This window comes from Macaca nemestrina, chromosome 11, assembly GCF_043159975.1.
Source record: "Macaca nemestrina isolate mMacNem1 chromosome 11, mMacNem.hap1, whole genome shotgun sequence".
Classification (NCBI taxonomy): Eukaryota; Metazoa; Chordata; class Mammalia; order Primates; family Cercopithecidae; genus Macaca; species Macaca nemestrina.
Genome location: NC_092135.1, coordinates 129,275,735 through 129,549,786, shown reverse-complemented (window position 1 = coordinate 129,549,786; position 274,052 = coordinate 129,275,735). Strand labels below are relative to the sequence as shown.

Genomic DNA, 274,052 nt, shown 5'->3' with positions numbered 1-274,052 from the left:
ATCGATCCTGGAAAGAAGGGAAGCACACTGGATAAGACCCATGTTTAACCAGCTTTTCCCCTGAGGGCATCACCCAACTGTCTTGACTCTAAGGGAATAGAGCAGAAAGTGGATGTCTCACTGTGCTGAGGAATCAGGTTAGAGTATGAGTCTGGAAATTTTGGGAAATAATGAAAATGAGGGAGACACAGAGGAGGAAACCATAAAATCTGCATACAAATTGCCTTCAAATTCCTTTTTTCTTTTAATTTTTTTATTTAATAGAGACAGGGTCTTGCTATGTTGCCCAGGCTGGTCTCAAATGCCTGGGCTCAAGTGATCTCATGCCTCAGCCTCCCAAAGTACTGGGATTATAGGTGTGAGCCACCACAACTGGCCAGAGCAACTTTTCTTTTTGAGACAGAGTCTCGCTCTGTCACCCAGACTGGAGTGCCGTGGCTTAATCTAGGCTCATTGCAACCTCTGTCTTCCAGACTCAAGTGATTCTCCCACCTCAGCCTCCCCAGTAGCTGGGACTACAGGCGCCCGCCATCACATCCAGCTAATTTTTGTATTTTTAGTACAGACCAGTTTTCACCGTGTTAGCCAGGATGGTCTCAATCTCCTGACCTCATGATCCGCCTGCCTCTGCCTCCCAAAGTGCTAGGATTACAGGTGCGAGCCACCGTGCCCGGCCCAGAGCAACATTTCATATTGAAAAAAAAGGTAAATTTACTAGAAAGACATAGTAATCTTTTTTTTTTTTTTTTTTTTTTTGAGACGGAGTCTCGCTCAGCCGCCGAGGCTGGAGTGCAGTGGCCGGATCTCAGCTCACTGCAAGCTCTGCCTCCCAGGTTCATGCCATTCTCCTGCCTCAGCCTCCCGAGTAGCTGGGACTACAGGCGCCCGCCGCCACGCCCGGCTAATATTTTGCATTTTTAGTAGAGACGGGGTTTCGCCCTGTTAGCCAGGATGGTCTCAATCTCCTGACCTCATGATCCACCCGCCTCAGCCTCCTAAAGTGCTGGGATTACAGGCGTGAGCCACTGCGCCCGGCAAGACATAGTAATCTTAAATGTACGTGCAAATAATAACAGAGTTTTATAACCTGTGAAGCAAAAAATTGATAGCGATAAAGAGAGAAATGGACAAATTTTCAATCACAATCGGAGATTTTAACACCCCTCATTTAGTAAGAGATAAAGTAAATAGACAAATAATAATGATATAGAAGAATTGAAAACGGTCATTTAGGCCTATCGAAAAACACATGTTTTTTTTTTTTTTTTTTGAGACCGAGTCTCCCTCTGTCACCCAGGCTGGAGTGCAGTGGCCGGATCTCAGCTCACTGCAAGCTCCGCCTCCCGGGTTTACGCCATTCTCCTGCCTCAGCCTCCCGAGTAGCTGGGACTACAGGCGCCCTCTACCTCGCCTGGCTAGTTTTTTGTATTTTTTTTTTTAGTAGAGACGGGGTTTCACCGTGTTAGCCAGGATGGTCTCGATCTCCTGACCTTGTGATCCGCCCGTCTTGGCCTCCCAAAGTGCTGGGATTACAGGCTTGAGCCATCGCGCCCAGCCACATGTTCTTTTTAAATGCACATAAAACATTCACCAAAACGTTCTAGGCTCCAAACAAATCTCAAGAAATTTCAAAGGATTGGAAAATATACAATCTGACATGACAGAAATAAATTAGAAATGAATAACAATAAGATACCTAGAATACTTCTAAACATTTGTATATTAAGCACATTTCTGAAAAACATTTCTGAATGGATCAAAGTAGAAATCACGAGAGAAATTAGATACTATTTCAAAATGAATGACAATAAAAACACATTTTGGGATGCAGCTAAAGTAGTGTTTAGATGGAAATTTATAACTTAAAATACTTTAGAAAAGAAAGAGTTTTAAAGTTAACTGTCTGTTTCCAGCTTAAGCATGTGAAAAAGAAAGAAGAAATATGTAAGAAAAAGAAATAATAAAAATAAGAATAACAATTAATGATGTAGAAAAATCAAGACAAAAATTGGTTCACTGAAAGGATAAATAAGATAAAATTGATAGTCCTTTAGCAAGACTGATCAAGAAAAAAGACAAAACACAAATAGCCACTACTGGGAATGAAAGAAGGGGTGTATCATCACATTACAGATTGTACAGATTTTTTTATTTTTTATTTATTTTTAAGAGAGAGTCTTGCTCTGTTGTCCGTTGCCAGGCTGGAGTGCAGTAGCACGACTGTAGCTCACTGCAGCCTGGAACTCCAGGGCTCAAGCGATCCTCCTGCCTCAGCCTCTCAAGTGGCTGAAACCACAGGTGCATGCCACCATGCCTGGTTAATTTTAAAAAAAAATTCTTTTTTTCTTTTTTTGTAGAAATGGAGTCTTATTATGTTGCCCAGGCTGGTCTTGAACTTCTAGCCTCAAGTAATCCTCCCTCCTTATCCTCTCAAAGTACTGGGATTACAGGTGTGAGCCACCATGCCCCATCCAGATATTCAATATAATGAAGGAGTATTGTGAATAGCTTTACTTCACAAAATTTAACAACTTAGATAAAATGAGCAAATTCTTTGAAAACATAACTTTCCAAAATGGACACAAGAATGTTGGGAGCAAGCCCCCCAAAATCTGGCCAAAAACTAGCCCCAAAACTGGCCATTAACAAAATCTCTGCAGCACTATGACATGTCCATAATGGCCCTAACGCCCAAGCTGGAAGCTTGTGGGTTTACGGGAATGAGGGCAAGGAACACCTGGCCCGCCCAGGGCAGAAAACCGCTTAAAGGCATTCTTTTTCTTTTTTTTTTTGAGACGGAGTCTCGCTCTGTTGCCCAGGCTGGAGTGCAGTGGCCGGATCTCAGCTCACTGCAAGCTCCGCCTCCCGGGTTTACGCCATTCTCCTGCCTCAGCCTCCCGAGTAACTGGGACTACAGGCGCCCTCTACCTCGCCCGGCTAGTTTTTTGTATTCTTTAGTAGAGACGGGGTTTCACCATGTTAGCCAGGATGGTCTCGATCTCCTGACCTTGTGATCTGCCCGTCTCAGCCTCCCAAAGTGCTGGGATTACAGGCGTGAGCCACGGCGCCCGGGCTAAAGGAATTCTTAAGCCAGAAACAATAGCATGAGAGATTTATGCCTTAAAGGTGTGTTCCTGCTGCAGTTAACTAGCCCAACCTATTCATTTAATTCGACCCATTCCTTCGTTTCCCATAAGGGATACTTTTAGTTAATTTAATATCTATAGAAACAACGCTAATGACTGGTTTGCTGTTAATAAACATGTGGGTAAATCTCTGTTCAGGGCTCTCAGCTCTGAAGGCTGTCAGACAGACCCCTGATTTCCCACTTCACACCTCTATATTTCTCTGTGTGTCTCTTTAATTCCTCTAGTGCCACTAGGTTAGGGTCTCCTCAGCCGAGCTGGTCTCGGCACAAGAAGAAATGGAAAATATGAATAATCCTACATGTACTGATTGAATTAATCATTTAAACTTTCCACAGAGAAAACTCCAGGCCCAGATGGCTTTATGAGTAAATTCTATAAAATGTTTAAAGAAGAAATAATACCAATCTTACACAAACTATATTTCAGAAAGCAGAAGAAAACTTTTTCCAATCTGTTTTATGAGTGCTGATACCAAAATATGACAAGGACATTACAATAAAAAAGGCCAATATTCCTCATGAAACATAAAAATTTTAAAAATACATTAGCAAGCTAGGGCTGGGCGCAGTGGTTCACGCCTGTAATCCCAGTACTTTGGGAGGCTGAGGTGGGTGGATTATGGAGCTAGGAGTTTGAGACCAGCCTAACCAATATGGTATGGTAAAACCCCATCCCTACTAAATATACAAAAACTAGCTGGGTATGGCGGTACACACCTGTAATCCCAGCTACTCAGGAGGCTGAGGCAGGAGAATTGCTTGAATCCAGGAGGCAGAGGTTGCAGTGAACTAAGATCATGCCACCGCATTCTAGCCTGGGCCATAGAGCGAGACTCTATCTCAAAAAGTAAATAAAATAAAATAAAATAAAATAAAATAAAATAATTAGCAGGCTGGGGCATGGTGGCTTACACCTGAAATAAATAAAATAAAATAAAATAAAATAAAATAAAATAAAATATTAGCAGGCTGGGCGTGGTGGCTCACACCTGTAATCCTAGCACTTTAGGAGGCTGAAGCAGGAGGATTGCTTAAGTCTAGGAGTTTGAGACCAGCCTTGGCAACATAGCAAGATCCCCGTCTCTACAAAAGATTTTTTAAAAATTAGATGTGGCCAGGCGTGGTGGCTCATGCCTGTAATCCCAGCACTTTGGGAGGCTGAGGTGAGCGGATCACCTGAGGTCAGGAGTTTGAGACCAGCCTGGCCAACATGGAGAAACCTCATCTCTACTTAAAATACAAAAATTAGCCATGCGTGGTGGTGGGCACCTATAATCCCAACTACTTGGGAGGCTGAGGCAGGAGAATTGCTTGAACCTGGGAGGCGGAGGTTGCAGTGAACCGAGATTCCGCCATTGCACTCCAGCCTGGGGGACAAGAGCGAGACTTCCTTTACATTAAAAAAAAAAAAAAAAAGCCAGATGTGGTGATGCACCTGTAGTCCCAAGGCTACTCTGGAGGCTGAGGTGGGAGGACTGTTTGAGCCCAGCAGGTTGAGGCTGCAGTAAGTGATGGTCGCGCTGTAGCAGGACGCGCCACAGACAAAACTCCTCAGACACCCGGCCGGGGGCATCGGCAAGACTTCGTTCTCAAGAGCCGAGCCCCTCAAATGAGCAATTCCTGTCCCTTTTAAGGGCTCACAACTCTAAGCGGGTGCACGTGAGAGGGTCGTGATTGAGCAAGCAGGGGGTACGCGACTGGGGGCTGCATGCACCGGTAATTAGATCAGAACAAAACAAGATAGGGATTTTCACAGTGCATTTCTATACAGTATCTGTAATCTATAGATAACAAAACCAATTAGGTCAGGGGTCGATCTTTAACTACCAGGCCCAGGGTGCATCGCCAGGTTGTCTGCCTGTGGATTTCATTTCTGCCTTTTAATTTTTACTTCTTCTTTCTTTGGAGGCAGAAATTGGGCATAAGACGATATGAGGGGTGGTCTCCTCCCTTAGCGCCACTGCACTGCAGCCTGGGCAACAGAGCAAAACCCCATCTCTAAAAAAAAATTAACGGGCCGGGTGCGGTGGCTCAAGCCTGTAATCCCAGCACTTTGGGAGGCAAGACGGGCGGATCACGAGGTCAGGAGATCGAGACAATCCTGGCTAACACAGTGAAACCCCGTCTCCACTAAAAAATACAAAAAACTAGCCAGGCGCAGTGGCGGGCGCCTATAGTTCCAGCTACTTGGGAGGCTGAGGCAGGAGAATGGCATGAACCCGGGAGGCGGAGCTTGCAGTGAGCTAAGATCCCGCCACTGCACTCCAGCCCGGGCGACAGAGCAAGACTCCGTCTCAAAAAAAAAAAAAAAAAAAAAAATTAATGGCCAGGCACAGTGGCTCATGCCTGTAATCCCAGCACTTTGGGAGGCTGAGGTGGGCAGGGCGCCTAAGGTCAGGAGTTCAAGACCAGCCTGGCCAACATGATGAAACCCCGTCTCTACTAAAAATACAAAAATTAGCCGGGTGTGGTGGCAGGCACCTGTTAATCCCAGCTACTTGGAAGGCTGAGGCAGGAGAATTGCTTGAACCTGGGAGGTGGAGGTTGCAGTGAACTGAGATTGTGCCATTGCACTCCAGCCTGGGGGACAAGAGCAAGACTTTGTCTCAAAAAAAAAAAAAAAAAAAAAAAAATTTAAACTGAGTCAAGGAATATGTAAAAATGATTCATCATGATCAAGTAGGGGTATAGTCTCAATTCAAGTTTGGTTAACATTTGAAAAATCAATGTATCATGTTGATGCAAAAGTAATTGCAGTTTTTGCCATTATTTTCATTGGCAAAACAGCAATTACTTTTGCACCAACCTAATAATTTACCATATTATAGCATTAAAGGAGAAAAATAATACAATTGTCCAAATAAAAGTAGAGAAAACATTTGTCAAACTTCAACAATTAACAGTTGTGATAAACAAAACTCAAAACATTTTAACAGACTGATAAAGAACACCTACGAAAAACCTAAGGCTTATATCCCACTTGGTAGTAAAATGCTGAACATTCTCCCCCTAAGATCATGAACAAAGCAAGGGTGTCTGTTCTATTTCCACGTAACAGTCTATTGGAAGTCCAGTACAATAAGGCAAGGAAAAGAAATAAAAAGCATAAAGATTTGGAAGAACTAAAACAGTCATTATTCATAGATAATATGATTACATATTTAGAAAAATCACTGGGAATCTACAAAAACCTGTCACAGTAAGCAAAACTACCAAGGTTTCAAGGACATACAATAAATATGTAAAAATTGGTTTCACATATATACCAAACAGCAAATGGCTGGAAAACAGAAAATGTTTAAATTATTATAATTTCATTAAGAAAAAATACTGAGGAATAGATTTAATACAAGGTGAGCAGGGCATTGTTGAGGGAAATGGACTAAATATCTGGAGAGATACATCATGTTTGTAAATTAAGAGACTTAATATTAACATGTCAGTTCTCTCCAAGATTATTTACAGATTCAACCCAATCATCATAATCTCAGAAAATTTTTGAATAGAAATTGACAAGATGGGCCTGGCACGGTGGCTCACACCTGTAATCCCAGCACTTTGGGAGGCCGAGGTGGGCAGATCACAAGGTCTGGAATTCGAGACCAGCCTGGCTAATATGGTGAAACCCTGTCTTCACTAAAAATACAAAAATTAGCCAGGCATGATGATGGGTGTCTGTAGTCCCAGCTACTGGGGAGCTGAGTCAGGAGAATCGCTTGAACCCGGGAGGGGGAGGTTGCAGTGAGCTGAGATCCTGCCACTGCACTCCAGTCTGGGTGACAGAGTGAGACTCCGTCTCAAAAAAACAAAAACAGGTGGGGTGCAGTGGCTCCCGCCTGTAATCCTAGCACTTTGGGAGGCCAAGGCAGGCGGATCACAAGGTCAGGAGATCGAGACCATCCTGGCTAACACGGTGAAACCCCGTCTCTACTAAAAATACAAACAAAATTAGCCGGGCCTGGTGGCAGGCACCTGTAGTCCCAGCTACTCAGGAGGCTGAGGCAGGAGAATGGCGTGAACCCGAGAGGCAGAGCTTGCAGTGAGCCGAGATCACGCCACTGCACTCCAGCCTGGGCAACAGAGCGAGACTCCGTCTTAAAAAAAAACAAAAACAAAAACAAATTGACAAGATGATTTGAAAACTTATATAGAAATCCAAAACACTAGAATAGCCAAAACAACTTTTTTTTTTTTTGAGACAGGGCCTCACTTGATTGCCCAGGCTGGAGTGCAGTAGCATGATCTTGGCTCACTGCAGCCTCGACCTCTTTAGACTCAAGTGATCCTTCTGCCTCAGCCTCCCAAGTAGCTGGGAATGCAGCACACACCACCACACCTAGCTACTTTCTGTATTTTTTTTTTTGTAGAGACAGGGTTTTGCCAAGTTGCCCCGGCTGGTCTCAAACTCCCAGGCTCAAGTGGTCTGCCCGCCTCGGCCTCCCAAAGTGCTGGGATTACAGGTGTGAGCCACTGTGCCTGGCTCAAAACAATCTTGAAAAGTTAAAGAAACAAAGTTGGAGGACTTATACTAAATGATTTTAAAGTTTAGTATAAAGCTACAATAATAAAAAATAGTGTGGTATTGTTATAGGAACAATATATACATCAGTGACACAGACTAGAAAGTCCAGAAATCGCCAGGCGCGGTGGCTCACGCCTGTAATCCTAGCACTTTGGGAGGCTGAGACAGGCGGATCACGAGGTCAGGAGATCAAGACCATCCTGGCTAACACGGTGAAACCCGTCTCTACTAAAATACAAAAAAAAATTAGCCGGGCGTGGTGGCGGGCACCTGTAGTCCCAGCTACTTGGAGGCTGAGGCAGGAGAATGGTGTCAACCCAGGAGGCGGAGCTTGCAGTAAGCCAAGATCTCGCCACTGCACTCCAGCCTGGGTGACAGAACGAGATGCCGCCTCAAAAAAACAAAAACAAAAACAAGGCCGGGCGCGGTGGCTCAAGCCTGTAATCCCAGCACTTTGGGAGGCTGAGACAGGCAGATCACGAGGTCAGAAGATCAAGACCATCCTGGCTAACACAATGAAACCCCGTCTCTACTAAAAAATATAAAAAAAAAACTAGCCAGGCGAGGTGGCGGGCGCCTGTAGTCCCAGCTACTCGGGAGGCTGAGGCAGGAGAATAGCGTAAACCCAGGAGGCGGAGCTTGCAGTGAGCTGAGATCACGCCACTGCACTCCAGCCTGGGCAACAGAGCAAGACTCCGTCTCAAAACCAAAAACAAAAACAAAAAAAGAAAGTCCAGAAATCATTCCTCGTATATATAGTTTTGATAAACATACCCAGGTATTCAACGGGAAAAGAGTCTTTTCATCAAACAATGTTTTGAAAACTGAATATTCATATGGGCTGAGTGTAGTGGCTCATACCTGTAATCCTGGCACTTTGTTAGGTTTGAACCCAGGGGTTTGAGACCAGCCTGGGCAACATAGGGAGACCCCATCTCTACAAAAAATAAAATTAGTGGGGCAGAGTGGCATGCACCTAAAGTCCTAGCTACTCAGGAAGCTGAGGCAGGAGGACTGCTTGAGCCCAGGAAGTTGAGGCTGCAGTGAGCTAGGATCACACCACTGCACTCCAGCCTGGGAAACAGACAGAGGGAGACCAAAAAAAAAAAAGATATTTTTGGCTGGCCACAGTGGCTCACACCTGTAATCCCAGCACTTTAGAAGGCCAAGGCAGGTGGATCACTTGAAGTCAGGAGTTCGAGACCAGCCTGGCCAATACGGTGAAACCCCATCTCTACTAAAAATACAAAAATTAGCTGGGCATGGTGGCGCATGCCTGTAATCCCAGCTACTCGGGAGGCTGAGGCAGGAGAATCGCTTGAACCTGGGAGGCAGAGGTTGCAGTGAGCAGAGATCACGCCACTGCTCTCCAGCCTGGGCGACAGAGCGAGACTCTATCTAAAAAAAAAAAAAAAAAAAAACACGGAAAAAAAGAACTTTGTCTTTCACTTCATATTATATCCAAAAATTAATTTGAGATAGGTCATAGATATAAATACAAAGCCTAAAATCATAAAGCTTTTAGAAGCAAAGAAGAATATCTTTATGATTAAGGGTAGGGAAAGATGTCTTAGAGAAGATACAAAAGGCATTAACCATAAATGGGACAAAAAAGATAAATTGGACTCATCAGAACTAAAATGTCTGCTCATGAAAAGACGCTGTTGAGAAAATGTAGAGACAAGCCACAGATTGGGAGAAAATCTTTACAATGCAATACAATACTTTTTTTTTTTCTTTTGAGACAGTCTCACTCTCTCTCTCAGGCTAGAGTGCAGTGGCACGATCTCACTACAACCTCCGCCTTCCGGGTTCAAGCGATTCTCCTGCCTCAGCCTATCCAGTAGCTGGGATTATAGGCGCGTGCCACCACGCCTGGCTAATTTTTTGTATTTTTAGTAGAGATGGAGTTTTACTGTGTTGGCCAGGCTGGTCTCAAACTCCTGACCTCAAGTAATCTGCCTGCCTCAGCCTCCCAAAGTGCTGGGATTACAGGCATGAGCCACCTCGGCCGGCCCAATACCTATTTTTGACAAAGCATTTGTATCATAATATATAAAGAATTACAAATCCATAATAAAAAGACAATTGATAACAAAATGGACTAAAGGCTTGAACAGATACTTTACAAAAGAAGATATCTGGACAGAAAAAAAAAAAAAAAGCACAGAAGGCCAGGTACAGTGGCCCACGCCTGTAATCCCAGCACTTGGGGAGGAGGCTGAGGCAGGAGGATTGCTTGAGCCCGGGAGTTCAAGACCAGCTTGGACAACAGAGCAACACCTCATCTCTTTTTAAAAAATTAATTAATCATTAAAAAAGAGGCCAGGTGCAGTGGCTCACACCTGTAATCTCAGCACTTTGGGAGGCCAAGGCAGACGGAACAGGAGGTCAGGAGTTTGAGACCAACCCAGCCAACATAGTGAAACCCTGTCTCTACTAAAAATACAAAAATTAGACTGGGCACGGTGGCTCATACCTGTAATGGGAGGCCTAGGTGGGCAGATCACCTGAGGTTGGGAGTTCAAGATCAGCCTGACCAACACAGTAAAACCCCATCTCTACTAAAAATACAAAATAAGCCGGGTTTGGTGGCGCACTCTGGGAGGACAAGGCGGGCAGATTGCCTGAGGTCAGGAGTTTGAGACTGGTCTGGCTAACATGGTGAAACCCTGTCTGTACTAAAAATACAAAACAATTAGCCGGGCGTGGTAGTGTGTGGCTGTAATCCCAGCTACTTGGGAGGCTGAGGCAGGGGAATTGCTTGAACCAAGAAGGTGGAGGGCCGGGCGCGGTGGCTCAAGCCTGTAATCCCAGCACTTTGGGAGGCTGAGACGGGCAGATCACGAGGTCAGGAGATCGAGACCATCCTGGCTACACGGTGAAACCCCGTCTCTACTAAAAAACACAAAAAACTAGCCGGGCGAGGTGGCGGGCGCCTGTAGTCCCAGCTACTCGGGAGGCTGAGGCAGGAGAATGGCGTAAACCCGGGAGGCGGAGCTTGCAGTGAGCTGAGATCTGGCCACTGCACTCCAGCCTGGGCGACAGAGCGAGACTTCGTCTCAAAAAAAAAAAAAAAAAAGAAAAAAAAAAGAAGGTGGAGGTTGCAGGGAGCCGAGATGGTGCCACTGCACTCCAGCCTCAGTGACAGAGTGAGACTCTGTCTCAAAAAAGAAAAAAAGGCATTCAACATCATTAGTCACCAGAGTAATACAAATTAAAGCCACAATGAGATACCAATATGCACCCACCAAATAGCTCAAATCAACAACACTGATAATGCCGAATGTTGACAAGGGTGTAAACAACGAGAACTCTCATATGTTACTGTTAGAATAAAAAATGGCACTGTTAGTGGTGGTAGTTACCTGTATGAGTCTGCAGCAACCTCCATTCTTGCCTCCTCAGAAGAAAGAATTCGACTGAGGGCCGTAAGGCATAAGGAGAGAGATCAAGGCAGGTTTTAGAACAGGAGTGAAAGTTATTAAAAAGCTTTAGAGCAGTAAGGAAAGGAAGGAAAGTTCACTTGGAAGAGGGCCAAGCGGGCGACTCGAGAGACCTCGTGCACAGCTTGACCTCTTGACTTGGCGTTCTGCACATTGGCATATACTTCCGGGGCCTCGAGTTATTTCTCCCCACTCCTCGGATCTTATTGGAAAGCTGCCGACCACCAATTTCAGGTGTTTTCTATCTATTAAGAGCCTGCCTTTCCCTGCACTGGCTGTGATCAATTATTACTTTAGAGACACAGTTAACAACCACCTGACCATCACCTGATGGTCGCCCAACACTCCTAGTGTGTGTGGGGGGAGCCTTCTCCTGGCCTGCTCATACCTGACCAGCCACCTACTGTAGCAGCACAGCCATTTTGGAAAAGTGTTTGACTATTTGTTATAAAGTTAAACACACACAAACTCTGACAGTTTATAAGAGCATAAAGTTAAATGTATACCTACTCTTATGACTCAATTCCACTCTTATTTTCTCAAGAGAAATGAAAACATATGTCCACAAAAAGACTTGTATAACAATGTTTGTAGCAGCTTTATTCATAATAGCCCCAAACTGGAAAGAACTCAAATGTCCGTCAAGAGGAGAATGGATAAACAAGCTGTAGTAGATTAAGTATTAAGGCAATGGAATACCACCTAGCACTGTTTTTTTTTTTGTTTTTTTTTTTTGTTTTTTTTTTTTGTTTTTTTTTTGAGACAGGGTCTCCCTCTGTTGCCAAGGCTGGAGTGCAGTGGTGTGATATCAGCTCACTGCAGCATCTACCTCCTGGGATCAAGCAATACTCCCACCTCAGCCTCCCAAGTAGCCAGGAACACAGGTGCACGCCACCACACCCGGCTATTTAAAAAATTTTTTTAGAGACAGAGTCTCCCTATGTTGCCCGGGCTAGTTTCAAACTCCTGGTGCTCAAGTGATCCTCCCACTTTGGCCTTCCAAAGTGCTGGAATTACAGGCATAAGCCCCTGCACCCAGCCTACTTAACAATTTTTAAAAACCTACTTATTCACTCAACAACGTGGATTACTCAAAAATCTTATGTAGAGTGACAGAAGCTAGAATTAACAATCACTGGTAATAGAAATCAGAAAAGTGGTTGTCAGTAAACAGACAATGTACAGAATGGGAGAAAATATTTGCAAACCATACACTCAACAAAGGTCTAATATCTGGAATCTATAAGGAACTTAAATAATTCAACAAACGAAAAACAAATAACTCCATTAAAAATAGGCAAATACATGAACAGACACTTCTCAAAATAAGACAAGAGTGGCCGGCGCAGAGGCTCACGCCTGTAATCCCAGCACTTTGGGAGCCCGAGGCGGTGGATCACCTGAGGTCGGGAGTTCGAGACCAGCCTGAGCAACATGGAGAAACTCGTCTCTACTAAAAATACAAAAATTAGCCAGGTGTGGCAGCACATGCCTGTAATCCCAGCTACTTGGGAGGCTGAGGCAGGAGGATCGCTTGAACCTGGGAGGCAGAGGTTTCGGTGAGCCGAGACCACGCCATTGCACTCCAAGCTAAGCAACAAGAGCATAACTCTGTCTCAAAAAAATAATAAAAAATAAATAAATAAATAAATAAATAAATAAAATAAGACAAGAGTGGCCAAAAAACATGAAGAAATTCTCAACATCACTAATTATCAGAGAAATGCACATCAAAACCACAATCAGGGGCTGCGCCAGGCACAGTGGGTCACACCTGTAATCCCAGCACTTTGGGAGGCCGAGGTGGGTGGATCACTTGAGGTCAGGAGTTTGAGACCAGCCTGGCCAACATAGTGAAACGCCATCTCTATTAAAAATACAAAATCAGGCAGGTATGGTGGTGCATACCTGTAATCCCAGCTACACAGGAGGCTGAGGCTTGAGAATCACTTGAACCTGGGAGGCGGAGGTTGCAGTGAGCTGAGATGGCACCACTGCACTCCAGCCTGGACAACAAAGAGAGACTCTCTCAAAACAAAAACAAAAACAAACCACAATGAGATTCCATCTCACACCAGTCAAAACGGTTATTCCTAAAAAGTCAAAAAACAACAGATGCTGTCAAGGCTGCGGAGAAAAGAGAATACTTATGAAAGTTCAGCCACTGTGGAAAGCAGTTTGGAGATTTCCTTCGGAGTTTGGAGCCACTCTTGACTCCCTCTTGGAGTGGATAGATGGTCTTTGCTGGCAGGGCACACTCCAATACTTTCATCCTGATGAAGTCCTATTCTTTACTTTTATACTCTTTTTTAACCTCATTCCCGTTCTTATGCTGCCCTCTGCCCTTAAATTTTCCTTAAGGTGTTCGCGCAGTCCTGGTAACACTTGAAGCAGTCCTGAGAAACACCGCCCCTATGCCAATAATCCCAGTAGAAACTTACATTTTCTTTATCTTTTCTTATAACTGTATATTTTATAAATAAAAAGACAGGAATGTCAGGCCTCTGAGCCAAAGCTCAGTGTCACGCATGTCCACGTGAAGAGAGTCCACCAACAGGCTTTGTGTGAGCAATAAGGCTGTTTATTTTACCTGGGTACAGATTCAGCCTGGGTGGGCTGAATCTGAAAAAGGAGTCAGCAAAGGGTGGTGGGATTTTCATGAGTTCTTATAGGTTTGGGATAGGCGGTGGAGTTAGGAGCAATTTTTTGTGGGCAGGGGGTGGATCTCACAAAGTACATTCTCAAGACGGGGGAGAATATCACAAAGCACCTTCTTAAGGGTGGGGGAATATCACAAAGCACATTATCGCAAGGGCGGGGAGGTGTATTGTCATAAGGTCAATTGATCAGTTAGGGTGGGGCAGGAACAGATCACAATGGTGGAATGTCATCTTTTGTGGATCTTCAGTTGCTTCAGACCATTTGGATGTATATGTGCAGGTCACAGAGGATATGATGGCTTAGCTTGGGCTCAGAGGCCTGACATTCCTGTCTTCTTATATTAATAAGAAAAACAAAACAAAATGGTGGTGAACTGTTGGAGTGGCAAAAATTTTTGGCGGTGGTATGGAGAGATAATGGGCGATGTTTCTCAGGGCTGCTTCAAGCAGGATTAGGAGGGGCGTGGGAACCTACAGTGGGAGAGATTAAACTGATGAACGATTTTGGGGTGAGGGGTGATATTGTGGGCTTGTTAGAGCATTTGTTGTATAGAATGATTGGTGATGGCCTGGAAGCAGTTTTGTATGAACTGAGAAACTAACCGGAAGACACAAGGTCCGAATAAGAGAAGAAGAAAAACAGGTATTAAAGGACTAAGAATTGGGAGGTCCCAAGACATCCAATTAGAGAGTGCCCAAAGGGGTTCAGCAAAATTATTTGCTTGGTTGGAGAGTTTTTGGGCTCTATCCTTGAGTTTTTTAATGTTCTCATATACTAGGCTAGATTGATTTAGGTAAAAACAACACTCTTCATTAAAAAATATAGAGTCCCCCCCTTTTTTTTTTGACAGTGAGTAAGTCGAGGCCTTGGCAATTTTGGAGGAAAGAGAAATACAAAGCCGGCAATTGTTTGCTAAAGAAGGATTAGAAACAGCTAAGAGAGAGTGAGTGAGATTGATAGTGTGGTTGAGATGGGGGGCGGGGGGTGGGGTGGGGGTGGGGGAGTGGGGGGGTGGTAGAGGGTGGAGAATAAGAGTGAATATAAAAGTAAAGAATAGGACTTCATCAGGGTGAAAGTATTGGAGGGTGCCCTGTCAGCAAAGATCATCTATCCACTCCAAAAGGGAGCCAAGAGTGGTGGATTGGGGATAGTACCAGGAGATATCCGCTGCAATGGTTTGGAGGAAAAGTGTAAACCAGCAGTGTAAACAGGGGCAGGGCATTTACAAGTAGTTGAGAATGGTGAATAGGAGTATGACTAGACAGAATATAGTAGGGATGACAAATTTTGGGGGCACAGTCCAAGTAGTGGGGGTGACTGCGTAAAGCCCTGTTACAAAAAGTAGGGTAAGGGTGAATAGACCTAATAGAATGAAGGGATGTATTAGGCTCATAAGGGTTATCACTGCTCAAATCCTTGAGCTTGATGTGTAGGGAAGGGAGGGGGCCTGAACAATTCCTGAGTAGTAGTAGAATAGCAGATGGAACACTGAGAAGTGATTTCCTTGAGGATAGATTTCCATGATGGAAAGGAAATGAGAGGTTCTAAGAGGCAGGCTAGCAGCTTGTAACCTATATGGAAGAGGTTATGAAATGATGGCAGAATAGAATGGGCCTGTGAGGCTGAAAGATCTTTCCCTTGGTCCAAGAGCCATTTGCCTTGTGTGGGAAGAGATTGATAGGTGGAAGTTTCAGTGGGAGAGTAGATGGGAGTGACTGATGAGAAGGAGAAAAACTGGCTGTGTGGGACAGAAGTTGGAACTAGCTGCTTCTTTTGCTACCTTATCAGCATAAGCATTGCCCTGAGCGATGGGATCTGATGCCTTTTGATGGCCCTTGCAGTGAATGACTCCAGCTTCCTTTGGAAGTAAAGAGGACTTGAGAAGTGTCTTTATTAAAGAGGCATTAATGATGGAGGACCCTTGCATAGTGAAGAAACCTCTTTTTGCCCATATAACAGCATGGTGGTGCAGATATGGAAGGCATGTTTAGAGTCAGTATAAATATTGACACACAGTCCCATTGCAAGAGTGAGGGCCCGAGTTAAGGCAATGAGTTCAGCTTGCTGAGAGGTAGTGGAGCGGGGCAGAGAGGTAGCCTCAATGATAGATGTGGGAGATACTATAGCATAGCCTGCCTTTGCTGATGAGTGGTGATTAGGCCTGGTGGAACTGCCGTCAATAAACCAAGTGTGATCAGGGTGAGGAACAGGAAAGAAGGAAATATGGGGAAATGAAGTCAATGTCATGTGGATCAGAGAGCTACAGTCATGGGGGTCAGGTGTGGTATCAGGAATAATGTGGGAGGCCAGATTGAAGTCCAGGCCAGGAACAATGGTAATTGTGGGAGACTCAACAAATAGTGAATACAGTTGAAGGAGCTGGGGGGCAGAAAGTATATGCATCACGTGTGAGGAGGAAAATAGATTTTGAAAGTTATGGGAACTGTAGAGAGTAAGTGGAGCGTAGGTTGTGATTTTGAGGGTCTCTAAAAGTATTAAAGCAGCAGCAGCCACTGCACACAGACATGAGGGCTAGACTAAAACAGTAGGGTCAAGTTGCTTGGACAGAAAGACCACAGGGCCTTTCTGTCTCTTGTGTAAGAATTCTCACCGTACAGCCCTGTACTTCGGCTGTGTGTAATGAAAAGGGTTGGGATGAGTTAGGGAGAGCTAGAGTGAGAGCAGTTTTAGGGCTGGTTTTTTTTTTTTTTTTTTTTTTTTTTTTTTTTTTTTGAGACAGAGTTTCACTCTTGTCCCCCGGGCTGGAGTACAGTGCAGTGGCTTGATCTTGGCTCACTGCAGCCTCTACCTCCCAGGTTCAAGCAATTCTCCTGCCTCAGCTTCCCAAGTAGCTGGGACTACAGGCGTGCACCACCATGTCTGGCTAATTTTTGTATTTTTAGTAGAGACAGGGTTTCACCATCTTGGCCAGGCTGGTCTTGAACTCCTGACCTCATGATCCACCTGCCTGAGCCTCCCAAAGTGCTGGGATTACAGGTGTGAGTACCACGCCCGGCCAGGGCTGTTTTTTAAGGAATGGAAAGGGGAGTGGGAAAGGATTTAGGATTTATGGGATCAGCTAGGTTTCCTTTTGTGAGTTTATATAATGGTTTAGTCAGGATGGCAAAATCAGGTATCCAAAGGCGAAAGTACCTAACTGTGCCTAGGAAGGAAAGGAGTTCTTGTTTTGTAGAAGGGGTTGGGGTTCGGGAGATTAGCCAGACACGATCAGCAGGGAGAGCATGGGTGTTTTTGTGAAGAATTATGCCAAGATAGGTAATGGATGAGGAAGAAATTTGGGCTTTGGACGGGGATACATGATATCCTTTTAAGAATGGATGTTGGAGGAGCAGGAGGGTGTCCTGTTGGGAAGATTTGTAGGAGGGCTATAAAGTAGAAGGTCATCAAAATATTGAATAAGGTGAGAAACAGATGGACAGAAAGAAAACAAATCATGATAAAGGGCTTGACTGAAGTAATGGGGGCTGTCCCTGAAGCCTTGTGGCCAGTACAGCCCAGGTAAGTTGCTGAGACTGATGGGTGTCAGGGTCAGTCCAAGTGAAAGCGAACAGATGGGATGAAGGGCGTAAAGGAATAATAAAGAAAGCATGTTTGAGATCCAGAACAGAATAATGGGTTGTGGAAGGAGGTATTGAGGATAGGAGAGTATATGGGTTTGGCATCACAGGGTGGATAGGCAAGACAATTTAGTTGATAAGGCGAAGATCTTGGACCGGCCTGTAAGACTTGTCTGGTTTTTGGACAGGTAGGATGGGGGAATTGTAAGGAGAGTTTATAGGCTTTAAAAGACCATGCTGTAACAGGCGAGAGATAACAGGGTTTAATCCTTTTAAAGTGTGCTGTGGGATGGGATATTGGCGCTGAGCGCGGTAAGGGTGATTGGGTTGTAATGGGATGGTAAGGGATGCATGATTGGTCACCAAGGAGGGAGTAGAGGTGTGGATTAAGGTTGGGAGATACAAGGAGAGGATGTGAAGGAGGCTTTGAACTGGGGAAAAGGGTGGCAATGAGGTGTGACTGTAGCCCAGGAATAGTCAAGGAAGCAGATTATTTGGTTAAAATATCTTGACCTAATAAGGGAGCTGGACAGGTGGGGATAACTAAAAAAGAGTGCATAAAAGAATGTTGTCCAAGTTGGCACCAGAGTAGGGGAGTTTTAAAGGGTTGTGAAGCTTGGCCGTCAATACCCACAACAGTTACGGAGGCAAAGGAAACAGTTCCTTGAAAAGAAGGTAATGTGGAGTGGGTAGTCTCTGTATTGATTAAGAAGGAGACGGACTTACCTTCCACTGTAAGAGTTACCCAAAGAGTCTGTGATGGTCCAAGAGGCTTCCAAGGCAATCAGGCAGCATCAGTCTTCAGCTGCTAAGCCGAGAAGATGGGGAGGAGTCAGTCAGAGAGCTTTGGGCTAGAGTTCTAGGGCCTCTGGGAGTGGCTGCTGGGTGAGTTGGACAGTCCGATTTCCAGTGGGATCCTGCACAGATGGGACACAGCTTAGGAGGAATCCCAGGCTGCTGGCATTCCTTGGCCCAGTGGACAGATTTCCAGCACTTGAAGCAAGATCCTGAGGGAAGAGGTCCTGGAGGAGTGCCTGGCCACTGCGGTTTAGGCGATTGAAGTTCTTGTGTGCTGGAGATGTGGCTGGGGTTTCTCTCACAGCAGAGGCAAGTAACTGCAACTCTTCTCTACTATTGTACACCTTGAAGGTGAGGTTAATTAAGTCCTGTTGTGGGATTTGAGGGCTGGAATCTAATTTTTGGAGCTTTTTCGAACGTCGGGAGTGAATTGTACCCAATCCGCTTATTCTCAAAATGCATATTGAGAATAAGACTGCCTTCTGGCCCCTCTGGGTCTAGGGTAGTAAAGCATCTAAGGGTTGTTGCCAAATGGGCCATGAACTGGGCTGGGTTTTTACATTTGATGAAAAAGAGCCTAAATGCTAACTGATTTGGGAGAGGTCGGATAAAGAAAAAGGAGTATTAACCTTGACTATGGCTTCAGCTCCAGCCACCTCTTTAAGAGGAAATTGTTGGGCAGATGGGGGAGAGCTAGTCATGGAATGAAACTGTAAGCCAGACCGGATGTGAGGACAGGAGGTGATAGAAGGATTATAGTATTGGGGAGCAGAGGCTGAGGAAGAATTGGGACCTGGCTTGGCCTGGCGGGGAGCAGCCTGGGGAAGAGGGGAGAGGTCAGATGCGTCTGTAGAAAAGAGGATTTAAAGGACTTAGAGGTTGGGGTAGAGACTGAAGTAACAGACAGGGGGAAAAAAGAAAGATTTGGGATGACGGCCGGGCGCGGTGGCTCAAGCCTGTAATCCCAGCACTTTGGGAGGCCGAGACGGGCGGATCACGAGGTCAGGACATCGAGACCATCCTGGCTAACACTGTGAAACCCCGTCTCTACTAAGAAATACAAAAAACTAGCCGGGCGAGGTGGCGGGCGCCTGTAGTCCCAGCTACTCCGGAGGCTGAGGCAGGAGAATGGCGTGAACCCGGGAGGCGGAGCTTGCAGTGAGCTGAGATCCGGCCACTGCACCCCAGCCTGGGCAACAGAGCGAGACTCCGCCTCAAAAAAAAAAAAAAAAAAAAGAAAGATTTGGGATGAGTTGCATCGGAAGCAGAGATTAGGAAGGGACCAATGTGTAAAAGAATGCCTGAATGTCAGGCATCTCAGACCATTTGCCCATTTTACGACAAGAATTATCTAGATCTTGTAGGATGGAGAAATCAAAAGTGCCATTTTCTGGCTATTTGGAACCATTGTCGAGTTTGTATTGGGGCCTAGCAGTATTGCAGAAGAAAATAAGGCATTGGCCGGGTGTGGTGGCTCAAGCCTGTAATCCCAGCACTTTGTGAGGCCAAGACAGGTGGATCACAAGGTCAGGAGATTGAGACCATCCTGGCTAACATGGTGAAACCCCCTCTCTACTAAAAAAATACAAAAAACTAGCTGGGTGAGGTGGCAGGCACCCATAGTCCCAGCTACTCGGGAGGCTGAGGCAGGAGAATGGCGTAAACCCGGGAGGCAGTGAGCTGGGATCCGGCCACTGCACTCCAGCCTGGGCGACAGAGCGAGATTCCATCTCAAAAAAAAAAAAAAAAGAAAAAAGAAAAAAAGAAAATAAAGCATTTAGGTTTTAGGTCAGGTGTGAGTTGAAGAGGTTTTAAATTCTTGAGAACACAGGCTAAGGGAGAAGGAGGAGGAATGGAGGGTGGAAGTTTGCCTATAGTGAAGGAGGCAAACCCAGAGAAAAGAGAGGGTAGAGACACGGAGAGAAGGGGTGGGGGGTACTTGCCACCCTGGGGAGGTGGTGCTTGCCACCAAGGTGAAGGATCAAGGCAGGCATCCCCGAGGTGATCAGACATCTCTGAAATGTGGGTGAATAATCAGGCAGGCATCCCCGCAATGATTAAACACCAAGGGAAGACTGTCTTCCTGAGTCCGTGACCAGAGCCAGAGTTTTGGGTTCACAGATAAAATGCGTCTCCTCTGTTTCTACCAGAAAGGGAAAGGAACTAAAATTAAGGGAAGGGAGAGATTGAAGGGTGTTGCCAAAATTGAAAGGAGAAGGATGTTGAGTGATAGTAAGAGAGGTTGGAGAAGAGAGTAAAAAGAGGCTGCTTACCCAATTTAAAATTAATAACATGTTCCTTGGGCCAGTTGGTCTGAGGACCTGAGGTGGAAGTGGATCTCCTCACGGAGTGAGGGTGAGGACAGGGGACTGGTCTCACGAAGAAGTCCCCCTGTCCTGGATTTCGGCACCAAATGTCACGTGTGGCCATGTGAAGAGAGTCCACCAACAGGCTTTGTGTGAGCACCAAGGCTGTTTATTTCACCTGGGTGCAGGCGGACTGAGTCTGAAAAAGGAGTCAGTAAAGGGTGATGGGATTATCATTAGTTTTTATAGGTTTGGGATAGGTGGTGGAGTTAGGAGCAGTTTTTTTGTGGGCAGGGAGTGGATCTCACAAAGTACATTCTCAAGTGCGAGAGAATATCACAAAGTACCTTATTAAGGGTGGGGGAATATCACAAAGTACATTATTGCAAGGGTGGGGAGGGTGTATTGTCATAGGGTCAATTGATCAGTTAGGGTGGGGCAGGAACAGATCACAATGGTGGAATGTCATCTTTTGTGGATCTTAGTTGCTTCAGACCATCTGGATGTATACGTGCAGGTCACATGGGATATGATGGCTTATCTTGGGCTCAGAGGCCTGACACTTAGCCATTATAACTGCTGTGACTTGTACATATACGTCCAGATGGCCTGCGGGAGCCAGGAAGTCTGGAGCAGACGAAAAACCACAAAGAAGTGAAATAGCCAGTTCCTGCCTTAACTAATTAACCCACCTTATGACATTCTACCATTATGACTTATTCCTGTCCTGCCCCAACTGATCAATCAACCCCATGACATTCTTCTCCTGGACAATGAGTCCCATGATCTCTCCACCATGCACCTTGTGACCCCCTCCCCTGCTAACAATAGATAACCACCTTTAACTATAACTTTCCACTGCCTACCCAAACCCTATAAAACTGCCCCTCTCCTATCTCCCTTCGCTGACTCCTTTTTTGGACTCAGTCTGCCTGCACCCCAGTGATTAAAAAGCTTTATTGCTCACACAAAGCTTGTCTGGTGGGCACTTCACATGGACGCGCTTGACAAAAATCAAGTGCTCCAGCTCTCTCTCTCTTTTAAAGAGATAAGGTCTTGCTATGTTGCCCAGGTTGGTCTTGAACTCCTGGCCTCAAGCGATCCTCCCACCTTGGCACCCCAGAATGTTGTGATTACAGGCGTGAGCCCCCACACCTGGCCCCAGCTCTTTTTGAATTGAGCTTTCCTTACACAAAAAACCCCTGCATCTTTAAATGCATCTTCAGAAGGGATCCTTTTTGTTTTGCTGGTTTCATTCTTCCATTCACAATAATTTTTCAGCATAAAAAATATGGTGACTTTTGTGGACTGTCATGTTCATTGCCAAAAATGAAACTGGATAATACATATTTATCATATGTCTCTTTCTTCATTTCTACAACTGTAATGTGGTATGACAGTGTTGTAGGAGTTATTAAGAAATTATTGCAGGCAGATAAGAGAGGAAAAGGGGTCCCTGGGAAGTTTTCGTTTTTAAAGCAGCTCTTAGATCCAGGCCGGCAACCTTTGATGTGCAAATGAAGGCCATTAGAAACTGGGTCCACCCAAACATGGCGATTCCTGTGACCTTCTTGCCCTTGCCCCACATGTTCCTGGCAACATGGGTACCCCCACATATCCCCATGTGTGTAGAACATCATGGCACCCTGCATTTGCATACTAAAAGGCTAGGGTGGGAGGGCCAGCTTTTTCACAGGCTGCATGAATGACATGCCTGGTCAAACCAATCCCCTGAGTCCTATGCAAATCAAACACTGCCTCCTCCAGCCTCTACATATACCCGGCTGGTATCCACCGCACTTGGGCTTCCCTCTTTGGACTTTGGAGCTCCCCTCCCTCTGTCTCTATATGGGGGAGCTTTTTCCTTCTGTCCTCTCCCTTCCTTCTTGCCTGTTAAACTCTCCGCTCCTTAAAACTACTCCATGTGTGTCCATGCCATTCTTTTTTTTTTTTTTGAGATGGAGTCTCGCTCTGTTGCTCAGGCTAGAGTGCAATGGCGGGATCTCGACTCACTGCAACCTCTGCCTCCCTGGCTCAAGCGATTCTCCTGCCTCAGCCTCCTGAGTAGCTGGGATTATAGGCACACGCCACCACGCCCAGCTAATTTTTGTATTTTTAGTAGAGACCGAGTTTCACCATCTTGGCCAGGCTGGTTTGGAACTCCTGACCTCGTGATCCACCTGCCTTGGCCTCCCAAAGTGCTGGGGTTACAGGTGTGAGCCACTATGCCTGGCCGAGCCTGCCTTCTTGTTTCAGTTCTCACACTGTAAACACGTGTCCTTTTGGTGGTCTATTTAGTGCTACTTATTTTGTATTTTGTGCTTTTTGTTGCTGGTTTTCCTGTTTCATGTGGCCCCCAAGTGAACTGCTGATGAGCTTTCTGGTGCTCCTGAGAGCAAGAAAGCTGTGATATGCTATAGGGAGAAAATCCGTGTACTAGAGAAGCTTCATTCAGGTGTGAGTTATGGTGCCGTGAGTTCAATATTAATGAATCAGGCTGGGCGTGGTGACTCACACCTGTAATTCCAGCACTTTAGGTGGCCGAGGCGGGAGGATCACCTGAGGTGAGGATTTAGACCAGCCTGGCCAACATAGTGAAACCCCATCTCTACTAAAAACTACAAAAAATTAGCTGGGCATGGTGGCACGAGTAATCCCAGCTACTCGGTAGGCTGAGGCAGGAGAATGGCTTGAACCTGGGAGGCAGAGGTTGCAGTGAGCTGAGATTGTGTCATTGTACTCCAACCTGGGCAACAAGAGTAAAACTGCATCTAAAAAAAAAAAAATTAATGAATCAACTGCATATTAACTTAGGTGCCTTTAAACAGAACAAACATGAGAAAAGGTTATGTGTTGGTCAACTGATGAAAATATTGTGACTAGGCCGGGCACGGCGGCTCATGCCTGTAATCCCAGCACTTTGGGAGGCCGAGGTGAGCAGATCACTTGAGGCCAGGAGTTGGAGACCAGCCTGGTCAACATGGTGAAACCCCATCTCCACTAAAAATAAAAAAAAATTAGCCAGGCATGGTGGCACACACCTGTAATCTCAGCTACTTGGGAGGCTGAGGCACAAGAATCACTTGAATCCAGGCAGTGGAGGTTGCAGTGAGCTGAGAATGCACCACGCACCACTGCACTCCAGCCCGGGCAATAGAGTGAGACTTGGTCTCAAAAAAAAAGAAAGAAAAAAGAAAATATTGTGACCAGACCCTCACAGGAACCTAACCCTGTACTTCTAGGAGCAAAGTTTCAATATTTGCTAATCCAGGGGTTTGTGGTGATTTTATAGAACACAACCACCACGAATCAGGAGCGTGGGCCGTACCTCCTGCTGGCTGTGTTTCTCTGGTTGCACTCTGATATAGTGACAACGTCACAGAACTGCTAATACTATTGTGGTTTTTGCCTACCTTAACACATTTTGAAGAAAAGTTAAGGGCTGGTGAAAACAAAGATGTTGATTTATTCCCATCCAAGCATATGAGTCCCCTGAATGCTCTCTGTGGACCCTGTGGGCATTCGGTGACCCCAGCTTAAGAGCACCTGCAGGTTAACAGAGGATAATGCAAAGGCTGGAGGCAGCAGTGTTCCCACAGGCTCTGAGGAAGCAGTGAAACTGGAAGGCCTGGCCGGGGAACTGGAGGCTGGGGGCTCAGCAGGCCTGTGGGCTCTGCTCCCCAGCTGAAGACACTGTACCCCTAGTTCTTCTTCAAGCTGTGGTTGTCCCAAGCTAGATCCATCCAAAAAAACCATGGCTGCCTACAGGTGTTGAGGAAGCGTGTTTGCAAGGGCCAGCCGGGATTTGGCCCCAGTGGCTCTGAGGCCCCTCCCTCTCCTTGTACTAAACTCAGACAATTCTGTTCTCCGATTATTCTACCCGTGATTTTAAGTGCTCCTCACGTCTGAACAAACTTACCCCCATCTCTTTTTATTTAAAAAAGCAAACAGAACCCCTGAGTTTTTGGATCTGGGATGATACTTGGGCTGCCTATCTGTGCCCTCCACCCACTATACCCTCCCAGAAAATGAAATTAATCTACTTAGGTTGATCACAAAGGTGGGCTGGTCGTCCCATCCCGCCCATGTCACCATACCAAGCGCCCTTCTGCTTCAGGTCCTGGGAGGTGAGGACTTCCTGGTGTCATCCTCAGATGGCGGGACAAGGCTGGGGCTGGATTCTTCCTGTCTGGGTTCACCTCCAGTTGCTGGTGCTTCCTTAAGCACAGCACCATGGCCCCCATGTTTATGATCGGGAAAGGATGCTAACTAGAACCAGCCAAAGGAAGAGACACAGGGCAGAGTCCAGGGAGGGTGCTGATGAGGAGCTGGTGGCCGCGTGTGTGGCATCACCTCCTCCTTGCTGTGATGTGTGACAATTCACAGAGTACCTCCAACCACGGAAGCTTCCCTGGGCTTTAATGTCAGAGTTTGTATTGCAGTTTCCCTCTGTGGGCAGGAGCGATGGAATCATCACCTGTGAAGCTGAACTGGGTCTCTAGCTTGTTTCCTCGCTCTGGGGGTTGCTCTGACATCTCTTGCCCTAAGGGGCCCGTCATGAGTGACCTCATTAGGGTTAGGGTAAACCATCAGGTGTGGTCTTCCAGGAGCCAGGACAAAGGGACAAAGGCCAGATCTCTCTGGGGAGAGGGAGGGTGTCAATTCCTTAGTACACAACTCCTGACTTGAGCCTCCTGCCCCTCAAGCTGGTGCCCCTCAGCTCTGACTGAACATCCTGCTTTGTGAGTGATCTTACAAGTCTCACCCGGCCTGGAACTGGCAATGGGGAAATTGCTGAGGCAGGTGGCTGGCTCTAGGGCCTGGCTTGAGGATGGGCAGGAAGACACACTGCCCTCTCATGAGCCCCTCGGTCCCCGCTTACAGCCCCAGACCCCAGTGACGTTCAGGCTTTTGGAGCAAGCTCTGTCGCTTTGTGCAGCATCTGTAGGGGACCCGGACTCCTGACTGGTCACTTGCGGGAGAGAAGACCAGTGGCTCCTCTCACTCCCTCTTACAGGAGACTGAAGGCTGCCACCTCTGAGACCTCCTACACTTTGGCTCCCCTTCTGGGAACCATGGGAAAACGGCTGTCATGAGCCAAATCCTGTCCAGCTGAAGTCCTGCTTGATGTTGGCGGAGGATGTGGTCGTTCAGAGCTGGGAGGACAGACCAGACACCAAGCAAAACCAAGAGCTCTTCACTCCTTCTGACTCTAGATGAGTGGGGTGCAGGGCCTTGAAGAGTGACTGGGGAACAGGACTGCAGAGAATGCAGAGACTACAATTCTCTCAGGGAATGTGGCTGTGGGATGAGCGTTCACAGCTGAAGAGGTTCATGGGGTTGAAGGAGTTTCTCATTTTTGTTTGTTTTCAACATGTGAAAGACTTGAGCCCATTTGAAAGGCCATGGAGCTAGGCGCGGTGGCTCAGGCCTGCAATCCCAGCACTTTGGGGGGTGGATCACATAAGGTCAGGACTTTGAGACCAGCCTGGCCAGCATGGTGAAACCCCATCTCTACTGAAAATACAAAAATTAGCTGGGCGTGGTGGCCACGTGCCTGTAATCCCAGCTACTTAGGAGGCCGAGGCAGGAGAATCGCTTGAACCTGGGAGGCGAAGGTTGCAGTGAGCCGAGATGGCACCACTGCACTCCAGCCTGGGTGACAGAGCGAGACTCCGTCTCAAAACATAAATAAATAAATAAATTTCAGGTGGATCAAATATGTTAACATAAAAAGTGAAATATGAGAGCACTAGAAGAAAATATGGAAAATTTATTTTATAACTCAAAGTTGGAAAGAGCTTTTTTAATTTAATTTTTATTTATTTATTTATTTATTTTCCGAGACAGACTCTTGCTCTGTCGCCCAGAGCTGGAGTGCAATGGCATGATCTCGGCTCACTGCAACCTCCGCCTCCCAGGATCAAGCAATTCTCCTGCCTCAGGCTCCCTAGGAGCTGGGATTACAGGTGTGCACCACCAGGCCTGGCTAATTTTTGTATTTTTAGTAGAGACAGGGTTTCACCATGTTGGCCAGGCTGGTCTCAAACTCCTGACCTCGTGACCCACCTATCTCAGCCTCCCAAAGTGCTGGGATTACAGGTGTGAGCCATTGCGTCCAGCCTTATTTTTAATTGTTTAATTTTCAGTGCTCTTTGGGTAGGAGAGAACTTTCTCAGAAAAATGACATAGTACCTAGAAGCCATTAAGGAAAAGATGGAAATTTTACATTAAAATATCACTGTATCCTAGAAAAATTATGAACAAAGTCAAAAGATAGATGACAAGTGGAAAAATATTTTCAATATATCAGATAAATGTCTTTAATGAAGCCCTCCTACAGATCAGTAAGAAAAAGTCAATCCCATTTTAGTAGGTGTAGCAAATAGAAAAGAAGACAAAGACAAATAAGCCAATAGAAAAATAGACAAAGGATATGAACCAACCGTGAAGCAGGCTCACGGTGCACTGCTTACCAACGTGTCTGCATCTAGGTGAGATGGAGCACACTCACATGCACCCAGTTACATGATAAGGGTTTATTACAGATTGGCAGCAAGGGCAACAGAGGCCTAGGATTCATTCAGAGCCAATTCCCCAGGCTCAGACCAGCTGGGCTGATGGAATTTGACTGCATGCGTCCCACCTGCACCATGGCTGAAGAGCCCTGAAAAGCAGCCTGCTCTGAGCTTTATGCTCTGTGAGTGGCTGAGCTGCAGTGTTGAAGGACACCCTGTTTCTTTCTTTCTTTTCTTTTTTTTTGAGACAGAGTCTCACTCTTGTTGCTCAGGCTGGAGTGTAGTGGTGCGATCTTGGCTCACCGCAACCTCCGCCTCCCAGGTTTAAGCAATTCTCCTGCCTCAGCCTCCTGAGTAGCTGGGATTACAGGTGCCCACCCCCATGCCTGGCTAATTTTTTGTATTTTTGGTAGAGACAAGTTTTCACCATGTTGGCCAGGCTGGTCTCGAACTCCTGACCTCAGGTTATCTGCCTGCTTTGGCCTCCCGAAGTGCTGGGATTACAGGCGTGAGCCACTGCGCCTGGCCAAGACACCCTGTTTCTAAGGGTGAACTGGAACAGAGCCTGAGCAATTCTGGCCATCTCCCTCTTATCTCAAGATGTTGCATTTCTAGCGCATTCTACAGTTATTTTTCAGAACTACAAGCAAGAAAGATGAGAGAACCAGGGTGGTTTAAGGTCACCTGGAGAATCGTTCTGTACAAATCTTTTTCAAGAAAGGAAATATGAATGACTCAAACACATGAAAAGATGTTAACGTCACTAAGAGTAGGAGAAATGCAAATTAAAACAACACTATGTGCATTTTCTTACCTATTAGATTGGTGATGATCACCAGGTTTGCTGACACATTTCATGTACCTGCTGTTTGGGACAATTTCCAGGGAGGGTGAGTTGGGAATAGCTAGTTATCTGTTATGGACTGAGTTGCGTCTCCCCAAAATTCACAAGCCGAAGCGCTAACCTCCAGTACCTCAGAATGTGACTGTATTTGGAGACAGGGTCTTTAAAGAGGGAATTAAGTAAAAATGAGACTGTTAGGGTGGGGTCCTAATCCAATATGACAGACGTTTATATAAGAAGACGAAATTTGGACACATACACGCATGGAGCGAAACTAACTCTGCCAACATCTTAATCTCAGACTTCAGCCTCAGACTGTGAGGAAATAAATTTTCTGTTGTTTAAGCCACCCAGTCTGTGGTTCTCTGTTATGGCAGCCCTAGCAAACTAATACACCATCAACCTTGAAACAGCTGGAAATTTGACTTCTAGCAATTTGTACTACAGATAGACTGGCATGTGTTCCTGGCATGTGCAAGGATATGCAAAGGTATTGTTTGTAGCAGTCAGGATTCAATCAAGAAGACAGAAGCCGACTCTAGGTATTTCGAGTACAAAGAGAAGCACTGGAAGGGCTGGGAGAGGAAAGGCCAGGAAAGTTCTAGAAGTTAGGAGATGGCAGGAAGTCATCACTAGTGATCCTCGGTGCTGGCAGGGCGAAAGCACATGATGCCCAGGGGGACACCTGGAGCTGCCGGAAGCTGTCACCAAGGATCTCAGGCTGGTCTCGAACTCCTGACCTCAAGTGATCCACCAGCCTCGGCCTCCCAAAGTGCTGGGATTACAGGTGTGAGCCACCGCGCCTGGCCAGATCTCAGCTGCTTATAGCACTGCAGTGGGGGTCATGCAGGGTGATGACCAGAAGCCGAGGAAAGGAGTCTGCCATGGGTTTTGCTGCCTACCCAGAGCAGCTGCTGGAGAGCAATGGCTTCTGCTTCCTTCATGGACAGAATTCAGCCTAGGACATACTGGAAAGGGGCTCTGGAAATGCAGGGAAACGTAGAAGGGGACGGGAGTGATGTTACATTAACGAGGATTGATCTAGTATTGTCCAACCACAGGGGCTGGTTAAATACACCATGGTTGGTTCAGACGGAACACCAAGCAGCTTCAAAGGGAATGCAGAAGCTCCACGTGTGCAGGTGCAGAAGGGTCTTTCAGAGTCACTTTTAAGTGAAAAAGCAAAATGCATCAAGCCTGGCATGCTTCATTTTGTGTAAAATATAAAAAGAAGGCCACGGCTCCATCTGTGCTCGCATGCCCATGGACGAGCCTGTGGAGCATCCAGAAAGACAGGTGGCAGCAGATGGCACGATGGTGGCTGGTGGGGCGGGGAGTTGGGCGAAAGAAAAACTTGCCTTCACTATGTTCTCTTTTGTAATTTCATACGATGTATTAGTCTGTTTTCACACTGCTGATAAAGACGTACCTGAGACTGGGCAATTTACACAAGAGAGAGGTTTAATGGACTTACAGTTCCACGTGGCTGGGGAGGCCTCACAATCATGGTGGAAGGCAAAGGGCACATCTCACATGGCAGCAGACAACACAAGAAAGCTTGTGCAGGGAAACTCCCCTTTATAAACCCATCAGATTGTGTGAGACTTATTCACTATCACAAGAACAGAATGGGAAAGGCCCACCCCCATGATTCAATTACCTCCCACTGGGTCTCTCCCACAACACGTGGGAATTGTGGGAGCTACAATTCAAGATGAGATTTGGGTAGGGGCACAGCCAAACCATATTAATGTGCATGTACACATTCAAAAAGTAAAATAGTTAAAAAGCAAAGACCAAAAAAAGAGAAACAAACAAACCTAACCAAAGAGGTAGCATGGAAGCTGGAGGGCACCTCTGCGCACGGAAAAGGGTTTCTGGGCACATGGTGGGGGCCCAGCTTGGCTGGAGCCCAGGGATTTCATGGTGACCCCTTCTCCAGGGTGTGAATTTTGCTGCCTACCCATACATAGCAGCTGCTGGAGACCAGTGGCTTCTGCCTCCTTCATGGGCAGACTTCAGCCTAGGACATACTGGAAAGGGGCTCTGGAAATGCACAGAGATGTACAAGGGGATGGGAGTGATGTTACATTAACAAGGATTAACAAGGATTACATTAACAAGCACTGTCCATCCACAGGGGCTGGTTAAATACACCATGGTTTGTTCAGATGGAACACCAAACAACTTCAAACGGAATGCAGAGACTCTGCATTTTCTGACCCGTGACTCTCAGCAGTGTGGGTGGCCAAAGGGGTGGCCCACAGACTCTGAGAAGGCCTGGAAAGGTTGTGAGGACAGAGCCCTGAGCGAAGGAGAAAGCAGTCCCTGTCAACCTGGATAACAGCATCTGCCCTCCTAGTCCCCAGAGTGAGAGGAGCGGGGCCAAGAAACAAGCACTTCCAGCAACACCAGGGGCTTCGAAAGTTCTGTCTGGAGCAAGAACAGGAGCCAGCCTGGGACTGGGGTCTCTGTAGGCCGCTGCTTTTCTTCCAGTGCCAGTGATGTGAGGCTGGCACTCAGGCTGGTCAAGGAATGCAGAGGAAGACAAGTTCCCCATTCATCCCCTGAAAAAGGGGCTGTACCTGGCGTAGGAGTGTGTCCAGGCTGCTGGGGTGCTGGGGCCCTGCCCTCTCCTTCACCCCCAGATTTCAGTCCAGACGACCCTTTATGAGCTCATGCTCTTCGTCTGCTACTTTTTTTTTTTTTTGAGACAAGGTCTTGCTCTATTGCTCAGGCTGGAGTGCAGTGGCACGATTATAGCTCCCTGTAACTTTGAACTCCTGGATTCAAGCGATCCTTCTGCCTCAGCCTGCTGAGTAGCTAGGGCTACAGGGATGCACCACTGCGCTGGCTAATTTTTGAATTTTTTGTAGAGATGGGGTCTCACGATGTTGCCCAGGCTTGTCTGGAACTCCTGGAATCAAGGGAGCCTCCCAAAGTGCTGGGATTACAGGGCGAGCCACCACACCCAACTGCCTGCTACTTCTTGTTTTATGGAGGTCCTTTTGGTTTTTCTTTTTTCCTTTTTGAGACAGGATCTTACTCTGCCGTCCAGGCTGGAGTGCAGTGGTGCAAACATGGCTCACTGCAGCCTTGACTTCCTGGGCTCAAGTGATCCTCCTGCCTCAGCTTCCCTGATAGCTGGAACCACAGGTGTGTACCACCACGCAGGGCTAATCTTTTAAATTTTTTGTAGCGATGGGTCTCCCAGGCTGGTCTTGAACCCCCAGGTTCAAACCATCCTCCCACCTGGGCCTCCCAAAGTGCTGGGATTACAGGTGTGAGCCACTGTGCCCAGCTACTTCTTGTTTTTTAATTTTAAAGCACATAGGTGGAAATTGTTGTGTTTATGTGTGACTTTAGACACACATTGTTCAATCCAGCACACCTACCATTCTGAGTTACCTGGCTCCTCCTGGCTTTCCTATTTAAGTTGGTTTATCTTTTCCTGGCTATCTCATTCCTTTATTATTTCACTTTCATAATCTTTATTTTCCTTGAATTTTGCACGGCCTTTGGCAATTTCAACCCTTGGGCATTTCAGTTATGGTTTATCCTTTTAATTTTTGTGCATCTGGTTTCCTCTGTGCCAAGTTACTTACCTTGGTGGAGGATCCTAGGGTGGAGGGAACACGAAGCTTCTCTCTGTGACTCCGCTGCAAGGTCCCAACCCCAACATCAGAGGTAAAGGCCTGACCCCACAGGTCTTGGGGGGCAGCCACAGTTAGTCCCACCAGGCAGCAGGTGCCCTAAGGGAGCCTTCTGGTCCACAGTTGGTCAGCAATGCCCCCGGGCTGCTCACGGGGAACCCAGGTGGTCCTAGAAGGGTCAGAGGCACCGGTGGTGGGTGAGCAATAGTAACCTGCGTGCAGACTCACGTCTGCATGAGAAGGCAGTGGGTGAGGCCCAGCCATGGAGGGAATCACCCAGGAGACAAACCCCATGGGTATTATCACCCAGGATAATTTGAGAAGAGAAGGCTGGATCTGCCCCTGACAGGGAGACCACTGATCAATAGTGAAGCAGGGTATTTCCTCGACCCCTTCTCAGGACTTGTGACAGGGGTGCCTCATTTACTCAGCCCACTGCTCTCAACTCCTCGTGGGAGGGAGCACAGGAGCAAACGAGGCGAGAACTGGAGTGCCCGAGTGCTGGAACTGGCCAGCTGTTTCAGTGCGGGCGGGATCAGACTCCACTCTTTCAGATCCACCGCATTCCACCCCTCATGAAAGGGAGCACGCAGGTGAGCAGGTGCAGGAGCTGGAGCGAGCGCTTTTGGGCACCGGCAGCAGTGAACTTCGTTCGGGCCCCACGACAGTGTCCAGGCAGGGTGCCTGCGGCTCCTGGGGCCCCAGAGGTCACGTTAGAGTGCTCTTGTAGCTCTGCTGTCCATGGACTTAACAACTTTAAATACATTCATTATTGTAAAAAAATAATAATAATAAAAACAAGTGAGTTAATGTTTCAACTCAACATTGCAGGAAAATAACTTTATTTTTATTTATTTATTTTTTTGAAAAAGGGTCTCACTCTGTCACTCAGGCTGGAGTGTGGTGGCGCCATCTTGGCTCACTGCAACCTCTGCCTTCCAGGCTCAAGCGATCCTCCCACCTCAGCCTCCCAAATAGCTGGGACTATAGGCGTGCCCTCCAGGCCCAGATGATCCTTGTATTTTTGGTAGAGATGGGGTTTTTCCATGTTGCCCAGGTTTCATACGTTTCAATAAGATTTAAAATCTACTCATGGCAGGGTGTGGTATCAGGTGCCTGTAGTCCTAGCTCCTCAGGAGGCTAAGGCAAGAGGATCACTTGAGCCCAGGAGGTCAAGGCTGCAGTGTGCTATGATCACTCCACTGCCCTCCAGCCTGGTTGACAGAGCAGAACTCTGTCTGTAAAAAAAAGATTAATTTTAAAAATAAAAAATTAAAAATCTATTCATATATGAATAATTCTTATACTTTCACACTTTAAACTGCATTTAATTAACTTGTTAATTACATTTGTCTTTCATTGAATTTGGCATAGGTTTAGCTCTTTTAATGCTTTTTAAAAAATAATTGACTTGGATTTATTTATCTACTGCTTTCAAATTCATTAAATTTGACTCACATCTCTCTTATGTCTTCATTATTTCCTTTTTCTGGTTTTGTTTTAGTCTGTTTTAAAGTTCTTTTCTGGCCTGGGTGTGGTGGCTCACGCCTGTAATCCCAGCACTTTGGGAGGCCGAGGAGGGCAGATTACCTGAGGTCAGGAGTTTGAGACCAGCCTGGCCAACATGGCGAAACCCCGTCTCTACTAAAAATACAAAAATTAGCTGGGTGTGGTGGCAGGTGCCTGTAATCCCAGCTACTCAGGAGGCTGAGACAGGAGAATCACTTGAACCCAGGAGGTAGAGGACGTTGCAGTGACCCAAGATCATACCACTGCACTCCAGCCTGCACGACAGAGCAAGACTCCATCTCAAAAAAAAAAATAAATAAATAAAGTTATTTTCTGGCCCAGTATGCTGGCTCGTGCCTGTAGTCTCAGAACTTTGGGAGGCTGAGGTGGATGGATGAATTGAGCCCAGGAGATTGAGACCAGCCTGGGCAACATCAAGAAACCCTATCTCTACCGAAAATACAAAAATTAGCTGCGCCTGGAGGGCATGCCTATAGTCCCAGCTACTTGGGAGGCTGAGGTGGGAGGATCGCTTGAACCTGGAAGGCAGAGGTTGCAGTGAGCCAAGATGGCACCACCGCACTCCAGCCTGGGTGAAGAGTGAGACGCTGTTTCAAAAAAGTAAATAAAAATAAAGTTATTTTCCTGCAATGTTGAGTTGAAACATTAGTTCACTTGTTTTTATTTTATTTTTTACAATAATAAATGCATTTAAAGTTGTTAAGTTGGGCAATGTTCAGCAGCTACAGCCTTAAGCCCAAGGCCTGACATGTAACACCCCTTGAAGTCAAAATGATGTAAACTGACATTAAAATTATGTGGTGTTCCCGATTTCAAAACAATGAACCATGATAGTTTTTACTTTCTCTTTGACTCAACAGTTATTTAAGAAACAGGCTAGGATTTTTGTCATTGTTCTTGTTTGGTTTACTTTTGTGGGTATTTTATGATTTATCGTATATTGTGGACATAGCGTTTGGCCTGTTTAATTTCTGCCTTGGGGATACTTGATGTTGTCTTTCCTTCGAATACACATACATGGTAAAGGTTTCATATGTGAAAAGAAGATACAAGCTGTGTGTGGTACAGAATTTGACACAGATCTTTGATTCAAACTACTCATGGTATTGTTTGGGTCTTTGATGTCTTTGATTTATTTTTATTTTTTGAGATGGAGTCTTGCTCTGTTGTCCAGGCCACGCCTGAGTGCAGTGGTGGAATCTCGGCTCACTGCAACCTCTGCCTCCTGAGTTCAAGAGATTCTTCTGCCTTAGCTTCCCAAGTAGCTGGGATTACAGGTGCACGCCACCACACCCGGATAACTTTTGTATTTTCAGTAGAGATGGGGTTTCACCATGTTGGTCAGGTTTGTCTTGAACTCCTGGCCTTAAGTGATCCACCCACCTTGGCTTCCCAAAGTGCTGGGATTATAGGCGTGAGCCACCTGCCTGGGCCGATGTCTTTGATTTTGGTAAGTTAAATCTCTTCTAGGTTGTTAAATAGTATGTTAAAGACCACTGCATTTGTGTTTCTGGCAATATCTCTTTGTACTGCCAACATTTTTCTTTTTTTCTGAGTGTTTAGGTTTTTTCTTTTTTTTTTTTTTGAGACAGAGTCTCCTGAGGCAGGAGAATGGCGTAAACCCGGGAGGCGGAGTTTGCAGTGAGCCGAGATCCGGCCACTGCGCTCCAGCCTGGGCGACAGAGCGAGACTCTGTCTCACAAAAAAAAAAAAAAAAAAAAAAAAAAAGGCTCATGGAGGAAAGTCTTCCTTACACAGATGAGCCAGAGAAAGGAACGATCAGCCCCTGGAATCTCAGTGCCAGCAAGCAATTCCTGTTAACAGCTTGGTGTGGCGCTTTCCAGCATAAATCCGCATAAAAAGGATGCCTTGGGGTACAAGTAATGGAGTTCCAAATTTCACACAACCCCATCCACCTCAGCGTTACTATGCCCCCGGCGGTCAGTTGGGGGCGCTCCCTCCCCTCTCCTGGGATTGCCAGGGCCGGGACTCACCCAGCCCTCCAGCCCGGCCAGCCCCTTGCTCCCCGCGGGGTCCCGTCCCGACCCGCGGCCCTGCAGCCGGCACTGGGGGGTGTCTAGGCCGCCTTGTACCCCACGCCTCGCCCAGCCCCGCCGGCTAGTCCCGAGAGGAGATGCCCTCGCTCGGGTCGCGCACCGGGTGGCGCCGAGATCCCCACCTCCTCCGCAGGCCCCCGGGATCCAGCGGATGCCACCCCCACCACACACACAGGGCTCACCCCACCCTCGACGGCCGAACGCGTCGTCCCCTGCACAGCTCAGGCGGGTTCCGCGAGGGGCTCTGGGTCGCACAGCGCCCCGGGACGCCCGCGCCTACCCGGCAGCTCCTGGCTGCCCGGCGACGAGGAGCCGCGGGGGGCAGTCGGAGCCCGAGGGGGTAAGCTTCGCCAGGGGTGAAGGCAGGGATTCCGTGCATTCCTGTGGGATTCGGTCGCACCGAGGAAAAACAAAGCCAAGGTGATTGGTGATAGGTCACAGGCTGCACGGCAAGGTCAGTCAATCCCAGCCCGGGCCGGTAGTTCCCAACCCGGGTGCTCGCCAGAGTTACCTGGGAGCGATTAAAAAAGTGCCTGGGCTCGCGCCCCACCCACTCACTCGTTCGGATTCATTCTGTCTGGTTGCGATCTGGACTAGATATTTTCTCAAATCCCCGGGGGGCAAAAGCCTCTAAAAGGATTGAGCTCTAAGCTTTGGCTCACTTTGGAAGGGTCTATAGCGAGTATACAATGTATTCCAAGATTCAAGTTTTGTTTTAGAAATACAAGCAAAAATTGCATTCTGTTCGATAACGTATCTGTGTTCATTTTCACGTAAAGGCAATTGGTAAAAGGCAATTTTCAGAAAAAGATAAATTCATGACCCTTGTTCAGAAATAAAAAATGAGCATGTGTTAAAGATTTATTTTACTCATAAGAAGGGCAAGGCAGATGTTATAACTGGTTCAAAGGAGACATCAAAAAGCACAAATTTATATGGAGTGAAGGAATTGAATTGCAAACAGAGGCAAACTGGTTTTTCCACCATGGGGGTGTGGGGGGGTGTGTGTGGAAGAGAAGTCAATGGAAACTTCACCTGACAAGACAGTTTGCAAAGCCCTCCGTACCTGCAACTTAAAAAGAGGTGCAAAATAGCTCAAAGACCGTGAATGGGGCTGGAAGCAGACAGGTCCGGCTGTGCTTTAGATAATGTATAGTGTTTCATCGGAACAAAAAAGTTTTTCTTCACAATAGCTTAAATAACTATCTGGAAACATTTATTTCTTACAGCCCTAATAACTCTGGGCTCCCCCAAACACCACAAATTCAATCGCTCATTGGACATAACATTTTCCTCCTTTTAGACAGAAACAACAAACAGATTTATGACTAAGTTACTACTAAGTAAAAAGGAGGGGAGGCTGGAGGCTCTTGGGAGACAGTAGGGTATGGGGGTTAGGTGTGCAGGGCACAGAGTTCAAATTGTGCCTGTCACACAATAGCCGTGGGATCCTTCTCTTAGGGCCCTCCATTTTACTGGTTTACATGGTGTATAACAGGATTCCAGAAGCTTCCCCCTGCTCCTTCTCAGTTTAGGTGCACAGAATAAGTCACCTAGGAACAGGCTTTCTTTGTTAAGAGTAGGATTCTTTGAGTGGTCTCCTTTAGTTATGTAAATGTAGCTGAGTAGGCACCCATTACCCTGGGGGAAGAGTGGAACTGGACTTTTTGAGGCCTGACAAAAGCTGCCCCTTTTCAAGGCCCCTTGGAATGCAGAGCCGGTTGCAGGGGAGGAGGGAACCACTTTGCAAAGCCAGGGCCTTTGAGGAGGAAAGAGTTAAGGGACTAACTTAACTAAAATCTACGGTCTAAAAAGTTGCTTCACCAGCCCAGAGAGAACCTGAGTGAGTCTGTGGGATTCCCCCACAGACTGTGTAGCTGACTGGGAGCCACAGGACCCAGCACCCCGGCATGCTGCTGCTCTTTGGGGAAAGGTCGTTGAGCTTGTGAGGGTGATTGAGAGAAGGGTAACTTTGTTTTGGAAGCATAGGCCCCACCACAGCCTGTGCAGTGAAGGTAGCCAAGCCTCAGAAGCCACAGGACTGTGCAGGCCCGCTGTTCCACAGCGCCACTGTGTGGAGAGAGAGGGAACAACTGGAGATGATTGCTCAGACTTTCCACAGAACCCTCTTTGGAGGAGGGAAACCCACGAGGTTCTTGGACAATTTGAGAGTGGGTTCCAAGAGGGTGATATTGGATTTTTCTGCCAATAATGATCCATGAGGGATTTGAGCAATCAATGAGAAAAATTAAAAAGTAACTGTATTTGTACCCTGAGTTAAAATCATATTGACTACACGTTAACTGTTTACCAGGGTGCCAGGCATATGAAATGTGCTCCATAAAATGTCAGTTGTTATTACCAGGAAACAAGACTAAATGCCTGATTTACAATGGGCCAGAGTGAGCCAGAGGGAGGGGCGGAGGTGCCTCAAAACTGCCCTCTGCTCCCTCAGGCTGCCATGAACCCCTGCTCCTTGTCCCTCTGTGCTCAGGATAAAGTTAAAGTACTCCTGAACCTAGAAGACCTGAGAACCTGTCCTGCCTGCCTCCCAGCCTCCCACCCCTTCTCTCACCGCAGGTCCAGCCCCAAGAGGAGCTCCTTTCTGCTGCAGAATGCATCCACTCTGCTCCCAGCAGCCCTTGGTATACATGGTTCCCTCTGCCTGATCCTTCAAGGGCAGCTGAACCCATAACCGCCTCTGGGCCTCCACCTGGGCCTGGATCCTGTGACTCGTCCATCTCCGTTTTCTGGGTGTCCCTGGGCTGCCCTCTCCCATGCTGAACTGTGAGCCCCAATCCCTTCTCTACAGCCCAGAGCAGGACCTGGCTTCTGAGGGTGAGGAGGGACAAACAGGGCTGGCATCACAGTCGCAGGCCTCCCTCAGAAGCTTCTAGCACTTGGTTTAATGCTCAATGCTCTGCTGTGGCAATCTTAAATTCTTTTTTTTTTTTTTTTTTTTTGAGACAGTGTCTCGCTCTGTCACCCAGGCTGGAGTGCAGTGATGCGATCACAGCTCACTGTAGCTTTGACCTCCTGAGCTCAAGGGATCCTCCCACCTCAGTTTCCCAAGGCAATATCTGGCAACTTTGGCCCCAGACAGGTGTATGCCATGACTCTGAGGTCATTTTAAATTTTTTTGTACAAAAAAATTAGCCAGGCATGGTGGCGGGTGCCTGTAGTCCCAGCTACTCGGGAGGCTGAGGCAGGAGAATGGTGTGAACCTGGGAGGTGGAGTTTGTAGTGAGCTGAGATCACACCACTGCACTCCATCCTGGGCGACAGAGTGAGACTCCATCTCAAAAATAATAATAACAATAATAATTTTTTTCATAGAGGCAGGGGTCTCACTATGCTGCCCAGGCTGGTCCCAAATTCCTGGGCTCAAGCCATCCTCCCACCTCAGCCTCCCAAAGTGTTGCGATTACAGACATGAGCCTGGCCTTTAAAATTCTTAATACCTTTTTAGAACCAGGGTCCTGTCATTTCATTTTGCACTGGGCTCTGCAAATTATGCAGCCAGCTGCCCAAGAGGGAACTGTGGGAAGACCTGGGCTGAGGGAGAAACAGCAGCAGCACTGTCCCCTTTTCCTTCCTGGGTATCTGAGCGCCCTGGGATTCCCCTGAGCTGGGTACAGGCAGGGAGCTGCTGGCTGGCTTGCTCACACTGCTGCCCGAGTGACTCTTCTCCTGGGGGCAGCTCCCTCCCCACCCTGGAGGTCAGCAGCTTGGGCCAAGGTCCCTGGCACACAGCCACAGGCTATTTCAGTGCTTTCAGGTTGACTGGAAGGGACATCAGGGAGCCCACCGGCCTCTGTATGGCCAACCTAATCCCACCCACTGAAATATTAGCTTCGGGGCCAACTCTGGCCTCACCCTCGGCAGGGACAGGAAGGTCTTGGCCCACGCTTTGGCCACAGCTCAGCTGTCCACCAGGGCACAGTCAAGGGCCGGGTGCATTGCTAGCTCCCAGGTTTTTCTGTTGCTGTACTCCCATGCCCACTTTAATCCTAGCACTCAGCCCCATCTAAATCCCTTCTAGAAGTCCTTGTGCACCCACCAGCCAAGAACAAGGAACAAGCTGTGTCTTCAGAAATCTCTGGTAACCTTGGCCTCAGACAGGCTCTCTGATGGAGCTGGGAACAGGAAGTTTCACACCAAAAACAAAAAAAAAAACAAAAAAAAAAAGGTCCCATTTTATTGAGAAAATAGTGTCAATCCCTCCATCTTTCCTAGGTGACCCCTGCTGAGGTAGGAGGTGGCAACTTTCTGCACCCACCCCCACGGCTGATCCATCCCTTCACCGGGCAGATGCTGGTCTGCTAGGCCCTGGAGAAGCAGGGTGCGGTGGGGCAGGGCTCTGGAGGGGGCTGGGCTGTGAGGGGCCTGGGGGTGCTGAGGGCAGGCAGCTGGAATGAGGGAAGGGAAGGGAGGACACCACCCCCTCCTGAAGCCTGGAGCCTTCTCCCTCCAAATTCTTCATAAATAAAACTTCACAGTAATAGAGGAATGTCCACTTCCAGGGCCAAACCGGCTGCTTTCCAGCCAGGGAGCCAGGCCTGGGCTGGTGGGGGCTGCGGGAGGAACTCGCCTTGGGTGGGGGTCAGCAGCTCCGGGACTTCGGGGGGCCAGGAGCACTGCTCTTCTGCCCTGTGTCGGGGTAGGGTAGGACTGCAGCCCCAGGGAGGTTCTGAGGGGTGCTGAGGTAGTCAGAGCGGTCGCCCATCCAGACCTTACAGGACAGCCAGGAGCCGAGGCCCTGGAGCAGAGGCAGCCGTCTCCAGGCAGGCCTGGGGCTGTGGAGAGCCTGCTGGGCTCTCTCTCCCAGGAGACCAGGGTGTGGACTGCTGGGTGCCTGTGAGCCTGCGCAGGGTTGAGTTTCTCCTGCCAGGGCCACCTGGCCTCTGGGGAGACTGAGGCATTTCACAGAAGACTCTTCCCTGTGAAAACAAGGGGCGGTCACAGACCCATCAGGTCAGGCCTAGCCCAGGTACCTGAGCACAGGGTTGCTCCAGAGGTCACCAGGACCTCCCACTCCACGTCTGAGGGGGCCAGCAATGGACCCAGGTCAGGAGGGCTGCCAGGGCCTGGCGCCTTGCTCCTCAGAGAGGGCCTCCGGACTGGGCAACTCCAACTGTTCCTGGGCCTCAGTTTCCTAGAATTATCCATACAGGGAGGTCACTTTCTGGCTACCTGCACCCCACCACACCCAGTGGCACGTAGGCCTCAACCCTCCACCTCCCCTTGGGTACCAAGGGCTAGGCCTGGGCACTGCGGCTCCAGCCCCAATACCATGGGGACTCAGGAGCACGTGCCCTGGCCTGTCCCAGTGGCCCGGCTGGGGTCAGAGCACCTGGAGCTTGCGGGAGCAGGTGAGATTGCTGTGCACCAGCCCCCACATGGCCAGCAGCTCAGGGGGCAGCAGCTTGTGCACCACGAGCATGGCGCGGAAAAAGCACGGCTCCTTGTTCATGCGGCTGTTGCGGTTGCGGGAGATGCCAAAAGTCTTGAAGCCCTCGTGGGCCATGGGCCGCACGCCCAGCACCTCCAGGCACATGCCCAGAAAGACATCGTCGATCGGGTAGAGCTCCAGGGTGTCGCAGGCATGGTGCAGGCGCCGGGCCAGGCTGCCGGCCATGAGGAAGCCACCACCACCTGCGTACGGGGGATAGCTGGCCTTGCTGTACAGGGCTCCGGGGATGTAGTATTTATTGTCTTTCCTGCGGATGGGCCGAGCGTGCTGCAGGACGTCGCCCACGAACAGGTTTTCCTGTGGCTGCCGGTCAGCCAGAAATTCTAGCAAGTTGGTGGGGTTGACGAAGACATCATCATCGCCTTTGAAAATGAAGGGGACGTGGGGGCAGTAGATGTCCAGCCACTTGAGGAAGTGGATCTCCTTGAGGGTTAGGTTGAAGAAGGTGTCGAGAAAGTCCCACTGCAGGATGTCGCCGTAGAGGCGGTCTTCATAGGCCAGCAGCTGCTGGTAGTGCGTGCGCTCCTCCTGCTTGGAGGCCGTGCCCAGAAGGAAGAGGGTGCGCACGGCGCCTCGGCCCCTACCAGCCGACTCCCGCTCGCGGCCCCAGGTCTGGCGGATGGCCTCGCGGCGGTCATGCTGCGTGATGACCGACTTGACAACCACCAGCAGGTAGACATCGCCCCGGCACTTCTCTGGGTGGTTCAGCAGCATGGGGAAGTAGCGGCAGTGGCGGTAGAAGAGAAACTGCCGGAACTGCGGCTCCAGGCCCTTGAACCAGGGCTGGCGGGTCAAGTTGATATTGGCTGAGCAGTTAGTGGTGGTCACGTCCCAAGCCTGGGGCCCCTGAGAGGCCATGGGTGTAGGCGCAGCCACATCTTGCAGGTTCTTCCAGAAGTTGTTGGGGTTCACCAGCTGTCCATTTGGTTTCTGGGCCTTCTGTGGCTCCAGGGTGGGTGGCAGAGGCTCCTGCAGAAACTGACGAGGGGTGAGACTGCGCTGGAACACTGTCAGGGCCACGAGCAGGCCCAGGGCCAGGCACAGACTCCGGTAGACGGTTTTCTTCCTGTGGGGGAGAGTGGACAGTACAGAGGAGAGAGAAAAGATGAGCCCAGGACTTTCCTGGCGCCCCCCTTGGAAAGCTGGGTGGTCCCAGATGGGCAAGTGGACCTGGGCACAGGCTCAGTCCCGGAGCCCCTAAGTGGTCAGGGGAGGGTCCCGCTTCCTCTCCCACCGTGCCCTCTCTCTCGCCCACCCTGCCCTCTCCTCAAGGAGCACTGAGTAGTTTACAACCTCTCTGGGCCACAATTTCTTCTTCCCCCAAATGGGGCTAAAACACAGGATTGGAGTGCTGTATAAAGCACCAGGAAGTGGGTGTGCGGTTGGGGGAATGCTGTCACCTTATCAGGAAGGTGGAAACCTCTGCCCTGTTCCCCACCCCTGGAACCCCAATGCCTTTCATTTCCCTGTGCAACCTCCACAGCAGTAGGTATCGGTATCATTAGATGACTCACAGCCAGAGTCATTGAGAGGGCACCCTCTGACCCTCTGTGCCGCCTGGGCGCTCCATCACATGTGGGGCACACTGGAGAGCAGCTTGAACTTAGGACCTGAGGAAGACTGGCCCTCCTCCCCCTTCTCCAGTCTGTCTCAGGCAACAAAGAGCAGCCCTCATGGTTGATGGAGGCCCAAGGATGCAGTGAGCACCTCTAGCATGGCACTGCCTCACCCCTACCTTAACATCCCCAGCTCATAACACCCCATTAGAAGACATGAGGCTCCAGCTCTACTCCCTGGGAGGGGACACATTTGCAGCCCCAGCCCTTGAGGGACCCTCCTTGCCCAGAGACCCCCGTCACACCCATTTCAGAAGGAGAAATTAGAGTTCTCTGCCAGGAGTGCTGGTCGTCCCAAGCCCTGGGGCCTGAGCCCCTGTCCTGAAGGACCTCCTCTCTTCATCTCACCCTCCAGGGGCTGCCAGGACACCTGCCCGACCCTCCCCAGTGGAGACCTGGGGGCTCAGAGCTCTGGGGATGCAGAGTGGCCTTCCAGGGTCAGCCTAGCAGAGAGATGGCACTGACCTCCAAGGGGGAAGAGCAGGGTGGCAGGAGAGACAGGGAGCCCGTGGAGACGCCTGGGATGCCCTGAGGGCTGGCCTGGTTGCAAGTCCAGGCCCCAGGGTGAATGCAGGCTGAGCCCCATAGAGCGACATTTTCTCCATAGGGTCCCCAGGTTGCCAGGGCACGTAGTTGGAGGAAGACAGGGGCACCTTAGGTGCGGGCTGGGGGTGTGACCCAAGGTTTAGCTCTCCCGGGAGGGGAAAGGAGGGCTCCGGATCCGGCCCTGCCAGCCCTAGGGGTTCCAGGGAAGCCGCCCACCGAGGCTGGGACGGGGGAGGTCGGGGGGTGCACCGGGAGGGCAGCGAGGCCCTGGGCTGCGGGCGCTCCACCTGCCGGGTCCGCTCCATTCGTAGGGAAAGCACGAGAGAGGCGGAGAGGGGCCGGGCGGGCGGCGGCCGGAGGTCCCGCGGAAGGAAGCCCCGAGAGGAGGAGAGTGGCTCGGGCGCAGGGGGCCCTCGGGGGTCTGGAAGGGCGAGGGGACCCGGCTGCCGGCAAGACCTGGGGTCACCGCCGGGGTCCTGGAGCGGTGTCCGGGGCCGCGGGGCCGGGAAGCTGAGCGCGGCGCCCCGAGAACGCCCGCCACCCCCCACGAATCCAGGGCCGCGCACCGCGAACATCGCCGCCCCGCCGCGCCCGCCCGTCCGTCACCGGGAAACTGAGGCCGGCGCGGCGCGCGCGCGGGAGCATCTCCCATCCCGGGAGTCCCGGCGCCCGTCTGTGGCCGCAGAGGAGGGAGAGTCCCGGGCCCGCACCCCCGCCCAGGCCCCCGACGGTCCCCCGCCCCACTCACCACAGCGACATGGCGGCCCGGGCCGGAGCGGCGGAGGGGCGAGCAGCTCGCAGCTCTGGGCGCCGCGGCTCGGGCCGGCGGGACGGCGGGCGGGCGGGGACGGAGGCCGGGCCGCGCCCCCGCCGCGACTTTCCTCTTCCCGGCCGCGGGAGGAGGGGCCGGCAGGGGCGGTGGCCCAGGTGCCTTAACCCCTTCGGCACCCCGGGCCCGCCCCGCCGCCGCCTGGCGGGGACCACCTCATTTCTCCGAGACGGCCCCTAGGCTCCCCAAACGCGCCTAGCAGACAGTGTACGGCCGAGGTGGGGCTTCGTAGCCCGCGGGGGTCACCTCCAATCCCGGGGACGCCTGTTCCTGGCGGAGCCTCCTGGGGTGGGGGTGGGGGTCGCCGGCGCCTCTTGGACTTGTGCGAAACCTGAACACCCGGTCCCCTCCAAGACCCTGGGGCACCCCAAGGGCCGGCCATTTCCCTCTGGCCCCATTCGGACTTGTCTTTGGGGCCAGAGGCAGACAGGGGGCCCTTTTCTCCTTCTGCTACCTTCTGCCCCTGCACCTTTCCCCTGCCCAGGCAGACCCCTTTCCCAGCTGTTGGGCTACCTCGGGCCAGGAGCAAAGCCAGCCACTAGGGGAAGAGGCCGTATGAGGCTGGGCTCCATGTCAGGACTCGCCCAGGCTGTGGCTCTGGAAGCCTTCTTTGTGCCCCCACCGTGTCCCCCTCTCCACCTCTGGGGTTCCTCCGACCTCTGAGGACTCCCTACCACCAGGGACGGCCTGTTGGCCCAGCCCTATCTCCTTTCTTTTTTCACCTATCACTCAAAACCCTTTTTGTCCTCAAGCCTTTATTAGTCTGCTTGTGCACACCAGGCCTAGCTGCTGTGGGGAGTGGGCCGACAGAGAACACGGAGGGGGCTTGGTCCAGCCAGGTGACTTCCGGAATCCTCCAGCAGGGAGAGCCATCGCTGGTCCTGCTGTTGCTCAGGTTGTTCTGGTATTGTTCCGGGTTGAGGTTTCGGTGCTTAGCATCCAACAGGACCTCCAAAATGCCCATAGAATTGAAACGGAAGCACGCTGTTGTCCAATCATAATAGCTAACGTCCACTGAGCAGCTACAATATGCCAAACCTGGTTCTCCGCCCATGAACGACTGGTTCACTTAATCCTAGAGGCATGCACTATTATTCCCACCTTACAGGGGAAGAAATGGGGGTGCAGAGGGGAACTCCCAGCCAGCTCAGTGAACAGCTAGTGCAGAGTTAGTAAGCACATCCAGGAGGCCTGCATGGCCTGAAGGCTGGCTCTGAACCCTTCCTGCCTGGTCTGAAGGCTGGCTCTGAGCCCTTCCTCAACCTTTTTTCCCAGGGACAGCAGTGACAAGGAGGTACTTTCCTGCCCAGCACATAGGGAGGCTAGGAGTCCCCAGCTGGATCCTAAGCCCTCGAGGCCAGGGTGAGGAGCCCCTTCTGCCCTGTCCTTAAGGTTCAAGGGCCCTTGGAGGGGGAGGAGAAACTTAAGGTACCATAGAATGTTCTGGAATGTTGTAACTGCCAATTAGGGAATGTGAAGGGCCTTTCAGACAGAATTCCAGAGGAGTACCTTGGGGCTGATGCCCTTTGTAATGGCCCTCCAAAAGTTCGAGAGCAGGAGAGGGGCTGACCTGCAGCCCAAAGCCCCTGTTGGCCTGGCTGCCTGCCACTGAGGGCCACCCACAATTCCTACAGCTCCACGGCTCCCTTCATCCCAGTGTCGCCTTGGCTACCTGTTCCCACAGGGCACCAAGCATTTTGCTCCGCTGCCCAGGCTTCCGGGTTCACCACTTCACCCTGCAAGTGTGGCCCTGGTTTCCCTGGCTCCACACAGGTGCCCTCCTGAGAGCTGCCTGCCTGGTTTCAGCACTGACCTCTCACCTGGTGCTGTGGGGTCTCCTCCTCCTGCTGAGGGGTGGACACAGCTGTCCCTGGGAAGGGGTTTTGAGCCCATGTTTGGGGATGGCAGGCATGGGGGTTGGGTCAGAGTCTTGCACTTCCTGGCTGTCACTAGGGGCAGGTGGCTTTTCCCCTTGAGACCTCAATTTCCTGCCAGCTCAGGGCCTTGTGAGATGACGCCAATGAAGCACAGACATAGGCGTCCTCTACGTAAAGAGCTTGGTGGAAGGCCGGCTACTGTTAGTGTTATCATTGATGTCCAGCCTACTCCACAAGGCCCCAGCAGCACAAGGACCCGAGGAGGTGGGAGCAGAGGGAGCTGCCCAAGGTCAGCGGAGTGTTTGCCAGAGGAATCTGGTCAGTTGAGACAAGCAGTTTGTCATCATGGAATCATTTGATCTGTGCCTAGGTTGAATTCAGAGAGGGGAAATGAATGACAATTAGATGCGAGTCTCTGATGGTGGGGTGGGAGTGGGGAGTGTGGAGCCGGGCCAGGCTCGGGTCAGCCTCCCCTGTTACTCCAATGTGCTCCCCTGTGGGGCAGCTGAGTCAGTCCCTATGGCAAGCACAGTGGTCCCCCCACCGCCAATCTAGCCAGTTCCACCTGCCCCAGCCAGAGGGCAGAGCCCCAGCAGATTCCTGTGGATTTACGCGAGGCCCCAAGGAAGGCAGGCCTGTCTGCAATGGGATCTGCCTTCCTGCTGTCCCCGACCCTGGCTGAAGGCAGAGTCCAGAGGTAGAGGGAAGTTCCAGAGCAGCAGATCCCAGGAGAAGAGGGTGGGCGAAGAAGAGCTGGCTGCATAGGCTGCAGGAGTCCCAAGCCAAGGTGGAGGTGTGTTCTGTGTCCTTGTCACAAGGCCACTCCGTGCACCTCAGGTTGCTCCCTTGGAGGGGGAAGCTCGTGAGCCGGGACGTTGGAGGACCCCAAGAAATGCCCTCTTCCCCAGTACATCTTTTGGCCCCTTAGCCCATCCCCACCTCCACTTCCACTTTCTTTTATATCCCACCCCTTCAACCTTCCAGAATAGGTTGGAATCCGACCCTGCTGGTGACCCCAGCACAGGCCTTTGCCCAGAGGTGAGGGCTGCAGAGACCTAAGGGTGGGAGTATCTGACTGGCCAGAAAACACACTGGGTCAGTGGCTTGACTGGACAAGGTGGGGGCCAACTTGGGTCAGAGGGACCCCCGAAGCAGAAGGTGAGGTGTCTTGCGTGCCTTGCAGAGGGGTGGCCATCGTGGGGCAAGAGCACGGAGCCCAGCAGGGGCCACGGTCAGGCAGCTGTGCTGGCTGTAATCGCCTCAGCGCTGCTGTGATTTTGTGGGCATGTGAGTTAATTTTAGTTGGTGTTTTTGAAAGACCTGAACAGCAGTCTACCCTCCAGGGGCAGCCACAGCCAGCACTTCAAATGTGGTTGTCTACTGTCACAGCAGAGGGTCTGTGCATTAGCACGGGAGGGTCAGAAATCATTGTTCTGTAGGAAAAAAAGTATTACTGAAGATGTGTGCCTGGGAAGAAGCACCACAAGTCCCCTCTGCTTGTGCCTGGACGAGCCCAGCCACCAGCAGGGCAGTGCCCTGGGTCTGGAACTTTCTCTGAGTGGTTCTGGGCCCCCACAGGTGATGCTCCGACTGGAGGTTAGCTAGTCATTGGTGAGCATGTCCTTGAATTCGCCCTGACAAAAGCTTTTGTGACGGGACAGAGTGGGACTTCCCGGAGCTCATGGGCAGAGGCGGGGTGTCTGTTTCTGTGCTTCGTGCTAACAGATGTTTCCAGTAGGGTAGCTGTTGGGTCTGAGAGTTGATTTCGTGTAACATGCCATCCGATGAGGAAGTGTGGGGTGAGACCTACGCTTTCTCAACTACCTCTGGTCCTTGAAGGTCACCAATATCCACTGCAGAGAACCCGACCCATCCTGCAGGCCAGTGCAGGAGGGACCTCAAGGCTGCTGAGTCAAGGGGGTCACTGCCCAGACAAGCACTGGGGGAGTGCCCCCAGGTAAACTGGTGTCCCCCAGAAATGGCTCCCGTGTGAAGCCAAGGCAGTGTCTGGATCGAGGGCAGAGGGAAGGGAAGTAGGTATGGAAAATGAAAAGGGAGAGCACATTTCTTTCGGGGACAGGTCTTCCTTTGAAGGGGTGGGAGGAGGAGGCGGCCAGGATGGAGCAAGCAGAGAGGTAGGAGGAGATGACCGTGTCTTCAAGGCGTGAGGTGGTCTGAAGTCTGGGAAGTCCCCTTGCCCAAGGGAAGACTGGGCTAGAAAGAAGCCCAGATCACAAGGCGTTCAGCTGAAACAGGAAAAAGTTTAAAGAGGCTGCATGCGGCTGGGCGCGGTGGCTCACGCCTGTAGTCCCAGCACTTTGGGAGGCCGAGGCAGGCAGATCTCTTGAGGTCAGGAGTTCGAGACCAGCCTGACCAACATGGTGAAACCCCGTTTCTACTAAAATACAAAAATTAGCTGGGCGTGGTGGCAGGTGCCTGTAATCCCAGCTACTTGGGAGGCTGAGGCAGGAGAATCACTTGAACCTGGGAGGCAGAGGTTGCAGTGAGCCGAGATTGTGCCATTGCACTCCAGCCTGGGCGGCAGAGTGAGACTCCGTCTTAAAAATAAAAATAAAAATAAAAAAGGCTGCAAGCAGGGCCCTCATAGAAGCAGCATGCCCCGAACCCTGAGGTGCCCTTCCATGGCCCAGTCCTGCCCAATAAAGCCCAGCCCACCAACCAGGAAGACACCTCGCCCTCCCCGAGGAGGTGCTTCTTACCAGTTCCAGAGCCCGCATGCAGAGATGCTGCCTAGGAGACTGTAATTCCCCAGAGATGCCCAGTGATTCTCACAGTGTAGGCAGGTTTGGGAACTACCGGCTTTGAGCCCTCCACTCTCTGCTCTCTTGGTTGGCCTTGAGCCAGGGCCAGAGGAGGGCCACTGCTTCACTGAACCTGGGCAGGAGAAGGACAGAATGGGGAAGCAGCAGTGGAGGAGATTGGAGCCAGAAAGGAATGAGTTAAGGAAGTTAAACGTTCCCACTGAAATAGGTGGCAGTTGAAGAAGCAGAAGTGGGTTTAGGAGCTTGAGAAGAGTGGAAGAGGGTGTCCACAGCCTCTGTGCAGGATCTGAGAAGGTCAGGGAGGAACGATGAGGCATGTCGAGGGCCAGGCAAAGGTGCTCCCGGGAAACCCAGCTGTGCGGTTCCGGGCAGGTATTGCCCAGGGCTCCTCTGGTTGTGACAGACAACAGCCTGACCCAAGGTGGCTCCAGCCAGAGGGATTTGTTGGCTCATATAACGGGATCCCCCTCTCCCTACACAGCCTCTCTCTCTGGACAGTTGCCCAGCCCCTGGCAGTTCCCTAAGGTCCGTGGGCTTCTTCATGAAGAGCAGGAGAAACACAGGCTCACACATGGGCTGAGGCACTTGTCACCTCATCTCAGGGACCTCAGAGAAAAGAGAGATTTTTCCCTCTCTCACCTCCATATACAGATGTCCAGGGAAGGACTGTCACTAGTCTCGCTTCAGTCATGTCCCCAACCTGGGCCAATGATCACTTTGGGGAGGCGGGGGCACCACGGTTGGCCAGGCCTGGGTTATGCATTCCCTTCTGTGTTTGCGACAAGTCCTGAGATCTGCAGCCTCATAGGAACAGCCTGGAGTGGGCAGATCCATCAAAAGAAGCTGCTGTTATCACGAAAACCCGGTTCCAGAGGCTCACTCAGCAGCCGCAGAGATGCCCGGGCCGGGTTTCCCCTCACGCCAAGCCCCTGGGACTCTCAGGTCATCCAAAACAAAGCCCTAGATGAGAGTCCCCGAAGGCCGGAGAATCAGGTGGGAGGTGCTGGGAAATGCCTCCACACATGCTCCTGATCACCCCTTCTTTCTGGGGTGGGGGGAGCCCCAGGCTGGCCAGCGGAGGGAGGACGCAGCTCCTTCTGGGGCTGAGCAGCTCTCCGGACTCCTTCCTGTGGCCAGGCACCCACTGGCTGCTCTGGGCTTTTTGGGTGTGGGACCCAGGCAAGTCAGGGTAGAGCTGGGCAGCCAGAGAAAGAAGCTGGAGTTCAAAGATGCTGAGGAACTGGAAGCCCAGCAGAGAGGGCTCAGAAGGCAAAGAAGGAGTGGAGCAGCACGCCCCAGACACAGGGCGGTGGGGCTGCACCTAGGCAACTGTCGGCAGGGGCGTTGTTGGGCACACATGGACACACACTCTCACAATCACTCACACACACGCAGAAACATGCAGGCATACGTGTGAACCCAGACACATGAACACACACACCCAGGGACATGCATGCACACACAGACACGCGTATTTGGAGAGACACAAACCACACCTATACACATAGAGGTCAGATACACAGACATGCATGTAACCCTCACACGTACACACTCACACACCTGACATCCATGCACACTTGGTAAAAAACACAGACACACCCATCCACACACACACAGCCAGAGACACGCGCACACACACACACACACACCATGCCATGGTCTTTCCAGGTGGAAGGGGCCTCCCCCAGCCAGCTTATCTGCCACCAGTGAAACTCTGCCTGGTAGACCCTTGGGAAGGGGCTCAGGACCAGGCAGGGCCGTGTTACATCTGTGAGCAGCCCTTGTGATCCTTGCCCAAGTCCTCAAGTCTGTGCCTCCCATGACCTTCTGGGCCCTCTGGGCGCTGTCCACACACCCTTAACACCACCCGCATCTGCCCCCACCTCAATCCAGCAACCCTGTCTCCGTTCACTCAGATCCCAGCTTCCTTCTGCTCAAATGTGCTCTCCCCACCGCCTTTGAGAATCCGGTGAGTGCCTGCTCATCTTTCAAAACCCACCTCAAATGCCCCCTCCCTTGGAGCAGGCACTCCCTCTTCGGCTGGCGCTCCCCTGCACGAGCCTCCTCTGTCTGTCCCTCCTCCACCTGTCCCACCACACCGGGCACTCACTGCTAGGAGCAGGGACCGGCCCTTCCGTGTTCCTGGTGGGCAACATGCAGGAGGGCGGGGCTGATGCCCACTGGCTGAGCAACTGCAGGACCACATCGCCAGTGTGGCCGCCTGGAGGAGACCCGGGCAGGGAGGAGGGGCAGCCATATTCAGAGGGCAGTGTGGTGTGCCCACCCCAGGGAGCCCGGGGCGGCCTGGGCAGATGTGTAGAGCCTCAGCCCCACCCCCAGCACACACTGCCACACATTCACCCATGGTGGGCATTGTGCCCCTCGCCCTGGACAGCTGGGCCCAGGCAGCACCCTCCCCCAGGCCACCATGACTCACATCCCACCCGCCGGGCGGCCGGCCTGGGTACACACAGCCTCCTTTCAGCCCCTTGGCCTCAAACACTAGCTTAGTCTTCCCTCTCGGGCACCTCCCCTCCCAGGCTGGCAGCTCAGCCCCATGCTGAGGCCACGCGGAGGCCTGCTTCCTCTCCGGAGCACAGGGCTCCCTGTCTCTCGTCACCCGGCTGCCGTCCAAGCTGGCCCTGAATGGCTGCCTTTTCATGGAGCAGAGCCTGGCCAGGTGCAGGCTGGGCAGCCCTGCTCCCACTGGGCCCGCCAGATCTCTCTGCCTGTGGCTCTGCTGCCCTGGGAGAGAGGTGGGCTGGAGAGCTGGAGGGCTCCAGAGGTCCTTCCCTGCCTCTGGCCAAAGGCCTACTTACACACACACGAAATCTCCTCTTCACACACACCCTCCGCTCTGCTTCTCCAGCAGCCCTACAGCCTGGCCAGGCACAGATTCTTATTAGTCCCATTTTACAGAGAAGGAAACAGGCGGGTCGGTGGTGGGGCTGGGACTTGGTGCCATTAGAGTAGCATTAATAATGCAACCTGGCCAGGTGTGGTGACTCACGCCTGTAATCCTAGCACTTTGGGAGACTGAGGCAGGAGGATCGCTTGAGCTCAGGAGTTCAAGACCAGCCTGGGCAACACAGTGAGACCCCCATCTCTACAAACATTTTTAAATTAGCAAGGTGTGGTGGTGTGTGCCTGTGGTTTCAGGAGGCTGAAGTGAGAGGAGGCTGAGGCTGAGGTGAGCCTGGGAAATTGAAGCTGCAGTGAGCCATGATTGCATCACTGCTTTCCAGCATAAATGATAATAAATAATAGTAATATTATTAAATATTTTCTCAAAAAAATTAATAGTGTGGCCTCACAGGGTTGCAGTGAAGCACTAAGGCAGCAGGCTCCCTGAGCACCGCTAGCAGGTCCACAGGTGGCCCCCATGATGATAATCACAACATCATTTCTGAGTTTGTAGCTGGCACCTCTCTCCATATTTTAGTAGAGACCTCACTCCTCTAGTCTCAGGGGTGACCTCTCGGCCAGGTTGAACCAGTCATGGTACCTTATACCCCTTGCACCCCAACAATGTGCTTGGTCCAAGCGATGGGCCTGTGACCTGAGCTGGGCCAATCAAGGCTCTTCCTGGGGCATTTTCAAAGGGCACTGGTCTCTGATCATCAGGGTTTTCAGGGTGTGACTCTGGCCCCAGGCCCCTTTGCTGCAGGGAAAAGACTAAAACAACACGCAAAGCAAAACAGAGAAGCCAGAGTCTGAACAGGGCTGGAATCCTGGTTTCGAGGCCCTGCAGTGGGCAAATGAATGCCCTTTCCCCAAAGATATCCACACCCTTGTCCCTGGCCCCTGGGACTATGTTACATACCCTTGTCCTGGACCCTGGGACTATGTTACATACCCTTGTCCCTGGACCCTGGGACTATGTTAGGTCACAGGGAAAAAAGGGCCTTCGCAGATGTAATTAAGGTCATGGACCTTAAAAAAGAAAAATTGTCGGCCGGGCGCGGTGGCTCAAGCCTGTAATCCCAGCACTTTGGGAGGCCGAGACAGGCGGATCACAAGGTCAGGAGATCGAGACCATCCTGGCGAACATGGTGAAACCCCGTCTCTACTAAAAATACATAAAAAACTAGCCGGGCGAGGTGGCGGGCGCCTGTAGTCCCAGCTACTTGGGAGGCTGAGGCAGGAGAATGGAGTAAACCCGGGAGGCGGAGCTTGCAGTGAGCTGAGATCCGGCCACTGCACTCCAGCCTGGGCGACAGAGCGAGACTCCGTCTCAAAAAAAAAAAAAAAAAAAAAAAAAAAAGAAAAATTGTCTTGGATGATCTGGGGTGGCCTAACCTAATCACCCAAGTCCTTAAAAGCAAGGAACTTTCTCTGGCTGGAAGCAGAGGCGATGCAGCAGAAGAGAAAGTTGCAGATTCCGGGCATGAGAAGGCTTTGGCCTCCTTTACTGGACCCATATTTGGTCCAGAGACACCAGAGGGGTCCTTGAGGACCAAGGGCAGCCCTGGCTGATACCAGCCAGGAAACAGGAACCTCAGTCCCACACCCTTAAGGAATTGGATGTTGCCCATGCTCTCAAGAGCCTAGACCCAAGATCTTCCTGAGCCTCCTGGTAAAGCCCCAGTGGCTGACAGACACTTTGATTCCAACCTTATAAAATCCTGAGCTGAGAACTAACTGAGCCGGCCTGGACTTCTGACCTGCAGAAACGGTGAGAGGGTCAATGTGAGCTGTTTTAAGCCACCATATTTGTGTGGCAATTTAGGTGCCACCCTGCCTCCCCTGGTTTGGTTACAGGAGCCAATAATTTTTCATCTGTGGTTTTGGTCACTCATGACTGAAGATTCCAGACTGATGCTGTTTTTGTGATCTGTCTCCCACAAACAGCTTGCCTAGCACCTGGGGAGGAGACAGAGGCACCAGACCATGGGGAAACTTTTGGTGGGGGCAGCAAAGGCTGTGAGAATGACAAGTCTTCTTGAGCATCAGAGTTTTCTTTTTTTTTCTTTTTGAGACATGGTCTCACTCTGCTGCCCAGGCTGGAGTACAGTGGCACAATCTTGGCTCACTGCAGCCTTGACCCTGGGCTCAAGTGATCCTCCCACCTCAGCCTCCCAAGTAGCTGGTACTACAGGCATGCACCACCCCATCCGGCTACAGAGCTTTCAAAGGTTCTTCTAGAAGACCCAGATCTACCCCTTCCTCACTTAAATAGATGGACCCCTCCCTCCACCCCAGTAGGTCTGGGGTCACTGGGGAGAGAAAGCACACCTGGGAGCCTGAGATAAGTGACTTGTCTGAGAATGTTCTATGGTGGCTTGGTCAAAGCCTGCAAAGGTTGGCACCGTCAAAAGAAAGAAAATCGTGATTCCAAGGAAGATTGGGAGCAATAGGAAAGGTTGGTGCCTTTACTACATGCAGAGGTCCCCTAGATAGACAGACAAGAAGAGCCCAGGAGAGAAATACGGCAAAGAGTTAACAAAAGAGATGTAAAGCCAGCTCACAAACAAGTAAGCAAGAAATAAAAAGAAGGTAGAAATAAAGAAGGAAGCAAGGACAGGAGGAAAGGAGGGAGAGAAAGGAAAGGGGAGAGATGCCATTTGCCACCAATGGCAGGAGAACACAGCATCCAAGCTCCCAACTTGCACCTCCCTGCCCCAGGCCTCCCTCCCCAGCTGCAGCCTGCCCTGCTCACCTCCAGGGACATCTCAAGGTACCACCACTGTTTCTTCAGCCCTCTGGAGCCATGTCCCCTAGCACCTCTAGTCTTCCTTCATCTACAGCCAAAGTCCCCTGGCCAGCCTGCCTCATCCTTTGCTCTGCTGGACACAAGCACTGATTGAGCAACAAGGGCATACATGCCTAGGGCCAGGCACTGAAATGGAAACAAACATTTCTTAGACACAACACCAAAAGCATGATTCATACAGAAAAAAATTGATAAATTGGACTTCATCAAAATTAAGAACTCCTGCTCTTTGAAAGACATTTGGAAAAGCATGAAAAGACAAACCATAGACTGGGAGAAACTGTTTGCAAAACACATGTCTGATAAAAGGCTTGTATCAAGAATATGTAAAGAATTCTCAAATGTGATAAATAAGAAATAAACAATCCAATCAAAACATTAGCAAAAGATTTGAACAGACACCTCACCAAAGAAGACATTTGGATGACAAATACTCCCATGAAAAGTTGCTCAATGTCATTAGTCATTAGGGAGACATGAATTAAAGCCACAATGGGAAAGCACTACACACCTATTAGAATGTTTGAATTAGAAAGACTGACCATACCAAGTGTTGGTGAGGATGTGGAGCAACTGGAAGGAACTCTCATACACTTCTGGTGGGAATATAAATTGGTATAACTTTGGAAAACAGTTGGACGGTTTCTTTCTTTCTCTTTTCTATTCTTTTTTGTAGAGACAGGGTGGCAGTATGTTGCCCAGGCTGGTCTCAAACTTCTGGCCTCAAATGATCCTCCCATCTTGGCCTCTCAAAGTGTTGGAATTACAGGCATGAGCAACCGCACCCCACCAGGATGGTTTCTTAATAAGTTAAATGTATATTTTTATACGTTTTGAAGAGAAACAAAATGTGTGTCCATACCGAGATGTGTACATGAACGTTTATAGCAGCTTTATTTGTAGTAGGCACATATACCAATTGTGACATATCTATACAATGGAATACTACTACTAATGAAAAGGTCTAGGCCAGGCGCTGTTGTTCATGCCTGTAATACCAGCACTTTGGGAGGCCGAGATGGGTGCATCATGAGGTCAGGAGATTGAGACCATCCTGGCTAACACAGTGAAACCCCGTCTCTACTAAAAATACAAAAAAATTAGCTGGGCGTGGTGGTGGTGGGTGCCTGTAGTCCCAGCTACTTGGGAGGCTGAAGCAGGAGAATGGTGTGAATCTGGGAGGTGGAGCTTATAGTGAGCCGAGATCACGCCACTACACTCCAGCCTGGGCGACAGAGCGAGATTACATCTCAAAAAATAAAATAAAATAAAATAAATTAATACAAATAAAAAAATAAATAAAAAGGACTAAATTATTGGTGCACACACCACAACAGGGATTATTCTCAAAATAATTATTCTGAATGAAAGAAGCCAGACAAAAATACACCTTGTGTGATGAGGTGTCCTCGCTGTGGGTGAGGGCAGAGGGGCAGGGGCAGGGCCAGGGCAGCGTGCTGCAGGGTCTTGGGTCTGGAGATAGGGCTGCCAGGTCAGAGCCCCCTGCGTGGGGTATGAACCTCAGCCAAGACATTGCAGCACCTGCCTGTCCCCACCCACCTATCTTGCCTTACATTGTATGTATAAAATTCTAGAAAGTGCAAACTAATCTATCATGACAAGAAATGTGAATTGCCTAAACATGGGGTGAGGTGGGAGGAATTACAAGGGGCCCAGAGGAAACTGCTGGGAGTGATGTTTACTGTGTCGATCTTGATTGTGGCGATGATTTTATGGTTGTTTATATACGTCAAAATTGACCACATTGTATACTTTAAACATAGAGTTGATTGCTGTCAATTATACCCCAATAAAGCTGTTAGACATCTGCGACACATGTGCTGCCCTGGGGAGTGTGTGGTTTTTGGAGGAGGCAGAGTCGAGGCCCAGCGGTAGCCACAGCCCGGAGTGACCCCAGTGTGTGGTGAGCTCAGGAAGGGAGCCCTGCATTGCGACCGGAAGCTGAGCAACATAGACAGCACCTGGCCTCCTTAGAGTGCAAGCTCCCAGGCCCGCGAGGCCCCACCTGGGTGACCCATATGCACATTCAAGTTTGAGCTTGTACCAGGCCCCGACAGGACACTGTGGGAAGAGTCCCAGGCCCTCCCTGCCCTCTCAGAGCAAGGACCTCACAGTGCATTCAGTGACAGGGAGGGGAAAGTTCTGAGAGCTGGAGGTGGAGAGGGGCAGGAAGCTGAGGAGCTGAGGTCCCAGCAGAGCCCGAAGGTGGCATGCGGTGGCATTGGGAGGAGCAGGCAGGGACCAAGGCACGCAGGGGCCATGGGCCAGGGGGATGGAGGCAGGAGCCAGAGCTAGGAAAACCCAACTCTGCATCCCAAAGGGTTAAGCCCTCCCAGAGGGTCCCTCACACACCTCAGCTTAGCAACTACCTCCAGGGCCCTCGCTGGCCCTAGTCTGATCCCCCTCTTGGCTCCCACACCCCCCACTACCAGCCCGCTGCCTGGCCCTGGTCTTCCTTCCTTCCCCTCCATGCTGAGTTGGGGGAGAGTCTTGGCTTTGCTGCCACTGCGGCTGGAGCCCTTGGCCCCGGCATAAGGCAAGGACTCAGAAATAAGGATCCTCTGCCCAGGAAAGTGATAATGCCATTTTGGCCCAATCATGCACTAAAATTTGGAACAGCAGTTTGGTCTTGCCCCTGAAATCATATTGGTTTAATGCCAGCTTTCGGCCCATGGCGCCATCTTGCTTCTGGGAATTTATGGAGCCTGAGGCACCAGGACAAGAGGAGGAGCAGAGGCTAGGCCCCTCCTCTCATCTCTGCTTAGACCCTCTTGTTGCTGGGTGGAACCCCTATGCCCTCTTCTTTTGGGCTGTCATCCCGCAGGAGTCACGGTTGGAAGGTTAACAGGAGCCCTGGGTGTACGAGGGGGCGGTTGGCAGGAAGAGGGTCATTGATGGGCTGATATGAGGGTGGGAGAGATTCAGGGCATTTCAGAGCCAGAGGACCCAAGATTCTGGACAGTGGAACTAGGATCTGTCCTTAACACAGGAGGGTGACATCAGGAGAAGGGGTGGCCACTGATGGTAGATGTTGGAGAACCAACAGAGGAGAAGAGAAAAGCCCAGTGCTGGGTTTGCTGCTGTAAGAGCAGAAGGCTGCTGTAACCGGGACTCAGGGCTTTTGGTGACAGGCCTCAGTGAGAGAACTGGAGCCTGATTCACAGGTGACAGGTGTCAGCTTTTGCTGTGTCTCCATCACTTTGCAAGGCTATGAGGTTTGATGCCACGTCTGTCTGGCTTAGAGGACCTGCTTTGCTGTCTGACCCGAGACCAGCCAGGGAGTGGGTGAGGGCAGAGGGGCAGGGCCAGTGCAGTGTGCTGCAGAGTCCTGGGCCTGGAGACAGTGCTGCAAGGCCAGAGTCCCTAGGTGGGGCATGAAGCCCAGCCAAGGCATTGCAGTGCCTGCCTGTCCCCACCCACGGCCACTGGTCATGGAGCCTCATAGTCCAGCTGTAAACTTCTCGTTAGCCAAACCACTGTGTGGGAAAAAACTGGTGTATTTCCTCCCTGGGCCAGATTGAATTTCTGAGTTTTATTTAACTACAATTATGACCTTGAACTTTTCAGTCCAGTTTGCTGGGCCCACTGCTGCCTGTGCCCGATGGAGACCTTAAAATCCTCAGCATGAACCTTGGGCCTCATGGCTGAGGCTCTGGCCCGGGTCTCACCCACCAAAAGAGCCTAGAGTGGAGTCTGGACCTCGAGCCGGGCACTGCCACTGTCACCATCTGTCCCACCATTAATCCCTGTGCTGAATTCCTTAATCACAGGCCACATCGTCCCCTCTTTTGTCCCTTCATCATCTTGCATTTATACACGACACCAAGAGAACCCTCATGATTTTGAAATAAAAGTGAAGGTGGAAGCTTGTTTTCCTGAGTGGAGCAGAGAGTGGAAGATGGAGTGGAAAAGAGTGGAGGAGAGACAGTGAAGGAGGGAGTGGAGGAAAGAGTGGAGGAGGGAGTGGAGAATGGAGTGGACGAGAGTGGAGGATGTAGTGGAGGATGGAGTGGAGGAGTGGAGAATGGAGTGGAGGAGGGAGTGGACGAGAGTGGAGGATGGAGTGGAGGATGGAGTGGAGGGTGGAGTGGATGAGACAGTGGAGGAGGGAATGGAGGAGGTAGTGGAGGATGTAGTGGAGGATGGAGTGGAGGAGGGACTGGAGAATGGAGTGGAGGAGGGAGTGGAGGAGGGAGTGGAGGATGGAGTGGAGGGTGGAGTGGAGGAGGGAGTGGAGGATGGAGTGGAGAATGGAGTGGAGGAGGGAGTGGAGGAGGGAGTGGAGAATGGAGTGGAGGAGGGAGTGGAGGAGGGAGTGGAGGATGCAGTGGAGGATGGAGTGGAGGGTGGAGTGGAGGAGGGAGTGGAGGGTGGAGTGGAGGGTGGAGTGGAGGAGGGAGTGGAGGATGGAGTGGAGGAGGGAGTGGAGGAGGCAGTGGAGAATGGAGTGGAGGAGGGAGTGGAGAATGGAGTGGAGGAGGGAGTGGAGGAGGGAGTGGAGGATGGAGTGGAGGAGGGAGTGGAGGATGGAGTGGAGGAGGCAGTGGAGAATGGAGTGGAGGATGGAGTGGAGGAGGGAGTGGAGAATGGAGTGGAGGAGGGAGTGGAGGAGGGAGTGGAGAATGGAGTGGAGGAGGGAGTGGAGGAGGGAGTGGAGGATGCAGTGGAGGATGGAGTGGAGGGTGGAGTGGAGGAGGAAGTGGAGGATGGAGTGGAGGAGGGAGTGGAGGAGGGAGTGGAGGAGGGAGTGGAGGATGGAGTGGAGGGTGGAGTGGAGGAGGGAGTGGAGGATGGAGTGGAGGAGGGAGTGGAGGAGGCAGTGGAGAATGGAGTGGAGGATGGAGTGGAGAATGGAGTGGAGGAGGGAGTGGAGGAGGGAGTCGAGAATGGAGTGGAGGAGGGAGTGGAGGAGGGAGTGGAGGATGCAGTGGAGGATGGAGTGGAGGGTGGAGTGGAGGAGAGAGTGGAGGGTGGAGTGGAGGAGGGAGTGGAGGATGGAGTGGAGAATGGAGTGGAGGAGGCAGTGGAGGAGGGAGTGGAGAATGGAGTGGAGGAGGGAGTGAAGGAGGGAGTGGAGGAGGGAGTGGAGGAGGGAGTGGAGGATGGAGTGGAGGAGGCAGTGGAGAATGGAGTGGAGGATGGAGTGGAGGAGGGAGTGGAGAATGGAGTGGAGGAGGGAGTGGAGAATGGAGTGGAGGAGGCAGTGGAGGAGGGAGTGGAGAATGGAGTGGAGGATGGAGTGGAGGAGGCAGTGGAGGAGGGAGTGGAGAATGGAGTGGAGGAGGGAGTGGAGAATGGAGTGGACGAGAGTAGAGGAGAGATGGAGGATGGAGTGGAGAAGAGAGTGGTGAATGGAGTAGAGAGTGGAGGATGGAATGGAACCTGGAGTGGTTTTGAACTTAAAGAAAGAAGTGTTTGCTCCTAAGCAACCCGAAGGGGCCCAGCCAAATGCTGATTTCCCTGGAAGGACCCAAGCCCTGGGCATCCATCAGCACCACCTGATGGAAGGGTAAAGGGCCTGTGGAGCATTGGAGGTGGTTTCACAGTTAAAAATTTAAGGACCGGAGTTACACCGGGCTTGAAGGTGGGTTTTGAATGAAGGTGGGAGCAATGAGGCACATAAAACTCTAGCAGCAATCCCACGTCTGAGTGACCAGGGTCAGTGTTTTGGTTATAAACCTTTGGATTCCTAGCAACACCCAACCTGAAGTATCTTTTTTATTTTAAAGGCAGGGATTTATTGGCTCAGATAAGCTGAGCAGGGCCGGATGTTGCTGGAAACAACCAGATTCCACCAGGCGATCGGCCCCTCTGCCTCTTCCTGAATAGCGGCTCTGTCTCTCCTCCTGTACCATGGCTTCCTCCAGAGATGGAGGCCCAGCCACCGGCAGCTCTCATCTCAGCTTTGTCTTTGAAAGGGAAAGTGGGGGGCCCCATCTGCTCCCGACCAGGGCAGTCAGGCAGTTCCCATGTGGACCACATGGCAAGAATGCGGAGGGGAAGCCTCCGCCTGGAGGGAGGCCACTCCCAACCCTCACCCTGGCCCGGCAGCACCATAGCGACACCAGACAACCCTCATGGATGGGCTCAGCAGAGCACCAGGACGCCCTGAAGCCCGAGTTCCAGGTGTTGTGCGATGCCACTCTCCACCCATCCTCTGGAAGCGGCATCATTGTTCGTGGCCCCCCTTGTTGGCTCTAGTCGGCCTGACTCAGAAATTAATTGTCCTTGAGATCCTTGTATTGACAGTGGCCACTCCCTCCATTCTTCCTCTCAGCCATGAGAACAACGAACCTCCAGCTGCCTTGGCCTCACCCCAGAGTAGCCTCGCCCTGCCGGACTCTGCCTCCTTTCCTAGGATGGGGCGTTGGTCCTGGGGTCTCCTGGTACCCCAGCAGCCTTGCCCACTCAAGTGCACTCATGTGGCACAGCAATAGCAGTGAGTCAGAGAGCCAGGTCTCCTCCCTGTCACTATTTTCAGGGTCCCCGGGAGAGGGGAGTTTCACAAAATCTGAACCTTCTCTCCTCTTTGGCTTGGTTTTCGCGTTTTTCCACCTGACCACTATTTCATGCCGTTTTCGGAGTCTTGGCTGCCGCTGGGGTCTCCCAGGGATGCTGATTTCCCTCTCCCCCAGCCTCCCTCCCCCACTCCCCGTCTCTGCTGCAGCCTCCCTGGGCCTTGTCCAGGGTGCTCAGTGCGCAGCAGCCACCTCCTTGTTGGTTTGCCACACAGCCCCAGGGCAGTGATACCAACAGGGCCCAGGTGGGATGCCCGAGGCCAGGCTGAGCCATTGGCCTATCCTCAGATCCTGGGGCCAAGGGCCTCCCCGGATGCTGTGCACACATTCTTTTTTCTCTCTGTCGCCTAGGCTGGGGTGCAGTGGCACAATCTCGGCTCACTGCAACTTCCACCTCCTGGGTCCAAGCAATTCTCCTGCCTCAAGCCTCCTGAGGAGCTGGGATTACAGGTGCGTGCCACCATGCCCGGCTAATTTTTGTGTTTTTGATAGAGACAGGGTTTCACCATGTTGGCCAGGCTGGTCTCGAACTTCTAACCTCGTGATCTGCCCACCTCGGCCTCCCAAAGTGCTGGGAGTACAGGCGTGAGCCACCGCGCCCTGCAAGCTGTGCACACATTCTAATCACGGGGCCTGAAAGACTGGCCTTTGGCTGGGCATGCTGGCACGTGTCTTTAATTCCAGCACTTTGGGAGGCCTCGAAGGAGGATCAATTAACGACAGCCTGGGCAACATAGCAAGACTGTCTCAAAAAAAAAAAAAAAAAAAAAAGACTGGCCTTTGGCTGGGTATGGCAATGGTAATGGCCTCCCGACTCCAGGCCCCAGCCCTTCAGCCCCACTCTTCTTGATTTTGGCTGAGGTACTTTATCCAACCTCTACCCCACCTTTCCTCGGTAAACCCGGGGTCCCTGGCCCTGCCCCTCAGGGCCTATAAGCCATTGGGACCCTCTGCCTGGCTTCTCCCTTGAAGACAGCGCTGCCTGAGTTGAGGCCTGTCTTGGCATTACTTGGAAACTTGCCGGTCGGGGGGCGGCACCCTGTACTCCCCTCCCCTTCAGCCTGGTCAGTGCGCCTCACTCCAGGCTGTTTAAGACCCAGGCCACACTTCTCACGTATCCAGTGAACTCTTCGCTCCCAGGATCTCGTGACTCATCACTGAAGACTGGTGACAAAGAGCAGCTCCACACCTGTGCACACTTGGGGCGGGCACGTTTCCAGAGGCCCAGAGGGACGGTGACAGTGTTAGCAGCAACGCTGTGCCAAGCAGGAAGGTGTCCAAGCGACACCCAGGACAACTGGAAGAAGCCCCCACTGATCACAGAAACGGGGAGAGGCTCTGGGCCAGATGCTGGAAGGGGAGCTGACACAAGTACTTCGGGCCAGTGTGAGACCTGAGGACCTGTAGAAAGAGACGTGGGCAGAGACAGCCACTGCCTCTCCATCACACATGACACATCCTTGGCTTTGCCATTTCAGGGACGCACACTGCCTTGCTTCCTCTAGCTCTCCCTGACTTAGTTCCTGTTCCACCCAGCATCCTGCCTCTGAGGCTGCACCGTCTTGCACTGCTTCTGCCAGTGGTGTGTTGGTAAACATTTAACAACTGGCTCTTGGAGGTGGGGGCTAAAGCTCTGGTTTGTGGTGCTTGCCAATTTCTGTGGTTTAAATACCTCCACTATGGCCAGTTTCAAGCTACCAAAATGATGTCACTGAATACAGAATTGGGAAGGGATGTCTAGCAGCCTTCGTTAATTCTGTCATATTTCCACCATACAGATGCAATAGATGTGAATAACCTCCAGGACAGAGGACAGTGGATGCAGGAAAATCCTTAGGAAAAGATGTTTTGATTATTTATTCCTTTTGTTTTTAATAGAATTTATTTTACTATAAGTTTATATAACTTAAGTTTGGTAATGGCTATGTTTAAAAGCAGCTCATAGAATTCCCCCAAACTGGGCCGGGCATGGTGGCTCATGCCTGTAATCCCAGTACTTTGGGAGGCTGAGGTGGGCGGATCATGAAGTCAGGAGTTGGAGACCAGCCTGACCAACATGGTGAAACCTTGTCTCTACTAAAAATACAAAAATTAGCCAGGCATGGTGGCACGTGCCTGTAATCCCAGCTACTTGGGAGGCTGAGGCAGGAGAATCACTTGAACCTGGGAGGCAGAGGTTGCAGTGAGCTGAGACTGTGCCATTGCACTCCAGCCTGGGCAACAGAGTGAGTCTCCGTCTCAAAAACAAAACAAAACAAAAACAGCAACAACAAAAAAAAGAATTCCCCCCAAACTTAGTAATCAGCTCCGTGAGCTGTCCCAAACTGGCCACACACCACTGCCTCCTGCCCAGGGGCCAGAGGACAGCTGGGTGGACTCCTTGCTTCCCAGCATCCCTCAGGATCACAGCTTTGAGGCCGTTGCTCCAGCCTCCCTTCTTAGAGCTCCTGCCATCCACCTTCCTGCCTTCTCCAGGTGTCCCCTCTGACCTCAATGCCTTTGGCAACCAGCTCACTGCCTTGATAGGCACGGGTGCAGGCTGACCTCTGGCCAGTGCTCTAAGGAAACTGCTCTCAAGCTGGCCTCAGCCTGTTATCTTCTTCCCCATCTCCTCTACAGCCTGACTATGGCAACCGCCCTCCATCCCCTGCTTTCCTCCCTGGGTTCCAGAGCTTGCATCACTGGTCCTCCCCCTGCACCCCTAGTCCTCCTCCCTGCATCCCTAGTCCTCCTCCTCCTCCTTCCCTGAAACTCCTGCACCCGCCCTCTTCTTTCTCACCCCCCAGTTCTATCCTGTTTCCTATTTCTCTAGTCCCCCTTCTGAGATCCCATCGACCCCCAGGCTTCAGTAGACAACTTAAGGAGATGATTCTGGATGGGGCTCTGTAGGCCTGACTTTTTGTTAATTTTGCAACTATTTCCTAGAAACCTGCCTGATGCTTCAGCCTGGGGCTGGTGCTCCGGCCTGGCCTGTGGCCATCCGAAAAGGCCAGAAATTCTCCCTACAAGATGGATGGCAACTTGAAAGCCAATGGGACTGTGTCTCCACATCCTGACACACTGCAGCCCCAAAGAATATATTTGTTCAATTGAATCTAAATGGACAGGGTATACCACAATGGAAAAACAGCCCTAAAAGATTCAGTTCTGCAAAGTTCTGAACAGTATCTATGTGGTAGATTGCAGCAGTATTGCCCCTGGTTCATTGGGGGTCCCTGTATCCACGTTCTTTCACACAGACCTGTGCCTTGGCCATGTGATCTGCTTTGGACAATGGGAGAATAGCGAACGTGGATATGAGACTTGGGCTTGATTTCTCTTACTGCCATGGGAGCCCCGAGGCCACCATGTGAACGAGCCTAAGCTGGAGGAGAACTAAGGGCTCAGCCAACAGCCCACTACCAGACATGAGTGAAGCCCCTGACTGCCCTCTGACCACAAGACACAGTTGAGTTCAGCCAAGCCCAGCAGAAGAATTGCCTGTCTGTGCCCAGCCCCCATCACTGATCCACATCATTATAAAGCTAATATATTTGTTGGTTTAAGCCACTAAGTTTCAGAGGTAGTTTGTTATATGCAAAAGCTAACCTAATCACTTCTTAGAACAGCACACCCCAAATAGTATCTGGAGAGATAAAGATAGGCAAACAGGCACACCACCAGCCACAGGCTGTGCTATCAGGCACTGTGGAAGGGTCAGAGGGATCCCCCAGATTCTAGGCCAGGATTAGGAAGAGGGGGTGAGGTATTCATACAAAATTTAGAGGGATACCCCAAAACTCAGTATGAAGACAAATGATGTAATACTTTAATGCAATATTTAAAAAAATCAAATTGGTAACTCTGGTCCGCGTCCCAGCTGCCCATTTTGTAAATACAGTTTTATTAAAACTGGGGCTGGGATTAGGGTTAGACAAGACAGGTGGGGTCATCCAAGTACAGGGCCAGACTTGTTTTTATTAAAAAGTTTGATATTTTATCATGGCTTTTTTTTTTTTTTCATGAACCTTATTTGTTCATCTGGGTTTTTTATTTTTATTTTTATTTTTATTTTATTATTATTATTATTATTTTTTTTTTTTTTTTTTTTTTGAGACGGAGTCTTGCTCTGTTGCCCAGGCTGGAGTGCAGTGGCCGGATCTCAGCTCACTGCAAGCTCCGCCTCCCGGGTTTACGCCATTCTCCTGCCTCAGCCTCCCGAGCAGCTGGGACTACAGGCGCCCGCCACCTCGCCCGGCTAGATTTTTTTTTTGTATTTTTTAGTAGAGATGGGGTTTCACTGTGTTAGCCAGGATGGTCTCGATCTCCTGACCTCGTGATCCGCCCGTCTCGGCCTCCCAAAGTGCTGGGATTACAGGCTTGAGCCACCGCGCCCGGCCTATTATTATTATTTTTTAGCTCTTTTGATTTGGGTCAAATCTTTCCTCACCTATTGACTAATTTCTGGCAGCGAACTGGATCTCAAACCTCCACCTGCCTATTAAAGTCCCCACCACAGGTCCTAATTTAAGCTCTTGCCAGACAGTTCCACTTTGCTGTTAATGCAGAAATGAGATCAAGTCCCACTCAGAAGAAACCAGAGGGGTGGCTCAGCCTCCAGGGCAGAGGAAGCATAATCCACCTGGGGCCTTACCATTTTCTAGAAGGTCCAAATATCCTCTGTGGCTTCCCTTGGTAGTTTTCAGGGGCAAACCTTAGGAGCCATCTGCTCGGATCTCCATCTGGAGACCTGACTTTTAAGCAGGTTTATTTGTGTTTCTGATTTTTTCCCCTTAGACTTTGGTCATACCCATCCTCAGCAAGCTCATTGGAGCCAGTAGATAGTTGGAATATTTGTGAATAAGTTGTTGGTATTTTACAAAGTATATTTCTAGCTGTCAGCGTTGGAATGCAGAGGCGTGCGCCCAGGAGTGGACCCTCCCAGGGTGTGGTGCCGAGGCCTGGGTGATATTTTCAGCACTTTCCCGGAAGAACCACCCGTATCTCACCTGGTAATCTCAACTGTTTGTTTTTTTTTTTTTTTTTTTTTGACGGAGTCTCTGTCTGTCGCCCAGGCTGGAGTGCAGGGGCATGATCTCGGCTCACTGCAACCTCCGTCTCCCAGGTTCAAGCGATTCTTGTGCCTCAGCCTCCTCGAGTAGCTGGGATTACAGGTGCACACTATCACATCCAGCTAATTTTTTGTATTTTAGTAGAGACCGGGTTTCGCCATGTTGGCCAGGCTGGTCTTGAACTCCTGGAGGCCTCAAGTGATCCGCCTGCCTTGGCCTCCCAAAGTGCTGGGATTACAGGTGTGAGCCACTGCGCCCAGCCTAATCTCAGTGTATTTTGACCCTAAGTTGGATACTCCCCACTTCTCTAAAAGACTATCTTTTCTCCTCAAACCATCAGACAACTACAGATCAGACTTTAGCTCTTTGGTAGGCTTGAGGGAAAAGTAGTTGTTGACTTCATACGAGGTAGACACTGACCTGACCCCGATGATTCTCCCATCCCCTGGATTTCTGCTGCTCCCACACCAAGGGCGGGAAAGGCTGTGCCAGCCAGTGGCATCTGAGGAATCCGGAGGGGAGTGGACTTCTTGTGGGGAGCGAGAGAGATTTTTCCATTTCACTCCTTTGCTGTTCGTCTGCAACCACTCTACACCTTTTCAAAGTCTCACCACGGAGGAGTAGCATTTGGGAACTCTGTACTTTTCCTCTGTCTGCACCACTGACACCAGGGGCGAGCTGTGGGTTTGCTCCCGAAGCCTCCAGGTCAAGTAAGGAGTTCAGAGAGGGCCTGGAGGCTGACAGGTCAGGACGGCAACCTTCTTCCCGGAGCACAGAGTGGCCTCACACATTTCCGGAGAACCAAGAGGTGGCTACCAGGCCAGTCACACGACAGTATCTAATGTGCCCAGCCTGGAGCCACTGCCAAGAACTCACAAGATTAACCGGGGTCCCGGCCCTGGATGAGCTTCTGGTCATCTCTTGGGTAACCTGGCCTCCTGTTTGCCTCCTCTGCCTGCGCTCCTGAGGTGTCAGGGGGCTGTGGAAAAATCCAGCGCTTAGCCTTTATTTACGACCACTGGGACCACAGAGATGTCCCCATTGAAGGGTCTGGTGGGCAGATCAGGTGCCTGGGGGAGGGCACATGACTTTTATCTGCTTTCCGTTTCCCTTCACACACACACACACACACACACACACACACACAGAGCATTAAATACCGATGGGTTTTATTTGATTTTAGAGCTTGGGTAACATCCAGGACACCTGTGACTTGCTGGTCCTGAAGGCAAACATCCTTCCTCTGCCCTAAGTCTGGACTCTGACGACAGCCCTGGTGAGGGGCGCACAGGCCTGCCCCGCAGGACGGGCCACTTTGTGGGTAGAGCTGTTTGTGTCTATGGTCCCGGTGCAGGGAGGGAGGCAGAAGGTGCTCCCTGGTCACACCAGTGACCTTTTTAAGGCCTTCAAAAAACATGCGCAGAGGCACAGAGCTTTGAAGAGGGTGGAGCACGCCATATTCTTTCTCAGATTTTTTTTTTTTTTGGGACGGAGTCTTGCTCTGTCGCCCAGGCTGGAGTGCAGGGACATGATCTAGGCTCACTGCAAGCTCCGCCTCCCGGCTTCATGCCATTCTCCTGCCTCAGCCTTCTGAGTAGCTGGGACTACAGGCGCCTGCCACAACGCCCTGCTCATTTTTTTGTATTTTTTTAGTAGAGACGGGGTTTCACCATGTTAGCCAGGATGGTCTCGATCTGCTGACCTCGTGATCTGCCCGCCTCGGCCTTCCAAAGTGATGGAATTATAGGCGTGAGCCACTGCGCCCGGCCTTCTTTCTCAGATTTTAACAGAGGAGGAAAACACCAACTTTGCTGCTGAGACACAGGCTTGAGAATAAAATGAGCTTCACCTAAGTTCCTTCTGGGTCCCGGTAGTCGGTCTGAGTGAGGAGAGCTGGATTCAGCAGCCTTGGAAAGGCCCTGCTCCAGGCTGGCCCCACACTGTCGCCCCGTTGGGGCCTGGAGGGCCAGGGCTGCAAATCCAGCACCTGCTGTTTCTGGGGCCAGAAGATCTCCCGCGGGCAAAAGCCACCCCCTCCTGTGTGTGTGAAGGGTAAGCAGGAAATCCCCCTCGTCAGGACGCAGTTCTAGGCTCTCCCCGGCCCTCCTTGGTGGCTCTGCCCCGGGAGAAAGTGACCCGGCCGGTGGGGCTGCGATGGCCTTGGTCTGGTGCTGCCTGGAGAGCCGGCCTCCCCTCAGCTCCCCGAGTCTTGTGGACAACTGTCCCTTTACATCCATCACTGGCAGCTGCTGCCAGCTGAGAGCGGGAAGCTGGCTGGTCCTCCGGCAACGTGATGGGGACACCCGGGGACATCCTTACTTCCTGTGAGACTGGCTGCCTGGAGAGAAAAGCCAGAGCAAGACGCCAGCGTTGTGCGGTCTCCGCACAGAATCCCCTCTGTCCCACTCAGTCCCTCTTTCAGCCGGCTTAGAAGTGAGGGAACATTCCCTCCCCCAGGTCGCCTGTTCTGTGGCCGGGGCTCGACTGGCAGGCCTGTTTTTCCTCACAGGAAGCAGGCCCTTTGGTGCGGGTCGCTCAGCCAGCTTTGCTGGCAACAGCTCACAGTTTTGTTGAGCCCACAGGACACACAACGCCCATGGCTAGCTGAGCCGTCCACACCGCGACCATGCTATGCTGCTAGATGTGGGGCCAGGCCAGCCGCCAGCTGCTGGTGTCACTGTCGCTATGAACTGGGGATCCCTGCCCCAGTGGCACCTTCCTCCTGGTTGAGCCGCCCCTGGATTTGCCGCATTTCCTCTGCACCTGACCTGGGCTACGGCTGGCTCGGCTGGGGTTTGGGGCGTGTTTCCCAGTGGGAGGCGGGAGGGGTCCCAACCTGGCTCCCCAGCCATGGCCATTACCCCCACTTCCGACCCAGCATGTCCCCAGCTGACCAGAGCGCCCAGGGCCCGGCCAGGAAGGTAGTGGGGTGGGGCGGGCTGGGGGCGGCCACAGAAATGCGCATATCCTGAGCGGGACCCCTTTCATCCTGCCTGACCTTCTTTTGTTCTGTCCTTTTGTTTCCCCTGAGTTTTGGTAAAGCCCTCTAGAAAGGTTGAGCTCAGCTGGGGCGTGGAGGTGGAGGGGCCATCAACTGGCAGAGGCTGGAAGGCGACAGAGAAAGACAAAGTTGTCCTTACAGTGAGCCTCAGGTGAGAGGGTGAGAGGGAGGCCCCAGGGAGAGAGTGGGGGCCCTTGGGCCCATCCCATTTGCAGGCCCTCTGACAGCCCCTCCATCCAGCCTGCGAGCAGACACCCGCTTCTGTTTGACCTGGGGGTGGCCTGAGAGGCTGGGCCAGGCAGGGACACAGCGGCTGGACCAGGGGCTGGACCACCTTCCACCAGGGCAGGTCTGAGTTTCAGGGCTAACCCCAGGGCAGTAGGGCCAGCTCAGGGCCAAATCTATAAGCTCCACAGAGGGTAGGGGGAAGGGGCTTCTCTCTCAGTGACCTGCCTGGAGGTCTCCCTCCTCAGCTTGAGTTTGAGTCACTGAGGCCAAAGGGAATTTAATAGGAAGGAAGATTCATGCAGAACCTGTCCCTGGAGGAAAGGAAGCCGCCCGCTGGGGCCTGTTTGTGTTTGGAAGGGAAGCAGGCCTTCTCCCCTTCTGGCCTGGCCTGGCCCACACAGGAGCACGGGGCCAAATGCAGCACCAAAATGCCCCTCCCTCCGGGTGGGCGGGTAGCCATCCTCCCATGCCAGCGGGGCCCAGGCTGACTTACTCGGCAGGCCCCTTGTGGAGGACGCTGTGGAGCCGGGGCGGCTGGCCTGCTGGGGGCCACACGAAGAGAACGGAGGGGCCAGAACTGACGCCTTTGCCTTGGGTAGGTTCCAGTCCAGCATCTCTGGAGTGCCGGGGGCCCGGGGCTTGCAGGTGAAGGCTGATGTACATTCCCTAGAACAAAACGTGCAACCTGGAGTCCCAGCTACCACAGTGTTAGAAACTACAGGAGGGGCCGGATGTGATGGCTCCCGCCTGTAATCCCAGCACTCTGGGAGGCCAAGGCGGATGAATCACCTGAGGTCAGGAGTTCGAGACCAGCGTGGCCAACATGGTGAAACCCCATCACTACTAAAAATACAAAAATTAGCTGGGCGTGGTGGTGGGTGCTTGTAATTCCAGCTCCTCAGGAGGCTGAGGCAGGAGAACCCCTTGAACCTGGGAGGAGGTTGCGGTGAGCCAAGACTGCACCATTGCACTCCAGTCTGGGCGACAAGAGCGAAATTCTGTCTCAAAAAAAAAAAAAAAAAAAAAAAAAGAAAAGAAAAAAAGAAACTGGCCGAGCACAGTGGCTCACGCCTGTAATCTAACACTTTGGGAGGCTGAGGCAGGTGGATCACCTGAGGTCAGGAGTTGGAGACCAGCCTGACCAATATGGTGAGACCCCCCATCTCTACTAAAAATACAAAAATCACCCAGGCGTGGTGGCAGACGCCTGTAGTCCCAGCTAGTCAGGAGGCTGAGACAGGAGAATTGCTTGAACCTGGGAGGCAGAGGTTGCAGTGAGCCAAGATCACACCACTGCACTCCAGCCTGGGTGACAGAGCGAAACTCCGTCTCTAAATAAATAAACAAACAAACAAACAAACAAACACATAAAAAAGAAACCACAGGCAGAAGGAGACAATGGGCATAGGTGGGGAAATGCAGGCACCAATGGGAAAGAATCCCTGCGCCATGGAGCTTTGGGTCCGGCCCCACTGCTCTCCATAAGGTGACTGCACGGATGTTCCCTGATACCTTGGGAGCCTCAGTTTCCCTGCCTGTAAAATGTCTAAGGAACAGCTGTGAAAATTCAGTGAGGTCATATCCTGGGCCCAGTTGTTAGGACCCCTTAGATGGAGGTATGGTTCTGGGGAGTAGGATTTGGGAGGAGACTGTGGGATTCTTTGGTTTGATTTGTTTCTATATGCCTTTTTTTACATTGACAATATACCACTTTAATAATGAGAAAAATAGGTCAGGCGCAGTGGCTCACGCCTGTAAGCCCAGCACTTTGGGAGGCCAAGGCGGGCAGATCATGAGGTTAGAAGATCGAGACCAGCCTGGCCAGTATGGTGAAACCCGTCTCTACTAAAAATACAAAAAATTAGCCAAGCATGGTGGTGCGCACCTGTAATCCCAGCTACTCAGGAGGCTGAGGCAGGAGAATCACTTGAACCCGGGAGGTGGAGGTTGCAGTGAGCCAAGATTGTGTCACTGCACTACAGTCTGGGTGATAGAGTGAGACTCTGCCTCAAAAAAAAAAAAAAATATATATATATATATACACACACACACACACACACACACACACACACACACACATATAAAATAATTTAAAAAATAATACTTACATCTGAAAAGTCTCCAAATCCAAATTGGAAAACAGTGGTATACAAACTGCTCATACTTTTTAGGTAAGAAGTCTTCAAACTAGGTTCAAAAGTATAGTAGGGATTTAGCCCTGTTATTATTATTTTTTAATTGTAACATAGCTGGGTGTGGTGGCTCATGCCTGTAATCCCGGCACTTTGGGAGGCCGAGACAGGTAGATCGCTTGAGCTCAGGGGTTCGAGATTAGACTGGGCAACATGGCCAAATCCCATCTCTACAAAAAAAAAATACAAAAATTAGCTGGGCATGGTGGCACGTGCCTGTAGTACCAGCTACTTGGGAGGCTGAGGCAGGAAGATCACTTGTGCCTGGGAGGTCAAGGCTGCAGTGAGCCTTGTTCACACCATGGCCCTCCAACCTGGGCAACAAAGTGTGACCCTGTCTCAAAAATTAAAATTTTTGTATCACTCATAACACTACTCCCCTAAATATTTTCCACATTCTACCTTTTGCCTATGTGACATTGTTGCTTACTTGTAGGTACAGTAACAGGCTCCTGTTACCACTCTGCTTTTATGAGTCTCACCCCACCCTCTCCACACGTCCACGCAGACTGTCGTTAGCATTTACAAGAGTTGGGTATTATTTCTTCTGATGTATATACTCGGATTTAATGAATGGATGCTCTGCTTTTCTTTCGTTCATTGATAGAGCTCATGGTGCTGAGAATTCTGCTAGGGGCTGGGGATCAGCGATCAGGATGCATCTCCTGATGGGATGAGTTCACAGATACACGGGGCTATCTGACCTGGGAACTGGGTTGTCAAATCATTACATGAAAGCTTTGCTGATGTGTTTACACATACAAAGGAGCTTTGTACATGGTCTAGTGAGGTGACTTCTTTCTTTTTTAAACTGATACATAATTGTACATATTTATGGGGTACAGTGTGATATTTTGATGCAGGTATAATGTGTGTAACCATCAAATGTGGTGTTTTAATATTATTTGGTTCAAATTTTTATGTTTTACTATTCATATTTTGACATTTTGTGTCATTATTATAATAGTTAACTTATTTTATCCTTTTTTTTTTGAAATGGAGTTTTGCTTTTGTTGCCCAGGCTAGAGTGCAATGGTGCGATCTCGGCTCACTGTAACCTCTGCCTCCTGGGTTCAAGTTCTCGTGACTCAGCCTCCCGAGTGGCTGGGATTACAGGCATGCACTAGCACGCCCGGCTAATTTTTGTATTTTTAGAAGAGACGGGGTTTCACAATGTTGGCCAGGCTGGTCTCAAACTCCTGACCTCAGGTGATCCACCCACCTCTGCTTCCCAAAGTGCTGGGATTACAGGTATGAGCCACCGCGCCCGGCCAGTTCACTTATTTTAAATTGTAGTAAAATATCCACAGTATTTACCGTCTTTAGCATTTTTAAGTGTAGCCCTGCCATATTTTAAGAAGGAACAACAGAAAACCTAGTAAAAATGACTCACATGAATAGCGGTACTATTCCTGGCAGTGGTAAGGGCAGGGGTTAGTGCTGGGTTAGCCCCAGGACCATCACATGGTCTTGGGGGCAGGGCAGCCAGCACCAGCTAGCCTGGGAGGCAGCCCTCAAAGGCAGCCAGGGCCCCCCAGGGTTGGAGAAGCTGGCTGTGCAAGTCCAGGAGGGTAACTGGCTTCCATATGGCGCCTTAAAGCCAATGGGCAGCAAGGTCAAGTTGCAAGGTCAGGGTCAGCTGAGGTGAGTCCAAAGAAGCCCAGGGAGAGAAAGCCTGGGCAGCAGGGCCCAGGACTACGTGACCTCCCACCCCAAGGATAACCGGAAGAGGACACCGTCTTTTTGGAGAGCAATTTGGCACTGGGTATCAAAGTCCTTATGTGATGGTCATTACAAATAATTTTTTAAAATTTGTTTTGCTTTGTTTTGTTTTGAGACGTAGTCTCGTTCTGTTACCCAGGCTGGAGTGCAGTGGCATGATCTTGGCTCACTGCAACCTCCACCTCCCTGGTTCAAGCGATTCTCCTGCCTCAGCCTCCCGAGTAGCTGGGACTACAGACACCTGCCACCACACCTGGCTAATTTTTGTATTTTTTTTTTTTTTTTGAGACAGAGTCTCGCTCTGTCACCCAGGCTGGAGTGCAGTGGCTGGATCTCAGCTCACTGCAAGCTCCGCCTCCCGGGTTCCCGCCATTCTCCTGTCTCAGCCTCCCGAGTAGCTGGGACTACAGGCGCCCGCCACCTCGCCCGGCTAGTTTTTTGTATTTTTAGTAGAGACGGGGTTTCACCATGTTAGCCAGGCTGGTCTCGATCTCCTGACCTCGTGATCCGCCCGTCTCGGCCTCCCAAAGTGCTGGGATTACAGGCTTGAGCCACCGCGCCCGGCCTAATTTTTGTATTTTTAGTAGAAAACCCTGGGCAGGGTTTTCACCACGCTGGCCAGGATGGTCTTGATCTCCTGACCTCATGATCCACCCACCTCGGCCTCCCAAAAGTGCTGGGATTACAGGCACGAGCCACCGCGGCTGGCCCAATTTTTAAAATTTTATTATTTTTTTAGAGGTAGGGTTTCGCTAATGTTGCCCAGGCTGGCCTCACACTCCTGGCCTCAAGAGATCCTTCCACCTTGGCCTCCCACAGTGCCAGGATTACAGGCATGAGCCACCATGCCTGGCCCATAATGGTTATTTTTATGGGCCAGGCATGGTGGCCCAATTTGGCTGGGCCATGGTGCCCAGATATTCAGTCAAATATTATTCTAGATGTTTCTGTGAAGTTCTGTTTTGGACAAGATGAACGTTTGAATCAGTGGGCTCTGAGTGAGGCAGATCACCCTCCATAACATGAGTGCCCCATCCAGTCAGCTGAAGGCCATAACAGAAAAAGACTGGCATTCCCTGAGCAAGAAGGGGTTCTGCCAGCTGGTGGCCTTTGGACCTGAACTGCAACTCTCCCCTGACTCTCCAGCCTGCTGGCCTACCCCATCAGATTTTGCACTTACTTGCCAAGCCTCTCCAATCACATGAGTCAATTCCCTAAAATCAGCTTCTCTGCTTCCCTGGAGAGTCCTAACTAATATACCTTAAGCCTGCCCCCCTCTCCCTAGGACATGGCTGTGAGTGGTGGGAATGAGCCTCCTCAGACTGGGGCTCCTGCTGGCTGGCCCCTCCCACTGGCACTGGAGAAAATAGCCCTCGTGGCCAGGCGCGGTGGCTCACGCCTATAATTCCAGCACTTTGGGAAGCCTAGGCGGGTGGATCACCTGAGGTCAGGAGTTTGAGACGAGCCTGGCCAACATAGTGAAACCCCGTCTCTACTAAAAATACAAAAATTAGCTGCGGGTGGTGGCGCATGCCTGTAATCCCAGCTACTCGGGAGGCTGAGGCAGGAGAATCATTTGAACCCAGGTGGTGGAGGTTGCAGTGAGCTGAGATCACACCATTGCACTCCTGGCCAACAGGGCGAGACTTTGTTTCAAAAAAAAAAAAGAAAGTGGCCCTCAGCAGAGCATCAGGGAGCTGCCCCTTGGCCTGGCAGAGCCCACCCCGTGAGGCAGTCTGACCACCTTGGGGGCTGCTGCAGGCGGTGCCTGTGTGGACCTAGGAGGCTAGGCCCCTGCATTGGACGCTCTAGCGGCTCTGGGAAGGATGCAGTGGGAGGTGGGGTGGACGGCTGTTGGTAAGCGTCAGCTGAGCCCCTGGTGGCCTCAGGGCCCGCCATCCCCCCAGCATGGTGAGCTCAGCAGCCTGGAGGCAGCCAGGGGCCAGGGCCAGGAAATGGTGCTGGTCTGGCCCGAGATGAGGCCAGATTAGGGCAGAGCAGAGAAACCATGTGGAAAGGAAGTCCAGGACGGCAGTCACCTATGACATATGGAAAGTCATGTGCCACAGAAACGCACGGGACTGGGTCCTGGCAAAAACGTAAAGGGTGATATACGGGAAAGTTGGGAGGTGCTCTGCAAGGTAGCTGATTGTTTATTAGAGCAGCCTGGCCCTTATGGGATCTCAGCTTATCAACAGGAACATTGTGTTGAGAGGGAAGAGCCATAACATGCCTCGGGAGATGCTGAATCTTTGCCTGTGTTTGGAATGCTGCTGAGTCATAATCCGGCTGCTGAGCATCACCCAGCAGAGGATCCTGTGTCCCTTCTGTTTGCATTAAGGCCAAACAAAAGCATTCAGGGCCCCTAGGCGACTCTGCCCAGAGGGTTCGTAACCGGCTCTCAGTTATTGCTGCGGACATTTCATCTGGGTGATGAGAAAACCCAGAAAGGGGCAGAGGTGGGGAAATGGGCCAGAACAGAGTACACCAGATAAAGGCAGAGAGGAACCAGCTGCACACATAGCTCCTGTGCCGTGGGCACACATTGGGCAACACGTCTCAAGCTCCTCGGCCTCCTGAGGCTTCATGTGTCGTTTTTTTTTTTTTTTTCTGAGACACAGTCTCGCTCTGTCACCCAGGCTGGAGTGCAGTGGCACGATCTTGGCTCACTGCAACCTCCGCCTCCTGGGTTCAAGCGATTCTCCTGCCTTAGCCTCCAAAGTAGCTGGGATTACAGGCATGCACCACCATGCCTGGCTAATTTTTGTATTTTTAGTAGAGACAGGGTTTCCCATGTTGGTCAGGCTAGTCTCAAACTCCTGGACCTCAGGGGATCCGCCTGCCTCGGCCTCCCAAAGTGCTGGGATTACAGGCGTGAGCATGTGTTGTTTCTTTAGCTGGATGCATGAATGTGTCATTGGGAGCTGCTGTCCATCCTCAGGGACAAACATGAGGGGAAAGGCATACATGTAGACATATGTACAATCTCTTCTCATTTTAAAAATGTCATAGCACTTGCGAAATAATCACTTCTCATCTGTGGCAGGACAGGATCTTTGACATTTGCTTCTGATCGTGTCCTGGGCCTGGGTGCGAGGAGCTCCTCAGACAAAGCCCCCTCCCTCACCTGTCCTCAGGCCACGTGGAGGTGAACTTCCAGGCACAAGCACCCGGCACCCGGCTGGGGCTGCTCTTCTGGAGTGGCAGGGCCATGCTGAGAAGGACCGACAGGTGACAGTCAAGGCAGCCCTGCCATCACCTTCCTGCACATTCCGGGGCGCAAGTCAGCCTCTGTGGACTGACATACTTCGTGGGGAGCACTTGGGCTCTTCGCAGGATATATGCATTTCTTTCTTAATTTAAATACATCTTTAAAGCCTGATCAACACTAGTTTTCTCCTGCTACTTAATCTAAGGAGTCTAAGAAGCTGACCAAGGAAAAGGAAAATTTCACCACGGGGGTTGGGGGAAGGCAGTACGATTGTAGGGTCTGGGCTTTTTTTTTTTTTTTTTGAGACGGAGTCTCACTCTGTCATCCAGGCTGGAGTGCAGTGGCGCAATCTCAGCTCACTGCAACTTCGGCTTCCCAGTTCAAGCGATTCTCCTGCCTCAGCCTCCCGAGTAGCTGGGACTACAAGCACGCGCCACCACGCCCAGCTAATTTTTGTATTTTTAGTAGAGACAGGGTTTCACCATGTTGGCCAGGATGATCTTTATCTCTTGACCTCGTGGTCCACCCACCTCGGCCTCCCAAAGTGCTGGGATTACAGGTATGAGCCACCACGCCTGGCAGGTCTGGACTTTTATTCCCCAGCCTCCGAGAAAGCAATTTTACAGCAAGACAGTTGCTGGAATTCACTGGAGCAGAGCTTGAGTGGCCATTAGCCTTAAAACACCTGAAAGCTGAGCTAAGTAACCAGTGCTATCATTCAGTCTACCACTGACCCAGGGCCCCACTGTCCCAGGGGCTTCCTGCCCATCTACCAATTCCTCTTCTGGGTGTGAGACCTCACCTGAAAGAGCAAGAGAGCAGAGCTCAGGGAAGTTGAGGGGACAAACGTTCCCCACCAAAGCCATATAGAGAACCACTCTTTCTCCCTTTCTCCCACTTGTTCATCAACAGGTACTCTGACCACCTAGGCCAGGCACAGGAGCACAGCGCAGATGCCCTGCACTCCTGGCACACTCCCTGCAGCCATGCATTCCTGGCACACTCCCTGCAGCCATGCATTTCCTGCACTCCTGGCACACTCCCTGTAGCCCTGCATTTCCTGCACTCCTGGCACACTCCCTGCAGCCATGCACTCCTGGCACACTCCCTGCAGCCATGCACTCCTGGCACACTCCCTGCAGCCATGCACTCCTGGCACACTCCCTGCAGCCATGCATTTCCTGCACTCCTGGCACACTCCCTGCAGCCCTGCATTTCCTGCACTCCTGGCACACTCCCTGCAGCCATGCACTCCTGGCACACTCCCTGCAGCCATGCATTTCCTGCACTCCTGGCACACTCCCTGCAGCCATGCACTCCTGGCACACTCCCTGCAGCCATGCATTTCCTGCACTCCTGGCACACTCCCTGCAGCCATGCACTTCCTGAATACCTTGCACACTGTGCACACTCCTGCATGCCCTACACTCCCCGTACACCCAGCAGGCCCTGCACACTCTCTATGCCTGGACACTGTGCTTGTCTCTGAGGCAGTGAGAGGCAGCCACATGACAACACAGTGGGGTCTCCCCACAGTCTCACGGAGGGACTCTGGCTCCTGTGAGCCTGGCAGAAGGGCGTGACCCGCACTTTGGGGTCAGGCAGGAGGAAGGGATGCTTAGCTGAGACCTGAATTGGGGCTGAAGTCAGCCTGACAAGAGATGGCCTCTTATCATTTAGAATATTATGGCATTCTAGATGAGGTATACCACATACATATGAGGTATATATATATATATCTCATCTAGAATGCCGTAATATTCCAGATGATGTTGCCAGTGAGGGAGGAAGGGGGAGATGGAACAACTTGTACTTCTCCCTCTTTCAATCCTATTCTTCCTCACACTGAACCCCCAGGCTTAAAATGCGAGTTGGCTTTAGTGACTGACACCAAGGGGAGGGCACTTCTAGGCTGGACCCTGAGGGGTCTTTGTGCCCAACAGAATCTCGGGGGGCCAGTGAGGCAACCCTGCTTGATGTAATGAGGTCTCTCGGGGTCGGCTGCCTACCTACTGTGAAAACAGTTATTTCTGGGGAGAGAGGGCTGTCCCAGTGGAGAGCCTCAGAAATGAACTCAGCATTTGCAGGAAGTAAAAAGAAGCGGCCTACACCGGAAGGGCACGTTTGGCCTGGCTGAACTGCAGGGGAGGATCCAGTCTGGACTTGTGGCATGAGAGAGCTTTGGCCCACCCCTCAGTGGTCTCTCATTTTGAGTCCCCATTTCAGGGGGATGCTGAGAGCCTGAGAACCCCTGGTCTGGCAGATGAGCTCCTCTTCAGCCACAGAGAGAGGGGAGGCCCAGGTAGGGGAGGTGGGTCCCTGGGTCCCCAGGCAGGTTGGCAGTGGGACTGGAGGAGTCCAGGGGCTTGGCGCCTCCCCCAGTAATGCGGCCACCTTTGACACCTCTGCTTCTTGGCCAGCACTGTCCCCACCCTTCCCTAGCCCAGGTCCTAAAGTCCTTCCCATCCTTCCCACAGTTCCAATTTTGGCTTCTAGCCCATCCCCACCCAAGGAAGCTCAGCACACTCGTCTGCACCCCCTTTCTCCTGCATCCTCCTCCTGTCTGCCACTCCCCATTGATTTCTCCTCCTGCCTCTTTCTCTCTCTCTGATTTTCCCCACCAGTGGGTGCAGGTTCTGCTCAGTCTTCCTGCCTGTCCTCTCCCGGGGCCCCCAGAACTAAGCTGAGCCTGCTCCAGCCCCGTATTTCACCCCAGGAGGTTGGCTTCCTTCATGGTCAGGAGGAAGTGGTGAGAGGCAGCTGGCGTGCCTGGTGGTCAGGGACAGGCAGCGTCTGAGACCCAGGCCAGGCCCCTCTCCCTGAACAGGTTTCTCCAGATCCAAAAGAAAGAGCTGGCGAGATTGGAAAGGTCCTTTCTAGACCCTAAAGAAGGCCTAATAACCCACAGGGCCAGTCTGTGCTCACGTGGTACAGTGGAAGAGAGAACACCGTTAATAACCCACAGGGCCAGTCTGTGCTCACGTGGTACAGTGGAAGAGAGAACACCGTTAATAACCCACAGGGCCAGTCTGTGCTCACGTGGTACAGTGGAAGAGAGAACATCGTTCTGTTTTTCTTCTGCTTGGGGGTCCAGTTTCTTCTTCTTTTTTTTCATTTATTTATTTATTTATTTATTTATTTATTTATTTATTTATTTATTTGAGACAGGGTCTCACTATGTTGCCCAGGCTAGTTTCCAATTCCTGGGCTCAAGCAATCCTCCTGCTGCCTTGGCCTCCCAAAGTGCTGGGATTACAGGCGTGCGCCACCATGCCCCGGCCTGGAGGCCCAGTTTCTGTTTCAGGCAGTGACCTCTGAGCCAAACCATTTACTCATCTCCTTCTCCATCTTTCTGCCCTCCAGCCCACCTCCTCCAAATGCAAAAAGCTAAGACAGGACACTGTCCTTAAGTCACCCCATCACACAGCCCCGGACATGTCCATCTGGCAGTTCTGAAAACTGGTCCTGTGGGCATGCTTCTGAGTGCCGTGTCCTTCCCGTCTGCCTGACAGCTCTCAGGCAGCACAGCCCTCCGAGGGTGGCCAGGAGTGGTAGCTGCACTTCACCGGGAATCTTGACGCTGCTCCTTGGCTTCCCCTGTCAGATGGTGGGCCTCAGAGGAGCCTTCCAAGTCTCCTGGGTGCTCTGCATCTGGCGTGGGGCACCCACTCCCAGAGCACTAAGAGTAAGGTTCGAGGTCTAGTGACATCCCCCTTACCTGGTGGTCTCTCCACTGCCTGGGTCCTGGGGCGCCTCCCTTGGCTGGCGGGAGGTCCCCGTGGGGGCCGGATGAGGCTCCTCCTGGCGTGCTCTTGGGAGCCACTCTCCTGGCTTGGCGTTGATGGCTGCTGGGGAGGAGGAGAGGAAGTTCAGTCCACATCTGCTGTGGAGCCCCTCTAAGGATGCCCTCTCCTGGGCTGGGCTGGAAAGCCAAGAAAAGCACACACCCCAGGCCAGGCCCTGCGGGCTCCCTGGCGCCTGTGGCTTGGGATACTTGTTTACTCGTGCAGCCCGGGAACTTGCCAGGCAGCGGGGGATGGCAGGCACACTGCTGGCGGCAACAGGCACGGCCCAGGGAGGTGCAGATCACCCTGGCTGCTCAGCCTTCCTGGCACCCCTCAGCCTCTGGAAAGCCCGCAGAACAACGAATTGTCTCCCTGGGCGTACCTCCAGATGAAACGTGGAGGCACATTTGCTTATCTGAAACTCAAATGTAACTGGGTGGCATGTAGTTTTATCTGCTAAAACCAACAACCTGAGAGGTAGGGTGCTCCTCACTGAGCAGCCCAAGGCTCCTTAATGCTGAACCCCTAAGTACACCCGGGGTGGCCAGGAAGTGCCCTCACTCCCAATGACTGGTGCCGTAGCTAATGCCCACCCGGAACCAGGCCACCTGGGATACACAGGAGCCCTTCACGGGGAAACAGATGGAGAATCCTAGAGAGCATCATAGCATATGGAGGGCTCCCCAATGGCCTGGGGACAGATGTTGCTGCATCTCAGATGCCACGTACCCCTTCTCCCACCCCACCTCTCCTCTTCTCCTACAGCTGAGGGGGGCCATGTCACTGCTGCAGTGACTGTGACAGAGACTGCATCCGCAACTCCCTTAGGCCAAGCTCCTCTCAGCTCTTTCATTTTAGAAGCAGCTCTGCGGCTTTGCAATGTGATCTATTTAATCTTAAATATAAAGGGATCTTCCCTGCAGGTTTCCCTGTAGCAAGGGGCTTTGACTTCCAGATAATTCTCTTTTGACCCAAACGAGAACCTATTTCTGATACCAGAACCCAGCGGGTGGCACTGGGCGGTCTCCACCTGTATCTGGGTCTAGAAATAGAGCTTCAGGACAGGTGGCACCTGCTCCATGTGCTTAGAATAAGGCCAGGAGACAAAGCATAGGTGTACAAGAGAATACTTGAGTGAAGTCACACTGAACTGCTGGGCTACACGCAGGGGAACCCCATTACAACGCGTGGAGTCACAAAGCTGTGCCCACGTCAGGCAAGTCCTCTAGGACCAGGATCAGGAGCTTCCCAGGGCATGTGAGGGTAGGGGACAGGGTGGTCATAAAAAGGAGGAACTGAGCTGGAGTGTCCTGAGACCGTGAGGTGGTCCTGGTTCAACTGTCCCATTCTCCTCTCCTACTTCCTCCAGCACAGGACACACTGCAGACTTTCAGAGGTCCCACCGAGACCAGCCGAGCATGGTGGCTCACGCCTGTAATCTCAGCACTTTGGGAGGCCGAGGCAGGCAGCTTGAGGTCAGGAGTTTGAGACCAGCCTGACCAACATGGTGAAACCCTGTCTCTACTAAAAACACAAAAATTAGCCGGGTATGGTAACACATGCCTGTAATCCCAGCTATTCAGGAGGGTGAGGCAGAGGAATCACCTGAACCTGGGAGGCAGAGTTTGCAGTGAGCCAAGATCGCACCACTGCACTCCAGCCTGGGCGAGAGAGCGAGACTCCATCTCAAAAAAAAAAAACAAAAAAACAAGAGACTCCCTAACTAAGAGAGCCAGGAGCCAGGAGATGGGGCAGCCATGGGTGTGCACGGGGGGGCTTCCTGGGACAGTAGTATCTCTTGCCTGCTGGTCCATTTCAGACAGGGCTGGGCATTTTAACTCCCAGGGCTATGAAGTCCCAAGGCATATGATTTTGATATTGAAGATAGTCCCAGTTGGTGGGGAAATGAGAATAGCTTTCCTCAGGCCAATGTTTTGCAAAATGCTAAGCCATATTATTGGCCTTTTCCCTTGGGAACTATTTCCTCCTGGCATTTGGGGCTGAGTCTTTTGCCTAGAATGTTCTTTCTGGCCCTGCGTTCAACCGATCAAGCAGTCTGAGGTTCCAACAGGTTCCCCCTCATGAGTTTTCCCTGCAGTGCTGACTGAACGCAAAGCACAAAGGCTCTTCCTCAAGAAACTCAACGTGAAGGTGGGGGTTTCCACGGGGTCTCTGGGTGGGGCGTTAGTTCCCAGCACAGGCCAGACTCGGCAGCGAGCTGTGTGCAAGGAGACCTGTGGGGAGTACTGCCTGGGGCCAGGATGGGCCTGGGGCAAGGTGAGCGAGAGAAGTGGAGGGGGCCCCATGCCTGTAATCCCAGCACTTCGGGAGGCTGAGGTGGGAGGATCGCTTGAGCCCAGGGGTTCAAGACTAGCCTGGGCAGCACAGAGACACCTCTCTCTACAATCAATCAATCAATCAATCTATCAATCAATTGAAGTGGAGGGGAGGGATGGAGAAGCAGGACTGCCTGGAGGAAGTCAGAGCAAGCTCCTGAGCAGGGAAGGAATGAAACAGAAGGCAGCGTGGCTCAGGGGTGCCCACGCCCAGCCCAGCACTGCCCGCTCTCTGCTCTCCCTGATGCTCATCCCCCTCCACATCACTCATCCCCTGGCTTAACGGGCTTAATCGCAGTCCCCTTATCTGCAGAGCCCAGATGGAGCACAGAAGCAGAGGCCTGTTTGCCATCTATCCCTTAGGCGGAGGCAGGTGACAGGATAGGGAGAGGGGCAGGGAGGCCAACCGGGGAGACGCAGCAGGCCGTGGGCAGACCTGTCTGAAAGAAAGTAACTCAGAATGGGAGTCTACTCCAGGCATGGCAAAGGCTTACTCATGACCTAGAGGAAACTTCACCTGGGGCTTGGTTTTTCCAAACGAAGAACTTTTTGTCAAGTAAAAGGATTTTAAAGGAGACTAAGAGGGTCAGGCATGATGGCTCATGCCTGTAATCCCAGTGCTTTGGGAGGCTCAGGCGGGAGGATTACTTGAGACTAGGAGTTCAAGACTAGCCCAGGCAACAGAAAAACTCCAACTTTACAAAAAATTTAAAGAAAACAAAACTTTGCTTGGCATGGTGGTGCATCTGTAGTGCCAGCTACTCAGGAGGCTGAAGTGGGAGGATCGCTTAGGCACAGGAGTGTGAGGCTGCAATGAGCTATGTATGATTGGCCACTGCACGCCAGCCTGGGGGACAGAGTGAGACCTTGTCTCAAAATAAAATAAAATAAAGTAAAATAAAATAAAATAAAGTAAAATAAAATAAAATAGAAGGAGGACTAGGGGTGTTGGCCTGAGGCTCAGAGCGGGCCTGGCAGGACCAGGGAGGGTAGCGACTATTCCTGGTCTCTGGCAGGTGGAGAAGAGCAGGGCGGGGGGTCAGTGTCCTGGGTCCCAGCCAGGCTGAGCCAATAGGAGCAGGCCTGAAGGAGGGACACTCAGAACACAGTCTCAGCATTTGGGGCAGGTTAATGGGGGCATCGACAGCAGGATTTGGGAAGAGCACTGCTCTGGCTCCAGCTGGTCCAACTGGGGGCGCTGGTGGGCAGCTGCTGCCTCCCTAGGAAGCAGCACTGGCAACCACCCATGACCACCAAGGCTGAGTCTCCTGGTGGGTGCCCACCCTGTTCATGCAAGGACCTGGAATGTGCCTGGGCCCAGACTTTGTCAGGGCTCAAGTAAACTGCTCTTGAAAAGAACAATAACGTGAACACTGCAGCAGCCGCTCCTTGGCCTTTTCCATCCATGCCAACCTCAAGTGCCTCCGCTCTGCAGGTAACAGCATGGCAGCTTCCCAAAGGCACGTCCAATCAGTGCAAAAATAAAGGGCCTCTTAGTGGTCATTTTGGTAAAGCAAGGATGTTACTGCTACGTTACCCTGAATGTACTGTGGAGCCTTTTAGGAAGTCCAGGCCTAAGAATTTGAAATCAGTTTTAACTCAATGGCATTCAGTCAAACTGGCAAAACTTGTTAGACGCCCCCTAAGACCTCCACCCTGACAGCAGAAATCTCTGGAGAAATTACTAAGCTGCTCACCTTTAGAGAGCACACGAATATTGACAGCTCTAGTAAAGCACGGGCAAAATAACTGATGATCAATGCTGGCAAAACCTCTGAAACTGCTCACCACCAAGAGACCCAGGGTCCCACATAACCCAGCCACTGCTGACTCGTCACTGGCTACCGCTCTGCACCTGGGTCTGGAAGCGTCTGAATCCAATTGTGAGCAGATGCAAGTTCTCAGATGTTTCTCAGACAGGAATCCAACCCGTTCCTCTGTTGTTTTTCCTACTCAAATGGAAATTAGAGTCTTATCTGAACTGCTCATAATCCTTTTAATTTCCTTTCAAAAATTAAAAAAAAATACTTTGTACATTTCTGATTCAAAGCATATATATTTTTTCTGGCATCTAAAAAATACTTTTATCTCCCATCAGCCTCTGGTTAACTCAGCTGGAAGTTTCAAACGCGTTTGGATCCCAGAGTTGTTTGTGCTTTTAGTTGCACATTTCTGCCTCGGTCCAGCCTTCCAGCAGGCGGCTGGCCTCCTCTGCACGAGAATCTGAGCTACCAGAACCAGGGATTCTGAGCTACATCAGCCTGGGATTTCTCCTCTGAAGTTTCATATTAAAGCCGGCTTTCACCAGTCAGAAATCTTGCCCCAGGAGCTCCCAGACAGGACAGCAGGCAGTGCTCCGAGAAGGGGACGCAGAGGACCAGCCCAGCGTGGGTCTGGCTGTGGGCTGGGAATCCCATGAGCCTCTGTGACACAGGGCTGTGGCTGAGACCAGAGGGCTTCCCGGGAGCAGGTGTGTGTCTGCCACTCCTGCTGCTGTTTCGCGTGGGTTCTAGACATCACAGTTCCAGAACTGACCCGACGTGCTGCCCGTGTTCTTACATGAAGAGGAGACGCGGGACTCCGGGGTGCTGGGCTTGCCCACCCTGTAGACAGCCTCGTGAGGGTTTGGCAGGGCCTGCGGGTGGCTGTTTGTGGGGTGTTGGGCTGTCTGGGGAGGTGTGTGATGGTCTTCCAGCCTGGAGAAAAACATGAAAAACGGTATTAAGTACAGCCAGCCAGGAGATTCGGGGCGCCGAATGCTGTGCAGCATCACAAATACAGGAGGGGGTGGTGCCTCAAAGTCCTGTTAAACCATCATTGGCATATCAGACCTTTTAAAGGGTCTTGGCAGGAGCCAGGAGGCTGACCCTGTGAGGCAGTAGCCTCCTCTTGCTCCTGTTAGCCCCCTTCTGTATTCACAGTGATACATGGCGTGTTGTATTCCTAATACACAATTATGTCTTACCACTCTGGGTGACATGGGGCCATGACATTTCAAGCAAACAACGTAAGGCACCGATCTCCTGGTTTTCTCCAAGGATTAAGCATATGAATGAAGGGATGAATCCAACCAGAGAAGACATAACAAGTCATGTCAGCCGTGGCAAGTGTTGGCCAAGAACAAGACTGAAGAATTTTTTTCTTTTTTTTTTTTTCTTAGAGACAGGGTTTCACTCTGTTGCCTAGGCTGGGGTGCCATGGTGCAACCACAGCTCACTGCACCCTTGACCTCCCAGGCTCAAGTGATCCTCCCATCTCAGCCTCTGGAGTAGCTGGGACTACAGATGGGCGCCTCCACACTCAACTGATTTTTAAATTTTTTGCAGAGACAAGGTCTCTCTATGTTGCCAGGACTGGTCTCGAACTCCTGGGCTCAAGCAATTCTCTCACCGTGGCCTCCCAAAGTGCTGGGATTGCAGGCGTGAGCCACTGTGACTGGCCTAGAACTTACTTTCTTATAACACTACCTAAAGGATGTGTGCAGAACAACTTCTTTGCAGTGTCTAATGTTGGCACCCAAGCTGGGGGAGACACCCTCGCCCAGCAGGCAAGCGCTGAGAGCTTCATGCACCAGATCCAGCCAGATGCGAGGGCCAGCTGGCTGGGACAGCCTCATTGGGTCAGCCTTGACCACAGATCCCCGAGGAAGGCCCTCTAGTTATCTATAAGGCAATGGAGCACTCGCTCCCCCTTCAACAAGGAGATATGGGCCACCTACGCCAACAAGGGCTCAGTGGGGGGCACACAACAAGCTCGTGCCTGCCTAGGGCTGGGCCCTGCAAATGGCTGTTCTTGAATGTCAATTTCATATGTCTGGCTGGGCGTGGTGGCTCACGCCTGTAATCCCAGCACTTTGGGAGGCCGAAGAGGGCAGATCACTTGAGGTCAGGAGTTCGAGACCAGCTTGGCCAACATGGTGAAACTCCATCTCTACTAAAAATACAACAATTAGCCAGACGTGGTGGCGTATGCCTGTAGTCCTAGCTACTCAAGAGGCTGAGGCAGGAGAATCACTTGAGCCAGGAAGGTGGAGGTTGCTGTGGGCCAACATTGTGCCATTGTACTCCAGCCTGGGCAACAGAGTGAGACTCTGTCTCAAAAAAAAAAAAAAAAAAAGAAAGAAAAAAAACTTCATGTGGCTCAACCCAACACCAAAGATAAGGAGACATGTAACCACCCTGAGGTGGGCAGGAAAGTCTTCCCAAGGTGGGCGATCAGTCTTTTTTTTTTAAATAGAGACAAGGTCTCACTGTGTTGCCATGGCTAGTTTTGAACTGAGCTCAAGTAATCCTCCCACCTTGGCCTCCCAAAGTCCTAGGATTACAGGCGTGAGCCACCACACTCCTAGCCAACTCGGTTTTGAACTCTTGAGTTGGGGTTTGCCAGGTGCCAGAAGAGGGAAGGTTTTCCAGCAGAAGTAACACCATGAGCAAGGTGAAGAGGGGAAAATATCTATACATCTATATATGGTGTGTGTGTGTGTATACATATATATATTTGTGCTGCATTGTTACAGAAAGATGTAAAAAATCAGAAAATATGGATGCCCCCTACCTCTCTTTCCTGAAAAGACCTGTGCAACAGTGGCGTGGAAGGGGCAGGGTGTCCTGGGGGGCTCTGATGCTTGTGGCAGGGGTGTCAATTGAGAAGCACCCTGTAAGGCCAGAATTTAAACTTGAACCCCAAGTAATGGAGAACCAAAGGAATGACGTTCCCTGCTAGAAAGATCATTCCGTCCACAGTTGTGGAAGGTGGACGGTGGCAGGGAGCACTGTTAGGAGGACCTCCCCGAGCCGTGAAGGCCGGTGGCAGGCAGGACGGGGTGGGAGGAGCGTGCAAACCTGCTGGACTCTGGCTTGGCTGTTTGCGGGCACTCATGCCATGCCCTGAAGCAGGGGGCTCAGATGGCAGCTGTGTTGGTCTAGGAAATGCTGAATTGGGGGTGCTGTAGGCACATATCTGGGCTGAGTGTGGGTGTCATCAGTGAGTAGTGGAAACTAGGGAACAGGCAGGATGGAGTGAGGGCCTTCGATGGGGCCTCTGGAGAGGAAGGGGGTAAGAGGCCGAGGCCAGCACATGGGGACTGGGGTGGAATGACTCCCAGGAGGGGTCACCAGCCGGCAACTGAAAGAGCGGGGACAATGTGCCCTGAGTGTCCTCGGGGTTGGAAACTGGAAGGTCATCTGTGGTCTTGGCAGAAATACCCTCTGGAAGTCATCGCCTGGCCACAGAGGGCTGAGTGGAGAGGAAGATGGGGCAGGGACACAGCCAGAGAGGGTCTGAGAGGAAGGGAGGCAGAGCCCCAGGGCCTGTCGAGAGGCCCGAGGAAGGCAGCAGGAGGGGAGGATGAAGACAGAGCAAAGGATGTATTCAGGGATTGCACAGAGATCGGGAGACAGAAGGATCTGGAACCCATGCAGGGGGCAGGGTTGGGTGGGAAGAAAATGGCCAGGGAGGTGCAGCTGATGCTAGGCTGAGGTGGGGTAGGAGGGTCCCCATTGCACAGGGCAAATATGTTTATCTGCAACCTTTTTTTTCCTCGATTATAAAGCCAGTAAGTGTTTATCATGAAAAATTAGGTAAATATAGAGAATATATACATGACCTGCCCTCCCAATATCTAAGCACAACCACTTAACATTTGATTTTTTAAAAAAATTTAAAAATATGCAAATACACACTTAAAAATACTAGCTTGGGTTCATTCTAAATGGCTAGCATGCTATGTTCACACCATTCTATAATTTGCTTTTTCACTTAGCAATATATTGTGAGGCTCTTCCCATGTCATTCAATATTTTTCTAAAACATCATCTTCAGTACTCTTTTGTGTGAATATATCATAATTTACATAACCAGCCTCCTATTTTGGGAATGTAATTTCTTTCTTTTTTTTTTTTTGAGATGGAGTCTCACTCTGTTGCCTAGGCTGGAGTACAGTGGCGTGATCTCGGCTCACTGCAATCTCAGCCTCCCTGGTTCAAGCGATTCTCCTGCCTCAGCCTTCCAAGCAGCTGGGATTACAGGCACCCACCACCACACCCGGCTAATTTTTGTATTTTATTTATTTATTTATTTATTTTGGAGGTGGAGTCTCGCTCTGTTGCCCAGGCTGGAATGCAGTAGCACGATCTTGGCTCACTGCAAGCTCTGCCTCCTGGGTTCACACCATTCTCCTGCCTCAGCCTCCCTAGTAGCTGGGACTACAGGCGCCCGCCACCACGCCCAGCTAATTTTTTGTATTTTTAGTAGAGACAGGGTTTCACCGTGTTAGCCAGGATGGTCTCGTTTTCCTGACCTTGTGATCTGCCCGTCTCGGCCTCCCAAAGTGCTGGGATTACAGGCGCGAGCCATCGTGCCCGGCCAAATTTTTGTATTTTTAGTAGAGACGGGGATTCACCATCTTGGCCAGGCTGGTCTGGAACTCCTGACCTCGTGATCCACCCACCTCGACCTCCCAAACTGCTGGGATTACAGGTGTGAGCCATCACGCCCGGCCTGGGAATGTAATATCTAATTTTATGAATAATATTGCAACAAATAACCTTGTGTGTGCTTATATATCAATATCTATTTGTATCTATCTATCTACCTACCTATTATCTATCTATCTATCTATCTATCTATCTATCTATCTATCTAACTATCTATCTATCTATCCTGTGAACATCTGATTACTTCTCAGTATAAAATCCTAGCAGCCTGGGCGACAAGAGCCAGACTCTTTTCTCCAAAAAAAAAAAAAAAAAAAAAAAAGTCGTAGCAGTGGAATTACTGATTCCAAAAGTACTAGTGGCTGGGCTGGGCATAGTGGCTCACACCCGTAATCCCAGCACTATGGAAGGCGGAGGTAGGAGGATTGCTTGAGCTCAGGAGTTCAAGACTAGGCAACATAGTGAGACTCTGTCTCTACAAAAAATTAAAAATTCAGCCAGATGTGGTGGCGCATGCCTGTGGTCCCAGTTACCTGGGAGGCTGAGGTGGGAGGATGGTTTGAGCCCAGGAGGTCAAGGCTGCAGTGAGCTGTGATTGTGCCACTATACTCCAGCTGGGGTGACAGAGCCAGATGCTGTCTCAAAACAAAACCAAACCAAAAAAGTCCTGGTATTCTGAATGTGTACAATACATACTGTCATAGTCCTCAAGAGGACTAAGATTCTAGATTTATCCACACTCCTGGCAACGGGATACCAGAGGGTGCTGGTGGTGAAGGAAGGGTCATAATTTTTTTTTGTTTGTTTTGGTTAGGAATATTTATGTACTTAGTGGTTCACCAAGTATATAATAACTCCAAATCAGTAAACACAAATGTCAGAAACGGTAGCATGGCTATATAAATTATGGTGTAAATATAATATAAATCATTAAATCATCTTTTGCAGGATGTTCAACAATGCAAAAGAAAACAAACAAAATTCAAACTGCAAACAAACCATATACACATGTAGACACATACACAAACACTGAAAGGTTTCTCGTTTGCTGAAAATATATGTAGGAAAAAAACTACACTAAACGTAACGCACTAAAATGATGATCACAATTCTGTCTGGCTGCTGGAATAAATAGTTTTTATTTTCTTTATATTTACTTGTTCCATACATGTTTTTGACTACAAGGAACAAAAGTTCAACACCACTGGTTTAAACGGTAAGGGAAATGTAATATTCAACATAAACAGAATTCCAGAGGTAGCGAGTACAGGGTGGGGAATGCGAAGCTGAGTGACTTTGCTGCAGATCCGGGTTCTCTCCGCTGGGTTTCCCTGGCCTTCCTGGTGTGGTTTTGCTTTTGTTTTTAGAATTGTCACTTTGTGGCCGGGCGCAGTAGCTCATGCCTGTAATCCCAGCACTTTGGGAGGCCAAGATGGGCAGATCACGAGATCAGGAGATGGAGACCATCCTGGCTAACACAGTGAAACCCAGTCTCTACTAAAAATACAAAAAATTAGCCGGGCGTGGTGGCGGGCGCCTGTAGTCCCAGCTACTCGGGAGGCTGAGGCAGGAGAATGGCGGGAACCCAGGAGACGGAGCTTGCAGTGAGCCGAGATTGTGCCACTGCACTCCAGCCTGGGTGACAGAGCGAGACTCCGTCTCAAGAAAAAAAAAAAAGAATTGTCACTTTTGTGCAAATAGGATTGCTGCAGGACCTCCAAGCATAGCATCTCAAGCAACAGTCAAAGACCAAAAGGGGAAAAGAAAGTACAGAATTTCTCAAGCCCTTCATAGAAGTTGGAAAATCTTAGATCCCATGGCTGGAATGGATTGCATGCCCATTGAAATCATCATTGACAAGGGGAGTTAAATTTAAAACACTGGGCTAAATTAAATCCAACCTCCAGGGCTGAGAATGGGTCTTAACCTTCCCTGAAGAACATGCTCACCCATTCGAAGTTTCTTTTCTTTTCTTTTTTTTTTTTTTTTGAGACGAGGGTCTCACTTTGTTGCCCAGGCTGGAGAGCAGTGGCACAATCACAGCTCACAGGAGCCACGACCTCTGGGACTGAAGCAATGCTCCTGCCTCAACCTCCCAAAGTGCTGGGATTGTAGGTGTGAGCCACCACGCCTGGCCTCAGGTTTCTCCTAGCAAGGAAATACATCAAACAAGATCTAAAGAAATGGAGAGTCGTCCTGTACTTCCACACAGGATGGCTGTATTCATTTTCTACTGCTGTTCTAACAAAGCACCATAATTTTTTTTTATGTTTTAATTTTTAATTTTTAAGGCCAGGCACAGTGACTCATGCCTGTAATCCCAGCATTTTGGGAAGCTGAGGCAGGTGGATCACCTGAGGTGGTGAGGAGTTCAAGACCAGCCTGGCCAACACGGCGAAACCTCTTCTCTACAAAAAATAAAATAATTAGCCAGGTGTGGTGGCATGGCGCCTGTAATCCCAGCTACTTGGGAGGCTGAGGCAGGAGAATCGCTTGAACCTGGCGGTGGGGTTGCAGTTGCCAAGATTGTGCCACTGCACTCCAGCCTGGGCAACAGAGCAAGACTTCCTCTCAAAAAAAAATTTTATTTTTAGATTTTTGTGGGTACAGTAGGTGTATATATTTATAGTATACATGGATTGCTTTGATACAGGCATGCAATGTGTAATAATCACATCATGGAGAATGGAGTACCCATCCCCTCAAGTATTCATCCTGTGTGTACAAAAATAATCCAATCATACTCTTTTAGTTATTCTAAAATGTACAATTCAATTATTATTGACTATAGTCACTCTGTTGTGCTATGAAATACCAGGCCTTATTCTTTTTTTTTTGAGTTGGGGGTCTCACTCTGTTGCCCAGGCTGGAGTGCAGTGGTAAGATCTCTGCTCACTGCAACCTCCGCCTCCCAGGTTCAAGCGATTCTCCCGCCTCAGCCTGCCAAGCAGCTGGATTACAGGTGCTCACTACCGCACCTGGTTAATTTTTGTATTTTTAGTAGAGACAAGGTTTTACCATGTTGGCCAGGTTGAACTCCTGACCTTAAGTGATCTACCCACCTTGGCCTCTCAAAGTGTTGAGATTACAGGCGTGAGCCACCACACCTGGCCCATTCTTTGTTAACTATGTGTTTTTTTTTTTTTTTGGCACCCATTAACCTTCTCCATCTTCCCCAACCACCACCCCCAACCAACTACTCTTCCCGGTCTCTAGTTACCATCACTCTGCTCTCTATCTCCATGAACTCAATTGTTTAGATTGTTTAAGTAAGTGGGAACATGTGATGTTTGACTTTCTGTGCCTGGCTTATTTCATGTAGCATAATGATCTCCAGTTCCATCCATGCTTTGCAAATGACTGGATCTCATTCTTTTGCACAGAATAGTACTCCACTGTGTATATGTACCACATTTTCTTTGTCCATTCATCTGCTGATGGACACTGAGGCTACTTCCAAATCTTGGCTCCTGTGAATGGTGCTGCAGCAAGCATGGGGTGCAGAGCTAGCTTTGATACATGGACTTCCTTTCTGTTGGGTATATATCCAGCAGCAGGACTGCTGGATCATGTGGTAGCTCTATTTTTAGTTATTTGAGGAATCTCCAAACTCTTCTCTATAGTGGTTGTGCTAATTTACATTCTTACAAACAGTGTATGAGGATTCCCTTTTCTCCACATTCTTGTCAACATTTGTTATTGCCTGACTTTTGGAGATACGCCGTTTTAACTGGGGTGACAGGGTATGTCAGTGTAGTTTTGATTGGCATCTCTGATGATCAGTGATGCTGAGCACCCTTTCATAAGCCCGTTTGTCATCTGTATGTCTTCTTTTGAGAAATGTCTATTCAAATCTTTTGCCCATTTTTAAATCCAACTATTAGACTTTTTCCTAAAGAATTATTTGAGCTCCTTTTTAAGTCTGATTACTAATCCTTTGTCAGATGGGTAGTTTGCAAACATTTTCTCCCATTCTGTGGCCTGTGTCTTCACTTTGTTGGTTGTTTCCTTTGCTATAGAAGCTTTTTAACTTGATGTGATCCCATTTGTTCATTTTGGCTTTGGTTGCCTGTGCTTCTCGGGTATTACTCAAGAAATGTTTGCCCAGAACAAGGTCCTGGAGATATTTCCCAATGTTTTCCTGTAGTTGTTTCATAATTTGCAGTCTTACCACAACCTTAGTGAGAAAACAACACAAACTCATCTCACAATTATGGAGGTCAAGAGTTTACAATGGGTCAACAGGGGCGCATTGTTTCTGGAGTCTCTAGGAGAGAATTTATTTCTTTGCCTTTTCCAGTTTCTCCAGGGTGTCTGCATTCCTCGGTTCACGGCCTTGTGTCACTCAGACTTCTGACACAGTTGTCACATCTCCTTTTGTTTCTGACACTCCTGCTTCCCTTCAGTAAGGCCCCTTGTGATTACATTGGGCCCGCCCAGATTATCCAGAATCATCTATCTCTAGATCCTTAACTTGATCACATCAGCAAAGTCTTTTTTGCCATGTAATGTCATTTAGTCACAGGTTGTGGGGATTGGGATGTGGACATCTTTGAGGGACCATTATTCTGTCTTAACATATAAAATTAATATGATGTAATGCTGCGCAGTGACTTAACATTGCAAAGATTTCAGTTATCTCCAAAACATTACATAAATTTAATGTGACACTAATCAAAATCCTAAAAGGATTTTTTAAGGAAGTTGCCAGACTTATTTTTAAATGCTTATGGAAAAATAGAGGTCTCTACATAGTTAAATCCACTCTGAAAGAGAAGGCGGAAGGCAGGCGGGGAGAGGGGCTTATCCTATGCGATATTTAGATATGCTAAGAACCTTTGCAATAAACACTGGTGTGGCAACAGGCAACTGGACAATGTGCCAAAATAGAGAGCTAGGGTAATTGGAGGGGATACAGAATTAAAGTGGCACCTTGAATCAGTGGAGAAATAATGAGCTGTTTATAGGTGGTGTAGAGAAGAGTGCTCTCTACCTGGAGAAAAACAAGCCAGGATGCCTATCTTACATCACATATAGTGGTCTGTAGAGGATGATGTCCAAGACCCCCAGCATTCAAACGTTTTTAGAGGTGAGCTCCAGGTGCAAAGGCAGAACTACAAATCTTGCACGCCGGCATCGTGTAGCCGTCCAGAGTACCCATGCGCTGGGGGGAGTGCCCACTGCGTTCCACTGACCAGCCCTTTGCCTGCCACACAGCTTGGTCTGTGTGCTCCTGAGGGCAGGGAGTCACATCTTATTGATTTCTGCAGCTCCAGCCATGAGGACACCATATGGCAGAGGAGTGATAAAAATGTTTGTTGAGACCTGATGGGGAAGCTGGTGACGGGGTGACTGCATCATTATAGTGGGAAGGTCCGTGGTTTCAGGAAAACGAGCTGCCCTCATTACCTGGCAGCTTGCCACAGTCAAAGATCTTGATAGGACCACCCCCACGTAGCAGGGGAGAGAGAGAGGTGCTCCCAGGCATGGAAAACGTCCTCGAATTTCTCTACAAAGAAGAACACCTGACCCAAGAATTAACTGTGCCAACTGGTAAGCCCCACATTTATGAGATTCCCTGTTCTTATCTCTGATTAAAATAGCCTTGTGTCATTGTTGTCGCTCAGGAAAGCAGGGTTTTAATTATTTTAAAACATAATTGAAAAATACTTTTAAGACAATGGTTCAGTGTCCTCTTTCCTGTGTCAAGCAAGGGGAATTTCATTAGTTCCTGTTACTACTTCCATTGAAAAAGGTATTATATTTATCAACTAGTTTACTAGTAATTGGTAACTGGCTATATTCTGGATGAAAACCAAATGACCCAAAACCGCTCAGAGGTAAAGGACATTTAGGGGACAACTAAGGAATACTGATAATACTATATCCATATTATTAATGTTAAATTTCTTAGCTGTGATAATGGGATTATGTGCAAAAGTCTGCAATCTTCTCTCAGATAGTTCAGCAAAAAATGTATATGCTTGTAAATTATGTATTATACACACAGAAAGAGAGCGAGAGAGAGAGATAGGGCACACAAATGTTAATTGGAAGCCCTTCAGTATAATATTCTTTTTTTTTTTTTTGAGATGGAGTCTTGCTGTGTCACCCAGGCTGGAGTGCAGTGGCCGGATCTCAGCTCACTGCAAGCTCCGCCTCCTGGGTTCACACCATTCTCCTGCCTCAGACTCCCAAGTAGCTGGGACTACAGGTGCCCACCACCACACTGGGCTAATTTTTTGTATTTTTTAGTACGTGTTAGCCAGGATGGTCTTGATCTCCTGACCTCATGATCTGCCCACCTCGGCCTCCCAAAGCGCCAGGATTACAGGCGTGAGCCACCGTGCCTGGCCATCTTCAGTGTAATATTCTTTCAACTTCTCTGTAGGTTAAAAACACTGATTGTAAGGTTAAGAGAGAAAAGGGCATGATACTAGTTTATATATCAGTAACTAAAAATAAAAACCTAGAAATATAAGCATATCATACCTAATTATGAAATCAAACCAAACAGATCTCAGAGCACTCATCTATGGCACGGGCCCTGAAATACTTATAGGACAAATCCTGATGGGCAACAGAACTCATCAAGGAGCTGGGTCTGTCTTGCCTGGTGTCCCTCGTGTCTGTGGCAGCACAGAGCTCCATGAGGGCAGGCATTTCTGAGTTTTGTTGCTCAGTTCCCAGTGCCTGGTTGTTCATTACAAAATGACAACAGAGTAAGACTGGAAAAAATAAAGTGCCCAGTTTCAGGGGATAACTAAGTACAACACGGTCTATTCTTTTAAAGTATTACATTATTTGTTGAATGAATATATGGAGGTTTTTAGCCTGCTCTCTGTAATATTTGGCTGTAATATTCTCTCTAGACAGGAAAAGAGAGGCCACCCAGACCGCAGAAGTGGCTCCTCTGCTGCCCACTGGACTGTCTGATCTGGGGCTCCTTAGCCCACAAGGGGTCTAGGCCCCAGGGAGACCAGAGGCTCTACGTAACGAGACTAAAATTTTATTTATATAAATGGGGCACGAGCAAGGCTATGGAAAATGAATAAGGCTCGGCAGCTAAAACAGCATCCAGTTGTTCCAAAAAGTCATCTAAAATAAATTGATGTCGAGTCTTAAACTGTAACATTCCAATGCCAACAAAGGGCTTGGTGCTGCGGCGAGAGGCCACAGAAAAGCACGACAGGAGTCCTTCTGGAGACAGCCCGGCTCCTTTCAGGTCCCTTCTTTTGAAATTACTCTGGCCAACATTTGTCTTCTGAAGTGGCCCTGGAGATCCTGTAATCCAACCACTTCTCTTTCTGGAATAAAAAAATCCTGGGGGAAGGGAGAAGGACTCAACCTCTTTCCCTCCAAAAATCCCCCCAAAATAAAGAGATAAATGCTTTTCAAAATGAATCCTTTATTTTGAATTTTAAAAATACATACATCTTACACTGTAGTGAATCAAAACAAAGCCTAAGAAAGTAAATTCCCGCTTTAGCCCTGACTTACACTGGGTACCCGTTTCTGTGGCCGCCGGGGGTGACGGGCCTTTGCAGGGGCTCATCCCCGCTCCACTGCACATTGGCCAGCCCCTTCCGCCTTGTCTTCCCCGTGTTGGTCATGATCTGGTGGAAGGAAAGAGAAAAAAGGGCTAGAGGAATATCTACTGGAGAGCTGACCTAGAAGTCAAACAGAATACACTGAATAAACTACTCTATAATGATAAGGAGCTTTGCAAATAAATGAGGAAGGATCATGTCACAAATTATTCAAGTAAACAGAAATTGCGGAGAAAAACCCTTTTTCTGCTAACGGATTTCCGTATCATACCATTTAGCAGTATAAATTAAAACAAGGACAAACCGTAGGAAAAGGAAGAAAGCAGTTGACTACTGTAACTCATCACATCTCCAAAATGAGAAGGGAAAAAAATGAGACGGGAAAAATGAGAAGGGAAAAAAATGTAAAAATGAGAAGGGAAAAAAAGACGGACATTTGATTTCATAAAAATACGAACATTTCCACATGCGCAGTATGTTAAAAATAAACCAAATCAACAGAAAAACAACAAACTGGGAAGAAGTGTCTGAAGCAAGTTTAACAGATTAAAGGTGAACATTTTCATAGCTAAGGAGCTCCCACAAATCAGTAAGTAAAACACGAAACTGATAATTGGGCAAAGAATTCAAACCACCGTGTCACAAAATAGAAAGTATTACCAGTAAGTAGAAGAAACAAAAAAGACCCACTTTACTAGAAATTAGAAATTAGAACTTTACAAAAAAGGTAGCAGTCTTCAACTATTATAAGAATGACAGAAAAATGATCCCGTCCACTGCTCCCAATAGTTTAAAACACTAGTTTAAGGAATTAACACTAATTAGTGAGATTAAAATTTGAGACAACTCTTAGAAAGCAATTTGGCATTTTATCAAGAGTTGTAAAAATGTTCACACATCCTTGAGTGTCAATACTAGTGAATGAATCCAAACCTTGGAAAGTGTAAGATAAACAAGGTTGTTCATTATAAAATTATTAAAGAGTAAAACTGAAGCAATCTAGTATCTAGTAACAGGGGAATAAATAAGTAAAATATGGCATATTCACTTGATATATCATATAGCTATGTACAATGATAAAGAACAGGTTATGGAGAACTATGTTTATTTAAAACATTAAATAAAAATCAGGTTATAATAATGTACATAAATAATGCTTTTTTTTTTTTTCCCTTGAGACAAGGTCTTGCTATGTTGCCCAGGCTGGAGTGCAGTGATCTTCCTGCCTTAGCCTCCCTAGTAGATGGGATTACAAGTGCATGCCACTGTGTCCAGCTAAACAATGCTTTCAATTATGCTAAAAGTGCACAGAAACACTGGAAAGAAATGAACCTTCACATGATTAGGGTGGCTACATAGGACAGTAGAACTAAGAATATTTTTTTCTGCCACAATTTTTTGTAATATGGTTACTATCATGTTCATACTTAAGAAAAATTGTTTAAAAAGGAAATCACTATAAAACTAGTGAAATGTGAATGAAGTCTGTGGATGAAACCAATGTCAACTTCCTGGTTTTGCTATTATGCTATAAATTACATAAGATAATAGCACCAGGGGAAATTATGTGAAGGGTACATGGGAACTGTCTGTGTTACTTTTGCAACTTCCTATGAATCTATAATTATTTCAAAACAAAAAGTAAAACAAAAACAAAAAAACCAAACTTCTTGAACATTGGAATTTCATCTTTGATTTCCTGATTTCTGCTGAAAATTCCTTTGGGTTTATCTAGTATCTTAGGTAGGGAGAGGAAGAGAAAAAGGGCCAGTGTCTATGGGATTCAGTGAGCCTCACCTGGACCCTGGGACAGGTCTCAGCCAGGGAAGTGACAGGCGGGGTCAAAACCTGCCCTGGGCTGGGTACGGTGGCTCACGCTTGTAATCCCAGCACTTTGGAAGGCCAAGGCGGGTGGATCACCTGAGGTTGGGAGTTCGAGATCAGTCTGACTAACATGGAGAAATCCCATCTCTACTAAAAATACAAAAACAGCTAGGCGTGGTGGTGCATGCCTGTAATCCCAGCGACTCAGGAGGCTGAGGCAGGAGAATCGCTTGAACCCGGGAGGTGGAGGTTGCAGTGAGCCGAGATCGCACCATTGTAATCCAGCCTGGGCAACAAGAGCATCTCAAAAAACAAAACAAAAACAAAAACAAAAACAACCTGCCCTGACTAGGAGGTGGGGAGGGATGGAAAGGAAAGTGAAAGGGAAAAAGCCTGGGAGAGTGAGAAAGTGGGAGGTGCTCACCCTGTTGGGGAAAGTGGAATGTAACTAAGCCATGTAAATAAAAACTAAAATGCAGTTGCGTTGCCTTTTCTGTCTCTAGAGAAATCTACCAAGGCAGGATATTTCCACTGCAACCACTTAACACTGCTGTCTGCTTCCACTGTGACTTCCCCATCCATCCCACTTCCCTGATCCAGGATCCAGGGTCGGTTCTACACGCTCTCATCACAGTGCTCTATGGTGGCTCTTGCCTTCTCTGTTTCCTGTCCCTCAAGACAGAGGACCCCTGAGCCCTCCCACAGAGAAACACGAAGAAGGCAACTGGAAAAGGGGAAACAGTCAACGTGTGGGTTTTCTTGAGTCTGTGACTAGTCCTCTGTCTCCACTTCCCCAGTGTCACAGTCATCTGAGCTCGCTCCTCCCAATGTCTTCCTAGAAATGACAGAAGATGTCACGTATTCGAGAATATTTTAGACTGCCAGTTATTTCATCTCCTTAAAACTACAGAAAGAAACCTGGAAAATAATTTAAAGTGGGTGGCATTTTTCCTTTCCCGTGGATGGGGAAACTGTATCTGGCCTGTGGGCCAGCACTGCCTGGTCTGTTGCAAAAATGCCTGAAGAAAGGCCCTCAGTGGAGCGGCTTCAGTGTGCAGGGCCCAGCAGTGCAGCCACTTCCCAGCTTGTTCTTGCTGGCCTGGACTTCCCCTTCCCTTGCTTGCAGTGTGAGCCACCCAGCCTACTCTTGGGCGTCTCAGTTGCAAAGAAGACTTTGTGGGCTGAAGGATCTTAGAGGGTATCTTGCCCAACAACCTGCTGAGACAGAGCTGTTTATACTGAGTTCCACAGAAATGCTTTGGGGTCTGGGGAGAGAGGAGAGCAAGGGTTCCTGACATCTACCTGTACTCATCCAGAGAACGCGGCTTTCATCAGCGTTATGGATGGAGATTTTATTTGAAAGAAGGTTCTGCTACTATAAAAAAGGAGCATATTTAAGCACAATAAAAAAGATAGTGTATTATTTAGCTGAATGCAATTTATTCAGTAGTAAAAGTTGGTCAACATGTCAATTTAGGTAAAAAAAAATTTCTCATTTATTGGTTTTGAGTATTTGTGAATCACTTAAAGACATTATAAAGCAGTATAAATTTCTGTAAAAAATACAGGATGCAGGTACACTCTATCTATCTATCATCTATATCTACCTATCTCTGTACTCACAGAAAATAATCTGAAAGGGGAGGCAGACACTGTTAGCAGTCTACACAATATTCACCCTCTCCTTCCTGACCAACAGAACTGATTTTGTCAGCACAGCAGTGTGTCTACTTAAAAATACCTCCCAGACTCCCTTGCAGCTAGGAGCCATAGGACCCAGTTTTGACCAGTTAGTAAGTGGAGGTCACCAAGTGGAGCTTCAGGAAAACACTATAGGGGGCAGATTTGGCTGACCTGCACATTTGGCCTTCTTCCTGAGTTTATCACAGATTTGTGCCAGGACATGTACCTATCATATGATCAAGAGGCAACAGGCATGTGAATGAAGATATCAAGGCAGAGTTACCACAGAACTCATGAAACTTCATATGTCACATGGTCATTTTATGTGTGTGTGGGTTTTTTTTTTTTTTTTTTGAGACGGAGTCTCACGCTGTCACCCAGGCTGGAGTGCAGTGGCCGGATCTCAGCTCACTGCAAGCTCCGCCTCCCGGGTTTACGCCATTCTCCTGCCTCCGCCTCCCGAGTAGCTGGGACTACAGGCGTCCGCCACCTCGGCCGGCTAGTTTTTTGTATTTTTTAGTAGAGACGGGGTTTCACCGTGTTAACCAGGATGGTCTCGATCTCCTGACCTCGTGATCCACCCGTCTCGGCCTCCCAAAGTGCTGGGATTACAGGCTTGAGCCACTGCGCCCGGCGTGTGTGGGTTTTTTTTAGACAAGGTCTTGCTCTGTCACTCAAGCTGGAGTGCAGTGGTGTAATCACAGTTCACTGAAGCCTTGAACTCCTAGGCTCAAGTGATCTTCCTGCCTCAGACTCCCAAGTAGCTGGGACTACAGGCGTGTGCCACCATAGCTAATTAATTAATTTGTAGAGATAGGCCTTCCTATGTTGCTCAGGCTGGTCTTGATCTCCTGGCCTCAAGTGATCCTCATTCCTCAGCCTCCCAAAGCACTGGGATTACACACTGAGCCACCATGCCCAGCCTACATTTGTTTTTGTTTTTGAGACAGAGTGTTGCTCTGTCGCCCTGGCTGTAGTACAGTGGCACAATCTCGGCTCACTGCAACCTCTGTCTCTGGGGTTCAAGCAATTCTCCTTCCTCAGCCTCCTGAGTAGCTGGGACTACAGGCATGTGCTACCATGCCTGGCTCAGTTTTGTATTTTTAGTAGAGATGGGGTTTCACCATGCTGGCCAGGCTGGTCTTGAACTCCTGACCTCAGGTGATCCACCTGTCTCAGCCTCCCAGAGTGCTGGGATTACAGGTGTGAGCCACTGTGCCTGGCCTTAATTTAGATTTAGTGGGAAAAATTTCCAAGACTCACAGTACCTTCCACGCGTAGTCAAACGACTGCTATCTGTCCTGGTGTAGAAATGGCCTCTAGTAATTCTCTATGTTGTAGAGTATTTGTGAATAATCAGTGTGCAAGAAAATGTCAAATGCCCCCCATTACAGTTAAGCGGTGGCAGAATATGCCATTCCAAAATATGCCACTTTGGCTTAGGATTATTTTGCGGTAAAGGCACTTGATACAAGAAGGACATCCTAATCTTCCTCTTTTCTTCCTGAAAACAAGAGATAAAAACTCGCATGTGAAAGATGCTCTCTGGGCACCAGGAGAAAAAACCACATGTTGTCAGAGCTAAGAGAATTCTGTACAAACAGACCTGGGTAACATGATTCTTATCTTCCTTTAGCCTCCCCACATAATTTGGTAACTTTTCTACAATTGCCCCTCTTTGTTCAACCTAGTTTAAAAGCATTTAGGTTCTGCCAGTTCTTTTCCCTTTCATTTCCTTAGGAGAGCTTCCACGTCACATAAAACTTATAGAAATGTATGTGCTTTTCTCCTGTGAATCTGTTTTACATCAATTTGATTCTCAGGCCCAGTCAAAAATCCTAGGGGATAAAGGTAAAACTTTGCCTCCCCATAGAGTGTTTCGCTTTTGTTGTTGTTGAGATGGAGTTTCACTCTTGTCACCCAGGCTGGAGTGCAGTGTTGCGATTTTGACCCATTGCAACCTCTGCCTCCTGGGTTCAAGCGATTACTCCTGCCTCAGCCTCCTAAGTAGCTGGGATTACAGGCATGTGCAACCACGCCCAACTAATTTTTGTATTTTTAGGAGAGATAGGATTTCACTGTGTTGGCCGGGCTGGTCTTGAACTCCTGACCTCAGGTGAGCCACCCACCTCGGCCTCCCAAGGTGTTGGGATTACAGGCGTGAGCCGCTGCGCCCAGCCTAGTGTTTTTATGGAAGAAACTTGAGGATGGTTTTCTCAAATTTAATAACAAAACGGTCACGCACAGTGGCTTACGCCTGTTATCCCAGCACTTTGGGAGGCTGAGGCAGGAGGATCGTCACTCAGGAGTTTGAGGCAGCAGTGAGCTATGACTGCACCACTGTACTCCAGCCTGGGTGACAGAGTGACATCATATCTCTAAAACAAAACAAAACGAAACAAAAATTTACATAAACATTTTCTATTATTTTTAAATTATTTTCCACAGGTGTTGATTTAAATTTTTGTCTTTTAAATATGTATATATATATATATTTTTTTTTTTTTTTTTCTGCAAGACATAGTCTTGCTCTGTCGCCCAGAGCTAGAGTGCAATGGTGCCATCTCGGCTCACTGCAACCTGTGCCTCCCAGGTTCAGGCAATTTTCCTGCCTCAGCCTCCCAAGTAGCTGGGATTACAGGTGCACACCACCATGCCCGGTTAATTTTTGTATTTTTAGTAGAGACGGGGTTTCACCATGTTGTCGAGGCTGGTCTGGAACTCCTGACCTTGTGATCTGCCCGCCTTAGCCTTCCAAAGTGCTGGGATTACAGGCGTGAGCCACCACGCCCAGCCTATACATGTAATTTTTTAAGTAAAAAGATTTACAGAGCATTACCAAGAACTAAATGTGAGGCCAAAACAAAGTTTTTTAATCAATCAATATTAAGAAAATTTGATCAAATATGTTACAGGAAAGGCCGACTAATCTTTTTTTCTTTCTCGGTAGAAAACATCAAAAACATCGTCGTATATGTAGACAAAAACATTACATTTTTATGTTTATGCTTGTAAAACATTACCAATTTGCCATATACAGAAGCAATCAAAGGGCATAAAACAAAAGATATATGAAGAAAAACTATGAGGTGTTTGCCAAGCAGCTAGTTAATATAAACATTATTTTCCTAGATTTTACAATGTTTGTGTTATCTCTCAATTTTTAAAATTTGAATTTGTACTTGGGGGGCTAAGGTGGGAAGATCGCTTAAGCCTAGGAGGTTGAAGCCACAGTGAGCCATGTTTGCTCCACCACATTCCAGCCCGTATGACAGAGTGAGACACTGTCGCAAACAAACAGACAAACAAAAAAAAACTGAATTGGGGCCAGGTGAGGTGGCTCACACCTGTAATCCCAACACTTTGGGACGTTGAGGCGGGCGGATCACTTGAGGCTAGGAGTTCGAGACCAGCCTGGCCAACACGGTGAAACCCCGTCTCTACTAATAATACCAAAATTAGCCAGGTGTAGTGGCACATATGCCTGTTGTTGTAGCTTCTTGGGAGGCTGAGGCATGAGAATTGCATGAACCTGGGAGGTGGAGGCTGCAGTAAGCCGAGATTGCGCCACTGCACTCCAGCCCAGGCAATAGAGCAAGACTGTTTCAAAAAAAAAAAAAAAAGTGAATTTCACTATGATTTATTTTATAATTCTCATTCCACATAAGCACTCTTTTTTTTTTTTGGACAAAGTCTGGCTCTGTTGCCTAGGCTGGAGTGCAGTGGCGCGATCTTGGCTCACTGCAACCTCCGCCTCCCAGGTTCACACCATTATCCTGCCTCAGCCTCCTGAGTAGCTGGGACTACAGGTGCCGCCATCATGCCCGGCTAATTTTTTGTATTTTTAGTAGAGACGGGGTTTCACCATGTTCGCCAGGATGGTCTCGATCTCCTGACCTTGTGATCTGCCTGCCTCGGCCTCCCAAAGTGCTGGGATTACAGGTGTGAGCCACCGCGCCCAGCCAAGCACTCATTTTTATATCAGATTTTGTATTCTGTTATTTTAGAGAAGGTCTCCCAAGCCCTTCTAAGCTGGAGGCCTCACAAAGTCTGAATCTGCCCCTCTGACAGGCAGGTAAGAGATGAAAAGAGCCTGGGATCTGACAGCCCCCACACACCAGGAATTTTTAGCTGGATTGATAAGGTAGGACTCTCTGCTATTTGCACCTCAGCCCAATCCTAACTGATAAGGAAAGATAACAAGAGATAGTGATTATCTCTGGGTAGGTAGAGTTACCGTTGGTCTCTATGTTCTGTTTACTTTGACTTTTTAGAATAAGTATACATTGCTTTTGTAATTAGAAAATAAGAAACAAATGGCAAACGAAAAGGATTCAAGATATTTTGGGGTTTGGGATTTTTCCCTGCTTGTTTGGTTGTGTTTTAATGTACAAGAATATAGATATTGAGGCCAGGTGCGGTGGCTCACGAGGTCAGGAGTTCGAGACCAGCCTGACCAACACCGTGAAACCCCATCTCTACTAAAAATACAAAAATTAGCCAGGTGTGGTGGCGCATGCCTGCAATCCCAGCTACTCAGGAGGCTGAGGCAGGAGAATCCTTGAACCCAGGAGGCGGAGGTTGCAATGAGCTGAGATTGCGCCACTGCACTCCAGCTGGGGCAACAGAGCGAGACTCTGTCTCAAAACAACAACAACAACAACAACAACAACAACAACAACAACAAACAATATAGACATTGAGTCAGTTCCAACAAATCCCCTAATAAGCAGAGGCAATGGCTCTTCAACCATTGCAGTCACATGGGGCAGGAATAATTGACTGAAAAGGGATTAGGAAATGCCCCAAAGTGGAGACACATGTGAAAAAAAAAACCCTAAAAGTAATATTTGGAAATACAGGCCTTTTCTCCTCTAGTTTTGGTTTTTGTTGTGAGCAGAGAGGGACAGGAGATCTCAAGGTGCACTGCAAGCCACCTCATGCTTCTGCCCCTCTAGGCACAGCAGGACAGGGGACAGCAGGATTCCAGGGCCCTCTCCTGACTCCAGGTGCTCGCCCAGGTCTGAGCCCAGCCTAGGAGGGCCTCAGTTCTGCATGGTGCCATGCTGCAGAAGACAGGCTGGGGGCGGCTGCATTAACACCCTGAGTTCTGTCCAAATGGCCAAGTCTCCAGGACCCAGACTCCTGCTTCAGAACCACTTCAGGGTAAAATAAAAATGCCCACTCCTGGGGTACTGCCACAGCCTCAGATTCTCTGGAGGTGGGGCCAGGAACCTGCACTTTAACCAGCTCTTTTGGGGATTCTTAGGAAAACTAAATGAATCTGGGTTCTCACTTGATGGAGGGAAAGGAAGTGTGGAAAGGGAGCAATTCGCATTCACAATAGACATTCTCCCAAAACTGAGTCTGTGATGAAAACACAGATCATATAGTAATTACGGATATGTCACACGGGTTGGAGCTCTCTCAACTTGCAAGTACAGAATCCACTCACCTGACAACAGCCAGTGCTGCTGCAAGGCGGCCCGGCTGAGCGGTAAAAGGCAGGTGGGCTCAGGTAACACCTGGAAGCGACTCAGCCTTTCTCAGCCTCAGTGCCCTCCTCTATAAAATGCAGGTACTAGTGGAAGATGCCCCGTAAGTTTGCTGGGAGGATTCAGTCAAATGGAGTCGTGTGAAGCAGTCAGCACAGGACTTGGCCCATGGCATGTGCTGAATTAATCTGAGATTTGCCTATTACTGTTAAAGGTCACTTTGAAATAAAAGCAAAAAAAACTGGGATTCCATGATTCTGTCATAAATGTCTATATCCTTTAACTCAGGTGATGGAGCTATTTAAGTCAAAGCATTCTTCTTAGGAAGAATTGTTTTCTATTTGTATTTGTATTTATTTATTTTTACAATAATTGTTTATTTATTTATTTTTGCACTCTAAGGCTGGAGTGCATGGTGCAATCACAGCTCCCCGCAGCCTCTGTCTCCTGGGCTCAGGTGATCCTCCCACCTCAGCCTCCCAAGTAGCTGGGACTACAGGTGCACGTCACCATACCTGGCTAATTTTAAAAAAAATTTTAGTAAAGACAAGGTTTCCCTACATTGCCCAGGCTGGTCCTGAACTCTAGAGCTCAAGCAATCCTCCCACCTCGTCTCTTAAAGTGTTGGGATCACACGCGTCAGCCACCGTGCCCGGCCAGAGGCATTGTTGATTACTCAGCACAGTATGCATGGCACTAAAAATTTCACAAATGCTAGAGGCAGGAGAAGCAGGAGGAAAGTCAGCAGTCTTGAACTCTGACGTTCACAGCCTATGGGAGAACAGCACAGGGCTTCACTAGAATTATGAGTAAGCAACACATCTCACGGGGCCATCGCTACTCCTGCAAGCCTCGGAAGAGTGACCTGTTCTCTGTCACTAGCTTTCTGAGATCGCCGTGCTCTTCAGCATTTTCACAGCCTGTGCTCTGCAGGGCAGAGGAGCTGTGTGGGAGACCTGGAGGGTGGGGACTAGCAGTGTGGCCCTGCAGGGAAGGGGTGGGCTACTGGTCCAGGATCCTGGGAATAGCTTTCTCTCATCCCTGAACACTCTGGCGGATGCTCCAGTTGCACCTCCACCCCTACCCCCAAGCTGCTGGCTGGGTTTTAAATTACTGGCGTGCACCATGATTGGTTCCTGGGATTATGGTCAGGAGGTATAGTGTAGGGCCTAGACTCTATCCTTAACCCAGATTCGGTGGTCTGGGACAGGCCCTCACTCTGCAGGATCACACCTGCCGGCCACTGACCACTCCTAGCTGTTATCTACACCGCTCAGCAAGAGCAGTTTTAGCTGTTTGACGCCTTCTGTAAACTTCTTGAAGGTAACAGCTGTGTCTTAAGCCTCTTCGGCATTCCGCTGTGTTGGGCAGATGGCACAGCTTCAATCAAAGCTTTTGGAATATAATTTTCTGACAGAATGTTTCAAAAAGCCAACATCTTTAGACTCATCTTGACAAATCTGCAATGTGCCCAGTACATCAGATCACGACTTTCAGGCACATATTTTCCAGTGAAATGTCTTCTATCTTGGTCAGAGCTCCTCAGCTTGGCACACACACAAAACGCAACAAAAATGTGAATTTACAGGCCTTTCATGTACCACAAGAGCAAGGGCATGGCAAGGTGGGATCCCATCTTCTGAGATCCCCAACCTGGCACACAGAGGCTGGCAGGCTGGCAATGTCAGATCACAAGACCAAGTGACAGGGCGGTGGGGGATGGCCCCATGAACGGGGGCAGTGCTGGGAGCACGCGTCTGGCCTCAGCGCTTACTGCTCCACATTACATTTTCTAATCAAAATGTTCATGAGATCCTATGGTGACCTGGTGGGGTCGGCTGAATGGTGGCCCCCAAAAGCTATGCCCATGTCCTGACCCCTGGAAACTGTGAATGAGTTTACTTGGAAAAAAGACCCTTGTAGATGTAATAAGGACCCTTGAGATGAAGAACTCATCCTCGGTCACCCGGGGGACAAGCGTCCTTACAAAAGACAGAAGAGGGGAACGCCATGTGAAGGCAGGCCAGGGACTGGCAGGTCGCAGCCACAAACCAAGGATGGCCTGGGGCTACCAGAAGCTGGAAGAGCAAGAAGGGTCCTCCCACAGGGTCCTTGTGGGGAGCTCAGCCCTAACGATACCTTGATTTTGGATTTCTGCCTTTCAAAACTAAGACAGAATAAATTTCTGCTGCTTTAAGTCTGCAGTTAAAGGTGCTTTGTTACTGCAGCCATGGGAAATACCAAATTGTACTGGCTCTTCCCATCTACACAGCGGATTCTGTGTTTCTCAGTGCTCACATCTCCACCCACTGCTTCCTTCTAGTAAAAGCGTCATCCATAAACATTTAGGAGGTTTAGAACTGCGTATCATGGTAAGATGGTATCATTTCCAGATGCCATTACACCGGGGTTACTGACTGATTTGAAAGCTGTGTGTCTTTGTGCCTCACCAATCTGCACGATTAAACTAGCAGTCTCACCATGTTCTGCACCTTGATTTTTTGTTGTTGTTGAAGATGTTTACCATATCAACAGAAGATCTCCCCCATGGCATTTCACTGGGGAGACGTCCTCTAAATTATTAACTGAGCACTGTATTCAAGCTTCTGTCTGACCTGGCTGCAAATGGACATCCTTGCTCACGTTTACCTGCCTGCGTGTCTGCCTGTGCGGCAGTGTGGTCAGGGGTACATGCACCGCGGTCTCAACAGGTATCACCACGTGCCCTCTGAGGAAGCCCCACCAATTTGCCTCCTCTGTTTTCCTCACCGCCTGCCCGTGAAGCAGAAGTGTCTCGCAGATGCTTCTATCCTACCACATGGAGCCGCGTCTCTGACAAAGCCAGCATTCTTCCAAAGGGAGACACAGGCCTAGTCACGCCTTAGGCTTCCATCAACAACTTGGAACCTTGACGGGTGCAATTCTGACTTTTCCTAAGCACCTCCCTGCTCGACCTAATGTAAACAGCTCCACAGCCAATTAGACTCCTTTGATCCTCGAGATGTTCTAAGGAATGGCAGCTACTGGCTCAGCAGCTCCTATCCCTGAAAGGGGTCGCGGTGGTTCCCCGCCCCCCAGCCTCCATCAGTCACATCCCTCCCTGCCTTCACAGAGTGAAAATATAGTGGATATGTTAGAACATGAGTCAAACCAAGTCACTTCCTTGCTCTCACCTCCAGTGGCGTCCTAGCTCTCGTAGAATAAAATCCAAAACCCTTGCCATGACCTACAAAGCCACATGGTCTGGACTGTGGCTGTCTCTCCAACCTGAAGTCCCACCACCACGCACTGCACTCCAGCTTAGAACTCCTGAAGTTCCACAGGCGATGAGGAAGCGATGAAGGCCAGGTGACCAGGCCGCCCAGTGTTCTGGGGAGGTACCGAGGGTCTGGCTGGGGGGTGGCAATGGGACCTGGTAGGCATTTTCTGCTTCCACCTGCTCCCATAAAGGCTCCGGCCACCTGCATGCATCGTCTTTCTCCTTCCCAAGGCTCTGGCTGTGCCAGTCACTTGTTGAGACACTGGTTCCACTCTTCTTCTCCAACAACAACCTGCTGGCTATGAGGACACTTTGGGGTCCAAACAACTGACCGAAGCAACCGCCAGCTTCAAAGTTCTAGGAGCCTCTTTTAGTGACTCTTCTACCCTATGTGCTCAGCTGTCCCACACAGGGTTTCAGTCTGAATTGGTCTTGGTTCCCGGCAATTGCTGCTCCCTTCCAGACCCTTACACTCCAGCATCCCACCTGGTCCCCCCACTTGCTCTCTGAGATACCTGCGGGCCCCGGCACTGCTATCCTCTCCTGAGGAGTGGCTGCTTCCTCCCGACTCACACCCTGCCCTGTTTAGCTGGTGGGTCGTAAGCCGGTGGTTCTGGAGCTGGCTGAGCATCCAAGCCAATCGGAGCTCTCAGAGGTCAGCTTAAGGCCCCATCCCAGATGGTGACTCCATAGGCCTCTTAGATGCTTGCACTGACCACTGGCTCCATCCTGAAACACCCCTCCCTTCTGTTTCCATGACCCTCTTCAGTTCTCCTGAGGACTCCGTGACTACTCACTTTCTGGCCTTCTTGGGTCCCCTCCTTTCTCCCATCCTGACTGCCGGAATGCCCCTCCTTGCTCAGTCCCCACTCTCCACACTGTGCTTCAGCGGGTAACCTCATGGGCTATGATGGTTTCAGCCAACACCTCTGCGCCAATGACTTCCAAGTCTACCTCGGTACTCCCTTCCAATACAAAAGGCATGCAGAAATTAAAAAGTGGGATGGTAGGCGATTGCTACTGGGGTCAGGCATACCTTCTGATGTTCCAAAGGCCCCTGGCATGTGCCTTTTAGTTATATCTTTCCCCAATCCATATACCTGTCTACTTGTGACAGGCAGCTAGGGCCACAGTGCATTTCAGGGCCACTGAGAGAAGACTGGCTAACATGGACCTTCTCATAAACACAGTATGGTAACAAACCAAACTAAGCCCTCTAAGCCTTTCGTGTTTTCGTGAAAACACGAAATCCATCCACGTCCATCTGGCCTTTCTGTTTCAAGATCCCCACCCTTCATGTGGCACTTACCCCCAGGTACTCCGTGGTCAGAAGCTTCTCTCCTGAGAGTTCTCCGAGCTGGGGCTGGATCAGTTCGTCTTTGTCCAGATCGGCTTCCATGATGTCATGGTCCTCCTATTTCAGGAGACATGGGATGAATGCCGTGGACACCCTGCCACAAGCTCCCAAGGGGTGGCTCCCCAGAACATGTAGTTGTCATGAAACAAGAAGGCCTCAGCCAACTACAGCAACTTGAAGGCTTATATTCCAAGGGGGCTCAGGGGTAGTCTGCCTCTGTTCCCAACCTCTCCATGAAGACAAAAGGGACAAGGCCAACCAGCCTCTTCAGGAAGCTGGGAGCCTCCATTGCTTAGGTGTGTGGAGGTTCTAGAAGGCTCTTTAAAGTCTCTCCTAATCACAGTTCTCAGAACTTATCTCTCTGTGAGGTCAAGGCACCATATGAACAGTCAGTCAGTCACTATTAAGCACCTTCATATATACAGGCCTTATGGGGGATCGGAAACTCTAGAATAGGTTTGCTCGTCTCAAGAAAGTTTACAGCCAGTAAGTAACAAGACTCAGCAAAAAGGGCAGCACTGTCCTGCTTCTGGGAAGAAGGAGTGGATGTTCCTTTCCATATTCCTCCCACTGTGTACAACCAAAAACACTGGACACTACCTATAAAAGAAACATAAGGTGACCCTGAAAGATGGAGAGAAGAAGGCAGACTGCCTAGGGGCCTTGAGACCCAAGGATGACAGCTGGTGACGTCCCTGGGTTTTCTTTTCTTTTTTGAGATAGGGTCTCACTCTTGTCACCCAGGCTGCAGTGCAGTGGCATGATCACAGGTCATTGCGCCCTTGACCTCCTGGGCTCAAGCAATCCTCCCTTCTCAGCCTCCCAAGTAGCTGGAACTACAGGTGTATGCCACCACACCTGGCTAATTTTTGTATTTTTTTGTACAGACGAGGGTTTGCCAGGTTACCCAGGCTGCCTGGGTTTTCTTTTTGTTTCGTATATGCCACATTTGGAGCCTAAGAAACCAACAACCAGAAATGTCAATGTTGAAAACAAAAAAAGTCCCCCAAAGCCTGCTTCCTTTAGCCAAAGGACCAGGACAGGGGAAGGCTGGCATGACAGGAAAATTTTAGGAAATAAACACTGGAGAAAACATGGTAGCTAAACTCCCACCTGCGCCAGCAAGGGCCTCAGGAGCCCCAGCTGTACCCTCACCAGGCTGGGCTGCACAGCCCAACACCCCAGGTGGTGATACCAGAGAAGGCTGAGTAGACAGCAGTTTTATCCTTGGTGGGCGGTAAGGAGGCCCCTACCCCACAATGTAAGTGAAGACCAGGTGGGAGCCTAGACTTCTACCCACACTTGGCAGTGACCAGATGCCCCTCACATCCTTCCTGGGGTGGTGTCAGAGGAGCCGTGTGGGGCGCAGTGAGTGACAGGGTAGTCTTGTCCCTTCTAGGCAGGGAGGCGTTAGTGGAGGCGTAGTGGGGATCCAGGACCCCCCATCAACTGGTGTCAACCATGCCAAGCGTGGAACCTGGAATTCTACTCAAACTTGGCAGTAATTAGAAGGAGTCCCTGCAAGGAGTCCCAACAAGGCAAACAAAGCAAATAAAAGCCATACAGATGAGAAAAGGAAGAAAAACGATTCCTATTTGCACTTAATATGACTGTCTATGTAGAAATAAGGAATCTACAAAGAAACCACATACACACACAAAAAAACCCTCCTAGAAGTAACGAGTTCAAAAAGCTCACAGGATATAAGAAAAACATATAAAATCAATTTCTATAAACTAGTAAGGAACACGAACATTGAAATTAAAAATATAATGCCATTTACAATTGCTCAAAAAAAGAGAAATAGGCATAAATCTAACAAAACATGTACAACATTTGTATGCTGGGAACTACAAAACTCTAATGAAAGAAATCTGTCGGCAGGGCGCAGTGGCTCACGCTTGTAATCTCAGCACTTTGGGAGGCCAAGGAGGGCGGATCACGAGGTCAGGAGATCGAGACCACGGTGAAACCCCGTCTCTACTAAAAATACAAAAAATTAGCCGGGAACGGTAGCGGGCACCTGTAGTCCCAGCTACTCAGGAGGCTGAGGCAGGAGAATGGTGTGAGCCTGGGAGGCGCAGCTTGCAGTGAGCCAAGGTCGAGATCGTGCCGCTGCACTCCAGTCTGGGCTACAGAGCGAGACTCTGTCTCAAAAAAAAAAAAAGAAATCTGTTGGGCACGGGGGCACATGCCTGTAATCTCAGCACTTTGGGAGGCTGAGGCGGGCGGATCACCTGAGGTCAGGAGTTCAAGACCAGCCTGACCAATATGGTGAAAACCTGTCTCTACTAAAAATACAAAACTAACCGGGTGTGCTGGTGGGTGCCTGTAATCCCAGCTACTTGGAGGCTGAGGTAGGAGGATCACTTGAACCCGGGAGGCGGAGGTTGAAGTGAGCGGAGATCACGCCACTGCACTCCAGCTTGGGCAAAAAGGGCAAAACTCTGTCTCAAAAAAAAGAAAAAGGAAATAAAAAATTCAAATAAATACAGAACCACACCTCATTCATGCATCAAGAAGACTCAACATAGTTCTCCCCATATTGATTTACAGGGGTAATGGAATTTCTATCAAAATCCCAGCAAGAGATTTTGTAGTCATAAGTAAGATTATTCTAAAATCTATATGGAAAGGGCAAAGAATATTGAACACGTTGGCCGGGTGTGGTGGCTCATGCCTATAATCCCAGCACTTTGGGAGGCTGAGGTGGGCGGATCACGAGGTCAGGAGATTGAGACCATCCTGGCTAACATAGAGTGAAACCATGTCTCTACTAAAAAAATACAAAAAAAAATTAGCCAGGCGTGGCGGCAGGTGCCTGTAATCCCAGCTACTCGGGAGGCTGAGGCAGGAGAATGTCGTGAACCCGGGTGGTGGAGCTTGCAGTGAGCCAAGATTGCACTACTGCACTCCAGCCTGGGCGATAGAGCCAGACTCTGTCTCAAAAAAAAAAAAAAAAAAAAAAAAGGAAAAAAAAAAAGAAAATTGAATACACTAAGACAGTTTTGAAAAAGAAGAACAATATGGGAAGAATCAATCTACATGATTTCAAGCTATAGTAGTCCAGATTGTATGCTACTGGTAGAGGGACAGACACATAGATCAATGGAATGGAACAGAGAACTCCAAAACGGACCTACACAAGTATGTCCTGTGGGTTTTAGACTAAGGTACAAAAGAAATTCAATGAGAAAGGACAGTTCTTTCAAAAAATAGTGCTGGAGAAATTGAACATTTGTAGGAAAAAAACTGAACTTCAATCTAATTCTCATATCTTATATAAAAATCAACTCAAAATGAATCATGGACTTAAATGTAAAACTAACACATTTTTAGAACAACCCATAAAAGGAAAAAACTGATAAACTGAATTTCATCGAAAAATTTAAAAAGTTGCTCAGTGAAAAGACCTGTTTAAGAAGATGAAAAGGAAAGCTATAGACACGGAGAAAGTATTTGGAAACTATATATCCAGCAGAAAACTAGTATCAAAAATAAATAAAGAACTCTCAAAACTCAACATTCAAAAATACCCAAAAAATCTAATTAGAAAATGGGCAAAAGACATGAAGAGACACTTCACCAGGGAGAATATACAGATGGCAATAAGCACATGAAAAGATGTCCAATATCATTAGCCATTAGGGAAATGCAAATTAAAACCACAATGAGATATCACTACATGCCTCTTCAAATGGCAAAAATAGGCCGGGTGCAGTGGCTCATGCCTGTAATTCCAGCACTTTGGAAGGCCAAGGCAAGTGAATCACTTGAATCAGGAGTTTGAGACCAGCCTGGCCAGCATGGCAAAACCCCCGTCTCTACTAAAAATACAAAAATTAGCTGGGCCTGGTGGCACGTGCCTGTAATTCCAACTACTTTGGAGGCTGAGGCAGGAGGATTGTTTGAGCCCGGGAGGCCAGGTTTGCAGTGAGCCGAGATTGCACCATTGCACTCCAGCTTGGGTGACAGAGTGAGGCCCTGTCTCAAAAAAAAAAGAAAAAGAAAAAGAAAAAAAAGGCAAAAATAAAAAACATTGGCAATACCAATTGCTGGCAAAGATGCAGAGAAACTAGATCACTCAAACATTCCTGGCGGAAATGTAAAATAACGCAGGTCCTCTGGAAAACATTTTGGCAATTTTTTAAAAAGCTAAACATCCTGGGGCCAGGATCGGTGGCCTGTAATCCCACCACTTTGGGAGGCCGAGGCGGGTGGATCACGAGGTCAGGAGATCAAGACCAGCTTGGCCAAAATGGTGAAATTCTGTCTCTACTAAAAATACAAAAATTAGCTGGGCGTGGTGGCGGGCATCTGTAATCCGTTACTTGGGAGGTTGAGGCAGGAGAATTGCTTGAAACTGAAAGGCGGAGGTTGCAGTGAGCCAAGATCATGCCACTACACTCCAGCCAGGGTGACAGAGCAAGACTCAGTGTCAAAAAAAAAAAAAAAAAAAAAAAAGCTAAACATACAGCTATATTTCGGCAATTTCTTAAAGAGGTAAACATGCAACTATATAGAACCAGCAATTATACTCCTGGGCATTTATCCCAGAGAAATAAAAGCTTGTTGGCATACAAAAATCTGTATGTGAATGTTTCATGGCAGCTTTATTCATAATAGCCCCAAACTGGAAACAATAGATGCCCTTCAACAAGATAACAGGTAAACAAATGTGGTACATACATATCACAGAATACTCTCAGAAAGAAAAGGAACTACTGATATACACAAGCCTGGATGGATCTCCAGAGAATGCTGCTGGTGAAAAAAGCCAGTCCTCAGTGGCTGCATACTATATGATTCCATTTCTATAACATTCTGGAAATGACAAAATTACAGAAATGGAGAACAGATTAGTGGTTGCCAGGATTTAAGGAAGAAATGGCAGTGGCTGTAAAAGGGATCCTTCTACGAGGGATCCTTGAGTGATGGAAATGTTCCGATCTTGAATTAAAAACAGAAGAGTTAAAAATAAAAAAACTAGCATATGTGAGATGTCACAAGGCTCTGTATACTCGAATGCCGACCGAGTGGCACACACAGTCATGGGGGAGTGTGCACCGCTCCCTCCTCGTCCCTGCCAAAGCTTCCGGCCGACCTTCGACTGTCATTTGCAGGTTAAATTACAAACAGCAATATAAATATTAACTCAGAAAGAGGGAAACTGCTGGCTATGGAGGCAAAAAGGGGAAGGAGGGGCCACCTGGAGGAAGGTGGCAGCCAAGTGTGGAGTGATCTGGGGGTACAGGAGGGAGGGCAGGCCATCATCTCCTGGTGACAATGTTCCCTAAGATCATCTAGCCAGTCCTTCCCTTTGACTCCTGGCCCACCCAACAATCTAATGACTATAATTGGCTCCTTGACACTTGCCAACAGGAAGAGAAAGCTCTATTCTGCAAAAATGAGTACCTGTCTTCATTTCCGACTAATTTCTAGTCATTCAGGATGTTCTGGTCTTTGGTGAGTTTGATGTGCCCAAGTCTGTTTCCAAGGGATTATGAAGGCTCAACCTCCTGGGCCTGGAGGGCGGGGTGTGGCTGGCAACTGGGCCCTGAAATGTGATGCTGCCTGTCCTAAGGCTGCCCCTGGGTAGGGCTGTGCTGGGGGAAGCTGCCCCGTCTCTCCAGTCTCTCTTAACCGCACAGTCAGTGCCACCTGCCATCACTAGATGGGCTGTCCTAAGAAAAGAGGATTCAACTTACTCTAGGCTGTCCCCAAAAGCAGGCCTGCACCAGCAGAGTAAGAGGCAGGCCCCAGATCAATCAGAGCCTTTTCCAACAATCAGCACCATCTTACTCGGGGAAGGGGCTGCTGAGCAGACACCACTCCTACTAGCTTGCATTGGGGGGCATTTATTTGATGCCCCTTGTCATAGAATAATTAAGGAACCCACCTTACATTTGCATAGCACTTTACATCTTAACTTTCACAGTGGCGTGGTGTGGATTTTCCTGGTGTGGAAACAGGGACCCAGAGAAGTGACAAATCCACAGCAGTAGCCCAGCTCTGAGTCTAGGAGTTTGGACTTTAAGCTGGGGGCAGCCCCTTCTGCCCAGGTCTTTCTGACTTAGCCTCTTGGGGTCCCGTAGAAGAAGCCTGTTTCTGAGGAGGTACAGGCTGGACAGCTTGGGTTCCTGTTGCCTGGCTGAGATTGAGTTGAACAGGGCACAGACAGTAATGGGAGGGAGGGCTGTAGTGGCATCTGAAGTTCCGCGTCTCGTCTCTCTCTCTCCTCTTCTCTTGTCTAATCACAAATGGAGAGTCCACTCTTGCCCCACCCAGGGCCCAGGCTCACAGTTACCACTGTGATTTAAGCTCTACTTGGGATTCAAGTCCTATGGGGAGGGCAGCCACCTTCTCCTGCTGCTGCACCTGAGCTGGCAGCTCTGCCAAGTGCTAGCACACCCGCTGTCCTGAAATTCCTTAAAGGTAATCCTGTATGTGAGGCCCTACCCCAGGTCAATTCTCGGACGGTTATGTAAGATTTAGGTTGTTGCCTTGACTTACAGTACTTTACCAAAATAGCAGCATCTCAGTGATCAAAGGGTGTGTGTACATTTGATGATGAATTTTAGGAAAATGAGTACTCCTTGTGAACCAAAGCAGCAGCTCTGTTGTCTGAGTGAGTGGCAGGGAGCTCTGGGCATAGAGTACTCTTTCATCTCTTCTCCAGGGGACGGAGCCTCAGAGGCCCCAGCTGGAAATGGGCATTGGAATCACAGTTTCACCAAGGTATTGGTGAGACACCACTTCCCTGCCAGGAGGGAATATGAAACATTAAGAAACAAAGCAAACGTCCACATTCCATTTCAATGAGAAACACACAGTCAATGGCTAACTTCAGTCAGTGCTAGCAAAAGTATTTCTTTATCCTGGACAAGTACATATGTAAGACCCATTTACTTGCAAATCAACTTATACATACAAAGACTAGCAAACAACACATCTCAATCACAAGTTAAAGTTAGTAAGAGATCCATTTATTTATTCCGTTTTATTTTATTTATTATTATTATTGTTTGAGACAGGGTCTCTCGCTCTGTCTCCCAGGCTGGAGGGCAGTGGTGTAATCAAGGGCCCCACTGCAGCCTCAACTTCCCGGGCTCCAGTGATCCTCCTACCTCAGCCAAGTAGCTGGGATTACAGGCATGTACCAGTACGCCTGGCTAATTTTTCTATTTTTGGTAGAGACATGGTTTTTCCGTGTTGCCCTGGCTGGTCTCAAACTCTTGAGCTCAAGTGATACACCCATCTCAGCCTCTCAAAGTGCTGGGATTACAGGCGAGAGCCACTGTGCCCGGCTCGTTTTGTTTTATTCTAATTAAACAAAGAAAAAAATTTTTTTTTGAGATGGAGTTTTGCTACATTGCTCAGACTGGACTTGAACTCCTGGCTCAAGCGATCTTCTGCCTCAGCCTCCGAGTAGCTAGAGTTATAGGCGTGAGTCACTGTACCTACATGGCTTCATTTTGGTTTAATTAATTAATTAATTAATTAATTTGTGATGGAGTTTTGCTCTTGTTGCCCAGGCTGGAGTGCAATGGCGTGATCTCGGCTCACCGCAACCTCTGCCTCCTGGGTTCAAGTGATTCTCTTGCCTCAGCCTCCCGAGTAGCTGGGATTGCAGGCATGCGCCACTACTAATTTTGTATTTTTAGTAGAGACGGGGTTTCTCCATGTTGGTCAGGCTGGTCTCGAACTCCCAACCTCAGGTGATCCGCCCGCCTTGGCCTCCCAAAGTGCTGGGATTACAGGTGTGAGTCACTGTGCCTGGCCTGTTTTTTTTTTTTTTTTTAATTAAAACAAGGCTGTTTTTTAATTTAAAGTACTTTATAGGCCGGGCTTGGTGGCTCACGCCTATAATCCCAGCACTCTGGGAGGCTGAGGTGGGCGGATTACGAGGTCAGGCGTTTGAGACCAGCCTGCCAATATGGTGAAACCCCGTCTTTACTAAAAATACAAAAATTAGCTGGGCATGGTGGCACACACCTGTAGTCCCAGGTACTCGGGAGGCTGGGCAAAAGAATCGCTTGAACCCAGGAGGCGGAGGTTGCAGTGAGCCGAGATCGCGCCACTGCACTCTAGCCGGGGCGACAGAGCAAGACTATATCTCAAAAAAAAAAAAAAAAGTGCTTTATAATTAAATTTGTTGAGAACTGATAGTCCTCCCTAACCTTTAGAAACACAGGACAGTTTCTGCATTTGATCCTAATATTTGCTGCCCACTAATAAAAGTTAACTTGAATTGGAGCATAGCAGTGTGAGCAGGGGGCCTGGGGCAGAACCAGGGCCTGCAGCTGAGCTGCTCACAACTGGGACAGTTGGCTTCTGCTGCCTCAGTTTCTCTAGTGCAACATGCAGGCAAATGCTATTATTACTTTAATGTAAAATGCATAGATGTAAGAAAACTGAGGTGAAAATCATTACCAAATCGATGGTTCTTGGTTTAAAAAGTTTTGTACCAAGTTCTAATTCAGAAAGACATGATTCTTGTCAGTGCCTCATTTTCTCTAGCTAGTAAATGGGATCACCTAGCTGCCTCCTTTAAAATCATAACTTATGGATGGAAGAAATTTCTTAAATTCTCTGCTTTTGGAACGCCATGATACTGTGTAGATATAAACAAGTCACTGCCATGGTTTCTGAGAAACACTGATACTGATACCGGCGAAAAGGGAACGGAGGCATCCTTAGGGCTCGGAGGTGGAGAGAGAGGAAGCAAACTAAGCTGCGCTAGTTGAGGTGGGAAGTGCAGCTTAACAAAGAAGCCAGAGCTTCCTTCAACCGTCCCGGCAACACGTGCAGGCAGAGGAGCCCAGTACCTGCGGTGGGAAATGTAAGCAGAGAGCCGCCCAGCAATGACGCTTGCTGATAGCAGGCACTTGCTCCACTTCCTCAGTCAGTGCCAGGCAGATGAAAACAACTCTGAGGACGTACCTGGACTTTTTATAATGGGCAAACCCAGAGGTGAGGCCAAGAGGCACCCTCTGAGAAAGCCGGCTCAGGCCTTTCAGTGGGGAGAGGAGCCACTGCGGCCATCAGTTCTCCCCCCGTTTCTTTTTTTAAGAGACAGGTTCTTGCTCCGTAGCTCACGCTGGAGTGCAGTGGTACGATCTCAGCTCACTACAGCCTCTAACTCCTGGCCTCAAGCAATCCTCCCACCTTAGCCTCCTAAAGCGCTGGGATTACAGGCGTGAGCCACTGTGCCCCACTCAGGGAAGGAATTCTGCTAGCCTCTCTCAATGCAAGCCTGGCGAGGTGCTGGGGGCACTGGGCGACAAGGGTACCAGCCGCTGTGCTAGCTTGTCTGAGCTGCTTGTGAATTCCAAACGAAACGACATATTTTAAAATCTACTTTGTGAAGTAAGGGAGTGATGGATAAAGAAATACCCAAGAATAAATGCCTCATTGGGGTGGGTCTTAAATACCATTGTTGTAGGAATTTGACTAAAATTACTGGTCTTTATGTACTGGAGCAGAATGCATCGGATTACTCATGTTAGCGCTCAGTGATAACTGATTACTTCAAGAAATTAAGAATGCCTCATAAAAAAGGCGCTTGAGCTGAGATGAATTTAGATGTCCTAATGCGAAGCTTCCCCGTGGCAGCTTGGTGACCTTATGACATTACAAGATGCCTAACTGGAGGCTTTCGATACATAATACTCCAGACAAACCAGATTCTAAGCAACTGGCCTGAAAACAAAACTAAGGGTGACCGCTAAGTGCATTTGAAAACTCAGATTCTCACAGATAGAATGCAGGGCAGAATGTGTTCAGGTGGTTTCACACATGACAAGTGAAAGTATCCAGTGTGCCTTCCACTTGAAATAATTATAAGGCTTCTATAAGTAGTTTAAATTTGAGACACCTTCTCAGAACACTGAATTGTAAATCTCACTCTTTGTGAAAATAAGGGAAAAACACTCCACATGGGAGAGCGAGGGTGGACTGAGGTGACCAGGCCGGGCAGCGTGAGGCGCTGACTTCCCCAGTGGAACGGACCTGGCCACGTGTGCAGCTTTCCTCCTCAGCGCGTGCCCGGGACTGCAGATGGAAGCAGGTCCGGGATCCTTGAGGGCTCACCGTGATGCGGAAAAGTCTCCCTCTACATTCATCTCCCCAGTCACAAAAATGCAGCCCAGGGTATGACAGTTGGTTTCACAACCGGACCAGTTCATTAAATAAGATATGACAGAAGCCGGAGAACCTGAACAACCTTTACTTCCCCAGTTCTCCCAGTCTCTTGTTTTCGCCACTCCATTTACCTGCTTAAACTTTTTCTGTACTCTAAGCAAAAACAACAAGAAACGTGGAGATGATGGCAAAGTTGCCCTAGGAAAAGCAGGACTTAAGGAAATATTTAATACACCCAATATGAGAAGACCTGGAGGCTCAGAGGGACAGGAAGTGAAAGACAGCAGAAAGCTTTCATGAGATTAGAGGGAGAGGAAGCCAGTGTTATAGCAGCACCACAGACACTGTGCTTCACATGGAGAAGAGGAAGAGGGTAACCGAAATCACGGCCCCTTCCAAACAGAGGGTCCTATGAATGTGCTTAGGAGACAAGGTGCAAAGCGGAACAAAAGACCTAGGGACCAAGGCAGGGTATGTCCCTGCCCCAACCTGGAGTGAGTGAGGATGGGCTAGTTAAGGAGAAACCACCACTCCAGGAGTGGACACACCCCTGGCCCAATGAAGGGATTTTCTTACATGTCAGCAGGAATGTCATAAAGAAAAAAAAAACAAAACTATTATTCAATATACTGTCTATGTTCTGAAATACGGTTTAGATGAATCTCAAAGTTCTCATGGAAAAAACCTCAGGAAAAACTCCCAGACTGCTGCTACCCAAAGTGTGGCCTGGGACCAGCCTGGCTCTAGGCTCCTCCCTCCCCTCCTTTCCCCACGGAGGGTGCTCTACTCCTCCGCCAGCTGCTTTGCATCCCCGCTCCATCCGGGCCAGCCCCCGGCCTTGGCTCTCTCTAATTCTGGCCAGGCAACACATGAGGAACCTCCATTCCAGCAGACTTCGGCTTGCCTCTGGACCAGTCAGGCCAGTCTGCCTCTAGACCACAAGGGCGGTGTTAAAAACAGCTCGCAAGCATTGAGTCTGCCTGGAACTTGACATGGATTGTTTCATTTGATCCTCACAAGCACCTGATGAAAAGGGGATTAATATTCTCGCTTTACAGATGAGAACACTGAGGCTTGGGGAGGTTCACCAGCTTGCCCAAGGCCACACACAGCCGGTAAATTGTCGGGCAGGACTCAAACACAGGGAGTTAGCTACTAAACCCTTTGTTGGTGTTCAGATCCTGCCAGTCACTGACTCGACATTCAGCAAGTAATAACCACACATCTATCATTTTAGCGGGTCTCTGGCAGGTATAGAGAGGCTTCCATGCTTGGCCCCACCTGTTCCCTGTTGCCTTGGACTTGGAATAAGGATGGGAAGAGCATGCTGATCAAATGCACACGTGACACAAGACTAGAATGTGATCCAAGACCTCAGTGAGCTGTAACCATCAGCTAACCTGCCAATAAGACACCTACCAGGCATCAAGACAGGTCTCAGCCTTGGCTTTAATGCCACCCCCTGGCACCGCCTTTTCTGGATTAGCTTATTCTGTATAGCTCCAGAAGAAGGACCAGTGAATGGACACTATACGGAAAAAAAGGAAGGAGAGGACACTATCATTTTTTTTTTTTTTTTTTTTTTGTCCATTGGGGCCACAGATGAACTCACTGTTTACATCTCTGTCATGATTATTTATCCCCATTTTTACAGATGAAAAAACAAATATAAATAAAAATATAAAGGTAGACAGGGTCTTAATGAGTGAGGCTTTAAATACTACCACTAGCGACTTGAGATTGTACTAGGTGATGGGGAGCGAGAGTATTTTAAAAGGCATTATGTGAATGTGCAAATGGGTCAGTCCTTTGGAGAGCAACTTGGCAGGATTTAGTAAAGATGAGACCCTCATCCCCTTGCATCAGCAATTCAACATCTAGGTGTGAGCTGCAGAGAAGCACTCAAGGGCGTACAAGGACAGGAGGATGAAGAAGCTCTTTGCTGCACTGTGAAAAACACAGCAAAGGAAGGAGAAACACACAGGGGCTTATTCTGACAATGAAATACCACACACAGCAGCTAAGTGGGTGAACTGGGTGGTACGTATTGGGATGAGTAAACCTCTAACGCATAACGTTGAATGAAAAAAGCAAGCCAGTAAACAATTCACATAATACTAGCCACTTATGTAAATTTAAAAACCATAACAGTGCATATTATCAAAGTACAGAATCATCTGTGGAATTTACATACCAACTTCAGGATAGTGGTTAATTCTGGGGACAGGGGGAGGGGAGGCAAACGAAGGGATACAGTCACAGCTGTCTGTTATATTATTTTCTGTTCTTTCTGAAAAGTTCAAAATGTTCCCTAATTTAAAAATTAAGTGATCATGTCACCGTGTGGTCCAAGCTCTGCTTTAAGAGAATGATCTGGTGGCCACATGCAGGACAAGCTGGGAGGGGCGGAGACCAAAGACTGGGAAGTCAGTACAGAGAGGGCTATGAGGCTTAAGCCAGGAGGTGAAGCAGAAAGGAAATGAAGGGGGAGATGAAAGTGACTTCCAGAACGATGATCCACAGTGTGTAGACACCATCTGGAAGATGACGGCAAAGTATAAGGGAGAGGAAGAGTCCCCGGTCACTTAGCAGTTTAAGGAGCATGGGCGCCTGGGACTGCCAGGTGATTTATGAGCATCAGGTATTTGTTATGCCCACATCTGGGTTAGAACCCCTTACTAGTGCCTAGCACAGGGGTGAGATGCTGGGCTGAGCACTGCTCAGGTTCGTGGCAGTTAGTTTTAGCCCATTTAGAGAAACTAAGGCTTGCACATGGCAGAATCAGGACCCGAACGGGGCTCCTGATCCTAGGGTGGTGGACATTTGGCTAAGCCCAATTGCCACTTCCACCTGGATGTTCATGGGCTCTACAAGGCTACCTGGTCCCAGCGCCTTTGGGCTCAGTTCAAGTCCCAGGAATAGCACAGCCCAGTCCATGACTTACTGACCTCACTCAGGCAGTTTTATCTCTCACTGTAAATTAGTAAACTAGCATTTTGATCACTTACAAATGCAAGTGTGATAATGGCACTCCTCATTAACGCCTTCTAACAGCTTCCCTCCTCTCTCAGGATAGAAGCCAAGGTCCTTCCCCAGGCCCTAGGCGATCTGACCTCATATCCTTTTTCCTCCCTGCTTCTTCCCATTCCATCCCCGGAAGGCCCCCAGTATGCTTCTGCCTCAGGGCCTTGCACTTGCTCTTCCCTTTGCCCGACTGCTCTTCAAAGCACTCATGGTCACCTGACTATTATCTCTGCTTATTTGTTGAAGGCCTGCTTTTTCTGAATAGGATGTCTACTTTGCTTTTACTGCTATATCCCTAGAGCCTAACGACTTCTGGCCCTAGGGATATACTCTTGTTCCTGGAATTGCCTGACCTACTCCTGTTCTTGCAAAATGTGACACGTTTACTAAAAATAATCATTCCAGGACACTGGAAAATGACCAATGGCAGGCAGCAACTTGAGCAGTACTTGCTCAGTGGGGAAGTGCTAGGGCAGTAGGTGAGAGCGGTGTGTTCACGGCCTTCCTGCCTGGAGGTGTTTCCATTGATTGTAGGCAGTGAAACCCCAGGGCCTGGAGGTGTGAACATGGTAGAGGGCAAGTGGCAAGCAAAGCTGCTAGAAATTGAAGGGGTACATCTGGAAGCAAGAGAGCTACAGAGGCTAAGAGATGTTACAATCTCCACATATCTCTGACTGCTAAATTACAGGTACATGCAGAAAACCCCAAGGAACCCAGAGGAAACTAACTGTGGGGAAACTTGCAGATAATTTTTTGTGCTTGCAAATGTATTCCTCAATCCACACACAGCTCAAGCAGCGGAAGGTGGGAACCTTACTCCTTCAGCTTCAGGCATCTGAGCACAACTTCCATCTCAATCAACAGTTAAATTATGCAGGGGAGACCCCTGGGATTGGAGAAAATGATAGAGACATTAGTGGCTGCATTCTACAGGGGAGATACATTTCTCAGTTTAAGAGCAGGCAAGTTAACTGCTTACCAAACGAATGAAGGCAACAGCCCTCAGGAGAGCAAAACGTAATCTAGAATCACAACAACACGTTATCTATAACGTCTGGTTGTCAACCAAATGCATTACTAGACACAGCAGAAACAAAGTGTGACCTGTCCTTGGGGGAAAAACAGACAAGAGAAACTAACTTTGAGTGGGCCCAGATGTTAGATTTAGTAGAAAAAGACTTCAAAGCAGCTATTATAAATATGTTCAAAGAATTAAAGGAAAATGTGCTCAGAAGTTTTAAAAAAAATACTAAAAATCAGTGAAAAATGGGAAATCTCAACAGAGAAATAGACACTATAAAAAGGAACCAAATAGGAATTCTAGAGCTGAAAAGTACAGTAACTGAAATGAAGAATTCAGTAGATGAGCTCAACAGCAGATAAAAAAGGGTAGAAGAATCAGTTAACTGGAAGGACGATCAAGAGAAAGTACCCAGCTCAAAGAAGAGAATGAACATTGGATAAAAATGAAGAAAGCCTCAGAAATCTGTTAGACAATATCAGCATTCTAACATGTGTGCAACTAGATTTTCAGGAAGAGAGGAAAGGGGCAGAAAAAAACCACCTGAGTAAATAATGGTTATACACTACTCGAATTTGGTTAAAAAAAAAAAAAAATCCAAAAAACAAAAAACAAACAAACAAAACACTGTAACTTATAGATCCAAGAAGTTCCAGGCTGAGTGTGGTGGCTGACGCCTGTAATCCCAGCACTTTGGGAGGCCAAGGAGGGTGGATTGCCTGAGGTCGGGAGTTCAAGACCAGGCTGGCCAGCATGGTGAAATCCCGTCTCTACTAAAAATATAAAAATCAGCCAGGCATGGTGGCAAGTGCCTGTAATCCTAGCTACTTAGGAAGCTGAGGCAGGAGAATCGCTTGAACCTAGGAGGCAGAGGTTGCAGTGAGCCAAGATCATGCCATTGCACTCCAGCCTGGGCGACAGAACGAGAATCTGTCTCAAAAAAAAAAAAAAAAAAAGTTCTATGAACCCTAAAAAAGAAAAAAGATAAACACAGGAAAACCCACACCTAGGTACATCATAGACAAATTGCTGAGAACCAAAGAAAAAAATATTCAAAAGCAAGGGGAAAATAACCCATTACATACAGGGGAGCAATGATAAAAGATGCAATTAACAGCTGGCTTCTTATCAGAAACAATGGGGCTGGGTGCAGTGGCACATGCCTGTAATCCCAGCACTTTGGGAGGCTGAGACTGGTGGATCACTTGAGGTCAGGAGTTTGAGACCAGCCTTGCCAACATGGTGAAACCCCGTCTCTACCAAAAATACAAACATCAGCCAGGTGTGGTGGTGCATGCCTGTAATCCCAGCTACTTGGGAGGCTGAGGCACAAGAATTGCTTGAACCTGGGAGGCAGAGGTTGCAGTGAGCCCAAGGTCAAGTCACTGCACTCCAGCTTGGGCAACAGAGTGAGATTCCGTCTCAAACAAACAAACAAACAAAACCAAACAATGGAAGCCAGAAGACAAAAGAATGACATATTAAAAGTGCTGGGGAAAAAATACCTATTGACTGAGAACTCTTTTTCTTTTCTTTTTTTTTTTTTTTGAGATGTAGTCTTGCTCTGTCACCCAGGTTGGAGTGCAGTGGCGTGATCTTGGCTCACTGCAAGCTCTTCCTCCTGGGTTCAAGTGATTCTCCCGCCTTAGCCTCCCAAGTAACTGGGACTACAGGCATGCACCTGTAATTTTGGCTAATTTTTTATATTTTTAGTAGAGACAGGGTTTCACCATGTTGGTCAGGCTGGTCTTGAACTCCTGACCTCAGGTGATCCACCTGCCTTGGCCTCCCAAGGTGATGGGATTACAGGCATGAGCCACTATGCCCTGCCAACTAAGAATTCTATATGCAGTGAAACAATGCTTCAGAAATGAAGGTGTTTTGGCCAAATCAAGTAGCAATTTAAAAAAAAAAAAAAAAAAAAAGGTGAACTAAAGAAAATTCCGGATTAAAAAAAAAACCAGAATTTGTTGTTAAAAGACCAACATTACAGAGCATTGGAAATGGTAAATATGTAGTTGGAGATACACACACACACACACACACACACACGTTCCTTCCCCTAATTTCTTTAAATTATATATGACTATTTATAGCACCGGGTTGGTAATAAATATAAATGTAGCAAATATGGCAACAAGAGCACAAAAGAGGAACAGAAATAGAGCCATACTGGTGCAAAGTTCTTTCTATTTTATCAGTAATAAGTCAGTACTAACTTGAAGTACGTTGTGGTAAGTAAAAAATGCATACTGAATCCCTAGAACCAACTTAAAAACAAAAAGGTAAATATGGCTAAAAAGTTAATAGAGTTATTAAAATGGTATACTAAAAAATATTTACTTAATACAAAGGGCAGTAGTACATATATTACTTAATACAAAAGAACGCAGGAAGGACAGAGTAATAAAGAGATAAATAGAACACTGACAGCAAATGACAGAATTAAACCCAAATGTATCAATTATTAAATATGAATATTAAACAAAACAATTTTAAAAAAGAAAGCAAAGTTGAAGAACTCATATTTTGAAACCTACTATAAAGTTATAGTAATTAACATCACGTGGTACTAGCATAGATCTAGACATACAAATCAAGTGAACACAATTGAGAGTCTAGAAATAAATTTTTATACTTGTGATCTATCCTTTTATTTATTTATTTATGAGACAGAGCCTTGCTCTGTCACCCAGGCTGGAGTGCAGTGGCGCAATCTCGGCTCACTGTAACCTCTGCCTGCAGGGTTCAAGCAACTCTCCTGCCTCAGCCTCCTGAGTAGCTGGGACTACAGGTGCGCGCCACCATGCCTGGCTATTTTTTTTGTATTTTCAGTAGAGATGGGGTTTCACCATGCTGGCCAGGCTGGTCTCGAACTCCTGACCTCGTGATCCACCTGCCTTGGCCTCCCAAAGTGCCGGGATTACAAGTGTGAGCCACTGTGCCTGGCTTTTTTTTTTTTTTTGAGATAGAGTCTCGCTCTGTCACCCAGGCTGGAGTGTAGTGGTACAATCTTGGCTCACTGCAACTTCCGCCTCCCAGGTTCAAGCGATTCTCCTGCCTCAGTCTCCTAAGTAACTGGGACTACGGGCATGCACCACTATACCTGGCTAATTTTTGTATGTTTAATAGAGACGGGGTTTCACCATATTGGTCAGGCTGGTCTTGAACTCCTGACCTCATGATCCGCCTGCCTCGGCCTCCCAAAGTGCTGGGATTATGGCCACCGCGCCCGGCCAATTTATTTTTTACAAAGGTACAATTTGACAAAGCAATACAATGGGTCAAATAACAGTCTTTTCAACAAATGGTACTGGAGCAACTGGATATTCATATGCAGAAGGATGAATTTAGATCTTTATCTCACGTCGCACACAAACATTAACTAACAGTGGTCCTGTACCTAAACATAGGAGTTAAAACAATAAAGCCCTTAGAGGGACACATAAGAGAAAATCTTTGCAATGTTGGCTTAGGCCAACGGTTTCCAACTAGGAGTAATTTTGCCTCCTAGGGGACATTTAGCAATGTCTAGAAACATTTTTGGTTGTGACAGCTGGGAAGGAGGGTGGATAAATACTAGCATCTAATGGACAGAGGCCATGGATGCTACTAAACACACAATAATGCATTGCACAGCGCCCCCAACAAAGAGTTACCTGGCCCAAAATGTCAGCAGTGCCAAGGCTGAGAAAGTCTGGGTTGAGCAAAAAGTTCTTAGATACAACAACAAAAGCATAGACCATAAATGAAAAAATAAAAAAGATAAACTACACTTCATCAAAATAAAAAACGTTTACAAATCAAAAGACACTATTAGGAAAATGACCCAGTGCAGCAGCTCACGCCTGTAATCCCAGCACTTTGGGAGGCCGAGGCGGGCAGATCAGGTGAGGTCAGGAGTTTGAGACCAGCCTGACCAACACAGTGAAACTCCATCTCTACTAAAAATACAAAATTAGCTGGGTGTGGTGGCACATGCCTGTAATCTCAGCTACTTGGGAGGGTGAGGCAGGAGAATCGCTTGAACCCACAAGGCAGAGGTTGTAGTGAGCCGAGACTGCGCCATCATACTCCAGCCTGGGCAATAAGAGCCAAACTCCGTCTCAAAAAAAAAAAGAAAAAGAAAAGATGGCCGGTGTGGTGGCTCATGCCTGTAATCCCAGCACTTTGGGAGGCCAAGGCAGGAAGATTACCTTGAGCCCAGAAGTTTAAGACCACCCTGGGCAACATAGTGGGACCCTGTGCTACCAAAAAAAAAAATTAGCTAGAAGTGGTGGCACACACCTGTAGTTCCAGCTACTCAAGGAGGCTGAGGTGGTAGGATCCCTTGAGCAAAGGAGGTGGAAGTTGCAGTGAGCTGTGATTGCACCACTGCACTCCAGCCTGGGTGACAAGAGTGACACCCTGTCTCAAACAAACAAAAAAAAGAAAATGAAAACACTAGATATAAAATGTCCAGAAAAGGCAAATATCTAGAGACAGGAGCAGATTAGTGGCTACCTGGGGTTTGGGGGGGTGGGGAACCCAGGCAAGGGGTGACTACAAATGTGTACAAGGGAACTTTTTGGGGTGATGAAAATGTTTTAAAATTGAATTGTGGGGATGGTAGCACAACTCTATAAATTTACTAAAATTTATTGAATTATACATTTACTTTAAACAGACGAATTTTATGGAATATAAATTATACCCTCAATAAAACTGTCAAAAACGTGAACACACTAAATAAATACTCCAATCAAAGGCAGATTGTCAGACTGGATTAAAAAAGCAAAAGCCAGCTATATCCTGTCTACAAGAGAAGTACTTTATATTAAAAGACACGAATAGGTTGAAAGTAAAAGAATAAAACATGCCATGCAAACAGTAAGCATGAGAGAGCTGAAGTGGCTATATTAATATTGGACAGACCAAATATTCTAGAGACATTATTAGAGACAAAGGACATTTCATGGTGATAAAGGGTCAACACTGTTGGATGACAGAATTACAAACATATGCTTAAAGCAAACAAATTCCACAATAGATGAACTCAAAACTGACAGAATTGAAAGGGAAAATAGGCAAATTCACAATTTAGTTGGAGATTTCTATACTCCTCTCTTAGTAACTGGTAGAACGAGTAAACAGAAAAATCACTAAGGATATAGAATAGACCTGGACATATAACAGGTGCTTGATACATATTTGTTAAATAGATGAATTTTAGCCAAGTCAGTTTTTACAAGATTCCCAGAGCTTGATCCACTTGGGTGAACTAGGAGGAAACAGAAAAGCAACTCTGAACTGAATGCGTACTATACACTCTGCTCAGGACAATATACAGATTAGTTCATTGAGTCCTTACAATATGACTTTTTTGTTGTTAGAAAAATGATGATAACGTTTCTGAAATTAAGAACTCACGCTAGAGCGTGGTAAGGCCAGGGTACTATAAGACTGAAATAGCCAGTTGGCTTTTCCCACCTAGTAAGGTCCAACATAAATGTCAGTTTTGATCACCAAAACTCTAACTTCAATTGGAAAAAACAATCTTAGATTTTGGAAAAAACAAAAAAAAAAAGGGTGTGTGAAACCCTAAAAGGCTGTTTTGCACACAGACTATCTTCAAATGGTTTGTCCTGAGAAGAGTCTCCCTGTAGCAGACTGTTTAACAGCCACAAACTCCTGCCATCCCGGCAAGCACATCCTTTTGCTATGTGGCTTTGCCACTCTTCTCATGCAGGGAAGGGTCTATTTTTCTAACCCCTTGAGTCTGGGCTGGCCTGGTGACTTTGACAGTAGGATGTAGCAGAACTGAGGCCCTGAGAATTCTGTAGTCTCAGCCTCAAGAGGACTGGAAACTTCTAACTTCAACCTCTTGGAACTCAGAGATGCCCAGTTCCAACTCACTGGAGGAGTGAAGTCACGTGGTGGAGAACTGAGGCACTGCACTGCCAGCCTGCACCAACTGCCACACTACCTTGTACCTTCTGGCCCAGCTGACATCCAGCCAAATGCAGCCACATGAGTAAGTCCAGGTGAAACCGGCAGAGGACCTGCCCAGCCAACCCACAGAATTGGGAGGAAAATATTTTTGTTTTTTAAGCTGCTAAGATTTGGGGTAGTTTTTTGGGGGTGAGCGTTTGCTCACCCCATAACATTGATCAAATGAGCCAGACACATGAGTATATCATACTGAATAACTCCATTTATACAAATTTCAAGAAGAGGGCAAGAACTTGAGGGGTTGGTGGTGTCTGAATTACATAAGTATATGCACTTTGTGAAAATTCTCCAGGCTGGGATTGGGTGAATCTGCCTTCTTACATTCCTCTGAAAGGATTCTCTGCAGAAAGCAACCATCAGAACCCGTGCACGATGTTCTTTTTTTTTTTTTTTTTTTTGAGACAGAGTCTTACTTTGTCGCCCAGGTTAGAGCGTAGTGGCACGATCTCCGCTCACTGCAACCTCCACCTCCCGGATTCAAGCAATTCTCATGCCTCAGCCTCCCGAGTAGCTGGGATTACAGGCGCCCGCCACCACACCTGGCTAATTTTAGTATTTTTAGTAGAGATAGGGTTCCACCTTGTTGGCCAGACTGGTCTCAGACTCTTGACCTCAAGTGATCCGCCTGCCTTATCCTCCCAAAGCGCTGGGATTATAGGCGTGAGCCACTGCGCCCAGCAGAACCCCTGCACAATGTTCTATATGGGCCACGTGCTCAGTCAGCAAATACTTACCCCACCACTGGTATGTGCCAAGTGCTGTGCCAGTGGGGAGCCTCTGGAGAACCACACTGATATGGCCCTGTCTCAGCAGCACTTACAATTCACTAACACAGAATAAAAGGCAGTGTGAATAGCAGCAAGAGAAAAAAAAAAATGAATCCACCAGGAAAGAGATATGAAAATAAATGCCAGAAAGTAGCACACAGCCAGCTGCAAAGTGAGCTGCATAGCAAATTCTCTGCAGTGTCCCTCCCCACACAGCAACATTGACTTTCACTATGCTTCTGTCTTTTTCTATTTCTATTTTTATTTTTTTGAGACACAGTCTCGCTCTGTCACCCAGGCTGGGGCGCGGTGGCACAATTTCAGCTCTCTGCAGCCTCAACCTCCTGGGCTCAAGCGATCTTCCCATCTCAGCCTCCCGAGTAGCTGGGACTACAGTTATGCACCAGCACACTCGGCTAATTTTTAAATTTTCTGTAGAGATGAGGTCTCACTATGTTGCCCAGGCTGGTCTCAAACTATAGGACTCAAGTGATCCTCCCACCTCAGGCTTGCAAAGTGCTGGGATTATAAGAAGGAGCCACTGTGCCTGGCCTGCTTTTCTGTCATTCTATTTTAAGTGAACTTACTCTGCTTTTCCCCTTAAAGATTTGACTGCCCCTAGCAGCAGATCACAGCTTCACTTTTTGTTTTCTTTTGAGATGGAGTTTCACTCTTGTTGCCCAGCCTGGAGTGCAATGGTGCGATCTCGGCTCACTGCAACCTCCGTTCCCCTACTCCCAGGTTCAAGCGATTCTCCTGCCTCAGCCTCCAAAGTAGCTGGGATTACAAGCATGCACCACCACGCCTCGCTAATTTTTGTATTTTTAGTAGAGATGGGGTTTCTCCATGTTGGTCAGGCTGGTCGCGAACTCCCAACCTCAGGTGATCTGCCCACCTCGGTCTCCCAAAGTGCTGGGATTACAGGCGTAAGCCATTGCACCTGGCCCATAGCTTAACTTTAATACACCATGCCTAGCAAATGCTTAATGAATGACTATCAGTTATGTATCCTAGTCATTCCGCTAAACCGAGTATGGTGCATTGCTCATTTGCTCACTATTAATAGAAAATTGCTTCTATTTCTATGTTTTCTATAACAGACATGCTCCATATTTTATATAACATGGATGGCACACAGAATTTAGATATAAAATGGCTCAGTTTGAGTAAACAGACTCTGGGCTCTTAAAACCAAGCAGTGATGCAAACCAAGAACCTTGGTCAGGATAGCATAAGACTGAAATAATTAGCTGGCTTTTCCCACTTGCTAAGGTTCAGCAAGACATCCATGCACTAGATGCTTCGAATTCTGAAGTTGGAAGGAATAGCAGGCCATACACATTTTTTCTCCAGTCATATCTCTAGACCCAGACACTAAATGTTTCATCTTTGAATACCAAGTGATAGTGATTTCATCAAATGGATAGAAATATATTAAAGATTGTAAAATGAAATAATGCAGAATACATTTATCAAATAATGCAAAACTAGAAATATGCTTCACTACATAACATGTACTATTATTCCAAAATTCTGTGGTAACAGGAAAAACTCATACATTGCTTTGGTAAAATTTTTAAAAAATCAGATAAGAGAGAAAACCTTTTCTATACCTGTTTCCAAGGCAACCGATGTTGGACAAATAGGGTTTATAAATGCCTAGGAATCATGAGGTGTCTACAAGCCCTCACCTTGTTTTGAGCCATCGGATGTCTATTTCCATAGAAACCAGAGTGGAAATGAGGGCAGCAGCCATGAGTCAGCCTGCTGGGTGGTGCATCCCAGCCAGGGTCTGAGAGCACAGGAGCCGTGTTGCAGAAATAAACGAATTTAGAAGCTGAAAAGGTACCAGAAAAAAGCAAAAGCCTTAATTGGGAAACACTGGTTTCTTTATTGACTTGGTTAAATAATGGAAAGGTCCGGCAAGTAACACAGACATAAGACAGACGCTTCTTTACTTATTAGGTAACAGGGATTAGAAGCGTAGCCTGCACCACGCCCAGCAAGCTGGCCACGATGGGTGACCCATCAGAGGTGACTGATTCATGGAGAGCAGCTAGCCTCTGGCTCTCTGGACATGCACCCGGAAGCAGCTTCAAGTGGGTCCACAATCTCACAGGTCACGTATGAAGGTGGCCGACGAGAAAGGAGGCCCCAAACCTTCAACAGTATGTCTCTGCGTATGGAATGCAAAGTCACCTGGAGGAAGGCTGGTCGGGAACTGTCTGGTTCTATGCCCCATCGTTTTCTGTTCTAGCCACATCATCTTGTTGTGCCTCCTGACACGTACAAAATCTAGTTTCACCCTACGCGTGTTCTGCTCCCACCCCCAGCCTGCGTTCCCCATTTTGTTAATGGCGTCGCCATCCTCCCAGCTACCTAGGGTCCAAAGTTACCAGCCTTCAGTTGCTCACGTCACGCCCTGTGATTTCCCAACTCCTGCAGGTCCCACCTCCAGGAGCACCCTCTGCCATCGGCCAAGCTCAGCCCCACTCCCGCTGCAGCCTGCAGGCTCTCACGCCAGCCTGGGTTTAAATCTCTGTCCCACCAGCTACTGCCTTGGGACCCTCGACAAGTTTCTGAACCTCTCTGAACTTTGGTTTTCTTATTCATAAAATGAGGCTAAGAATAGCACCCAGCTGGCAGAAGGGTGAGGGGAATACACGGGAGAAAGTCAGGGAAGCTCTTCGCCCATGCCTGTACACGGAAGCACTCAGAAAATACTGGCTGTATCATCACACTAAGCTCTTCGGGTCCCCAGTGAACTTGAACACTGACACCAGAGTAGTCTTCTGAAGGCATGGCTCTGCTCACATCTCTTGGGCTCACAAATCTTCAGTGAGTGTCCATTCTTTACTGTCTGGCTCCAATTCACCCTTCCAGCTTTGTCTCCCACCCTTGCCCTTCACACTCCCTGAGCTGTGGCCAAAGTGAACCCCCTTGGTTAGCATCGGGCTGGTGCCTTGGCTCCTGCGGCTCCTCAGCTGGCATGTCCCACCTGCGCTGCAACTTCAATCTGGAACCTACGCTTGAACACCTCTCTTATTTGCTAAGGTTCTTCCTTTAGTTTTTAACAAAAGTTCCTTTTGAAAGACTCCAGCCTTTGTCAGTCGGGCTGATTAACAAGGGGAGCAATGTCAACGTTATGGCCAGATGCCTGGTGGCAGTCAACTGTCCCTGCTCTGGAACCCAGGTGACAGCAACGATGGGATGAAGGAAGTGGGAAAACCAAGAAGGGGGGTTTGGGGCCATGTGGGTGACAGCAATGATGGGATGAAGGAAGTAGGAAAACCAAGAAGGGGGGTTTGGGGCCATGTAAGGTCCCTGGAACTCCTTCAGGCCCAGAGCCCGTTTCTGAGAGGAGAGGGAGATGAGACTAGAATGTTCGGTGCAACCAGTCAGTGGAGGCCTCATGTTTTAGCCATGTCTTCCATTCCCTCTATGCTGGTGTTTTGATATTTGGAGCCTGCCTGGCCCTGGAGGGACTGCCCCTTCCAGAACTAGTCAGCTCTTAGGAATATTAAAACATTTGCCCCTAGGTGTGCTTTCCAAATACAAATCAACCAATCCAGAGCTCACACCCAACCATCTCCTTTACTGGGTTCTCACACACCTGGCCACTATCCACCTGCCCTAATCACCACAGGGCTAGGTGCCAGACAAGTAGGGAAAGCCCCTTTGCTCGAGAGCCCACTGAAATTCATCCAAACGAAACAATCCTCAGCATGCTTATGCCACCTTGCCTATACTTTCCCCCTCTCTCGGCCTCTTGCCCCACCCCAGTGCTTCCTTGAGTGGCGCCCTGTGGCGTGGCATGCCCCTGCCTCTGGGGCACTGTGAGCAGCCAACTGTCTTTTCCATGGAGCAGAGCTGTTCCCAGGCAAAATCGAGATGGAGAGGGGAAAACACCAGAGCAAGGGAAAGGAAAACCAGGGGCACCTTGAGGTTTGTACTGGAGCCCTCTGGAGAGGCACTCTCAGAGGAACTCGATGCTCCAGCCCTGAGCACCCTCCTTGGGCGAGACACCCTGGAGCTCCACATCTGCGCTAAGGCCACCTGAAGCTCTGGTCAAGAAGGGAAGGAAGAATAAGATTATAAAACTCTTGCTTTGTGTTAAGCTTCACTGTCACTTCCCCTGTTGTTCAACACTCACTGCCCAGTTCCGTTGTGTGGATTACAAATCCTGTGTCGTTTTTTATTGTCTCCTTGCCTCAGTTCTTTTTTTTTTTAATCCTTGCCTGAGTTCTTAGTCCTCACTTGGAAGATCTTGTTACTCTTGATGAGTTGGACAATTTGCTTGTTTCTATCTTGTTTAGCCCATCTTCTCGGATTTAACTTCTTGCTCTCAAGATGTACACAAGTTCCATGACCCTGTCCAGCTAGTTCTGACTGCACTTTGTTGGATCTGTCATGTCGTGTTTCATTACAATCCCATTATAGCACTAATGTGACCAACAGCCACATTTTTCTATTTCTTGTCTTAAATTCGAAGAAAAGTATTAATTTGGCCATTGTACTGTTCTAACTCTACCAATTAGCTTCTTCAAATGATTCATATTTGAATTTATTCACATTGGATTATTCTCCAAATGATTCTGGATATTAAAAAAAGGTGGCAATGACTCAAGTCTTTATGTATCAGGTATTTAAATTAGATTTGAAGCACAGTATAAAAAGGCCTCAAAACAATGGAGACATACTATGCTCATAGAATAAAACACTTAAATTGATTTATAGATTTAATGTAGTCCCAATCAAAATCCCAACTAGTGGCAAGAAGGAGGGAAGTAATAAGCGACGGAAAGTTCTCTGACTCATGGAAGGGAGGAATCTATTCCAAAGAAGCTGGATGAAACTGCAAATAAAGAATAAATATAATGAAAGCTATCTTTCCCTCAGTTTTATAGATGTCAATAATTTACCTTATTGTAACTTATGTAACAGAATATATTTGACTATGTCAGTTAAGTTGGAGTGTAAATGTCAGTTAAGTTGGAGTGCAGTTTTCAGACCAATCATTCAGAGTTTAATGAAAAAGAATTTGACTATTTAAACAAAATGAGTTTGTTTAAATATTGATGAGTGATGAGTTTATTTAAATCGTGATGAGTTCTTCAAAAGTGAGAAATTGAACATTTGTTTTTTATCACTTTTCAAACTAGAAATTAAAAAGCCACTGCAGCTGTATGATGAGTAGACAGGAACCCTCTCTACTATTTTTTTTTCTGTAAATCTAAAATTATTCTTCCCCAATCACCCAAAATTTTAAACACAGCCAGTAAAGAACCTTGCAGCACAGGTAAGTTATACTGCCTTCGCTAGAGAAACACACACAACAGCCTTGTACAGTTGCCACTGTTGAATGCCTGCTGGATGGAAAGTTAGTAAAAGAAATCGCAGTAGTGTCACTTTCTAATGAAACAATAGCCTGTTGAATTAAAGATTAAGCTGCAAACGTGAATGCTAAGTTAATATCTCATCTGCAGAACTACACCTGGATTCGTTATTTTGCTTGTAATCTTCCAGTATCAAGAGTCACTAATCACAAAGATCTTTTATGTAAATACTTGGCAACGAAGCACAAGTAACACTGGCTGAAATATTTAAAGTGTTGGATGCTTTATTGACTTTCATGGTTTATCCTGGAACAAATGCACTGACATTTGCACTCATGATACAAAAGCAATGATGGGTAAAACCACTGGTGCCTTAGCACAAACCAAGGCAGTGATCTCAAACTCTAGTAGCAGTCACCGTATTTCACCACAGATAGATAAGATGATTCATGACAGGTAGAGTTTCATTTAAGGCTGTCCTTGATGAAGTGGTAGGAATTAATTTTATTAACTCTCAACCCTTACGGCCCATCTTTTGGAATGTACAGGCCGATAAAGCAGTTCCACTATACTAAAGCAGGATGGTTATCTTCAGGAAAGGGACTGTGAGATTAAGTTGCAAGCCACTTTTTTCAAGGAACACCATTTTCATTTGAAAGAGTAACTGACAGACAGACTATGGTTATTTAGACTTAAGTATATGGCAAATGTTTTCTCAAAAATTAATGAAGTGAGCCTGTCACTTTAAGGAAAACAACTGATAGTATTAGTTAGCAATAATACGATTTAAACTTTCAAGAAAAAATGAGAATTTTGAGAAACCTATATCTGCCATTGTGAGCTCAGTAGCTTCCCAATACCTAAAGGCTTTTCTGATGCTATTGGTGTTGATATTAACTAATACACAATGTCTGATGTTGTATAATAAAATGTATCAACATTTGGGGCTGGGCGCAGTGGCTCAAACCTGTAATCCCAGCACTTTGGGAAGATGAGGTGGGTGGATCACCTGAGGTCAGGAGTTCAAGACCAGCCTGGCCAATATAGTGAAGCCCTGTCTCTACTAAAAATACAAAAAATTAGCCAGGCATGGTGGCACATGCCTGTAATCCCAGCTACTTGGGAGGCTGAGGCAAAAGAATCACTTGAACCCAGGAGGTGGAGGTTGCAGTGAACTGAGAGATTGCACCATTGCACTCCAGCCTGGGTGAGAGAGCAAGACTCCGTCTCAAACAAATAAACAAACAAACAAAAAATTTGGAAAAACTGTAAAACTTGGTAAGCCAATATTTTCCAAATGATCAATCAATTATAATACAAAATCCTGCATGGGTAAAAGAGCTATTGAAAATGTCAAACAGGCAGGATGTCCGTAGAAATTGGGAAGTACGAAAAGCAATATAATAATAATTATTATATTTATATGATTATTATATTATTATTATTATTTTGAAACAGAGTCTTTCTCTGTTGCCAGGCTGGGAGTGCAGTAGTGTGATCTTGGCTCATTGCAACCTCTGCCTTCTAGGTTCAAGCAAGTCTCCTGCCTCTGCCTCCTGAGTAGCTGGGACTACAGGCGTGTGCCACCACACCCAGCTAACTTTTCTATTTTTAGTAGAGATGGGGTTTCACCATGTTGGCCAGGATGGTCTTGATCTCTTGACCTGGTGATCCGTCCACCTTGGCCTCCCAAAGTGCTGGGATTACAGGCGTGAGCCACCATGCCTGGCCATAATTATTTTTCTGAGACACAGTCTCACTTTGTTGCCCAGTCTGGAGTGCAGTGGCGCAATCTCGGTTCACTGCATCCTCCACTTCCCAGGTTCAAGCAATTATCATGCCTCAGTCTCTAAGTAGTTGGGATTACAAGCGTGCACCACCACACCTGGCTAATTTTTGTATTTTAGTAGAGATGGGGGTTTCATCATGTTGGCCAGGCTGGTCTTGAACTCCTGGCATCAGGTGATCTACCGGCCTTGGCCTCCCAAAATGCTGGGATTACAGGCGTGAGCAACCGCACTCGGCCTGAAAGTCAATATAATTAAATACACCATATCAATAGTATGAAAGGGAAAAAAACAAAGAATGATCATCTCATATGATGAAGAAAAAGCATTTAACAAAACCCAACACTCAGCAAACCAGGAACAGAGGGAAACTTTCTGAATCTTACAATGAGATCTATGAAAAAATCCCAGCTAATATCGTACCAGATGGAGAAAGACTGAAAACGTCCACTGTAAGATCAGGAACAAGCAAAAGATGCCTACTCTCTCCACTTCTAGTCAGCATTGTACTAGAGGCTCTAGCCAGGGCAATTAGGCAAGGCAAGAAAATAAAAGATAGCTAGATGGAAAAGGAAGTAAAATGATCTCTATTCACAGATGACACAGTCTTGTTATACAAGGAATCCTAAGCAATCCACACCAAAACAAAACAAAACAAAACAAAACAAAAAAACCCAAACAAATCCAAAACCCACAACAAACAAAAAACTCTTTGAGCTAATAAATTCAGTAAGGTTGTAGGATACAAGATCAATATTCTAAAATCAATTGTATTTCTATACATTAGCACATCTGATTGTTACGGAACAATCAGAAAATCAAATTAACAAAATGCAAAATAGATCAATAGATTTTAATTAACAAGATAAAAATGATTTTATTTATTTATTTATTTATTTAAGATGGAGTCTCACTCCGTCACCCAGGTTGGAATGCAGTGGTGTGATCTTGGCTCACTGCAATGTCTGCATCCTGGGTTCAAGCGATTCTCCTGCCTCAGCCTCCAGAGTAGCTGAGATTACAGGCACACACCATGACACCCAGCTAATTTTTGCATTTTTAGTAGAGATGGGGTTTCACCGTGTTGGCCAGTCTGGTCTCAAATGCCTGACCTCAGGTGATCCGCCCACCTGGGGCTCCCAAAGTGCTGAGATTACAGGCGTGAGCCATGGCACCCAGCCAATAAAAATGATTTTTTAAATTGGTTTATAATTCCACATTGCAACTAACTTTTAATAAACTATTACCTGTCTGATTTTAAAGTAATACTGAGCAAAAATATCTATCTGAAAAGGCTTTAAAAATACTTCACCCCTTTCCAACTACGCAGGTGTGTGAGGCTAGATTTTCTTTATGTCCTTCAATCAAAACAACATATGACAACAGATAGAGTCCAGATCAAACTGTGTTTTTCTGATCCAGACATTAAAGAGATTGGAAAAAAAAAACAAACCAAAAACCCACAATGTTACTCTTTTTAAAATTTTGTTTTGAAAAATAATTCTTTTTCATAAGAATACTTATTAATATTAATGTGATAGATTTATTATTGCCATTTTAAGTTATTTAATATTTTAAAATTTAACATTTTATCAGATTAAAGTTCTCATTTAGAAAATTTTGATAGACAAAATACTCATAAACTCTTCAGAATCCTCAGTAATTTTTAAGAATGTAAATGGATCCTGAAACCAAAAATTTGAGAATGGTTACTTCAAACCTTATATAAACATGTATGTTTTTCTTTCCTATGTATAACATATTTAATAACTAAAACTTTATTTTATTTTATTTTATTTTATTTTTTGAGACGGAGTCGCACTCTGTCGCACAGGCTGGAGTGCAGTGGCCGGATCTCGGCTCACTGCAAGCTCCGCCTTCTGGGTTCACGCCATTCTCCTGCCTCAGCCTCCCGAGTAGCTGGGACTACAGGCGCCCGCCACATCACTCGGCTAGTTTTTTTTTTTTGTATTTTTTAGTAGAGAAGGGGTTTCACCATGTTAGCCAGGATGGTCTCGATCTCCTGATCTTGTGATCTGCCCGTCTCGGCCTCCCAAAGTGCTGGGATTACAGGCTTGAGCCACCGCGCCCGGCCTAATAACTAAAACTTAAATGAAAAAATTAAAATCTTAAAAGAAAACCTAGGAGACTACATGTAAAATTTAGGGTTAGGGAAGAACTTAACCAGGACAGGAAACCCAGGAGCTATAAAAGAAAAGCCAACATATGTAACTTTTTTTTTTTTTTTTTTTGAGATGGAGTCTCGCTCTGCCCAGGCTAGAGTGCAGTGGCATGATGTTGGCTCACTGCAACCTCCACCTCCTGGGTTCAAACCATTCTTGTGCCTCAGACTCCTGAGTAGCTGGGATTACAGGTGCGTACCACCATGCCCAGATGATTTTTGTATTTTTAGTAGAGACAAGGTTTCACCATGTTGGCCAGGGTGGTCTTGAACTCCTGGCCTCAGGTGAGGTGCCCACTTCAGCCTCTCAAATTGCTGGGATTCAGGCATGAGCCACCACACCCTGCCTCAATCTTTAACTTAAAAAAATGTTTCCAAAAGATTTGTGGCCAAAGGGATTAGAAAAATATATCTTTAAAACATTTGTAATGATGGTGTAAAGGGTTTGGAAAGAAGCACAGCTGAAAAAAACAAAAAGGATATGAAATTGGAAATGTACAACGTAGCAAATTCAAATCCAGATTGGCAAAAAATTTAAAAAAAAAATAGAGTAACAGCACCTATTGCTAGTGGAGATGGAGGGAAGTGGCTCCTTCATGCTCTCCTAGTGAAATCTGAATTATTAACAGCCTTTGAAAAGAGCAATCTGGAAAAATCTATTACAAAAAAAATACATTTTGATCCAGCAGCAAAAGCCCATATAAATAAAAGCTCTGGTAAATAAGGATATATATATATTTTTTTAGACGGAGTCTCGCTCTGTCACCCAGGCTGGAGTGCGGTGGCCGGATCTCAGCTCACTGCAAGCTCCGCCTCCCGGGTTCACGCCATTCTCCTGCCTCAGCCTCCCGAGTAGCTGGGACTACAGGCGCCCGTCACCTCGCCCGGCTAGTTTTTTGTATTTTTTAGTAGAGACGGGGTTTCACCGTATTAGCCAGGATGGTCTCGATCTCCTGACCTCGTGATCCGCCCGTCTCGGCCTCCCAAAGTGCTGGGATTACAGGCTTGAGCCACCACGCCCGGCCTAAATAAGGATATTTTTACAAAGATTTTAACTACAGCATTGTTTGAAGTAATAAAAATCTAGAAAATTATACATTCATAGCATTAAAAAGTATCAACTTGCTACACTGCCTAACTCAGAAGGACTTTCAAGAAACATTAACAAGAGAAAAAGGTGTAGAAGTATGTGTGTTCCTATCTCTATGTTATCTCATTTTGAAAAACAAATACTGACGAAAGTATATACGGATCTGTGTATAGTACACACCTCCGTGTACTCTGCCTGTGCATCTTTTAAGTACGAAACCACGTGCACATACTACATCATTAACATGGGTTTCTTGGGGGGGTTTGATGTGAGTGCAGTGGAGGGGCAAAGGATAACGCTTATGCTTGTGCTGTCTCCCCTAAAGAATGCCACCCTTGCTGACCACACCCTTCCCTTCCTCAACCAATCTCACTTCCTCTTCACCCCAGGCCAGCCATCTCCCAGTATTCCCGGAGTACTTGGAATTTCTGCAGCACTTCCTGTGTCTATCACCTTTATGAACCTATAATCCGTATTTATTTTCTGTTACTTGCTGTTTTGCATTCATGTATACCTCACAAGAAGGCAATATAGGGCAGTGGTTAGGAACATGGACAACTGAGTTAGACCACCTGGATTTGAATCCCAGCCCCGTAAGTTACTTATTAGCTGTGTGAACTTGGCAAGTGACCTATTTCCTCTCTGTCTCCTCATCTGTGAAAAGTGAATAAAATAGCACCTACGACAGGGCTGCTGAGAAGAGGAGATGACTGAACACCCATAAGGTGCCTAGAACAGTGCCTGGCGCCCGGCAATGCCAGCAGGCGGGAGCTGCTGTTGTCAGAATCACTGTGATCTTCCCTATCTAGGCTGGAAACTCTTGGAGGTATTTCAAACCACAGATACTCTTTTAGATTTCTTTTGCATCCCCTCCCCATTAGTTCCTACAATAGTGTTATTTCGAGGCCCTCAAATATTTGTTGAGTAAATATATGAGCAACTCTTAGATTTGAGCACTTTGTATAGAAGGAAATTGCTGAGCATATGATTGTCACTTACATGGCAACCAGCAAGTAAATGTCCATGGCTGACCTCACCTGGCACTTAAACCTGTTTTGTCAAGAGAGGAGAATATTTGTCTTAAAAATCAGTCTTCTAGAATAGCACAGAAAGGCCTTGCATTTCTACTTAACGAAGCCATACAAGGAAACTGGCTGTGATATATAGTAAGGAAACCTGAGTCACTGGGGGTGAGAACAATGGAACCAGGCTCCTAAGCTTAGTGATTTACCATCAGCCCTTTTGTAACATACTACGTCTGTTTCATATAAAATAAATGCATTAGGTAACACATTTCTCCAAAGTGCTAAATGAGATGCATTTGAAGCCTTAAATAACAGCTGTCATTGTCCATTCCCTGGGGTGTACTGTCCAAGCTGATCTAATGATGGTTTTGTTTCTCTGGAGGTTTAAATGGGTCTGGGGCCTTGTGGGCCAAGAAAGTATAAGTGGTTTAGAAAACAATGAAAACGGCCGGGCACGGTGGCTCAAGCCTGTAATCCCAGCACTTTGGGAGGCCGAGACAGGCAGATCACGAGGTCAGGAGATCGGGACCATCCTGGCTAACACGGTGAAACCCCGTCTCTACTAAAAATACAAAAAACTAGCCGGGCGAGGTGGCGGGCGCCTGTAGTCCCAGCTACTCGGGAGACTGAGGCAGGAGAATGGCGTAAGCCTGGGAGGCGGAGCTTGCAGTGAGCTGAGATCCGGCCACTGCACTCCAGCCTGGGCGGCAGAGCGAGACTCCGTCTCAAAAAAAAAAAAAAAAAAAAAAGAAAACAATGAAAACACCCATCTTTTCGATGCCATCCTGCAGACTCTTCCTGCCTTGAATGTTCAAGCTCTCCCTCTTGGCTGGAGCTATCCCATCAGCATTTTAACATGCTCAGGTTTCTCTCATCTTAAAACAAACAAAAATGCACCCCTCAGCCACTATTGCTCTTCTGTGCACAGCCCAATTGCGGGAGGAGCAGTATACACTTTTTAAGCCATTTTCTCACTTCCCACCTGCTCCTCAATCCATTCATTCCGCTTTTGCTCCATCAACCCACAAAAATGCACAGCAACTGACTTCCACGCCACTAAACCCCATGTCCTGTTCTCACTTCTCTCTCGAGGAGCCTCAGAGCCTCTCTGCATTTCTCATCCGAACTTCCTTATTCCTATTCCCAGCTTGCAGTTTATAACGTCAGCAAAGAGGGCGTAACTGTCCACGCCTTTCTGCTACATAGGCACACATATAATCCATAGCCATGTGCATTTATACATTTGCCTCTTCCGAAATTATTGGTCAAATTACTTTATGATTTCCTTTTTTTATTTGACAATATATCCTAGACAGTCTATAAATCAGAACATGCATTTCTAGCTCTACCTTTATTATTTTTTTATTTTAGTATATAAATGTATGTATATTCAGACATAACTTTGTTAGGTTAGCACGTTAGATCAAGTCATTACAAATTACAGAGAAAAACTAGACTTTGCATCGGGGGTTCTCTTGAGAGTTTCCAGTGGGGCAGGGATAGTAGTGGTGGAAATTGTGAGTGCACAGATTTCAGCTCAATATGATTTAGAGTGAGCATAATTTACCCTGGTCTCAGGCCCCATCCCACTAGAGCCACAATTTTTTTTTTTTTGAGATGGGGTCTTACTTTGTTGCCCTGGCTGGAGTGCACTGGCAGGATCTTAGCTCACTGCAGCCTCCGCCTCCCAGGTTCAAGTGATTCTCATGCCTCAGCTTCCCCAGTAGCTGGGATTATAGGCGCACGCCACCATGTAACCAGCTAATTTTTGTATTTTTAGTAGAGATGGGGTTTCACCATGTTGGCCCGGCTGGTCTCTAACTCCTGGCCTCAAGTGATCTGCCCACCTCGGCCTCCCAAAGTGCTGGGATTGCAGGTGTGAGCCACTTTGCCTGGCCCCATTAGAACCATTTTATCTTTAGAGTCGCTAAGCAGCTAACTGAAAAGAGTGGTTTCATTTTCTGTGTTTTGGGTCTAAATATTAAATGAAAGAGCATTTACATTGCTAAGCAAGATAAGGTATGACTGCAACACCTTGCAAATAATTTTGCTGTCTCCTTCAGAGCTGTCACCTTGGGAAGTGATAACCACATTCCAACAACAGTGTTACTTCTCAAAGGATTCTTGGAAATTTTCTTTTAGCCTAAGATCTGTCACTCTCTTTCTTCCCTCCAACTTTGAAAGATAGTTATAAACGTAATGCTTGCCGCGGGTGAAAGCTGAGTAAAATCCAAGCAAGCCCGCTGTGCCCGGACTGCCCCTGCTGACACTGGCGAGGCGCAGTGAGGCCTACCCGGGAGAAGGAGCCCCCCATCTGCTGCCATCTGGTTCATCACAGAGTCCCATTTGGCCCAAATGACAGATCTTTTCCTTATAATTTTCCAACTAAGCCTCTTATAGGAATCTTCTGAAAATTCTAGTTATCACAAGTATTTTCAAACATCAACCTCTTAAAAGAGTAGCAAAAGTCCAGAAGATTACAAGACTTCTGTGTTTGTTCATTTATAGTAGACAATTGCTTTCAGAAGGAAATTTCCAAAAGTTGAGTTCTCATCATTAACTAGAACAGTTGAACAAAATGAATTTTCCCTTATAAGATAAAAACAGGATTCATAGCAAAAACAAAGCAAAACGAAAAACCAAAGCAAACCGGAAAACCCAAAGGGATGATACAAGAAGGAAAAAAAACAGATCTCGAGAGGAACTTCTGGACACAATGAAAAAAAGTTGTTAAAAACAAATAATTAAACGTTAATTTAAACTATCATTTAGAATGATATTGAAGGGCCAGGCACAAAGGAGGTGTGACTCATTATAATCTAAAGAAGGCTGCCTGAGTCCAGGAACTGCCTAGGGGCTGGCAAACAATGGCCCAAGTGTCAGGTGCCTGCTTTCGTATGCCCGCCAGCTAAGAATGATTTTTGTGTTTTAAAATATTTGAAAAAAGATTTAATGACGTAAAAAAAATTGTATGAAATTCAAATTTTCAGTGTCCATAGTTTTACAGGAACACAGCCACGTTTGGCCACTTATGTACTGCTGACAGCCACTGCGTTACAGCAGCAGAACTGAGTGGCTGGAACAGAGACTGTGTAGCCTGCAAGCCCTAAAATAGCTCCTATCTTTTCCTTTACAGAAAGCGTCTGCCGACTTCTGTTCCAAACCCAATTTTACCACCATCAACTCTTTGTGTGAGCTCAAGCTGGTGTTTTCCCTCTGGCTCCACCTATGTAAACAAAGGGGCCTGGAGAAGATGATAGGGGCCAGGACCCCTATCTGGAGGTCAAGCTCTGCACCGCGGGACACGGCAGGAAAAGCCAGCAGGAGCACGTGCCCGCTGATGCCACCTGCAGCCCATGAAGAAAACGGCAGGCACAGAGGCCGCCTGCTGAGGAAGCATCTCCCAGCAGATCTCAGCACATCCTCTCTAGCGGGGGCTCTTAAATACCTCTTTCCCAACTGATGCCATCAGTGATCAAAAACCTGGCTTTTACACATTTCAGAAACTGACAGGCCATGACTCCAAACAAAACACATCGTCTGACATCCACTTTTTCAGTGAATGCTTCCCGCGAATGAAGGCAGGCAGATCAAGTATGACCAGAGGGGACAACAGGTCTTTTCCTTCTGGGTCTCTGAAGGAAAACCATGTAAAATCTTGTCATCTGAAAATCCAACTACAGTCCCCGAGTCACCATTCTTTACGTCATTTCAGAGACTCACATACATTAACTTCTAAACCTTCATGCTCTAAAACACAAGCAAGTAGATTTTTCACAGCTGAGGAAACACAAATCAAAAGAATGCAAATAACAGAGAAAACTGGTCAGTTCCGTTAGCTCTGAACTAAACCCAGGACCTCTCAAGCCAGAGACTCTCGCCAGGCACCGACGCGCCCAGCACTCCCACCGCTGAGGAAGACAGGCCAAGGCTCGTGCCCCTTCAGAGCAAAAGCTCACACAGAAGAATGGTCATTGTTCAGCTTCCCATGAAACCCGAAAGGCGGGCAATGCTGCGTCTCTGCTGTGAACCCAGGGAGTGTGGGAGTCTTCAAACATGGCCACTGGGCTCTCCACATGAGACCCCAAGTGAGACCTGAACCCCCACCCAGCAGAGCTTTAGCCAACCCCCAGAATTGTGAGAAACAGTGTCGCAGGAATGAAAAATCTCCATTTCTGGACTAACTTGTCAAGGCAGGAAAGAGAGAATAGTTTGGTAAGAGTTTTCTATGTGGTGTCAGGAACCTCCAACTTACTTCATCATCTTCATCTTCATCATCATCAGATTCAAGAACACCATCTGGTAGCTCTTCTATAAAGAAAAAAAGAATCAATGAGTAATGGATAAACAGTGGGAGCACCGGTCCCCGGAATCTGTCAGCCTCTGCAGAGACAGAAACATCTTTTTTTTTTTTTTTTTTTTGAGACGGAGTCTCGCTCTGTCGCCCAGGCTGGAGTGCAGTGGCCGGATCGCAGTGGCCGGATCTCAGCTCACTGCAAGCTCCGCCTCCCGGGTTTATGCCATTCTCCTGCCTCAGCCTCCCAAGTAGCTGGGACTACAGGCGCCCGCCACCTCGCCCGGCTAGTTTTTTTTTGTGTTTTTTTTTAGTAGAGACGGGGTTTCACCGCGTTAGTCAGGATGGTCTCGATCTCCTGACCTCGTGATCTGCCCATCTCGGCCTCCCAAAGTGCTGGGATTACAGGCATGAGCCACCGCGCCCGGCCGGCGACATAAACATCTTAATGAGAATGAGGTTACATTAAAGTCATCATACTCCTAATCATCCTAATCACAACCATTTCAGTCACTGTCTGATACCATCCTAAGCAATTTTAAAGAGTAAATCTCTCCATTTTTACCAGAACAGTTATAGTAGCATGGGAAAAATTAAAAGCCAGCATATAATTTTAGAGGAATTTAAGGGAACGAAAGTATATAAATATTTATATCTAGGCATCATGCTAGATCCTGCCACACCCGTTATTTCACTTAATCCTTACAAATATTTTGTTGACTATTATCCCCCATTTTACAGAGAGACACAGAGAGGACAGAGGCTCCTTGGTCTCACTTCCAGTAAGTGGCAGACAGTTGAGATTCAAACCGAATCTACTTCTAAACTCCATGATTTTTCCATGGGCAGTATGGGTGGTGGTCACGGCAGGTAGGGTTCCTGAAGGCTCTGTGGTCCATTGCTAGGTCTTTTTAAGAGTTTACAAAAGAGCAGTAAGTTGGTAGCACAATGGAGTTACAGAACAAAGAGCCCCTGCTTCCTCCTCTGTAGAATAAGGATCGTATCAGTCACTTCTCAGGGGTCAGGAGGACTGCACAATACACCACAAGGGAAGCGCCTGGCCTAGGGCCAGATACGAAGCAGGCTCTACAGAGGTGCTGGTACTTTCTCCTCCACGAAGTCTTCCCTGATCCCCTTGCTCAGCAGCCATCTCTTCCTCCCCTGAACACACTCAGCGTTTTATCTAGAACTCCTGACAATTCACGCCACTGCTGGAAGATTGCTGCTTACTAATGAGTGAATGCCTGCTGACTTGTCTCTCACCCACTGCACTGGACTGTGAGTCCCTGGGGACAGAGCAGCTGACTTACTCCTCCCTCTATCCCTACTACATCTTTCTTATTATCACTTGTTTCTTGAACAAATGACATGAAGGTAAAGAAAGGCTGAAAGAAGAAAGGAAGTCAAATGGGAAGTAGGAGAAAAGAAGGAACCAAAGGCCATACTTGAGGAGAGCACCCAGCTTGTAAAGGTGGCAGGCAGGATGCACCCACATTTGATCAAACATCAAACCATTCCCAGGAAGGAAGATATAGAAACCCATGTTCTCAACCTAGCGCTCATTCTAAAGGGAAGGACTCCACTGACTTCACCGGACCAAGGCCAGCGGGACACCAAAATGTGCCCCTGCTCACTGAGGCTTGCAGGCCCCACGGGTCGTAGCATTGTTGTGGAATGCCATTTAGTCTAGAAAGCGACTTTCCAGGCATGAAGACGTGATGCCACTCTGCTTTCTGCTGAAGTTTAATGACTAACTTCCCTATCCACGAACAGCATACGCCATTCCACTTTCAGGAAGTGCTGCTGCACTCATCAGTTATAAACCGCTCATTTTCGAAAACAGAAATGCCTTTTTTAAGACTCTTGGCTATTTTGTAAGGCCACAGATAGCCCAGCCAGGCTTCTCTTTCTCTGCCTCCCCCTGCCCAGCTCCCCTTCTCCTGACCCCATAACCTCTTGGCCTGCTGGCTCAGACTCATCCCACTACCCAGAATAATGCTGTCCTGAGAAGTGAAGTGCCTTACAGACCTCAGCACCTCTCTGGGACGACTGTCTCCCATCCTGTTCCCTGAGTTGGTGCACACTCCACGAGGTGCCCACACTCTGATAACTAACGTGCATGGGGCTAGAATGGCATCATTCCTTTCCCGGGGGCTCTGCCTTGCTCCTGCCCAGTGACATGGCTGGTGCCTCTGTTTTCTCTCTGGCGCTGGTTCCCCTCACTGAGGGCTGGCATTGTGGTCCAGGCCCAAGCCTGGGGACAAATCTCCCTGCTGTTGCTGTTGGCAGCTCACCCTGCGTTGTCAATGTCACCAGCTGGAATTTTCCTTTAGGCTTTGCCAGAATAGTCCTTCCCCACCTGTGGGGTTAGGTCACTAAAATATACTTGAATTTTAATACTTGAAGACCTTAAAACTTTACTGGAAAAATTGTGCTAGAAGACTGAGATTGGACTTGGACGTGTGAAAACCCACAGAGATGTTTTCAAGTTTATTAAAATAGAACAAGGAAACCAATACTCTAAATAAAGATGGTGGCAATGCCATTTCACACATCTTAAGAACTGGTACACTAGCAACAATTTGCACTCTGCTATTGATTTCCACTTGAGGATGAAGACAGGCTGGAGGCTCTCCTCCTGGGTTTCACTTTGATTTGATGCTGGTGATGGATGTCGCGAGGTAGTTGTGTGTCTGGTCTTCCACCTGAATGTTTAATCACTATCAAATTTTGTTTCAAAGTGGCGGGCTCCTGCTGCTGTCCTATGGATACAGAATAACTTAGGTGCTTGAGATAGAAAGAGAAATACTTTAGGCCCTCTTTATTTAAACAATAACTTACTGAACTAAATAGGTATTTCCCAAGCCTTCCAGAACACCCAGGGTTATAAAGCTTTAGCTCTGCCCAAGACAATTTCTTCCAGAGACATCCCTTACAAAAGTATAAACTGTCCCCTTATCCCACTCTAGCAGACTGGTCCAAGGGCCAGGCTTATGAAAGAGAAAAATGATGCTTCTTGGGTCAGAGAGTAAAAGGGGCCTACCTCCTGCTTCTTGGCTGCCAGGAAGGAGGGAAGACAAGGAGACAGATGTATCTCAGTGGACTAAAACACACAGGTGGCCTTGAAGAAGATTCTCAGCCTGAATGCACAGAACTCCTGGCCTGGGAGGGCTGGGCACAGCTGATGACTATGGCACGGATGTGCAACAATCCTCCGCCCCTACCCTGTGGCCTACCCAGACAAGGCGGGAGAGCAACCTCAGGCAGGACTGAGGTTCAGGTTTTATTTTATTCTTTTTCAATATGCCAGAATGAGGGTTGAGAGTCAGAAATAAAGTTACTGCAGAAAATAAAGTTCTAATTTTTGCCCACCTGAATTTGGGATGAATTATAGCTGTTCCATAAAACCCAAAGAAGAGATATTTAATGCAAATGCGCACCCAGCCTTAAAAGGACAAAGGTTTCAAAGCTCCCTGGCTGCTCTCCTCAGCTGCCTCCTTTTCATCGGGAGCCCCTTGGACATCCTCGTTTCTGCGACCCAGGCAGTGATGCTCCGCCTTGGCTGCACATGGGACCCCCACTGGGAGCTTGAAATCCCCTCCCTGAGAGGTTCTGATTTAATTTATGTGGGGTACTGTCTTAAAATATTTAAACATCCCCCCCGGTGACCACCCTGTACAGCCAGACCGAACCCCGAGCTAGAACAAAGGCCACCTGGGGGCTTCTGGCCTTGGCCGAGCAGCTGACTCGAGACTCACTCTTCACTTTCTGCTCGCGTGCGGAAGGGATTCATGCATGTGACTTGCAGTGATGTGGACTGATGGGTGTCAGGGAAGGGCATGAAGAGAGACTCGGTGACAAACCTGGCCCTGGGTTCCAGCAGTGCTTGGCACCTCTGGCAGGAGAACGATGTCAGGAGTCTGCAGAAAGAGCCAAAGAACTTTCCCCACGACCTCTGCCCCATCCCAGGCTTCCTGGCCTTCCTCTCTCCTGCTGACTATGGGATGTGGGTTGTTACGGTAATGGAGGAGCCTGGATAGAAAGAGGATCATATTGCCTCCTTCCACACTGCAGTTGGCAGCATCAGTGTTTCCGGAGTGAATGAATACAAGTGGGAAAATGATGAAGTTTCCTACAGTAGCATTTGCTTTCATTATCGGACCCCTGGACCCTGGGGAAGCCACCTTAATAGTGAGTCAGGATTTAGGAGGGGAAAGGGAGAGGCCACATAAAGAGAACTTACAAGGTTAGGGAAGGGTTTCTGTAATTGCTTTTAAGGTTTTTTTTGTTGACTATATGCCTAGAGTATGATAAGAGATTGTTAATCTTTGGACAATCTGGCCTTGACTACCTGGCTGAACCTTTTTTTTTTTTTTTTTGAGATGGAGTTTCGCTCTGTTGCCCAGGCTGGAGTGCAATGGCACGATCTCGGCTCACTACAACCTCCACCTCCCAGGTTCGAGCGATTCTCCTGCCTCAGCCTCCTGAGTAGCTGGGACTACAGGCATGCGCCACCACACCCGGCTAATTTTGTATTTTTAGTAAAGATGGGGTTTCACCACATTGGTAAGGCTGGTCTTGAATTCCGGGCCTCAGATGATCTTCCTGCCTCGGCCTCTCAAAGTGCTGGGATTACAGGTGTGAGCCACCGCGCCTGGCCTACCTGGCTGAACTTTTGTCTATGGGTTCACTTGGGTCTCCCCACCTCCCTAAAGGCCTTTTTTTTTTTTTTTTTTTTTTTTTTGAGAAGGAGTCTCGCTCTGTCACCCAGGCTGGAGTGCAGTGGTGCAATCTCAACTCACTGTAACTTCTGCCTCCTGGGTTCAAGCAATTCTCCTGTTTCAGCCTCCTGAGTAGCTGGGACTACAGGCAAAGTCACCACACCTGGCTAATTTTTGTATTTTTAGTAGAGACGGGGTTTCACCATGTTGGCCAGGCTGGTCTCGAACTCCTGACCTCATGATCTGCCCACCTCGGCTTCCCAAAGTACTGGATTACAAGCATGAGCCACCGTGCCCGGCCTCCTAAAGGCCTCTTGAATGAAATGCCATGTGTCTTTCTGGCAAATGTGAACAATGCAAAAGACAGATCAAAGATTCTTGCATCAAACTGACCGGAATCAAGCTGCTTGATGATGAATTCTATCTGGCGGATCATTTCAGCGTTGCCTTCTTTGATGAAGCAGCGTAGGATGTCTTCCATTCCCTAGAAGTATTGGCGAGAGTAACAGTTAACATTTCAGTGTTTTGGGGGAAACTACGTTTCAATGAGGTCATCTCATCTAATCCAAAAAATAGTATTTTGGGGAGAGGAAGAGGATATCTTGGGTGGGGGATGGAGAAGAGGAGAGAGCTATCTTTATGAGATAGATACAAAAATTCAGCTCTCCCAGCAGGGCAGGGCCAAGGCAGTCATTGGTTGGTAACTATCTCTTTGGCAAGACAAACCTGGCCAGGTGTCCAACTGGTCCCACAAGGGCAGAAGGAAAAATCCTTGGCTTATATTAAACATTCTTTTTGTCCTTTTTATAATTCATAGTGAAATAATTTTCTTCTTATTGACTCTCTGGCTGAATTATAACACATTTACAAAAAAAACCCAAAAACCAAAAAACAAAAAATCTATTGTAAAATTTTACTGTACAATATTGCCTTAAGTTTTGGCAATATGTTGGTCTGGGGCTCGGTTTTTTCCTATGTTTTCCCTAAATTTATAAACTGTCTTCTGGATTTTAGGGCCAAATATGATCGTTGAGAAGTGAAACCATATGCTTAGAGAAGTAAATGAACAAATAGAACCTCTCTTTAAACAGATTTCATTCTTTTTCTATTAAAAGAATTATAAAGTCACTACACTATACATTGTTTATAATAATAACCTGACACCAGAATTCTCAATACTAGCTAAAAGAATTCCAGGGAAAAGTAGGGATGAGATATTGACTTAAGCACATTGTCTAATTCCTCTCCCTCCTCTTCCCTGGCAGGATTTGAACGAGTCTGTACAGCTTGAGCTTATGAGGCCTCTAACCGCTGTGAGGGGAAAGTGCTTCTAGTAATGACCTCAAAACAGAGGAAGTGGAGTCCAGAAGTACTGCCAGAGAAATGAATCTAGTGGCATGTGAGCTCCTGATCAAACTGTGCCTGAACATTTTCCTGGACTTTTCAGTTACATGAGTCAATAAGTTCCCTTTTTATGTAGGCCAGTTTGGAATCAATAGCTCTAACTGAATCAAAGAAATGCCAAGTGCAGCTTTGAACTTGCTGAGTTCTTATCATCCAAAGCAGAGCATTACCTTCTAGAAAAGTTAAATCAGTATTGTAATTGCAATTAGTTCCCTCATGAATTTAATGTGTGACCTCACTCAAATCACTTAACTTCATCTAGCCTGTTTCTTCGACTATAAAAATGAGGATAACAATTTGAGTTGACTTGAAATTTTTAAAAGACAAAGTATATAACTGGGTGTTGGTATGCAGATATACACATTTGTCAAGATGCGCTAAACTCCCCCATGTAAGGCCTGTGCTTTTCACTGTTTGTAAATTACACCTGAAGAAATAGCCTCTAGTCCAATGGCTGGCACAGAGTGGATGCTTGATAAATGGTCAAGATTGTGCGTGCTGTGTCCAGTAGGGGTTCGTGGCTCAGGAGAGAGATCTGGGAGCTGAAGCAAAGGGAAGAAACAAGGTTCCCCAGTGATGGCAGTGAGAGAAGAGCAGAGGGTGAGGATAGAACCTTAGGGAACAGTCACACTGAGCTGGGAGGCAGAGATGGGTAAGCTCACAGAGGCGGAGGGGACAGTCTGGAAGGAAGAACTCTGGAAAGCTGTCCGTGAGCTGAGGGACCAGCAGTGCCCAGGCTCCTGTAGGACCATTTGGACATCTGGCCAGGCTTGTCGTACCAGAGAGACAGTTACCAACCAATGACTGCCTTGGCCCTGCACTGCTGGAAGAGCTGAACTGTATATCTCACAAACGTGTCTCTCCCCTCTTCTCCATCCCCCACTCAGTATCAGGACCACAGGAAGGAGACAGTTATCAAGCAAAAGCAGTGTGATAAGCCCCTTGTAAAAATTTTTACTTATTTATTTATTTTTTGAGATGGAGTCTTGCTCTACTACCCAGGCTGGAGGGCAGTGACATGATCTCGGGTCACAGCAACCTCCAACTCCAGGGTTCAAGTTACTCTCCTGACTTAGCCTCCCAAGTAGCTGGGACTACAAGCATGTACCACCATGCCTGGTTAATTTTTGTGTTTTTAGTAGAGACGGGGGTCTCGCCATATTGGCCAGGCTGGTCTCGAACTCCTGACCTCAGGTGATCTGCCCACCTTGGCCTCCCAAAGTGCTGGATTACAGGTGTGAGCTACCATGTCTGGTGATAAGCCCTTAAAGTGGCAAAGATCAGAAGTGCCACTGGCTATCTCAGGAACGTCAATGTCTGAGCGTTTTTACCAGTGGAGCGAGGCCAATCATTCACTCAGGGTCTATCTTTTCTTATCAGACGTTACTTCTGCAAGATTATCTGCTCATTATTTGGTTATATATTTAAAGATCTTTGTTTGTTTGTTTTTGAGACAGACAGGATCTCACTTTGTTGCCCAGGCTGGAGTGTAGTGGTGTGATGACAACTCATAGCCTCAACCTCCCTGGCTCAAGCGATCCTCCCACCTTGGCTTCTGGAGTAGCTGGGACTACAGGTGTGCACCACCATGCCTGGCTAATTTTTAAAAAATTATCGGTAAGACAGAGAATGCCCAGGCTGGTCTCAAAACTCCTGGCCTCAAGTGATCCTCCCGCCTTGGCCTCTCAAAGTGCTGGGATTACAGGCATGAGCCACCATGCCCAACCAGACCTTTTTATTCTCATTTACTCTCTTTCATGTATCTCTAGCGTAGTTATTACTTGGGGGCCGTGGGGGGGAACTCCTCTGTAATGAAGAATTGAAGCTGTCTTGTTTTTAGAGACAGAGTCTCACTATGTTACCCCGGCTGGAATGCAGTGCCACAATCTCAGCTCACTGCAATCTCCGCCTCCCAGGTTCAAGTAATCTTGTGCTTCAGTCTCCCAAGTAGCTGGGATTACAGGTGTACACCACCACGCCTGGCTAATTTTTAAAAAATTATTGGTAAGACAAGGAATGCCCAGGTTGGTCTCAAAACTCCTGCCCTCAAGTGATCCTCCTGTCTTGGCCTCTCAAAGTGCTGGGATTACAGGCATGAGCCACCATGCCCAACCAGACCTTTTCATTCTTATTTACTCTCTTTCATGTATCTCTAGCATAGTTATCACTTGTGGGGTTGCGGGGGGAACTCTGCAATGAAGAATTGAAGATTTTTTTGGTTTGTTTTAGAGACAGAGTCTCACTATGTTACCCAGGTTGGAGTGCAGTGCCACAATCCCAGCTCACTGCAACCTCCGCCTCCCAGGTTCAAGTAATTCCTGTGCCTCAGCCTCCCAAGTAGCTGGGATTACAGGTGTGCACCACCATGCCTAGCTAATTTTTGTATTTTTAGTAGAGATGGGTTTTCTCCATGTTGGCCAGTCTGGTCTTCAAGACCGGTTCAACTCGTGACTTCAAGTGATCCACATGCCTCAGCCTCCGAAAGTGCTGGGATTATAGGCATGGGCCACTGCACCTGGTCTGAAGCTTTCTTAATAGCAAATTCTCCAGTGAGAAATATCTTTTTTTTTTTTTTTTGGAGACAGGGTTTTACTCTGTTGTCCAGGCTAGAGCGTAGTGATGTGATCACAGCTCACTGCTGCCTCAACCTCCTACACTCAACTGATTCTCCTGCCTCAGCCTCCCAAGTAGCTGGGACTACAGGCACGTGCCACCACACCTGGCTAATTTTTGCATTTTTTGTGGAGATGGGGTTTCACCATGTCACCCAGGCTGGTCTTGAACTCCTGGGCTCAAGCAGTCTTCCTACCTCAGCCTCCTAAAGTGGTGGGATTACAGGTGTGAGTTGTATGCCCAGTCAAAATATCACATATTTTTTAAAAATCACATACATTAGGTAATATTTAATCTAAGTTATAGAAAGAAGTCATAACCGCATCTCATCCTAAAAGTAATAACTTCTCATTTAAGATAATTTAGGTCAAGTAACAACACCCAGGTAGACCGAAGGATAACAAAAGGTCCTAATGAATCATCCAGATGCGTAAAAATGGTTACACAAGCAGTATGCAAAAAGTAAATAAGGAACTCCTGCTCCTGGCAGCTAGCTATGATTAAAGACCGCCATAAAGATAATCCTACAGAAGCCTGTATTTGTGTGTATAGTGTTTAAGAAAACAATTTGTCATGTGCAGACGTCTGACTAGGTGAAAGTCCCAAGCCTGGAGTGACACTGCGGCACAGGTGCAGAGGGCTCTGGAGTCAAACCGTGGTTAGCAGCCCCTCGCTGGCCGTGTGGCCCCGGGCAGAGGATTTCACCTTTAAGCCTTGATGTTTTCAGCAGCAAAAGGGGCACCAATACAGTCCCTCCTTCAGGGCACCTTTGAGGGATTAAATGAGAGAAAGCATCTCTTCCAGAGACTGACAACACACTCAACACTACATAGAACAACTAACTTCGAACTCACTTCTACTTTTACTCAACTGAACTCTAGCACATTCTATCGTTCCAGCTTCACAGTCTAATCCTCTATCACTAAAGGTCTTCAAGGGAAATTTTCCCTTGAGAAATTCAAATATCTATTTCAGGTAGATATAAATATTTTCCTCTAGTTATGAAAGTGATACAAGTTCTGTATAGAAAACTTGCAAACAACATACAAGAAAGAATAAAAATTACTCACAGGCCCCCACCCAGAGATAATTGGGAACATTTTGAAGTATTTCCTTCCTTTTATGTGCATTGTTTTACATAACTCAGAACATATTGATATTATGTTATTTATTTAACTTTATGATTATTTTCATGTTTGATAAAAACCTTATAAACCACATTTTCATAGCTATAATAATAATAGCAGCTAACATCTCTCAGTGCTTACTGTGTGCTAGGCACTATTCTAAATACTTTATATTATGAGCTCCTTTAATGCTTACAATTCTATGAGTTTAGTACTGCAACAATCCTCATCTTACAGATGGAAAAACGATCACACTGAGAGCTTCCAACTAGGAAGTGGCAGAACATGATTCAAAGCCAGGCTCAGGCTCAGGAGTACCCACTCTCAACCACTCCACCTTCTGGCCTCTTTTCTTGGTCACTCCCTCATGTTAGGTCTTGTCATTGTTTCCTGTCTTCCACTATGATCAATAAAGCTGGAATGATCATTCTGATACATACATCTTTGCTCATGTCTTGTGTGGAGCTTCAGAAGTAGAATTATGGGGACAAGAATATGAAAAATTCCTACATTAATTTTGAAAGGCCCATACTTAGGTCAGGCGTGGTGGCTCATGTCTGTAATTTCAGCACTTTGGGAGGCTGAGGCAGGAGAATCACTTGAGCCCAGGAGTTTGAGACCAGCCTGGTGACATAGTGAGACCCCGTTGAAAGGAAGGAAAAGCAAAGCAAAGCCAAGCCAAGCCAAGCCAAGCCCATACCTAGTGAGCATCACGAAATACAGTGACTAGGCTGACCACCTGTAATGGACAACTGTGACACCTGTGGCTGACAAATGCCTTATAATCAGGTTCTCTACACTGTTAGTTTCCCAAGGCAACAGACAGAATACTCACATTTCAAGCCTCCTTTGCAGCTAGGGTGCAGGCACACCACTTAGATTCTGCCAAGCACATGACTTTGATTCAGAAGTGGGCAATGTGGAGGATGAGGCACGTGGGGAATACACATCATTCTGTTGGGTGGGGAGCAGCAGCACGCAGCCCTCTGGGGAGAGCAGAGGCAGTTTCTGGCATCATGGGCCTGCGCTGTGGGCCCCAGGGTTGCTGGAGCAGAGCAGCCCCATGGTGTGCTTGGGCATTCCTCTGGGCTGAGTGGCTTCTAAGCCCAGCTCCCCGGCTCTCCCAGATTCTGGGAGCCTTTATAACCCGCAGAGCCTCTGGTCGGCTCCAGCCCTGGGCAGGATGTTTGTTGGGGTCTCCAGGGCAGAGGCCCATGGCTGACTATGACTCCAGCCCTAGCCGTAGGAGGCCTGTGGAGTGGGTATTAGGGCAGCTCCACTTATGTGATCTGTTCTCCAGCTCCAGGCCTTGGCAGGCTCTTAAAATTCAAATGGGCCTCAGGGGACTCATTTATTTTGTTCTCCTTTTTCCCTTTAGGTATTCTTGTAAGACTACTATAATAGGATTTGGTACTAATGTAATTTTTATGTATATTGTGTCATTTTCGATGAGCACATACATTCTTACAATGAGATATTCTGCTTTTATCCCTCCTTATATAGTAAAATAAAATTTTCCATACTGCTTCATACTGCTTTTCGTAATTATCATCTTCAATAGCTATTAATATTTTGAGCAAAAGAATCATAATTTTATTAGCAATTCCTGTATTACTAGATATTTATGTTGCTTCCAGCTTTTTGCTCTTATAAAAATGTTGAAATGAGCATTGTCATGCATAGAGCTCTTCTTCTGTGCATCAACAACCAGAAGAAAATGAACGAGTCCAAAAGATAGATCCTTTAGTGATTTTTCACGTAACTGCCAAACTGCTTTCCAGAAGGACTGTGCTGACACACATACAAATACCAGCAGGCACCGGGCATGGTGGCTCATGCCTGTAATCCCAGCACTTTGGGAGGCCAAGGCGGGTGGATCACCTGAGGTCAGAAGTTTGAGACCAGCCTGGCCAACATGGTGAAACCCTGTCTCTACTAAAAATATAAACATTAGCCGGGCATGGTGGTGGGCACCTGTAATTCCAGCTACTCAGGAGGCTAAGGCAGGAGAATCACTTGAACTTGGGAGGCAGAGGTTGCAGTGAGCTGAGATTGCGCCACTGTGCTCCAGCCTGGGCGACAGAGCGAGACTCCATCTCAAAGAAATAAAGAAATAAAAACTAAATACCAGCAGGGCTGAGGACATCAATTCTGCCTCCACTTCCCTAGCACCGTGCATGAGCAGATGTCAAGGTGGAGGGATTGTGGGAAATGTTTTCCTTGTTGTCTTATTTCCTTCATTATTCAGCATTTCTAGCCTCCCTTGCAGCTAGGGTGCAGGCATACAACCTAGACTCTGCCAAACAAATGCACCCATGTGAGACCTACAGGCAAAGAGAATATAATGCTTTTATCAATCTAAAAACTTCCTCAGGGATAAACGTGAAAGGAGGGAAATCTCAGGGTTTTAGAAAAACCTTATTGTGGGCATGATCATCCCTTAGAGGTCACTCTTACAAATAATTAAGTAGGCAACTGCCTAGGTGATGTGTTAAAAGCTTCCTCTTCTCAGGCTAAAAGGGGGTTCCTCCCTGGCTTATCTCTTTAATCTCTGTTAAATGCCAGGGGGAAGCTTATTCTACTTACATCTTTTTTTTGGAGACGGAGTCTCACTCTGTTGCCCAGGGTGGAGTCCAGTAGCATGATCTCGGCTTACTACAACCTCTGCCTTCCGGGTTCAAGCGATTCTCCTGCCTCAGCCTCCTGAGTAGCTGGGATTACAGGTGTCCACCACCACGCCTGGCTAATTTTTGTATTTTTAGTAGAGACAGGGTTTCTCCACGTTGGCCAGGCTGGTCTCAAACTCCTGACCTCAGGTGATCCGCCCACCTCAGCCTCCCAAAGTGCTAGGATTACAGGCAGGAGCCACCATGTCCTGTCATCTACTTACATCTTTACGTAAGTAATCCACATTTCCTTTTCAAAGTCAAAAACTCACAACCTATCTAGAAATCTATGTAGAAGCCATTAAGGAAAATATTAACATATTTGGCTATCATTAAAGCTAATGTTTGACCAAAACCACCATAATTTTTTTTTTTTTTTGAGACGGAGTCTCACTCTGTTGCCCAGGCTGGAGTGCAGTGGCATGATCTCGGCTGGATTCTCCTGCCTCAGCCTCCTGAGTAGCTGGGATTACAGGTGTCCACCACTATGCCCAGCTAATTATGGTATTTTTAGTAGAGACAGGGTTTCTCCATATTGGCCAGGCTGGTCTCGAACTCCCGACCTCAGGTGATCTGCCTATCTCGGCCTCCCAAAGTGCTGGGATTACAGGCATGAGCCACCATGCCCCGTCATCTACTTACATCTTTATGTAAGTAATCCACATTTCCTTTTCAAAATCAAAAACTCACATCCTATCTAGAAACCCACGTCAGAAGACATAAAGGAAAATATTAACAGATTTGGCTATCATTAAAGCTAATGTTTGACCAAAACCAACATAATTTTTTTTTTTTTTGAGTTTTTGAGACAGAGTCTTGCTCTGTCACCCAGGCTGAAGTGCAATGGCATGATCTTGGCTCACTGCAACCTCTGCCTCCTGGGTTCACGTAATTTTCCTGCCTCAGTCTCCTGAGTAGCTGGAATTACAGATGCCCGTCACCACAACCAGCTAATTTTTGCATTTTTAGTAGAGACGGGGTTTCACCAAGTTGGCCAGGCTGGTCTCAAACTCCTGACCTCGTGATCTGCCCACCTTGGCTTCCAAAAGTGCTGGGATTACAGGCATGAGCCACTGCTTCTGGCCAACTACCACAATTAAAAAAGACAAACTAAAATTGAGAAAATATTTGTAGTATTTTTCAAAAGAATAATAGCCCCTCACTTCTCTTGTGCTTTTTTCTTTGACCCACAATTACTTAGGAGTATGTGGCAGCCAGCCCCAAGGTAGCCCCAGTGATTCCACCTCCTGGAAGTCACACCCTTATTCAATCCCCTCCACAGAGTACCAGGGTGGGTCGGTGTAACCAAGAAAATAAATGCGGTGGTATCTCATTTCTGAGAGTAGGTTTTTCTAAAAGACTCTAGGGCTTCTGTCTTGCTTACTTTCTCTCTCAAATCACTCATTCTAGGGGAAGCCAACTGCCATGTCAAGAGAAGTCTTATGGAGAGCTCCAAGGGGGAAGCAAATGAGGTCCCCAGTCAACAGCCAGAAGAAAACTGAGGCCTCCTGCTGACAGCCATGTGAGTGAGCTTGGAAGCAGAGGCTGAAGTCTCAACTGTAAACTGAGCAACTCTTAGTCAGGACTACTCTGCTATCTTGAATGTTTGACCCAGAGAAACAGTCATTGGTAGCTTAGTGACAGGGATATGTTCCGAGAAATGTGTTGTGAGACGATGTCATTATTGCATAAATATCATAGAGTAAGAGGCAAACCCAGATGGTATAGCCTACTACACACCTAGGCTATATGGCATAGCCAATAAGATCCTAGGGTACAAACCTGTTCAGCACGTGACTGTGTTGAATACTGTAGGCAACTGTAACAAGGTGGTATTTGTGTATCTAAGCATCTCTAAACATAGGTAAGGTACAGTAAAAATACAGTATTATAATCTTATTGGACCATTATCATATATGCAGTCTTTTGTTGACCAAAATGTCGTTACATGGTGCATGACTGTAATTTAAAAATTCAAGGGCCAGGCTCAGTGGCTCATGCATGTAATCCCTGCATGGAGGCCAAGATGGGCACATCACGTGAGCCTAGTAGTTTGAGACCAGCCTGGGCAACATGGCAAGACCCCGTCTCTTAAAAAAAAAAATCAGCTAGCTGTGGTGGCACACACCTATAGTCCCAGCTACTGGATAAGCTGAGGCAGGAGGATGGTTTGAGCCTGGGAGATGGAGGCTGCAGTGCACTGTGATCAGGCCACTGTACTCCAGCCTGGGCAAAAGAGCAAGATTCTGTCTCAAAAACGAAAACAAAAATCAGCTGGGCACAGTGGCTCATGTCTGTAATCTCAGCGCTTTGGGAGGCTAAGGCAGGCAGATCACTCGAGGTCAGGAGCTTGAGACCAGCCTGGCCAAGATGGTGAAACCCCATCTCTACCAAAAATACAAAAATCAGCTGGGTGTGGTGGTGCCTGCCTGTAGTCCCAGATGCTTGGGAGGCTGAGGCAGGAGAATCGCTTGAACCCAGGAGGCAGAGGTTGCAGTGACTCAAGATTGTGCCACTGTACTCCAGTCTGGGTGACAGAGCCAGACTCTGTCTCAAAAACAAAAACAAAAAATTTGTTTAAGCCACTAAGCTTTGGGGTAAATTGTTATGCAGTAATAGATAATACCCATGTGCTGTTGATTTTCCAAACATTTAGGGGTTTCCTAGACACCTTACTGTTACGTTTATATTTTTCACCATATGTCTTCATTATTTATCCAATCATTTTTCCGCCCCATTTGCTCACATTGCTCTCCTTCTGCAACTCCTATTGGTATCTGTCAGACCTAATGTTGTCACATAGGTCTCGGAAGCTCTGTCCCTCTCTTCCGTCTTTTTTCTCCCTGCTCTGGGATCTCTAAGGGCAGTCCTTCTCTCACAAGCTGCAACTGTGACTCTTCCTCACATGGCCCCTGTCCTCGGCTTCACTTCTCGCCCCCTCCATCCCTTTGCCCTGGTGTCTTTCCTCCATGCTGCATTTCACACTTAGAATGTTACCTCCATTCTTTCTCTTCAGCCTACATGTTTTTTCCTCTTCTTTGCCTTGGCTGGCAATCCCTTTCTTTCACTGAAATGACCATAATGCAGAATTTCAGCAAGTTTATTTCCCCCTGTTCTGTAGTGACATTTAAAAGCAGTAGGCAATTAAGGTCCATTGTTTAGTGTAATCACATAGAATGGTTCTTAAATTAAGTTTCATCTCTGGTGTAACTCTTATTTTATGTATTTATTTATTTATTTTTGAGACGGGGTCTTGCTCTGTCCCCCAGACTGGAGTGTAGTGGCCGGATCTCAGCTCACTGCAAGCTCCGCCTCCTGGGTTCACGCCATTCTCCTGCCTCAGCCTCCCGAGTAGCTGGGACTACAGGCGTCCGCCACCTCGCCCGGCTAGTTTTTTGCATTTTTTAGTAGAGGCGGGGTTTCACCGTGTTAGCCAGGATGGTCTCGATCTCCTGACCTCGTGATTCGCCCGTCTCAGCCTCCCAAAGTGCTGGGATTACAGGCTTGAGCCACCGCACCCCGCCTTCTGGTGTAACTCTTGATGTAATTTTAAGTGATCAACGAGAAGATTTAGCAATTCCTCTAAGTAAGCAAAACCAATTAGAAGAATGTTTTATTGGTCCCAATGAGAATTTTGCCTGTGTTTTGAGGGTGGAAATATATTTCCTTTCATCACAGCATTTAATTCACTGTTAACCTGATTTCACATGGTGGAAAGAAAAAGGACAAAACTCTAGCTGTTTTGCTGATTAGATCTAGCAACATTTGTCCTTTCAAAATAAGATACTAATCACCTGAGGTTTGTTTTTTACTTCACATACAAGTGTTAACATACACATTAAATACTGAGTTTATTATTTACCAACCAAACCAAGTCCTAGACAGTTTTAGAATCTTTTCCATTTGGTTGCCATCAGAGTGTCTGTAACTTTGCAAAAGTCAGCCTGCTGGGAACTTTTTAACACTTTAATTTTTAACCATTTAGGAGTTAGGGATCCCCTTGAGGATCTGAGAAAAGCTACAGACTCCCTCCCCGGGAAATGGCAAATATACATTTCGCCTACAATTTCAAGGAGTTTGTAAAGGATCTGAGCCCTTCTATGGAGCCCAATCGAGGAAGTCTTGCTCTAAAAGCTCTGAACTGTAACTGTGGCACTGAAGGAAGCTCATATGTTTCTCAGGCACACTTTCTTACCATTGCTCTTGCTTCCTCACGGATGGATGGAACAGAAAGGATGCTGTACAAAGCTCCATTCACATATGGCTGTATCTTTAAGGGAAGGAAAAAAACCAGTTATTTGCAAGTTTTCAAATACTGCACAACTCTATATCAAACACCACACCTCAGAACAATCTGGCAAATGGGGAGAGTGGGTGTTCCCGTCCTTGCAGCTCTCCTGTGCTTCAGGATGTATGTTCCCAAGTGACAGACATCTCCATCTGCATGTCCAAGTGACAGCTACCACTGAGTCTAAAACCAAATTCGTCACTCCCTCCCAAAGCTTACTCCTGCTGCATTTCATTGCTTAATTAAAGTTACTTTTAACCTCCTGATCACTCAGGCTAGAAACTCTGGAGTCATCGTTGATTTTTTGTGGTTGTTGTCCAGTCTCCAATGCTCAGTCTTCAAGCCTCTTTGATAGGAATCCCTTTTTTCCATATCCACTGCTACTGTCCTTGCTCAGACATCATCGCCCATGACCTAGGCTACATCAGATCTCCAAACCAGTCTCTCTACCCTCAATATTCACCCTTTAATGTAACCATCAGATCACTCCCAACATTCTACAGTATGGGCCAAATCATCCCTCTCTCCCTCTCAGAAAACCTCCATAAAGCCCAGTAGGAAAGGCGGAACTCCTTGGTGTGGCACACAGGATCTTCAAGGCGTGGCCTTTATCTCATCCCCTCTGCTTCTCCCTCCCTGCCACCACAAAGTGTCCATACTACCTAAGGGATGGCCCCCACCAGGCTGTTCCATGTCTCAGCCAGGTTCTGGCAGTTCACCTTGCCAGGAATGATCTTCACACATACAATGAACCTTGAAAACTCAGCCCAGACACGTCTCCTGGGAAGGCTCTCCTGAATCCACTCCTGCCTCCCTGCCCCTAGACAGGGTGCTCACTTCCACTTCTTGTACATCCCTCCACTACAGCACTGGAGGCAGTATCCTTTGAAATTCATACTATGTCCCCTCTATTCTGAGCTTTTTGAGGACAGGACCCACGTTTTACTTGCACACACTGGGCGTAGAGCATGGCAGGCGCTGATAAGCAAGTTCTCTTTCCAGCAGGCTGTACGCTTTGCCCGCCACAGCAATGGAGGAGGGCTCCTTTCCCACTGCCCTCCCTCAGCACTGGACTTGATTAGCACTTTCAACGCTTGCCAAGCTGATGGGTAAAAAAAGGCATCCTACAGTTTTTATTTTCAGTTCCCGATTGAACTAGCATGATTGAACATCTTTTCACATTTCTGGGGCAGCACGATTCTGTGAACTGTCTAGTCATATCCTTTATCCTTTTTTTCGACTGGATTGCTTGACTTTTACTTACCAATTTATACCAGCTCTTCATCTATTAGGAACATTAAACTTTCGTCACATGTGATACAACTTTTCCTCGGGGTTTCATTCATCTTTTGACTTTGATTATGGCATCTTTTTCCAATCAAAAAATGTAATGTTCATATAGTCAATTATGTGCATCTTTTTTTTTATTTCGGTTTTGTCTTTCAAGATCATGACTACTACAGTGCAGTAAACACATTTCTTGGCTCTAAAATATATATATACACACACATATACATACACACAGATATACATATGTCGTTTTTCAAGCTCATTTTCTTTCTCTTACTTTTTTTTTTTTTTTGAGACAGAGTCTCACTCTATCATCCATGCTGGAGTGCAATGGCACAATCTCAGCTCACTACAACCTTCATCCCCCAGGTTCAAGTGATTCTCATGCCTCAGCCTCCTGAGTAGCTGGGATTACAGGCACATGCCACCACGCCTGGCAAATTTTTGTATTTTCAGTAAAGATGGGGTTTCACCATGTTGGTGAGGCTGGTCTTGAACTCCTGACTTCAAGTGATCCTCCCGCCTTGGTCTCCCAAAATTGCTGGGATTACAGGCGTAAGCCACCACGCCCGGCCTATCCAGCTCATTTTCAAAGCCAATGCATTCGTAACAGGTAATGATATGATTAGAATCCTTTGGTTTATTAAGTTTTCAGAGCAGACATATTGGTTCCAGTACTTGAAAACCAACCTTTATTATGAGATGGAAGAATATGTTTCCCACTGGTTTCACCTGCCTGAGTTGAATAAAGTGAGGAACAGAGTTCATTCAGGCCTAGAAGTAGTTAAGAGCTCACTAGTTTTAAAATATAAAGTGAATGTCACAAAGCCATCAAACATCCACTAGCTAAAGAAGTCACCCCAATCAGTGAATAGGGCTATTGTAAAATGTGAATGGAATGACCAGAGTGGGAGCTGTCTGCTTGAATTGGGAACAGACGGGCCGGGCGTGGTGGCTCACGCTTTAATCCCAGTACTTTGGGAGGCCGAGGTGGGTGAATCACCAGGTCAGGAGTTCAAGACCAGCCTGGCCAACATGGTGAAACTCTATCTCTACTAAAAATACAAAAAATTAGCCAGGCGTGGTGGTGGGCACCTGTAATCCCAGCTACTTGGGAGGCTGAGGCAGGAGAATCGCTTGAATCTGGGAAGCGGAGGCTGCAGTGAGCCAAGATCACACCACTGCACTCCAGCCTGGATGATAGAGTGAGACTCTGTCTCAAAAAAAAAAAAAAAAAAGAAAAAAAAGAAAGAAAGAAATAATTGGGAACAGACGTGTGGAAACCAAGTGGCACTCAATCGTATCCTGCTCAGATATACCCCTGGGTCTCATCTGTCTAAAGTGGTCAGATTTTTGTTGAAGCTTGGCTATGGTTTCTGCAATGGCATTTGTAGAAGGCAAGTGAGAGAACAATCATATTTGATTATTTGTTTTTGTTAATTTGTTTACCCACACCTCTACTTTATTTAAAAAGAGCTTGAGGCCCATAGGTTGAAAACTTAGAAAAGAACACTAGGTGTTGGGGGGACACTGGTGAGAGCAAACGCTAGTATAGCCATTCTTTTTTTTTTTTTTTTTTTTTTTGAGGCGGAGTCTCGCTCTGTCCCCCAGGCTGGAGTGCAGTGGCCAGATTTCAGCTCACTGCAAGCTCCGCCTCCCGGGTTTATGCCATTCTCCTGCCTCAGCCTCCCAAGTAGCTGGGACTACAGGTGCCCGCCACCTCGCCTGGCTAGTTTTTTGTATTTTTTAGTAGAGACGGGGTTTCACTATGTTAGCCAGGATGGTCTCGATCTCCTGACCTCGTGATCTGCCCGTCTCGGCCTCCCAAAGTGCTGGGATTACAGGCTTGAGCCACCGCGCCCGGCCGTATAGCCATTCTGGAGGACGATTTGGCAGGACTCAGTGACCTGAAACTGACGTATGCTGGTAGCCAGCTGTGATGAGTGTCTACGCATCCCTGGAAGCTCTGGCACAGGCTCCCGAGGGGCAGGTGCGGCCATGTCCACTGAGGACTGCTGTGGCAACAGAGAGTGGGAGGCACCCAAAGTGTACAGGCTGGATAAGTAGAATGGCAGGGGTGCAAACAAGGGGCTATTTTGCAGTAGTGACACTTAATGAACTAGACATATGTAAAGCCACATAGAAAGGTCCTAAAAACACAGGGGAAAAGCCATCAACAGAATGAGACCTAGAGGGTAATCTATTTCTGTAAATTCAATACACATGTACACAGTATCATATGTCTTTTAAGGCTCCATCCACATCCACAGAGATACATTAAACATACCAAGGGAATGGCATGTGAGGGAGGAATGTTGGGGGCTAGATGATGAGAAAAAGCAATGCCAGAGGGGCCGGGCACAGGCCAGTGGGCCAAGCAGACGGGGACAGAAAGAACAACATCCTGCTTCTGACTTCCAAAATTCTAAAAATTATAAAAGATTTCCAGCTGCTTATGAAAATCCCCGGAGGAGGGAGAACATGTACAGTTTTCAAATACAGCAACCATCCTGGGCCAGCTGTGAGCCTGTGGGGTCACAGGCATTGGGTCCCCAGTGCAGCCTCCCCTAAGCCCAGGGCCAGTAGTGCTGAATGAGTACCTCATGGTTTTCATGGCCAAGAAGATCCGAAAGGACTTTGAGCACGAGGCCTGCCACCTTGGCACACATGTTCTTCCCTATGGGAAACAAACCAAAGCTAAACATGACATGTCTAAACCCAGAAGCAGAATTTTGGGTCATGTGGACTTGGGGACAAATCTTGGCTCCTCTGCTCATGAGCTGTATGACCTCGGGTGAGTCACATAACCAGTCTGGGCCTCAGTTTCCTCCTCTTTACAACAGAGATTACTATTCATACCTACCTCAAAGAGTGATGCAAAATTAAATAAACTAATGTATGTAAAGGACTCAGTGTAGCATACAACCTCAGTGCTCAGTAAACCACCCCAAGTGGTGGCTATTACTCTGGTCAGAGCACAGAGCGAGTCATTACAGTGAAAGCACAATACATTATAGAGCAATGTTCTCCCTCCCACGCACGGATACCAGCATCACGAAGACCATACAGGCATTTTAGTAGCTATAAACGTCATCATAAAAATCACCAAATAAGTTGGTGATGATGAAGAAAAGCTAATTCTAATCTGATCAACGTATTAGAAGTTAGGACTTCTGGCTGGGTGTGGTGGTTCATGCCTGTAATCCCAGCACTTTGGGAGGGCGAGGCGGGTGGATCACTTGAAGTAAGGAGTTCAAGATCAGCCTGGCCAACATGGTGAAACCCCCTCTCTACTAAAAATACAAAAATTAGCCGGGCGTGGTAGTGGGCACCTGTAATCCCAGCTACTCAGGAGGCTGAGGCAGGAGAATCGCTTGAACCTGGGAGGCAGAGGTTGCAGTGAGCCAAGATCACACCACTGCCTCTAGCCTAGGCGACGGAGCGTGTCTTCATCTCAAAAAAAGAAAAAGAAAAAAAGCTAGGACTTTTTGCACATGCTATTCTTTAAAATGACTGAAATAATAGTCATTTACTCAGTCAACAACACACAGTTACGTGGTTCAGTCTACAAAGTATACGGAGGTGAAGATGCTTCCAACAAGTACTCCTGAGTCAGCTATTTATCCAGGGGGCCTTTCTCTCCAAACACTGGATGCTCAGGCTGAGGAAAGCCAAAGCGTAGACTTGGCATCTCTTCTAAAGAAGCTTCTTTCATCCCAGGTAACAACTGAAAAGAGATAGTACCTGTACCTGGAAAAGCTAAAATCACTGCCTTCAGTGATCAAGTATATAAATGACTGATCGAGTATATAAATGACTTATGCCCACAGGAGAACCTCCACCTCCAGGGCTGGGGCAGGGAAAAGCACGTGATTCACGGCAGGAAGTGTGGTTTAGTGTCACTGCTACTGCGGCCAGCTTAATCCTATAGGATCTTGGGAACACACTTCTTTGTCTTCAGAAAAGCGGATCATATTCTTAATTGCCTACCTTTGAACAATGCAATAAAGAAAAATGTAAATGAGCTTAGTCTCCTCTTAATGTGGGCACTACATAGATACAAGACATTTTTTCCAGGGTGAGAAGGGATTTTGTCTTCAGGGATTCAACAGCTTGATACCTAGTTGGAAATGCTTTCCACTCTTTTTTCTGTTTTTAGTTTTCTACGAGACTAAAAGCAAACCACATCATGCTCACTAGAAACCCAGCTTCAAAGGTCAAGATCTCTTCCCCTTCTTGCAATAGAATGAGGGTTGGGGGGCTGAGACCTGCGCTGCGGAGACAGAGGTTCATAAGCAAAGCCACCGAGTACTCCAGCGTGTAGTCAGACAGGCAGTCGGGGTCCTTTAGAGCATCAACCAGCCAGAAGATGAGGCCGTCTTGAATCATCGCTGTCTGCAGGGGGCGCCTGGGAAGAAACAGCCTACTGTAAATAAAAACTGCCAAGAAACGCTTCATATAAGAGGAAACAGTAGGCTGGGTGCAGTGGCTCATGCCTGTGATCCCAGCACTTTGGGAGGCCAAGGCGGACGGATCACCTGAGGTCAGGAGTTGGAGACAAGCCTGGCTAACATGGTGAAACCCCGTCTCTACTAAAAATGTAAAAATTAGCCAGGCATGGTGGCGGCGCCTGTAATCCCAGCTACTTGGGAGGCATGAGAATTGCTTGAACCCAGGAGGCAGAGGTTGTAGTGATCTGAGATCGCACCACTGCACTCCAGCTTGGGCAATGGAGCAAGACTCTGTCTCAAAAAAAAAAAAAGAGGAAACAGTAATGTGAATGTATATCAGAAAAGACAAACTTACTGAAGACACAGACTCTGAGGAATATTTTTGTTAAACTCATACAATTGAAATAACAGAAGTTCTTTACATTTCAGGGATATTTATTAACGGTTTAAATAAAGATAAGGCGGTAAGGAGGTCTCCTACTTTGAAAATCTCCTTTTCGATATTTAAAATTAGCATAGCATTACTTCAAATATCTAATAAATATTCATTAGTAGCTTTTGGTTTACTTAACTCAGGAAACAGGACCATAGACATACTTCTTTGACAAATAGGTTTTTTCTTTTTTTTGTGATGGAGTTTTGCTCTTGTTGCCCAGGCTGGAGTGCAATGGCACAATCTAGGCTCACTGCAACCTCCGGCTCCTGGGTTCAAGCGATTCTTCTGCGTCAGCCTGCCAAGTAGCTGGGATTACAGGCATGCACTACCACACCCGGCTAATTTTGTATTTTTAGTAGAGATGGGGTTTCTCCATGTTGGCCAGGTTGGTCTCGAACTCCCGAGCTCAGCTGATCCACCCGCCTCAACCTCCCAAAGTGCTGGGATTACAGGCATAAGCCACTGCACCAGCTGACGAATAGATTTTCACCTAAACTCTCTGTAATCCAGGTCTAGGCACTCTGGGCTGCATGAAAATAAAGAAAAAAAGGAGGAGCAAAAGCCTAGCTTAGCATCATTTTGATTCACATTTCTATAGAGTAAGTGTAGTTTAATGACCTGGTAAATGCAAATTATAAGGAATGATTTTCCACCCAAAGTCCAGGTGTAGAATCCTACAAAATTCAATACCCCATCAAAATGTGTGATGGTGAATATCATCAGGTTAGCCTTAAGAATTGCTGAGACTAAGTGTGGTATCATTATGAGATGCCATCTGGATTAGTAGAAAACTGACATGCCACAGAGAAGCCAGATCTGCACATCTCCTGATGAGCAGATTTTGGCAAAACCACTGCTCAGGACAGAACAGCGGAGCCAGTTTATTTGTTCATCCTGTTCTTAAACACTACACTGACCCAATCAGGGTGGCTTATTAGAATACGGTGAAGACTGCACTCTCTTGGTAACTAGCTATCTTCTCCATTTATTGCAGAGACTCGGGAAAACTGCAAAAAGGTTAAGCACATTTACAGAACAAAAAAGCTTAAATTATCATTTGGAGGAAAAGATAAACAGGCAGTAAGTATTTGCATTACCAGAAGGAAGTATTTTTTTCACCATATCTTATATCTGTTACTTAACTATAGTTATTGAATTTCTAAAAACTTCCCCAAAATGGTCGACACTGAGCAAAGTTCTCTCTATAAACAAACAGAAATGAAGTGTTTGTATGCTCTGAGGAAGTAATGACACTGCAGATCACTTACAGTTCTTTTCAATTCATATAGTTAGAACAAAGAATTTTCATTAGCAGGGAGTTGGCAAATAGTAGATACAAATACCTATTCCTTCCTCCACTAAACACACACATGCTTAGACCATTTCTCTTTGCAGGCTTCTGGTTACTTGTGAGTCAGTCGAATGTTAACCACATTTGATGGGAAGAAAGTGTGTTCAGAAGAGGTCCGACAGAAAAAAGTTGAAGACTCCAGGGACTAGAGTTCTCAAGAAAGTCAAAGAGAACTTCAGGTGATCATGAGAGAATAAAAACTCTGAAAAAATTACCATATGTCCCAGCAATTACTCTCCCAGATGCCAATCCATGAGAAAAGGAAACATATGTCCACAAGAAGACTTGTGCTGAAACGTTCACAGCAGCATCATGCATATTGGCCAAAAATGCAAACAACCCAAATGCCGATCAACTGAAGGACAAACAAACTGGTGTGGGCCGGGCACAGAGGCTCACGCCTGTAATCCCAGCACTTTGGGAGGCCGAGGAGGGTGGATCACGAGGTTAGGAGTTCGAGACCAGGCTGACCAACTTGGTGAAACCCCATCTCTACTAAAAATACAAAAATTAGCCAGATGTGGTGGTGCGCGCCTGTAATCCCAGCTACCCAGGAGGCTGAGGCAAGAGAATTGCTTGAACTCAGGAGGTGGAGGTTGCACTGAGCCGAGATTGCGCCACTGCACTCCAGTCTGGGCGACAGAGTGAGACTCTGTCTCCAAAACAAACAAACAAACAATGTGGTATAGCCATAATGGAGTATCATATTCAGCCACAAAAGGAATGAGGCCCTGACATATGCTGCTACATAGATGAACCTTGCAAATGCGATGCTAAGAGAAGCCAGTCACAAAAGAGCACACACTACATGAGATCCATTTATATGAAACGTCCAGTACAAGTCAACTGACAGAAAGCAGATTCGTGGCTACCAGGGCCTGCGGGTAGGAATGAGGAGTGATTATAAATGGGTATGAGGTTTCTTCTTGTGGTGATGGAAATGTCCTAAACCTGGATTGTGGTGATGACTGCACCACTCTGTAAATACACTAAAAATCCTTCAATTGTATGTTTAATATGGGGAAATATTATGGTGTGTAAACACATCTCAACAAAGCCGTTAACTGACGACTATGGGGCCAGGTGCGGTGACTCACGCCTGTTAATTCTAGCACTTTGGGAGGCTGAGGTGGGTGGATCACCTGAGGTCAGGAGTTCAAGACCAGATTGGCCAACATGATGAAACCCCATCTTGGCCTGGCGCGGTGGCTCAAGCCTGTAATCCCAGCACTTTGGGAGGCCGAGACGGGTGGATCACGAGGTCAGGAGATCGAGACCATCCTGGCTAACACGGTGAAACCCTGTCTCTACTAAAAAATACAAAAAACTAGCCGGGCGAGGTGGCGGACGCCTGCAGTCCCAGCTACTCGGGAGGCTGAGGCAGGAGAATGGCGTGAACCCGGGAGGCGGAGCTTGCAGTGAGCTGAGATCCGGCCACTACACTCCAGCCTGGGTGACAGAGCGAGACTCCGTCTCAAAAAAAAAAAAAAAAAAACCCCATCTGTACTAAAAATATAGAAATTAGCCCAGCCCCATCAGCTCCAAGTCATGACGGTCTAGGCTGAGCCCATGGGGTGGGCTGCTGGGATCATGGACAAGGTCAGGAGGCCCTAACCCTGACTTCCACAGGACTGCCTCTGACACTCTGCTGGGATGTGCATTCATGTGTGCGGCTCCCATAGGGGACTGGAAGTAACTTGAGGGCTGAGGCTCTATCAGGTCTGATACATGTATCTGTCTCTAAGCCCTGCACATGCCCCGAGACACAATCCTGCATGGCTGGCACTTGATAATGTCTATTAGGAAAATCCAATGGTGCTTTGAAAATGTCTTCCTCCATCTCCAGCAGCCTCAAGCAGGATAGTTTAGAGGATTAGAGATAAGCTTTCTAGTTCTGTCTTAGAGAGTCATCCAACCTCTCCAAAGTGTAGTGGAAAAATACCATTTACCTCCTGGGTTGCCATGGGAATTTTAACTCAATCTGATCTCACAGGAGATGCCGTGACCTACTGCACAATCATTACCTGAGGCTGAACTTCTGCAGGGCCCCAAGAACATTCTCCCTGGTGATGATGTCCTTGTCCTCCTCCTTCAGTCTTCCCTCCAGCATCCGCAGCACCTTTGTGTTCTGGGCAAGGTAGAGGCGACCTGATGATACACCAGAGAGCAAACAGGTGAAAGACAGAAATAATTTATCTGGTATGCTACAAAACCACTTTCCATGAAAACTTACTTTGCATATAACACAGTAGAGTTTGGGTAATTTTATGTTCTAAAAAACTTACTGGGCAGGGTGCAGTGGCTCACGCCTATAATCCCAGCAGTTTGGGAGGCTGAGGCAGGCAGATCACCTGAGGAGATCGAGACCAGCCTGGCCAATGTGGTGAAACCCCGTCTCTACTAAAAATACAAAAATTAGCTGGGCATGGCGGCAGGTGCCTGTAAACCCAGCTACTCGGGAGGCTGAAGCAGGAGAATTGCTTGACCCTGGGAGGCAGGTTGCAGTGAGCCGAGATTGCACTACTGCACTCCAGCCTGAATGACAGAGCGAGCGAGATTCCATCTCAAAACAAACAAACAAATAAACAAACAAAAACGTACTGGTTGTGCAAGGTGGCTATGCCTGTAATCCTAGCACTTTTGGAGGCTGAGGCAGGTGGATTGTCTGAGCCGAGGCATTGGAGACCAGCCTGGACAACAGGGCATAACCTCGTCTCCACAGAAACTAAGGAAAATTAGCCAGGTATGATGATGCACACCTGTTGACCCCGCTAACTGGGGGGCTGAGGCGGGAGGAACATTGCTTGAGCCCGGGCAGTTGAGGCTACAGTGAGCTGAGATCATGCCACTGTACTCCAGCCTGGGTGACAGAGTGAGACTCTGTCTCAAAACAAAAACAAAAACAAAAACAAAAAAAAACACAAAACCCCCACAAAATTTATTAAAAGATATTTCTTCCAAAAGTTGGTTTTATTCAATGAAATATCTGATGACTAGAAAAACCACTCTTCTTGAGAGCTAAACATAATTCATTGCTGTGTTCTTGTGGGGAGCACTGTCCTTTTTTTCCATGAAATCCTGAACCCAACAGTCAGATCTACAAGGAGAAAAGAGGGGTAGATGTGTGTGTTATGAGCCCTTAAGTCTTCACAACAGAGGCAGCCAAGGAATGCTTCCGTCCACACTCTCTGTACAAGGCCTGGAGAAGAAGCAAGATGCCATACCTGGGACCCTGTAATAAGCCCAGAACGGTCACTAGCCTGCTATGGACTTCTGAATTGATATGGAAGATGTTAATTTCAGACATAAGTTTCAACAGTATTATCATATGAATGGTCCTCAGTAACATATCCTGGCGTATCATAAATGTCTGCCAAAAGGATGGAAGAATGAACGAACAAATGAACAAAGTTTTGGAGTATCATATATTCATAATTTGAAAACTCCCTTTATTCACATTATAAAGAGCTCAAATAAATAAGAACTTATGGAAGATAATGGCACTTTGCAAAATCATTTTAAATTCAGTTATGGGGGCATGTTATTTTCAGAGTTTTCAAATCCTTTGATTTAAGAGGTCATAGTCTTCCGAAGGAAATGGTGCAGTGTTTATTGGCGTCTGTTTTGTTTCACTAAGCTTATTTTGCCGTAATTGTTTCACGTATTTTGCCTTAAGTAGGAAATTATAGAAAATGCATTCATTACCTGTGATATACTTGAAAGCAATATAAAATGTTGCTATGTTACAAAACCAGAAAGCTTTATAAAATAAAACCGGGAGGTTTACAAAATAAACCCCAAAACTGTCTAAATGTGCTCTGACATAAATGAAAGCAATATGACAACAATTTTCACAAAAGACCTTAGATAAATTAAACAGTAACAAACTGAGGAAGCGTCATGTCCAAGAAACCTGGGAGGAACGCTCATTTTCAAAGGAAAAAGCACACCAGTGTGACCAAGCTCTTCTCTTTGAAGCAAAGCTGATGTCTCACCTTCTGCCAGTGACGCAAAAGCATTGATGAGCCTGGCCATGTACTGCCGCACCACGTCACTCTTGGAGTGCAGCAACTGAAGTACACTCCTCTGGGGGAAAAAGTCAAGAGGAAAAACAACAAGGTTAAGAAAAGGGAGAGATAAACATATGTCTCCTCTTTGGGTCTGGTAGTTCTCTTCCTCTGCCTGAACTTATTAGAGGTGAAATAAACAGACTAAAGCCAAACATTTCATCTGGAAGCCTTGATTTCCAGCTGAAATTTGATGAGACTTGGCAAAAATAAGTCAGATTTCCAAATTAAATGAATTAATTATACAAAGCCCTCAGAACAGTGACTGGCGCAAAGGAAGCAGTCCTGTTTGCTGTTACCGTTGCTGCTGTTTTCCAGGTTAGAATGGCAGATCCAAGACACATGCCTAATTTGGCTCCCTCTAAACCACAGTAAAATTACAATAAATGGACCGTTAAAAAAGATAATTGCCAAGGACAGAGAGAACAGCACGAGAAACAATAACGCCACAATTCTGGAAGTGGGAATGCAGCATGGCAAGAGGCTTAGCAGGCCCAAGAAGGTCAAATCTCAAGGCAGCAACGGGCACTGTGGAATTACCGTTTCCATTACTCACTCCTCAAAGGCCTTAAGAGCTGAAGAAAAATAAATGGAATGGAATGAATGGAAGTTGTTTAAGCAGCAGCTGGATCCCACTCATGTGAGTCCTGCGCATCTCTCAGCACAGGGCAGGGGAGAGGGTGTTCCCCTGTGAGGGGGACATAAAGGGTCTGTGGATGGGGGACACCAGGCAGAGGAGAGCAAGGGTTGCAGGGGTTCTAGAACAAAATGGAGAGGGGGGTTAGTGTCTAAATGCAGAATGAGTGTGGAACAGAGGGCCACCCCAAAACTTGGCTCCCAGGACCCTGGCAACCAGACCCTTTCCCTCTAGGCCCAAGATTAGAAGACTATTCTCACGGTGAAGTGACCAGCCCAAGGAGAAAGAACTAGAGACCATGAAATCAGAGGTTCCCAGCAAACGGCCCACCCAGATCCCCCTGGATGGAGCTATCCATCGACAGGCCCCACCATCACACTCAATGGCTCTGTAGTCCTCTTCACTCCAAATCTCTCATTAGGAGATCATCAAGGACCACCAGACATCTGAGAAAAGTTTCTACTAGGAGGCCAAAACAAATGGGGCGGGGGCGGGCTTGGAGTAAATGAGACTGTGCAGGGAGAAGAAAACTAAAAATTAGATAAAAATTCATCACAAATATCCTCAAAGATATAAGAAACTGTATTATATCCATGAAACAAGAGAAAGCTATCAAAAAGGAAATAAAAGTTTCAACAGAAGGGTCAGAAAATAAAGATGAAGAAATCCAGGGAGGCTGGGCAGGGTGGCTCACGCCTATAATCCCAGCACTTTGGGAGGCCGAGGTGGGCAGATCACTCGAGGTCAGGAGTTTGAGACCAGCCTGGCCAACATGGTGAAACCCCATCTCTACAAAAATACAAAAATTAGCCAGGTGTGGTGCCGCACACCTGTAATCCCAGCTACTCGGGAGGCTGAGGCAGGAGGATTGCTTGAACCCAGGAGGCACAGGTTGCAGTGAGCTGAGATTGTGCCAGGGCAGCAGAGTGAGATAGTCTCAAAAAAAAAAAAAGAAATCTCCCAAAGAATGGAACAAAAAGTAGAAAATATGAGCGAAACTATAAGAAAAATAGAAAACCAGTTCAGGAGGTTCAACATTCAGAGAGAGAACACAGAAAACAGAAGGAAGAAATCCTCAACAAAATAACTCAAGAAAAAGTTCCCAAAATGAAAGCTGTCAGATTGAAAGGGTCCACAAAGTGCTCAAAACAATGGATTAAAATATACCTCACGAAGGACGTCAATGGGAAACTGGGAAGATTCAATATGCTTCTCGAGAGAGAAACAGGTCACATATGAAAGATAAAGAATTGGAATAGCTTTGGATTTCTGTTTTAAATTTTTTGAGTCAAGGTCTCACTTTGTTGCCCAGGATGGAGTGCAGTGGCGTGATCACAGCTCAGAGCCCCAACCTCTTGGGCTCAAGCAATCCTCCCACCTCAGCCCTCTGAGTTAGCTGGGACTACAGGCGCATGCCAACGTGTCTGGTTAATTTAATTTTTTTTTTTTTTTCTCAGCTGCTCACAAATTCCTGGGCTCAAGTGATCCTCCTGCCTTGGCCTCCCAAAGTGCTAGAATTATAGGCATGAGCCACCATACCCAGTTGGCTTTGGATTTCTGAACAGCAAAACTGGAACCTAAAAGACAATGGAGTAATGTCTTCAAAATTCTGAAGGAAAATTATTTACAATCTAGGATTCTATACAAAGAATGAAGACATTTCTTGACCATATATGATTTCAAAATATATACTTCCTGTGCACATTTTCTCTAGATGCGATTAACTAAAGGATGTGTTCCACCAACCGAGAGAACAAGTCAAGAAATAAGATAATATCAGACACTGGAAACAGAGATCCAATTCAGGAAAGAGGTGAAAGGAATCAACACACGTTTGGTGAAGAGACTCCTGGACAGCAGCTATGCACCAGAATGTTTTCCAGACTAAACTCAGCTGATTCAAGAGGGCGACATATCCAAGGCTGTCATCCCCAAGATGCCTGTTACCATTACACCAATTTAGGTCGAATTTTTGTTGAAGTATAGCATCTACACAGGACACTGCACAGATCACAAGTACAGCCTGATGAGTGTTCACAAAGTGAACATGTGGCTAACTAGTAAACAGATCAAGAAACAGAACATGACCATCGTCCCAAAAGCCCTTCCAGAACCCCATCCCAAACCAAGGGTGACCTCTCTCCTGGCTTCTAACATCATAGATTCATGTTGCTTGGCTTTAAATTTTTTGATAAATGAAACCATATATTATATATTCTCTTATGTTTGACTTTTTCATTCAACAATATGTTTGAGATATTCACCCAGGGTCTCTGCTGTATTTCTTCTCATTGCTCGAGGTATCCCATTTTACAAATACATCACAGGTATTCACTCTACTGCTGATGGACATTTGGGTTGCAGCCAGTGTTTTGGTTCTGGAAGTGCAGCTATGAATATTCTTGCATGTTTTTTAGTGAACATATGGGCATGTTTTGGGTGGGGCTTACTTAGGAGTGGCTTTGTTAGTACACAGGTATTCAGTTTTAGTAAATGCTGCCCGTGTTCCAAAGTAGTGCACCATGTCCTAATTTTTAAACAGAGTACAAAATAGCTGGTGAGACGAGCCCAGACTTATCTGCATTTGGATAACCCTGAACATATGCTAGTGAAGTTCCAGCTCCCCTTTCCATGCCCTGCTTTGTGGATTAGCTATGAACAGTCTTTCTACTGCCACAGAAGTGTTCTCAAGTGATCAACCCCTGAGAACTAGGAGGAGATCAGGTGAGATTATGAGACAAAATACAGAGCAGCTCACCATTGCCCTTGGGCATAAATATTGCTGCTGGGCCAGGTGCAGTGGTTCATGCCTGTAATCCCAGCACTTTGGGAGGCTGAGGCGGGTGGATCACCTGAGGTCAGGAGTTCGAGACCAGCCTGGCCAACATGGCGAAACTCCATCTGTAATAAAAATACAAAAATTAGTTGGGCATGGTGGCACGTACCTGTAGTCCCAGCTACTCAGGAGGCTGAGGTGGGAGAATTGCTTGAACCCAGCAGACAGAGGTTGCAGTGAGCCAAGATCGCACCACTGCACTCCAGCCTGGGCAACAGAGCGAGACAGTCTCAAAAAATTAAAAAATAAATAAATATTGCTGTTGGACAACTGGTACCTGGCCAACCTTTCACTTCTGCCCGATGCTCTATGTTTCCCAGGACTGTCTCCCACCTTTGATGACCAATGTTCCCGGAGGGGATCAATAAGTGCTCAGGGAAGCTATGTCCAAATGTCATCCCAAACTTTGGTTTATGCCATCTTCTCCTAGCTAACTTCATCTAACATGGGCACAGTCCTGTTTCCTTGCAGAGCGAGGCTGGTGCTTGCTACTCAGCCCAAAAGCAAATGCTGTATTATGCAGGATATACACATAGATGGGAAAATTATAAAGAAAAAGCAAGGGGCAGATTAACACAACAGTCAGGATGTGTATGCACACTTCACAGCAGCATTATTCACAGTAGCCAAAAGGTGGAGGCAATGCAAATGTCCACTGATGGAGGAACAGATAGATATGCAAAATATGGTCCATCCATACAATGAAATATTAGCCTTAAAAAGGAAAGAAATTCTGACATATGCTACATGGATGAATCTGAGGACATTAGCTAAGTGAAATAAGCCAGTCACAAAAAGAAAAATACTGTACAATTCTACTTATATGAGGTATCTGGAGAAGTCACAATCATAGAGACAGATAGTAGAATGGGAATTTGCCAGGGACCTGGAGTAGGGGGGAATGGAGAATTATTGCTTAATGGCTACAGAGTTTCAGTTTTACAAGATGAAAAAAGTTATTTATGGAGACGGATGGCACGTGATGGTTGCACATTATGAATGTGTTTAATACCACTGAACTGTACACTTAAAAATGGGTAAGATGCTTAGAGATATGAAGGGAGATATTTATGAAGTCTAGAAACTAAGAATTCAGCTAAAAATGAAAAATTCAGTTCTCTATAATTTCATTAAATTTGGCTCCATTCAAGTTTTTGGTCTCGAGTGTTGCAGGAAGTCAGGGGCCCCGAATGGAGGGACCGGCTGGAGCTGCGGCAGAGGACCATAAATTGTGAAGATTTCATTTTAATATGGACATTTATCAGTTTCCAAATAATACTTTTATAATTTCTTATGCCTGTCTTTAATCTCTTAATCCTGTTATCTTCGTAAGCTGAGGATGTACGTCACCTCAGGACCACTGTGATAACTGTGTTAACTGTACATATTGATTGTAAAACATGTGTGCTTAAACAATATGAAACCAGTGCACCTTGAAAAAGAACAGAATAACAGTGATTTTTTAGGGAACAAGGGAAGACAACCATAAGGTCTGACTGCCTGCAGGGTCAGGCAAAACGAGTCATATTTTTCTTCTTGCAGAGAGCCTACAAACGGACACGCAAGTAGGGAAGATATCGCTAAATTCTTTTCCTAGCAAGGAATATTAATACCCTGGGAAAGGAATGCATTCCTGGGGGGAGGTCTGTAAACGGCCGCTCTGGGAATGTCTGCTTTATGTGGTTGAGATAAGGACTGAGATATGCCCTGGTCTCCTGCAGTGCCCTCAGGCTTACTAGGGTGGGGAAAAACTCCACCCTGGTAAATTTGTGGTCAGACCGGCTCTCTGCTCTCGAATCCTGTTTTCTGTTGTTTAAGATGTTTATCAAGACAATACACACACCACTGAACATAGACCCTTATCTTATCACTGAACATAGACCCTTACCACTGAACATAGACCCTTACCATAGACCCTTACCATAGACCCTTACCATAGACCCATAGATCTTTACCACTGAACATAGACCCTTACCATAGACCCTTACCACTGAACATAGACCCTGATCTTTGTTGAACCCTTATCAGTAGTTCTGCTTTTGCCCTTTGTCCTGTTCCCTCAGAAGCATGTGATCTTTGTTAGACCCTTATTAGTAGTTCTGTTTTTTGCCCTTTGAAGCATGTGATCTTTGTACCTACTCCTTGTTCTTACACCCCCTCCCCTTTTGAAACCCTTAATAAAAACTTGCTGGTTTGAGGCTCAGGTGGGCATCATGTTCCTACCAATATGTGATGTCACCCCCGGCGGCCCAGCTGTAAAATTCCTCTCTTTATACTGTTTCTCTTTATTTCTCAGCCAGCTGACACTTATGGAAAATAGAAAGACCCCACATTGAAGTATTGGGGGTGGGTTCCCCCAATACTCGAGCTGTAATTCTCAAAGCATCCTGGACTAGCAGTATTAGCATCACGGGAAAACTTGCTGGAAATGAAAATCCATGAGCCCCACCATAGACCTATTGAATGGAAACTGTTGGTGGGACCCAGTGATCTGTTTTAATGAGACCTCCAGGAGATAACAATGCACATTAAACTTTGAGAACCACTACGGAAGAGGAATGGACTGAGTTCAATTTCCTGTCTGTACAGGCTAGTTTACCTTGGTTCCATAGTGACACAGCACCCGTGTTGGACAAGGAGTCTTTCTGCCCTGCAGATTCTCTGACATCTTAAGAGAACTTCAACTCATTTCTTTTTTTTTTTTTTTTTTTTTTTTTTTTGAGATAGAGTCTCAGTCTGCCACCCAGGCTGAAGTCCAGTGGTGCAATCTCAGCTTACTGCAATCTCCGCCTCCTGGGTTCAAGCAATTCTCCTGCCTCAGCTTCCCAAGTAGCTGGGATTACAGGTGCACACACCACACCTGGCTAATTTTTGCATTTTTAGTAGAGACAGGGTTTCACCATGTTGGCCAGGCTGGTCTCAAACGCCTGACCTCAAGTGATCTGCCCACCTCGGGCCTCCCAAACTGCTGGGGTTACAGGCATGAGCCACCATATCCAGCTTATTTCTTCTTTTTTTTTTTTTTTTTTTTAAATTATTTAATGTTTGTGAGGTACAGGTGGTTTTTAATTACAGGGATAAGTTATTTAGTGGTGACTTCTGAGTCTTTGGTGCACCCATTGGGTACAGTGAACACTGCCACCTGTGCAAGGTCCATTATAACATTTTTCTTTGCATCCTCATATCTCAGCTCCCACTTATAAGTAAGAACATAATGACATTTGGTTTTCCACTCCTAAGTTACTTCACTTAGAATAATGGCCTCCAGCTCCATCTAAGTTGCAGCAAAAGACATTATTTCATTCCTTTTTATGGCTGAGTGGTATCCCATGCTGTATATATACTATATTTTCTTTATCTGCTCATTTGTTGATGGGCACTTAGGTTGGTTCCAAATCTTTGTAACTGCAAAATGAAAACATGTGTGGGCATGTGTCTTTTTCATATAATGACTTCTTTTCCTTTGGGTGGATGGCCAGTAGTGGGACTGTTGGACCAAATGGTAGTTTTACATTGAGTTCTTTAAGGAATCGCCATACTGTTTCCCATAGTGGTTGTACTAATTGACATTGCCACCAGCAGTGTAAAAGTGTTCAAGGGTTCAGCTCATTTCTTCTTCTTTTTTTTTTTTTTGAGATGCTCTGTCACCAGGCTGGAATGCAGTGGTGCCATCTCTGCTCACTGCAACCTCCATCTCCCGGGTTCAAGCGATTCTCCTGCCTTAGCCTCCTGGGTAGCTGGGATTACAGGCATGTGCCACCATGCCTGGCTAATTTTTGTATTTTTAGTAGAGACAGGGTTTCACCATGTTGGCCAGGCTGGTCTTGATCTCCTGACCTCCTGATCTGCCCATCTTGGCCTCCCAAAGTGCTGAAATTATAGGCGTGAGCCACTGCACCCAGCAGCTCATTTATTCTTAAAAAAATAAACCAGGCCAGGCACAGTGGCTCATGTCTGTAATCCCAGCACTTTGGGAGGCTGAGGTGGGTGGATCACTTGAGGTCAGGAGTTCGAGACCAGCCTGACCAACATGGAGAAACCCCGTCTCTACTAAAAATACAAAATTAGGCGTGGTGGCACGTGCCTGTAATCCCAGCTACTCGGGAGGCTGAGGCAGGAGAATTGCTTGAACTCAGGAGATGGAGGTCGCAGTGAGCCGAGATCATGCCACTGCACTCCAGCCTGGGTGACTAGAGTGAAATTCCATCTCAAAATAAATAAATAAACCATAGCTGGGCGCAGTGGCTCACGCTTGTAATCCCAGCACTTTGGGAGGCTGAGGTGGGTGGATCACCTGAGGTCAGGAGTTCGAGACTAGCCTGGCCAACATGGTGAAACCCCATTTCTACTAAAAATACAAAAATTAGCTGTGTGTGGTGGCGGGCGCCTGTAATCCCAGCTACTCAGGAGGCTGAGGCAGGAGAATTGCTTGAACCCAGGAGGTGGAGGTTGCAGTGAGCTGAGATTGCGCCACTGCACTCCAGCCTGGGTGACAAGAGTGAGACTCCATCTCAAAATATATATATAAGTAAACCACAGCAATTACATATAGTGACTTGAGGAAGAAATTACTCTCTTCAATGGCTACAGAGTTCACTGCATTTTTGACAAAAACCGTAGATGACAAAACCCAACACACCTTTCATCAGAGGACACATTCTCATTTTATACATAATCAAGAAAGGAAAAAAACACTGCCAATTAAACTATAATATGCCACTAACTGTCAGATACACCCTAATAGCAAAGATGTTAAAATGGGGGGGAAAGTGTATCTTCGACTCAATGAAATAATGTTAGAAATAATCAGTATTGACTTCACTCTTTGAATTTGAGTTTGGAAGTTATAACAATATATTATTCAGGTGCTTCATGCCTTGTAGGCTGGATTCAATGCCATTATAAATCCAAACAGAAAAAAAAGCAAGAAAATAAGTCAAGAATATGAGAGAGTATTTTCAAACTTAACACAACTCTTTCATGAGAGCATTAAGACTACATTCACAGAATAAACTGGCAACTCAAAACTCAAATTGTATTGCCTGTATGCACAACAGATGAATGTATAAATCACTTTCCCAGGGTCTGCTGCTATGGTTTAAATGTCCCCACCAAAACTCATCTCGACATTCAATTGCCAATGTAGTAGTACAGGGAGGTGGGAACTTTAAGAGGATATTAGGCATTAATGGATTAATGCCATTATTGCTGGAGTGGGTTAGTTATTGTGTGAGTAGGCTCCTGATAAAAAGACAGCTTCAATCCCCATTCTCTGTCTTGCATGCTCACTTCTGCCTTCTGCCTTTTGCTTTGGGATAACTCTTGCCAGATGCTGGCGCCATGCTCTTGGACTTCCTAGACTCGAGAACTGTGAGCACAATACACTTGGATTGTTTATAAATTCCCCTATCTGTGGTATTCTGTTATAGCAGCAGGAAATGGCCTACAACAGCTGTTTAATCAGTGAGCGTTCAGAGCATTTGGTACTCCACTCAGTGCACACATTGTGAAGTTTAACCACAGCTTTACATTTTTACAGCACTCTGGATAAAAATTCAACCAAATAACAAAATATAGTACCCTGTTAACACGTGCCAAATTCAAAATCCTGATCCTCCTCCTGTCCAGTGAAGACTGGTGCAGATACAGACAGGAGGGGCAAGGACAGAAGAGAAAGCCCATGTAGTGACTACTTGGTGCCAGGCGTGGGGCTAAGGACTTCCCACACATGACTGTACGTAATCATCCCAACAACCTCCCGAGGCAGGCGCGACCCCTTGCCCAGATGAGGAGGTGCCTGAGCCTGAGTAACTTGCTTATGGTGACCCGGCTAATGAGTGGTAGAGCAAAGGTTGGAAAGCTAGTTTATTTTACCCCAAATCTCATACTTTTCCCACAGGATCAGTAGACCTATCTGGTCCAAAACTGTACGTAAGTACTGTGTTCAAGACATTTTTCATCAGGCCCAGATGTAAACAACCTGAATTTGCTTATCTACCTTGTCCCTCCAAAGTCATATTCAGTTTTCAGGACTCATGGCAAGCAGTGAGGTGAGGTAAAGAGTTGGGAATTTGAGAAAAGGAAAAACGGCAGAAAAGAGCTCCAGAGATGATGAACCAAGCAGTTCTAACTTGTCTAGAACTCTTCACTAGAAGCAAAAAGTAGGCCAATGCCTAAGGTGAGCAAAAGACCTCATGAGCTCAAGGCTGACATAAAGTTACGATACTGAAAACGTGTATAGAAATTAAAGCTTCCCTCATCTACTGAGATCATTCCCTAGAATTGAAGGCCTTGGCCGGGATCTGGCCCACCTCTTACCAACCTGGTTGTGGCTATGACAGTCCAAGAGGTCGTTGCTGATGTAGGCCTGCAGAACGGTCTCCCTCTGCTCTCCAGGATGGGATGTGGTCAAGCGCTGGAGCAAGGAGAAACAAAAGCAGCGAGACCTAAGTCTTACCATGGAGAAAAGTTTCACAGAGCAGGCGTGTTTTAAATGGCAGTATCAGTAACTACACATTTAAGCAAACAAAATAAGTAATATTCAGCTGGGGAGGTGGTGGCAAATTAACCGGCCAACCAAAACAAGAAATTTTGATGTGGGCCGGGTGCAGCGGCTCACGCCTGTAATCCCAGCACTTTGGGAGGCCAAGGCAGGCGGATCAAAAGGTCAGGAGATCGAGACCGTCCTGGCTAACGTAAGGAAACCCCGTCTCTAGTAAAAATACAAAAAAATTAGCTGGGTGTGGTGGCAGGCGCCTGTAATCCCAGCTACTCGGGAGGCTGAGGCAGGAGAATGACGTGAACCCACGAGGCAGAGCTTGCAGTGAGCCAAGATCACGCCACTGCACTCCAGCCTGTGTGACAGAGTGAGACTCCGTCTCAAAAAAAAAAAAAAAAAGAACCTATCATGTGCTTCCTAATGGGTGACACAGGGAGCCAATTTATACATGTGAACTCTTCAGAGAAGTGAGGCAGCAAAATGCTCAGACTGCAAGTGTGCAGATAGGGAAGAGCTCATCCATGCCCAGAGAAGCATTTCTTGTATAAAGAGGCTCAGAAGCTGGCCCCTGCAGGAAAGGCTGCCTATTAACCAGCACAGGGGAGCGTGAGTATGGTGGGGGACAGGGAAGTGAGGTCTAGCTCAGGGAAGTACAATACAGGGCACAGTGGCGTGGGCTCAGTGGGAGGGGCCCAGGGCTCACTGTAGAGCACTCTGAATGCATGCTCCGCCAACAAATTCACTCTATCCTATCCTATAGGGAATGACAGAGTGATACAGTGCATGTGCCTATGCGTGTGTGTGCATGTGTGCATATGTGCATGTATGAGTGTAGAGGTAGCTGGCTAGAATTTTGTAGATTTTAGAAAGCCATAAGTCTGTCATGTTGCTACAAGTAAAAATTTATGCAATGTCCACAGAGCTAGTATAATGGCTGTGTGTATGTGTGCACATGGGTGTGTACAGGTGTGAGGTGAGATACGAAAAAGCACGTAACAGAGTAAGCAAATATCCTTGCTCTTTCAGGAAAATCCTACTAGATAAAAATCCTGAGGCTGTAAGCCCTGCTTCTAGCCAAAGAGAAGCTGGATGTGCAAGGAATGTGCTAGTTCTTAGCATGGGCAAGAGCACAGGCCAGAGCATCAGACGCCCTGGGCTGGAAGGAGAGCCGGGAAGGCCTCCAGAGCAGGCACTGCCAACAGACGTGACCATCATGGCCAGGGTGTGCCTGGAATGTCACACTGGGGTGCTGCTACCCTTCTGTTGAGTTCACTGAGGTTGAAGCAGGGGCAAGAAGCCGGGTGGGGGCACTGGAGAGGGACACAGACAAAAACATTAGAAACCTGTTCACCTTTCCTGGTTGTTTTGTGAGGATGTCACTCTCTCAGCAAAGGAATACCCTGTCTCAGCAAGAGGCTCAGGAGTAGCACGGACTGAGAGGAAGTGCAGTGTCAGTAAACCAAGAGCCATATAAAAGATGAGTTTGAGAGTTTGAGCAGAGAGAGACAAATGGCCAGGGAGGAGACGGCCACTGTGGATGACTCATGCTGCCCCACCCACTCCAGTCCTGACCCAAACAAAACCAGAGCAGACATCACTGCTTGTCCATAGGACTCTTCCTGTAGATCCTGGATACGTCATCCGAGTCCTCAAGACGTACTTCAGGAAGCACTATCATAGAAGCATGCAAGTGAGAATTGTTTCTATCCACAGATGGGAAATTGCTAAGGATCCTTATGCCAAGATACCTTGAAATTCGGGGGTCCGTGAAGGTGTCTGATGCTAATGATTTAGAATGAACTGTTCAGTTAAAGAACTGCTGGCTCAATCAATGTTGGCTTGAGTCAGCAGTTCTCACAGTGTGGTCCAGAGAACCCGGAGAGGTCCCCCAAACCCTTTAGGGGGTCTGCAAGGTCACAATTTTCATAATACTAAGATATGACAATGCCTTTTTTGTGATCAGTCTCTGGGAGGCTATATGAAGTGTGACACTGACAATCAAACCCAAAGCAGATATAAGAATCCACCTGTCTTCCATCAAGCCAGACATTAAAGACAACTGCAGAACAATGCTGCTTTTCTCACAATTCTGTTGTTGTTTGGAAAGTAGTATTCATCACAAAAAATGTTATTTATGTTAACATGTCATTCATTATTGCTCATTTTAAATGAATTAATAAACATATACTTCAAATCTTTAGCGTTTTGTTTTCGTTTTTTGGTTTTTTTGAGATGGGGTCTCACTGTGTCACCCAGGCTGGAGTGAAGTGGTGTGATCTTGGCTCACTGGAACCTCTGCCTTCCGGGTTCAAGCAATTCTCCTGCCTCAGTCTCCTGAGTAGCTGGGACCACAGGCACCTGCCACCATGCCTGGCTAATTTTTTGTATTTTTAGTAGAGATGGGGTTTTGCCATGTTGCCGAGGATGGTCTTGAACTCCTGACCTCAGGTGATCTACCTGCCTCGGCCTCCCAGTATGCTGGGATTACAGGCTTGAGCCACCATGCCCAGGTAAATCTTTTCAGTTTTAATTTCAAATGCTGTAAATATTGGTAGACAAAATTCACATAAACGAAAGCTCTCTGGGGTCCTCAGTAATTTTTGAGAGTGGAAAGGGGTCTGACACTAAAAAGCTTGAGAACCAATTGCTGACTTCAACTGCACTCAATCTGAACACTAGGGAGAAAAGTAACGATGGGGACCAGGCCACTTCCTTTAGGCCTTGTGAACAGGAGTTCTTTCCTTGGCGCCTCTCCAGGGTGCCCACACGGCAGTGCCTGAATACAGAACCTCTGTGGGACTGTGATCAACCCTGACTCCATGCGCTCACACGCGGCCCCCACAAGTAGAGTGGGGCTCATGGCCAGGAAAGGGCTACACGCAGGTGCAGTCTCTCAGGCCTTGCAATTCATTTACCTAACTCATTACATCACAATTGCCATAATATAGGAGTTTCTCAAAGGAGGCCCAGGCTATCTTCAGAAGTGGCTTTCGACTTCCGCTTTTGGTGTCAGCAGACAGCGGAGAAGAACGATTTCTGGAAGATGGGTTAAAAGATACAAGCAAGGTAGCCAGCCAAGAAACCAGTACTGGTTTAGTTTTGTTTTCTAACTTTAAGACAAAGGTACCTACCCAGCGTAGAGCCTGCAACAAGAAGGCTTTCAAGCGGTCACTCCCCAAAATCAAATCCTTCTTCAGTTTCTCATAATCCAAGGAGGGCAGTAATGGGACATCCTTCAATTTCCTACTCAGCAACACAAGTTCAAAGAGAAAGAAAAGGGCAAAAGGGCATGTTCGTTACACCTCCTGAGCATCATGACACCCGAGCTAGAGCCTGCTGTTCCCCTGGGCTCCCAGCATGACCTCCCGGCTTCCACTTGGAGGGTGGGCTGGGTTCTGGGCTCCTACCTCAGCTTCAACCAGCTCAGCTCTGCCTGTTCTGTTGGATGGACTTAGGTTCTGTTTAACATTTTTCCTAAAACAAGGAGTCTTTGTCTGAACAGATTTAGAAACCCCTACATTCACCTTCAGCCAGACCTCCCTAGGATGGAGAGGAAATCACCTTGGGGGCATCTTGACTTTCCACCAAAGTTCTGTTTAGAATTCCAGACATAGTTCAAAGACAATTAGCATCACCAGGCCCCAAGAGTTCTACCTAAACACCTGAAGCCAGTGATCCTCTCAAGCCTGAGCGACTGGACTGGGGGAATATGAATGACAGTCAGAAAACAAGTGTGAAGAGTAAGTAGGCAGAGGCCAGGCATGTTGGCTCAAGCCTGTAATCCCAGCACTTTGGGAGGCCTAGGCAGGTGGATTACCTAAGGTCAGGAGTTCGAGACCAGCCTGGCCAACATGGTAAAACCCCATCTCTACTAAAAACACAAAATTAAAATTAGCCAGGCATAGTGACACATGCCTGTAGTCCCAGCTACTCGGGAGGCTGAGACAGAAGAATCACTTGAACCCAGGAGGTGGAGGCTGCAGTGAGCCAAGATTGCACCACTGCACTCCAGCCTAGGAAAGACACAGCAAGACTCTGTCTCAAAAAAAAAGAAAAAAAAGAAAAAAAGAGTAATTAGGTGGGTGGCTCAGCCCTCCGACGAGGTAGAATGCGTGGTCAGCAAGCAGCATGGGAACACAGGCAGGAGATGGGTTGTAGGACAATTTGCAGACCCTCCTCAGGGAGACTGCAAAGACCTCTGGGGAGCCAGGTTTCAGTGAGGAGAGACCTCAGATTTGAGATCCACACAGCTCAGACTGCCCCGCCACTCACCTTCGGTCAGCCAGAAACCAAAGGAATCACCTCAGCCTCCTTGTTGCTAATACAAGTGTCTTCACGCTTTGTTTTTTGTTGTTTTATTGTAGAAAAGAAGATTAGAGGGCATGGAAAAACTGGTGAAACTAAATGAGCTTTGCAGTCTACTTTACAGTACTTTATCAATGATGGTTTCCTCATTTTGGTGTAATACTACAGTATTACGCCAAATGCTAAGTGTTGTATATGTATTAACTCATTTTGATCCTCACAACAATCCTAAAATAGAATTACTATGATTCTCCTCATTTTATAAGTGAGGAACTGAGGCACGAAGAAATTATATAAGTAATCCTCGGTCCCAGGGAGGGTAGTAGGAGTGGGCTTTTAACCCTAGCAGTCTGTGCAGTGATACTGCTGCCAAAGTGGTAGGAGAGAATAAAGTGTGGGGTCAAGGTCAGACTCAGGCAGGGCTGAGGGAGGAGGAATGCTGTGGGCATCACAGGTGTGTGAGGAATCACACAGCACCCCTATCTTCCCCTTCTCCCCCGCAAAGCTGGCTCAGAGGGTCCCAGAAGCCACCCTGGTCCTCATGTCCAAGTCAAAGGTTCTCAACTCCCTTGCCACCACAGCATCAGACACTCCCAAGGGGGACAGCCCAACTCATCAGGACACGAGTGCTCAGGCATACACAGGGCTGCCCATGGCCCTGATCACAGTGTGAACCAGCAGACAACACAAATTCAGACAGTGCAACACTCTGTGGATTGCACTATGATAGTAGATTACATTTCTATACAATACCATATGAACAATTCTACAGTTGTTTTCATTTGAGGCTTCCTTACCAAAAGAATAGAATTAACAATATAAGATGGCCGGGCACGGTGGCTCACACTTATAATCCCAGCACTTTGGGAAGTCAAAGGGGGTGGATCACTTGTGGTTGGGTGTTCGAGACCAGCCTGACCAATATGGAGAAACCCTGTCTCTATTGAAAATACAAAATTAGCCGGGCGTGGTGGCATATGCTTGTAATCGGGAGGCTGAGGCAGGACAATCGCTGGAACCCAGGAGGCGGAGGTTGCAGTGAGCTGAGATTGCGCCACTGCACTCCAGCCTGGGCAACAAGAACGAAACTCCGTCTCAAAAAAAAAAAACAAAACACACACATGCAATAAAAGATAATTCTAGTTTAACAACATTACTTATAAGTACTCGTATTTCCTTTAATATTCACATGTAGCTCTAGCTCAAAGGCATTCCTCTAAGATAGGCTGCTCCCGTTTTACACATTGCTGTTCTCCTTAATAAAAATTCCTAAGAGTAGTTACTTACACGGGTGCCAAGGAGGCTCGTAACATGGTGGATGCCTGGGGGGAAGAGGACAGAAGAAAACAGATGGTGTTAAACACTGATAGCAACGCACGGATCCCAAATCACCCTAATAGCATGTAATCAACAGATGTGCAAGTTAGGTTTTTTTTGTTTTTTGTTTTTTTTTTTTTTTGAGACGGAGTCTTGCTCTGCCGCCCAGGCTAGAGTGCAGTGGCCCAATCTCGGCTCACTGCAAGCTCCGCCTCCCAAGTAGCTGGGATTATAGGCACCCACCACCACACCCAGCTAATTTTGTTTGGTATTTTTAGTAGAGACGGGGTTTCACTGTGTTAGCCAGGATGATCTCCTGACCTCGTGATCTGCCCACCTCAGCCTCCCAAAGTGCTGGGATTACAGGCGTGAGCCACTGCAGCCGGCCCAGATGTGCGAAGTTTTAATCCACCAGGATTCACCAACCAAAGTCACACATGATGTAAAAATCAACCCAAACTAAAGTTACACACCACTGCTCCAGCTCACAGCCTACCAGCCCTTGTTTGATGTTACATCACTCCAAGCCAAACTCTGTAGAGGCTGCTCTGCCTATGGAGTAACCATTCTTTGATTCTTTTATTTTCTTTAGAAAAAAACAAAAGCAAACAACCAAAAACAAAACAAAACAAAACCTCTATAGAAAATGATGGGTTCCTGGCCGGGCGCGGTGGCTCAAGCCTGTAATCCCAGCACTTTGGGAGGCCGAGACGGGCGGATCACGAGGTCAGGAGATCGAGACCATCCTGGCTAACACAGTGAAACCCCGTCTCTACTAAAAATACAAAAAAAAAAACTAGCCGGGCGTGGTGGCAGGTGCCTGTAGTCCCAGCTACTCGGGAGGCTGAGGCCGGAGAATGGCGTAAACCCGGGAGGCGGAGCTTGCAGTGAGCTGAGATCCGGCCACTGCACTCCAGGCTGGGCGGCAGAGCGAGACTCCGTCTCAAAAAAAAAAAAAAAAAAAAAAAAAAGAAGAAGAAGAAAATGATGGGTTCCTGTCTACAAAATTAGCCGAGTGTGGTGGCACATGCCTGTAATCCCAGCTACTCGGGAGGCTGAGGTAGGAGAATCGCTTGAACCCAGGAGGCGGAGGTTGCGGTGAGCCGAGATCACACCATTGCACTCCAGCCTGGTCAACAAGAGCGAAACTCTGTCTCAAAAAAACAAAAAAGAAAAGAAAAGAAAACGATGGGTTCTCCCTGACCAAACTCCCAGGGGCATTTCAAGCTGCCTAATTAAATACATTATGAAGAACAAAAGCAATATGAATCATTATATTATTCTGGCTTTTTTCTTTATTAAGATTTTCTCAGCCGGACGCGGTGGCTCAAGCCTGTAATCCCAGCACTTTGGGAGGCCGAGGCAGGCGGATCACGAAGTCAGGAGATCGAGACCATCCTGGCTAACACGGTGAAACTCCGTCTCTACTAAAAAATACAAAAAAAACTAGCCGGGCGAGGTGGCAGGTGTCTGTAGTCCCAGCTACTCGGGAGGCTGAGGCAGGAGAATGGCGTAAATCCGGGAGGCGGAGCTTGCAGTGAGCCAAGATCTGGCCACGGCACTCCAGCCTAGGCGACAGAGTGAGACTCCGTCTCAAAAAAAAAAAAAAGATTCTCTTCAAGTATAAAAATGTGCACTTTGTACCAAGTCAAACATTCTAGAGGTGTTTAAAAAACATTAACAACCTTTCCACCCCACTCTCTTATAATTCTGATCCTGTCTATAGGCAAAATCATTGCCTACTTTACGGAGATTCTTGTCCCATTTATTGTGTGTGTGTGTGTGTGTGTGTGTGTGTGTGTGTGTGTGTGTGTGTGTCTTTTTGCCACTTTAGGCAGTGCTGTATTATGTATGTACTAAAATACATTTGAGAAACATATAAACAGATACAGTGTGTGGTGCTTGTTTGAATTGACTCAAATAAACCAATTGTAAAAAGATATTTTGAGAAAATAAGGGAAATCTGAATATGGAGTGGACTGGTATTAGATACTAAGGAATTAGTGTTAACTGTATTTGGTGTTGTGGCTATGTGTTTGTATATTAAAGTCTCTGATCAGTTAGAGATGTATATTGAATTATTTACAGGTGACATGACATGTTTGGAATTGGATTTTAAAGAACTCCAGGGTGGGGGCAGGGAATAAGTAGAGGAGAACAAACAAAGCAAGATTAGTGAAATGCCATTTACTGATCAAGCTGGGTGATGGTCACTTGGAGACCCATTTTATTATTCTCCCCTCTTTGCGTGCATGAAATTACAAAAGCCTTGTTAAAAATGTTATTTATTGTCATTTAATGATACTGAAATTTTTTTTTTTTTTTTTTTTTTTTTTTTTTACAGATAGGGTCTCACTATATTACCCAGACTGGTCTTGAACTCCTGGGCTCAAGCAATCCTCCCGCCTCAGCCTCCAGAGTAGCTGGGATTATGGGCGTCTGCCACCATGCTTGTACTTACTGATAGTTTGTTTTGTGAGCTAAGCTGGACTTCCAAAGTCTAGATCAAAGGGTATGTGAGTTTTAATTCTGATAAACATTGCCAGACGCCCCGCACTGAAGGAGAGCTTTCCTTTTTCATTATCAGTACTGGATCCTATCATTCTAAAACTTCCATCAATTCGATGGGTAGAAAACAGTTTACTTTCTTAAATTTTAGTGATATTGCCCATTATTTTTCGTAACCTGCTTTTTGACTTTGCCTTCATGCCTTATGTGATACCAGATTGTTTTCATGGATTTCAGTCCTGCTTCAGAAGGTCTACCTACCTCAAGGTGATATACACATTCTCTCAATTCTTCTAACATTTTCATAGCTTTATTTTTTACATTTAGAGATTTCATCCTTCTGGAGTTCATGCCACTGTGTTTTCCTCTGTGGTGTGAGTGACGCATGCAACTTTGTTTTCTTATTCCCTGAGAGCCAGTTATGCTGCGCCATGTAAGTCCCACCCAGGCCATCCAGTATCACCTCAAAATGCTTCCATCAGTACATCTTGCTTCCTCCCTCTCTTTTTCTTCACCTCCTTTTTGTTCTTCCTTTTTCAATTTGAATGTGAACACTAAGGTGGAAGGAACGTCATCTTCAGGCACCAGAGCTCCCTGCAGCCTGACACCAGCTGCTTCACATACTTCCTAGCCCTGACAGCATCTGACTCCGTGATCCATGAAATAAACCACCCCTCTCCTACCTCCATTGTCTGCTAGGTATACAACTTTCCTTAGTTTTATTTCTGGACTCTGCAGCCCCCTGCTACTCAAAGTGTGCTCCTCAGACAAGCAGCATCATCCAAATCTCATTGAAAATGCATAATTTTGGGTACCATCCCAGACCTCCTGAACCAGAACCTGCACTTCAGCCAGGTCCCCAGCGGATATGTCTGCACAATAAACTTGGAGAAACCCAACTCTGGTCCATAAATTTTTTTTTTTTTGAGACACAGTCTCGCTCTGTTGCCCAGTCTGGAGTGCAGTGGCACGATCTCAGCTCACTGCAACCTCTGCCTACCGGGTTCAACCCAGCCAAACCGTGCCCAGCCAAGCACCACTTTTAAATGGCTCAGATCAGCCAGGCATAGTGGCCCTGGCCTGTAAATCCCAGCACTTTGGGAGGCCGAGGCGGGCAAATCACTTGAGGTCAGGAGTTCCAGACCAGCCTGGCCAACATGGTGACACTCCATCTCTATTAAAAATACAAAAAATTAGCTGGGCGCGGTGGCGCACACCTGTAGTCACAGCTACTCGGGAGGCTGAGGCAGGAGAATCGCCTGAACCCAGGAGGCGGAGCTTGCAGTGAGCTGTGATCACATCACTGCACTCCAGCCTGGGTGACAGAGCAAGATTCCATCTCAAACAAACAAACAAAATTTAAATTTAAATTTTAAAAATGGCTCAATCATGCATGTATGTTTTTATACTTTTAACCCTTGATTGCTTTAATAAAGAAATTACCTATTCCTGTTGTTGGCTTAAGTAGTGAGTTTAGAAATAAGTTTGAAATGTCATCTAAATTATTCACCTAGCTGGGCACAGAGGTTCACGCCTGTACTCCCAACACTTTGGGAGGCTGAGGCAGGAGGATCACTTGAGCCCAGGAGTCTGAGACCAGCCAGAGCAACATGATGAAACCCTATCTCTAAAAAAAAAAAAAAAAAAAAAAATTAGTGGGGCGTGATGGCGTGTGCCTGTGGTCCCAGTTACTCGGGAGGCTGAGGTGAGAGGATTGTTTGAGCCTAGGAGGTTGAGGCTGTAGTGAGCCAAGATCACACCATTGCACTCCAGCCTGGGCAACAGAGTGAGACCCTGTATCAAAAAAGAAAAAAATTATTCATTTAACACATTACAGAGACCAAGAAGCTAAGATAACAAGTCAGATGGGTCAAGTAAGGACACGGCCATACTAAAATATTAGCATGGCTGGGAGCAGTGGCTCATGCCTATAATCCCAGCTACTTGGGAGACTCAGGCAGGAGAATCACTTGAATCTGGGAGGTGGAGTTTACAGTGAGCAGAGATCACACTGCTGCACTCCAGCCTGGGCGACACAGCCAGACTCCATCTCGAAAAGAAAAGAAGAGAAGAGAGAAGAGAGAGAAGAGAGAAGAGAAAAGAGAAAAGAGAAGAGAAGAGAAGAAAAGAAAAAGAAAAGAAAAGAAAAGAAAAGAGAAAAGAAAAGAAAAGGAGTGGCCTCCTCACTCTCTACATCCCCCAAAGTATCAGGTCCTACTGATTCCATCCTACAGCTGCTACCTTCTCTCTAATCCCTGTGCCAGGGGCTTCGTTCAGGACTTCTTCTCTCCTTTGAACTACCACGTTAGCTTAATAAGGATGTACTCACTGATATTTATGGAGGGCTCACTAGTCACCAGGCACACCATTGTAGGGACTTTACACATATTAACTCATTTCATGCACTGTCATTTCCACTTTCAGATGCACAAACACAGGGACTGAGCAACTTCCCCTAGAACAAGAATCTAATCAGGCAGTCGGGTCCCAAAGCCCACATTTGCCCTGCTTCAGGTCTCTCCTCCAGCCCTCCTTCCACACTCAGCACAGGGGTCTTTGTAAAAATTGCATCTGCTCAGTCTCATCTCAGGCCCCCTCAAGGCTCCAGTCACCAGTTCCTCTCCCTGGTGGCCCCTCGCTCCCTTCAGCCTCCTTCACTCCCCATCCTCCAGGATAGCTCCGATCTTCCCTGGCCTTCCATGTTCTCAGGGACCATTTCCAGCCTCACCGTCTACCCTCCCCTCTGGGAGCATGGGCTGGCACTGATTTTCCTCGGCATCCCGAGTTCTCTGCAGCGTGTGCGGCAGCATTTTCCACACTGTGCACTAGCCATGTTTCCTTTCCCTCCAGTGCTTCTCAGCTGCGAGTGATTTTGCCCACAGGGGATATCTGACAATGTTTGGAGACATTTTGGGTTGTTAAAAGTGGGAGTAGCGCTACTGGCATCTAATGGAGGATGGCCAAGAATGCTGCTAACCAACCTACAGTGCAACAGACAGCCCTACAACAAAGACATCAACAATCACAAGCCCCAAAACCATCCATCACAGTCAGGATCACCAATCACAGAAAAATTTCCCTCACTGAGCTAACAATGGGTTCTGAACAGAGTGGACTCCCCCTGCTACAGAGGCTCTGACTCCAGCCCACTCCAGCCCAAGTGAGTGCTGTCTGATTTCTAGGATTTCAGGCTGAGAGCCCAGGGAAAGGCCAGCAGGCCTGGGGGATCAGAAAAAGGACTGTGCTCCCAATCACAATGGACCTGCGAATGCACATGGTGGTCTCCCGCCTGTGGAGGTGCGCACGGGTGGGCGGTGGCCTCCCTCCCGTGGAGGTGCGCACGGGTGGGCGGTGGCCTCCCTCCCGTGGAGGTGCGCACGGGTGGGCGGTGGCCTCCCTCCCGTGGAGGTGCGCACGGGTGGGCGGTGGCCTCCCTCCCGTGGAGGTGCGCACGGGTGGGCGGTGGCCTCCCTCCCGTGGAGGTGCGCACGGGTGGGCGGTGGCCTCCCTCCCGTGGAGGTGCGCACGGGTGGGCGGTGGCCTCCCTCCCGTGGAGGTGCGCACGGGTGGGCGGTGGCCTCCCTCCCGTGGAGGTGCGCACGGGTGGGCGGTGGCCTCCCTCCCGTGGAGGTGCGCACGGGTGGGCGGTGGCCTCCCTCCCGTGGAGGTGCGCACGGGTGGGCGGTGGCCTCCCTCCCGTGGAGCTGCGCACGGGTGGGCGGTGGTCTCCCTCCCGTGGAGGTGCGCACGGGTGGGCGGTGGCCTCCCTCCCGTGGAGGTGCGCACGGGTGGGCGGTGGTCTCCCATCTGAAGAAGGCTGGCTCAAATGCAGGGGCAACGCTTTTTACAGTGCTAGTGAAGAATAGTGGAACAACTAATGTAGCAACCTATCAATTATTCACTAAGCACCTGCCTTGTGCCAGGCTCCCTTCTAGGTTCTCTGGAATCTTTGGGTAGGATGGATAAATGTCTACCTAAGCCAAGGTGAAAGAGCTGCGTTTCTGCCTCCATCCATCCCCTCTCAGCCACAGGAGGACCTGGGGCCTGCCTCCCAGAGCAGCTGCTCCCCCTGGCTGGTGTCATGATGTGGAGGTGGGCAGTGGGGCCACACCAAGCCTGGGACAGCTCTTGGTGACTAGCAGGATGGGGACTTTCTAAGAGAAACCAGCAGGAGGCGTCAGGTAAGGAAAGTGTTCCTGGGTCCAACCTAACTGGAGACTGCCTGGGTTCAGCAAGGGTAACAGTTCTCCCGTGGGACTTCTCGGGAGTCTCATGTTGTGCTGCTGTGCTGGGAATGTCACTGTACGGCAGTTCACAAGCTTATTAACTCCCAGGCCGTTTGGCTGTGGGGCAGGGAAATCCTGCGGGATGGGCATTTGTGGGCATCGGCTTTGGAAAATGCTGCGCTAAGTAGAGACAGCAGCAGGATGGGGCAGGGGTGTGTGGGCCAGTGAGGGGCAGAAAGTAAGTGTCGGGGCTAGACCCCAGCAGAGGCTACCAGTGAGCCCCCGAAGATGAGGCCATTTCTGCCAACCCCTTCTTCTCTCCCTATTCACATGGACTAACACAGAGCACTGTGGCTGGGCAGGCTGGGCAGGGTCACGTGGGTAAGGAAGGTAGGGCCCCTTGACCTCAACAGAGGTTCAAATGCCCACAATGGAACCCTTGAGGCAATACGTCAGTCAGGGGACTGGAGAGGCGATGGAGGCCCAAGCCAGAGGCACATCCCCATCAGATGGGGAAGATGCTGCTATGGCCCACTCTTTTTGTTTATTTTTTGAGACGGAGTCTCATTCTGTTGCCCAGGCTGGAGTGCAGTGGCATGATCTTGGCTCACCGCAACCTCTGCCTCCCAGGTTCAAGCGCTTCTTCTGCCTCAGTCTCCTGAGTAGCCAGGATTACAGGTGCACACCACCATGCCTGGCTAATTTTCGTATTTTTAGTAGAGATGGGGTTTCACCATATTGGTCAGGCTGGTCTCGAACTCCTGACCTTGTGATCCGCCTGCCTCAGCCTCCCAAAGTGCTTAGATTACAGGTGTGAGCCACTGCGTCTGGCTGTGCCAGCTTTTTAACAAGGGACGCTTGCAGGAGACGAAAACCACTTCACCCTAAAGAGATGACGGTGTTGAGCAAGAGGGTAATATGATCGGATGCCTGTAAGACACCTGAGTCCTTCCTGGAACCTGAAGGGTACAAATAAACAAGACACAACCAGAAAGGCCACTTCAGGTCCCATGTGACAAATGACAGCAAGGTAAGAGCTTTAAGACCAATTAGGAAATGTGACATTAAGCCAGGCGAGAACTGTGGAGAGCCTGAACAAACACAAAAACAACAGCAACGTGGGCAGGAAGGGAGGAAGCTCTTTCCGATCCCATAACCAGGCAAAGGACATAGAAAAACCTCAGAGGCTTCCCAGGTGTTCCCTGGAGTGTCTTTCACTGAGATAGGAAATTCAGGAGGGGAGACCACCTGTGTGGAGGAAAAGCTGAGCCCGATTTGGACACAAATCTGGTGAACCTGTCATTCATGGGGAGGCCAGGAAGTCTGGGTTTGGAGCTCCGGAAAGGTCTCCGCTGATGGCCGGTCACAGCTCTACCCACTGGTTGAGTTATTAATACAAAGGTGTTTTCTTTTTTGAGACAGAGCCTTGCTCTGTTGCCCAGGCTCGAGTGCAGTGGCGTGATCTCAGCTCACTGCAACCTCGGCTCACCGCAACCTCTGTCTCCCAAGTTCAAGTGATTCTCGTGCCTCAGCCTCCTAAGTAGCTGGGATTACAGACGTGTGCCACCACGCTCAGCTAATTTTTGTATTTTCAGTAGAGATGGGGTTTCATGATGCTGGCCAGGCTGGTCTCAAATGCCTGACCTCAAGTAATCTGCCTGCCTCAGCCTCCCAAACTGTTGGGATTACAGGCGTGAGCCACCGCACCCAACCTACAAAGTTGTTAAACCCTCTCATCACCAGGTTGGTCTGGGTATGCAACAGGCATTGGTATACAAGGTATAGCAGGGTCGGGGTGCTGGTTGGGAGACTCCTCAATACAAGGGCGTTGCACCAAGGAAGATGGCCTGGACACATGGCGGCAATGTGGGGAAAGCATAGGCATTTGCCAAGATGTAAGAAAATCACACTGGGGATAAGGCAAGGGCTGAAGATGCTGAGCTTCAGGCCAGAGCCACAAGCCACATAACAGGAAGCTGCTGACAAAGATGGCTGAGGTGGAAGCAGGTGCCTTACAAGACCCACATGTCCTGGGCCTTTTTAGATTTAATGCTATAGCATCTATCACAAAATCAAAACCATTTTAATGCAAATTAAAATCACAAGGCGGGGCATGTTGGCTCACGCTTATAATTCCAGCACCTTGGGAGGCCGAGGTGGGAGGATTGTTTGAGGCCAGTAGTTCAAGACCAGCCTGGGCAACAAAGTGAGACCCTGTCTCTACAAAAAAAAATTTTTTTAATTAGCCGAGTGTGGTGGCGTGTGTCTGTAGTCCCAGCTGCTTGGGAGACTTAAGGCAGGAGAAGCACCTGAGCCCAGGAGGTCGAAGCTGCAGTGAGCCTGGGTGACAAAGCAAGACCTTGTCTCAAAAACAAAAAAAACCTTGTATGTGTTGGTGGGAATGTAAATTAGTTTAGCCCCTGTGAAAAGCGGTGTGGAGGTTTCTCCAGAACTTCAAACGGAACTATCATTTGACCCAGCAATTCTATACCCAAAGGAAAATAAATTGTTCTACGAAAAAGACATATGTACTCATATGTTCATGGCAGCACTATTCACAATAGCAAAGCCATGGAATCAACCCAGGTGCCCATCAGCATGAACTGGATAAGGACAATGTGGTACATATATACAATGGAATACTATGAAATCATAAAAAAGAACAAAAGCATGGCCTTTGTAGCAACATGCATGTAGCTGGAGGCCATCATCCTAAGCGAATTAACATGGGAAAAGAAAACCAAATACCACAGCTGTCACTTCTAAGTGGAAGTTAAACACTGAGCACTCAAGGACACAAAGATCAGAATAACAGATAACTGGGAACTACTGGCAGGGGGAGGGTGGGAGGGGCAAGGTTTGAAAACTCTCAGGATTATGCTCACTACCTGGGTGATGAGATCATCTGTACCCCAAATCCCAGCGACATGTAATTTGCTCATGTAATTTGCTCATGCACAAACCTGCACATGTACCTGCTGAGCCTAAAATAAAAGCCAAATAAATAAAGTGTTTCAACTTTTATTTCCAATGGGGCCTTATCTGGAGTCATTGAAGAAAAAGAGCATTAATTCTCAAATGGGCCATCTTTCTAAATAAGGATGCATTTAAATGGAAACCTCCCCATCCAAGGAATCCACAAACCCAGAGGTGCCACTAGGTGGGATGTGGGACTCACTCAAGGGGCAGGAGCTCAAATTTCTACCTTAAGAGTTGGCACCAGACTCTGGCTCCTGGTCAGCCTCCCTTCTACCCACTCCTGCCCTGCCCTTAGGGCAGAGGCTTGGTATAGGGTGGACGGCCCCCCTTCGTGGCACACCTTTTCTCCAGCGTCTCTGCATTCACGTTTGCCCAGGGGGAAGAGGGGGTGAAGAAGAGAAAGACCAACCAAGGCACTTTCAACTGCTCCTGGCAGGAAAAATGTGTGCTACACCACTAGAAACAGCAGAAAACAGAAAAGCCACCTAAATGTCTGATGGAGGAATGCCGTTCTCAAATTAGAATTCTAAAAGATAAAGAAAATATACGCATAAGTAAAAATTAATGATATATACTTAAAGGCTCTAGAAGGATGCACATGAAACACAGGCAACAGGTTCCCACGGGAGGGCAGGATGCGCTGAGCGAAGGGAGGAGATGGGTTTTGTTCCATTTACAGATAAAATGGTACACTTTCTAGCTAACACATTTGTGTAACGCTAGCCCTAACCTTAACGCTAACCCCTCGTGCCCAGGGCTGACTTTCAATACATCACAGCCAGGGAGCTGCTCTGCCACGGGCAAAACCACGACAGAAACCCCGACAGCAGAATGTCATCCAGGAACAGCGTAGCACTGCGTTTCCTGCAAACAAACACACCTGTGAGACTTGCGTAATCTTAGAAAACAAGAAACTCAGCCTCTTGTGCCCTGAGGGATAAGTTTCTTCCTTACTTCTTATCACTAAGTTGATGATAATATAAAATCTGATTTCTCTCCTATCCCAGCAAGCCACAGGCTCTGATAAGGTAAGGACTACAGTAAGACAAATGGGTTGGAACAGCAATACATGGAGTCAAACTCAAAAGGCCACCTGGGACAGCTCTTGCCTCAAAGAAATGAATCCCGTCATTATAAACCCTCTGGGAGTGCCTAGATACCTGTGCCAGCTTCGATAACATGGGCAGCTTTCTGAACACAGCTACCTGGGTGAGGTAGAACCTAGGTGAGGGCAGAACCACACTTCTTTCCTCTTGTGGTGTTTCTCCTGTGAGGTGCTCTGTCGGTGGGAGCCTTCCTCTCCAGAGAGGGGTGACTAGCAGGACTTGTGAGGCAGGGGCAGAGCTGGCATCACTGCCCTGCCTGTCCTCTTCTGCTCTGGGCAGAGCCCACCAGAGAAGACGTGTCAACTCCGCTCCTCCGTGCCGCCCTCATGGCAGCCACAGCAATGGCAGCGGGCTAGGCTTGGCCAGAGCTGTCCAGGACTGTGCAAGAACGCTTCTGTAATTCCCAGGCACAAGAGTAGGACCCCACCTGCCTACAAACAAAATCCACATTCTCAGCCAAGTGTGGTGGCTCACACCCATCATTTCGGGTGTGATCCCATCCCATCATTTTGGGAGGTCAAAGTGGGAGGACTGCTTGAGCCCAGGAGTTTGAGACCAGCCTGGGCAACATAGTGAGACCTCATTTCTACAAAAATAAAAAATAAAAATTAGCTGGACATGATGGTGCAGGCCTATAGTCCCAGCTACTCAGGAAGCTGAGGTGGGAGGATCACTTGAGCCCAGGAGGTCAAGGCAGCAGTGACCCCTGATCGTGCCAATGCACTCTAGCCTGGATAACAGAGCGAGACCCTGTCTCAAAAAAAAAAAAGATCCACATTCTCCAATATAAGCTTTGTCAGCACCAACAGTGATATTTTCAGCTCCATTTTCCTTTCCTCTTTTGTCCTATATTTCAATCAGTTCAGAACTCAGGGGGAAAGAGGGGCTCTATTTAAGGGCCCTTTTGAATTTTGAACAGCAAGTAAGTTGGTAGAAGCCCAGATTCTTGTTAACTGCCAGATATAAAAACCAGTATCAAGTGTACCAAACTTTATAGACACCAACGGCTTTGTGGCAGGGCCCAGCCAAGCTCCTTTACAGTATGTAATTAGCAGTAACACTCAAGCTCAACAGAGCACCTGACGGCCAGCTGATCTGAGACCTCTCCGTGAAGGAGGCTGATCTGTGCCACGTATTTATCTTGAAATTGATGGTCTTCTGTTGGGCCCTAGAGTAGAATTTATCCCCTTAAAAACTTATTAAAAAAGCAAGCAATCTTCTCCTTCCAAATACTAAATCCTATCAGTCCAGTCACTGGACGTTGCATCTAAACTGTTTCTTAATTTCCTTCTTCACACATTGTAAATCTGAACTCGAGACAGATATCATAAATCAACTTTATATACGCATGCATAGTCAACAACAATATTCTGTTATATTTTGACAATGACCCCGCCATCCGCTTTTCATCATTTTGTTAGAGAAATCGGCTAGAATTTTTGCAGCTTTTATTGTGTGTTCCTAAGTCAATGATTCAGTAGAAGGAGAATGGTATCACTAAGCTAAACATAACTCATCCTCCCTTCCCTGGTTTCCAGTGGTTACACAGTCTGTATTTTGCTGCTAATGTAACAGTCAGGGGTGGTGGGACTGTCTCCTGACAGATGGCATTGATAACTTCTTGTGGGATAACCAGTTATGTCGTACCCCTGCTCCCTTTTAAACCGTGCTTAATAACATGTCATCAGTTTTTTCTTTCTTTTAAGACAGGTTCTCACTCTGTCACCCAGGCTGGAGTGCAGTGGTGCGATCTCCTCTTGCTGCAGCCTCCACTCCTGGGCTCAAGTGATCCTCCCACTTCAGCCTCCTGAGTAGCTGGGGTTACAGCCGTACACCACCAAGCCCAGCTCATTTTTTTCTTTTTTTGAGACGGAGTCTTGCTCTGTTGCCCAGGCTGGAGTGCAGTGGAATGATCTCAGCTCACTGCAAGCTCCGCCTCCCAGGTTCACACCATTCTCCTGCCTCAGCCTCCCAAGTAACTGGGACTACAGGCACCCGCCACTACGCCTGGCTAATTTTTTTGTATTTTTAGTAGAGACGGGTTTCACTGTGTTAGCCAGGATGGTCTCAATCTCCTGACCTTGTGATCCGCCTGCCTCGGCCTCCCAAAGTGCTGGGATGATAGGCGTGAGCCACCACGTCTAGTCTAATTTTTGTATTTTTTGTAGAGATGGGTTTTCACCATATTACCCAGACTGGCCTCGAACTCCTGGGCTCAAGCAATCTGCCTGCCTTGGACTCCCAGTGTTGGGATTACAGGTGTGCACCACTGTGTCCGACCAACATCAGTTTTAAATAAACTGGATACATCACTTCTTCTATAGAAGATGGGAATATAAGGATGGCTTGTATATATAAGATACAATGGCTGGGCGTGGTGGCTCACGCCTGTAATCCCAGCACTTTGGGAGGCTGAGACGGGCAGATCACGAGGTCAGGGGATCGAGACCACCCGGTGAAACCCCGTCTCTACTAAAAATACAAAAAAATTAGCCAGGCATGGTGGTGGACACCTGTAGTCCCAGCTACTCGGGAGGCTGAGGCAGAAGAATGATGTGAACCCGGAAGGCGGAGCTTGCAGCGAGCTGAGATTGTGCCACTGTACTCCAGCCTGGGTGACATTGCGAGACTCCGTCTCAAAAAAAAAAAAAAGATATAATCGGATTTTATAAACTGAACCTAGAAAACACTAAATCTTTGATGAATTAACAAATAAATGGGAAGGAGCAAGAAAGGAGTGCTCCTAGCAGACACAGATCCTGCCGTGCTAATTGCTATGAGAAAGCCACAATTTTCAGTAAACGCACTCTGCGTCCTAACTGTCCGAATGTTAACTGGACAGTGGACAGAGGGTCAGCCATATTCTCGGGGATGTGGCTTAAAGTCCTTCTTCTGGAGGGCTCATGAGGAAGTTACTTTTTTAAGACTTGCATATCCAATGGTGACTTTACTGACCTTTAAAAAATGGCTGATTCTCTAAGATTTCGGCATGCTAAAATCACTGCGGCCATGTCCCAAAGACTCCACTTCTACCATCTGTCTGTCCACGTGTGTGGAACAGCTGACAGAGCCAGCCATTCTGAGATATTTCTGTTAGGCTGGGAGGAAGTGGTCAAGGCCGCCTGCTCTTCAGCACATGACTACGTGCTTTCTATGAAGAGCCATAGAAACTGCTGACTCAAGAGACTATCCCGGGGTCTTAGCACCAGGAATAACTGTGTGAAGCAGTTGTCTGACCATCCAGTTTAAAAAAAAAAAAAAGCATTTAAACTTGTTTTTAAATTATATAGTAATACACCTACTTGGAAGAAGTCTGAAGGGTAGAAAACTTTAGCAGCACTGAAATGGTCTATTTCGGGCCACATGTGGCGGACTTGTGGGTGTTTGTTTTATTGTCATGGTTCCTAGCCTGCATATGCAGCACATATGTTGTTTTGGATACAGGAAATGTTACATAATAAAAGTTATGTAACTGCCCTCTCCTGCTTTATAAGCACTGGGAATCATATAACTGCTCATGTTTCCCTCTTTGCACAGACTGCTAGAAAGCTCAGAGCCTAATCTGCAGCCCACCTTTCCGGAGGAACAACTTGCAGCACGCATTTTTTGTACCAGTGTTAGCCCTTGCTTACTTTCATTTTTCCCACCCTTATTTTCCCTTAACCACAATTTCTTTACTTATTTTTATTTTCTACATTCTCGTTTCTCATATTTATGTTTTCTCATATTATAATAAACTTCTTCAAATCTACTTGAGAATTAGGTAGGGTATAAATTTTCTTTAAAATACTAAAAAAAAGGCTTCTGTTTATTAAGACTCTAGTATTATATTAACGTGCAAACCCTTATTTAAAAGCTGTGGCTCTGACCCACAGGGGTGCCTCAGGATCACACAGGAGCCTCATTCCAAATCTATACAGCCAGACTCCATCTCAAAAAAAAAAAAAAAAAAAAAAAAAAATCTATACAGCTGACTTCATAGGGCTTCACTCACCCAGCCTGCGAATGCGGCAGCAGGTGGGTGTGAGCTCCTGGCCCGTGGGTTCCTGTACTTTGAAGAGTTTGAGAGACACTGGTGTCTCCCCTGGTTAAGAATGCCTGCCTCAAAACCATGGGCCTCCAGGTATGCTAGCCTAAGGAGGACACACGATCACTGAGGTCACATTTGGCCTAGGTGATTCAGGGAACTTGACTCTAATTACAAGGACACATCAAACACAAAAGGAAAAATGTTCTTTTTTTTTTTTTTTTTCTTTTGAGATGAAGCCTCATTCTTGTCCCCCATGCTGGAGTGCAATGGCACAATCTCGGCTCACTGCAACCTCTGCCTCCCAGGTTCAAGCGATTCTCCTGCCTCAGCCTCCCGAGTAGCTGGGACTACAGGCACCCGCCACCACGCTCAGCTAATTTTTGTATTTTTAGTAGAGATGGGACTTCACCATGTTGGCCAGGCTGGTCTTGAACTACTGACCTCAAGTGATCCACACCCCCTTGGCCTCCCAAAGTGCTGGAATTACAGGCGTGAGCCACCGCACCCAGTGAAATGTTCTATTTTTTTTAAAGGGCGAAAATTATACTCTTCTAATATGTTAATGTCATGTAACTCAAAGAAAGGCTGAGGAAATGTTCGAGATTAGAAGAGGCTAGGAGCTGTGCCAACTCAATGTGACAATTGACCCTAGATGACCAGAGGACGGGAAATGCAATGAAGGACATCGTTGACTCAACTACCAAAATTGGAAAATGGACAACAGATAAGAAGGCTGTATCAATGTTAAATTTACTGAAGTTGGTAACTGCATAGTTATATGAGAGAATATTCCTAACCTTAAGAAATACACACTGAAGTATTTAGGAGTAAAGAGTCATAATATATACAATTTATCTTCAAATAGTTCAGAAAACAGATTGTGTGCCTATGTGTGCATATTCACGTATGTGTAGAGACACAACAAAGGAAGGGGCCAAAGCTAACAGTTGGTGAATCTGGGTAAAGGGTATACCAGTGTCCTTTGTGCTACTTTTGTAATTTTGTAATTATTCCAAGTAAAAAGTTAGGGGGGAAAAAGTGCCCTTGCTTTAGACCACACAACTTCCACCACGGCAGTGCTTTTAAAAAAGGAGAATAAAGTTTCCATCCATTCCTACTGATCCCCAACCCTGGGAGCCCCCACTGAGTGGCTGCAACTGGTAGCAGAACATGCCTGTCTCCTCACTCTCCCTAGGAGGCCAGCTTTCAGCTGTACCTTCTTCCAAAACAGACTTATTTTCCTTCTAGAAGTTTCTAGACTTCCAAAGGCAACTTAAATGCAGTCTTTGGCATGTTATTTTCTCATGCTATTTTTAAAGTTACATTCTTTTTAAACTGGGGGGATAGACCACAGGCACCCTGCCCTGAGCGCAGAGCCTCACCGTCCCAGGCCTCGTGAAGTCCACACTGTGCGCCAGGCTCTGCCGCATCTGGTTACTGAACAGGCGGACACAGACGCTCTGGAGGTACTCAGGGGTGATCTGCAAGGAGGACACAAAGACATCTGGTGACGGCATGAAATTCACCGAGGGACACCTGAAGCACGCTGGCAATTATTAGAGTGGTCTCTCAACAGCTTTCTGTAAGGCACGATGATGAGATATATAAGCTAGAAAAATACTGTAAGGCACGATGATGAGATATATAAGCTAGAAAAATAATCATTTGCTTTAACATCAGAGCTCTTGGGAGGAGAGAAAGCACCGGCCCTGACAGAACAAGGTGCTAACACACTGCAGGTGTGCTCATGAGACATCAGACGCAAATTATCTAACTCCACTTCAGCTATCTCCACTGTCATATAGAATAAACAGATCCTAAACCATTTTGGTAAATTACAAATAAATAACAAAGTCACTGGACAACCATAATGTGGGGGAAAGAGAGCCAAGCTTCATATCTGAAGATCAGGGCTCAAGTCCTGGACTCGAGAAGACCAACAGCTCTGCCTCTCGCTTTCCACACCTTTATTGTAACAGTCGCAGTGAGCAGCTAAATGAGGTCACAGATATCCCTGGCACATGACAGGTGGCTCAGCCAGTGCTTGCTGAATGAGTGATGGAAACACTTTTAATCAACTATCCAGTGCTTGACCATGTGCGGCCAAGCTGCTGTTGCCATCAATGCTGCTGGATCCTGCATTCTCCTTTAGCATCTCTTGTGCCTCTCTCACCAGCTACGAGAATTCAGGATTGACCTGCAACATCGAAAGTGGTCACCTTGGAATTTTTTTCATCTATTTTCTTTTTAGAAAAATAATGTATGCTCATTTCAACGTACAAGTACCACAACCTCTCCTGAATCCCACCCTTCCCCCACAAACCAATCCCTGCAGATAACGACTTCCACACTTTTTTTTAGGCATGATAATTGGAAAAGAGCCTCCTCTTCCGCATCTTCGTGATTCCACCAGGGGAAACTTCCACATGGCAGTAGAAGCGGCTGCTTTCCCACCCCTTGCTCATACCCTTGCATGGGAGGAAGGCCATCCCCCTGGCCTGCATGGGAAGCAGGGCTACTCCACCCCTGCGGAGCTGGAAAGGGCTGGGCCCTTTTCTCTCCTCCTGGGCCTCCTGCCTATCTGCTAGAAACTTCTGGTCTGCTTCAGCCACATAAAAGGCTCTGTCTAGCCGGGCGCGGTGGCTCATGCCTGTAATCCCAGCACTTTGGGAGGCTGAGACGGGCAGATCACGAGATCAGGAGATTGAGACCATAGTGAAACCCCGTCTCTACTGAAAATACAAAAAATTAGCCAGGCGCGGTTGCGGGCACCTGTAGTCCCAGTTACTCGGGAGGCTGAGACAGGAGAATGGCGTGAACCCGGGAGGCGGAGCTTGCAGTGAGCCGAGATCGCGCCACTGCACTCCAGACTGGGCGACAGAGCCAGACTCCGTCTCAAAAAAAAGAAAAAAAAAAAAAGGCTCTGTCCATCCTTCGGCAGAGGTCTGTCATCCCTTGTTGCACAGCTACATTTGAAGTGACTCAGAGAAAAAGGGACCGCATCCCAGGCTAGATCTCCTACATTATCCTGAGTCCATTCCTTCTGAATTCCTATAGTAAATTTCTGTAGTATTAAAATTTAAACATTCATTTTTCAGGCCTGGCGTAGTGGCTCATGCCTGTAATTCCAGCACTTTGTGAGGCTCAGGCAGGCGGATCATTTGAGCTCAGGAGCTTGAGACCTGCCTGGGTAACATAGTGAAATACCACCTCTAAAAAAAATAAAATAAAAATTAGCCAGGCATGGTGGTATACACCTGTAGTCCCAGCTACTCAGAAGGCCGAGGTGAGAGGATGACTTGAGCCTGGGAGTTCAAGACTGCAGTGAGCTGTGATTGTACCACTGCACTCCAGCCTGGACAACAGAGTGAGACCCTATCTCAAACAAATGAACAAAAAACATACCTTTTTCATCTTGTATTTTTAACCTTTCTTTCTATACTTATTCCTTTCCTACAACTAGAAACACGTTCACATATATTTCATATTAAAAACATACCTTCCCCATCTTCTACCCTAGATCTTCTTCTTCTTCTTCTTTTTTCACCCTAGATCCTTATCTATCAATCACCCTCTCAATAGCTTCTCTTTACAGCCAAGGTCCTTGAAAGAACTGCTTATGTTTGCTGTCTCAACCCACCTTCACCTTTCAATACAATGTGACCAGCTATCCACCTGCGTTCCTCCAGGGAAGCTCGCGTGGCAAGGCTCACAACCAGCGAACTTCTAAGTGTCAAAAACACTGGATGCTTTTCAGTTCTCTTCTTCTGGAGTTTTCTGTGGCTTTTGAGACTTTGGATCAAACCTTCAGTCCTGAAACTGTTTCCTCCTTTAACTTCCGAAACTGCTAGCAGAACCATTTCTCTAACAAGCCTATCTGCTCATGTCACTTTCTTGCTTGAAACAGAAGAATGAGGAAAGAAGATGGATGGCTGACCAAAAAAATAAATAAATAAATATACATATGGCCAAGAACGATACATGAAAATATACTCAGCCTCATACGTAATTAAAGAAATGTAAATTAAAATATGCAGAATGCCAAGTTTTACTTACCAAACTGAAAAAGATTTCAAAGTTTAATCCTATTCGGTGTTGCCGTGTGTTGACATTTTAGGACAAATAATTTGACAACCTCTATCAAAATGCTCATGCCCATACCTTTGCCCTAGCAATTCCACTTTTAAAATTTTATCGGCCGGGCGCGGTGGCTCAAGCCTGTAATCCCAGCACTTTGGGAGGCCGAGGCGGGTGGATCACGAGGTCAGGAGATCGAGACTATCCTGGCTAACATGGTGAAACCCCGTCTCTACTAAAAATACAGAAAACTAGCCGGGCGTGGTGGCGGGCACCTGTAGTCTCAGCTACTTGGGAGGCTGAGGCGGGAGAATGGCGTGAACCCGGGAGGCGGAGCTTGCAGTGAGCCGAGATCACGCCACTGCACTCCAGCCTGGGAGACACAGCGAGACTCCGTCTAAAAAAAAAAAAAAAAAAAAAAAAATTTTATCAAGATGCTGAAGTGGGTGGATCACGAGGTCAGGAGATCGAGATCATCCTGGCTAACACTGTGAAACCCCGTCCCTACTAAAAATACAAAAAAATTAGCCAGGCATGGTGGCGGGCGCCTGTAGTCCCAGCTACTCGGGAGGCTGAGGCAGGAGAATGGCGTGAACCCAGGAGGCGGAGCTTGCAGTGAGCGGAGATCGTGCCACTGCACTCCAGACTGGGCGACAGAGTGAGACTCCGTCTCAAAAAAAAAAATTTTTTTTTTAATCAAGATGTACAGTATACACAAGGATGTCCACTGCAACATTTTTTGTTATAGCAAACAAAAAAACAAAAAATCCAAATGTTCATCACCAGAGATCTGATAATGATTCACCCTTATAATGGAATTGTATAAAAGAATTAAAAAGAATGAGGTGGATCTGGTCATGTGGAAAGATCTCCAAGATGTATCGAAAGAGAAATAGCAAGTTTCAGAAGAGTAATGAATCATATGATCCCAACTAAGTGTACAAATGCTGTACATGTGTGTGTACACACACACACACACACACATGCAGAGAACTGTTCTAAAATAATATACAAGACAATGCCAGTCTTGAACATCAATAAGGAAATGAATCTACAGCATGTGGTGAAGGAGCTTTTGTTCCTTACTATACGCTTCTCTGAATCGTTTCAATCTTTTACTATGAGAACGCGGTTATCTTACATTAAAAAGGTTAGTAAAGAGTCCAGCTTTCCTCCTCTGACCCATCTTTTTTTAAATTAAATTAAATTTATTTATTTGAGACATAGTTCCACTCTGTCACCCAGGCTATAGTGCAATCTTGGCTCACTGCAACCTCTGCCAGCCGGGTTCAAGAGATCCTCCTGCCTCAGCCTCCTGAGTAGCTGGGATTACAGATGTGCTCCACTACACCTAGCAAATTTCTGTATTTTTAGTAGAGATGGTGTTTCGCCATGTTGGCCAGGGCTCTGGTCTTGAACTCCTGATCTCAGATGATCTGCCCGCCTTGGCCTCCCAAAGTGCTGAGATTACAGGTGTGAGACACCATGCCTGGCTAATTTTATTTTTAATTGTATATTTTTAGTGACAGAGGTCTCACCATGTTGACCAGAGTGGTCTCAAACTTCTGGCCTCAAGTGATCCTCCCACTTCAGCCTTCCAAAGTGCTGGGATTACAAGTGTGAGCCACTGTGCCTGGCCTGAATTATTTTTTATAACTGCAGTGTGAATCTACAGGTACTTCAATTTTTTAAATATCTGTATGTCCACAAATAGATTTTATCGTACTTTATAAAAAGACAGGAATGAGATAAAGATGCCCATGATGACATTATTCAACAATATCCCACAGGCCATAGCCAATGTACTAAGAAAAGTCACGATAAATTTTAAAAGCAAAACACAAATATTATTTGATAACATGACTGTCAATCTAGAATACAGAAGAATCAATTAAAAAAACTCAAGATTAATGGGATTTAGAAAGGTAGCTGGATATGAAACCAATATTAGAAAATCAGTGGCTTTCCTATGTGACAGCAGGACATGTCCCCCTCATTTTTTTGCCAGCACATATTTTTCTGTCGCCAGACTTATCCTTTGCTAATATTAAAAAGGTAGACGCTGGGTGCGATGGCTCACACCTGTAATCCCAGCACTTTGGGAGGCCAAGGTGGGAGGATCACTTGAACCCACGTGTTCAAAATCAGCCTGGGCAACAAAGCAAGACCATGTCTCAATTTTTTGAAAAATATTTTCTCAAAAAAGGGCCAGACGCAGTGGCTCACACCTGTAATACCAGCACTTTGGGAGGCCAACGCTGGCAGATTACCTGAGGTCAGGAGTTCGAGACCAGCCTGACCAACATGGAGAAACCCCATCTCTACTAAAAATATAAAATTAGCTGGGTGTGGTGGCGCATGCCTGTAATCCCAGTTACTTGGGAGGCTGAGGCAGGAGAATCACTTGAATCTGGGAGGTGGAGGTTGCAGTGAGCTGAGATCATGCCACTGCACTCTAACCTGGGCAACAAGAGCAAAACTCCATCTAAAAAAAAAAAAAAAAGAATAAGGTAGAGAAATAAAGATATAGCAGACAGTATGTTAAGAAAAATGGATAAAACACTGCAAGAAGCTTGATAAAAACAGTAAAAAATATCGGCCTTATCTTCTTCATGCATGTTGGCTTTTGGAAACAGAGTGGCAGGTGCCAATGGCTTGGAATGGAGAGAGGCAGACTCCATCTGCCATATCAACATAGTCCATGCCCATAAGCCTTCTTCATTGCCAAACAGACATACACACAATTGGGGCTCTTCCTTACCATCTTGCCGCTGACTGTGGCCTCTAGAGAATCCACCAGTTCTGCTGTGACTCCAATAAGATTGTGGTAGTCGGCCTGGATCTTATTGTACCGTTTGAGGTATGTCATTGACCTACGTTCAGCTTCAACCAGCTGCTGGTGGAGCTGCTGCAACATTTCTAGGAAGACAGTTTATATTAAAATAAAACAAACAACATCAATACAAATCCACAATATGAAAAATAATTGTATTCTTCTCAAAGAACTACCATACTTACTGTCAGAATGTTTTGTTGTAACAATAAACTTGACACCATTTGTGTTTCACACTTACTTCTATTTTATGCCACATTTATTTACATAGTGCTGTAACCAACTGACTTAAAATTTCCTTTTCAGGAAGTTCAACTCAATCCTCACTGGGTTTCCTAAGAAAATCGATTCCCTTGACTGAACCTCATGCAATTTCTTTTAGTTCTTCTATGTCTAAGAAAATAAACGTTTCTAGGGCTGGTGGTGGCTCACGCCTGTAATCCCAACACTTTGGGAGGCCAAGGTGGGCAGATTCCTTGAGGCCAGGAGTTGGAAACCAGCCTGGGCAACATGGTGAATCCCCATCTCTACTAAAAAAATACAAAAATTTGCCAGGCATGGTGGTGCTCGCCTATAATCCCAACTACTTAGGAGGCTGAGGCATGAGAATCACTTGAACCTGGGAGACAGCAGTTACAGTGAGCCAAGATCCTGCCACTGTCCTCCAGCCTGGGCAACTGGGCAACAGAGCGAGACTTTGTCTCAAAAAAAAAGAAAAGAAATGTTTTATTCTATACTGAGCTCACAAAATGCCTAAATCAAACCTGTGTCTTTTTCTCTGTTTTTGTATTATGAAGTCATCTGGGGGACAATTCATATCTGCAGGACACTTTATTTTAAATAAAATTTTGGACTACTTGACTCATGCTAGGAAAAATAAGAATGCAGAAGAGATTCCATCATTCTGCCAGTTTGGTAAAGCATAAAACCACTCCCACCAGGCCTTAGAGCAGGTAGCTTGGAAGGCTCTAGGATTGTCAGCTCGGAAGCCCCCCGTGGGCAGCCCTAAAGACACTGAAGCCAAGCCGCCCTGGTCTCGGCAGAAACAGGCAAATCCCCATCGGTGTTAGCACTTCTTTGCCCACACCACCTGCCCTCTTTCTTGAAGGACATTTTAGACGAAAGGAGGTAGCACTGCCCCAAACCACAAGCCTGGCCAACATGGGGAAACCCGTCTCTACCAAACAAACAAAAATTAGCAGGCATGGTGGTGCACTCTCTTAATCCCAGCTACTCGGGAGGCTGAGGCAGGACAATTGCTTGAACCCGGGAGGAGGAGGTTGCAGTGAGCCAAGATCATGCCACTGCACTCCAGGCTGGGGCGACCAAGCCAGACTTCGTCTCAAAAAAAAAAAAAAAAAAAAAAATTGTTTCAGATGGGGCATGGCGGCTTCATACCTATAATCCCAGCACTTTGGGAAGCCGAGGCGGGTGAATTGCTTGAAGCCAGGAGTTCGAGACCAGCCTGGCCAACATGGTGAAACCCCATTTCTACTAAAAGTACAAAAATTAGCTGGGCATGGTGGCACGCCCCTGTAATCCCAGCTACTCGGGTGGCTGAGGCACTAGAATGGCATGAACCCAGGAGGCAGAGGTTGCAGTGAGCCAAGATCATGCCACTGCACTCCAGCCGGGGCAACAGAGCTGTCTCAAAGAAGTAAATAAATACAAATAAAGTTTTTCATATATATGCATAGTTCAAAATTAGATAAGCTAAAACTTCCAAAGATGAAAATTCTACAGAATAGTATTCATAATCCCATATTGCAGTAGTAAGTATTGGAGAACATCTATGCAAACTTTCTCAACACAGACCAAATGGTACATGATGGATCGAGTACCAAAACCCATTAGCTAGGCTCAATGATCTCCCAAACCACCCATGGGAATGTCCCCAAAGCAGCCCCTCTGGACTGCACAAAGGAACCCTTTCCCCTAGAAGCTCATTCTGCAATTTACTAAACAGAGAGAGATTATCTGTGGAACTTTTGCCTTGGGAACCGAGAATCAGAATTTACGACAATTTCAAAGTGTGGCACATCTCAGGGATAAAAGGCCAAACTGCCTGCAGCCTACTGGAAACAGAGAAGCAGGTAATAGGGCTGAAATGTTTGTGACCATTTTCAAATACAGTCAGCACTCCATATCCATGGGTACTGCATCTGTGGATTCAACCACCTCAGGTCAACAATATTCGGGGGAAAAAGCACCTGTACTGAACACATACAGACTTTTTTTTCATATCATTTTCATGTCATAAACAAAACGGTATAACAACAATATACACAGCATTTACACTGCATTAGGTATAGGTAATCCAGAGATGATTTAAGGTATATGGGAGGACGTGTGTAGGTTGTATGCAAATACCATGCCATTTTATATAAAGGACTTGAGCATCTCTGGACTTTGGTTATCTGTGGGGGTCCTGGAAGCAATCCCTATAGAAGCTGAGGGACAACTGTATACTCTTTAGGAGGACAGCCTGCTACCTAGAGACATCACCTCGCAGATACTTTAACTAGCTACAAACAAGACCTGTCCATGACTATAAGCTACTTGGGTGACAGCTCAAACACATCAGCTTTATTTCAGAGCATTAAACAGGACTTTCTATTTTCCCTGTCAAAAGTTTTATGAGACAAGAACAGCTAAGCCAAGATGCCTTGCCATGCAAGACCTCAACTTCCTCTTCTTTTTTTTTTTTTTTTTTTTTGAGATGGAGTCTGGCTTTGTCACCATGCCAGACTTTGGTGCAATCATAGCTCGCTGCAACTCCTGGGCTCAAACCATTCTCCCATCTCAGCCTCCTGAGTAGCTGGGACTTCAGATGGGCATCGTCGCACTTGGTTAATTTTTTTTTAGTTTTTGTAGCAATAGGGTCTCACCATGTTGGCCAGGCTGGTCACAAACTCCTGGCCTCAAGCTATCCTCCCACCTCAGCCTCCCACAGTGCTGGGATTACAGGCATGAGCCACCACGCCTAGTGGCAAGACCTCAACTTTTAATGGAGATGTCTTATTATAACCTTTATGTTATTTTAATAAAACCATGTTAGTCATGCTAGTGAAATTTACTGAGACTCTTCATATCCCAAACTACTGACATAACAGTGATGTAAATATCTCCCCTGTCACTGAGACTTTCTTTTTTAACCTTTCTACTTCACTTAGGGCACTGCATTTTTTTTTTAAGGGTAAATGAGATTTTAATTGGCTGCTCAAGACAAAATGATCAACTTTTAAATATTGAATTGTTTTTCTCACCCACTGTGAAAAGCTAAAATTAACCCCTGTCTTTATAATGATATACTCTTTCCTGTTTTTATTCAGATAAAAATTATCTCTTTGCTACTTTGCTAATCCACAGATACTGGATGAAGAAAGTTACAATATAACTTATGAATATGAGTCATTATTTTTTAAAATACTGTTTAGGGCTCCAAACTCCAGAAAAATGATCAACTGCTCATTTTCTGAAAGGGTTGAATCAATTCATGCTAGAAATGCCAAAAGATACTATTTCTGTATCCTTTTTAAGTGACTAGGTAAAAATAATAATCCGATGTTACTATATAGTCAACCTGTTTTTATTCCATACAACATTTCAAACGTAATTCCTTTTGAGAGAAGTTTCTGCTGCAAGTACCTTTCTTTCCTTCTTTAAAAGCTTATGGCAATCTCACTTTAGGCATGAAAACTTCCTATCAAGATACACAGAACAATGATATCACGTAACCACTTCATTTAAAACAATGCCTGAGTCTAGAATTAAATTAAACTGGGGGCATGTCTGTGCCTTTGGTTACTGCAGCCTTAGCTGCAGGATGAAGAGACAAGGGGGTGACAAATGACTCTCATGCCTGGGCCCCAAATACGAATCTCCAGTCTCCATAGCAACACCGCATTACAGAGTTCACTCCGCCACAGACGCACTTTGCTTGTGAGACTCAAATCCACAGCCATTCTGCTTGGCTTCCAGAAAACTCAGTTAAAATCAACCCTAAAGAAGGCTTAAAAACTGGTCTCCTTACTGAAATTCCAACATTAAAAACCTGTAGAGAAACACAGCTCTTTTATTTGCATTCCCCTTCCCATGTTTATTTGATCTGCAAAACTGGGCCACTTATCAGATGGACATAATGCTCCCAGAAAAAAGCTGTGCTCAAAAATGCAGTGTATGCTAGCGGCACACGAGCGGCAGAAACTCAGGAACCAGGGAGAGTCTCTCACCACCTTCCCGCCCCCCCCAGCCTGGGAGTCCAAAGGCTAGTTCAGAACAGCGACCTGGCAGATTCAACTAACAACTAAGGCGGTTCTCTAGGGTCCAGGGATGCAGAGTGTGGTGGCGGTTTTAAAATGCCTGCAGTCTTTGACACAACCTCCTTCCCATCAAGAAGAGGAATGTAATCTTTCTCTGAAGGTGAGGGGCCCTAAGTAATTCACTTGCATGAAACAGAATGCAGTAGAAATGACTGACTTCCTTCAGAGGCTGGGTTAGAAAAAGTGATACAGCTTCCTCCTGGCTCTCTCTGGGGACATTCATCCTTGGAACCCAGGCAACATGCCTGGAGGAAGCCCAGGCCACAAGGAAAGGCCACAGAGGTGTTCTCGTCAAGGGCCCCTGCTGAGACCCCAGGTGACAGCCAGCACCGACCACCACTCTGCGTGTGAGTGCCTGGAGTTGGCCCCACCCCACTCCACCTGACTGCACAGGAGAGCCATGCTGAGGGAGAACAGCTTCACTGAGCCCACAGCTCCCAGACCATGCAGGCTCATCACCACCATCGTAAGTGAATGTCGTTGTTTTGTGCCACCAAGTCGGGATGGTCTGTCAGGCAGTAATGGAACAGTAGGCTGAGGTGCATTTCCAGGAGCTGCAGGGCGAGATCCAAATTCCCAGCCCAGTTGAAGATACTAGCTGTGTTGGATGTGAGCAAACTGGCCCGCAATGCACCCTGGCCAAGGCCTGGGCCCAGGTTAGAACTGAGAGAGCGGCCTGCAGGGCTGAGGATGCAGACTGGGACTCTTCCTCCACATACTGTGCTGGGGACAGGGCAACCTTGGGGAGCTCCAAGACTCAGGGTGCTCCTGTGACCCTTGGAGCAGTCTAGGTTGATCCTGTAGGGCCACATCTGTTGCCCTGCTCCTCCATGAAGGGTCAGCAGGGCCTGTCCCCTCTGAGGGACAGAAGGGTCAGCATGGCTGGCAGAACCAGTAGCACACTTAGAAATGGCTGAGCTGGGGATGCCTGAGGCTACCAAGAGCGAAACCAAGCATCCAAAGCCTTCTCAAAGGCTGATGCTGCCAAAGCCATCTTGAGTGACAAACCCAAACCCAAGCTCTCCCTGAGGTTGATAAACCCCACTGCTCAACTGCCAACTCCCTGGTGAGCAAAGAGCTAAATAATTTACTAATTAATGCTTCCTTTCTTTAAAAGAGTTTCATTCCCTAAAAAGAAACAGGAAAAAGCAATGGCAGGAAGTTCTGAAATCCTCTCTGACATGACTCTGCTTTGAAAGGGCAAATGTGCTGGTGCATGGAACAAGATCTCCTGTAGTCACACTCCACCTGCTGGGAACTGAGGGTTATGCCATCAACATTCACCAGAAGGATGACACGCCATCACAGGCCCTTCCCAGCATCATCATTTAAGCAGCTTTCAAAATGTAGTATCAAAGGCAAAATTGAGGCACAGTGCCCCAGCTGTGGCCACCAACTTCATATTAACTATACTTTTTCTCACCTTACTCAAAAGTGAATAGTTCTGGTAAAAATGATTGACCATGGAAAAATAACACTTTATGCTACAAACTGAAGGCTGGAATTCCTACTTTGGAATGGAAAATGCTTGATAAGAATGGGCACTCCATATGTCTTCAAAGACCCCAGTTGACTAGTTCAAGGTAAAAGTTAAACATATTAAAATAATTAACATTAATTAAATTAAAAGAATTCTCTCCTTATCCATGCCGCCCTATGCCTTCTAGGGAAAATGTGTTGCTGTTGCAGTTACTTCCCTTTGGGACATTATTGGATTCTCTTCATTTCCGCAAGGCTTAGCTATCTGATATATAAGGCGAAGATAACAATACTGGCCCTCCTGAAAATGGGCCTCAAGGAACTGCAGATCAATATGACTGCAAAGCCTTTCATAAATATTTAAACTCTTAAAGCCAAAATCATGAATTCTCTCCATCTTTGCACCGATTTTACTACTTAAAACCTGAACTGGTAAAGTTGTTTTTAGACAAATTTAAATCTAGATGATTTACCTTTGTTACTTTGTCCATTCTCCTTCTGGGATGAAAAAGAAGTTCAGGAAAACAGGCATTCAGGGAACAGTACTTGGGGTATCGGACTTCCTGTGGCCAATGTGAGAAAGCACCTCAGCATGGTGAAACAGAGTTCTCGGGCCGGGAGGGCCAGCTCCACCTGTTGCTATAAATAGCTAAGCAACTTCTCCATACTCACCGGACTCACTCCCAAACAAGTCCTCTTCTCCCCATCTCAATTATCACTGTCTGAATTCAAGTCTTGCACTATTTCAAAAGCCTCCTATCCCCTTCCTATCCCCTTCCAAAGGCCTTCCCGACTGCTACCAAGCCATTCTACTAAAAATGGAAATGTGATTTTATACATACTTCAACTCTAACTTCAATTGAAAGCTTGATCCTAAGGAAACTGATATTGAGGTGAAAACAGCATAGCACAGTGTTGCTAAGACCACGGACACTGGAGCCAGACTGCCTGGGTTCAAATCTCAGCTCCCACATGTCTGGCTGCATGACTGAAGGCAGTTACTTAACATGTTTCTTTTCCCTTAATTTGTCTTAAACTTTTCCTCAATTTTTTGGTAACAGCTTTATTCACATACTGTACAATTCACCTATTTAAAGTGTACCTTTCAGGCCAGGCGTGGTGGCTCACGCCTGTAATCCCAGCACTTTGGGAGGCCGAGGCGGGTGGATTACCAGGTCAGGAGATTGAGACCATCCTGGCTAACATGGTGAAACCCCGTCTCTACAAAAATACAAAAAATTAGCCGGGCACAGTGGCTCACGCCTGTAATCCCAACACTTTGGGAGGCTGAGGCTGATGGATCACAAGGTCAGGAGACTGAGACCATCCTGGCTAACATGGCGAAAACCCATCTGCACTGGGAAAAAAAAAAAAAAATTAGCCAGGCGTGGTGGCAGGAGCCTGTCGCCCCAGCTACTCAGGAGGCTGAGGCAGGAGAATGGCGTGAACCTGGGAGGCGAAGCTTGCAATGAGTGGATATCGCGCCACTGCACTCCAGCCTGGGCTACAGAGTGAGACTCCGTCTCAAAAAAAGAAAAAATGCAAAAATTAGCCAGGTGTGGTGGCAGGTGCCTGTAATCCCAGTTACTTGGGAGGCTGAGGCAGGAGAATCACTTGAACCCAGGAGGTGGAGTTTGCAGTGAGCCGAGATCGTGCCATTTCACTCCAGCCTGGGGGACAAGAGCAAAACTCTGACTCAATAAATAAACAAATAAATATTTCAGTGGTTTTCAGTGTTTTCAGAGTTGTGCAACCATCACTACAATCAATTTTGGAACATTTTCATCATCCTCCAAAAGAAACCCTGTACTCACTGGCAGTTACTCCCATTTTCCCTGCTCTCCCCAGCCCCTGGCAACCACTGATTTACTTTCTGTCTTTCCAGATTTGCCTCTTTTGGACATGTTATGAATAGAGTCATATAATACCTGGTCCCTGCCACTGGCTTCTTTCAGTGAGCATAACACTTTCAAGGATCATTCATGTTACAGCATGAATCAGTGCTTCATTCCTTTTTACAGCTGGATAATATCAAATGATATTCCATCATTTGGGTAACACCACTGTTTGTTTATCCATTCATAAGACGATAGACATTTGGGTTGTTTGCATTTTTTGGTTATTATGAATGTTACTATGAACATTTGTGTACACATTGTTGTGTGGACATATGTATGTTTTCATTTCTCTTGGGTATATAGCTAGGACTCCAATTCCTGGGTCATGTGGTAACTCTGTTTAAACCTCTGAGGGAACTCAACCTGCTTTTGAAGGCTATTTAATGATATGGGACGATGTTCTCTTCCTTTGATAAAAATACATAGAAATATACGCACACATACATTTACCTACATTTATTACAATTTGGGGGTATGTCTGTATCAAATACATTTCTGTACTTTCCAAACTTTGTATAAGTAATACAGTTGATTTTATAATCAGGAAGTAAAAAGTGATTTTTTGCAACACAACTATTCTCCTGCTTAAAAGGCTTCAAAGGCTCCTTATTCCTTATAGGACTTTGCATAAACCTTTATGACCTAGGCCTTGCCTAGTCTCTGAGTTTGCCTACGTCAATACTCTGCTCCAGCAATATTAAATTATTTTAGTTTCCCAGGTACTGTCTCAGTGCCTTTGCACAGGCTGTTTCCTCTACCTGTAATTCCCATCCCTCCTGTGTTTGCCTCACAGACTCCATTTTATTGTCCAAAGCTCCAATTTGGCTAAGAGAATTACACCATGGCCTTTTCTTTATATCCCTAAATCCTAGAGCAATATTTGACTCATAGCAGAAGCTTAATGTATTGAACTGAACTGCAAATATTTTCATGTAACAAGGAAAATATTAGAATGTTATTTATAGTGACCTGCTATATTTCAGCATATGCTTCAAAGCATGTAGAACAGGATGAAAGGTGACAAGTACTTAAAAACTCTAATGCCAATAGCTAACAGTTATCAAGCACTTACTATATACTGGACTGTTTCATACAAGTTATATGTATTAACTCAATCTTCATAATCTTCCTATAAAATAGGTACTATGATTTTTTTTTATTCTTATTTTTTTGAGACAGGGTGTCACTATGTTGCCCAGGCTGAAGTTCAATGGCACGATCACAGCTCAATGCAGCCTCAACTTCCCGGGCTCAGGTGATTTGCCCACTTCAGTCTCCCCCAAATAGCTGGGACCACAGTCATGTGGACGCTACCAGGCTCAGCTAACTTTTTGTACTTTTTGCAGAGATGGGATTTCGCCATGCTGCCCACGCTGGGCTCAAACTCCTGGGCTCAAGTGATCCTCCCGCCTTAGCCTCCCAAAGTGCTGGGATTGTAGGCGTGAGTCACAGGGCCCAGTAAGCTACTGTTTTGAATATACTAATATATTATTAATATAACTAATATGATTTACCATGTAAATCATTTTGATTAGATTCTTAACATATTGGCACCCATAATTATTAAGCTGAGCTACTCTGGGCACACTGCCTATGGGGTAGCCCTGCTCCAAGAGGAGCAGTATCAAAAAAAAAAAAAAAATTAAGCCGAGAAACACTTTTTAAAGGCATGTTCAAATAATTATAAGTCAAATTGAAAAAGTTCTAGTTTCATTGAAAACCACTGTATATGAAACTCTAGGAAGAAAAAGGATTGGATACGCCAACATCATGGTATGTAGGTAAAGAGAAGAATTTAAACAAAAGCCTTAAGGATACAAAGGCAGAGAGGAGAGCTGTAGATCAGTCTGTTTGGCTCAGGCCAGGCTAAGGAATCTAAAGACGGGCAACAGGGAAGGCTTAGGAAGCTCAAGAAGAAAAGCAGCATAGAATCCTAGTGACAAAAAAACCTCAATTAGGTCAAGAAAGTCAAATGCTTTGGAGTTAGAAACGAAGCAGAAGGTATTATGTGGCAAAGTAGCCTATATTTTTCATGAAATAAAACAAAACAATCACCAATTTTATGATTCAAAACATTATATTCTTGTTATGAAATAACTTTGGATACATTTTTCTTCCGAATAAAAGGAGACACTTGTCTTTAGAGACTAATAACCTTTGGGAAACGAGTCTTCCATGGGTTGGGTGACCTCATGTTCTGCTCTTCCTGAAACGGGCTCTATTTACACCTGTCACCCTGGCACTTTGTCCAGTTAGTGCCCCATTTTACTCTCAAAAGTGTCCCAGTTTGAACTGGACTGTGGTGATACTGCACAGCTCTGTACATTTGCCAAAAAGCATTAAATTGTACACCTACCATGGGTAGATTTTACACCTCAATAAAGTTATTTAAAAAGAAATCCCAATTTGAATGACAAGTTAGATTGTTACCTGATCCATATGCCATGGCCTGAAGGCCTTAAAAGTGGTTAAGTGATATTTTGCAAATGGACAATTATCCCAAGGAGTTCTTTTACAAGAAGACAAACTTTCTTTTCTACCAAGACAGCTTCTAGCCACATGACATCAAAATAAGACCTCGCCAAAAAGAAAGTCTCAGAGACCTAATGATAGAGAAGTTGATCTCTATAGGCCCTGCCACTAATGATTCTTTGATCTTGTAAATATGAAAGCAACACTATTAATTATCCCTATTTAATGAGGCAACCTAAGCCAGTGTGCTACTCTAAATAAAATCTGCTCTAAAACCATAGGTGGTCTCTATTTGCTTCAAAAGGATACATAAATTGTTAAAAGCTTTGGCGTGTTGCTGGCTTTAAATATTAAAGCTAGAAACTTTTCCAACTTCAACTTTAACTCTGGAGTCCAGGAATCCTAAAGAAAAAAACAAGGGAACAAAAACACAAACATTAGATTACTAAGTACCAACAGTATCATCAAGTTGAGGTCATTAGGCCAAAAAACCCTGCACAGTGATTGAAACCAAAAGCAAAATGTCTTGCCAGTGATGTGAGGCTGTGAAAAACAGGTTTAGGACATCTGACCAACTCATTTATAGAAGATTCAAGTGTCCACAGTAGGAAGAAAAAATAGAGTTCTTTCATAAACAGGGAAAAAATAACCCTGAACATGATTTGAATATTTCACGTGATTTAAACACAATCGTGACAAGGAACCTTATTAGGCTGCATACCAAAAATAGTTCAGTACAGTCTAGGCACGCACAGCACTGGGAGGCATAACATAAACAATTATCACTAAGTTACTGAGACTTTCCCCAAGAAAGGGACTCATTTCCACAAGCCTCATCTAGATAAGAAAAAAGGACAGAAGCTATTTTCTGCCACAAATACCCCATCATGTCAAGAATTATGATATAGTCTTAACATGATTTATCCTTTAAAAATAAATTATTTATCTCAAATAATGCTTATTAAGAAGAAAAAATTAATGACTTAAATAAGAAAAAAACATAACAAGTAACTATCTTTGTCTCAGGACAATTTTCCTTATACTCTTTATACAGAAATATCTTCTACCCAAACCAAGAAGTTCCACAAAAAAAGCAGCTAAGCCACTAAAAATGCATACCCACCATCCTTTTGGATGCTGCCCCATGGCCCTTGGACCTTTCCATCCTTCTCCACTGTCTGCCTCTCCAGCTCTGTAACCTCCTCCACGCCTCCCACCCCCACCCAATCATTCTAGCCAGTATGTCATCTGATTTCTGGAAAAAATACTGCCAGATGAGCAGAAAGTTCCTTTTTTTTTTTTTTTTTTTGAGACAGAGTCTTGCTATGTCACCCACGCTGGAGTGCAGTGGCTCAAGGTTCAAGCGACTCTCCTGCCTCAGCCTCCTGAGTAGCAGGGATTACAGGCGAGCGTCACCAAGCCTGGCTAATTTTTGTATTTTTTTTTTTTGGTAGAGACGGGGTTTCACCATGTTGGCCAGGCTGGTCTCGAACTCCTGACCTCAAGTTATCCACCTGCCTTAGGCTTCCAAAGTGCTGGGATTACAGGCAAGAGCCACCATGCCCAATCACAGAGTTCTTATATTTTTAAAAAATTGTGTAATTCCCTTATACTGCATGATAACTTAAACATGTGTGTCATTATGGATTGAACTGTGTTCCCTCAAAATACATGCTGAAATCCTAACCCCTGGTACCTCAGAACATGAGGTCGTTGGGAATGGGGTCATTGCCGATGTAATTAAAGTTAAGATAAAGGTCACACTGGAGTAGGGTGGGTCCTTAATCCAATATGACTGGTGTCCTACAAGAAGAAGAAAATTTAGACACAGACACAGAAGGAAGACCGCCACATGATGATGGAGACAGAGACTGGAATGATGCTGCCACAGTCACAGAACCCCTGGGGCTACCAGAAGCTGGGAGGGGAAAGGAGGGATCCTCCCCTAGGATTCAGGGACAGCATAGCCGGCCAACACCTTGATTTCAGATTTGTAGCCTCCAGAACTGTAAGACAATGAATGTCTGCTGTCTCAAGGCATCTGGCCTGTGGTACTTTGTTAGGGCAGCCCTAGGGAAATCACCCGAGTGCTACAACTCAAGGTAGTCTATGCTCAACCACACAGAGAAGAATCTCAGGAAAGGACTGCTACATCTCAAAAAACAAAACGAAATGCTTGGGACATGCAGACTTCCAGTTAGATTGCTCTGTTGTTGACTACTATTTTGTATAACCAACAAATATGTGTTTTCAATGTAATTACTTACTTTATGATGCTCTGGTAATGACAGGGATGAGACTGAAATAAAGCCTCTCTGGACATGAGTCACTTATATTTTTTCTTGACCATTCTTACTTTTTCTGTGCTTTCAACTCTGAGAAGAAGAACATTTCCGAGCTGGGCGTGGTGGCTCAGTTTGTTAAATGAAGAGATGGTCAGAGATAGAAGGAAAATTAGAAGGAAAATTAGAGCAAGGAAGCCAAGGAGTTTTTTTTTGAGACGGAGTCTTGCTCTGTCACCCAGGCTGGAGCGCAGTGGCACAATCTTGGCTCACCCCAACCTCTGCCTCCCGAGTTCAAGAGATTCTCCTGCCTCAGCCTCCGGCGGAGCTGGGATAACAGGCATTAGCTACCATGCCTGGCTAATTTTTGTATTTTTAGTAGAGACGGGGTTTCACCATGTTGGCCAGGCTAGTCTGGAACTCCTGACCTCAGGTGATCCGCCCACCTTGGCCTCCCAAAGTGCTAGGATTAGAGGCGTGAGCCACCACACCTGGCCTAAATTTTTAATATGTTAAAGAAATAAAAGAGAGGAAGGAATGAGAGACTATAAAAATGTCCCAGCAAATTTGAATAAACAACAACAAAAAAAAACTTCTAATAAAGAGTTAACTGAAATTACAAATTCAATGAAAAGGTTAAAGAACGGACTAAACATACATAGCTGGAGGGTGAGTTTGTGAACTGGAAGGCAGATGGGAAGAGATCACCCAGAATACAGCCAGGGAGATTAAGAGAAGGAAAATATAAGATATTAAAATGTATGGCGAGCACAATGATGTGCACGTTCTTAGCACCACTCAGCTGAACCCTCGAATGGTGGCAGTGCATGCCTATAGTCTAGCTACTCGGGAGGTTGAAGTGGGAGGATCACTTGAGCCAAGGAGGTCAAGGCTGTAGCGAGCTATAATCATGCACTTCAGCCTGAGGGATAGAGTTTTAAGAGACTCCATCTCTTTAAAAAAAAAAAAAAAGTCAAAATGGTAAATTTTATGTTATGTGTATTTTATAATTTTTTAAATAAAAAAGACATGGAGAATATAATAAGTCTCATATACATTTAGTCAGATATCTAGGAGATAATAAAGAGAATGGTAATATACAGAGATACAAATTGAGCATTTTTCAGAGTTGTTGAAAGACACAAAACTTCACATCCAGGAAACCCAACAAATCCCAAGTAAAAATAGAAATCTATCCCTAGAAACACTGTAGGGAAATGATACAATCCCAGAGGCCAGAGAAAAGAGATGGATCACCTACAAAGGAACAGCAATTAGACTGACAGCCAACTTCAAAACAGCAGCAATGCGAGCTAGGAGATGGTGCAATCTAGCTAAGCTTTGTATCGTCAATGTACTAAGAGAAAATAACTGTAAACCTAGTATTCTAAATCCTACCTGAGAAAGCAATAAAGACACTGCAGTCAAACAAGAACTGAAAGAAGAGATCTTCAAGGAAAGGGGGTTTTAAAGACATGTACTTAAATAAGAGGAGACAACTATCCCAGATGGAAGGTCATTGACACAAGATGGAATGATGAACAAAAATACTAGTAGCTATAAGGGAAAATCTACACACACTGATTGCATAAAATAGTAAAACTTCCTAATTTGTACATTTAAAATATATAACTAAGATACTTGGCAGAAAAAAAAAAAAAAAAGCACATAAATTGCAAAGGGGATGAATGAAGTTAATGCATTCTGAGTTCCCTGAATGTTCTGGAAGAAAATAAAGATTAAATTTAGACTTTATGGCTGGGCGTGGTGGCTTATACATGTAATCCTAGCACTTTAAGAGGCTGAGGCAGGCGGATCATCTGAGGTCAGGAGTTCGAGACCAGCCTGGTCAACATGGTGAAACCCCATCTCTACTAAAAATACAAAAATTAGCCAGGCATGATGGCACGTGCCTATAATCCCAGCTACTCGGGAGCCTGAGGCAGGAGAATCTCTTGAACCCAGGAGGTGGAGGTTGCAGTGAGCCAAGATCGAGCCATTACACTCTAGCTCGGGCGACAAGAGTGAAACTCCATCTCAAAAAAAAAAAAAAAAATTGACTTTATTATGTATACATACTAAAAATATCTATGTTACCATTAAAAGAACATATGTAGACTAACAAAAGAAAAAAATGGAATAAAATCAATCTCCACGAATACAGATGGTCATTAAATTCCTTAAACCACCAGAAGCTGAACTCCATCTTGGAACACCAAACCTGAGTGAGTCAAGCTGCCAGCTGCAGCCTCTGCTAGGCCCCATCCCTGATTCTGCCAGCTCTGCTGCCACCTGGACCCAAGCTTTATCCATGCTGCTATGCCAGAATAGTCATGAACAGAATACTCAGGAACGGAAGTCTCACTGTGAGAAAATCTACCATCCCCTTCCAAGATTATTTATTTTTAGAAATCTTTAAATTTAAGGCCGGGCGCGGTGGCTCAAGCCTGTAATCCCAACACTTTGGGAGGCCGAGACGGGTGGATCACGAGGTCAGGAGATCGAGACCATCCTGGCGAACACCGTGAAACCCCGTCTCTACTAAAAAATACAAAAAACTAGCTGGGCGAGGTGGCGGGCGCCTGTAGTCCCAGCTACTCGGGAGGCTGAGGCAAGAGAATGGCGTAAACCTGGGAGGCGGAGCTTGCAGTGAGCTGAGATCTGGCCACTGCACTCCAGCCCGGGCTACAGAGTGAGACTCCGTCTCAAAAAAAAAAAAAAAAAAAAAAAAGAAATCTTTAAATTTAATTTTTAATTTTTTTAAATTTATTTTTATTATTTTCTTTGTTTTAATCCTCCAAGACATCTGAACCCTTCCAAATTTAACCACCTTCTTAATGTTTATTTCTTCAACTTTCTGGGAGAGGAAGTAGGTAAATCTAGAATGATCAAGAAAAAACAGCAAAAACTTCAACTTGGGCTACTCTACAAAAGGCCTGCTTTAATGAAAGCAGTCAACTAAGTAGCCTTCAGTTTAGCAGTTACTATTCAGGAGGGATGAAAGTTGTTTTACAGAATTATAACTGAACGGGATGCTGAAATGTACTAGGTTTTGGAAGAATTGCATCAGTTGCTGCTGAGTGACAGAGTGACCTGGGTGACAGAATGAGACTCTGTCTCCAAAACACAAACAAACAAGGCCAGGCGCAGTGGCTCACGCCTGTAATCCTAGCACTTTGGGAGGCCAAGGCAAGTGGATCACCTGAGGTCAGGAGTTCAAGACCATCCTGGCCAACATGGTGAAACCCCATCCCTACTAAAAATACAACAATTAGCCAGCCGTGGTGGTGCGCACCTGTAGCCCCAGCTACTCAGGAGGCTGAGGCAAGAGAATCGCTTGAACCCGGGAGACAGAGGTTGCAGTGAGCCGAGATTGCGACACTATACTCCAGCCTGGGCGACAGAGCGAGACTATCTCAAAAATAAACCATTTAAACAAACAAAACATACTCGTGTTAAAATTCATGGAACTATACATCCTAAAAAGTCAATTCTATGTGTGAGAATGTAAAAAGTTTAAAGTTGCCATTCGAGCAGGTGAGAATCCTTGCTTGCTGTAATTTTTTTTTTTGAGACAAGGTCTTGCTCTATTGCCCAGGATGGAGTGCAGTGGCACTCTTGGTTCACTGCAACCTTCACCTCCCGGGTTTGAACAATTCTTCTGCCTCAGCCTCCTGAGTAGCTGGAATTACAGGTGCATGCCACCACACCCAGTTAATTTTTGTACTTTTAGTAGAGATGGGGTCTCCCTATGTTGGCCAGACTGGTCTCGAACTCCTGGCCTCCAGTGATCCACCCACCTCGGCCTCCCAAAGTACTGGGATTACAGGTGTGAGCCACCGCGCCCGGCCAACTTTCTGTAACATTTTAACACTGGTACACATATGCCTAAAAACTACTTTTGTTTGCTTTGATGTATATGTAAAGGGAATCACATAGCTTGTCCTCTCTTGTATCCAGCTTAAGATTTCATCATTGTGTGATTTAGTTCATTCATTCTCATTGATGTATAATATTCCATTGTGTGAATATAACACAATGTATTTATGCATGCTCCTGTTGGTGTACAATTGGGTTGTTCCTAGTTTTTGCTATTACAAAGTGTTAATTACTGTAACTCTTCCAGATTTAATGTATGTACAAGTCGCAAACCACTGCTAGTACAGGATGGCAAAAACCAAACCTAACTAACCATCTAATAGAAGACTGACTAAAAAATTATGGCTATAACTAAAAATAATAACAGAAGCAAATTTTAGTTTTTTAAAGCATCATTCAGAAACCCCCAGCTTATAGAAGATAAAACCACAATGTCACCCAGGACCTGACACAAGAGTTAAAAGCTGGCACTTGCCTGGAAGAGTTCTTTAAATGACGGGTGCACCATAGGGTTGGGAACAAAAGGAAGGGCATAGAAAGGAAGAAACTCTGTGGTCTGGCTCAAGGCTGCCCCTTTGGTCTCCAGGTAGGTTTTGAAGTAAGAAATCTTTTCATCCAGCTCCTCTTTGTCCTGGAGGAAGGGAAAGCATTTGTTTGAGGTCTCCAGCTCAATGCCCAGTCCATCTGCTCACCCTATCCTCTCTCTGAGGCTCCTTCTGTCCCAGTCATGTCGCTGGCATCCCCTATCTAGCCTGGCAGGTGCGTTGTCTCTAGAATTCTACCATCCACCCTAAATTTCCCCCTTAATGAAACTTAGGAAGATCAGAGAACTGTATATACAGTTCAATATGCTGCTTTTTAACTTTATTATTGCCATTTTCTCACATCCTTAAAATTCTTCATAAACATTTTCAATGGCAGGACAAAACCTCATCTTGTCTATCACATTTATTTAACTAGTTTCCTCATTATTAGACAGACACATGGCTTCTACTTTTCAGATATAAATAAGTATCTGTCTGCATTCCCATGCCTCCAGCAGGAGCGGTTTCTAAAGGTTAACAGGCATTTCTTTATGGTGTTTGGAAACAGAAGCTTCCATCTCGCTCCTTTCCTTTCTTGTGCTAAGGCCTGGGCTCGCTCCGTGTCACTATTCCATGTGTATCCCAGGCAAGTTAGTTCCCCTCTCAGGGTTCTACCTCCTCTTGGCCCTCAATGAGAAAACCAGAGTTGGTGAATGTGGGGCTTTGCTCCCACACTGGCTCTACCAGTCATGGCCTTCACAGTCTCGTACACAGACTAACCTGTTCTTACAAACACATCTCAGTTGACCTATACTAGGAGGCCCTCTTTTGACCCCCAGACGTAAAAGAAACAGAAATACAAACAGAAAATGAAAATCTCCTGTGATCTTCCCTGGAAGAGTAATAACCTGAGGAACAGCCTTCCAACAACTACTACGATGTACGGTCCCGCTGCTCCCTCCACCACTGTCCCCACCTTTGGTGTTCTGACATTCTCATGCGTTCACATTGGTCCACAGGGCAGTAATTAATGCATGGGGTCAAATGCCAGCTCGCCTCTGTTGCCCTTCTGTCATCAAAGCTCAGCCACCCCAGCAGCTTGACACTTCAGCCCTCTCCTCTCTTCCCATCTCCAGCCCCATCTGGGAAAGGACTGCAGACACTAAATTCAACCTATCACTCAAAAGGACTTTCCACAAAGAGACGTACCCTTTTCCACGACTTAAGTTTAAATGTGTGTTCTGGCCAGACACAGTGGCTCATGCCTGTAATCCCAGCACTTTGGGAGGCCAAGGTGAGAGGACTGTTTGAGCCCAGGAGTTCAAGACCAGCCTGGGCAACATAGCAAGACCCTTTCTCTACAATAAATATGTAAATAATTTTATGTTCTAATATAGGGTCTAATATGCAGCTGAAATATGGATTCTCTTAGACATACATGTCTACAGACGAAATTGCCAAATAAACTTAATTTTGATGAGGTTTCAAAAACTTGAGGTATTTAGGAAAACAATATAGCTTTGATTACAGAAATTATTAAATCTCCATAAAAATTAGAATATAAGCTGCTGGGAATATGGTAGAAAATCACTCCTCAGGACAGAGGATGCCTGTACCTTGTAAGCAATATAACAAAACAGCCACATATAAAATCCACACCCATGTGGACAATGACAGCAAACACTGTTCCTTAACACACCATTCAGACCCACCCGCAACACCAGGTAAACCCACCGGTCTCCCCACAGAGTGCTTCAGAAGATAGATGGCAAAATGGATGTGGAGATAGAATTCCAGCTTCTGGGCAAAGGAGTCCCCATCTCGGACGGAACTGGGAATGTGCTCCTCCCACAGACTGAAGAACACCTTCTGGTCTCCGTCGTCAAATGCAGCAACAAGATCCTTCTGTGGAGAAGACATCAGACTACACCTCGTTGTAAATTTCAACACCCAAAATTCTCACAACTCACAACACCACAGATTTCCCACATACTCCTTTTCAGAGGTAAAGGATAGAAAAACAGAGATCCCACAGGATTCAAGCTCCTGAGCCTGCGATTCCTGCAGACCAATCCTGGTTTCCCACACCTTTGCAATATCTAATCTGGGCACTATGAAGAACACACAAAACATTTAAGGTCTTTGAAACAGAAAGAATCAGGCATAGAACAAAGACTTGGGGCCAGAGAACTCACGGACACGTAAATATACTGAAGTCACCCTTTGGACCTGCTGACCCACAGCATGCAACTGACAAAAACTATCCAGACCGAGTCTAGCCGGGCCTCCCAGGAACAAACCTCACATGCACGGAAGGTTGCTGACAGCATTGCTCCACGTCCTGGAGTGGCCAGGAGCCCACACACACTGACCCAGTCAATCCTGGGCCTAGGCAATAGCACTGCCACTTGCCCCACTGCTAGAAGCACACCAGGCTGAGATGGAGCTGAAGGAAGACCCCAATATACCATAAGGTGACTGTCCATGCCTGCCAGCTGCAGCTGCAGCGACAGAGAAGGCTGGAGGTGGAGGAAGGAGCACCAGCTCAGTGCCGTTTGACCTGGGACAACGACAGCGTCATGATTTAGCATGCACTAGTTGAAAGAATTCTGGAGAAAGGAAGTGGCAATTATCACGTCACCTGTCTCACAAGGAAGATAATTCACCTGTCACAAATACCTGTGGCATAATTTTGTGGATTTAAGTAAAAGGCAGAAGTGAAAGAACTTCCTAAGAGTCTAAAACAATGCAGCTGCTACTGTTCTTTTTGTATCGAATGCCCAAGATATTTGGACTTACATTTTATGCTCAACTGCAACAGTGTTTCTGAGATTGGATTTTCTATAGAATCCCCAATTCCGGCCGGGCGCGGTGGCTCAAGCCTGTAATCCCAGCACTTTGGGAGGCCGAGACAGGCGGATCACAAGGTCAGGAGATCGAGACCATCCTGGCGAACACAGTGAAACCCTGTCTCTACTAAAAAAATACAAAAAACTAGCCAGGCGAGGTGGCGGGCGCCTGTAGTCCCAGCTACTCGGGAGGCTGAGGCAGGAGAATGGCGTAAACCCGGGAGACAGAGCTTGCAGTGAGCTGAGATCCAGCCACAGCACTCCAGCCTGGGCGACAGAGCAAGACTCCGTCTCAACAAAAAAATAAATAAATAAAGAATCCCCACTTCCCCACCCAATACCATTGTTACTTACCACCATTATTGGCCTTTGTTCTTTTATACTTCTAAAAATGAGTTCATGGGTGCAGTGGCTCACACCTGTAATCCCAGCACTTTGGGAGACCAAGGCGCGTGGATCATGAGGTCAGGAGTTCAGCCTAACCAACATGGTGAAACCCCGTCTCTACTAAAAATACAAAAACTAGCCAGGCGTGGTGGTACATGCCTGTAATCCCAGCTACTCCAGAGGCTGAGGCAGGAGAATTGCTTGAACCCGGGAGGCAGAGGTTGGAGTGAGCCGAGATTGTGCCACTGCACTCCAACCTGGGCAATAGAGCGAGACTCCATCTCAAAAAAAAAAAAAAAAAAAAAAGTGAGTTTACATGGCCGAGCATGGTAGCTCACACTTGTAATCCCAGCACTTTGGAAGGTCAAGGTAGGCAGATCATTTGAGCCCAGGAGTTCAAGATGAGCCTGGACAACATGGTGAAACCCTGTCTCTACTAAAAATACAAAAATTAGCTGGGCGTGGTGACATGTGCCTGTAGTCCCAGCTACCCGGGAGGCTGAGGTGGAAGGACCATCTGAGCCCTGGAGGTAGAGGCTGCAGTGAGCTGAGATTGCACCACTGTATTTAGCCTAAGCGACAGAAAGAGACCCTGTCTCAGAAAAAAAAAAAAATAGAAAAACGTTTACAGATAATTTTCCTGCAAAATTGTCATTTTTAAAAATTACTTGTTTTATCTGTTTATAAGCAAATTTTCTAACATAAGATGGAAACGTATAGAGAACAAATAATGTAACAGTGTTTGGTTACACATATGTCAAAGATGTTGATTGGTAAGGAATCCTCAAATCTGAATATTACAAAAATGTTCACTATGTCATGTGATCAAAAACTGTCTCTGAATACTGCCTGATGCTGGAAGGTGCCGGTTACATTTCAAGTAAACTCAGAATTTTTCTAATAAGCCCTACAATGAGCATCTACCTCCTCAAGGCTGGCTCTTCTGTTCCTCCTGGACACAGGCAAGGGACAGTCTGTTAGCAGCTGTGGGTGGGGGTTGCCAAAACAAAGCACAAGCAGCTGAATACAGCCACCTCTTGGAAGAATTTGGGGAAGGTGGCCAGAGACCCGCATGCTTGTTAATGACTGCCACAAAGGTGAACAGATCCTCCTGGGGCAGTGCTATGGGGCCAGGCTCACCCCCACGCTTGCCTCTGCCAAGGTCCCAAGTAAGCCCTGTGACCATTCCTGAGAAGGCCTTGCCACGAGAAGTGCGGTGACCAAGAGTTCTCTGACTGTGTGACTGAGGTGAGCGCAGACTCTTGTGAAATGTTATGGCTTAGAGAAAAGATATTTTCTTAACATGGCTTGGCAGAATCCACAAGTCAAAAGGCCCATCTACAGTTTGTTCTAAGGTCTCTATTTGTAGATCTGAAACCACAAACCTTTGCTGTCATCATAATCACCTCTATCATCCTTCCTAACTCATGACTCATATTCTGTACCTGGAAATGGTCCCTGAGCTTAAAATAATACCCACACATAAAAGAATCCACTATTAAAACTTACAGTCACAAAATATTAGTGATGTTCTATAAACTATGATCAAAGCAGAATCAACAAGATGAGAAAATGTGTACACCATCAATAGGAACTTGTAAACACACATGCTTCTTACATCTCACAACAATGTAAACATACTTAACACTACTGAACTATACACATAAAACTGCTGGGGGAAACTCACTATTTTTTGAGTTCCACTAAAAATTAGCATATTTTGCTCAACCTCAGTTCTAGATGTATTTTTTTCTTCTTCTTTTTAAATTTTTTCCCCACTCTTCTTCACTCAAACCAGACATTTCATTTGGGAAATCTACCATAGTGGGGGACACAGCTGTTGATTGGATGAGCAGAAAAGAAATGTTTGTGACATCAGAAAGGTTCAAGGTCTTACAAGTTATATAAAAATGAACCTGAAGACATCAGAGAAATACAAATCAAAACTATGACAAGATATCACTTCAAACCCATCAAAATGGCTAATATTTTAAAAACACACAGAGAGAAAATAACAAGCATTGGCAAGGAAGTAGAGAAACTGGAACGCTTAAGTACTGCTGGTGGGAATGGAAAATGGTACAACCACTTTGTAAAACAGCTTGGCAATTCCTCAAAAAATTAAAAATAGAGCTACCATATGATCCAGCAATACTTCCTGGTATACATCCAAAAGAACAGAAAGCAAGGCCTTAAAGAGATACTTGCACACCCACGTTCACTGCAGCACTATTTTTTTTTTTTTTTTGAGAAGAAGTCTCGCTCTTGTCCCCCAGGTTGGAGTGCAATGGTGCAATCTTGGCTCACTGCAACCTCCGTCTCCCAGGTTCAAGCTATTCTCTTGCCTCAGCCTCCCGAGTAGCTGGGACTCCAGGCACTGGCCACCACGCCCGGCTAATTTTGTATTCTTTTTTTTTTTTTTTTTGGGTAGAGATGGGGTTTCACCATGTTGGCCAGGCTGGTCTTGAACTCCTGACCTCAGGTGATCTGCCCACCTCAGCCTCCTAAAGTGCTGGGATTACAGGCATGAGCCACTGCACCCGGCCCTAACAGCATTATTCTTAATACCCAAGAGGTGGAAGCAACCCGAGTGTCCATCAATAGAAGAACAGATAAACAAGCTGTGGGGTGTGTGTGTGAATACGTACCAGAGAATATTATTCAGCCTTTAAAAGGAAAGGAAATCTTGTCATATACCGCAACATGAATGAACTTTGATGACATTATGCTGGATGAAATAAGCCAATTACAGAAAGACAAATACTGTATAATTCCATTTATAGGACATATCTAAAGTAGCCAATTCATAGACAGAAAGTTAAGAATAGTGGCTGCCAAGGCCTAGGGGGAGGATAAAGGGAGAGTTGTTCAATGGGGACAGAGTTTCATGTTTGTAAGATGAAAAATTCTAGAGATCCGTTTCACAACAACGTGAACACATTTAACACTACTGAACTGTACATGTAAGAATAGTTAAGAGGAGACATTCTATGTTATCTTTAATCACAATTTTTTAAAAAGACCTGAAGAGACATTTGAGTGTTCTCAGATGCAGCTGGAGCTGAAAGGCAACAGGAACCCAGTTGGAAAAGTGTACAGCAGCCGCCTCTGGAGGGACCCGACAAGCAAAGAAGCTTCACGACACAGGGCCTGTCGGCCTTACCCTGTATCGTCACATAATCTGGTCACGTGTGAACTCCACAAAAGATTCTCACTGTTCTGCTAGTTAGGTATTGAGGATTTGCTACATTCCTCTCAAATGGTAGCTTTAATTAACAGATGCTCACATACACTTCCCACGTGTAGGGTAAAGGTCTTTTTCTCATCCAGAAAGAACCAGGGAAGCCAGGTGCTGCGGAGTGAAGCTGATTCCCCGAGGAACACACTTCACTCTAAGAACCTGTTTTCGCCTCTAATAATGACCGTATTCTTCTATGTTCTGAACATATCTCCCTGGGGAAGGGGGTGCCAGGGAGGTCTGGCTCCTGTAGCATCCACAGAAGAGTCTGTGTTGACAGAAAGCAGCAGCAGCTCAGCATCCAGGGGCCTGCGGCCTGAAGGGGAGCAGGCAGAGGGTTCAGCCCTGCCTTGAGCTCCACAGGCCACTTCAAAAGAGCCCCTCTCTCAACAGTGCCCATGCCAGGCCACTAGGGAGTCAAGTACTAGGAGAAAACCAGCGGTGGCTGCCACCTGAACTCCGGCTACTCAAGGGGCTTGCAAGCCAAGCCTCAAATTATTTCTGGAAGTAGGTATGTTAAAATTTAAAAATCTGTTGAAGTAATAATGCCAGGTGCAGTGGCTCATGCCTATAATCCCAGTGCTTTGGGAGGCTGAGGCGAGAGGATCACTTGACATTGGGAGTTTGAGACCAGCCTGGGAAACACAGCAAGACTCTGTCTCCACATAACTTTTTTTTTTTAATTATAAGAATAAAATAGACCAGGCATGATGGCTCACATCTGTAATCCCAGCACTTTGGATGGCTGAGGCAGGTGGCTCACCGGAGGTCAGGGGTTTGAGACCAGCCTGGCCAACATGGCAAAACCTTATCTCCACTAAAAATACTAAAACTAGCCGGGCATGATGGCGTATGCCTGTAATCCCAGCTACTTGGGAGGCTGAGGCAGGAGAATCGCTTGAACTCAGGAGGCGGAGGCTGTAGTAAGCCGAGATCCTGCCACTGCACTCCAGCCTGGGCAACAGAACGCAACTCCGTCTCAAATAAATAAATAAATAAATAAATAATAAAATCATCCAAAGGTGAAACATGCTGTCTCGGGAAATGGTCAATGGAAATATTCTAGGTGAACTGATTACTTATCTGGCATATTACAAATGAGATCGAGACATCAAATAATGGTTAAAATAATGACTTTTTTTTTTTTGGAGACAGGGTCTTACTCTGTCACTACAGCTGGAGTGCAGCAGTATGATCATGGCTCAACGCAGCCTTGATTTCCTGGGCTCAAGTGATCCTCCTACCTCAGGCAACTAAGCAGCTACAACTACAGGTGCATGCCACCACGCTTGGCCAATTTTTTATTTTTTATAGAAACGAGGTTCTGGCTAGGCGTGGTGGCTCATATCTGTAATCCCAGCATTTTTGGGAGGCCAAGGCGGGAGGATCACTTGAGGTCAGGAGTTCGAGACCAGCCTGGCCAACGTAGTGAAACCCCATTTCTACTAAAAATACAAAAATGAGCCAGACACAGTGGCATCTGCCTGTAATCCCAGCTACTAGGGAGGGTGAGGCAGGAGTATTGCTTGAACCCCGGCGGCAGAGGTTGTGATGAGCCGAGATCGTACCACTGTACTCCAGCCTGGGCTACAGAGTGAGAGATTCCGTCTCAAATAAAAAGAAAAAGAAACGACGTACTACTGTGTTGCACAGGCTGGTCTTGAACTCCTGGGCTTATGCGATCCTCCTGCCTCGGTCTCCCAAAGCGCTGGGATTACAGGAGTTAGCCACCATGCCCAGCCAAGGATTTTTAAGTTCCCTTCTAACCCTGAGAGTTGAGGTCTGTATAATCTCCCCTGCAGCCCACTGGTATTCACAGAGTTGCTCAGACTTCCTTTCATAGACCCACCTCGTCAGTCTCACTCTTGCTCCCTGTTCCCTCCAACCTCCCCAAGCTAGAATGCAAATGCTGTACTGGCAGGGGCTGGATTTCGTTTGTTCACTGTTGGATCCCCAGCGCCTAGAATTAATAACCTGAAACTCCTCAGGAGGAAGGCTACAATTGTCTCAGTTCCTAAACATTGCATGTTTCTTCTTTTCCTTCTTCCCAAGAAATGTTTGTGAAAGATCTTATATGGCTACACATTTCCTAGGGAGGGTACAGAGATTTAAAATGACATTATTAGTTCATCTATAAACACTTGTGCAATCTAAAGTAACTCTGAGCAGGTGCTCAGAAACTATTCCAGCACTATCCAATGGCAGCATTTTCCACAAGCTGGGAGCATCTTGAATTATCTACAGGGATGAAAAATAAGCAAAATGTTACCTGAATTGTCAATGATTTGGAGTCTCTGAAAGATCCACCTACTGTTTTACACAATGGTTTTCCTTTTATTTTGCATTCTTTTGAAAATGTTTTCAAGGTGTCTTCAAATTCAGCAAAATCTAAATACTATAAAAAATAAATAATTCAATTAAACAGCAAAACAAACAAATAATCTAATTTAAAAACAGCCAAAGGATCTGAATAGATATTTATCCAAAGAAGACATTAAAAGGACCAGCAGATACCTGAAAAGGTGCTTAACATCACTAACAATCAGAGAAATGCAAATCAAAACCACACAGACATAATTCCCTCACACCCATCAGAATGGCTATTACAAAAAAGATAAAAGATAAAAAGTGTTGGCAATGATGTGGAGAAAAGGAAACACTTGCGTACTATTGGTGAGATTGTAAATTGGTACAGCTATTATAGAAAACAGTATGGAGGTTCCTCAAAAAAATAAAAATAGAACTACTGGCCGGGAGCAGTGGCCCACGCCTATAATCCCAGCACTTTGGGAGGCTGAGGTGGGCAGATCACAAGGTCAGGAGTTCGAGATCAGCCTGACCAACATGGTGAAACCCCATCTCTACTAAAAATACAAAAATTAGCCGGGAGCAGTGGCGGGTGCCTGTAGTCCCAGCTACTCAGGAGGCTGAGGCAGGAGAACTACCTGAACCCGGGAGGCAGAGCTTGCAGTGAGCTGAGATCACACCACTGCACTCCAGCCTGGTGACAGAGTAAGACTCCATCTCAAAACACACAAACAAACAAAAACAGAACTACCAGATGATCCAGCAATTCCATTTCTGGGTATAGACAGAAAGGAAATAAAATCAGTATTTCAAAGAGACATCTGTATCTGCATGCTCATTGCAGCATTATTCATAATAGCCAAGATATGGAAATGATCTAGGTGTCTATCAATAGATGAATGGATAAAGAAAAAGTGGTGTCAGGTGCGGTGGCTCACGCCTGTAATCCCAGCACTTTGGGAGGCCGAGGTGGGCAGATCACAAGGTCAGAAGTTCGAGACCAGCCTGACCAATATGGTGAAACCCCGTCTCTAATAAAAACACAAAAATTAGCTGGATGTGGTGGCGGGGGCCTGTAATCCCAGCTGCTTGGGAGGCTGAGGCAGGAGAATCACTTGAACCCAGGAGGCAGAGGTTGCAGTGGGCCGAGATCACGCCACTGTACTCCAGCCTGGGCAACAGAGTGAGACTCTGTCTCAAAAAAAAAAAAGAAAAGAAAAGAAAAAGTGCTATAGGCCAGATGGCATGGCTCATGCCTGTAATCCCAAAACTTTGGGAGGCCGAGGTAGGATTGCTTGAGCCCAGGACTTTGAGACCAGCCTGGGCAACAAAGCGAGACCCCATCTCAGATAAATAAATTTTTAAAAGAAAATGTGTTATACAGGTAGGGTGCAGTGGCTCATGTCTGCAATCCCAGAACTTTGGGAGGCTGAGGCAGGAGGATTGCTTGAAGCCAAGAGTTCAAGACCAGCTTGGACAACAGAATGAGATCCTATCTCTACAAAAATTAAAATAAAACCTAGCTGAGCATGGTCATGCACGCCTGTAGTCTCAGCTACCCGGGAGGCTGAGGCAGGCAGACTGCTTGAGCCCAGGAGTTCAAGGCTACAGTGAACCATGATCACACCACTGCACTCCAGCATAGGTGACAGAACAAGACCTTGTCTCTAAAAAAGAATTTTAACGTAAATTTAAAAATATATATATATTCACCATCACACCACCAAATTCCAACTCTGCATTTGCATGGTGGGTGCCTCATTCTTGCTCCAGACCCATGGCTCTCGCAACCTACAGATGGTTACTCACCCAGTTAAGCAGCAGCAAGCACCAACCATTTCTTTAGCACCAGAAAGTTTAAGGCCTGGGCCCTACTTGTCAAAGCTTTTAGTGTAGGAAACCTAGGCCATTACCAGACAATGAGTTAAAAAAATTATGATGCATCTACTCAATGAAACACTCTATGGCATTCAAATGTCTAGGGCAGATCATAGGCAGATGTTCATGCTATATTATTGTTGGCAGATAAAAAGCAAGCTACAGAACAATGTATCATCCCATTCTGCAAAACAAACTACAGGCATATGAACATATTTTTACTATTCATAGAAAGAAGTCTGGGAGGGAAATTTCTTTTTTATATTTCTGTAGTGCTTGAATCTTTTACCATGGACATGTATTGTTTTTATAATTTTCTTTCAAGGGACTTTTTAAGTGACTTTAAGATCTGTTTAGTTATAAAAACAAAATGTAAATGCATGGAATGTTATATAATACAAAAATAGCTCCAACATAACAATAGAAGAAATACTACAAGGCACTAAACAGTTGGTTGCATTTTAAAACACAAGTTTTCTAGATGTTTCTCTGTGACCTCTGTTTTGTGTAATATACCTACCTCTCTCACTAGTCCAAGTAATTCAGATTCATGAGCCAGAATGTCCCCCATATTGAACTGTTACTGGTAATTAATTCTCACAGCAAAAATCTCTAGAAGGCAAAAATATAAGAGCTTTCATTTCAACCACCTGTGAAACCACAAAAAGGTGGTTGTGGTGAGCAGAATAATGGCCCCAAAGACATCCATGCCCCAATCCCCAGAACCTGTGAATACGTGAGGTTACACGGCAAGGGGGAATTAAGGCGCAGATGGAATTAAGGTTGCTCATCAGCTGACCTTTAAATTGGGGGATGATCCTGGATTACCCAGGTGAGCCCAAGGCAGTCACAGCAGAGGGAGGGGGGCAGACGGAGGCAAGAGCGTCAGTGTCAGGATGATGAGATGTGAGAAAGACAACAGCCACTGCAGGCTTTAAAGGGGTGAAAGGGGCATAAACCAAGGAGGGTAGGTAGCCTCTAGAAGCTGCATAAGGCAAGGAACAGATCCTCCCAGAGCATCCAGAAATGATCAATCCCCACAAACACCTTGGCTTTAGCTCAGTGAGAGCCATTTCAGACTTCTGACCTCCAGAACTAGAAGATAATAAATCTTTTTTGCTTTACACCACTCAGTTTATGGTCATTTGTTCAGCAGCACTAGGAAATACAATGGCTAAAGTCAAAAGAAACTCTTCCTACTCTTTCTACCAGCCCTCCCTCGAGGTGTACCCAAAGCAGTCATTCCCCACGGCCCACACCCCAGGCTCAGCCCAAAGCAGTTGCCTGTAACCCCAGAGGAATTAAAAAGTCTGGACTCTAATGCTCACCATGCCATTCACTGGCACCCGATCTGGGGCAAATCACTGAAATGCAGAGCCTTTTTTCATCTATAAAATTCAGAATGTTTCAGAACTCTTCCAATTTTTTTTTTTTTTTTGAGATAGGATCTCACTCCGTTGCCCAGGCTGGAGTGCAATGGTTCGATCATAGCTCATTGCAAGCTAAAACTCCCGGGCTAAAGTGATCCTCCCTCCTCAGCCTCCCCAGTGGCTAGGACTATAGGTGCAAGCCACCATACCCAGGTAATATATATTTTTTTTTTTTGTAGGAGAGACAGGGTCTTACTAAGCTGCCAAACTCCTGGGTAATGCAATCCTCCAGCCTTGGCCTCCTAAAGTGCTGGGATTACAGGCATGAGCCACCACACCCAGTCAGATCTCTTCTGAGTCTGTAACCTTACATTTTTCTGGCAGTGCCTCCCCATCTCCTCTCTCTCCACTCCAATCCAATTTCTACACTTTTAACAATGAGCATTCTCCTCCTGCTTGGGACCCTCCTGTGGTTCTACCACCCTCCAGATGAAGGCGAGACTCCTTGGGCCCAACTCCCAAAGCCCTAGACAACGTGGCCTCTGACACACTCCCATTTGTTCTGTAAACCTGAGCCACAATGGCCACTGTGTGCTCCCTGTGTACACCCACTGAACACCCAAAGCCCACGCCTGCCCTCGTGAACTCTGGCTCACTGCCCTTCCTTAAGATACTCACGTCTCATTCAGGTCTCTGCTTAACTGTCACCTCCTCAGTCTTGCCCTGACCACCCTTTCTAAGAGGTCGGCCCATCACTTCTCAGCCCTTTCTGCTGCTTGATTCTTCTCAACAGCACCTGACAGGTGTTCCCCTGGCATCCCCAGTGCCTAGACCAGTGCCTGGCACACAGTACGGACTCAAAAACACGGACAGAGTGGAAATTAATTCCAGACATGAAGAAAACAGTGCAAGGAAAGGGACAGAACCTGAAGGAGACGGGTACGGGGTTATTTTAGATAGAGTGGTTGACGGCCTCACTGGGAATGTGACATTTTAGCAAAGATTGAGCGCTTGGATCTGGGGAAGAGGGCTTTGCTAGGTCACAGGCCTCAGGCCGCAGACCTCTGCAGTCTTGGGGTATTGGGATGTAGCTAGAGGTAAGGCAGAGAGCAGCAGGCAATGGGGGGCCGGGGCCAGGTCAGGTGGGCCTTGCAGAGCTGGTAAGTGGCTTGGACATTAGGCTGAGAGTAACAGGAGGCTCAGAGAGAATATGGAGGAGGGGACTGACACCACCTGTTTTGTTTGTTTGTTTGTTTTTTCCTGAGACAGAGTTTCCCTCTGTTGCCCAGGCTAGAGTGCAGTGACATGATCATAGCTCACCGCATCCTCAAACTCCTGGGCTCAAGCAATCTTCCCACGTCAGCCTCCCAGGTAGCTGCGCCTACAGAGTGTGCTGCTATGCCCCAGTAATTTGTTTTCTGGTTTTTTTGTTTGTTTGGTTTTTGGTGAGTTTTTGTTTTTGTTTTTGTTTTTGAGACAGAGACTCACTGTTGTCACCTGGGCTGGAGTGCAATGGCACAATCTCGGCTCACTGCAACCTCCGCCTCCCGGGTTCTAGCAATTCTCCTGCCTCAGCCTCCCGAGTAGCTGAGATTACAGGCGCCCACCACCATGCCTGGTTAATTTTTGTATTTTTAGTAGAGATGGGGTTTCACCATGTTGGCCAGGCTAGTCTCGAACTCCTGACCTCATGTGATCTACCTGCCTCAGCCTCCCAAAGTGCTGGGATTACAGGCGTGAGCCACCGTGCCCAGCCTTGGTTTTTTCAGAGACAGGGTTTCACCATTGCCCAGGCTGGTCTTGAACTCCTGGGCTCAATTCTCCCTCCTCTGCCTCCCAAAAGTGCTGGGATTACAGGGGTGAGCCACCACGCCCGGCTGCTGATGTCCATTTTTTAATATGCATGTTGCCTGTTCTGCAGAGAAGACTGGAGGGGAGTGGGAAGAGGGAGATGAGTACCGCTCAGCCCATGCCAGCCATGAGCGTCATTCGGATAAGCAAAAGGGGCCATGAGTGTTGTGAGTCCAGATGGAAAAGGCAGAAGAGGCACAGTCTGCAGACGGGCTGGTTGTGGGACATGAGAGGAAGAAGGGAAGGAAGAACCCTGGGATCTGAGCAGCTGGCCGAATAGTATGTCATTTCATGAGTCAACGAAAACATGGGGAAGGACTGCTTTGAGGTCAAACCAAGAGCCGTTTTGGCTGTAAGTCTGAGCTGCCGGTTAGACATTCCAGTGGAGGTTCCGAAATGGTCAGGGGGTATTATAAGAACTAAAGAAAGAGGAGAGAGGAGAGAAACACGAAGGGTCACTCGACAGTCAACAGGTTTATTTCAAACCTGGGAGGGACTTCCAACCGAGTTAGGTCAGAGCCACACTCTCTTACAGACTAAGAGTTTTTAAGGATTCAGGGTGGGAGAGTTTATCAGAGGCTTGGACTGCTTCTGTCTCTTTGGTGTGCTTATCTGGGAGGGAGAGTTGTATGTCTGTTCCCATACATCTTTCTGCAGCTGGAGGCGTACCCCGCCAAGTCTGCTTTTAGCTTCCCTTAGTAGACCTGAAGGGAACAGAATGTCCTTATTAGGGCCCACTGTTATACTGAGGCCCATTGTAAGAGGGTGAAGTTTGGCAGGTACCCAAGAAACAAACCTGTTGACTGTCGAGTCACCCTTCATGTTTCTCTCCTCTTTCTTTAATTCTTACAGATACATGAGCCTGGAGTTTAAGGGAGAAGCAGGAACGGCATTCAGAGGGATAGCAGAGAATATGGGTGCTGAGCAAAGACACAGATTTAGTGATTAGAAATGAAATAGGCTGGGTGCAGTGGCTCACACCTGTAATCCTAGCACTTTGGGATACCAAGACAGGCAGATCACCTGCGCTCATGAGCTCGAGACCAGCCTGGGCAATGTGGCGAAACCTCATCTCTACAGAAATACAAACATTAGCCAGGCGCGGTGGTGCATGCCTGTCTGTAATCCCAGCTACTGGGGTGGCTGAGGCAGGAGGATCACTTGAACCAGGGAGGTCGAGGCTGTAGTGAGCTGGGATGGTGCCACGGCACTCCAGCCTAGGTGACAAAGTAAGACCCTGTCTCAAAAAAACAAAAAAAGGAAGCAAAACAAGAAATAAGGTGTGGTGGCTCACACCTGTAATCCCAGCACTTTGGGAGGCCAAGGCAGGTGGATCGCCTGAGGTTGGGAGTTTGAGACCACCCTGGGCAGCATGGTGAAACCCCATCTCTACTAAAAATACAAAAATTAGCCGGGCATGGTGGCAGGCGCTTGTAATCCCAGCTACTCTAGAAGCTGAGGCAGGAGAATCACTTGAACCCGGGAAGCGGAGGTTGCAGTGAGCCGAGATCACGCCATTGCACTGCAGCCTGGGCAACAGAGCGAGACTCCATCCCAAAAAAAAAGGAAAGAAAGAAACAAGGTCATCAGCTGCAAGTAAGAAGCAAGGTGACAGTTTGAAAAGAAGCGAGGGTGGGAGCCAAAGTAACTACGCAACATGGCAGGGTTGCTGGTAGTAGAGTCCATTTAAGATCTCTGGACTGGAATCTAAAATAGAATCAGTCTGCACAGTTTTGCAGCTCTTCTCCAGGCACTTTCAGCTATCTGAGTTTGGTTAACCAATACGAGAGGTTCTTCTAGAAGAGAGAGGAAAGGGGAAACAGTACAACCATGATGGGACACTGGAACTAATCAGGTTACGAATGGGGGAGGGGAACACACATAAGGCAGCTGCAGGGCAGAGGAAGCGGTGGGGTCCGAGACCTGCGGAAGGAGCCACATTCCAGTGAGCAGGAAAGATGGAAAGCAGTGGGCAGACAGTGGGACAGATGCCTGAAGGCAAGACTTTGAAGGTGACTAGTACTAAAAAGCTCTCGGCCAGGCGCGGTGGCTCAAGCCTGTAATCCCAGCACTTTGGGAGGCCGAGACGGGCGGATCACGAGGTCAGGAGATCGAGACCATCCTGGCTAACACGGTGAAACCCCGTCTCTACTAAAAAATACAAAAAACTAGCTGGGCGAGGTGGCGGGCGCCTGTAGTCCCAGCTACTCGGGAGGCTGAGACAGGAGAATGGTGTAAACCCGGGAGGCGGAGCTTGCAGTGAGCCGAGATCGCGCCACTGCACTCCAGCCTGGGTGACAGAGCCAGACTCCGTCTCAAAAAAAAAAAAAAAAAAAGCTCTCAACCAAGAGAGTGGGTGGATGAGGAGGATGGAGGAAAGAGATGCCTGCAAGTAAGGAGGATGAAGAACTGGAGGGGCCAGGATGTGGAAACCCCCAAAAGTGAAGTAAAAGAGATGAAGGGACAGGCAGCCAGCCGGGTGCTAGAGGCTCCGAGGGAACTGGAGAGACTTGCCCTGGGAAGTGGCTGCCTCGGGGAGGGCTGGCAAAGGGTACAGTGTCTGCCATGTGCTTCAAAGGAGTGGGGTTTGTGAAGGAGTGGGCAGTGATCTGGAAGCAGCAATGAGGAGCAGGCAGGACACCTCCCCATGCACCACACCAGCCCTGCCAGATGCAAAGGGGGACAGAAGAAGGCAGTTGCTGTTGGAGGACACCCACCTCTCCAGCCTTTCTCTGGACTTATGCCTCAAATCCATCCACCTTCCCCCTACCTTCTCCTGCTCCTTGCTCCCTTCCACCAATCCCAGTTTGGACCCTGCCAACAGCAAACTCCTGGCCATTTCCCCACGCAACAATCTCTTCCAGGATCCTAAGCCTGTGGTTGATGTATGTTCTGAACCCCAGGTAAACATGACTCATGATTCCAAGCAAAGTCAGACTTAACCCCCTTCAAGAAGTCTTCCATGAACAACCCCTCCCTTCTTTCCCTACCAAGAATTTTTTTATATTTTTATTTTATTTTATTTTATTTTTTTGAGACAGAGTTTAGCTCTGTTGCCCAGGCTGGAGTGCAGTGGCAGGATCTCAGCTCACCGCAACCTCCACCTCCCAGGTTCAAGTGATTCTCCCACCTCAGCCTCCCAAGTAGCTGGGGTTACAGGCATGCGCCATGACGCCCAGCTAATTTTTTGTTGTTGTTGTTGAGACGGAGTTTTACTTTTGTCGCCCAGGCTGGAGTACAAAGGCGCAATCTCGGCTCACTGCAACCTCTGCCTTCCAGGTTCAAGTGAGTCTCCTGCCTCAGCTTCCTGAGTATATGGGATTACAGGTGCCCGCCACCAATGCCCAGCTAATTTTTGTATTTTTAGTAGAGACAGGGGTTCACCACATTGGCCAGGCTGGTCTCGAACTCCTGACCTCAGGTGATCCACCCGCCTCAGCCTCCCAAAGTGCTGGGATTACAGGTGTGAGTCAGCACACCTGGCCTAATTTTTGTATTACTTTAGTAGTGATGGGGTTTCACCATGTTGGCCAGGCTGGTCTTGAACTCCTGACCTCAGGTGATTCGCCCTCCCAAAGTGTTGGGATTATGGGCATGAGCCACTGTGCCTGGCACTTCTTATAACCTGTTCACAAAGACAGGGAGCTGTATTTAAATTTCGTATCCCCAGAACCTAACAGAGTGCCTCGTAAGCAAGAAAGGTACTCAAGGCATATGATGAATAAATGAAGCCTGAGCTGAGGGGATGGCATTTTAAAGGCCCTGGAACAGGAAAAGTGAGTTTGTGAGAATTTGAGCTCCTTCCAACCTCAAGGCCTTTGCACATATTACTCTCTCCGCCTAGAACACTTTTCCCTCTCTTCACCTGGTTAACCACTGTGCCTAATAAACATCACCTCCTTAGAGTAGTCCTCCGTAAGCCATTTAAATAGCATCTGCTGTGATCAACTGTCATTGAACGTGAGTGCTGCTGGGTATCCTACTACTCTGACATTCTTAGAAATTACAGAATTGGCTGGGCGTAGTGGCTCACACCTGTAATCCCAACACTTTGGGAGGCCGAGGCAGGCGGATCACCTGAGGTCAGGAGTTCAAGACCAGCCTGATCAGCATGGTAAAACCCCATCTCTACTAAAAACACAAAAATTAGCCAGGCGTGGTGGCGTGTGCACCTGTAATCCCAGCTACTAGGGAGGCAGAGGCAAGAGAATCGCTTGAACCCAGGAGGTGGAGGTTGCAGTGAGCCGAGATTGCGCCACTCCACTCCAACCTGAGCGACAGAGAAAGACTCCATCTCAAAAAAAAAGAAAAAGAAATTACAGAATTTTCTCTAAACTTTCATATCATAATAGGTATCATTTATTGAGGGTATATTGTATGCCAGGCAATGTGCAAAATGCTTTACATTTAATCTTCATAGTAAACCTGAGAGGTGAATGTAGTTTGTATTTTCCCATTCCAGATGAGCCAATTTGAGGCTCAGGAAGTCTGACACACTCCCAACAGCCACAGTAAGTGACTAAGTGGCTGATAGGAACCACTACACAGTATTTCCCCAAAGTCTGGACCACCTAAATAAGAATCAGTTGGCACCCTTGTGCAAATGAAAATCCCTGCCTCCACCCTGGTCTTACTGAACACCATGGCAGGCACCATGCCCAGAAATCTGCCTTTTAAACAAGCTCCCTGGGTGACTTTTATACACTCTCAAGTTTGAGAACCACTGCTCTCCTCCATGCAGAAACTAAGAAAAACTTTTCCAGTCACACTTGGGGACTGCAGTGGCAGCTTTTGAATTCCTACATAATAAAGATTTAGGGCCTACAAACGGGTGGGATTACGGGATTTGTATGGAAGCCGAACCTGCATAGCACGCATCCTGTTTTTCCTTAGATTAGGTGAAATCTGGACTTCACCTGGGTGCCTGAGAAACGGGGCTAGCAGATGGAGATTATGAGGGAGATCTAAACCCCGGGTAACCCGCTGGCACCGCCACCACCAGCTGGACGGGTTGGGGGTCCCCCTCCAAGTTTGGCCCGCTGCAGCAAAGATCAGGGACTACTGCTGCAGCAAAGATCAGAGAGTACTTGCGGGAAGCAGCTGCGCCCGTCCTTGCTTGGGATGTCCAGGAGGCCGCCTCGGCCCTCACCGGAGAAAGATCCCTGGACCTCAGGCGAGAAGTGGTAGCATCCGGCGGCGGCGGAGCGGGCGCGTCGCGGTTTTTCTCGGAACAAGAGGTCCGCAGAGCCTCGGCCCTCCAACCCCACCGCTGCTCCTCCCAGCACCAGGACGGCGGGCTGAGGGTGACCTGGCTGCATCCGGGGACGCGCTTACCTGCTGCTCGGCCGCGGACACTCGCGCTCACCCAGCCTGGCCGCCACCTCGGCAGCCGTCACCCGGGCAACCGCTGCCGCCACCCCGGCATCACGTGGGGCGGCGCAGCCAATCGCGCGGAGCGCTGCCGGCGCAGAGCAGCCTGGGAGGGAAGGTGGGAGACCCCGAAACGTCCTGGCGGCGGAAGTGAGGGTCCACGGCGCAGCAGTGTCCGCCGTTCACGCGCGGGGTGTGCGCGTCTCGTGCGGTCCCCTCCACCACTCCACTTTTGTTCGTTCGTTCATTCATTCGTTCATTTCCCCTTCGTTACGCCAGTCACTGTGCCGGCTCTGGGGATGAGCCGGAGCAGGCTCAACCCCTTGCCTCAAGGAGCTCGTGGTCGCGTAGAGAACACAAACCAGGACCGTGTGGTGTCCGTGGGAAGAGTCAGGCGTGGTTATTCCCATCTTACCGGAGGGACCTGGGGCCACCTTAGAACCAAAAGTGACGCCCAAGATATGCATTGAAGCTCCGGGCACCAGGGTCCCGCCCCTTGCAGCAGTTTCCAGGGATTTCAGAGAAACTTTTTGTTTTCCATGTGACATGTGGGCTTCTAAAAATAAATTAGGAGCACCCGTCTTCCCTCTCTTTGCACCTGATGCTTTTGAACTGAAGTTAATCAGTACTGAATGAGCACTTGCTAGTCGCCCAACTTAGTGCTGGAGGGTGAGGAGGAGGAGGTGGCCATGGATGGAAAAGCCCTCCCCTCCAGGCGTTGAGGTTCTGTGGGAATCTCCCGTTGCCACCTCAGTGTTTCCACCTCCATGCTTCCAAGAAGGAGGAGGCTACCAGGGCCAGAGACAGGGAATGGGGCACGGAGAAGGTAGGTCAGCTCGCCTTTGAAGAAGCCCTAAGATGGGCTGTGGCCACCACCTCCCCAGTCCCCAGCCTTGCCAGTGGATTGTCTTCCAAAAGAGAAAAAAAAAGCTGTATTTAGTAGAAGAGAGCCCTACCTTCTGTCCAGGTAATATGGATTGAAAATAAATCTTCAATCCATGGCCATAATATTTATCGTCAACACAACTGTATGCCAGGAGTTGCCAGACAAAATACAGGACACACAGTTAAATGTAAATTTCAGATATTTTAGTGTAAGTAGATCCCAAATACTGCTTCATTTTATTGTGCATGTAGGATGTTATATTGTTCTGTATTTTTGTTTGCAAAACGTGCAGCCTGTATGTGTGCCCAGCATTGTGCTAAGTGAATCATATGGATTGTTTTATTTAATTCTCACACCAGGCCGGGCGCTGTGGCTCACACTTGTAATCCCAGCACTTGGGAGGCCAAGGTAGGTGGATCACCTGAGGTCAGGAGTTTGAGACCAGTCTAGCAAACACGGTGAACCCCCCCATCTCTACTAAAAATACAAAAATTAGCTGGGCATGGTGGCAGTGACTATAGTCCCAGCCACTCGGGAAGCTGAGGCAGGAGAATCGGTTGAACCTGGAAGGTGGAGGTTGCAGTGAGCTGAGATCAAGCCACTGCACTCCAGCCTGGGCAACAGAGTGAGACTCTGTCTCAAAAAAAAAAAAAAAAAAAGTTTTTAATTCTCACACCACATCTATGAGATGAATAATATTTTCAGCATTTTACTGATTGACAATGTTGTTATTAACATGAGCCCTGTGCTCTTAGAAAATAGCCATATTAAGAAATCTCACCCACCCACCCTCAAACCTTTTGTTTTCTAAAATCCTCCACACTTTTGTGTTCTGGGAAGTAGCTTACCAGAAAGAACTACCCTTCTACATATGACTTCATCCGACTCACTGTCCTCTCTTTCTCATGCCTCCTGTATGATGCACGGATGACTCCCTTGTTTACCTGTGACAAGGACAAATGCAGACCTTTTCCTTTCTGCCCGAGCCTGCTGGCAAGGCCAAGTACAGACCTTTCAGCTTCTCACTCTTTGTCTCATGGTTGATTAGCTGAGATTACAGCTGTCTGTTTTGTCTTTGGCAAGATAAACAACATGAGGCATAGGGGATTAAGAAACTCCTCAAGTTTACACCGCTGAGACCAGGACTAAACCCAGGTCTCTGTGTCTCTGGACCCTGGGCTCTGAGCCGCTGTGAACACCCCTCCTGCTTTGCTTTCCCTCCTGAGTGCATTTGCCTGACTGCTAGGATTATGGTCATTGTGGTGGCTATTGTCTTTGTCTGTCTACCTCCCCTCTCCCTTCTGGTAACATACTCCACTCACGCCATCCCTGACCACAGGATGGGCAGATGGTCCAGACTGGACCAATCTTACCCCATCCCTCTGGCCTCAGTGATGGGTCCAGGATGGGCATATGAGCCAAGCAAAGCCAATGACAGCCCTTCCCTGGGATTTTGCTGTTGAAGTGTGGTCAGGTTATTGTAAAATGAGACTCCAGGGCAGCCTACAGCCTTCACTACATGGGAAAGACTAAGAAGGTGAAGCCATTACCTAGAGAAATGCAAAGAAAGTGCTGGGGGCATCAAATCCCTGGTCCCAGGATCTGAGTTCTCTGGAGCTGCACTTGTTCTTATAGCTCCTCCAGCATCCTTCCAATCAACTGTCTTTTTTATTTTTTCTTTTTTTAAGACAGGGTCTTACTCTGTCACCCAGGCTGGAGTGCAGTGGTGCAATCTCAGCTTGCTGCAACCTCTGCTTCCTGGGCTGAAACAATCCTCCCACCTCAGCCTTCCTCATAGCTGGGATTACAGGCATGTGCCACCATGCCTAGCTAATTTTTGTACTTTTTGTAGAGACAGAGTTTTACCATGTTGCCCAGGCTGATCTCAAACTCCTGAGCTCAAGCCATCTGCCTGCCTCAGCCTCTCAAAGTGCTGGGATTACACATATTACTGCATCCAACTTCAACTGTCTTTTTAATTTCGACTGGTTTGGACCTGCATGGTGGCTCATGTCTATAATCCCAGCACTTTGGGAGGCCAAGGTGGGAGAATTGCTTGAGGTTGGGAGTTTCAGACCAGCCTAGACAACACAGCAACATCCATCTGTACAAAAAAAAAAAAAAATCCGTCTGTATAAAAAAAAAATTTAATAAATAAACTTGTTCAAGTTGGCTTTCTGTCACTTGCAACCAAAAGAGGCCAGACGAATATAAACTAATATAAACATAATTTCTATGTCTGAGATAGGAAAAACCAAACTGACTGTTTTTACTCTTCTCACACTCAACACTTTTTTTTTTTTTTTTTTTTTTTTTTGAGACAGAGTCTAGTTCTGTTGCCCGGGCTAGAGTGAAGTGGCACAGTCATAGCTTGCTGCAGCCTCGACCTTCCGGGCTCAAGTGATCCTCCTGCCTCAGCCTCCCAACTAGCTGCTGGGACTACAAGCACGCACTACTATGCTCAGCTTTTTTATTTTTTTAATTTTTTTTTTTTTTAGAGATGGGGTCCCACTTTGTTGCCCAGGCTTGTCTCGAACACCTAGGCTCAAGCGATCCTCCTGCTTTGGCCTCCCAAAGTGCTGGGATTACAGGTGTGACACAACGCTTCTGACAGCAGATGTACGGAGGTTTTTCCCTACACACTAAGCAACTATCCAGCAGACACTAACTGATTGTCCTACAATTCAATTCTGATACTAGCTAATGACTGGAGTTAGAATCAGATCCCATAGGTCAAAGGCTCAGTCCCACAAGACTGTCCCCTACCTCAGATGCCAGTCAAAAGTAGCAGTTGTCATCTATACTTCTAGCCAAATGGCTATAAATGAGGGTTCCATTAATTTACTAGGATGGCTTATAGAAGGAAACACATGTACTGGCTCATTATAAAGAATGTGACAAAGGATACAGATAAACAGCCAGATGAGGCAGTACCCAGGGCAAAGGATGGGGGCGCAGAACTTCCATGCCCTCTCCAGTTACCTCCATGGTTCAGCAGTCTAGAAGCTCTTCAAACGCTGTAGTTCAGGGATTTTTACAGAGGTTTCATAACACAGGCACAATCTGTTGTTGTTGTTGTTGTTGTTATTATTATTATTATTATTATTGAAACGGAGTTTCGATCTTGTTGCCCAGGCTGGAGCGCAATGGTGCGATCTCGGCTCACTGCAACCTCCGCCTCCAGGATTCAAACGGTTCTCCTGCCTCAGCCTCCCAAGTGGCTGGGATTACAGGCATGCACCACCATGCCCAGCTGATTTTGTATTTTTAGTAGAGACAGGGTTTCTCTATGTTGGTCAGGCTGGTCTCGAACTTCCGATCTCAGGTGATCCGCCTGCCTCGGCCTCCCAAAGTGTTGGGATTACAGTCGTGAGGCACTGCGCATGGCAGGCACAATCGATTATTAACTCAATCTCTGGCCTTTCTTCCTATCCCAGAAGATGGGGATGGGGCTGAAAGTTCCAAGCTTCTAACCATGGCTTGGTTTTTCTGGTGACCAGCCCACCAAGAGTCATCTCATTAGAATACTAGATGTTCCCATCACCCATGACATTCCAAGGATTAGGATCCCTCATCAGGAGCAAGGGACAAAGACCAAATAGAACAAAAAGATCCACCTAGTGCCCCTATCACTCAGGAAATGACAAGAATTTTAGGAGCTCTGTGCCGGGAACCAGGGGCAGAGACCAATTATATATTTTTCTTTTCTTTTTTTTTTTTTTAGATGGAGTTTTGCTCTTGTCATCCAGGCTGGAGTGCAGTGGTGCAATCTCAGCTCACTGCAACCTCTGCCTCTTGGGTTCAAATGATTCTCCTGCCTTAGCCTCCCAAGTAGCTGGGATTACAGGCCCTCGCCACCACGCCCACCTAGTTTTTGTATTTTTAGTAGAGACAGGGTTTCACTATGTTGGCCAGGCTGGTCTCGAACTCCTGACTTCAGGTGATCCACCCGCCTCAGCCTCTCAAAGTGCTAGGATTACAGGCATGAGCCACTGTGCCTGGCCTAATTATATATTTTTCTTATTTCACAATGTCATATCAACTAAAAGTGGCCTCAGCAATGGGGGAGGTGGTTCATTTTCTTATAGTAAATACAGAAGTAGCTAGCTTCTTACCAGTAGCTCAAGTTGTCAGGGATCTGGGTTGGTTTCTGAATTGTATCATCCCTGTGACTAGGAGTGATATGGAACAAATAGGTATGGTTTGATACAGTTTAAAAATTATTAAACTGCTATAATCCCTTAGTTACAATTTAAGACTTTCTTCAAATCCTGAACAGTTGTGTAATGCATAATGCAAATATTAAGGTGGGAAAATCTCTGAATCAATCTCAGTCTATTTAACTTATTCGGTGTGTTCTGGTGGGAGTACAAAGGATACTTTTGTCACAACAGGCAAAGCTGCTTAGATCTGAAGCTTCCTCCAGGCAGTCTCTAGGTTGGCTCTGCTGTGTATATTCCATGAGTTCATAGCAATACATTGAACCAGCTGCCTCAACTTCCCCACTCTTAGGACCTGCCAAAGCATCGCATTTGGCCCAAATGTTCTTGTTTGAGCACCCCGGTTTCCCCAAAATAGGAAACATACTGCCAATGGGCCCAAGATGACTTTCTAAATTGTTTAATTATGAAAATTTCAAACGTATGCAAAACCAGAGGATAGTTTGGTGAATCGCCATACACCCATCACTCAGATTCTAGGATTATAATGACACTGGTGCTGGGAAAAACTTAACCTCAAATTAAATACTTGGAATATGCAGAACGCTGTAGCCAACATCTTCAGCCTTGCATTGGACATCAAAGGGACTGACGGAGCTCTGCATTCCGGAGGGGGACACAGCTGATTCTTCTGCAGCCTAGAGCCCTCTGTGGGCCCCAGCCCTGAGCACTTTAGGGGCAGGACGCCACACTCCTCTGTGGCCTGCTACACACAGTTCATGAATGAAGTCATCTTTGCAGGCATAGCAGGCATCTTCCTGGCTGCTGTCTTCATTGGAAGGCAGAAAGCTGAGACCACAAGCAAAGAGGGAGAGTTGGTAAACGTTACTTTCCTGAGTTGCATGAAAGGGTGAAGTCACCTAAATCAAGCACAGTGAGCCCGACCCACCCAGGCAGACCAGCGGCCAGCTAGACTAAACACAGTTGCCTCATCCAGGAGCTCCTGCAGGGGGAGTTCAGACCAAGAGTGTGTTTCTGAGCAAGCCCAGCGCCTGGATCTAATCAGTGGGTTGGAGGAGGAACGTACTGAAATGCCTGGCATAAATCAAGAGATGAATTACAAGACGCTGCTTAAGCGAACAACGTTTCCTTCCAGGAAAGTTGGATCTTGGTCGCTGCTCAAAACTCATGACGTGTGGGGGATGCAGTTCCATCCATCTTCCCAGCCCGGAGACCATGTAGAGGTGGAGGAACAGTTGTCTCCCAAAGGCTGCTTCTCCTCCCACTCCCCTTCCCAAAGCTGTTTATATCTGGAAGCTGAAGATTTCTTGGAAGGAGAGCACACCGGGTGGAAATATTCATCTCCCAAAAGAGCTCTCGGTGGGCGGTAAATCAGGCAACCCCTGAAAGTCACTGAGTAGCCACCGTGGCCTCTAGTGTGTGTCCTTCCTCCCCTGTCCCAAGGATGTGAGCCGCATCACTGCCCCAGTTGTTCTGTGGCCTGGATGAGGTTGGCAGAAAAACTCAGGCCTCAAAATGAACATCTGGAAGAGCAAGACTGGATTCCCAGGTGGTTTCCAAGCAAGCACACTTGGAGAGATTGCTGGGCTTTCATCAGTGGTGTTCATAGACATAGACACTTAAGACTTTTCATGAGGACTGTCACTTTCTGAGCAAGTTTAAAAAAGCACATCACAGGGTTCAGGATGTTAGCCCAGAGGGTGGCATGTTGGTTTAAGCTGGAGGAATAGATGCTAAAGTGACCACATTTGGGTAGTTTCCTGGCAGGTCAACACACCTGGGTGACCAGCAAGATGTGGCACACAAAGAGTGTCTTTTTTTTTTTTTTTTTTTTTTTTGAGATGGAATCACGCTGTTGTCACCCAGGCTGGAGTGCAATGGCACAACCTCAGCTCACTGCAACCTCTGCCTCCCTGGTTCAAGTGATTCTCCTGCCTCAGCCTCCTGAGTAGCTGGGATTACAGGCGCTTGCCACCACACCCAGCTAATTTTTGTATTTTTAGTAGAGACGGGTTTTGACCATGTTGGTCAGACTGGTCTCAAACTCCTGACTTCGTGACCCACCCGCCTTGGCCTCCCAAAGTGCGGGGATTACAGGCGTGAGCCACTGTGCCTGGTCCAGAGAACATCTTTATTCATGTGGTCATCCCTTCCTTTCAGAGGCAGAAGGGATTTTTGCAAGCCACAAAGCATTTCCTGGCCTCATTGTCGACTTAGTCTAAACACTAGGCCTTCTTGCCCCAAGCAAACGTTGCATTACGATGATTACTTTTGCAGTTAGACCCACATATGGTCTAGAGAGGGGGTGTGTATGAGACAAAGCGAGAACTTAGCTAACAAATGGTTGGTTAATCTTACCACTAAACAGAATTCATGCGACTAGAGGGTGCACATAGTAACCTTAACTCTCCCTTCACCCTTCTCCCCACCTACAATGAATGTCCCATGAGATCTGCTGAACCCAAAGTCAAGGGTACCCTGTAGAACTCCTTTCTGCTCCTGTCTTTTACTGGTGACAGAAATTTGAAACTGAAAGAGAAACCATAGGCCTGTTGAGGAGGGAGTTTGGAAGGACGGAACCACTACTGCCCCGTTACCCAAGAACTTGCTAGAAATGCAAATCTGGGGCCAGGCGTGGTGGCTCATGCCTGTAATCCCAGGACTTTGGGAGGCCGAGGCGAGCAGATCACTTGAGGTCAGGAGTTCGAGACGAGCCTGGCCAACATGGTGAAACCCCGTCTCTACTAAAAACACACAAAAAATCAGCCGAGCGTGGTGGTGGGTGCCTGTAATCCCAGCTACTTGGGAAGCTGAGGCAGGAGAATCACTTGAACCTGGGAGGCAGAGGTTGCAGTGAGCTGAGATTGTGCGTCACTGCACTCCAGCCTGGTGACAGAGCAAGACTGTCTCAAAGAAAAGAAAAGAAAAGAAAAGAAACGCAAATCTTCTGGCTCAGCAGTCTGGGTGCCTCTGCTGGAACTCAAGGGCCCTAGGCAGGGCCCCGGCAGCATCTGCGGCCAAGAAAGCCCAGCTGCCGTCCCACTGGGTACCGCAGCCAACTCCAAGGACAGACCCGCAGCCAGTGCAGGCGGGGCAGCCTCCCCAGGGGATAAATGTCTCAGCGGGAGCAACCGGCCGGCCGAGCAGCCCAGGAAGCGGCCCAGACGCAGCCAGACTGGCGCGGGGGCCAGTTCCCGATCTGGGCCCTGGCGGGCGGGGGTGAGCCCGGTCCCGCGGCCTCCAGCCAAGAGGAGCGAGCGAGGGACTGGAGGGATTTTTACCCAGTAAACTTAACGAAGGGTGGGCCACTGCAGTGATCTCCCGCGTGGGAAGGATTGGGGTTGGTTGCCGCGGGGGACTCAGGTAGAGTCTTGGGGAGCAGCCAGCACAGCCCGACCCGGCCCCAGGTGCACCCCCGCCTCCCCTAGGCCGTCATTTCCAGGAACCCAGGTCCATCTCTGCCAGCCCAGTGGTCAGGAGGCGAGAGGTGCCCAGAAAACATACGCCCTGGAGTGGAGAGTCAGTCCCCATCTGGGCGTCCTAGGTTCACTGTTTTCCTCCCATCACCAGCCCCCAAGCCGCCCCCTCTCAGCACGCCCCGGCTTAGCCCCCAGCCCCTGACTGTGGAGCTGCCCGGCCGGCAGCCCAGGCCCACCAGAGTCCCTTATTGCAAGTTCTCTCTGGTCCGGCCCCTGGCCCTTTCCCTCCCTGCCTGAACTCCTTACAAAGGACAGATCAGAGCTGTCCGGTGTCTTAGGAAAGAAGAGATCCTCCATGTTCAGTGACAGGAACTTGTCTTGAAACAGCTTAAGCCAAAAGAGCCTTCCTTGGCTCACATCCCCGAGAAGTCAGAGGTGGAGCTGGTCCCGCTCTGCAGGGCTGGAAGTAGGACTTCACAGTGCCTTCGGCCCTTGGGCTTCCGTCCGGCTCTCTCCCTCTCCGCTCCGCTTTCAGCGCTGTGTGGGACTGGGACTGCATGTCAGCTCTGCCTGGGTAACCTTGGGTCTGCTGAGAACTAGAGAGGAGCGATCGAGGCCTTCCAGGGTCTTCCCTGAAACCTGGTGACCTAGTCCTTACCCTGGCGTGGCTGCACCCTCTTGACTTTCTAAAATGCCTGTGAGCGTATTGGGTAAAGGATCCCTTTTGACTCGAGCGCTTCACACTGATCACTTGCAAGGCAGAGTCTGCACTCTTACAGGCTCCCTGGCAGAGCCGGCCTCCATCCCAGGCCTCCCTTCCTGCCCAGGAGGCAGGAGGAAAGAACAAGTGGCTGCATCTCAGCTCTGGGGGCCCCCTGCTCCCTCCCTCTGTGATAGGGGAGCACCTGTGTCCTCCTCTTTCTCCATGCCTGGACCAGGTCCTGGAAAGGGGCCCCGGGATCCTGGGGGAGGTGCTGAAGGAGGCGGAGGTGCTGAAGGAGGCAGACGTGCTGAAGTTATGTGCAGTGTGGCAGCAGTTTGTCCAGGCTCAGATGCTTCTAGTAAATGGAGTCAAGTCACCCACTCCCCTTGGTATTTTCAGCCCCTGCTTTGAATCAAGGCTTAGAAGCTATCCAGAAAAAAGTGACATGAGCCCTGCCCACCCTTTAGATCTAAGCAAACCCTATCTGAGGGCTGGGGCTGTCTTGACAGAGGTTGGCCTGCAAGGGTCTGGGTACATCCGGAGGCTGACACGAGAACACTGGCACAGACCCAAGGGGCAGCGTCATCAAATACAGACAGCTGAGGCTCAGAGAGCTGCTCCCTGGCCCGTCAGCGCCCCCAGCCGTCAGGATGAACACGTCGAGATAGCGTTCCCCACGTTGCGGGTTGAAGACCTGGCAGCCATCTTCCAGTCCCATAACTACAGGGTGCAGCGGGTCCCAGCTCCCAGGAGGCGCTCCTAGCACTGGAGTCCCATTTGGGAGCCAAAAATCTCTGGGATTCATCCTTCTAGAAGCAAGGGAGTCCCTGGGACCAGCCAGAAAACACGTGGAGAGTGAGAGACGTCTGTGGGAAGGGCTTTGGGGAGGTGGGGACTCCCTGCTTTCAAGAAAGCCTTCAGGCCGGGCGTGGTCGCTCAAGCCTGTAATCCCAGCACTTTGGGAGGCTGAGAAGGGCGGATCACGAGGTCAGGAGATCGAGACCATCCTGGCTAACACGGTGAAACCCCGTCTCTACTAAAAAATACAAAAAACTAGCCGGGCGAGGTGGCGGGTGCCTGTAGTCCCAGCTACTCGGGAGGCTGAGGCAGGAGAATGGCGTAAACCCGGGAGGCAGAGCTTGCAGTGAGCTGAGATCCGGCCACTGCACTCCAGCCTGGGCGACAGAGCGAGACTCCGTCTCAAAAAAAAAAAAAAAAAAAATTAAAAAAAAAAAAAAGAAAGAAAGCCTTCAACCCACCCCTTGAGAGCTCTGAGGCTGAGGAAGCCTGTGCAGCTTGGACCTCACGGTGTCCTTTACTCCAGGCCCGTTAGCCGGCGGGGGGGGGGAGGGGGGGAGGGAAGAGACACTTTGAATTTGAGGGTTTTCTGGCTGTGGGCGGGGAAGTCCAACCCACCAAGCAGGCTGGAAAGGTAATGGGGTCCCATGGTAGCAGACGAAGGTCATTTCTTTCTCCAGATTTCCTCTTAGGAAGAGCAATGGATTCATTAGGAAGGAATACGTCCATAAGTCCTCTAGGGTGAGGTGGGAAGAGGAGCAGGGTGAGACTCCGGGTCTCAGAACTGCCTTCAAGGAAGTGGGGTCCTCGTGCCTGGGAGCCTTTTACATCTCAGTGCTGAAGTGGGCGGAGGGTGTGTGGTCCCGTGGGGGCACTGGGGTTGACCTGGGGTGTCCTGGCCTAGAAGGGGGCCTAGAAGGAGCTTTGGAGTTGGGGAGAAAGGGAGCTAGCAAGGTGGTGAGCTGCTCATGGAGGTGCTGAAAGCACTGGCTCCAGCAGAGGGTCTTGGGACTTGGGGGCCAGAAGCATCTAATAGAGGAAGGTTGTTTATTGTGGTGTGTGCAGTTTAGCACCTCCATCTTTCTTCTTCCCCTGTCCCAGAGGAATAAAAGGAATAAAACCAAATTTTTTGTGTATGTGTTTTTGTTTTTGAGACAGAATCTCACTCTGTTGCCCAGGCTGGAGTGTAATGGTATGATCCCGGCTCACTGCAACCTCCACTTCCCGGGTTCAAGCGATTCTCATGCCTCAGCCCTCGAGTAGCTGGGATTATAGGCGCCTACCACCACACCCGGCCAATTTTGTATTTTTAGTAGAGATGGGGTTTCGCCATGTTGTTCAGGCTGGTGTCGAACTCCTGACCTCAAGTGATCCGCCCACCTCAGTCTCTCAAAGTGCTGGGATTACAGGCATGAGCCACTGCGCCCAGCCAAACCAAACATTTTTAGCTGGGCACATACCACTAAGTGATTAATCTCTGGCCAAATGAAGGCAGAAATGATGTGCACAATTTCTGGGAAGAGTCCCTCAAGGGGGAGGTTGTGCCTTCAGCATTCTCCCTCCTCCCTCTCCTGATGGCTGGAATGCAGATATACCGTCTGAAGCCCAGGCGCCACATTGGACCATGAGGTGGCCTTGGGAAAGGAACCATGGCTGGTGGCTTATCAGTCTGCCGGGGCTCCCGTAACAAGTGAGCACAACTGGGCAGCTGAAAACAGCAGCAATTGATTCTTTCCCAGTTCCGGAGGCCAGAATCCTGACATCAGATCGGTAGCGTTAGCTCCTTCTGAAGGCTTGGAGGGAGAATCTGATCCCTGCGTCTCTCCTGGCTTCTGGTGCTGGAGAACCATGCTACTCCAGTATGACCAGATCTTAACTAATTACATCTGCAAGGGTCCTATTTCCAGATAAGGTCACCTTGTGAGCGCTGGGTGGAAATGAATTTTAGGGGGACATTTTCCAGCCCACATAGGAGCACAAGATAGTGGGAGCATGTCCCTGACATTGAAGTGCACGGGTGTCCAGCCACCTGTGGGACCCCTCAAGCCATCTGTGCATTTCCCCTGGGTGAGGGCACTTGCAGGGGAGTGGCATTCTCTTTATAGGTGGGCACAGCATGAAAAGTCAAGAGAGTTCACAGAAGGACAAACCTTGCACTTATTTGTGGGATCTGAAAATCAAAATAGCTGGGCGCGGTGGCTCGTGCTTGTAATCCCAGCACTTTGGGAGGCTAAGGCCGGAGGATTGCTTGGGCTCAGGAGTTTGAGACCAGCCTGGGCAACATGGCGAAACCCCGTCTCTACAAAAAATACAAAAATTAGTCGCGCATGGTGGCACTCGCCTGTAATCCCAGCTACTTGGGAGGCTGAGGCATGAGAATCAATTGAACCCGGGAGGCGGTGGTTGCAGCAAGCCGAGATCACACCACTGCACTCCAGCCTGGGCAACAGAGTGAGACTCTGTCTCAAGATAAATACATAAATAAATATAATTAATAATTAAAAATCAAAGTGATTGATCTCATGGACATAGAGAGTAGAAGGATGGTTACCAGAGGCTGGGAAGGGTAGCGGGGGGCTTGGAAGGGGATGGGGATGCTTAATGGGTACAAAACATAGAATGATTGAATGAGACCTACTATTTGATAGCACAACAGGGTGGCTGTAGTCAATAACTACATTTTGGAATGACTTAGAGTGTAATTGGACTGCCAGCAACACAAAGGACAAATGCTCGAACGGGTATATGTCCCATTCTCTGTCATGTGCTTATTTCACATTGCATGCCTGAATCAAAACATCTCATGTACCCCACAAATTGAAAATAATAATAGCAAAATAGCTGATGCCTGTTGGCCAGAGCCTGGGGAGGATAGCTGACCCCCACCCAGGCCCACAGCGCTTCCTGTGCTGAGCACTTTGACTGGGGAGGTCCGGGCGAAGAACTTGAGCCTTCAGTGGCTGGGTCCAAGGGTGGTAGGACCTGAGAATGGCTCAAGGACTTGGCTGCCCTGGAGGTGGTGGCCACTCTGGGATCTCAGCTGTGTCTCTGCTGCTGGCCCTGGGCACACATGGCCCCACACCATTCTCTGACCTTCTCCTGCACAGCCTGACCACTGCACCCTATCCAGAGCAGGTACCAGACCATCATCCCAGGCCAGTCCCACTCCTGAGCTGGAGGGACAGACTGGCAGCCTGACCCTACCTGTCCTTCTGTCCTGGCAGGTTGGTGGAGGCGGGTGGTCCCAGAGGCAGTCCAGCAAAGACACACAGATCCACAGGCTGGCTGAAGGCAGCGTCCTCTGGGGAGTCCACCAGGGCCCTGAGAGAGGAGGGGGTCCTGCTGACTGCTGGGACCCAGGCTCGCTTTGACATGATCTGGACCTGGGTTCCACACATGCCAGGGCTGGGCAGGGAGGCACAGGATGACCCGGATGAGTTACCACCCTGTCCTGGGCCTCCATTTCCCCTTCAGCCTGCCCGTGAACGTCCCTCCCTGCAGGAGCTACCAAAAGACTGGGAAATAAACATTTTTGGTTCCAAGAACAACTGTGGAAGGACGGCCAGGGCCAGCTTTTTCCCAGCCTCCCTGGAACCAGCCTGGAAGTGCTGGTGGGGCTGGGGACTGGAGCAAGGCCCTGGCCCTCCAGGGAGGTGGGGGCATGGTTGAACCCCCATTGCATCCAGGGGTCTCTGCAGACGGTGGTGCACTATGGGGGCCCCATCCCTGAAGCATCGAGGTAGGTCTGGAGCCCGAAGCCCCCTGAATCCAAGCTGTCTAGGCCTTCAGGTCTCAGGCCAGGCCAGCTGTGGCCTCACCACCCCCTAGGCAAGCCATTCGCCATCTCCACCAGTGACACCAAACCCAGAACACAGGTCTGGGGAAGGAGCCAAGACAAGGGACAGATTTCCCTTCTCTCCCTCCATTCTGGCCCCAGGAGCCTTCGAGCTCTGATCTGTCCTGACTCATATTTTCTAGACCCATCTGTCCCGTGGGCATGTGTGTGCACCTGTCTAGAGGGAAGTAGCAGGGGTCACAGACAGGTCATTTTCCTTGCTTGCAGTTCAAAGTCTGGCTTGCCCAGCGGCAGCTATGGAGCCTGCCTCCAATCGGGGACTCCCAGGGCAGGGGTTGCTGTGGAGCTTCCTCTCCTGGGAGGCTGCTCAGTCCCAGCTCTCCACAGCCTTCCACTCCCTGTGCTCCAGGGAGCCGTGAAAGCCACCGGCCAGGGAAGCCCATTCATTCTGTCTGCCGCTCAGCCCTCACATGGCCTTATAGGGTAGAGGCTGAGAAGGGTGTGGTGGAGGCCAGGCCTGCGGGGAAGGATAGGCAGGGTGGCCTCAGAGGGGCTCCCCATCGAGCACGCCTGGCTGACCTGGGCGGTGAGTCTCCACCCTTCCAGACTCCCCCCTTAATAACATGTTTCGTAATATCCTCTTTCCTGTCCTAAAAGGAAATTCCCAGATATTTATCCACATGATTTAAAAATGACCCTTATAATGCCCTAACTCTAATGGAAAGAAGAAATAAAAGGCAAACAACTTATTTTAATAAATAAAGTAATTAATTTTTGAGGCACGGTCTCTCTCTGTCACCCAGGCTGGAGTACAGTGGTGCGATCATGGCTCACTGCAGGGCTCAAGCAGTCCTCCCACTTCAGCCTCTCAAGTAGCTGGGACTACAGGCAGGTGCCACCACACCTGGCTAATTTTTGTATTTTTTTTAGAGACAGGTTTTCGCCATGTTGCCCAGGCTGGGGAAAGCAATTATATATATATAATAATTTCCATGTGTAAGCGCTTAGGCTGACTATACCAGAAAGCATAGAAAGATGCAGGTCTTTCTAGAAAGAAGCGAAGTCTGATGCAGGTGGCCTGAGGCAGAGTGGGTCATGCACACTCGCACTGGCATAGGTGTGTGGTGCTGGTGGTGACTCAGCAGAACAAATGGTGTGGCTATCTTTGATGTGAGTTTTCAAAATGATGAACAGCTCTTGGTAAAGTTCTGAACCAACCCCAGGTCAGTCTCCGCCCACCCGCCACTGCAGGATGTCCAGCATGCCAGCTCCCTCCAGGAACGCTGGTTGGATGTCCCCAGCATTGTAGAAACCAAAAATGCCCCATCATTGTATGCGATGCTTCCCAGGGACAGTGGTGCCCACCCTGAGAATCTAAAATTTGAAAATGACCCTTAAATAGGCCGTGGAAGCTGAGGGGATATGAAAATGAAGGGATCCAAGTCCAGCCCCAGGAGCACATAATCCAGCATGGAAAGAGGCACAGAGTGCAGGGAGGACAGATCCAGGGAAGTCCACAGTCGCCACTCAGTGCCCCCAACCTCCCTCCTAGTGGAGCCGACACCACCGGGCTCCAGGAAGAAGCCGGTCTCCTCCCTACCCCGATGCAGTCAGCATCAGTGACCAAGTCTCAAGTCCATGTTCTCCTGATCACTCCTGCCTCCTCCTCAGCTCAAGCCTCACCTCTCCAGTGATGACTGCAGTGATTTCCTCCACCTGGCTCACCTCCTTCATGCCCCCTGCCCCCATTCAACAGCCCCACCTTTCTTCAGGTAAGCCCTCTGTGTTAGCCTGCTTGGGTGGCTGCAACAGCCACAGACTGGGTGGCTTCGATGACAGATGTTTGTTTCTCGCAGTTCTGGAGGCTGGAGTCCAAGATCAAGGTGCTAGCAGGTTTGTTTCTCCTGAGGCCTCTCCCCTGGGCTTGCAGGTGGCCACCTTCTCCCTGTGTCCTCACCGTGTCCCTCCATCTGCGTGTGTCTGTGTCCTAGTCTCTTCTTATAGGGACACTAGTCAGAGTGGATTAGGGCCCACCCTAATGGCCTCATTTTATATTAATCACCTTTTTAAAGGCCAGCTCCAAGTATAGTGACATTCCTTTTTTTCTTTTCTTTTCTTTTTTTTTTTGAGACAGGGTCTGGCTCTTTTGCCCAGGCTAGAGTGCTGTGGTGCCATCCCAACGTATTGCAGCCTCAACCTCCCCAGCTCAAGTGATCCTCTGGCCTCAGCCTCCTAAGTAGCTAGGACTACAGGCATGCACTACCACACCTGGCTAATTTTTTCAAAATTTTTTAAAGAGACAAAGTCTCAGTATGTTGCCCAGGCTGGTCTCAAACTCCTGAGCTCAAGTAATCCTGCCTTTGCCTCCCAAAGTGCTAGGATTATAGGCGTGAACCACCGTGCCCACCCAAATATAGTGACATTCTGAAGGTACTGGGGGTTAGGGCTTCAACATATGAATTTTGGGAGGACACAACTAAGTCCGTGATACCCCCCATCAAGGCTCCTCTTAAAGTGCTCTTTTGGTATCAAGTGCCAGAAATTCACCTCCAAGTAGCCTGTGTTTTGCTTAAGCAAATAGAACTTGCTGCCTGGAACTACACAGTCTGGAAGTAGAGGCTTAGGAGAGTCCGTCTGGATCTGCTTGTTAGCTCATCTTCTTCTGAGTTGGTGCCACATTCAGGATCTACATGGTGGAAGGAACAGCTTCAGGCTACATCATCAGTGGAAGATGATAGATGGATAGATGATAGATAGATAGATAGACAGACAGACAGACAGATAGATAGATAGATAGATAGGTAAGATAGATTAGATAGAGAGGTAAGACAGGTAGGTAGGTAGGTGGGTAGATCCTGATTGATAGAGATGGGTTCACAATAGCCAGAACAGATACCCCAGAATTGAGTCTTATTAGATCTGATTGGCCTGACTTGGTCACGTGCTCTTCCCTGAACCAATCATTGTCACCTGGTGGATGGAATGTGTGGGCTGGCATCTGGGCTGAGCTAGGAGGTGGCCACTTCCCTTAAGAAGAAATGAAGGTACAGATACCCGTTACCAGGAGTGCCAGTGGTTGCTGGGCTGCAGACGTTGTTGAAATTCACTACTGCATGTGCGAATGAGTGAAGGAGGCTCTTCCATCGTCTGTAACCTGATACAGAAGTTTGAGCTGGGTCCAGTCTGCAGACTGGATTCCCCACAGTCCGGTCAGGTCCGTGGGCTTTGCCCTGTGATGTGTTGCTTCTCCACGTTCATTATCCTTGTCAGTATCAGCTCCACCGCCAGAGTATGACTTTATCTTGAACCAGTGGCTTGAGAATGTTGAGGGATCAAGCACGGATTATGTGTCCCTGTTTGGGTCTGGATTAAGACACTTAAAGACTCTAAGCACTAAAAAGATTACGGTGCCTTCTACTCATCCCCCACTTCTTGTCCCCGTTAAAAACAACAACAGCTGTAAGCCACAGAATAAATACAAGGAAGTCTGATGACTTGTTCCTTTTTTCTCTTAAAGATTATTTCAATGACAAACAAATGTTGATCAAATTATTTTAAGAAAAATGAAATTATTTTTGCCGGGCCTCTGCTGTGCTGGCTCCAGCGTGTGCTTTGCCTGCTTATAGGAGTCTGGCCCTGCTGTCCTCACCTGCCCCTGGAGCGTGGCCCTCTCACTTCCCCCTGTTGCTGGCTTCCCCCTGTTGTGTGACTGGCGTGACTGAACAGAGTTCCCCTTGGAGAACCGACGAGAGGCTGAAGCACCTTTGTCCGGGCCACGATGGGGCAGGTCTGAGGCCTGGAGCTTCCAGGGCAAGGACTGACTCCATGGCACCCACTCATAGGCACTGTTTGCTTGCATCATCGGATGTGTATAGATCTCCTTGGGTTGCTGCAAGCTGCAGTCTCAGGCCAGGACACTTCCCAAGAGAAGTGGCGCGTTCTGGCTGCCCCTGCTGGCTCTTGTGGCCTCTGGGCTCCATGGTATGCCAAGCATGGGCTCCAGGAAAGACAGCCAGAAGCATCTCAAAATATGGGCTGCGGTTAGGGTCATATACACACAAAGCCTTTTTTTTTTTTTTCTCTTTTGGGACAGAGTCTCACTCTGTCGCCCAGGCTGGAGTGCAGTGGCACAATTCAGCTTACTGCCACCTCTGCCTCCTGGGTTCAAGCAATTTTCATGCCTCAGCCTCCCGAGTAGCTGGGATTATAGGTGCCCGCCAGCACACCTGGCTATTTTTTGTATTTCTTTTTTTTGAGACAGTCTTGCTCTGTCGCCCAGGCTGGAGTGCAGTGGCGGGATCTCAGCTCACTGCAAGCTCCACCTCCCGGGTTTACGCCATTCTCCTGCCTCAGCCTCCTGAGTAACTGGGACTACAGGCGCCCGCCACCTTGTCTGGCTAGTTTTTTTTAGAAGAGACGGGGTTTCACCATGTTGGCCAGGCTGGTCTCAAACTCCTGGCCTCAAGTGACCCACCCACCTCGGCCTCCCAAAGTGCTAGGATTACAGGCATGAGCCACCGCACCCAGCCAGCCCAACGCCTTTTTGATGATGAACAGCAATTGCCATGGCGAGGTTAGCAGAGCCTGGAGATGGGGAATCTGGCAGGCCTGCTGCCATGTGTCATGTGTCCTACAGAGAGACCCGTCCAAGGGGCCATAGACAGCACTCCCACCTGCTCCCACTTGGTCAATCGGTTTTGTGGTTGGGGAACTCCCCTTGGGGAAGTATATTCTGTCTCTAGAAATGTCTTACTCTATTGGTGGTAAGACCCTGAGTACCGTCTGGAGAAACCTGTTTTTCAGGGAGGCCTTTCGCTGATGTCTGCTGTCATCCATGCTGGTGGAGGGTCCTGGGGTGTGCACTATTCCTGTATCTGTGCTTCACTGAAATGACCAGGAGACTCAGGTCTTCTGGAGGCAACTTTATATGGGAGAGTTTTAGTGTGGAGGCCTCAGGGCCATCCTTCTCAGAATCATCTGAGTACCTGCTAAACTTGCCGGATCCCTGAGGTGGACTCCAAATCTGCCGAATCACTGCCATAGTGGTTAAGAAATAATTGAAAATAGGCCGGGCACGGTGACTCACGCCTGTAATCCCAGCAGTTTGGGAGGCTGAGGCAGAAAGACCGCTTGAGCTAAGGAGTTTGAGACAGCCTGGGCAACACAGTGAGACCCCATCTCAAATTAAAAATAAAACAAAAAAGAAATAAAAAAAAAGAGAAATAAGTAAAACAAAACCAAAAGAAACAGGTGTTATAGTTAGACAACGCTGTGTTTGAATTCCAGTCCTGTAAATTACTATGCACCCATAACATCTCTAAGCTCTATTTCCTTTATCTGCAAGATTTACCTCACTGTAGAATTGTGAGGATGAAGGGCGGCCAAGTACTGAATGCAGTGCCTAGCACACAGGAGCTAAATACATTTTCACTGCTATTGTCCATCCAATAACTATTTACTGAGGAGTCTACAATGAGCCAGAAACTGCTCCAGGCACTAGGAAAACAGCAGTCATAAAAAATAAACTCCTTATCCTCATTCGGTTTATGGGCTAATCAGGGGAGACAGATAATAACAGCTATGATGCCAGGTAGGTGTAAGTGCCATGAAGAAACTCAGTCAGGATCAAGGGCATCACCAGACTCCCCAGAGCTAACTCGATGATTTAATCTGATACCAATAGGCCTCGTGTATCAAGCGCTGTGATGGGGACTTTGGGGGATACTTTGGGACTTGCCCTTCAGGAGCTTATTTATAGACTGGTTAGGAAACAAAAATTGTACAGACACAGGAAACCACAGGAGAACAAGTAATCAGCTTGCAAACCATGTGCCATATGTGCCTGAGAGCTGCTCAGACAAGAGATTACTGGGGACTGACAGTGAGGTGTAAGTGAATCCCTCCATCAGGCTTCTAATCCGGAACAAAGGAAGGAATTTCCTCAGGACCCATCCCTGTTGTTATTTTAGAGACGCTAGTTTATACTCTGCATACAGAAAAAAGGCTTAGACACTCGTAAACCTCTGAAATCTTTGGAACATGAATCAGAGTTCAAGAACTGCACAAGAATCAGAGGCTGCTCACACTAGGTCACGGGAATAAGACTTGATGGAAAACTCCTTATCTCTGTCTAACTCTTTGCCAAGTCCCAGCTCTGTGTAATGCCCAGGATCTCTAAAGGTAATTATCTACCATATATATATATATATCTATATAAATACAGATATTTTTGAGACAGAGTCTCACTCTTGTCACCCAGGCTGGAATGCAGTGGCGTGATCTCAGCTCACTGCAACATCTGCCTCCCGGGTTCAAGCGATTCTCCTGCCTCAGCCTCCTGAGTAGCTGGGACTACAGGCACCTGCCACCATGCCCGGCTAATTTTTGTACTTTTAGTAGAGACGGGGTTTCACCATGTTGGCCAGGATCTCTTGACCTCATGATTTGGTCTTGATCTCTTGACCTCATGATTTACCCACCTCAGCCTCCCAAAGGGGTGGGATTACAGGTGTGAGCCACTGTGCCCGGTCTGGGATATGATTTTATTAAAAATAAATAACTCACTGATTGGGAAAACACTGAGTACGTGCACCAAAGGTACTGCCCAGATTCCAGCGAACAAATGGCAAATGCCCATCACCAGTGGGCTACATTGTAGAGGGTAGTTGGAAAGAATGCTTTTGTTAAACATCTCTTTCTGAAAAGGCATACTGACTTAGAAGTATGGAGGCAGATGGAAATGTGGAGCAGAGTCTGGTATAGGATGAATGAGACACGGCTATTGGTGTGTTAGTTGATCCTTTGGATCAAACAATACCAGAAAATAAACAGACTAGAAGCCAGGTTAATGGAAAGATGAAGTAGAAACACAAATGTAAAAATGGCTTTTGATGTTGAACAAGGCACTTCAGTCTGCATGTTCTTACCTGCATGAGGGGTTAGGCCACATGATTCTTTTTTTTTTTTTTTTTAGACGGAGTCTCGCTCTGTCGCCCAGGCTGCAGTGCAGTGGCGCGATCTTGGCTCACTTCAACCTCCGCCTCCTCCTGGGTTCAAGCAATTCTCCTGCCTCAGTCTCCCAAGTAGCTAGGATTACAGGCATGCGCTACCACACCCAGCTATTTTTTTTTGTATTATTATTATTATTTTTTGAGACGGAATCTTGCTCTTTCGCCAGTTTTACAGTGGCACGATCTTGGCTCACCGCAACCTCCACCTCCTAGGTTCAAGCGATACCGCTGCCTCAGCCTCTTGAGTAGCTGGGACTACAGGTATGCACCACCATGCCTGGCTAATTTTTTTGTATTTTAGTAGAGATGGGGTTTCACCATGTTGGCCAGGATGGTCTCGATCTCCTGACCTTGTGATCTGCCTGCCATGGCCTCCCAAAGTGCTGGGATTACAGGTGTGAGCCATTGTGCCCAGCCTTTTTTTTTTTTTTTTTTTTAAATATATATATTTTTAGTAGAGACGGGGTTTCACCCTGTTGGCCAGGCTAGTCTCGAACTTCTGACCTCAGGGGATCCGCCCACCTTGGTCTCCCAAAGTGCTAGGATTACAGGTGTGAGCCACCACGCCTGGCCCTTTTTTTAAAAATTTGAGTTGGAGTTTCACTCTTGTCACCCAGGCTGGAGTGCAATGGCGCAATCTTGGCTCACTGCAACCTCTGCCTCTTGGGTTCAAGTGATTCTCCTGCCTCAGCCTCCTGAGTAGCTGGGACTACAGGCATGCCACACGCCTGGCTCATTTTTGTATTTTTAGTAGAGATGGGGTTTCACCATGTTGGCCAGGCTGATCTTGAACTCCTGACCTCAGGTGATCCTCCCTTTTTGGCCTCCCAAAGTGCTGGGATTACAGGTGTGAGCCACTGCGCCTGGCTGGCCGCATCATTCTGATTCAGCTAAATTTTAGTGAATGCCTACTTGAGTGCAGGTTTCTTAACACAGATTTTCTCCATATAATAGCATCTACCTCTTTGAGTGGCTGTGAGGAATGAGGAACAATGCATGTGATTCTCATCAGTATTACATAGCCAGTGTATAATAACCAGCCATTCTTTAATCCCCGTAACAACCTTGAGGTCAACATGACTTCCTCTGTGCAAATGAGGAGCCCATGAAGGGATCCTCAGATGAGGATCTGAACTTAAATCTGAGGCCAAAGCCCATGATCTTCCCATTTACGTGGTTTGGCTTGGAAGGGCGCCTACAGCTTTAACAGTAAAGGATGAGAGGGTGGAACAGAAACTTGAACCCTAGAAACAGCAAAGTGCACTTGCCAAGGAAGTGGAAGTGTTTCATTTATAATCGATACAAGAAGGTTGGGTGTTGTCTGGGACAAAGCCACAGAATCTCTGCCCACGCTCATGTCTTCTCATCATCTCACGGCAGCTGGAGATTCCAGAGACACTGTTTGTCTGCGCACATAAAGAAAAACAAGGGTTTTTCAAAAGCAAAACTAATTGAAAAAGTCTTTAGTGGGTGCATTTAGTCACTGGAGGCAGAGTGAGAAGAGACATTTAGGTACTTGGGGAAGGCAGCCACAGTTAGCAAATGAATATGTGACCATGAATTATATGCTAGGGTTTATAATGGTGAATAAATGTGGGACAAGTTAGGCAAATAAACTAGGCGATGAATAAAAATATGGTGGGGCGGCAATGCGGGGCAACGTTGGGTACTGGGGAAACAGATAACCTAGGTCAGCCTTGGTGGGAGAAATCAGGGAGGGCTTCTTGAAGGAGGTCTTTAGAAACCTCCTAAATAACTAGTAGATCTACCAGATCTAGGCAGAAAATGGCGAGAATCAAAAGAGGTGGGCATTTCAGGCAGAAGGAATGGTATATGCAAAGGCCAGCTGACAGAAGGCCTGGGTCTTCGGAGGAAGTAAAAAGCAGTTCTGAGTGTGAGGTGGGAGAAGAATGAAGAGACAGGAGGCTGGAGAGGCAAGCAGCAGTTCAAGCCTTGGGCAGCCACGTGTACACATTGAAGAATTTGGGCTTTATTTGGTAACAAGAAAGCACAGAAGATTTTTAAGACTAATATGCTTTTTTTTTTTTTTTTTTTTTTGATGGAGACAGGGTCTCGATTTGTCATCCAAGCTGGAGTGCAGTGGTGTGATCACGGCTTACTGCAGCCTTGAATTCCTGGGCTCAAGCGATACTCTTGCCTCAGCCTCTGGAGTACTTGGGACTACAAGCATGCATCACCACACCCATTTAGTGTGTGTGTGTGCACGCACGCGCGCGTGTATAGATGGTCTCACTTTGTTGCCCAGGCTGGTCTTGAATTCCTGAGCTCAAGACTCCTGCCTCGGCCTCCCAAAGTGCTGGAAGCCATTATACCTGGTGTGAGCCATTATACCTGGCCTGATTTGCATTTTAGAGAGATCAATTTGGAGAATGGATTAGAACAGGTCAACTCTGGAAATACAGCCCAGTTAAATGCTTCAGCTGAGGGTACTGAGCAGTGGGGAAAGGAAGTGGATGAACTGGAGAGATAATTGAGATGCCAAGCACTGAGTCAAGGTGAAGCTGGGGTTTCTGGTGTGGGCAACCAGATGGAGGGCTTGGTATTAGCCCAAAGTAGAGCAGGATGGGTGTGGAGTGTGGTTGGACATAATGTTTTAAGTGCTTGTGCAGCAGCCCAGACAGGGACACCAGTGAGTTGTTGAATGTGCGTGCCGGCTCGGAGAAGGCCAGGTGCGGTGGCTCCCACCTGTAATCCCAACACTTTGGGAAGCTAAGGTGGGTGTTATCACTGGAGCTCAGGAGTTGGAGACCATCCTGGCCAACATGGTGAAACCATTTAATAGTGAAAACTATTAAACCGTGAGATTTAATAGTTTTAATCTCTATTAAAAACACAAAAAATTAGCCAGGTGTGGTGACGTGCACCTGTAGTCCCAGCTACTTGGGAGGCTGAAGTGAGAGGACTGCTTGAGCCCAGAAAGCGGAGATTGCAGTGAGACGGGATTGTGCCACCGCACTTCTCCGCCTGGGTGACATGGGATGGATGAGGTTGCTTGGAGAAAGTAGACTGAGAAGAGGTTCAAAGACCAAATTCTGAAGGTTAGCAGTTAAAGGTCAGAGGGAGTGGGACTTGCCAAAAAACCAAAGAATCTCTGCACAAACAGATGCTCAAATAAAGATAACTACTATCGATTTGTCAAGTGAAGAGGAGGTCAGAGATAGGAGGAAAATTAGAGCAAGAAAGCCAAGGAGAATTTTCTTTTCTTTTTTTTTTTTTGAGACGGAGTCTTGCTCTGTTGCCCAGTCTGGCGTGCAGTGGTGCCATCTTGGCTCACTGCAACCTCTGCCACCCGGGTTCAAGTGATTCTCCTCCTTCAGCCTTTCAAGTGGCTGGGACTACAGGCACGTGCCACCACGCCCGGCTTTTTTCATATTTTTAGAGACGGGGTTTCACCATGTTGCCCAGGATGGTCTCGATCTCCTGACCTCGTGATCCATCTGCCTTGGCCTCCCAAAGTGCTGGGATTACAGGCGTGAGTCACCGTGTCCAGCCCCAAGGAGAGTATTTTTAAAAGGAAGAGTAGGAAGTAGGCCAGCATGAAAAAGACTAGATTCTAGGATTGGTCCCATTTAAGAAACCAAACCATTCATTTATCACTTGCACCTGGTTTCAATGTTGTGCATCCCACTTACCTTCAACCCTGACACTGTGTGCCACAATGACACCATCTGGGAGTAATTGCTGCCACCCTCCCTTCTGTTTCTTCTATTGGTTGTGTCAACTCTAGCTCCTAGCCTGTTTTCGTATGACTTTCACTCTTATTTTACTGTAGACTTCCTTACTCCTTGGTTAGCTCTCAGTCCTATGCATTTCCCAGGACATCTAGGAAAAAAAATCTATCAGGAGGCCAGGCACAGTGGCTCACGCCTGTAATCTCAGCATTTTGGGAAGCTGAGATGGGCGGATCACCTGAGGTTGGCAGTTGGAGTCCAGCCTGACCAACATGGAGAAACCCTGTCTCTACTAAAAATACAAAATTAGCTGGGCGTGGTGGCAAATGCCTGTAATTTGCCAGCTACTCAGGAGGCTAGGGCAGGGGAATCGCTTGAACCCGGGAGGCGGAGGTTGTGGTGAGCCGAGATCATGCCATTGCACTCCAGCCTGGGCAACACGAGCAAAACTGCCTCAAAATAAATATCCATCAGGAAAGCAGATACTGACTGTCTCATCATAATCTGTTCCATGTAGATATTTTACTTTATAGCTTGTACTTTTTAATGCTATAACCTTTTTAAGATTTAAATTCTGAATTGCACTGCCTAATAGGAACTACTGCTAATTGCTCCCTGAAGTTCAGTCTGTGATTTTGGAAGGAATGTGACAGTGTTGGCAGGAGGCCAGCAAATGTACCACCTGTCCCAGACTACTCAATTTTGTACAGTGACATCCAGAGACTTCCGTTTTTTAAACATTTCGTATACTAGGGGAAACGTAAGAGATAACTGTCTGAAATGCAAGCAACGTTAAAAGCTTGAACAGGAAGGACATAGCTAATGAGGCTAGGAAATGAGATAATCTCTTTTATAGAATCATCTGATACTGAGGAAACAAGGAATTTACAAAGGAGGGGATACAATGAAATTAACCAGTGAGTGGTTGATCCTTTGGGATTAGTAACCTTTAGACCTGGGCCTAAAAACAAGCCTGTGGTAGATGAATGTACTAGGGCTGATCTACTCAGGAATTTGTTTCCTTTAAGAAAAGTTTTTCCCCCCCGCCCAAGACTCAGAAAACTATATCCTAAGTTAAGAAGTGAAAGAATCAAGGTAGGGGCAAAATGCCATTCCTGTATAATTTTCTAAGCTACCTACATAAAACAACACAAAACCCCTCAAATCCAGCGTTTTAATTCCATGTCCCAGTAAACCAGAAACATCCATTTCATATGCCAGAACATGAGGAGAAGGTGTGGTCGTCAGAGCATCAACCCTGACTGCTTATTCGAAAAGCCTAGCATCCAAGAAAGGCTTGATAATCTAGAAACCAAAATTGTACTTGTCAAAATTCACTATCCTGTATACACTTCAAATGTTTGCATTTTATTGCTTTTAAATTAATTTTTAAAAAACATGAAAAAAAGATTGGAAAATGAGAAAGGAATAAAAGGTACGTTATCAGATCCTGTGGCTAAATGAAACTA

At 47.4% G+C, this 274,052-nt stretch overlaps 2 protein-coding genes and 2 long non-coding RNA genes across 29 annotated transcripts; 2 read left to right on the top strand and 2 right to left on the bottom strand.

Moving 5' to 3' along the window:
- Positions 1-39,233: 39,233 nt before the first annotated feature.
- Positions 39,234-43,554, bottom strand: LOC105473934 (UDP-GlcNAc:betaGal beta-1,3-N-acetylglucosaminyltransferase 7). Of its 2 annotated transcripts, XM_011728153.2 has the most exons (3): positions 43,445-43,554; positions 40,415-41,600; positions 39,234-40,001 (listed from the first exon to the last, which is right to left on the bottom strand). In XM_011728153.2, exons 1-3 carry the CDS (start codon positions 43,453-43,455, stop codon positions 39,795-39,797), a joined length of 1,404 nt encoding a protein of 467 aa, XP_011726455.2. In that variant the 5' UTR covers positions 43,456-43,554; the 3' UTR covers positions 39,234-39,794. The 2 variants fall into 2 exon arrangements, with proteins under 2 accessions (XP_011726455.2, XP_011726456.1); XM_011728154.2 differs by having other exon boundaries at positions 39,860-41,600.
- Positions 43,555-64,231: 20,677 nt separating this feature from the next.
- On the bottom strand, positions 64,232-248,150 carry LOC105473938 (armadillo repeat containing 9). 25 transcript variants are annotated; one of them, XR_003016277.2, is made up of 27 exons: positions 248,063-248,150; positions 240,028-240,119; positions 237,592-237,717; positions 230,583-230,753; positions 228,800-228,955; positions 222,473-222,565; positions 218,267-218,291; positions 211,921-212,078; positions 206,465-206,563; positions 190,204-190,238; positions 187,743-187,854; positions 184,435-184,527; positions 174,568-174,658; positions 172,597-172,720; positions 168,603-168,742; positions 166,935-167,011; positions 162,952-163,026; positions 151,340-151,430; positions 146,187-146,242; positions 109,518-109,622; positions 95,898-96,013; positions 84,523-84,659; positions 79,561-79,690; positions 70,826-70,904; positions 69,211-69,383; positions 68,487-68,592; positions 67,692-67,826 (listed from the first exon to the last, which is right to left on the bottom strand). XR_003016277.2 is itself a non-coding variant. In XM_071073523.1 (26 exons), the coding sequence occupies exons 2-26, from the start codon at positions 240,076-240,078 to the stop codon at positions 67,562-67,564; spliced, it is 2,778 nt and encodes a 925-aa protein (XP_070929624.1). In that variant the 5' UTR covers positions 240,079-240,119; positions 248,063-248,150; the 3' UTR covers positions 64,232-67,561. The 25 variants fall into 25 exon arrangements, 18 of the variants coding, with proteins under 18 accessions (XP_070929624.1, XP_024646069.2, XP_011726459.2 ...); XM_071073523.1 differs by lacking the exon at positions 68,487-68,592 and having other exon boundaries at positions 64,232-67,826; XM_024790301.2 differs by lacking the exon at positions 68,487-68,592 and having other exon boundaries at positions 64,232-67,826; positions 79,561-79,687.
- Positions 93,652-95,801, top strand: LOC105473937 (uncharacterized). Its single transcript, XR_982585.2, has 2 exons — positions 93,652-93,950; positions 95,270-95,801. It is a non-coding gene; the product is annotated as an uncharacterized lncRNA (long non-coding RNA).
- LOC105473936 (uncharacterized) lies at positions 170,729-177,206 on the top strand. Its single transcript, XR_982584.2, has 3 exons — positions 170,729-170,751; positions 172,566-172,746; positions 176,991-177,206. It is a non-coding gene; the product is annotated as an uncharacterized lncRNA (long non-coding RNA).
- Positions 248,151-274,052: the final 25,902 nt, after the last annotated feature.

Coding starts and splice junctions, on each gene's coding strand:
- LOC105473934 (XM_011728153.2), bottom strand. Junction 40,002..40,414: donor CCTGCTCCCGCAAGCTCCAG/GTGCTCTGACCC, acceptor TTGTTTTCACAG/GGAAGAGTCTTCTGTGAAAT.
- LOC105473938 (XM_071073523.1), bottom strand. CDS start 240,078: ATGGGGGACATTCTGGCTCATGAATCTGAATTACTTGGACTAGTGAGA. Junction 230,754..237,591: donor CCAAATCATTGACAATTCAG/GTAACATTTTGC, acceptor TCTTCTCCACAG/AAGGATCTTGTTGCTGCATT. Junction 67,827..69,210: donor CTCCACAAGGGGCCTGCCGA/GTAAGTCAGCCT, acceptor TTTTCTCTCCAG/GCAGCCAGTCTCACAGGAAG.